Source organism: Melopsittacus undulatus, chromosome 4 (assembly GCF_012275295.1).
Source record: "Melopsittacus undulatus isolate bMelUnd1 chromosome 4, bMelUnd1.mat.Z, whole genome shotgun sequence".
NCBI classification, from domain to species: domain Eukaryota; kingdom Metazoa; phylum Chordata; class Aves; order Psittaciformes; family Psittaculidae; genus Melopsittacus; species Melopsittacus undulatus.
Genome location: NC_047530.1, coordinates 108874918 through 109153675, shown reverse-complemented (window position 1 = coordinate 109153675; position 278758 = coordinate 108874918). Strand labels below are relative to the sequence as shown.

The window sequence follows — 278758 nt, the reverse complement described above, 5'->3', positions numbered from 1 at the left end:
ATTTTAAGAAGAAAGTTGTCATATAATCCAGTAGCACAGGTCAGTGTTAGCAGCAGCAGCTCATTCTCATAGCCAAGCCTGTACTGCACTAACACCAACCTGTCAGCATCCACCTGGTTTAGTTCCAGGCAAAACGACTCGCTTGCTATCCAATCTGGCATGCTGGCAGTGCAGGAATGCAAACAGCCCTTTGTGTTCACCTGCAGCTTTATTCCCTTCATCAATAATTGCTAAACAGTCAAGGGAAATCTTTCATATGTTGATTCTGGAATTATATCACAGCAGTGCTGTTGTTTGATCAAAATTGCTAAATGTTGTTTGTAACTTGGAGCAGCATAAACATTCCAGTCTGAAAATGATACATATGCCTCATCCTAACTTGAGGGATTCCAATAGCTACTTGTGAGACAAGTCATACTCACTGTACTCCTCGCAAGTTGCCCCCAAATGGTAGACCAACCTATTCCAGTTCCATCAAAAGTGATGACAAAATGTGCAGGCTGTTTGGAACATGCTGCTGCAGTGCAAACTCTTCCATAGCTGAGCCTTCCAGATCCAAACACTTACTCAAAATTAAGAGGCTGCTTGAATACATTAACAAGACTGAGCATGGAGCTATCAGTTCTATCCGTGTGTCTTTAGACCCATAGTATCATAAATACCACTGTTCCCAGGGGCTTAGCCATGGGAAGAGGCCATCCATCAGTCCCACTTCTACCAGAAGTCTGCCAAGCTGATGGCACTGGGTACTGATGGGGAGCATCCAGCGTTGTGCAGCTTGGCTCCAAGGGATGAGTTGCCTGTTTCTTTGGGGTTTTCTCCAATCTCAAAGCCATTGGAGCCCCACATAAGGTCCATTTTGCCAAGAATTCAGATCCAAACCCTTGTATCTTGCCCATCTCTAGTTTTTAAGAAAGCATTGCAAGTCGAGAGTAGAGAGTTAGAAGAGAAAGAGAAATGACTAAGAGGACAATTAGGAAAAAAGAGTAAAAACGGAGCTGGAAGAGAGGTGACAGAAGAGAATGAAGTTATTTCTGCAATAAGAGACTAATCAGGAAGCACTTCAAGGAAGTGCAAGTTCACACATTCAGAATAACAAAAGTCAAATTCAGCAGGAGAATTTAAGCAAGATTTCCAAATAGGGCTGGCTGAATGGATGGATGGATGGAGGGATGGATGGAAGGAAGGAAAGATAGTAAAGAAAAGAAAAGAAAAACAGTTCCTGGGCTTTGGCTTCAAAAGGAAAGGGAAAAGGGCGAATTTAGTACAAAGATGAAGAGAAAAAACAAGTGAGAGAGCCTAAGTGCAGGGGAGGTGAAGAGTCAGGACTAAGGCGATACTAAAGTTACAAGTGTGTGGATTTAGTAAAGTTACCACCTCTGACCAGGTGTTAGGAGGGAAGAACACAGCTTTGCTCCAGAGAAACCAAATCTGAGATAACAGCAAGATGTTTGGGAGGGAAAGAGAGCTGAGGGAAGAAGCTGGAGATGGTAGACAAAAGAAGGAATAAATTGGGCAACACATAAAAAGGCCTTGGGCTTGGTAGCATTAAACCCTGACTTCTTGGGAGTGCTCACAATGTAGTGACTGCATCCTTCTGCTTTTCTTAATGACCAAGATCTTAAGCAAGCTGCTCTAGTGGAAGGTGTCCCTGCTCATGGCAGGGGGTTGGAGCTGGATGAGTTTTAAGGTCTCTTCCAACACAAACCAGTCTGGGATTCTATGAAGTAAGGTTTAAGGTGTTTGGCTTGTCAAGTCCCCTTCTCAAGCACCCAGAAACCAGCAAAAAGCAGTAACACCACTGGATAGTGCAGGAAAGGCAGCTCAAGAGCAATAAACCCCAACCTATCTGCATGTGGCAACACACAAAAACTTTACTAGTAGCTGGAAAAAGCAGTTCTCTCTTCTTATATATGGGAAGTGGCAGGACCCAAATCAAGACAAGGCTACAGCGGCTGATGTGCTAAGTGGTAGTTGTTCATACTGGGTTCCTGCGGACACCCACTCATAGCACGTTCTGATGTTTAATGTTCACAAGCCATTAGATACATGTATATTTATGGTTTGATAATCAGCTGTCATTAACAGATGAGTAAACAACATAATGTTCATATTTAGGAGGAATATGCAAACTAAAGAGAACTGCCAGCTCCTAAGAACATTTATTTTCTCTGCACTTAATAGAGGGAAAGGAGGAGGAAATACTCTGTCTGTAAATTAATTATGGGATATTGGCAATGCCTCCACTGCTGTACAACTGTAATTATCTCATCTCAGTGCGTGGGACTGTAGTCATGCATCCCCAGCTATTCACATCCACAGGAGATAAGAATATACCCATCAGTCTACATTTCCCAAGTTAAATCATTTTTATTGTCTCTTTGAACTCAGAAGAGCAGAGAAATCGTGATCTTTTCAACCAGGATGATGAGGCCTTCTGCCCTCCTCCCTTTTGGAAATCAAATATGTTTCAAACTTCAGGAAGGGGTGGAAACGTCTCCCCATGGGAAACACCATGTAAGTAGAGTTGCTTGACTTGAGTGGAGGTTTCGTGCAGTTCTGAAGGTCTCTTCTTTTTTCTTACATGTTTGCTGTTTCACATCAACTATGAGCAGAGAAAACAATGAAAACACATTATCAGCCCCTAAACAGATGTCATAGAATCCCTGAATGGTTTATGTTGGAAGGGAGCTTAAAGCTCATCCAGTTCCAACCTGCTGCCATAGGCAGGGACACCTTCCCATAGAGCAGGTAGCTCCGAGCCCCATCCAACCTGGATTTGAGACTAATATGTCCCTGAGATGAATAATGTCCAGTATAGTTGCACTCCCTGGCAATACCTTTAACAACCTCTGACAGTGCCTTGCATTCAAAGACACCTTATGAAAGACCTTATCTCTTACAGATGAGTGGAACTAAGGCACAAAGAAGGATGGGATCAAGCAAAAGTAGTAGAAGAATGAAGAAGGGTGAGGTCTGGAAAGAATGAGTTTTCACCAGTGAGAAGACACTTCACTAGGCATGGCTGAGAGAGCTGGGAGAAATCAAAAGGCATCCAGCTACGGATGAGGCTGGAAGCAGAGTCTGGTCTCCTGACTGTCATCTCCCCTCTCTCCTGCCATGTGCTTGCAAAACCATATGTGTCTTTCTAACACATACGGATGTTTGACAAACAGCAGATCAACATGAACAGTAGTTTCCTGGACAATGTAACCAACTTTCCCCTCAGCTGATTCTTCCCCTGCTTTATAAAATTAGACCATTTTGCAATCCGTTTTGTGCACGGAATCAGATCATGTACAGATGCAACAACTTGGCATGTTATCGCATCGGCGTCTTCAGCATGGGACAGCAGAGCCTCTCCAGCTGCTAAGCATCAGTCCCTTCAGCAGAACCCGTCACTAATCTGGTGCTTCCTCCTGCCCATAGCCAGGCTTATTGGGGAGGATTATCTTGTTGTCCAGGGGTAATTTTCTCAGATAAATGGGTCAAAGCCTGTGCTGGCTCCCCTCCTGCAGCCCTGCTGAGTTCAATTGCTTTGCTCAGAGCACAGGCTGGTTCCTCATTTCCATCTAGATCCTTGTGCTGTGGCTGAATAACTGGAAGTGGCAGGTGAAGCCGAAGGTTTTGGCTTTGCTTTTTGTGAAGAAGAGAGGAGCGCAGCAGAACAACATATGGTACACTGCTTGGCTAAAAATGATTTAGTGGGGAACTATCGCTTCGTTTCTGTCTCTCTGCAACCACATACACTAATGTAGTGGTGTAACTATTCATCTAATAAACTGCTAATATTTATTATTAATTGAACCATTTAATCTAACAGTGGATTAGGGGAAGGCAAATGTAGGACTTAATGACTCTGCTGATTGGTATAAATTTTAACAGGGAGCACAGGCCGTGTAATATAAATTGTGTTCCTGCTGATGATAAATACCTTGTAGCTGGAAGAAACTGTGCTCAAGCAGAACTTGCTCTGGCTATCAGGAGGTGGTTTATTCCTGTTGTTTTAGTGAGCACTGTGGGACTCAGCTCCAAAAGATGAGGACTCTGTGTATCACCAGCTGTTTACGATACTAAAGGCAAAGATGCATTAGAGGTCATCTTCCATTCAGAACAGACTCCTGAATGGGTGGTGTAATGCTGCTGCAGTGATAAACTGAAGTGCAGTATCACAAACAGTAATTATCTTCCACTTCTAACCAAATCCCTGTGTTGTCTGCAAATCCATCATTGGCCAGAGCTATCTCCAGCCCACCCGCTGTTGCCAACAGCTCCAAATTCCTGGTTTTCTATAACTGGAAGCAAGCATTCACCCACATCTTATGGCAGACAAATACCTGCTTAGTGCTAAATCTTGTTTCCCAGACACTGGTGTTAAGGAATATTTCAGTTAGGACTGGAGAGATCCTTCAGCTCTATTAGCTTTTAAGCCTTTGCAGTCCAAAGCAATGTCTGTATCCTGCAGGGAAATTAATGGAAAAGCCCAAACTTCCTAAAGGGACATATCTTGCTCTAAGCTCTTGGAGGACCTGAGATCTTAGACTTTATCATCATGACATTATGGGCTTTAGACAAGCTATTTTTAGAGGTTTCTTTAAAATTTGATCAGTTATAATTTTCCCTTTATAGTTCTAATTTTCCCTTTCAGATGAGCTCTATAGCTAATAGAATAACTCTCGGAAACATGGCAGCACCCTTTCTAAGTGTGTGTCTGGTGTATGAAAAATATTCCTCATTTAAAAATATTCTTTCAAACATTTGCAACTTAATGTTTTTAATTTCATCTATTTTCTGGTTGCACACAGGACATATGGTGATGTTATGCGGCTCACAGGCATTTGATCTTGCATAAGTTATTGCAGCAGTTCCAAAATCCACGCTGAGGAAATGCTGATGCCACAGGTCTGTTGAGAATCAAAGGCATGTCACTATTCTTGGCTATCCCACCTTAGGTCTCCATGAGGTTTGATGCTAGCAGAAAGAGTCTGGTTCAATCTATGTGTCTTAGTGCCAGCAGATACCAAAGCACGGAGGTCATCATCCGTTTTGTCTGTTTCTCCCCTAATTTGCTCTCCATTTTCTACAGCTGAAAGAAACTTGCCCTGTTCTTCTGCTGTGAAAACAAGGATGCGTTAATGAAACTGGAAACTTATCTTGCCCTATAGAGGAAATCTATTTTTTTCCATGTACTTCTGGTAAGTGGGCTGGAGAAAAGCTGTTTTGTACCCTCGTGGCCTCTGGAGGTCAAGGGAAGAGGGAAATGGAAGGAACAAAAAGCCAAGGGCTGAATTAGGAGGAAAGAAAGAATTGCTGGGAAAATTAAAGCGAAGTGGAAAGAAACAAGAAGAAGCCTCTCCAAGAAAGAGGGGAGCTCATGGCTTGCTTACCTGTTTGATAGGAATGTGCCAGGAGTTTGGGTAGGAGTTGCTTTATAAGCTTGCCTTGGTTAGGAGTTTTCCTGGTCTCATTGCAGTATGGGCACATCACCATATGACACAGCTCCACTGCCTCACGTTTCTCACTGACATCCCACATTTTATGCCCTTCCCACTCCCAAATCAGCTGAACCTGGAAGAAAATGAATCTAAGAGAGTACAATGGAAAAAGTGAAGGGGAAGAGTTCAGCAGAAGGACAGACCCTTAGAAAGAAGATGCAGAGAGAGAACTAAAGCAGAGGAAACCCTGGTACAGACAAAAAGTATGAGGATTTGAATACGAACATCTGAAAAAGGGAAGACTCAGCAAGGTGCCCTCAGTACCAAGTAGTAGCTGTCAAGCTGTGTTTTCTGAATGATCTTCAGACAAAGACAAAGGGATGCAATGCATTAGTGAAGGTGTCAGTGTCCAACCACCGTGATGCTTAAAGCTGCAGTGGCTGCAGAACCCAGGATCTCCTTTCATCCATGTTGTCCTTCAGAAAGTGAACAAAGCACAGCTCAACACTCCCCAGACCCAGTGCAGAGAACAATCCTTACTCAGACGGGTTAAATTCTGCCACTGAGACCAGTGCCCTGATGCAGAGGGAAGTGGCTCTGAGGGGGAAGTCTCTCACCTAGGAAAGTCTGAGCTGCAAACCAGCTTCAGGAACTGGTGGTGAGGGGAAATCACAGCCCTTGACTGGCCCTGTGCAGTGAAGAAGCTCAGCCCTTGCTGATAGCAATTTTGCTGAATGCAGTTGTAGAATCACAGAACCAAACAGGTTGTAAAAGCCCTTGAAGCTCATCCAGTCCAACCCTTACCCCAGCACTGCCAAGGCCACCACTGACCCATGGCACTGAGACCTCATATCTACGGTGTGTGAACACTTGCAGGGCCGGTGCCTGCAGCCCTGCCCTGGGCAGCCTGTTCCAATGCCTGAGCACCCTGTGGGGCAGGAATTGTTCCTCAGCTCCATCTAAACCTCCCCTGGTGCAGCTTGAGGCTGTTTCCTCTTGTCCCATCCCTTGTTCCTTGGGAGACGAGACCAACCCCACCTTATTACAACCTCCTTCCAGGTAGTTGTAGAGAGCAATAACATCCGCCCTGAGCCTTCTCTTTTCCATAAGTGTAATTTATCAGGAATCCAGGTTAGAGCCTGCATCTCCTTCCCCAAAACTGCCAAAAGCCTCCTGACTGCCATGGAAACACACTGGTTTACACCATGGCTTGCTCTCAACCACTTTTCTTCTTCCTTTCCTTAGTGCCTGTGGGTACGTTACAGGTATTTTCTTGCAGGTTGTTTCAGCTTTTGGTTATTCTGCCCAGCAAGATAATGGGGCTGTAAAAATTTACCTTCTTGTTTATATCCACTCAGCAATTTTTAAGTAGGAAAACCCATAAGCAAGGAATCAGTGCCTGCACTTAATAGTTAAGCATAAAAGTCATCTTAAACAATATTCTTATTCCACTTTTAATGGGAGACCAGAAATACCACTACCGCGGTTTTAAGGCCAATAAGGTGTTAGTGCTCTTGTTATCTCTGACGTTCATGGTCTCTCGCACACCGTTTATGCTGGGCATTATTTTTGACAATGCACTATGGCAAATGCCTGGACTGGGATTTCTTGGAATGAATAAAAGATTTATAGTGGAAATTCTACAAGTAAATGTCTTGTTATAATACATTTTTGTGCTAACTGCAAGTGACAAGTGATTGCTCAAACTTGTTCCTGCCGCTACCAGGTTTTCCTCTTTAATCCTATATTAGTTCTACAGAAAAAAATACAGGAAGAGCTGCCTTTTAATTTATTTTATCTTGCCTCCATAGGAATATTGTCATGGTAAATTCAATATACTTTGTCCGAAATGTAAATGGAATGTTCAATATATTTTTAACTCAAGCACTGTTTAAACATTAAAATCCTCTTTCGCAAATGTCATTGTGATAGAGGCTCAAGACTTTGCAGGTGCTTAATAACTTACTGAGGGGAAAAGAGTCCAGTTTTGTAGTTAAGGGTTGGGTTTAGATGCTCCACTTGCTTCCTCTGCTGCAGGCTTCCTATGGGACCAGGGCTATGTTGTTGCTTTCTATGTGCATCATTTCACTGTCCACAAGTTAGACACTCTGTGTGATGGGTGCTCTGGAGTCTATGTAGCAGGGAAACAAAGGGAGATGTTATAAAAGACTAGGCAAAGTTGGGAGACTGCAGGTGGGTTTTGAGGCAAACCATAGAGGGGATGGTGCTATCATGAAATAATTGGAGATCTTTTTTGTTTGTCACCTGACAACCATTCTTCTGGGGTCATAAACATATAGCTTGGGAGCTTTTGTGTATATTAGTTCATGTATTGTCTACATGAAGTTAAGAGGCACCATTTGGGCTGTGAATTAAAAAGATCTTTATGTGAAAGAGGAAAACCACAATAAAGTTTGAGACTGGTGACATAGTGATGTGTCACTGCAGATTGCAATATGCTCATGTTTGCAGTGCGGAACAGAAGAGGTTGTATACAGGCAATGCTGCCCCAGTGTACCTAAGCACAATATTCCACTTGGAGTTTACACCCAAATGCTTCCAAGGAATGTTACAAGAACCTCCTCAAGTATCAATTAAGAGCAAAACTCTTCAAACTAAGTTTTCATCCCAAGTCCAAGGCTGTTTTGGCAGCTGATTCCCTGAAATTTGAACATACATCCCCTCCATTCTTTTCCCAGTCTAATTTAAACACAGGATGTTATCTTTAGTGCATCTTCTCCAAACTTGCAGAGGATTTCTATTTAGCTCCTGTATGAGAAGAAAATGAGAGGAAGAAAGAAAAGGGCTTCCGTCTGTGGGGAGCAAGAACAAACTGGGGGAGTGCATAGGGAGAGAGTTGCCCAGAGAAACTGTGGCTGCCCCATCCCTGGCAGTGCTCAAGGCCAGGTTGGACACAGGGCTTGGAGCAGCTGCTCCAGTGGAAGGGGTCCCTGCCTGTGGCAGGGGTTGGAGCTGGAGGAGCTTTAAGGTCCCTTTAACCCAGATCAGTCTGAGGTTCTATGATTCTATAAGATGTAAAATGGCATGAGGTGAAGTAGCTGCTCACTCAGGGAGCAGTGAGCAGCAACTGAGCAGTACCTCCCTCCACACTCTGTAGGCTTCAACAAACCTCTCCATTCTAGGCTAGAAAAGCACTTTCCAATTCAATATCCAGGCAATGCTCAGGTTCTTTGCTGTGATTGCCAAAGGTGCCCATTTGGGTTCTGTTGATGGTCTGTGTATGGATGGCTGCCTACTAAAAGTTGCATTGATAACACCTGCTGTGTCTGTCAGCTTTTATTGCTACCAGATGTAGCTGGATTTAAGTGGTGACACAGGAGTAGGACACAATCAGCTTCCTAAAATGTGACACAATAGAAACTTCTGAACCTTGGTCTATCCTCTTGATAATCATGCCTGTCTTTCTCTTAGGTTTCTCACTCTGATTTATTCCCATCCATGTCTGCTTTACCAGCACAGCTCACATCCCCATTTGTTTCTATTGTATCTCCTTTTATACATTTCTTTTCAATATCTGATACCAAAATTTGCTTCAAGCAAAAGTATTTCAAGAGCCATTCACTTTTCCTGGCTAGCCTGAGTGTATTGTATCATAACTCTGTATTGTTCATTGCAACCAAAAGCTGGGCTCTCTTAGTGTGTGACTTTATTGGTTTGTGGCCAAAATCAATCTCTGCATATGTTTATTGCTCTGTGACACAGTCCCTGGTTTTTTAAAGCAGTAGTTTCTCTGACAACTTGGCTCAGTATCCTCTGGATGATATTAGTTTGCTGTAGGTAGATCTTCCTACAGCATCACAAATGCTTCCAGCCCACCAGAACCAGCACTGATCCTGCTCACCTTTGGTGGGTCTGTGTCTATATGTCACTCCTGCTCTCAGGTCCCATTCTGGAGCTGGCCCTGCAGTTCAGGCTCAGAATCAGGAGCCAGGATTTCTCAATCCCCACATTGTCTTAGCTTTCTTATTTGCATCTTGTAAGTCTGCCTTTGTGGACAACAGAAACAGAGCAGGTAAAGCCATGTGTGAATGAGGTTCACCTTGCTCATCAAGAAGGCTGCAGAACAGAATGTTTTCTGAAGGAGCAACTGCCATTGTGATGTCCTTGATCCTGATTCATCCCTTTTGGATATCTGTGGTTTTGTCAATATTGTACTTCAGGAAAAAATATCATAACCCTCCATGTGCTGGGTGCACCCTCAGAGCGTGAGCAGCAGCTCAGGGAGGGGATCCTGCCCCTCTGCTGTGCTCTGTGAGACCCTCCCTGCAGCCCTGATCCAGCTCTGGGGCAGCAGCACAAGAGGGACCTGGAGCTGTTGGAGAGAGGCCAGAGGAGGCCATGGAGCTGCTGCGAGGGCTGGAGCAGCTCTGCTCTGGAGCCAGGCTGAGAGAGCTGGGCTGGGGCAGCCTGGACAAGAGAAGGCTCCTGAAGGGGAGACCTGAGAGCAGCTCCAGTGCCTAAAGGGGCTGCAGGAAACCTGGAGAGGGGCTTGGGACAAGGGATGTAGGGACAGGCCAAGGGGAATGGCTTGAACCTGCCAGAACAGGGGAGACTGAGCTGAGCTCTTAGGCAGAAGCTGTTCCCTGTGAGGGTGCTGAGGCGCTGGCACAGGGTGCCCAGAGAAGCTGTGGCTGCCCCATCCCTGGCAGTGCTCAAGGCCGGGTTGGACACAGGGGTTTGGGTGCCATGGTTTAGTGTGAGGTGTCCCTGCCCATGGCAGGGGGGTTGGAACTGGATGATCTTAAGGTGCTTTCCAACCCTAACTATTCTATGATTCTATGATTTCTCTATGCGTTTGGCTTCAGACCAAGGCAGAAAGCACTGCTGGAAATACACATTAGCCAAAGATTGTTTAGGTCAGTTGTTCCTTTTGGTATTAAACTTATGAATCATCTTGGCATCAAGGTGTGACCTTTCCTCTTCACACTACTCTGTCACTAAAAAAAAGCCAGAAATGGAAATAGGAAGATGTTTGCAATAAATTTCTCCCCACTGATATAATGTCTCGTGTGCACTAGTATTGTACTCATAAACCTCATCTTCCTTGGCACGGATCCGCACTCGACATTGTTTCTACTAACAAAATCCTTCACATCAGTTCCAGCACAGCTTTCTCAGCATCATAAACCACCTGCTGGAATGAGCCCTCTGAAGTGACAGTGCAGAGGTTTCCATCCGAACACAACACAGGCAGTCTGAAAGCTGCGCTCCCGCAGTGCGGGGTCCCCACAGGAATGGTCTTTCTGAACATCATGTTTTGATGTGTCATGTCCAGAGCTGATGGTGAATAAAAACATCTCAAAGTCTAAAGTATAGGTAATGCTGAGGGAATAAATGTCAGTTCTTGATCGGGATCTGCCTTGGAAACAGTTAAATTGCAGAGCAGAACCTCAGTGCCAGTTATTTGCTACATTTCTAATCTCTTGCCAAAGAAACGATTTTTTTCCCTACAATAAAAACACTTGAAATTAAATTTGACACATCAGAGTCTGAAATAAACTCTATTTCAAATAAAATTGTATCATTGGATCAATATCCTTCAGAATACAGAGGAACATTGCAGGGAGATTATGATAGGATTAGGCTATTTCTTGCGTGGAGCGGTAGCACTGCAGCCTGTCAGGAGCTCTTCTCCAGGATAATGTGGCTGTTCACCATAAAGCAGAGGTCCTGGAGGATGCCATTCCCTCTCTAACCTGCCAACTGGAGTGCTGATAAAAACATGTTGGTGTTAGGAGTTTAGCACCTTGTGTTTGAATTTACAGAGAAGGGGAGAGCTGAGAGCAGCTCCAGTGCCTAAAGGGGCTGCAGGAAAGCTGGAGAGGGGCTTGGGACAAGGGCCTGTAGGGACAGGCCAAGGGGAATGGCTTGAACCTGCCAGAACAGGGGAGACTGAGCTGAGCTCTTAGGCAGAAGCTGTTCCCTGTGAGGGTGCTGAGGTGCTGGCACAGGGTGCCCAGAGAAGCTGTGGCTGCCCCATCCCTGGCAGTGCTCAAGGCCAGGTTGGACACAGGGGCTTGGAGCAGCTGCTCCAGTGGAAGGGGTCCCTGCCCGTGGCAGGGGTTGGAGCTGGAGGAGCTTTAAGGTCCCTTCCAACACAAACCAGGCTGGGATCCTGTGATAGTGATTGTCCTCTGGTCTTCTCTTAAACCTCACATGCATTACAGCACTGTTGGCTTGCAGGAGGTGGAATTCCTGCCACAGAGCAAGAAGATGCTTCCCTGTGCAGCTGCATCTGCACAGCACTCCTTGCCAGGGAGCTTGCAGTGGGAGAGCGTTCCTACACATCTCTCAATTATTAATAGTAATTAGACCTTCTTCTTGAAAGTGAGGAATGTGATTCATGTTGAAATGCTGAAATCACTTTTCCATCTTTGCTCCCAAAGTGTCAATATTTTGTGATGTTTTATTTCTTGATAGAATGATACATATGTCTCACCAGTCCCGCACGATACAAATCTGGGGATTCTATCATTCTTTTGATAAAGGAAACAAGAACCAAAGCATGCTTACTCTAATTCTGTGTAACTGTTAGTAGGGGGCTAATTAGTGTGAACTTTTGTAGCATGAATTCATGTAACTTGTTTAAAGAAGAAAATCTGTTTATAATATGATTCCTGTATTTTGCCTAATCATATAATTTGCAATAATTAGTTTTCAGGATTAATAAAAGGAAAAAGAAGACACCAACGGGAGAATAGCTCCATATTTTAAGCATGCATAAGGCGTTACTCCCATTTACATTTAACTTTATATCAGGTTGCAGCTATTCCTGGGATAGAATTAACATGTAGCCATATTATTAATCTCTTTTATTTACAGAGTGCTTTGGATATATCCATATTCCCTATGGATCTTTCCTACCTCAGTTGGCAGTGCTCAAGGGAAGGTTGAATGGGGCTTGGAGCAACCTGCTCTAGTGGAAGGTGCTCCTGCCTGTGACAGGGGGTTAGAACTGGATGAGGTTTAAGGTCCTTTCCAGCCCAAACCATTCCAGGATTCCAGGATTCTATCTTGGCAATGATGGCTGCTGTGCCACATCACACTAAGCCCTTCTAAAAGGCCAGTGGCTTGTGTAGCATCTAGCACAACACGATGGGTGAATAATAAAATCAGGGACCTGGGAGCACTAGATGCCTTTCAACATATTTTGTTGTTTTCTAACAATGAAATAGAAGCTTAATTCTATTTACCAATACATTCACAATATGTATTTGGATCAGCTGCTCAGATAAAAAAAATGCTAAATTCCATCTGTGTTCGATAACTGAGAGTCCAGATTCATGTTTGCTATTGATGTAGTCAATATGTTTTGTGTAATACCTAACACACAGATAATATCTCTCCCTGCCCTGTGGAATTTACTTTCTAAGCAACAGTTGTTAGTGGATTCAATATTTGCTGAATTAATTCAAACCCATTTTAGGTTTGATCAAATAATCTTCCAGCTGCCATGGATCTTTAGTGAAAATACTTTATGGCTCTTTAACATCAATATCCAAGCTTATAAGACTTGCTCACCTAAAACAGCTGTTAATGTAAAGGAGTGTGTCTTCAGCCAAAGTTTTCAGTGAATATGTACAAGCCCTACCTTTTGTACAGCCCAGGTTGTTATTGCAGCCATCAAAAGGTCTCATGTTGTTGTCATAGAGAGACAATGGTTCTGTGAGGAAATATATGAAACACTTATAAAGTAAGATTATCTTATTCCACTTCAATATCTGAACCACTACAAATATTTATAAATCAGGTGAAGCTGGAGGAGTCTATGATATCAGTCTATGATCTACAAGGCCACTGCTCATTCTACTTCCAATGCAAAGGTTTCCCAGTGAAGCCAGTGTGAGCTACATACTAAAGATGTAAGACTTGTCATGTCACTTCAGACCAAAGATTTCTATAGCCCATTATCTTCCTATTTTCTCTGTAGCAGAGGCCAGCAGAGGATGTTTGGTGAGAAAGAATAGGTAGAATAAGAGCCAGCAACACTGAGCCACCTTTCCACCAGAATACATTCCCAGCTTCTACAGAGTTTAGGGACTTCCAGAGTCTTATCTTTAGAAATCATAGTCCAAAATCAATTCTTTTCATGTCCTACAGACAGAACCCCCCAACTCTTTTCCATTTCATCATTATGTTTCATTAGAGAGCATAGAGCAACTCAGTAGCAGTACTCACAGATAGAAGGTGCTATTGAACTGCAGTGCTTTCCATCCCATCTGGTGCATGCTCCAGCTGCAGCTTTGCTCCTAAGAAATGGGAGTTGCAGTCTTTGCAGAGGAGCAAGTGCTTATTGACTTCATTCCTACAAAGCAATGGAGCATCAGTGGGCATCAGCATCTGCCTCAAGCCCTGCTTGCACTTGTGAGGTTGTGTCATTCCTCTTGCCACTCACTCCACCATGTATTGATGCACTTTAAAGCAGTGTATCAAGAGATGGCTAACATCTTTCAGATGCTTTCTTTCTCCTGTCCTGCCCTGTGTAAGCAGTGTGGTGTTTTATTTGGAAGGGCTTTGTTTCTGTCCCTAATGTACATGCTGATGAGCTGTTCTGACTGAGAAGCAAGTTCAGGAGTGCACCTTGTACTGGTAGTAGAAGGTGCTCAGGTTTGTGATTGCTGCTATTTCCTGTGGGAGCTGGATGTCAGAATTCTCTGCCACAGCACTAGGCAGTGACTTGTAAAGATATTATATACATGTGGTTGTGGATGTTACCAACTGTGGTGGAACCTCAGGTCTTTTAGCAGAAATAGTTGGGGAAAAGATCATGGCTAAATACCGGAGTGGAAATCAGAGCCAGCCTCTTATCTCCTTCCATACAGAACATTTCTGCTTAATTAGGTATAACTTCCCATCCGTAAGGTTTCATAAATTCCAGCAACAGGTTAGGAATTAGTATCCCATATTTACATTTATGAAATCCAAAGCTGTGCAGAATCCATTATCCAGCATGGGAAACAGCTATTTCTTGACATCCACAACGTTGTTCTCTTAGCCTGTTATACAGCCCTAGGTGATACAAGCATTTAATTGAGACAGAACAGGATGGATAGCAGAGTGCCAGTTCACATAACAGAAGGTTCTCATGACTATATGGAGGACACCAAGCTCCTTGTGTACCAGCCTCTCCTGTGCCTGCCTCAGTGCAGCAAAGAGAATGAACTCAGTAATGAATGACCAGGAACAGAACCTCACTTTAAGGATGGACATTTATCTCATTAGTCATTGACTGGTCAGTTCGGATTCTGCTCCCAACTGCACTGATTTGTGTGGATTCACACTTGCAATGGGTATACAAGGCACAAAAGATGATTTTGCACTGATGTGCAGAGGGAAGAGGCAACAGTTGACCAAGTGTCCTCCTCTACCAGGTGACAGGGCTGAGGGAAGAGAAGTTTTAACAGCAAAAACGAGGATATCAGAGATATTTTCATTCATCCCAACTGAAATATTTGGAGTGATCCTCAGTTCATTTCACAAGCCCAACAGTCTGATGAAAGAGACAAACCAGAAGAACAGCAGTGATAAAAATCACCAGTCTTGATGAGGAAATACAAGGTGCTCAAAGTCAGCTAAATGCCTTCCTTCCCTCTGCTGCACAGCCCAACCTGTGATAGGAAGAGCAAAGCTGGAGAGGGAGAGAGCAATCATCTGAAGGAGCAGAGATGACTAAAAGTATAGCTCCCTTGTCACACACGGTCGCATTGTTAACACGTTTCTTAAAGTCCTTGTGCTCTGGCTTGTGACTGGAAGACTCCTTGGTGAAACTGCAGTGTGCTTCTTGTAACAGAGCCAGTTTGTTAATAGAGAGATCCATGAGTGTTGGCAGCCTTGCTCCGTTTTCTATTGGAGAAATAGCTACATCCTAAAATCTATGCTAGTTTTCTCGCTGGCATTGAACTGGTTGAGGAGAATGATTTTGGAGCTGGTGTAGAGGCAGCAGACGTGTTCTAGCTCTCGAATGCTGCTCTTGGTGCTGGAGTCACCACAATGGGGCAGTGAGAGGAAGCATTTATCCCACTGAACAGTTACCTGTGTGTAACAACAGGCTCCAGTATCCTGAGCTATTTATCTGCAGCCTTTCACCAGCGTTAAATTAACTGGGAAGGGATCTTTGAATGTCTGGAGAATATATAGGAGCAGTTCAAGAGTTGAGCATGCTGTTGAGGCTGCTTGCTCACTTCACATAGTGGGAGGAGAATAGCTTCTTTAGTAACAACACCTTCCTGAGCCACCTGTTGCAAAGATAAAAAGAGAAAGAAGGAAAAGGGTGAAGCTCTTTCTGAAGCCAATTCTTGGTTTTGGATCCAACTAGTTACATGGGGACTGTACACTATAGGTGCTACTGCAACAGTTGCCAGACTTCTACTTTTCATCATCGATGTTCAACATACAATAAAGGGCAAATACTTAAGGTCAGAATTTATAATACTTATTAGAGCAGAAAGGAATAAGGAAAGATGAGGAAATTTCATCAGAATTATAGAATCCCAGCCTGGTTTGTGTTGGAAGGGACCTTAAAGCTCCTCCAGCTCCAACCCCTGCCACAGGCAGGGACCCCTTCCACTGGAGCAGCTGCTCCAAGCCCCTGTGTCCAACCTGGCCTTGAACACTGCCAGGGATGGGGCAGCCACAGCTTCTCTGGGCACCCTGTGCCAGCGCCTCAGCACCCTCACAGGGAACAGCTTCTGCCTAAGAGCTCAGCTCAGTCTCCCCTGCTCTGGCAGGTTCAAGCCATTCCCCTTGGCCTGTCCCTACAGGCCCTTGTTGAAAGAATATTTGCTTCCAATGTGGTGAGTCAGGATAGATCTTTACATTGACTCAGTATTACTTCTTCTTTGTCTTTTCTTCTGTTTAATAAAACATGCAATCCATATGCAGTCCATTGCTTTATAGGAGATCGAATGATTGGATTTTTCCATAGCTTGTGCAAACTGATGTGAAAAATCATGTGAAATATATAATGCATTCTGAATGCTAACTACTGATATACCAGCAACAACTGGAGCCCAGTAATCCCACAGCACTTAGGCAACACTCCAGTGGAAATGGGTCTTTAAAAATTAGGTAAACTTAATTAGATTTCTAGAAAATTACTTATTTTTAGTTAAAGGTAAAGTAGGTATACACTACACATTCAGAAAGTGCACATCATTATGGTTTTAGATATCCACTGATGCTTTGAAAGCTCCACTATACTTGGCCACATTATGGATATTCACAGCGGACATCAGAGTGCAGGAGTTAGAGTATTGAAAATTCACTATTTTACACTATTTTACACTATTAACTATTTTATGAGCCTATGGAAGCATTGAAGGTCCTACAGTCTAGACAACTACTTTCAGAATATATCATCCCCACAAAGGATGAAGAGACTCTATTGTGGTCAGACAAGTGGACTTGTGGCTGAGCTAGGAATAGATGCAAGGTCTACCTCCCCATTTCAGACTGCATGTGTTGGAAGACACGAGGTAGACGGCTACTTTTGTTTTCCCTTTTTAATTTCTACATTAGCCCTATGTACATTAGGGTTCCTGTAAAAAGGAAAGAAGCAACTACGCTTTGAGGAAGGCTTTTCCAATAGCAGGAAAAGCCATGGAACTCTCATTTGAACGTTACTGTTGGTAAATGCATTCTGATGGACTACTCGGTTTCTCATTCATAGAGATATTTTGTACATTCCTTTAATGGTTGCTGATGCACAAATCGGTTTTAATATCAATAATGAACAATTTGGATGGCATTCAGATTCAAGAGATGCCAGAAAAATTTGCTACATGTCAGGATTTATTGAGTACAATACAAAGAGGTTGCCAAAGAGGCTGGAGTTCCTTCAGCAGAGAAGTAAACAGATGGTCCCAGGAAAGTGAGCACATTCTTAAACACTGAATTGCATTTGGACAGAATGGAGTCACATCTGCCAAAGCTCGCTGGCCAGAAGTATGGCGGAAGGGAGCCATCAGAAACTAATGTGACATTCTTCAAGCTCTTTCACTTAATATTGATATTAGTAATCTAATAGGAATGTTCCAGAATTGCCAGGTGTCCTTTTGGTTGGCCAATTTATGGGAAGGAGGCATGATTAACAGTTATAACTGAATACACATATGCACTGCGGTCTGAAGTGTTCCGTGCTAAATATATCCTTTGAGGTCATCCATGTCCACCTGGCCTGGAGCTAAAATGGTAGAAGTGCCTCATTTCAAATAATCTGTTTCTGATTTCTGCTACTGGAAGCCAAAAGATAATCTTGCAAATGTGTGTGTCCCTCTGAAAGACTGGCTTTGAGAGAAGATACCAGACCTGGGAGTGCCTGAGATCTTCTCAGGCTTGACACAGGGGTTCGGGATCAGGGTTCAGTAACTATAAAGTATATGTCAGGAAATATATAGATTCTGGGGATGCTAATGTACTTGTGCTTGGCAGTACTTTGTAAATATAAACTGCAGTGTAAGGGAAAACACTGGCTTGTTCTTCAGCTGTGTGGGAAGTCGTCCAGGGGAGTACTGTATGTGAGAAAGACACATCCTCTGGTTCAGGCAAAGTCTTTGGAGATGCAAAATGAGGCTCTAGCTTTGCAAAGATTAAATATGGCACTAAGTCTGCTCCATGACTCAACTTCCCATCATAATACAGGGATTGTGTCGTGACAGGACAAGGGGAATGGCATTAACCTGGGGCTTGGGGCAAGCTGCTGCAGTGGAAGGGGTCCGTGGCAGGGGTTGGAACTGGATGAGCTTTAAGGTCCATCTCATAGAAGGGCACTTTCCAAGAAGGACCCTTTTTGCTCCAAGCCCTGTCCAATCTGGATCCTTTACTGGCAGCCCCTACCTTAACAAATGCAGCATAAACTGATTGAACAAAACCTCCCACCACTATTGGGGCTGCAGGGAGGATGCTCAGTACCTGCATGTGGGATACAGCATCCTCCTATACCAATACCAGAGAAATTCCCCTGCTAACATGAGACGAGTAAAACATTTCAATCATGTGTATGTATACTGGGGAAATGGGTAACATTTTCTGCCTGTGTTTATGCAGGAAGTCAGACGATATGATCCTAACGATCCCTTCTGGCTGCAAAACCTATGAACATCCTTCTGTGCTTACTGGGGTGTTGCATGTACACGTAGTGAGCCTGTTTCATCTCTGTTTTAACTCTGATGACATCAGGGACTTACACCAAGGATAAATTAGGCCTTTTCCCTGTGTTTTGCACTGTAATTCAGTTCCTTCTTTGTTTAACACTTTTGGCAGCTTAATATATCACAAGTATAAAATGCATTTCTTTGAGCAAAGAAAATACGCGAATATGCATATTCCTACTTTGTCTCATTCTTGTTACCAGTTAATCAATCACACAGAATGTTTGTGACACTTATTAAAGGGAATGAGTAGATAAAAGCACATGCCTTTCATTTATGAGACCCTGATAAGTTGGAAATACAAAGGATCTTACCAAAGGGAGTCAGTGTATACTAATGGATAGAACAAAGAGCCGATAATGAAAAAGACATTGAATGTGGATCCTGGTTCTATTAATTCCCTTTGTGATCTTGGGTAACTAAGCTATTCCCTGCACTTCATACATGTGACCAGTTCCAATCTGGAGGCCATGCTTCAGTGGAATATCATTAGGCCAATCATTCTTTTAAGTAAAATACTTTGTGCTGTCAGCTTTTAATTGCTATCAGCCAGAAATCCAGATTAAGATCCTGGAGCCTGGATCTGGGAAGATTATGTTTTTAGTCTGTATTCAGATGCAGCTTCAAAAGAAAAGCAAATCTCAAATGCAGTGAATGTTACTTATCCCTTTTTTCCCCCTCTCTCTTCATTTCCTTGTGCATTGGATGTGCGCAAAGCTTTATTCTACTTGCCTACACGGTATAAACTGAGCAATCTGCTCTTCAGTTGGAAACTCCGAGGCTCTAGATAAAGAAACACCAAGGTGAGGAGCAGAATGGATATTGATCCAACACGCAGTGTTTCTCACAACACATTACTCCCTTTTTCTGAGAAGAGCAGGTCCTTCCAGCAGCAGGAATGCTGCCCTGTGGCTGGAGCTCCAGCACAGGCAGTAGCAGTGGGTGATGGATGCTTGTTGCCTTGCAAGCCTGGGAGGAAAGCTGACCCTCCAGCCCCCTTGCATGGGGTTGTCCTCATGAGGATTATTACAGCACATCTCAACATTAGGAAGCCCATGAACCATAATAGACTAATTGACATTTTATATGTGATTCTCTTTACATTTCCCAACTCCAAGTGTCCCTGCCCTTAAGATAGGACAAGGGGTAATGGGTTAAAACTTAAACAGGGGAGACTGAGCTGAGCTCTTAGGCAGAAGCTGTTCCCTGTGAGGGTGCCCAGAAAAGCTGTGGCTGCCCCATCCCTGGCAGTGCTCAAGGCCAGGTTGGACACAGGGGCTCTATGCTGCAACAACGTAATAGCACAGAGTACCTTGAATATAGTTCTTAGATGGCTGTATAAACATATGCTGTTGTGAGTTTGGCTTCTTTGTATACTTTCTAAATTCCTCCCTTTTGGTAAGAACAATTATGTTATACAGTTTGGAAACTAAGGAGAAACGTGCCGTGTAAATGCTCAGAAATGACTAATTTGGAGAGTTTCTTACAACAAAGAACTTCAAAATGCACTTAAAAGCCTGACTGTTAACGAATGAAAAAAGTAATTTGGATAGTACCAGCAGTGCAGGAGGTACTTTTATTAGGTAAAGCAATACAAAAGTTTGGCATGGGTTCAATAATAATAAAAGAGCAACTATAAAGAGTTAATTATCTCTGATCCCTAAAGGAAGTATATCTTTCCTATCATCATCGAAGCCCTTTGTAGTGCAGTGTTGGGAAAAACACAACATTTTGGCTGGGAGCCCAACACCTGGCCTGGGAATCATGTTTTACAGTGGCCAAAGATCATCAGCTCCTACTAGACAGAGTGCTAATAATGTGGAATTGGTGCTGAAGTTACCTCATTAGGAGCTCCACCAGTAAACTCCATAGCATTTTTTATGGAAAAGGAATGAAGAGGAGGCTTGGAGCCATGGTGTTTGCATTGCTTTGATCATTACATTAAAGTGTCAGTATAGTTTCCTGCATAAAGAATACAAGTATGGCTGCTGTTGGTCTAACCCTCCTTTCCCAAGTCCCATTCACTGCGAAAAATGGGATATAAATCCATACAGGCTACGCAATCTGTGTTAGAAAAGGGGAAATTAGGAACTAAAAAAAGCCCTGTAAAAACTATTTGGTAAGTGCTCCCTTTTCTACCATTCACTCCAGCTGAATATCTCTAATTTTTTTGGCCATAAAACCAGATATTGGTGAAATATTTTGATCCACATGTAGTCTATCACAGTGCGGCTGCAAGCACATCATGAGTCTACACTCCTCGGCAGCCTGAATGGTGGCAGCCTTGATAGGACAAGAGGAAACAGCCTCAAGCTGCACCAGGGCAGGTTTAGATGGAGCTGAGGAACAATTCCTGCCCCACAGGGTGCTCAGGCATTGGAACTTAAAGATGTTTTCCAACCTGGTTGATTCCATGGTGCTTTTTAGTTGAGAGGGATTTGAAGAGAAGACTTCATGCATGCCTGTGTGCACACGTGCAGGTATGTGTGGGTAAAGCAAAAGAGCTTTAAGAGAGCATATTGCACCTAAAAACATACATCCCCCAAACAACTACAGGCAGACAAATGAGTATGGAATCAGTCACAGGTTTAAGCAGTTGGAAAAATAGACATATATGGCCTCTTTTTGCATATTACAACGAATGGTTACAGGTTGGGGATTTTGTTGGCTTTCCCCAGGCCAGCAAGGATGAAGCATCTTGGCTGAGAATGAAAAGAGGCATATAAAGGAAAGGTTCTTCACAAAGAAATAGCCTTTTTTGTCTTCTGTTTTCTGGCTGAACAATCTCATCTTGTTTGTTTTACTTAGAGAGGGACTGGTAGGGATAAGAAAGTGAGGTTTATACATCCTTGAGGGGGACAGCACCCCTGACCAAGCAGTGGGGCTGAAGCACCCTCCCTGTGCCTGATCCTGCCCAAGTGCAGGTGCAAGGACCTGCAGGAGCTCCATGGGACCATTGACAGAATGAATTCAGGATCTGCTGTAGCTCCTGGGAGGGAATGGAGAAGGGCAGCCCCCAGCAGCAAATCCACACTGATGTTTAGGGCTGTTTGGTCCCGAATCAGGACACATCAGCTTGACAGGGGGAAAATAAAAGCCAAAAAAGCATGTTGTTTCTTGAAAGAATATGACAAATGTGGAAAACAATTTCTGGAGTCATTTGCTTTGCTAGAAAATAAATCTTTCTTTAAAAGGAAATGAATAAAACAAAACATATGAATTGCAAAAGCTTTGTAAACTTGGGACAAATCCTGCCCAGATCAGGGCGAAATACTTCTGTAAGTATTTTGTTTCGTGTGCTCCTGTTCAGAAATGCAAGCCAGAAAGCCAGGCCACCCTTTATTATGCATGCCAAGCACTGAGTCCCTTCCATCCTTTAATAACTGTGTCACAACACCTTTTTCAGATGCTTGATGGCATAACGCAGAGGTTAATTGGTTATGGAAATGGCTGCTAATGTTAGAAGCAGGAGGGTAATTTGTTCCCTCGAGCAGGAAGAAGATGTGGTGATGGCACATGAGCTGTTGCATCCCCCCAAGGCTGGTCCCCTGCTGCCCCCAGCGCTGTGGCCATAGGACACTTTCATGGCATGTGCTGGTGACCTTCCTTTCCACCCCAAGCTCCTCAGTGCTGCATGGGCAGCTCACATCCATGCTTTTCAGTACCTTCAAACCTCCTAAAAGGAGCAAGTGATTCAGTCTTACATGATCCCACATCCCCAAGGAAGTACAGGTGGCTGCATCCCATCCTACCCAAAGTCAAATGGGAAGTCCCCACAACTGGGGAAGACAACACTGCTTGCACTGCCTCTGCCATTGGTATGTGCTTAAGATCTGCTCTGGACTGCTTCTAAAGGCAATTTTCCCATAGGAAAAGTCCTGATGGGCATGAACAGCAGCCATGCACAATTTGGAAGGGTTTGGATGCATTTCTTCTTCTTTGGTATTTGTATTCCCTAAAGGATGTCCTCCCTGTGCTGATGTTTTCAGGTGATCACGTGTGTATGGGGGTGACAGCTCCCAGCCTGGCTCTGCAGTGACACTGTGCCCTGTTTTGGTGAGATCTGGTGCTGCTCATAGCCAAACTTTGGTTTGGCTCTTTGGCCCTGGCAAAGAGCCCTGGGGTATGTGGCCCTTGGTTCCCCTTAGGGACCAAGAATCAACCCCTGGTCCAGACAGAGCCTCCCCACCCCTGCAATAGAGGCTTGCTGGCTACTGATGGCAAGCATGATATGATACATGATGCACCAGGCAGCATAAGAGTTTGGATGGTCTGGATGCATCTGTGACACCTACACCAGCAAGGTTCCCTGGGTGAATCCTCACAGGATCCATTAGGGCCACTTCTTGAGTTAACATCATGCTGTAGCACCAACTAATTAGGGAAGGAGCACATATGTTACCAAACCCTCTCTCCCGTATTCATCCATGGTTTATATTAGCATCCAGAGTACAGCAATACACTATCATCATTGGACTTCAGTTTACAAGTTTCCCTTGCTCAGTAGTAAGAGATGTCACTTTGGCAAGGGAAGGGTTAACAATCCCCACAGACGTACTTGTGTTTATAACATCCTCATCCAAAGCTTTTAATCCAGAATAACATTTACATGAAGGCTGCAGAGCTCCATCATACTGCTAATGCCTTCAAGATTTCCCTAAATACTTTTCCGGAAGCTCTTCTTATGGGACAGAGTCCAGTGGGAATATGTGAATTGGGGCTGGGCTGTCCCTGAGTGTGACCTTCCCAGAGATGCTGTGGCTGGACCAGCCATGTCAGATACCCACACACCTCTGTGGGCAGGGGGTCTTGTGCTTCAGCTCAGTGAAAACAGTTCCTGCCATTTCATTCATTCTTTACAAAATGAGTGAATAAAGCTTATCTTTCCTCTAGGTTTCTTATTACCCAGTGCAGGAAATAATGTCCCACTTAAATGACATATTCCTTGATGACAATTTGGCAACACAAGAAGGACCTGGAGCTGCTTGAGTGAATCCAGAAGAGACCATGGAGATGCTGCGAGGGCTGGAGCAGCTCTGCTCTGGAGCCAGGCTGAGAGAGCTGGGCTGGGGCAGCCTGGACAAGAGAAGGCTCCTGAAGGGGAGACCTGAGAGCAGCTCCAGTGCCTAAAGGGGCTGCAGGAAAGCTGGAGAGGGGCTTGGGACAAGGGATGTAGGGACAGGCCAAGGGGAATGGCTTGAACCTGCCCAAGAGAGGGGAGACTGAGCTGAGCTCTTAGGCAGAAGCTGTTGCCTGTGAGGGTGCTGAGGCGCTGGCACAGGGTGCCCAGAGAAGCTGTGGCTGCCCCATTAAGTTTCAAGGCTGGATCTCTGAATCCAAAATGCAACAAGTGCAAATGGATGTTTTAAAGCCAGTGGAGCCAACAGGATTTACATTAACCAGGGATCAGGCCCCCAGCGTGTGCTCCGTACCATGGTAAATTCTTACCTGGAGGCAGCAGCAGATTTAGCCCTGACATGGGACCATAACCTACCTATAGCAGCTCAATCTACACAGTCCCTAACACCTTTAAGATGCTTTACAACCTTAAAAATCCCCTGTGAAGAAATAATCTCCCTTCGACTATACCAGCAAGGAAATGGTGCAGTGAAGCCCTTCCAATTAAGGCTGACCATTTCATGTGTCCGTGGTGTTTTTTATGGAGGTACTGTCTGTCTTTTTAACTGGGTTTGTTTTTATTGAAGCAAAAACCTGCCCTTTCAGACGAGCAGGCTAGTCTATCAGAGCTGACATTTAGTGGAAAACAAAGTGCAGGCATGAGAAGGTTACGAGCGCTGGCACATGCTCCTGCCCAGATTAGCCCATAACAGAACTGGACTCGTCTAGTTTGACTTTCAAAACTATCCTCCTGTCAGTATATTCTGGCCTTCCTGTGAGCAGAGCAGGAGGCCAGAGCAGCTACAGCTCTTGGCAGCTGCTTGGGAATAAGGGTTTGGGATTTATGCCGTTATATGCACTTCAGAACTGATGAGATAGGTTGGGGTTGGCTGTTGTTGTCAGGTCAGTGGGTAAATCTATAGTGGCTTTATGTTCTTGCACCAAGGGGAGTAGGTCGGACAGGGCTTGGAGCAAGCTGCTTTAGGGGAAGGTGTCCCTGTCTGTGGCAAGGGTTGGAACTGAGTGAGCTTTAAGGTCCCTTCTAACAGAAACCATTAAAGGATTTTATGATTCTATGTTTGTTGTGCAACCCCATTCAAGGAGCCAGGCACATGTCCCTCTCCAGGACAGAGCATCACCCCCAGTGTTAACCCAGTCATCCTCCACTGCCATCACCCCATGTCTGATATGCCCCACTGCTGCCTAGCCCAGAGCAGTGTGTAGTCAGGCATTGGAACAGGTTGCCTAGGGTAGCAATGGGATCACCATCCCTGAAAGTATTCACAGACTATGTAGATAAGGTCCTGAGTAGAGTGGGTTAGAGGTGGCCTTGGTAGTGCTGGGGAATGGTTGGATTTGATGATCTTAAAGGTCCTTTCCATTCTGATCGATTCTATGATCACTGAATAACCAGCAGGCTTTGGACTGTGGGAGCTGAGCCTGTCCCAGCCTGTCCATTAGGGCTGGCAGGATGGGGTGTTACCAGTCACTGATTACAGCAGATTTGGCCATGAAACCATGATCCTCTTCTCACACTCCCCGTGCAGCTGCCATTGGGATTGGCAGGAACTTAAAGCTTTCTTAACTGTGGCTTTCTAATGGCCTTTTTGGACCAGTGTAGGTATTTATTATCCATGTCCAAATAACACTAAATTAATTATGCAGCCTAAACTTGTGTGGCGGATATCCAATTGCAGTCATGACATTTACTAACCACCGGGGAAGAGTTTTCCTGGTGTGCGTTATTTGCATCATAGGGTCAGAGACTGGCCCCCAGCCAAAGGGCAAGGCTCCTTTCTGTTCAGCACTGCCTGAAGACAAAGATTGTCCCAGCCCCAGGCAAGCTGCAGGGTATCTTTGTGTGGAGATAAAGGAGGCAAGACTCAAACTGAATTAATGGTAGGAGTGCGAGCATTGAAACCACAGAACAAGTGGGCTTTGCACAGGGGGAACTGGGAAGAACTGGAAGCGTTCAATGCCAGGTTGGACACAGGGGCTTGGAGCAAGCTGCTCTAGTGGAAGGTGTCCCTGCCCATGGCAAGTGGTTGGAACTGGATGAGCTTCAAGGTCTCTTCAACCCAAACCATTCCAGGATTCTATGATTCCCAGATATTGGTAGGAAGTTTTTCTATAAGCAAAACCCCAGGCTTTGGAGGCATCATCACTAAGCAGTGTAGTATTGCTATGTTTGAAAGGGCTTGGAAGCAATATTCACCTGATCAATCCCATCCAGTGTGAGCTGGCATAAGCTTTTCGTATCCATGCCTTCCTCTCAAGGAAATGGAAAGGATGAGTTACAGTGTAAATCCAGCTTTAGGTTTGCCCCAGAAGAACCTGCTTAGCTCAGGCAGCAAACACAGTAACTGATCAAATCCATAGAGTAATGATTTTTAGGAAAACATTGGCTTCTCTAAAGCTTGAAGCTTGGGTGTATTTGCTTTTCATACAATTGTTGTTATTTGCTGGTAAACATTAATAGCAGAGTTATTTAAGCTAAATGTTTGGAAGGAAAACCTTCCCTCTGCAATTCAGTGCCTTTATCTCCCTATTCATAGACTCAACTTAAAATTCTTTACTCTTAACATCATCATCTGTTGTCATAGAAACTATTGCAATACATAAGCACTCTAAAAGACTGCAACTTCGTTGGATGGCAAGGGATCAAGATGGACTGTGATGGGGGGACACTTTACACAGGTATATCTATTGACAACCATTGATGGAGAGAAGTATTCAGTCTCTCAACAAAGCAATGTGTACAACATTCATTTGAAGGCTAATAAAATCACAGAACAGCATTTATTGAACCTGTTGCTTACTTTGTGTGTTATTTTTTCCTACGAGACATATAAACCAGGATGCTCTTTGTTTCCTTTAACCAAATCTGTGTAGTCCAGTTCCAAACTCATTTAACTGGGGATTTGTGGTGTAATTTCCTATGGAGAGGTGGGGTTTACATTCCTCATTTCTTATGTTTGTGTTTATTTGTACATTGCTAACAAATCAGCTTGGTTTTCTGGGGCTGAGAAAACCAGCCCTGAGCTTAATAATTATACACCCTTATTCTCTTCAAACAACTAATGAAAATACATCCACCTAAACCGATTAGGTTTTAATTCTACAGCAACTACACCTCCAGGAAGGCTGCAGTCCTTTAAGTCCCATACATCTGTCTGAAGCATGTACTGTTCCCAAGAAGCAGAACAGAAGGTCAGTTACAAGTTACCAGGTTTTTTTCCCCCTTGCTATAGCTGCAAAATGCCAGAAGAGCTTCAATTTGAAGCCTGAAGAAACTGTTATTCCTGCACCATCTCAGTGGAATGCAAGGCTCAGACAGGTCCTTAGGATGTGTAAATGTCACAGAGATTCAGTTTTGGAGAGAAGTCATTGACACTCCAGTGACAGCACAGCAGTATTTTGCTTCTGGTTCAGTACAAATTACAGACAACTTGACATTAGAGACCTTCAAATGCAAACGCAGGCTGAAATCCTACATGATCAACTGACTTCCCCTATTTACAAAAACACAGCTTTCATTTAGACGTCTCTTCAGGGACAAACTGATGGAACAGAAACAGAATAAGGAGAAAAGCCAAGGAAGTTTTTGATTCAACCCAGTGATGGTTGAATGCAGCTTGGTTCTGCTTTTTCAGGAAGTCATCTGTTGAAACTAAGGGAAATCACAGCTCTGTTAGGAGCTCTTGCAGGCTGTGGGTCGGAATGATGCTCTGGCTCTACAGGCAGATTAAAGAGCTCAGATGCAGGGCATTGTGTGTGTATGGAGATAAGGTATGGGGTGAATGGCAAAAGGACTGGAGCAATGGCCTTCAAGACCATGTTGGAAGGGGCTTGGAGCAAGCAGCTTTAGTGGAAGGTGTCCCTGCCCATGGCAGTGGGTTGGAGCTGGAGGAGCTTTAAGGTTCCTTTCACCCCAAACCAGTCTGGGATTCAATGGTTCTGATTCATCAGAATATAGATGAGCAGTTCCCTGTAAGCTTGTGCTTAAGGACCTTGTGAAGGGACCTTGTGAGCCTCTCTCTGCCATCAGAGAGGATAAAGCTGCTCCTTGGCAGCTCCCCAGCCCCTGGCTGGGAGCAGCAGCAGCCCAAATGACACCAAACTCCCAACTCACGATGCTACTTAGTGAAGAGAAGGCATTACAACCAGCAGCGCCAGCCTAGCAAATCTCAGGCCAATAGAGAGACAGGGTTTATATTGCCTAATTAATTCAACTGTCATGGAATTAAACTCTCATGTACTTTGATATGTGCCTGTTTTCTCAGGTGCAGTTATATTTGAAGAGACCCCACGCCTGTTTAGCTGTGATCCCGTTCGGAAATAATTGGCGCGGGTTTGATTGATAATGTGTATTCCTCTTTAAAAGAAAACACACTATTTTTCATAATCAGAGCCTGAATGCATAATGAGTGCTCTGGTGCTGCCTTTAGCATCAGGTCTGTCAAACTGCACAGTTATTTCCATATTGATGCAAACTAAGATATTACACTCCCTCATTACATTGACATGGCACATCTTTCAACAGTCAGCTTCCAATCATACGTTCCTTGCAAACAAAATTACCTTCATTTTCTCTTTTGCTACAGAAGGAACAGGCAGTGGAAATGTGCCCTAACAAGCTAATCAACTAATTTTTAGAATATGTTTGAACCATTTAATATTCTAAAAGAAAACAAGAAAAAGTTGCTAATGGGTATGCTGGCATAAACAGAAATAAATAGACAACTGGTTGACTGAACATTAGCATACTTAAGTTTTATCGAAGTCACAGTGGAATTCATTTTGCAAGTCAAAAAAGCAAGGTCTATTTGTATCCATAAGCTGAACAACCTCATTTACTCTGTACATTCTCGAGCAGATAACCTTGGTTATGAAGGTAAGAGAGAAAAAAAGGAAACTATCCTTTTATGAGCCAAATACTTCAGGCAATAAATTGATTTTAGTGGGACCAGTGTGGAGGGCTATGGGTAATAGTATGTGTGGTACTAATGGTCCTGCTGCTAGGAGAGAGGAGTCGGATTCTGGGTTATGGGCTGTGGGTTGGCAGGGATTGAGGGTATTTCCAAAGCAACATCCAGGAATGGGAAGAAGGGAGAAACACCTTTGTGTTGCTAAATCCTATCTGCTGTCCTAAACAGGCAACCATCCGCAGGGAGAAGAGCTGGTGTTTTAAATGACCCAGTTACCAGGCCATGGTAAGCAGACTGGGAGGGACCACAGGTAAGGAATTTTGGCTAGAGAAAGCACTGCTGAGGTAGTGAGCACCGTGCAGGGGATTCAGTGTCCAGTGGGCTGAGGCCATGAGGTGTCTCATCAGCCCATGGCCAGGTCCTCAGTCATCTCATGGGAGCATTGCAGGGACCCTCTGGTTCTTTCAGGAAATACATCATTTGTCTTGCAGGAGGATTGCAGGAGGAAGATCATCATCCCACCTCACACTGTATGGTTCATTTCCATAAAGGAACTGGGTTTCATTTCCTACCAATATACAGCTCTGCCTTTGTTACATGTATTAGTTTGCTTTGGCAAATTCATGGAAAAGTGAATTATTGTGCTGCTGTTGGTTAGGCAAACCTGCAATGTCTCCTCTGGGTCTGAGTGTGGAACAAGTGACAGCCCTTCCCCATGCTGATATATGATTGCAAAGCCCTGACCTGATAAGGGCCATAGTGGTCACTGAGGCTGAACATGCCTGAGGACAGCCCTGGGCAGCACCTTCTCCTGAGACAACACAGGAGCAGCAGAGCCATCCTTACATAAACCAGAGCCTTTCCTGTCTCTGTGCAGCTGTGTCCTGTGTACACCTAACACCTTCAGACAGAGCACTGATATGTCTGTATGACAGCTTGCCTCTTCTGATAACCACACACTGTGCTGGATAGGAAGACAGCAACTTTCAGCCCAGTCTGGACAAGAAATTTTCTTCTGTACCCTTGATTATCCCCAGATTTCATCAAGGTCATGTGGACATTGAAGTTTGTGCATTGATCCTGAATGTTTCATTGTCCAAATCACAGTTGTTCCATGCAGTGGTCACTGTAAGGAGTAGATGGGGTGATTTACACATCTGAAATCATGATCTGATAGCAAAACATAGTATTTCCAGCTCTATGTCTAAAATCCTGGCAGTAGGTTTTGCAGTTCTTTTCCTATAGGAAATTTGAGAATCCAACCCTGAAGACCATTAGGTTAGAGCTGCTGATTGTATAATCATCAGCTGCATTTCCTTACATACACAGGGCAAAATACCTTCCAATGCTGACAGTTGCATGGGAACGCACCAGACTGTTCCCTGACGTGGAATTAAACAACATACTGTGTAGCAAGAGAAACATCTGTTTGTTCTTGAGCTGAGCAGCGCCTGTCTCGGATGAGGGTCTGGAAGAGGAGAAGGAGGGTTCAAGATGAAAGCTTGCACTTTGGTTGTTGGGGAAGGACTACAGCCATGCTCCTGTAGGATATTTCCGCTCAATCACTAGATATCAAGGCAGCAGCTATTGCAGCAAATAGCCCAGCATCACTGCTGTTTGACAGCCAGCAAGTGAAACTGGAAACGTTTCCAGCATCAAACCAAATCCTACTAGTCGAAAAGGCAGGCTAGGGAACAGATGTCCTAAGATCTGTGAGTGTATCGTATCCATTATGGATGTTTGTTAGTCTAGAAAGCAAAAAGGGGGCTCTGAGGATGAAAGTGGCTGTTGGAAAAAGAAAGGAAGAAGAAGCTCTTATCCCTTGCTGTGACTCTGGCAGTCAAATGGATCATATGGATGTGCTAGGGAATGGCATGTAAAACCAGAGGTTGTGGGCAGCCAGCCAGGGGAGGGGACTCAGTGTGTAATGTGCTATCATGGTCTTCAAGCAGTTGGGCTGATGTGGGGCATGGAGCAGCAGCTTTCCCCCCTGTATCCTTCTTAAGAGGTTCTGAACACGCTCCTCAGTTTGCAGATTTAGATATAAATTTGTACAAAGAAGTGTGATAACTCTCCCTGAAACCTGATTTGATTTTCTCCCTTTGCTCTCTTATCTGGCACGGAGGAGATTTAAGTCACACCAGATTATGAAGTGTTATCCTCTCTACTCAGCCTGAATACCTCTGGACAGTCAGGATTCCAGAGCTAAGCTCCAGGTTGCTTCTGACTACAAGTTTATATTCTGAAGGTACATTTTACCCCTTCGCTGGCTCAGAAGACATGAACACGGAGTCCTACACCTTGTAATTTCCTTACATAAATAACAATTCTGCAAAAGATCCCTTTAATGACATCAATTATACGTAACTAAGTGCACTTTAAAGACTGATTTCATTTTTCAGGAGCTTGTTTTGAAGCATCTTTGGATTCATTAGGAGTAATTTTCCCTTTATAAACTCAAAAGCACGTTTCCCATAGAAGCTAACCCCCCTGACAGGTACATTGTTCCACTTTCAGGTCTAGTTAGTTACTTGCCAAATGCACCAAGATAGAACCTGAGATGAGTTACACAGGTATAAAAATACATGACTTGACTTCCCTCCTTTGCACAGCCAGTGCTTGTGCATGAAGAGTCAATGGAAAAGGGGATGTGCCATCAAGGGCTGCCTGCTCTTCCACAGGGCTCCCTTGGAGTTTGAGACTGCATTTAGGACGTGCTGCCCACACAAAGGGAAGCAAAAAGCAAGAGCTGAAATGACATCATTTAAAGGTTAAATGAAGTAAAGTGTGAAGGTCAAAGGTTTTGTGCTTGCTGCCTGTAATGAGGCATACCCATTCATAGAATGAATTCTGGAGTGGTTTGGGTTAAAAGGGACCTTAAAGCTCATCCAGCTCCAACCCCTGCCATGGGCAGGGACCCTTTCCACTGGAGCAGCTGCTCCAAGCCCCTGTGTTCAACCTGGCCTTGAACACTGCCAGGGATGGGGCAGCCACAGCTTCTCTGGGCACCCTGTGCCAGCGCCTCATCATTGAGCAGGCTCTGGCACCACCTTTGTATGCACCAGTATGTCATTCCCCACAGGTCGTGCTTCCATGAGCATCAGGACCACCTGAAAGTGCAGCAACTTGAGTTTTGACTCATGATAGTTTTCCACACAGCTCTTGCAAACCTGTTGGTGCTGAGGCCAGAGCCATAAGACTTCTTCCATCCTTCTTTCCTGCTTCTCCTGATAGGAGGTCCTGTCCAAAAAAGCTTTTTCCTTTGGTGAAGTAAAGAAAACCTTTCTCTCAAATTAGGTATTCAAAGCTTCATTCTTGGCTGAAGATCTAAACATTGACTGTTTGTGACATACTGTGAGAGGTTGTTTTCTGTTGTCCCCATTCAGTCCCTCTGTGAAGGGAATGGGGACAGTCTGTGCCAACTCACCCAGGCACTGCAGGAATAACTGCATTAAAACCATGAGCTTGTAGACATCTGGATATCTGCAGCAGAAAGAGAAGGCCCTGATCATACCATTCCCTTTGCCATCTGAGCTACTGTTTCTACTTAAGGTTTCACTGACAATATAGGGAAATGCCATTCAGGCAGAGCAACATGCCTGTGAGTAGTGGATTGCTGGAGAGTATAAAAGAACAGGCAGCCAGCAGCTGATAATCTGCTTGTAAACTCCTGTTTGAAAATAAAAACAATCCCATTTTACAGTAACCAGATGTTTAACAGAATATTAGTATTTACAAGTGCCTTGGGCTATCGTTTTATAAAGGGCTGAAGAGGGCTTACAGAAATGTAAAATCACCAGTGTGCAGTTCAAAGGCTTCCCTAAGCTATGAAATGTATAATATGGGGTAGATGCCTTTTGTTTGTGCCTGGTGTGTCGGGTGTGATTGATCTCCAAATGTTCCTCCATAACTCACCTAACCAAGTTCTTCTCCACTCAGATTTTCCCCTGTTCTTTATTATCCATAATTGGATAACTTCTCTCCAATTTTCTCCTTGGAACACTGAAGATAAGGTTTCTGTTTAATCATCTCACTTTAAGTGCTTGCAATCAGACAGGATATTGCTGCTTTTAAAATAAGACAATGACATTTAATGACTTTCATTTCTTCCTATACAAAAGATTAATTTATATGCTGGAGTCATCTTTTTCATTGGAAAATTCTACACTCTTTTTGAAATGATTCAATCTGATTAACAACTTAATTCCCCTTTTATATTTCTGATTTTGTGGCTTTCACTGCAAGTGTTTGCTTGTCATCTTTTCACCAAGTCTAATTCAGCTTTTGTTTCTGAATTAGTCTGAAGAAGCCAGGCAAGTGGTAAGGTGTGTGAGTACAGATGTGCTATCGCTGCTGGTGTGCAGCATTAGGGAAGAGGTGGGAATCATCGAATCCCAGACTGGTCTGTGTTGGAAGGGACCTTAAAGCGCACCCAGCTCCAACCCCTGCCACAGGCAGGGACCCCTTCCACTGGAGCAGCTGCTCCAAGCCCCTGTGTCCAACCTGGCCTTGAACACTGCCAGGGATGGGGCAGCCACAGCTGCACCCTCTAATTTATATTGGCTACACTCAACTTCTGTGGTGTTTATAGATGTTCTCTTAGCTTCAGAAAAGTCTTTTTTTTCTTTCAAATCAAGCTGTTTCATGGCCTGAAGTCAGCAAGGTCTTCTGCTGTTGTGGGCTTGGGGTTTTCAGCATCCAGGGAAAGGTACTTGAACAATCCACATAATTCTGGTCTGTGACACCAGGCTTTCTAATGGGCCTAATCTACCAATACCACGTTGAAATGGGTTAGCATAAGCTGCTTTGCCATGTGAGAACTTTTCAAAAGCTCTAATGGCTTTTTCTACACTTTTCTGTCTTTGTATGAGACAAATAAAACCTCTTTTTCCTATGGCAGGGGTGCTGGAACTGGATGACCTTAAGGTCCTTTCCAACCCTAATCATTCTATGATTCTATGAAATGTGTGCTTTTATTTTTTCCCATTACAGTCCCTCTATATGCTTGGGTTGCCCTTCCTTACATGTATAGCTAATGCTATACATAGTTTGCATTGAGCAGGAGCTGTAATACCACACTTCCATACTCGTTTTAGTGTCAAGATATTACTTCTATAGCTGCCGTTCCTATCAAGTGGCACTTCATTTTCAGTTAAATGGCATCTAGTCTTAGAATATGGCATTTTGTTTCCAGTTCATGTGTTATAAATAAAATCTTATGACTCCTTCTGGTGCACACATCCTCAGTGCAAGCAGAGTCCCATTTCTGCTGCTTCTGCCCTGGCCCAAAAGTGGTCCCTTGTAGTGCTGGGTCCAAAGGCTTGATGGAGCTGGACCTACATGTGGTGTGCAGGCCATAGCTGGCCCAGCTATTCCTTGGATGGGAACTCCTTCCATCCCAGTCCTGAGGGCTTGGGAAAGGTGGACTTCCACATGTGGAGCACCATTCAGGGCTGTTAAGCAGATGGCAATGATACTTCCCATCTGAGGACTGTGAAGTATTGTAATGATGCTTGAACACAGCTCAGCAATCAAAGACTGGAGAGTAATGAAAACAGGAATACGTGTTTACCAGAGTAGAAAAGCATAGAGAGAACAGACTAGAAATGATTCTTCACTTAAGGGCACACACAGAATACAAGTATGTGTCACTTACCTAATCCATGACACTTACACCCAAACCCTATTGCTGGGGCACAGCAGCCGTGGATGGAAGTAACACAGCAGCCTAGATTGGATCCACTTTCCAGATTAAGATCCTAATCTTGCAAATAACTCCAAGCTGCTGAAATCCTACAGCCACGTGATGTCCTCCACGTGGTGACTTCCACACCATGCCGGGGATCAGCTCTGCCTGCCCTGTGCCTTGCTTACACTGGGATCATGGCAATGATGAAGCAGAACAGAGGGGTGCCAGGCAGGACCCAAGCATAAGGTACCAGAGAGGACAGATAATGAAAAGCTAAACAGACTAGAGCTAAAAAAAGCCTGGCTTAAGACATTTAACCCAGAGCATTGCCTGGGAGGCAGCTTTGCTGCTGTTAGTACTCTGAGCGTAGTTTTGGCATGGTAATTTCCTTTAAGAAAAAAACTGAGCGTGAAGTGAATGAGAGCTGACATGACAGATTGTATCTGCTGAGCCTGTTGGCCCCAAAGAAAGTCATTTGTGCTTTAAAATTCACGAATTATGTATGTACACAAGCATTTCTAATGGGCACCAAACAGCAACACGGGCCACCATCCGTGTGTGCTGCATAGCAAACATGGAAGGGATTGAAGTTAAATAAAGGAGTGAGGAACGTGGGGCTCACCTGGGTGGAAAGAAGTGTGTACAAGAGAAATCATAGAATGGGTAACAACCATTGCCCCATCATGAGGAAACGTGACCACAGTGAAGGAACAAACTCAACCACAAGGCTGGTCATCTCTGCTGGAGATAACCCTTGTCCTCCATGGGCACACTGCCTGTACAGGCAAGGAGCTGTCAGACACACAAATGCACCCCCTTTGGCTCAACCTGCATCCTGACCGTGCCTGAGGTGTGACTGGCTCTAGGATGGGGTTTTGTTTCATTTCCAGTGGCTGATTCCTCTCTTCAATCTCAGCAGAGCCCCTTGACCAGGCAGGATGGGCTGCTGGTTGATGAACCACTGCGGCACCTTTGTTTCTGTGGCTGCCCTGCTCTCACTTGCACAATTATTACAGAAATCAGACAGAATGTTGCCTTGAGATATGATTTTCATAGTGGGATGGATTTTATTATAGCAGCCATACAATACCCGCTATTATCATTTTGATTATATGCTCCTCTCATTTGCACTATTGGAACATTATCTGTGGTACATTCATTATTACTTCATAAGAAAACCGAAACTACATCCTTAAGACGAATTGTAAGGAGGGATTTCTATTTCCTCGGATAGATACTTGGGCTGAGAACATTAAGTGGCAAACATTATTTGTAAAAGTTTATTTTATTTTATTTACGTAAACTCTAAAAGGAAGAAATAACATAGATATTTCTAACAGACAGAAAAGCCTGCGGCTAGCTACAACAAATGACTGCAATTTAGAATTCATGTACTATTAAGAAGTTCTGATTAAATTGTAAGTTCTTTTGGAGGAAGGAAGTTGGATAAATGAAAGGCTGGTGCTGGCTCAGTGGGCTTTCATGGGCTGGTGGGGCAGAGGGTTCAACTGCAGCTCATGGGTTACCCCTGCTCCCTCGAACCAAGGCCTCTGATCCATCACCAACCCGACAGGAGAGGGCAGGAGGGCAGGAAGATGTTTGTGCTCAATAGCCCAATTGGGCTTAAAACTGGTTTTAAAGAGATGCTGGATTGCCTGTATGGCTGGTGAGCACAGAACCATAGAACCCCAGACTGGTTTGGGTTGGAAGGGACCTTAAAGCTCATCCAGCTTCAACCCCTGCCACAGGCAGGGACCCCTTCCACTGGAGTAGCTGCTCCAAGCCCCTGTGTCCAACCTGGCCTTGAGCACTGCCAGGGATGGGGCAGCCACAGCTTCTCTGGGCACCCTGTGCCAGCGCCTCAGCACCCTCACAGGGAACAGCTTCTGCCTAAGAGCTCAGCTCAGTCTCCCCTGTTCTGGCAGGTTCAAGCCATTCCCCTTGGCCTGTCCCTACAGGCCCTTGTCCCAAGCCCCTCTCCAGCTTTCCTGCAGCCCCTTTAGGCACTGGAGCTGCTCTCAGGTCTCCCCTTCAGGAGCCTTCTCTTGTCCAGGCTGCCCCAGACCAGCTCTCTCAGCCTGGCTCCAGAGCAGAGCTGCTCGCAGCATCTCTGTTACCTCCTTTCATCGCAGCCAGGAGGAGTAAAGGGAAGCATTCAACCATAACAAGACTCCAGCCCTTATCCTCATAGCCCTGCATTTCTGTTTTTAGCTTCTAGTCATTGATGACTAATTCTACTTTTACAAGCTCTTTGTTCCCAGGTGAGTTTGGTTCTCCAGAGGCTACAAATACCATCCAGAGCTGGGCATTACACAGACAGAACCTGTGCTGTGTCACATAGCCCATGATTTCTGCCCTGCTATGTCCGGAATCACCTGAGCACCAGTTCCACATTTGTGGTGGTCTGGAACACACATAAGTGGGAAGAATCAAAAGATAAGTTCACTTATGACCTTCTACAAACCCACATCTCCAGTGTTGAAGTGTTACTGCATTAGCTCACTCTTCCATCCCAAGTTTCTATGTGTTTAATAGAAATAATAATAATTTAGAAAATGATACTTAAGAACCAGTAATTACAGTGCATCAAATATTTATGATTTGCAATCAACCTGAAAATCTACTTTGCTGCTTAGATAAGTTTCCCTTATCTACATAGCAAAGTGTGATTTCTTATAGTGGAGACACAAAGTACCTTTCTTCAATGGGCAATGAGTTTCACATATTAGCAGGTTCCTTGAGACGGTCCAGCTCCATCCACAATTGGGTGTTAACTACTCAGGCAGCTGAAACTGATGCCCTTTAAATACAATGAGTCTGATTTGGCCATGGCAGTTGAGCAGCACCAGAGAGTCATAGAATGACAGAAAGGTTTCAGTTGGAAGGGACCTTTCAAGGTCACTTATTCCAGTGTCCCTGCAAGGAGCAGGGAACATGAATAGTATGGAATGTTTCATGAGTCAGGCACTCACTGTTCAGGCACTCATTGTTCAACCAGAGGACCTGGTTGTATTGCAGTCATGGGAAACTTGAGACCTCAAGTAAGGTCGGGATTTGTGCCCAGGTACTTTGGGTAGAAGTGGGACAATTTGGTTTGGAAGGAGGGATGGATGTGCACCAAGAGAGCTGTAAGGTCTCTGTGGCTGGAGGTCCAGTCCTTCTCTGCTCCAGCAAACCCAGCCTTGACCCTCTGGGAGACCACTTGTAGCCAGCTCCCTAAATCCAAACTATTTCCACCATCCATCCATCCATCCACCCCACATCCAAGTTTCCCACTTGGTGATGTTGGGATGGTGAACCACAAGATGCAGCTGCAGAAGCCCAAGTGGAGATTTCTCCTTTGAAGACACTAAGGAGGTTCTACAGCCCCCACTCCAAACCTGGCCATGGCATGGGCCGAGTCCCTGTGATGGCAGAGGGGTTGTGGGCACTGGTTTGCGGCCCAGCTCTGGATTCCTGGTGCTTGGTTGGTTTCTGTCTGACCCCTAGTGCTATCCCAGTGCACCTATTCTGCGGCTCAATTATTACTTACAAGTTGGTAAACAGAAAGACAATATTGAAGCTAATCTGGAATAAGTCAGATACACTTTTTTTCACCTCTGGGGAGATTTTCAACTATAACAATGTAGCTTTGAGCTTCTGACAGATGCTAATGAATTGTTGTTTACATGTTTGATTTACTGCCTAAACAAAGATAAGACATGCTCTTGAAAACACATTGAATGCACAATCCAAACACATCCATTAAATCTGTCACAATAAACATGACAGCTTTCTTCTAACCTAACAACTGGCATGCCTCATTTCCATATTAATGAGAAAACTGGGATCAGTCTGCACAAATTGCTTCTATCTTGCAAAGGGGAAGCACTGACTGACAGTGCAGCTCGCCGTGGTGTAAATACAACAAGTAAATACCTCTGCCATTTAATGGATTTTAGTTTTATTTGCCTATTTGGTTCCATAGTTATTGATTAGTTGTCTCTCCTGAACTGCAGTGACAGATGTTGCAACTACAGGGACAGACATTAAAAGAGTTCCTACAGCTTCCTGGGTGCCTGAGGGGTCTGCTAGGCTTTGGGATTGGCAGTTCCCAAAGGAGTTTGGTTAGAGGCTGGATCTACCTTGAAGAACTTCATCAGGGACTGCAGTGACAGGACAAGGGGTGATGGGTTAAACTGAAACAGGGGAAGTTAAGATTGGATATAAGGCAGAAGCTGTTCCCTGTGAGGGTGCTGAGGCGCTGGCACAGGGTGCCCAGAGAAGCTGTGGCTGCCCCATCCCTGGCAGTGCTCAAGGCCAGGTTGGACACAGGGGCTTGGAGCAGCTGCTCCAGTGGAAGGGGTCCCTGCCCGTGGCAGGGGTTGGAGCTGGAGGAGCTTTAAGGTCCATTCCAACACAAACCATTCCAGGGTTCTATGATTCCATGACCTCTCTCATCTCCATCACCAGGGGGTACATGTCCCAGTGCTGCCAAGTAGTCTGTTGTCCTTCAGACATGATATATTGTCCTTAAACCTCTGGAGGATGAGATGTTCTGCAGGTGGGAAATCAAGGCACAGAGCAAAAACTATTAAAAACCCCAACCCTGTGTCATTTGAAATGTGACTGGGGAGCTAAATCCTTGGAGTTGGCCCTTGGATTCCTAATTCTGCAATGGTTGTACCAGACTGTGCTTACCCTGGTGCCGTTAGCATGACAGTGGTATATAAAGAACATGGAAATCTGAGCTTTAGGCATAGTGGTGACCTATAAAGAGCTCTTCTTGGACCCTGGAAACAATAAGGTCACATCAGCAGGGAGTTCAGCACAACCTCATTATTTTTTACACTGCATTTTAGACTTTATGTATGTCTAATGACCTAAATTTACCTATCTTGTGCTTACATCACAACAGGCTTTATGCTAGGGTCTCTCTGTGCTGATGGAGAAGGCCAATGCCTAACCAGGGCAGACCATGCCACCTGTGTCTACCACCAGTCTTGGGAGCATTGCTCTCTGCTGCCTGTGAAGCAATTCCAGGAACCTTGTCCAAGTTTTGGAAAGCTAAGTGAGACAAGATGAATTGCACCTTCAGTATCACTGACTTTCAATCAGGTTTACACTCTGAAGTGCTTAAATTGACTTCTAGAATAGCACTTAGGATTCTAAATCACCTAGCTACTTTTGGAACATGGACTTTGAGCATATATTGACACTGCGCTATGTGGCAGTAGCACTCAAAGCCTGGTGCAGTGCAGATGTTCCTAACATAAGGTCCATGCTCAGTCTCAGCAGGGGCTGCTCAGGATCCTCAGAAGTAGATTCCAAAGTACCTGCTGGACCCTAGAGACCATATCATTACATCTGACCATATCAAGGGATCACACTGCAGTGAACCTGAATTATCCACAGAGCTGGAGGCTGTTGCAGTAAGTGCATGGGAAGTTGCACACCTGCAACAGGAATCACAGAACCCCAGCCTGGTTTGTGTTGGAAGGGACCTTAAAGCTCCTCCAGCTCCAACCCCTGCCACAGGCAGGGACCCCTTCCACTGGAGCAGCTGCTCCAAGCCCCTGTGTCCAACCTGGCCTTGAGCACTGGCAGGGATGGGGCAGCCACAGCTTCTCTGGGCACCCTGTGCCAGCGCCTCAGCACCCTCACAGGGAACAGCTTCTGCCTAAGAGCTCAGCTCAGTCTCCCCTGTTCTGGCAGGTTCAAGCCATTCCCCCTCGTGAATCCTCAAATCCATCCCAAAGCTGATTAGATCAGGACGAATGGAGTAGGTTTAGAATCCATATTTCCAGCAGAAGCTTTCAAGCATTCAAACACCATATTTCTGACCATTTCTGTCTGCTTGAAGACACTGGAGAGCCATTTGCATCATTTGGATCTGCCTCTAGCTGTACACTTCAGTCATAGCTTGGGCTTTGGGTTTAGGGAAGTTTCCTATTGTCATAGTTTGCTCTAAGAAGCTGTGTGAATAACATTAGAACAATCCAAACTGTACCAAAGGACTCCAGGGAAATTAACACACACTTATGCTTTTGGTTTGAAGTTAAATGGGTTTTCTTGTGGTCTCAATGAACTATTTCTTCCCTACAAAATTGTGCATGCTGCTTTAGTCTTCTGAGGCCCATGGAACTGGAAATTTCAGAAGGGTAATTCATCTCCTGAATTTTTTAGTCCTATTCCTAGATTAAAAGGGATGCATTCAGTTAGACTTGGAAACAAGGGAAGTTTGGGTTAGATAAAAGGAAGAAGTTCTTTACTGTTAGGGTGGTGAGGCACTGGAATGGGTTGCCCAAGTGTGTTGTGAATGCTCCATCTCTGGCAGTGCTCAAGGCCAGGTTGGATGGAGTCTTTACATGGTTTAGTGTGAGGTGTCCCTGCCCATAGCAGGGGGGTGGAACTGGTTGATTTTAAGGTCCTTTCCAACCCTAACTATTCTATGATTCTATATAGATTTCTCCTCCTCCTCCTCTCCAAGACTCTGTTCTCTGACTCATGTCTCCAGACATTAGTGGTTCTCCCCTGAAGTAGTCTTTCATCTGTTTATGGCTGAACAGTTTGTGTGCTACCAGGGCATGGCATAATAACTGAATCTGTATGAAATAATTAACATCAAATGAAACAGATTTCGCTGTAAATGTTCTTCCCATCCAGCATTAAGGAGCTACACTCAAACGAATGAGTACACCCAGAGGAACCCAGGCAGACCAAAACCAAACCCAAACCCAAGCAACCCCCCAGCCCCATAACTTCATCTGGTGACAAAGATCTTCATTCAAATGCAGAGCCAGATCCTCAGCATTATTCAGGAGGAGCCCTCCCTCACAGTCAGAGGCTCTGGGGAAGTCGATGGGGTGTCTAGCAGGATAAGCTATTGCTCAACCATGCTGAGCAGAATTAGTTGCATACCACATACAAGCAATGAACTGATTTAATTTCGCTGTCAATCAACAAGGAAAAAGGGCCAGCATAATGCAGAGAGTTGCTTCTCTTCAATCTGAGAAGAGCTTTGGGGGAAATATTGTAAATGTCATAATACAATATGTTAAATATAGTAGTTAGAATACTGTTCCGCAGCCAAATTCTCTTCTTAGACACACACACAACTCCCACTGGCAGGAACAGGAGTTGTGCAGGGTAGCCCTAAAGGAGGAGAACCTTGCCTGGGGAGGGAAGCAGGGTTGGTCAGTGTGTGTGTGCCCTCCAGATTGAGCCTCAACAGGAACCTAAGGATATGGAAATAATCAGGATGACTTTAAAGGCTAAGGAGGAATTACTTTAGGAAGGATGTCTGGTCTCGTGCTCCAGGACACAGGGCTAAATCCTAGGTCAAAACCATCATTTCTGTTCCTTTACGCTAATGAACCATGGACTAAGCAAGTGCATGAGTGAAGCCAAAAAGACCTCAGTCCTAATCCTGATTTTAACACTCCCTGTTTGTGGTTGCATGCAATGATTTAAAGCTGTTTATCCCACACCGGGCAAAACCTTAACCTTAATTGTCCTCCTAGAGGCAACAGCTGTGGAGAGCTGACACAGGGAATGTGCTCCCTATGTTCTGCAGTCCCTCCTTCTCATCTGGATTTACAGCAGCTGCACAGGCAGAGGTTTGCTTTAACAAACACCCCTGAGAACCATGTAACATCAGCATGGTGAGGTCCCCATCTCCAGGACTTCCAGCTACAGACAGCTTCCAATTGGTCAGAACTTGACAGACAAATGAGGCTGAGAAATAGGGCAAGGTTTTGCTGGGGGGTAGTTAATAAATGCAAATAGATAAATACAGTTTTCCTGGTAGTGATGGTTCCAGATGGCAGCTTAGTCTTTGTAATTATGGGAAAACTAGGTGTTTGTAAAGAACATGTAAACAGTGAGCAAGTAAACTGGTGATTCAGTGAGACCAGGACAACCTGGCAGGAGAAGATGGTTTAAATGCAACACTGTGACACCTAATGTGTCATCATCTATGCCTTCTATTCATAGAATGGGTTTTGTTGGAAGGAACCTTAAAGCTCCTCCAGCTCCAACCCCTGCCACGGGCAGGGACCCCTTCCACTGGAGCAGCTGCTCCAAGCCCCTGTGTCCAACCTGGCCTTGAGCACTGCCAGGGATGGGGCAGCCACAGCTTCTCTGGGCACCCTGTGCCAGCACCTCAGCACCCTCACAGGGAACAGCTTCTGCCTTAGATCCAACCTGAACTTCCCCTGTTTCAATTTGAACCCATCACCCCTTATCCTATCGTTGTAGTCCCTGATGAAGGGTCCCTCCTCAGCATCCTTGTAGCCCTCTTCTGACACTGGACACTGCTCTGAGGTCTCCCCACAGCTTCTCTTCTCCAGGCTGAGCAGCCCCACTGTTCTCAGCCTGTCTTTGTATGGGAGGTGCTCCAGCCCCTGATCATCCTCATGGCCCTCCTTACACTCTGTAAGAAGCCAGAGGTGTGCTAGGGCTATATATTGAGATATTCTCCTTATTTGACCATATTCTTCTGGTGACCAGCAGTAAGCTACATAAAATGGAAGCAGCCCAATAACTACAGAGTGATCAGTATGTGTGGGTACTGGAGGAAGTGTAAGCCCACTGGAGGAGGTAGGATCATTACAGCTCACTGCTCTATAACTACATGAGTAAAAAGAGGGAGAAAGAGGCTTAATCCATCCTCTAGACCGTTCCTATGTAAATGTGCCTACTCCCTTTAAAATCCATCATTTTTTTTCTTAGTTTTGGTGCACCAAGGCAAATGAGTTCCACAGTTTCAATAGACTTTATGAAATAAGAAGGGGGGGGTCTGGTATTTGTTTTAACTGCTCAAAAGTGTCATTTGCCTTTCACTTACTCTCAGATTGAGTAACTCACATTTGCTCCCATTACTCCTCCTCCATGCCACCCAGGCTATTGCAGATCTTTATCACACTCCCCCTTCAATCATCTCTGTTTTCTAAGCTGAGGGGGATGCAGGAGAACTGCACACATGAATTTATGCAGTGGCATAATGGTGTTGTCTGGTTTAGGGGTATTTTCCTGCAGTTGTGATGGTCTAAGGATACAGATGGAGCAGAGTTCATAGACAGACATAACACCCTCTATTACGCCAACTTGCAGAGCTGGGAGAATTGAATGAGCTTTCAGGCACACATGACTGTAATATCCCAGTTGCCTTCCTGAGCTTTGAATGATGTTTCTTCAAACTATCAGCAGTGGCTCTCAGATCTCTTTTCTAAGTGGTAATAGCTGAAGAAGAGCTCATCAGTGAGGACACAGAGTGAAGGCTGGGGGGGGTTTCCCTTTGAGCTCCTCAGAACTGAATTCAATCTGTGTTGCCACAGAGTCATTTGGTGCTGTCATTTGGTCCCTCCACAGCTCTCACGTGGTTTTACCTTTGCTTTTGGCATCGTTTGTGTCACCATTTCATTATTCATCTGTTTTCTGGAGGAAATCTGTAAATGGAGGTTAATAAAACACAGGGGTCAAATTAGTATATGAGATTCTTCTCGGAGATACAGGTGTTGATGGGCTCAATAGCTATTCAGGATGAACAATCACCCCAGCACAAGAGTTTTCACTGAGGCATCACTGGCTCTTTAAAATCACAGTTCAGGAGCACTCCCTTCATGCTAGGTCCTGATCATTACAGTTTCCAGCTGTCAGTTTGGGCTTCCCTCACTTCCAGGATCCCAGTTGGGAAAGCCTTGTTAAACTCTCAGATTGCAAAGCAATTAAACATGTTTGTGATGATTTATGCTTTGATTAGGCTTTTGATATTACACTGGTTAGGGTAAGGTGCAAGCAAGCTCCTGAAACAATGCCAGAACTAAGTCAATATTTCATTAAGACTCATTCAGGAGAGAGCAGACAAAGTACTATAATGATGTCTCTCCACTTTTCATATGCATCTATTTGGGTGAGGCAGCTTCATTTTTTAATGTATTTAGATAGTTGGCATAGTTAGAACTGGTACAATTCCTAATGTAGGAACAGTCACAATGATAAAAAGTGTCTTTTATGGCCTACAGGAAACCAGGAGGGGGACTTTGGACAAGGGCCTGTAGGGACAGGCCAAGGGGAATGGCTTGAACCTGCCAGAACAGGGGAGACTGAGATGAGCTCTTAGGCAGAAGCTCTTCCCTGTGAGGGTGCTGAGGCCATGAATGAAGATATACCCACAATATGAGCTCTTCAGCTGGTACCCACTGACAAGGAAGGCTTGAGCACTGCAGAAAGCCTCGTGTCAAGTGGATGGATGAAGTGAAATGTAACACCAGTCCTGACAAATGGTTGGCACCAGTGCTGCTGGGGAAGATTAATGCCTTCCTTCTTCTCACCTGCACCAACATGATGTTCTCTGACACCCAGATCTAATTGTAGGAGCTGAGGTGTAGGAAATGTCACCCTCACTTAAAAGGTTGTCACATAATCGGTCTGCAGTGATATGGGGACGAACAGGAGGTTAACAGACAGGTCTTTATCTTCTGCATGTGGAAGAAGGTCTGGTGTCTGTTGCCAACGATAGCAATCACTGTGGTATGTGCTTTCCTGTGCTGGGAGGGAAATTATAAAGTGAGGTCAACATAGTCGATGAGATGCTGCCAAAATATGTATTTCCTTTCTACAAACCTTTTTTGAAGTAAAGCCTCATGCTGGAGACTGTAATTAATAAAGGAAATATTTATACAGTGTCACAAAATTCACCAGTCACTTTATAAACATGGATGATGCATGTTCCCTGTCCCGAAGCACTTACAGCCTAAAAAAGGCAAGAGACAGAGAGCAGTTTAGATGAGGGAGAGCACGGGGATTACTAATGGTGAGAAGAAAAAGGATGGGCTGCAAGGGAGTCTTTGTAAGAAGGGAAAGCTTCATTATGGAAATCGGTTGGAAAAGCTGAACATGTTTGGAAGGGGTAGGTACAGATGTGGGTACACATCTGGGAGCAGAGGTTCCAGCAGCAATACTGGTGGAGTGATGGATGAGAAAGCTGTGAAGGAGCTCACAAGGGGAAGAGGAAGAGGAGGATGTTGTGGAGCAAAAGACCCTCAGGACATGGGTTGTTGTTGAGCCTCAGCAGAGGGAATGAGCAAAGGGATGGAGAGCCCTGCAAGCTGGGAAAGTGCTGGACCTTTACCAGGGGAAACAGGGGAGCTAAGGGCAAGGTGGAAATGCAGTGAGAAGGGCAGAAAAGACAAGGAGTCACTGAAGAAAATGCTGAATGAATGTGTGGTGGAGAGAGGAGAAATAGGAACAGAAAGCTGCAGAAAGGAGAGGAAGTGAGATAACGGAAGGGAAGTTCAGGCAGCATGAGTTAAGGACTTTGCCATGGATTTTTTGAGACAGAGGAGGAAAATGAATAAGAATGACAGAGGAGTGAGTGGGATTAGGGGAAGTGCCTGAAGATAAGCAAGGGAAGAAGGTAGAAAGAAAAAGACAAAGGCAGGCAGCATGGGGGGAAGGATTAGTTAAGGCTGGGCATGTATAGGGGCCAACAAAGCAATCGAGGAGCCTGAGCTGCTTCTAGCATTGCAGTTTTCCTCCTTTGATGGGAAGAAATGAATTAAGATTATATTCAAATAGCTGGGTAACAACAGTGGGGCACTGCAACTACCCCCAGGCTGCCTCTGCTTCATCCAACCCCACTTGTGCAGCTGGCAGCACCACAGTGGGATTGCAGTAGATACTGAAAGAGGCGATGCTGCATCTATGTAGTGTTTGGTGAATGGGCCCTTACACAGAAACCACAGGCAACTCAAACATGCAGGAGTTTCCAATATTCCCTCAGCAAGATGAAGTCGATGTGTGTCTGAGTTTTAAAGCAGCGAAATGCCACAGTATTTTTAGTCTTTGTTTGATCAAAGAAGAGCGAAGCAGATAGACAAGTAAAAAATTACCCTGGAGCTGAAGTCACTGGTGAAGACTTTTATTGCGCTATCATACAAATAGGAAGGATGTTCTTTTCATCTGACATAATGAAAAATGTATACCCTTTTCAAACTCACTGGGATTAATCCTGAAGTTAGCCCCCAAAAAACCCTCCAGACTTTGCCTAGAACTTGATGACTTCTGATTAATTTAATAGGAAAAATCTCTTGATATCAAATACCAGCTGCTGCTCAGGAGAAGGCGAAGGGAATATGGAATTTATTTAAACCTGTCTATTACCTACAAGTAACGAAAAAGAGCAATTTTCAGACTTTTTTCCTACTAATATTTATTGTTCATATTACATTAATCAGGATGGAAGTGTTCTTGTAAGAGGTAGGGATGGGTCTCTCCCGAGTAGGCTCAGCTCACAGCACTATCCAAGTAGGAAAAATAAGATGTTTATTCCATGCAAAAACTGTTTTCTACAGAGGGGAGACTGAGCTGAGCTCTTAGGCAGAAGCTGTTCCCTGTGAGGGTGCTGAGGCACTGGCACAGGGTGCCCAGAGAAGCTGTGGCTGCCCCATCCCTGGCAGTGCTCAAGGCCAGGTTGGACACAGGGGCTTGAAGCAGCTGCTCCAGTGGAAGGGGTCCCTGCCTGTGGCAGGGGTTGGAGCTGGAGGAGCTTTAAGGTCCCTTCCAACACAAACCAGGCTGGGATTCTGTGATTCTATGTCTGTGAAAATGAAGTCCCAGCACACAGCCCTTTGTGTGTTTGGGCCTTATGATGGCCATATCTAAGCTGCGTTTATAGTTTTGCCTTATTAGTGCGCTTTTACACTTAGTAAGGAGAAGCATATGCTTTCACATCAAGACTTCTATAATGCTTCATAAAGGCTTCTTTTGAGCTACCATTTATCATAAAGCCCATTAGAAGTTAGTGGAGTCTTGAGCTGAATCTGGAAGAAAAAAGGAGATCCTTCCAAATATATAGTTTAGGGATATATTATTGCCTCCACAAAGTATTCCCAAATAGATGGGAAATACAGTTCCTGGCTGTGCCACTGGGTGGTATGTGATTGAGTTGAAGCCAGAGGGATCCTGGTGAAACTCTTCTGGCTCTCAAAGGAGGTACAGTCTGCATTCAGTGCACTGAAGCTCTAGAGTTAATACAGTTACAGTTTACATCTGGTAATTAACTTTGTGGTAGACCACATATTCATACTTTTGAGTGTGGTCACCATTGCTCAGATACACATGATCCAGGGGCTGAATGCATTTCCTGCAGTGTGTAGATAATTACATTAATAACTTTATATCCAAGCAAATGATTGAAAGGAAAACCCCCCAGCCCTAACCTGTGTTCTTGTGATGCTTGCACCCATGGAAGCAAGGGGAAGGTGACTTGGGGTCTTAAATCTGCATCAGAAATCACAATCTTATTAGAAGTGACTTTGACAGACTTAATACAACTACTCCCATGGTTTAACAAATATCAGTGTGAGCAAGTGGAAGAAAGCAAGTGGCCCTTTGAGCGTGGAGTCTGACACCCTCAAACATGGGACCAACAAGGACTTGCAAAAGACTCTGATGAAAATCATAATAGGATTTACTTTTGGTTTTGACGTCCAAACTAAGGAAAGAGTGTAAAATAGTGAAATACCTTTAATGGTGAGAAGAAAGTCCTTTGTACACAGTTGGCATATGGCGTGATACCCCTGTACAGAAAGGATTCTGCTTACGCACAGTGTGGAAGCACTCAGTCGATCATCCCTTTAGAGCAACGTTAGACCCTGAATTAGGAAAGACGCCCACACATATCCTAAAGGGCTTTTCTGATGAGTGATGCTTTCCTGAATCAGGGCCACAAGGTTTGCCTTTCATCTCATTTAGAGCCCAAAACGGGTTGAATTGGTTCCTTTTGACCTTTTCTTTCTGTGCCCATCCAGCCTGCACACCCCTGACACAGCAGCATAAGCCAGCATCTCTATCCAGAGGCGAGTAAGTGGGGTCCCAAAAGCCTGGTAACAACAAACCAAACGGATGTGCAGGGACAAAAACACCTCCAGCCCCTCCTGACACTGGTTTGGATGCACTGATTTTAATCACAAGCCAAAATGGGCTTTGCCCTGGAAATCTCCCTGCATAAAGAGAGACAGGGATTTGTACATCAGAGGCCAAGATGTACCAGATGAAAGGACACAGCCTCTTCCTTGCAAAAGGGCCTTGCAAACAAATCAGGTGCTTATTGTCTGGTGTACTTTCATGGTAGGAATCCTGTCTTCGGGTTAGGAAGATGAAGCAAATGATGTTCTCATGTTTGCATTTGATTTGTCAGCTGGGATGTTTGAAATATTCTCCTGCTGTGTACTCAGCATTGCTTAGAGGGAAAAGAGAAAAAGAAGTGGAAGCAGCTACGAGATGCTCCTGTATGGAGTCTGGGAGTACAGATATACAAAGTTTCTTGCTTACCTGTGCAGCACAAGCTGTGTTTTCTAATGGACCTATCATGCTTGCACTCTTTTTCTGCATGAGAATAAGATGCAGATCTCCTTGGTGACCATGTCTCCTTTATTAATCCTCCCAGTGTGGCTGCTATTGGAATATGGACCAGTTTTCTATTCCAATTCTTTATATCCTCTCTCACGTAAGGTGTGCACAGCATCGCTGCCAGGTGAAGAACTGCCTTCCAGGCAAAGACAGGAGCCTGAAGCAGCCTCATCCCACTAATTCCCTACAGGTTCAGTGATGCCAGTGACAGGTCAGGGCTTCTTAGCAGAAAAATGCAGTTTTCCCATTGTAAGGATGAAGGGTGAGACTCAGACCTCTTGTACTATAGGAATCATAGAATCCTAGAATGGTTCAAGTTGGAAGTAACCTTAAACCTCACCTGGTTCCACAGAGGGACCTCCTTTGTTTTGGACAGGATGAAAGGCCTGTTGAAGCTTTGTTTTAATCAAAAGCATTTTTTCCATGCTTTTCCCATCTCTATCTCCATCAGCAAAAGGCAATCAAGGGAGGAGACGGCTTTCTAGGAATTACCCTGCATGAACCTTTCCTGTCTGCAGTCTGTTTTACCACTAAGTCCTTATCCAAACCTCTGGGGTGGAAGTTTCCTGCAGGTGGAGGCAGAAACAATACTTGTGTATATCAAAGAGAGCGGACTTCTTATTTTCCAATTGCATAATAATAATCCCCACCACTTTGCGGGATCCTTGTTGTAAAAGACTTCTGGGATGGATTAAACTCCTTGGCACCTCCTCTGTGATTAATCAATCTCAATAGGCGTATTGCTTTGTTCACTACAGTGCAGGAGAGATTATCCCTTAAATGTACTTGACTCTTTTGGTACCATTCAATTACACCAAAAAGAGCCCCAACACACACACAGTTATTTGGAACTACTTCTCCAGCGAGGAGCAATTGATCTTTGAGAGTCTCTTCCTCTTCTTGTTGTGCTGATTAATAGCCTTGGAGTTAGTCCCTGAGAGGCAAACAGTTCCAAAAATAGATGACAGTTTCCATCTTTGTATTTTAATCCCTCAAGGACTGTTTACATCCACAAGGAAGCCTGGAGGAGTTTTCCCATTTCTCCCCATCTGTTTTAACCTCATCACCTCCATGACAGAGACACCCAGCTTACAGCACTGGGGAATGAGATGGGGATCATCAGCACCTCTTTGCTCCCTTATTCTGTGGAGTAGAGGTTGTGTCACAGAGAGATGAATGCCTGCTGATGAATGAAGGGATGTCTTCTCCCCTAATAGCCTCCGAGGTACTGGGGGATATGGGACAACCTGCAGCTAGGATCCAGTGCAGGTCCTTCCAATGAAAGCAGAAGGAATTTTTCCATGTTATGCAGATTTTTATTATCATGGAATCCCAGATTGGTTTGTGTTGGAAGAGACCTTAAAGCTCACCCAATTCCAACCCCTGCCATGGACATGGACACCTTCCACTAGAGCAGCTTAGTCCAAGCCCTTCCACCCCAAACCAAACTCTCTCAGCCTCTCTCCACAGCAGAAGTGCTTCAGCCCTCAGAGCATCATGACCTCCTCTGGACTCCTTTGAGCCGGCCCATGTATAATGCTGCTGACTTGTGATATTGATCTCATTCTCCCATTAAGGAGGAAACAACTTGAATGGTTCACAGCAACTTACACTGATGTAACCCATGGAGGTATTTCAAGGCATCTCCAGAAGCTGGAGCATCTCCCTTACCTATTGCAGAGGAAAATCCTGGGTAAATAATAACAGCAATCCTGGGAAGGGGGAGAGGATGGGTAGCCAAGAGGGGGAGGGAGATGCATGGAATTGCAGTGTGGCCTGGGGAACCCACCTTCCTGCTGCAGACAAGCCCATGCAATTTCCTGCTTTTAAGCACGAGTCTTATACCTAATTATACATGTATAGCTGTTCTTATGGAGAGCAGATGAGGCTGCTGGCCATTTTGGGATTGTATATTGTAGTTACTCTTATCCCAGGAAATTCTTCTAACACTATCCCATACCAAATGAAAACAGCCAGAAGGAAGGACTGCAAATCTCAGCCCTTCCCATCAACCATGAACAAATAAAATATACTCTATAAGCAAAGCAACAGTGGGAAAACATCCACTGGCAAAACATACAGAATTGGTACAAGCTCCTCTCCGGACTGTACACTTCCAGGGGATTAGTGCCTCAGAGCAACCAGACCTGCTCAGACACTGGGGCTTTGAGGCTTTACCTCCCTTACCACACACCGCGGCAGATGTTGTGCAGCCGCTTCAATGGAACAGTCAATGGAGATGGGCAGATCTCCCACTGTTGTGGTGATTAGATCAGACCTTAGGCAGAAGCTGTTCCCTGTGAGGGTGCTGAGGCGCTGGCACAGGGTGCCCAGAGAAGCTGTGGCTGCCCCATCCCTGGCAGTGCTCAAGGCCAGGTTGGACACAGGGGCTTGGAGCAGCTGCTCCAGTGGAAGGGGTCCCTGCCTGTGGCAGGGGTTGGAGCTGGAGGAGCTTTAAGGTCCCTTCCAACACAAACCAGGCTGGCATTCTATGGCTCCTTTGGTGCAAAAGACCCCACTTCAGGTCCTGCTCATGGAGCCCTTTGCTCTACCAAGAGGTGCAGGGCTCTTGGCTTTCTGCAGCTCAGCCCTGGCTGTGCAAGAGGGACCACAGCACATTCCCCTTTAAAAGGACTATCACGGTGTCGGTTTGCAAACCAAATAATCAGCGTTTGTTACTTTTCAGGAAATGATTTTTAATATCCTTTATTGAAGCAGGGAAAACAATTTAACTGTGAGAGCTGCTACGAACCATATTTAACCTCCGAAGTACTAAAAGGAGTGTTTTTGGGTAAGTTATGGTTTTTAATCTAAGTTAAACCATTAGATACAGAAACACTATCGCTTTGCTATTCTAATAACTGCAACCTTGGTCTTACCCATTCTTTTATTATCATCTTTTTTGTCTTACCAGAGTGCTCCATTTGAGCTTCAAGCACTATTTTACATTTTATTCTTCTTCATTTCTTTTCTCCTATACAGTATTCTTAAACCCGAGCACGATTTCCCTCAGCATAGATGTGACTTACTGCCTTTCCCAGGAGTTCTGAAATGTCTGGATAAAATCCCTGCCTTTCAGAAGTGCAGGGAAGCAGTCACATTTCATCTGTCCTGGATGGTGTCCATGATCTGTTGTTAGTTCAACACTCTGATTAATATTTTACATCTACTTCCCTAGCACTTGAAATGAAGTTTCTTCCCTTCAAAGATTAATTATGGAATGATTGGTATTGAAACCATATTATTCTCATGATTCATTTGGGGAGATAATCTTGGTTAAAGCATGAAGTTAATTACATGACAGCAATGGAGAGGGTTTATGATTTACACTGATTTCCCTGCCCTTGGAATAACTGTCCTTAGGTTGCAACAAAGCTCTCTACAATAACAATTGCATGTGCAAGAGACAAAGAACATTTTAAGAAGGAAAATGTGGATTTTAGTTTCTCTGCCCATAAACACCACATTGATGTGACTTCTGCTCAGTACTTCATCCATTGTCCCTCGCATGCAAAGCCCCAGGAATGTTTTACAACCATGAATTAATCAGTGTTTCTCAGCAGCCCTGTCCATAGGTCAGGTCCCAGTGTCCTGGCTGCAGCAGAGGCAGGTTGGGCACAAACAGGTTAAGGAGGCAAAGGGTAGAGATGAGATGAGCACCATGGAGATCCACGCTGCTTCAGCCCAGGCATGACCCACGGTCAGGTCACCCTTATAAGAAGTGTATTAATAACTCTTGCTTATTCCCATATCCAGTGATCTTTGTTATTAAAAAATAGATCAGAATCGCAGACTGTTCCCAGCAAACAATAATCCAGAGACAGCAATTGCAACAGAACTGGTTTATAAGGGTTTTCTTGACCTTTCCAGAGAAATTAACTTTTCTTCTCACACTGACCACTTTTCTCACTGATTTTCAAGGGATCATCCCTGCAGGAATGACAAGTCCCTGTTCCACAGCAACAACAAGAGATACAGGCCCAATAAATGACAAAAAGCTGGGGGCACAGGTTTGGCACTGCAGGGCTCAGGGATACTGGAGTGATTATTTGTCTATGTGTATTCTCAGTCTTTTTCTAGTTAATTCTTCATGGAATCATGGAATGTTTTGGGTTGGAAGTGACCTTAAAGCTCCTCCAGTTCCAACCCCTGCCATGGGCAGGGACACCTTCCACTGGAGCAGCTGCTCCAAGCCCCTGTGTCCAACCTGGCCTTGAGCACTGCCAGGGATGGGGCAGCCACAGCTTCTCTGGGCACCCTGTGCCAGCGCCTCAGCACCCTCACAGGGAACAGCTTCTGCCTAAGAGCTCAGCTCAGTCCCCCCTCTGCAGGTTGAAGCTCTCACACCCTTTATCAAGTCTTTTAGCTGCATTGACTGGACAATATTAAAGTTACCCCCAACCCTACAGGAGAGGAGATAACAGCTCCTCACAGCAAACACCTCCCTGAAAGGGCAACAGCCATTAAATGGTCCATGCAATGTCGTTCTTCTCTCCTGCCTCTGTGTCCCCTTCTCAGGCTGCTTGAGACTGGCACAACAGGCTCCCATATCTCAGGGGTTGCTCATATACATACCTCAAGAGGTATGGTACTTCACTTGCATGACTTCCAAGCCCTCCTCTCTCTGCTGGATGGTGGACCAGCTTCACCTTCCAAGATGTCTGTGAAGTTCCTTCCTATCCATAGAAGAAAGAACACTTTTTTCCTTAGGGGATTTATTTTAGCATTCTCACCTGTCTCAGTTTTGTCCCAAACACATTTTAAGTATTCTCACTCTCTGAAAGGTCTCAGAAGTTTTGGATTTTGGGCCTTCCCGTGTCCTTCAAGACTCAGCTTGTTATGTTGGGGTCAGTGACCATGTACCCACAATCTCAGCTGTGATGAGCCCAGCTGTGGGATCAGTGTGCCATTAGCAGGTCTGCTTCCAGGGAGATACTGCCAGCATTGGTTTTCTAAGCCATGTTAGCACCAGCAGGTTTAGTCTATAAGAGAGGTCTGCACAAAGGGGCCCATCACTGAGAACATCTGTCTGCTCAGAGGAGTAGATGCCCTATCAAACACTAGAGCCATCAGACCTGTTTCAATTGCAGACCCTGTGGCTCTTGCTTGGATGATCTCTGTCTTTATCACTATCTAAACACACAATGGCTTTGCTTCTCCAAGCTGTCCCCTTCACCAGCCATGAAGATGTTTCCACCTTCATTACAGGAGCCTGCACATGCCAATGGTGATTTCCTCCAGAGATCCTACACAAGGTAATACTTCCCTGGGAAGCATTTGCTCTGAGCTGAAAGGGTCCTTGCAGCAAGCAAGGATAATGAGAGGTGCCCCTAAAATATCAGTGCCCCCTAAAAGAACTGATTCTGACACAGGAGTTTATCTTTGGGATGTGATCAATAAACTGTGATGAAAAAATACTCTCTTTGGGACTAAAACCATGAGCTCCTAAACTCCTCAGGAGTCTGTAGCACAGGGATGATAAATCAGTGCTGCTTTTGTATTTGTACTCTGTAAGCCAAGCAGCATTGTCTTATGCAGCCTTTTTTCCACTGTAACTCAGCTTATGACAACGGTTTCTACAACATCAGCCACGTGCTGGCAGACTCCCTGTCTCTTGCTTGAAGATAAAGATTACAACAGCATCTGGGTGGGGGCCTGGGATAGGAAACAGTTCCCACAGTATCCCTGGGGATGCTGTCCAGAGCCTTGGAAGGGATGTCTGCGGTGCCCAGGGGAGGATGCTCCTACTGGGATTTGCAACTGGACCACTGAGCACACCAGCATCCAGGTCTTGTGTCTCAGTAAAGAGAAGAGCCCTTCTGGAGGCAGGTGGGTAACTCCACTCATGTGGGATGCAGGGTTCTGCCACCACATCAGGCCCAGAAGGAAATGGGTCTAATTCCTTCCACTTACAGCTGGAAAACCGGAGATGCTGAAAGACTCTGCAAGGTCATGCCCAGCGATAGAGGACTTGGTCCTGCTTCATGCTGAGCACTCTTTTCCCATATCAGCTGAGTCCTTAAGCGTGTGAGTAGCCTTAATGAAATCAGCAGGATTGTTCCTGTGCTTAAAGTTAAATGCATGCATAAGTGTTTCAGTGGACCAGAGCCAGGATGCTCAGCATCTCATAGAATTCAGGGAGAAAATCCAAGGGGCTTTTCCCCATCCCTGAGCCCAGAGATGGCCGTGGGTCCTCCAGCAGCTAAAGCTCCATCACCAGATACCAGTTGCATCCCACAACAGTGCCTTCCTCAAGCATATATGTGTGAGTGCCTTAAAAAGTTTGGGAATCCCCTAGTTACAGGAGCTACAGGACCCCATTGCCTCCATGCAAGGAATGCTTTCCCCCCATATAAGTCACCTCATTGCCAGCAGATCCCTACCCTGTGTAGATCAGTGCTGACCCCCAGACTACACAGAAGTGAACTCTTTATGCACTGCTCATCAGTCCCACTGTCAGATATGGTCACAGTGCAGTGTATTCCCATTTTTCCCTCCCTGATCCTCAACATCTCAATTTGCTGTCTGCCTTTGAAATCTTGGCTAATTAGGAGGCTACATGTTCCCTATGAGACTGGCCTTTTGTGCCGAGTTTGTAATTAGAGTGACTGTGCAGTGCTCTATTAATTGCAAGAATTGTGATTTTTAGATTAATGAGTTAATTGCTAATATCTGCATATGACATTCCCTCAAGATGTATTACATTACAGTAAATAAACCTTGTGTCTGCAATGGCAGCATTAAAGGAAACTGCTGTGATTAGTTTGAATACTTTAGATAGCTAAAATAATATTGACTCAAAGCACAATGTGTGTAAAAGTGGATTTTAATGCCTTTTTTCTCCCCACAGCCCCCTTGCTTGATAACATTCATAGCTGATAGAGCTACCAGGATGCTGCTCTTCCCATTGAGGTCCTTCACTGCTTCCTCAGCCTATCCTGACCCAGCAAAACAGTTCCCAGTATCCACCATGGACCCTCCATCAACCCCTCCATCTCCAGTAACACTCTATATCTCCTTCTGACCATCCCACACATAGCATTCTGCCTTTGTTCCCTCCCAGAGGGATGCTCCGGCAGCTGCTGTCATCCCAACACCCATTCCCAGCTTGCAGCACAGCAGCATGCAGGAGCCAGGCAAAACTGAAGCTGCACAAGTTGCGACAGGATGGAGGGAATTATCCGTATTTAAACTCCCAGGCTGCTCCTGCTTAACTGTTGTGGAAAAATCCCATTGGAAATGCAACAGCCAGAGCTAGCCAAAGCCTCAGTAACAGCTGAGTGATTTTCATCACACAAGTAGCTGTTTGCTGAAAAGTGTAATTTTGGGACAGCTGAAACTATTTGCTAATTCATCATGATTTCAGGAAACAGCCTCGTGGAGAAGAAAAGCCCCAGATGAAAAAGTTCAGTTTTCCAGGTTGGTATTTTCTCCATCAAGAGCCTCTTTTTGTTGTGCGAATGGAATTTGATCTAGATATTTATCTAAATGAATTCAAACCCTGCGGAGGACGAAGGCAAATGCCGGTTTCAGAGGACAGGAACCCTTCTGGCTCAGAGTAGCTCTTTCCTTTTTGTACTTCTTGTCTATTTGTTTAAACAAAGCCTAAGCTCTTCCCTACAAAAATTCCCAGGATTTTAGTTTAGTCCCCAGGCTGTTTTATTCACATGAGTTATTTTCTTACTTGATAATGCAGAGAAATAAAGGGAGGATGAGATAATGGCAGTAACAAGTGACTTGACTTTCTTACTTTCTGCTTGGCTCAGTATCAATATCCACTGAACTTCTCAGAGTCACAGAGGAAAGTTTATATGGAAATACGTCACTACATTTGTGCTTCTTAAATCTCCTGTTTGCTTCTGCTTCTGGGAGTCAGCTCGCCCTGCACACCCTCCTCCAGGCAAACCGTGCTACCTATTGAATCGCTGGGGACATCCTAACATAGAACCCCAGCCTAGTTTGTGTTGGAAGGGACCTTAAAGCTCCTCCAGCTCCAACCCCTGCCACGGGCAGGGACCCCTTCCACTGGAGCAGCTGCTCCAAGCCCCTGTGTCCAACCTGGCCTTGAACACTGCCAGGGATGGGGCAGCCACAGCTTCTCTGGGCACCCTGTGCCAGCGCCTCAGCACCCTCACAGGGAACAGCTTCTGCCTAAGAGCTCAGCTCAGTCTCCCCTGTTCTGGCAGGTTCAAGCCATTCCCCTTGGCCTGTCCCTAGAGGCCCTTGTCCCAAGCCCCTCTTCAGGTATCTTGCAGACCTCCATTAGGTATCCGTCCTTCAGCATCCACCCTGTCTCTATGTCTTTTGGGATATTTTTCCTGACCACACATCCTGGACACAGGGGATTTAACAGTGAAGCCAGTTTCTCTGGCTGCCCTTTTCTGAAGTCTAATCAGGAAACAGGATCAGAAGAGACCAGATTTTCTCTGCCTTTCATCTTTCTCTTTAAAGGTCTGGATTCCTATGGCTTGTTTATTGCTGACAGAGAGTAAAAAAAGCTTACTTAGACACTGAGGATCAGTCTTCAGCACAAAGTTCTGTTGCTTTAGTACCATTTCTGTTAAAGCAGCAAAAATCCATGTGAGCACCCAATTCCAATTGCTAAAAGAGATGCGCACACCAGTGCAGCTTGTTCCAGCTCAGGAAGAAAGACAAGCAAGATGGCACAGGTCGTGTTTACACCACTCTAATTATATCAGAGTACAACTTCCAGTATATAACTGTTTCAGTTTACAAAAAATCATCATATCTCTAGCTGTCACTGCTATGACAGTAGATACAACAGTAGTACCGCGCTCAGGCAGACTGGCCTTTGCTTCAACACACACAATCTGGCAATGAGCAGCTTTTGTGGCAGCATGGGCTTTGTATTCACATAAGCAACCCTTCCTCCAGAGTGGATGAAGAAGAGGAAGGGTGAGGGCGGGTGGCTTTGCTGGGTGGAATTCCTTCCAAATGCCCAATGGACCTCCAAGGTGATGTCTCTTCTTTAAATTCCCAGTTAGAGCTGGTGGCAATCCCTACTTGTGATCGTGTGTTCCATCTCTCCAGGTTATTTCAATTACAGTGGCAGGGACAAGTCTCACACAGCTCAGGCTCCTTTGTACTGTTCCAACACCATTTAGAGTCGGGCAACCTACAGGCACTGCCTTATCTGCATTCACCTCGTTTGGTCCTTAGCTGACAGCACTCTTGCTGTATCTCTGACGACCAGAGAAGTTTAAGACACAATTGTACTGTCAATGAAATGCAATTTTTGCCTTCCAGGCATTTAAATCCTTGGAGTTCCTTTCTCGGGGCTGCCCTGCTTCATTTTTATGGCAATAACTTCCTAATTAGCAAAAAAACCTTAAAAATGTGTGTTCTGGTGAATAGGATCTTGGCTGGGGACTGCTGAAGCCCAGCTTGTCCCTGATCTATTGAGGGACTTTGGGTGAAACACTTCATCTCTTTTCCTTTGACTCTTTATCCTGCAGGTGCTTTGGGACTGAGGGCTCTTTCCCAAGGACAGTCAGTGTAAGAAGGACAAGGTCTGGTCCGCCTCTCCCCATCTCTTGTCTCTCAGGGTTCTATGATACATCATAGGTGTCCCAGGTCTATCAGCAGGGACCCCTTCCACTGGAGCAGCTGCTCCAAGCCCCTGTGTCCAACCTGGCCTTGAGCACTGCCAGGGATGGGGCAGCCACAGCTTCTCTGGGCACCCTGTGCCAGTGCCTCAGCACCCTCACAGGGAACAGCTTCTGCCTAAGAGCTCAGCTCAGTCTCCCCTGTTCTGTCCCTACAGGCCCTTGTCCCAACCCCTCTCCAGGTTTTTGTAATCCCCCTTTAGGCACTGGAAGACTGTTATATATATGTTATATATATGGATGCCTCAGGGCAAACTGTGAAACAGAAAATATCCCTTCTAGCTTCCTGCAACCAGCTGTATGAGCCTTCCCTTAACCCAGAGGCAGTGTCTGGATGGCCATGAGCAGTAAGCATGGATGGACCTGTATCCCACGTGTTTATTTCAGCCCCATTAAACCCTCAATATAAGTTGGTTCCACAGCATTTTGGTGGCAGGATGTTGCACACTTTAATTTTGCACTATAGGACTCTCATATTGAAAATCTGATACCTAATGGTGATTCGATACATCCTTGTGTTGTAAGAATCAGTGAACACTTGCTCCATATTGTCTCCTCTGCATCCTTCAGGGTACACATCCCCTTTGGCCACTTCTTTTTTGGCCAGATCTCAGATGATGCCCCAGGCACAACTGCAATGCAAACAAAGAGTGACAGCTAGAATAAGGTGGCTGTGATTTGGGTCCAGGCTGCAACACAGCACAGAGGGATGCAAGCCCATGTGTTTCACTTTGACCACCACCAAAGGCCATTGCAGGGCCATTGCCAGTGTTCCAGCAAATGGTAAATTACCTGGAAAGCTCAGTTCATCCTTTCATTTTGTTACCAGACTCTTTTCTACTGATATTATAATGATAAATCTCCCAGTAACAGGCTTAAAAACCAGTAGCTAACACAGAACTAGTAGCTGGGTGCCATAGTGTTCCCCATTAAGGTATTAAAGAACACTGAGAGCACAGGCAACTGAAGTGAGATGGCATATATGGGGACTGAACCTGTGGCAGATAAGGGCGAGGGAGCAGGAAGGGCTCTATGTGTCTTTATCTATCAACTAGTTGTTTAGAAACATGAATCAAACTGGTTCATCTGAACGCCCTTCAAACTTCAAACCAGACAGATTGATTCAAGAACCTTTCATTCACTTTCCTGGAAAGATTAAACACCAGCCATGTGTTATACAGCAGAACAATTCTGCTCACGTGGTGATGACATTAGGATGGTTTAGGGAAGGGGTATACAAATGTGTGTGTGCTCTGTGAGGCTGTTCTCCATTCCTGTAATTCCTTGTTTAAGAATATAAAATGAATAAAACAGGGGGAAAAAACCATACCCCAACAGGTCCGCATAATGATTTCACACACAGGGAAAACAAAACCCCAAGAGGATTATCAAAAGAGAACTTTACTGTATGTTTGCATCCTTTTGCTCATGTTTGCAAAGGGAAATGGATTGAGAATTTCCCACCGATGTTGAATTCAGCATCTGTAGTAGGGCAGAAGTAATATGTATTGCCTCTTTCTAATCATCGATTCAATTCAAGGGTTCTCAGCATGTAGCCCTTTTTCTTTCTCAACAGGAATAAATTTGCCAAGGAGGGAGAACACCAACATACTATGTAAAATATCACCCGGGCCCTGAATTTGTGTGGCTCTGTGCAAATCAAAATCTATATTTAATTTAATGTGAGGAAAGTATGATATCGAGACTGTAGTTACATCACAAAACAACAGTTAGCATTACTATTGCTATTGCTATTACTACTATGATCAATGTTCTAGCGAATTAAGTTGGTTTATATATTGTATTAAAGCATCCCAGGCGTTTTGCTGGTTGTAGGTCACACTTGTAGCTGCAGTTGATGCCAGCAAAGGATTGGTGTATTCGGATTAGGTGCATTCCCTGCCGGCAGCCCCTCCATGACCCCATGATTCTCTCCCCAACACAACACCATCCCTGTATTTAAAAGGGAGATATTTAACACCACCAGAGTCTTTTCTGCCCCCAGACCCTGCAAAATGCAGCGTCATGGTTCTGGGAGTGAAAATCTGGTGCTGCAACCTCTGCTGCACCGAAACAGTAATACATTAACACGAGGTCATAGCCTGACAAATGCTTTTAAGACAGCCTAAGCCAGCGCTGCCATAAACCCAGCCCAGCACTCCCAGCCTTGGCTGCTCATTCCCACCCCATGGAAGCTTATGTCTGATGGGCTGAAGGCAGAACCAGGTTGGGGAACAGATCCAGCTGAAAATAAGCTTTTTTTCCCCCTTCTTCTTCCCTCAGGATTAGTGTTCAGCTGGATCCGTTCCCTGATCCACTTCACCTTGCAGCTGCACAAATGCTGGTGCTGGCAGCAGGAGGAGGCAGCACAGGCTGGGAGCTCATGGCTGGGGCCCAGAGGAGCCAACTGGTTCTTTGGGAGCTTGCAGCAGCTGAGCACAAGGCTGCAGGGAGGCTGTGCTTTAAAACAGGCTTGGGTCTCTTTCACAATGAGGAAGAACTGAGAGGGTTTCTGCCCAGCCAGCAAATAACCTGCACCTTCCAACTAGGAGCTCAAAGTACACCATGATGTTGTGGTAGGACATAACCCAGGACCATAGAATCACAGAACCCTACAATGGTTGGGGCTGGAAGGGACCTTAATGCTCATCCAGCTCCAACCCCTGCCACAGGCAGGGACCCCTTCCACTGGAGCAGCTGCTCCAAGCCCCTGTGTCCAACCTGGCCTTGAGCACTGCCAGGATGTGCAAGTCCTCTTTGCCTGCAGGCAGGGCAGGCTGGAGGAAGACAATTTGGGGTCTCAGAGCACACACAACCACCCACATCCATCTGGGATCAGAGCCTGGGTGATCCAGCACCTCAAACACCAGAGCAGCATTAGTATAAGGTAACAAATGAGGGCGATCTCTAAGAAGCTCACTTGAAATACTCCCATGGAATCAGAGAAGCAAAAACCCTGAGCAGTATTATTCCTGGCAGCCTCCCAGCTACAAACTGCCTTGATGGCTTCTTTTTTCCTCCCTGACAAACAAGATTCACCGTGCTTTTAAGCCAGTCAAAAAAAGACAAATCCATTCACTCTCTGTGCTCACCCCACAGAGAACTCGTGGCATACCTGAGCCCTGCTCAATTACATTAAATACTGTTAGGGTATGAAAGTCCAGGTTTGCAGTGAAAACCTTTTTAAATTGTAAAACATAAAGTTACAGCAATTAAATACTAAAAACTAATCCTAAAACAGGGGGTGGAGAATGGAGTTGCTGATCTAATAGAGATCATACACTGCATTGAAGAGCAACTTTTCTCTACCAGTGCAATCCTTCACAGTGCATGACATCCTTACAATAAGTCATACAAAAAGGGATCTAAATCACCCTCTCAATGAACTTCCCCTTACAGGTCTGATAACAAATGTTGGATGTTTGACTTCCCACTGGCTCAGGGGTGCTTGTATACCCATGTCAGTCTGGTGTGAGCTTGAAACTATAAGGAAAACAACCCATCTTCTAAACACTTAGTTACAGAGCAGCTCACTAAATCTATTTTGGAACAAATTCATCTCTGGTTTGCGTCAACTACAGCAGGGAAATGAAGGATGTGTTTTTCTTAATGCTTTTTAAAGTCAGAATACTAATATTATAAGGGGAGCAAAATAAACCAGTTCATTTCTTCCAGCTCCAGATTCACACTCACAGAAATCTTTAAGGAATCCTTAATGTCCTTCAATATTCCTGCTTATTGCAACTATATCACAGATAGTATAATTACACTCTAAAATGAAGTTTCTAGATCAACAGAACTGGTAGAAAAGGAACTTTTTACTGATCTATAAAAAACCATGAGCACCTTATTAAACATAATGATAATTTTAATGAAGATCCATTATATACCAGCCAACACATCAGTTTAAAACCATTTTAAACACAGGTAGGAAATAAAAGGGGTATTGACCTCAGTGATGGGTACGGGGTGTCACTCATGCACATTTCATTTGTGATGCTCAGACGTGGTCCCTGGCTCAGAAGGATCTAGGCAGGATTTGTGTCTGCCTGTTCCTACATAGCACTGAGTAACTGAGTCGCACCAAACACTTGGAGCAGTAAAATAACTGGTCTATTCTAGTCAACACACACTCGCTCTAAATCTGCAGAGATGCATGTGCTTAAATTTATGCACTGAGAGTCATCCAGCTGAAGTCACTCTGACTCCTCACACTGCATAAAAGCTGTGAGGGAGCATCCTCTTTGCAGGACCAAGGCTCACATTTGCACCTGCAAATCAAACCACATTGTAAATCCTAGTTATTCTTATTCCTTTAGTTCCTTGCAAGGTCTTGGGATGTGCCAGTGTAGCAAGAGGCGCTGCACCCAAGCTGATGTGGTGATGAAGTGTAGAGGGGAAGTGTGATGATGCCCCTGGTTGATGGAGCACCTTGTGTGACCAGCCCTCAGCCAGCATGTGGGTCAGGAGATGTGATCTGAACATCACTGCTTTCACAAATCCACCCCTAAGAGAAGTTAATCACAAAAGAAGCATGTAATCTCTTACTAAAAATCATTACAAATTCATCAAATGTGACTGTTTTAGACACAGGGGTTGCAGACTTAGTTATATATTAGTAAGTCATAAGTGTTACTACAGACTTAGTTATATTTTACTGAGTAGTTAATTGGAGAATCCTGGAAAACTGGTTTGTGTTGGAAGGGACCTTAAAGCTCCTCCAGCCCCAACCCCTACCACAGGCAGGGACCCCTTCCACTGGAGCAGCTGCTCCAAGCCCCTGTGTCCAACCTGGCCTTGAGCACTGCCAGGGATGGGGCAGCCACAGCTTCTCTGGGCACCCTGTGCCAGCGCCTCAGCACCCTCACAGGGAACAGCTTCTGCCTAAGAGCTCAGCTCAGTCTCCCCTGTTCTGGCAGGTTCAAGCCATTCCCCTTGGCCTGTCCCTACAGGCCCTTGTCCCAAGCCCCTCTCCAGCTTTCCTGCAGCCCCTTTAGGCACTGGAGCTGCTCTCAGGTCTCCCCTTCAGGAGCCTTCTCTTGTCCAGGCTGCCCCAGCCCAGCTCTCTCAGCCTGGCTCCAGAGCAGAGCTGCTCCAGCCCTCGCAGCAGCTCCATGGCCTCCTCTGGCCTCTCTCCAACCGCTCATGTCCAGCTGCAGCATTGGCCAAGCCCAGTGAGCTCCGAAATGATTTAGCAGCATCAGGGAGGAGCATTGTTCCAGCAAGGAATAGAAGAACCCGTCTGCAGGGAAAAGGGGCTCCATGTACACCCTGCACCCCAAAAGTGTGGTTCCCATATTGGAGGGCCTCATAACAAGAGCATTTGTTAAAGTTCATTTGATTCCACAAGGAAAAAAAAAGATGTTTGCTTTCAAATGGTGCCAGTCACTTTTCAGTGCTGCTACTGATAGGATACAATAAATAGAAGAGGGGGAGAGGAGCAGCTTCGTTTCACTTTGCTTTGCAAGCATCCCTCATAAACTATATTTTCAGGACTATTTCAGGATTCTTCAGGACTATTCTTCTGCACAGCCACCCCCAGTTATTCCCTAAGGAAGGGTGCCTCAGCCTTATAAAATACAGGCAGAGAAGGAGGAGATGTGGGACTCTGCCTTTAGGTAAGAGCCTGAAAGTGGATAAACCCCTTAACCAACCCAGAGGAAAGAGGCCAGGAGAGGGATCCACCTGCCCTAGCAGCAGGACCATCCTCATCTTGCAGCTCTTCTGCCTTTCCCAAGCCCCAGGATGTCTGCTCCCAAACTCCAGGCAGCCACAACACCCTCCTCCGAGCACATTCCGTACCAGTCAGTGGGATACTGGAGGAGTTACAGCTCCCTCAAGTTCGGGCAGCAGCTGAATGGAACTTTGGAAACCTGCAGGTTGCAGTTCCAACCCATCACTGCAGGCAAACCTCCCCTGCATCTTCTTTCCTAGCATCTAATTACAAAGGCTACTTCACCCTTGATGAATGCTCAATCACAATTCAGTTTGCAGGCAAATCCCCACACTTGAGGATTGTCCTGCTAAACTAAGATGTTCACTCCAGAGCTTTCTACTTTACAGCCTGGCATTGAATTGCTCTGGCAAGGAAATAATTGTGTCTTTGGCCAAAATGTCCCTTTCTTTGTTTGTATCATGAAATCAACATAGAGTCATAGAATCATGGAATGGTTTGGGTTGGAAGAGACCTTAAAGCTCCTCCAGCTCCAACCCCTGCCATGGGCAGGGACCCCTTCCACTGGAGCAGTTGCTCCAAGCCCCTGTGTCCAACCTGGCTTTGAGCACTGCCAGGGATGGGGCAGCCACAGCTTCTCTGGGCACCCTGTGCCAGCGCCTCAGCACCCTCACAGGGAACAGCTTCTGCCTAAGAGCTCAGCTCAGTCTAATGTAAATCTAATCTCGGCACTTACACCATGGGGAATCACAGGGAGCTGAGGCTATGTGAGGCCTCAGCTTCCATGGGATAGGGGTAGCAGCGCTAGGCAGCAGGTGCTCAGAGGAGAAATGATGGATGTGGTTTAAATATCCAGTGAGGCCCCAAAACGTGCTGATAAGAATCAAGATGTTTGGGATCTTCACTGTGTAATTTCAGCCACAATGCCGAAAGCTAGCTTATTAATTTTGATGGACAATTGATGTGGTTCAAGGGCTTTATTAGACTAGAAAAGGGATGTGCTTTTTTGCAGGCTGATTGAGGAGCACGGGATATATATATAATGCAGGAGGCTGCTGATTACACAACAAAGAGATGGGATCACCACCTGCCCACATTCTTGTGATAAGCAGATGAAGAATGTCTGTCAAAACATTAATTCCCAAATCTATTGGGGCAGCATGGAATACACGTACAAATAAATGCATGGGGGAGCGTGCTTGCCTCAGCTCACACTCAGCCCAAAACCCAGAGGCATGATCCCACTGGCACATCCAACCAGGGGCTTGGCAGGGATGGTATCAACAAGCATGGCTCAGTGTGCCCAGTGATCTTTATTCCATGGCCTCACCACTGCAGTTCCAAACCCTACATGCATCGAGGATGATGAAGATGATGGTGATATAACCAGGTGAAGCTATCCGGGGGGTGATGTTGATGTGAAGGAGACCCTTGGACCCAAGGGGTGCCCTAGGTATCCCCTGGGTATGACTCTCCATCTTGGATGCCAGCAGGCAAAAGGGGGATTGGGGGGGATAAAGGCTGTGTGTGCTCCCCCCCCATCCATCCATCCATCCATCCATCCATCCATCCATCCATCCATCCATCCACCCACCCACGGGCCACCACGGAGTGCAACAGGCTCCATGCAGCCCCGTTGAGCCCCATTCCCAGCCCACGGAGCCTCTTCCCAGAGGGTGTGCCCGGGGCAGGGCTCGGACCGGGTGTCGTGTCCCCCCCTCCGTCCCTCCTCTTCCTCCTCCTCCTCCGCCCCCCCGCCCCTTCCTCGCTGCGTCTGTTTGTACTTTAGCTGATCCACTAATCCCCCGAGAGAGCCTATTTGTAGTGAAGAGTATCTATAGGGGGCGAGGCTGGTCCATGTGGGTTTGTGTCATTGGTTTGCAAGGAGAGACCCCGCCTATTGCCCAAAAAAAAAAAAAAAAGGGAAAAAATAATAATAATAAAAAAAATAATTAAAAAATTGAGGAGGAAAAAATAAATAAATAAAGAAAAGCAGGGAACGGGAGCCCCTGCCTCCTGTTCCCAGCGTGGCGAGGGGAGCGGCCGCTCCGCCCAGAGCCGCCCGGGCACTTTCTTTCCCCCTTTTTTTTGGGCTTAAAAAAAAAGAAAGGGGGGAATTAAAAAAAAAAAGAAGGAAAAAAAAGAGGAAAAATATTAAAAAATTAAAAGGAAAGGGAAAAAAGAAGGGAAAAAAAAAAGGGGGGGAAATCCCACCCTGCCCCCCAAGTTGCGCTGAGCATCCCCCCTCTGCTGCTGCTGCTGGGGCCGCGGAGGGGTCCGCTGCCCCCCGGCCGCTCCCGGCGCGGCGGGCGGAGCAGGAGAGCGGGGAAGGAGGGAGAGGAGAAGGGGGGGGGGGGGGGGGGGGGGAAGGATTAAGTTGGTTTTTTTCCCCTGTTGTGTGTGTGCGAGCGGTGGATCCCGACGGATGCGGGCAGGGATGCGGCGCTGAGGAGCGGGGCGAGGGCCCCCGGAGCAGGTAACGGGGCGGCGGCGGGGAGGACAAGGGAAAGAGAAGCGAGGACATCTTTGCTTCTTGTCCTAATCCATGCGGATGGAGGAGGAGAAGGGAAGAGAAAGGGAAGAGGGATGGGGGGAGGTGAGATGGAGGGGGGAAAAGAGGGAAGGAAGGAGGAAAAGGAGGGGGGGTGGGAGGCGGCCGCGCAAGTTGCGCGGGCGCGGAGCGGAGGGGGGAAGTGGGAATCTTTTGTTGTGTCGGGATCCGCATTGTTTACTTAGGACCGAGCGACGGCGACAGCATCTGCCGGGGGGATTAACGGGAAGGAGGAGGCAGGAAAGTTTGGGCAACGGGAACCCCGCAGGGAAACGCGGCCGGATGCTCCGCGGTCCCCCGGACGCCGCATCCGCGGCGTCCGGGGGACCGCGGAGCATCCGGCCGCGCTCCTTTAGGCTTGTGTTTTCCTATAGGGGGGGTTTTACTTCTCCTCTCCCCCCTCTCCTCCATCACATTAATACTCTTTTTCTTCCCCAAAAACCCACAAAAACAACCCAATTTTCCATAAAATAATATTTGTATATTTTTAAATTTCCTTCCCCATTTTTAAACAATTTCTTTTAAATTCCCTTTTATTTGCGCGGCATCGACCCATCCATCACCTCCCAACTCTCTGCATTTACCCGTTCCGCAGGGCACTATCCCCCTTCCAGCGCTGAAAACACCGAATTTCCTTAATATTTATTGATTTTATTGATTATTCCCCCCCTCCCACCCCCCCAATCTGGCTATTTTAAGCCTTCCCTTGGTATCACTAGAAAGCAAAATCAAAGGAGCTGCATTGATGTGTGGGTTTCAGCGTGTTCTTTGGTTCTTCTCCCCCTAAAAAATCATCTCTCAATTGAAAATATAATACTTGCTAGACTTGCTGAAAGAGAAAGAACAGCCTTTTGTCCAACCAAGGACGTGCCCCAAGGTAAATCCTGCCCGGAGCTGAGCTCTTAGTCCTTTCCCGGGTCCCATGGCTGCGTTGGGAGGAGGAAAGCGGGAGATGGAGATCTCAAAGTAGTAGAAGTAATTTCTTCTTTCAGCTCGACTTCTGCCGCTGCCTTTGAATTGCCAGCAATGAATGTACGTAGCTCTAATTGAAGTACTTTAATCATTCACACTTGATTAAGTATACCGTGACCGGAGGAGAGGAGGACGCAGGGCTCCCCAGAACGCCAGGGATGGGATGACATTTTAATCCCATGTTTTAAAGAACATTAGCGAAGCAGGAAAAACGAGAGCCGGGGACGGTTCGGGATAATGGACCCTTGTTTCCATACAGATGGTGGCTCAGCGCCGGGGATGAAATTGCAGCTATGGCAGATATTTAGGGAGGAACGGGGAAAACAAGGGAAGGAAAAGGCACGTACTTTTCAGTTTGTTTAAGCAGAGCGAAGAAAATAATGCTGGAGGAGATGCCTGGTGACAAAATGCTTTTGTTCCTGTTTCCATCAGTGCGTAAGGGCGCCGACCTGCTTTAGCATTCTTTAAAGGTCTCTTTTCCAAGGAAAATTGAAGACGGTCTCATTATAGGAGAGTGTGTTCGGAATACCATGAGCTGTTTATGGATTCCGAGGTGGCTGTTGAATCGCCGACATTTCAATTACACATCCCTCGGTGTGTGCATGTGTGTGTCCGTCCCCCCCCCCCAATAATAACAGGAATTGTTTGTGGCGATGTGTTCTGTAATCTGTTATTACCACAAAGCTGATTTGTGCTCCAGCTCCGGCGCCGGCCAAGGGGAAACTGAATCAAACCTCAGACAAAGATTGGTGTTTCCTTCACCTTGCAAAACTTTGTGCTGCAGGGGCAGCCCCGATAAACGCGTTTGTTTGGGGGCTGTCAGCTCCCATCAGGGCTTGTGTGGAAACCCTGGTGTTGGCAAGGCAGGGAGGTGTTTATAGAATGGGGCTTTTCTTTTCGGAGGGGTTTGGGAACCCACCTGTAAGTCATTACCAGGGAGCAGGATGGGGTTCGCCTTCATCATTAGTGAACGCGGCACATCTGGGGCTTGTGGGCAGCTGCTTGCTCCATCCCAAACTTCAGCCCTGGACAACCAAAGGCTCTGTCCCTTTAAAAGTCCTAACCAAGTAGTTCTAAAACCAAACAGAAAGGAGTTCAGATGGTGAAACTCTCCTGTGTCTTGAAGTGTGGATTGCAGGAGCGTTCAGCTTCCCGTTTCCCCCCTGGAATTGGAGACTGAGATGGTCCAGAGTTTTACTGTTGACTTTACATTGTCCACACCACAGGTGATGTTTTCTCGTGGCTGCTTTCCCCTGGATCTAAGGTAGTTTTCCTCCTAGCCCAGCCTGTGTGGGATCCCTGAGGATTGGCTCAGGAGAACAATCCCTGTGGAGCTCTTACCCCCACTTGCTTTTACGGGGCAAAGTCCTGCCCTTTTCCACTCGTGCTTTTCCTAGATGGAAAACGTTCAAAGGAGTTTGTCCATAGGGAAAGCTGTAGGTTGTCTTTAATACTGTCGTTCCAGTACAGACTCGTCACTGGGGTCTGATGATAATATTCCTTATACCAGGAAAAACATCAGCCTCCAAGTACGAGGTCCCAGGCATGACTTGGAAGTCGTGCACTGAAACCTTTGGCCAGGAAGTTTGATTTATTCATCGGGCTGGCTGCAGTTCAAATAGAGCTTCTTCAGTTCAGCTGACTCCAGTGAGAATATGGACTGCAAGGAAAAAGAAACCCCTTAAATCTATGTTTCTCCAGCCTTTTGCAAAAGGTAGGTTAATTTTGGGAGGCTTGGGGGGCTGTTTGCAATGGTAGGGATCGAAGGTGCCTTCGTGTTTAAGTGGAAGAAATGGAAAAGCTGCTTTAAACACAGCACTGGCAAATTGCAAGTGTTTTGTTAAAATGTGGTAGGTGATGCTGTCTCGTAAAGTCTGATAGGTGTCATGTTTACTCCTCACATCAGATCTAGCAAGTACAGCTTTCTGTGCTTTGTATTCCACTTGTAGCAAGTTAAAGAAGTGGAGAGTGAAGCTGCTGGTGAGGAGCTCTTCAGACGGGGGTGATTACACCTGCAGTAGGACCCCTTACCCCAGTAGTTAAGGATGTTTAGGTGAGCTCTTAGGCAGAAGCTGTTCCCTGTGAGGGTGCTGAGGCGCTGGCACAGGGTGCCCAGAGAAGCTGTGGCTGCCCCATCCCTGGCAGTGCTCAAGGCCAGGTTGGACACAGGGGCTTGGAGCAGCTGCTCCAGTGGAAGGTGTCCCTGCCTGTGGCAGAGGCTGGAGCTGGATGAGCTTTAAGGTCCCTTCCAACACAAACCAGTCTGGGATATGATATGATATTTACCTTAGAGGTACTGACAAGAGAGATTGGGGCTCACAGGTGAATAAGGACCATGCAGGAAGGAGTACAGGGCAGTTGCTGGGTCCCCTCTTGCAGGGAACACTGAAACTTTAGAAGGGAAGTTTTGGGAAGTCGCTGCTGGTTTTGCTCTGCGCTGGGATAACACAAACATTTTAGCCAGGAGTTGGTGTTTTCCCCACCGGTGGAAGATACAGCTCTACAATGGAGTTCATCACCCCCAGGTACTCCTGAGCCAACTCTCATTCCTTCCCCCACGTTCCTGTGGTTTGGTTTCTTGCTCCTTCCCTTTTGCTAGAGGAAATAAATACAAGTTTTAGGTGAGAGGCTGAAAAATGCCATGCCCTGGTGAGGACAAGGGGGCCAAGCCTTCTGACTGTGCCATGCACACCTTCTCCTGCTCAGCCCCATTGTGGTGAGGACACCGGAATCTCTGGTGGTTTATAGTGCCAGGACCAGGTAGCATTTGCTGCGAAGTCAGCATCAGTTTTTGTTCCCAGAGCACAGAAGAATCAGTTGTTACTTAGTTTGTTCCACAGAAGCAATGATGCTTTAGGAGCCTGCACTCCTCTGTCTTGCACCGTGATCCCTGGTGATTTCTTAGGAACCCGGAATCGTTTTCACAGGAATAAACACATGGAGTGTGTAAATTACATTGTGTTTCTCCTCTTTGAGGTGATAATGCTGGAGGGATGTCACATTTGGGAACATGATGGTGAGATTACACAGAGAAACATGAGGACTTCTTGTTCAGAATGAGGTACTAGACCTATTGAGAAACAGGAATCCCATTATGTCACATTTATCTTCAATGCAAGAGGGGCCTGAGTCCAGTTTGCTCCAGTCTCTACATTGACTCCCTGCCTGAACGTGCTGTGTTGAGAGGATGAGATAGTCACAGGCTTCAGGGCTCATTTTGGTCTGTTGGGTTTAATTGGTCAGGTGAGGGGGGGACACGGTGTGCATGGGAAGTTCTTGGTGGTCCTGCTGCCTGAGTTGTTGGTGGTTTTTGCGCTGTAATGATTTATTAGTGCCTGGGTTATATGATCCATGGGGTTATTAAAAAGAAATACAGCTGGAATAGTTGGAGGGGAAAAACGTGTGGTGGAAGCAGAGTGGCGTGGTGGAGAGGTTTGCACCTGCATGGCCTGAAGTTCAGTGCTGGTGGGATGGAGTTTGCTTTGGCTGCTCTGAGGTCTGTAATTACATGTCCTGCATGAGGAGGGGAAGCACAGTGTTTTCCTTCATGGTACACATGTCATCACATCAGCTCCTTTCCCGTCATTGTCACTCATGGTTTAGGGTGTTCCACATACATGTTGTCTATGGAGAATTCATGCAGCTCCTTAAGGGTGGACATGCAGCCACTGTCAGAGCCCTGTAGCAACTACAGGGAAGGCTTGGAATTGTTAGCACTGACTCTGGTGGACCCATCAACCCTTCACGGAGGTTATCAGTGCTGCTGCATTGTGCGATTCCCAACTTCAGGAATGTTTAGGGAGCTTTAACCCCATCCTGGAATTCCAGCCAGGAGCAGAGCCCACTCTGGACAGTGCTGGAGGATGTTCTCTGCTCTGTGGTTGTGCCAGGATAGGACTGCCCAGAGGATGCCATCACCTTACAGGGTCCCTCTGCTCCACAGCCAATGGGAGCTGTGTTCCTTTGCATTGCACAGTTGTTTTGGGTAATCCAGCCTTGGTTTTCAAATACATGGTCTTCCAGGTGGATCAGGGTGGGCACCTTGACAGGCTTCTATAAATTCCCATCTGCTCTGGGACTTGACTCTGAAATGCAAACAAAGCCCAAGTTACTCAAATACATCCGTAGTAGGTTTTAGTTATTAATGACTTGCTCCTGCAGCCCTATCTGGCAGCAGTTTCATGTGTTCTTCAAGCCAATAAAAACCAGTGGGCCTGCTGAAAGTAACTGCACTGCTTCCTTCTGGGCTTCTGCCTATCCCTCCTGCCAGCAGAAGGGTTTCTATGGTTAAAGCAGCCTGCTCAGTCATTGAATGTGGGGCTCTGCTTCACCCCCTTAGGTCCTCTCCCTAATCCCCACCAGCACTCTGAGCAGCGATAGATGGGGAAGAACCTTTACCACCATGGTGACCATATCAAGGTTGACCAAATCACACCCATCTTCAGCCCCAGGTACCCTGGCTTTGTGCAGAGATGCTGGTAGCAACCTCAGAGTTGATTTTTCACATCAGAACCGCCGTGGTTGCTCCCATGTCCATTAACTTGTGTAATGTTGTCAAACACTCAGCCACTATTTCTTTGCAACGTTGCATACCAATTATTACTTAAATAGACCCTGAAGCACAGCACAGAGGGAGAATGTGTGGATTACAGACATAATATTTACAAGGAGCCAAGTCTTTAATGAGACCAGGAATAATGCAGATGGATTCTCTGTTGCTAAATATAACAGATATGGAATGGATGCTGCCTATCATTTTTCATAGTGACCCGTTCACTTGGAAAAAGAGGAGTTCTGTGCTGAGGAAGTTGGCAAAAAAATGTAGGATAGTCCAAAATGAGGCTGGCTTTTGGTTATTATTGTGATAACTATAATGTATGGCTCTGCAAGGTGTAAAGGACCCTGGCTGGGAGTGTGGTTGAGCCACTTTGAGATGCTGGTGGATATTGGGAAGAGCATTAGGTGTGCAAGGAGGGCAGGGTCAGCCCCAAAAGAGGTGTAAGGGGTTGGAAATCCATGAGTTTCCATACAGCTGACAGACTCATGGGGCTGACAGCATCATTGTTAGGGTAGGAAATAATTAAACCCAACAACTAATCACAGAGCTGACTCCTGCATGGACAGTGCGTGTTGTGCTGTGGGATGCAATGAGCTCTACAGATCCTCAGCCTGCCCTTGTGGATATTCTGGATTATATTTAGGGAACATGGTCCCTCCCTTCTCAAACAACCATTCCCTTGCAGCCCCACTGATGTGTCCAGGAGATTTCCTGGCTTTCCTGTATCTTTTCTCTTACTGCATCCCACATCGCTTGCTTACATCCACATATGTACCTAGCTGAGGCTTCCCCAGGGTGTGAGGTCTCTGTAGCTGCCTTATTCCTGTACAGGTGATTCACTAAAACACTTTGGGCGTGAGCAGCTCATAGTTTATGTTCCAGATGAAGTTTCTCATTAAAAGTTGGCCTTCTGCAGGCCCCTTGAATAACTGCATCTCAGCTTTCCTCCTTGCTTTTATCAGCATACCCTTTGGTTTTACGACGATACATGTGTGTGGGGAATGGCCTTTGTTCCTGTTAGCTGGAGGGGAAACCCTGTAAATCCCCCTTTAAAAATGTGCTAGGCCAAATACAAGAGTAGTGATACCTGTAGAGCTGCCATAAAGCGTTGAGGGTTTTATTAGTTTTATGCTGCAAACCAGGTTCTGCATGAGAGGTTGGAAGAAATCAGCAATTTAAGCAAAGTAATTAGGCTAAATTCTAGATGTTACACTTAAAAGTTGGGCGACTTCAGCTTTGCTGTGATTAGTTCTGGATGAAATTAAACCCAATTCAATACGTGGGGAAAAACTCCACCTTTTCATTAGCTTTCATGATCTTGCTGTTATCTGACATTCCATGGGCCCACAGCACAAGCTACTGCAGGGTTTGTTTAATGCAAAAATGGTGTGGTGCAAGATTTGAGCCTAGAATTAAGGTATCCAGACGTTCAGTATTAGAATACCTACCCTGACTTCAGTTCTTGCCCTCTGCTAATAACAACAGTGTTTCTCAGATGAAATCCCTATGCTACCTATTTTCCATTCCTAGAAGGACACAGGGTTTTTATGCACTGTAATATTATTCCTAGGAGAAGAGCCAGGATGACATATTTTTCCCATTTGCAATGTCTGAAGAGCAGAAAGCACATATCATCTGAACAACCAAAGTTAGGAGTGTTAGAAAGAAGCAGCATAGACAGATTTGGGGAGAGAAAGTGCAGTTTTAGTTTTGTCTGGCCATCAGTTTGATGTCCTTCTTGAATTTGTGCTTTCTTGGAGGTGACCCAACTTCACCAAATCCTAGTTCTAGCCTTGCTTGAAGTATGGAATTTCACTCTTGTTTAGCTCCAGGCACTGAGGTTATGGGCAGTGATTTTTGTTATAGTTGTTCCTGAAAAGGATTTAACTGAATGATGTATCAGGAGGGAGAATCTGAGCAAGTGGGTCTCTGCTTGTGCATGTCACCTTCATCCATTGTCCTCCTGGGCTGTTTAAGGTGCTGGACACTGAGCTGAGATGCACAACCCTTATGATACCATCAATGTCTGCATATCCAAGTGTTTGAGAGAGGAATTGAGAGCAGAGAACAGCAATCAGAGCTTGAGGAGGGAGGTGAAGGGATGCAGGGAGAAGCTGTGGCTGATAGTGATGAGAACAGCAAGCAGTTTGTGTAAAATATTAGAAATACAACTAATTTACTAGGTGAAGTTAATAGAAAAGGCAAAATTATTACACTTGTTTGGCAGGAAAAGTAATGGTGTGTTTAGAGACTGTGGTAGAGGTGAATGTCGAAAAGCTGCTGCTTTAGTCCAACCTTTGTACATCAGCCCCGGTGTCTCTCTTTGAAGAGGTTCACAGAGGAAACCAAGGCACTAATGTGTATTTTTTACTGTCTTGAAATACTGGAGAATTCCCTGCAAGCTGTAGCAGTGCTCATGGTGTAGTATTATAGACAAGCAATAAAAGGGGCAGGCTGAGTAACAACAGTTTGAATCACTGGGAGGGGACTTGTTTAATGGAGGAGGGAAGGACGGCCATGCAGTCAATCTCTACCAACATGAGTTTAGGGGCAGCACATCCTTTAGAACTAACTTCTTTTTACCTTTAAAGAGCTCATCGATGGGATTGAAACAGGGAACTGCAGGGATTTTTATGTACTTAAAATTCAGGAAGAGATGCAGCTTGGTACAGCACCACTGTTTTGGTTGGGGATGTGCAAAACTGAGACTCAGCAGTGTCAGCTCTCAAAATACAGTTGTAAAATCAAAACACAGTTGTAAAATCAGAAAGAAATTCCACACATCCATTTCCAGCAGCCTCTCTGAGCGCTCGTTTCTGGTCCTTACACCGCTTAATGTGTCTGTGAGCAGCCTGTGATAAGGCAGAGTCACCATGGCTAAAGCTTGAAATGTCACTAAGACTGGGAGAGTGGTAAACACTGAAAAGGAGTGACCGCTGGTGAAAGCAATTTGTATTGCCTGGATACAAGCAGGTAATACTTTTCAGATGGCCAGCTGTAAATCTCTCTATCTGAGAGCAAACAATGCAGGTCCTACCTCCAGTATGCTGCCTGGAGAAATCATGTCTGTATAGGGGAGCAAGGAGTCATGAGCCAGTGCTGCTAATAAGATATTATGGTCAAAGGTCTTGTGTGCTCTTTGCCTGAGTTTGCAGGTGGCTGCCAAGCTGGAAAAGGGATGTGGTAGCTTACGTGGGCCCAGAGACTGTTGAGGAGGGTCTGTGGAGAGCTGTGGGAATGCTGAAGGAACTGGGAAGGAATGCAGTGGAAGGGTCCAGGACCTCCATCCGCTTGACTTATACAGGAGAGTCTTGAAGGTAAATAGATTAAGGCAATTAGTGTTGTCATGGGGGAAATAAATAAAATCATAGAATCATAACCTGAATAATAAAGAGCTCCTGGGTCTAGTAGGGAGAGTTTTAACAAGACCCAATAGTTGGAAGGTGAAGCCAGGCAAAGGCTGTGGCTGAGGTTCATGTTTTCAGCACTGTTGATGCTGGAAGAGGCTGCTGGTTACTCCACTTTGGAAACACTGAATTCAGGGATATTTGAGCATCACTCAAGCAGAGATGTATTTAGGTAAGTTAATGTGCAGTGTGTCAGGCTGGAAATCACAGTGGTCTCTCCTGACCTCAGAATCCATGGGAGCCCATCATTTGAATGAGAGTGTCCAGATGTTTGCATATCCCCCGCATCAGCGTTAATGATTTTCTTCAACAGGATGACTTGCAAAGGGGAGACCCAAAGGTGCAGATTGCAAGATGTGACCTTGAGCACTCAGGGAAGAGCATAGATCCTTCATTTCCCACCATTTCCCTTGGTATGTCTGTCACAGGGATGAATTGCACCAACACCAGGTACTTGGCACTAGGCAGGAGTTAGCAGGGGCTGTGTTAGCCCATCTTATAGCTAATGCCTGGTCAGATGTGAACTACTTTAGGTATAGGAAGGAAATGAGGATTTCTCTTTTGATAGTTGTGTGCTTTATGCAATTGGGCAGAATTTAGTTAAACTCCAGATTTTGGGACACCAGAAAAAACTCCAGCTTATAGAAAACTTCTCAATAGAAGAATACAGACAGGAGCTCAAACTGCTTAAAACAGCTCAAACCCAGACTCAAAAATCACATTGCTCAGGTCATGGCTGGAACAACCCAATGCATTTGTGTGCAAATGCATTTCTGTTTTGAAGCAAGAACTTACAGCTGGATGCTTGTAGATTTACTCAGCTTTTAGGTGAGTTTGCAGATTGGTCTGTCAGTCTCATCCATCATTCACGGATGAGGTCTGTGGGATTGCTAGGCTCTGGTCTCTGTTGTGCTTGAATATAAAGAAGCTGTCATGGCACGAGTGTTGTTTCAAATCCCCTTTGTACATGTGTATCTGTGTGTATATATATATATATATATATATATTTACACAGGTATATATCTGCTGAGTTTACACCATTTTTTGGGGTCTAGAAGTTGAATTTGGTATAAGCCTACTTGCATAGGAAAGAGAAAAGCAGTGTAGGAAGACAGGCTCACATGGTAACACAGCTCAGGCTAATGCTATGAGTTAAGGACATTTAGATGTTTGGCTTTGTATGATTTAGCTTAAACAAACAAACAAACATTGCATTAATCTTATTAGTCAAGCAAATGAAATAAACCTTTAAGGCACTTAAAACATGCTGATATTAGTTAGCTGTGAGACCAGTGAGACCCATTTCCAGAGAGCACATCTACTCCTGTGCATAAAGTTTCTCACGTATGTAAATGGTTGCAGAACAGGGAGTTACCCCTGGGGTGGTGATGGAGCTGGCATGGCTGGATGTGAATTTACTGGGAACTGTGGATGCAATGGGAATTTTTTAAGCTTTCAAGATTTGGCAGCACAGGATGCTGGGAAGAAAGATGGGGAGAGACCCTTTTAGTAGCGCCTGCTGTCATACAACACAGGGAATGGCTTGAACCTGCCAGAAGAGAGACTGAGCTGAGCTCTCAGGCAGAAGATGTTCCCTGTGAGGGTGCTGAGGCGCTGGCACAGGGTGCCCAGAGAAGCTGTGGCTGCCCCATCCCTGGCAGTGTTCAAGGCCAGGTTGGACACAGGGGCTTGGAGCAGCTGCTCCAGTGGAAGGGGTCCCTGCCTGTGGCAGGGGTTGGAGCTGGAGGAGCTTTAAGGTCCCTTCCAACACAAACCAGGCTGGGATTCTATGATTCTAATTGCATTCACCTGCTTGAGGAGAAATGAGGGCACAAAGACTGAGGTTTTTTGCTACTGGGTCCAGGCACTGCTCACTGCATTGACAATGGGCATCTGGGTCTCTGCATTCCTTCCACTATAGAAGATGCGACTGCAAAAGTTCTTGTGGGGAATGTGACAGAAACCCCTAAAGCTGTCATGCAAAGCAATATATTCCTATGCACCACATCCTACATCACTCTGGTAGTGTGATGGATGTGACAAACCTAAGCCTGGAGAGGTGTTTTTTTAGCATCCTGATCATTGCACTTTATTTAGAGGAAAACATAATAATTTTATTAACTGGGATGCATTAGGACAGGCCAGGAATTTTCTGTTGTCTTTCAATTGTATTTGTTTGGGCTTTGGTTCACAGAGAACTGACTGAATGATGTGTCATGTTTATGAAATCAAGAGTACCTACCTATTTTCGTGCCGCTCTCTTAATAGAAATTAAACACAAAATAAAGCAGGATGCATCTACAGTGATATTCCCATAAGCAATATTGTAACTTGTATGCAGGGTAATTATATTTTGTACACTTGCCAATTAAGCAGTTACGCTTTAGTGAAAAATTACTTTCAAGAGATGGAAGAAAAGTATCACAGTAAATCAAATAAAATATACATGTGTTGGAGGGTTTGGTGGATGCAGCTGAAATGTTAAAACGTCCTGCTGTGTGCAGGATGCAGTACGTGTAACGATGCTCTGTGTCCTGCAGCGTTTTGGGCACTGGAAAATAGCAGATAGGGAAAAAAAAAGGCATAAAAAATATGTTGCTTTCGGGAGTAGCTGTGTGCTATATGAGACCGAGATGCTTGGGCATTCCTGCTCTCCATCCTTGCTGCTACTGGGCTCCTGCCCCGCACCCTGCCCTGCTGTAGATGTGGGTACCAGCTGGGTGGGCACCACCACGTTGGGTCCATGCACCCCAAAGCCACAGCAGCCACCTCGCAGCTCTCAGCCACCCCTGCTTCCCTGGCATCTCTTATTTCCCTGTTTTGTTGGGCTGGTGTGTTGGAAAAGGGCACTCAGAAGCATCAGGGTTGGGCTCTGGTTGGTTTTCCACTGTTTTCAAACAGTTTGGTTCTTGCGGTTGTGTTTTCACCTGGTGTCGATGGTGTGAGGTTATGCTGAGCCCTGCTTGGGATAAAAACCTTACAAAATGACCTGCTGCCAACAGGTCTTGGCTTTCTGTTCTTCACCCTCATTGATGGCAATGGCAGCAGGGAGACTGAGCTGAGCTCTTGGGCAGAAGCTGTTCCCTGTGAGGGTGCTGAGGCGCTGGCACAGGGTGCCCAGAGAAGCTGTGGCTGCCCCATCCCTGGCAGTGCTCAAGGCCAGGTTGGACACAGGGGCTTGGAGCAGCTGCTCCAGTGGAAGGGGTCCCTGCCTGTGGCAGGGGTTGGAACTGGATGAGCTTTAAGGTCCCTTCCAACACAAACCATTCCAGGATTCTATGATAATAAAAATACCAAACCCCAAAACACTTCCAAATGGCTCTGATGTCCTTTCCTGAACTCTGAAATACAAAAACAGCCTTGTAAGTTGGATTGAGAAGGAATCCAAGCTCCCCAGGTGTTTGCTTTGGAGGTGTGGCTGCATTTGTGAGCCACAAGGCTGGAGAGCAATGGTGCTACCAGAGCTGTGGGAGCCAGAGCTCCCATCAACACATTGGGTTTAGGAGCCTGCGGCCTTTGGAGCAAAATAATTTGTTATCTAAACTGCTAGTGTTTTAAATGTTCATGTCTGAGTGTGCCTAGCATGGTTTATTGTTGCAGTGTTACAGATCTGCACGCTTTCAATGATTTACAGAAGGTGTTTGCATGGAAAAAGCTTGGGATGAGAGTTTAGTTTGAAGATGACAAAATAAAACAGTGTAATAAAAAACCTTAAGCTGTGATGTACATTGGGGCCCCCAGCTGCCCTCTGTCTCTATTTTCCTGGCCACTGGCCCCTTCCCATTGTGCCAGCTTCTGCTCTGAGTAGGATGAGGATGCTCTTGGGCAGGCTGTGATTCCATACCCTGTCTCCACTCCATTTCCATGCCCAGTCCCAGTGCTGGTGATGAGCCCTTTACCTCTTTGCCTCTGTCGCTGTCACTTCGAGGGCTGCAGGGTTGGTTTTGTGCCCCTCAAGTCCTGTGCAGTTGGTTCCTCAGGAGCCTGGCAGCCGAGGGGAGTTTGTTTCTGTTGGGTTATTTTTAGCCTGGTGCTTCTGGCCCTGCTGTTGATGCTGGCGGCCTCTCTGCAATGCAATGGTGTGGAGCTGTGTAACACGGAGAGTCCCTGTCTGTGGGTTCTGTTCCCTGGGACACAAACAGCAAATACTGTGGAATCTAAACCGTATTTGACACCACTTCTTTTCCACCACCCTATCAGTGTCCTGCCTTCTGCTCAAGACGCAGGACTTTGGTCGAGTTGCAGAGTTTCTGTGTCACACATCAACTTTATCAATGCTTCATAACCTTTCCTCCTCTCCCTCCTATGAGCCTCTCTGCTGATTTTAATTTGAGAAGAAATGTGGCAAGGTATGCTCGGAGTAGAAGGAGATGATTATCACAATGGAATAATTGCATTTTGGTACTTGATTTGATTTGTTATCTGGAAGATTAGTCTGAAAGCAGAGAAGTAAATGAACGCATTGTTGACTGCGGGAAGTTATTTATGAGTTTTTACTTCTGTTTAAAGGAATTCCCCCTGTGACTTAAGTAGCAGTGCAATTTATGGCCTTTCACATGGGGTAGCTGAATAAATACATAGAATAAAGGCAGGAAGAATAAAAAGAAATGGTACCAGGTTTCGGGGGTGTAAAGGTTCTGTTGTGGAATGCAGAAAGCGATGGCTTTCAAAACCCAGCCAGACACATCAACAAAAACAATGCCCGTGTTCCATGATCCCAGTGTGGTTTGAGTAATTTACGGTATGGCAGGAGAGATGCTTACATACTTACACCTTCTGTATGGGTTTTGTCTTATGTTTCTATAATTTTTCCATACCTATTTTCATGCAATATTCCTTCCATGGCTGTTTATCCCATTCCTTCTTCCATAAGTCAAGCAAATAGCATGATTCAGGGGGGAGAAATCAAGTCTGTAACACTGGGAGCTGCTGGTGCTTTTTGGTATGATGGTTCTGTGGCAGATGGAGGTGGAGGAGGACATGGGTCTGCTGGACATGGGTTGGGAAGCACTTAAGTGATGAGGATGCTTGGATATGAGACAGGTTTGGACAGAACTGTGGAGGGGACTTTGAAGCCATAGAAAGCTCATATGTGGAAGCATAATTGAGAAGCCAGTCTTAGTAGAGTTAATGTGTCTTCTGCTGCTGTTGTGGATGGCATAATGTTGCCACGGCCCTTTGGTGGGCCAGCCTCCTGCAATGTGTCTGTGCTGCGGTTGCTCACCGGCAGAGCAGAGCCTTGCAGAAGCAGGCGCTCAGCACCAACCTTGTCTGTTAAACTTTGTCACCCATATTCGCTGTGTTGATGCCGTGTCCTGGGTCAGCAGGATGCAGTAAAGTGGAAATAACAGCAAACCTCCTGCTCTGGCTCTGGGAAACGTCGGTGACGAGTGCGCTGATTCTGTCAGAGGAAATCAGGGATGCTCCTGTGCCTTGGAGCGCCAACGGAGCCAGACTCTGCTCTTTGCACACTGCTGGAATGATGCTGATTTACACCAGATGCTGATGTGGTCCAAAATTGTGCTTCAGAGTACCTGGGACATGGATCACACTCGCTGTGCTTTGGGAAGCCCATTGGGCACATTTCCTACCTTTTCCAGGTGGCATGTCTCAGTGTTGGCAGCAGCTGGGGGAAAATGTCAGCTGGAAAGCAGCCTGCTGACATCTCCCAAGGCTTCATATCATGAATACAACCTTCAGGGTTGAAGGTGTTCTCTCCAAGGGAGAAGCTGAGATAGTCTCATTTACGTCTTGGGTGTTTGGTTGCTTCTGCATTTGTGTATTACTCTGTATAAAAGCAACTGGGTAAGCAGAAAAAGCAGAGGCAAGATACAAAATTCCTTGCTACCCCCACACTGTCTTGGTCAAGGAGCACTTGCAAGGTGTAAGGAATTGGAATAACACTGCTTTTGCTAGCAAAAGGATTCATTGTCTTTGTGGAGATGGGAAAATGATTTGGAGAGGACAGAGAAGATGTTGTGCTCTCACCTTGGAGTATGATGCTTGCCATGTTGTTCAAGAGGCTGAGTTTCCATGTGTGGTGTTAGGTTTATCTAGGTGTGAATGGTGTGATGGATGTCTGGCAGGATCTGCTCTGGTGGTCCAGCTTGCATGGATCATAGAGAAGATGTGATTTAGGGAGCAATAGGAGGAACTCAGATGGGTGGAATGGAGACATTGTGTATTTGAGAAACCCATCAAAAGGATGTGCTTGACTCTGGTATTAAACTTTGATGGGTTTTATTTAAACATTTGACACTGATCATCAGTGTTCTTTCAGCAGAAGGCATTGGTAGATCATAAACCAGAGAGTAGCTGCTCACTGGGAGATTGTGTATTCATAGTTCCAAAGGGTACAATACACTCCTTTGGGAATTTCCAGAAATCTTGGATGCCTTTTGCAATAGGTGGTGGAGGGAAGGGTCAGGAGACTGATGCAGTCACTTCATTGCCCCTCACAAGCTGGACCCACCAATGTATTGTTTCCATGGGGCATGGACAAGTATTCAATGGAGGGGCACCTTGGGGAAAGCATCACGTGTAGTGGTAGGAGGTTGGACATTGAAGCCCAATGCAAAGTTCCTCTCTATCCTTAACTACATTAAACTCATTTATGGTGTGATGATGAATGTCATGTATGAATCTGCCAAGAAAATGCTGATGATGGTCCTGGCTATTTTTGGGCTCTTTGGATGCCTTTTGAGGTGTGATCAGCACAGGGTGCTGCCAGTGAGCTGCGTTGTGTCCCCATTGCCTGGCACTGACATGCTTTCTGCAATACTAACAGTCCCTTTAGTAACTTTCTGACTTTTAAATACTGAGTGTAAGCTTTAAGTAAGCCAGAGTTGGTGCTGATCGTGATTAATGTTATGCTGGCCGTGCTGTACTTTGCTGTGTTACGCAGCAGAAAGTTGAGAGCATTGGGATAAAGTCCTTCCATAAAGTGCAACAAAATCTCATCATCGAGGAGTAATTGGTGATGAGTTGCTCCTTGAGTAATTATAGAGTACAAGTAAGATTTGATACGGCAATTTTAGCTTGATCTTGTGCACTTCATTGCATTTTCCCTGTGGTGGTAGTGAGAAATGGGAGGTGTATTTTATTTTCCAATGGGAGTACACTTGCTTGGCATGGCCTTGCTCTTCATGTGGCTTTGTGGGGGAGAATTTACAACGGAGGAGAATTTACAATGGGAATTTCTATTGATGCTAATAAGAGTTATGCCCATGCTCTTCATTGGCCTGGTGACAGAGGAGGAGAAATAATAATTCAATTCTTTGTCATCTAAAAAAAAGGAAAATGATCCTAAAATGTCCAGTTTGTCAGTGGGAAGCGACTGAGAGTGGGAGCTGCCTTCCTTGGTGCACTTGGGCATTCACCAGTAGCTGAGAGGGTTTTCCTCTGTCCCTCTTCTCTATTCCTTAAAATAAATGGGAAAAAAATCCAGGAATGCATTTAACTGGGGAGAATAATGAATAATCTAAGGGTGGATATTACGATTATAAACCAAAACACACAAGTTGCTAACCTCAAGTTGTCTGATGTGAGTTGCAGTCGGTGTTCTTTTATGATGAATCCACTCTTCCATTTAAAGCCGTTAGGTTTAGCACAGCACTTGATTGAAAGTAAGTGTAGTTAATATTTTTGGCTATAATTCAAGCATGCCAGTAAGAAATCATCAAAAAGTACAATTCTTCATGTAAAGCAACCAGAAATTCCTGTTAATCGCAGCACAAAACAAGAGCCAGGCTCTTTACCCACAGCTGGATTTCGCTGGTTGGGAAGGGCTGGTTGTGTGTTGGAATTACAGCGAGCCTGGCGTTAATAGGAGCTGTTGTGACACATCTTTTGTAGAGGAGTCTATCGGAAGGCAGTGAGGAAAGGGCTATACTTAATCAGTATAAATGTCAGTAGCATATTTTAATAAATTCTTGATTTTGCTTGGACTGTTTGCAATTGCATATTTAAAAGGGATCTGCCAGCCCCTTTCCAAGGTATGTGACATTTAAAAGATCTGTAAAGAAGATTGGTTTGACAGCTTCAAATTACATTTGAAAGAGTTTTTTCCTCTTTCAAAACACAAAATGAATACTTCCTATTCTAAATGTCACGGCGAAGACATAAACATGTTTAATCAAATTATATATTTAATTTATGTAAAATGTAATTTTTTATTCATGCAAGAGACTCACTTGTTACGTTTTTTCCATCTCCGAAGCTTCACAAAGTTGGTGAACTGCTGAATCTCTTGAATAAATCACTGCTCAACCGTTTTTCAGAGTCTTCCAAAATAGCCATTTCCTTATTGTTGGATTTGCCCTCTTCCAGGTGTTTGTGTTTCACCCCAGGCTGCTGTGATGTTTTCATTAGCAGAATCATAGAATCCCAGATTGGTTTGTGTTGGAAGGCACCTTAAATCTCATCCAGTTCTAACCCCATACCATGGGCAGGGACACCTTCTGCTAGAACAGTTTGCTTCATCCAACCTGGCCTTGAACACTGCCAGGGATGGGGCAGCCACAGCTTCTCTGGGCACCCTGTGCCAGGACCTCACCAGTGCCAAAGAGCTGGTCAGGTCTTGCTGGGGTGAAAGGGCAACTCCAATGGGTGGTATTGAAGGACCTTTCAGGATGCCTTCATCTTATGACACCACGGATGCACACTAAGCTTGTTGCTTGTCTGCTGTTGGCCATTCTTGCATCCTCTTGTGTGGTCATCTCCTGGTGAACCAAAGTCATCGTGATGAAGTTGCTGGGTCAAAACCATGAAACTTCTCCTAAGGGAGAGGAAAAGCTGTTGCATTTGGTGCTCTTGACTCCAGTTTTCATGACATATGCATCTATGGCAGATAGAGAATCATGGAATCATAGAATAGTTAGGGTTGGAAAGGACCTTAAGATCATCCAGTTCCAACCCAGCAGGTTTTGAGCAGATAAGGAGCTTTGGCTCCTGGCAGGGCTGCTGGCCTCTGTGCTGCTGTGCAAGAGCTCACTGGAGTAGCTACCTGCTCATCCCTGCCTCTGCCAGCAAAGCCCCATGGGCTGGAGCTGCCAGCAGCAGAGCCAGTGTCCAGCACCTGCAGCCTTTGAGGATGGGTTGCTGCTCAACGGGGAAGATTGAGCAGTAATCTGCAAGTCCCCAGAGCCTGCTTTAAGCAGATGTGTGTCATCAGGTGGCATCACCCAGCTCAGGATGGATGGGTGTCTGGGGGCTTGGGCTTTCATGCTGAGAGGGGAAGAGATGGAAGAGGAATTAACATCAAAATACAAAAGCAGGGAATTCAACTGTTTTACCTTTTCCTATTTGATGTCTATAAGCTTCATGTATGTACTGAGCCAGCACAGATACTAAACTCATGTTTGTCCCAGAAAAGGTCAGAACCATTAGGCTGGACCTGCCCTGGTATGAATATAGCAGGGCTTGGCAGACCTTTGAGCATGCCCTGTGGTCTTGCATCTGTGTCTCAGGATGGTCAGGCATCTTGTGTGTTAGATTTGGCAGACTGGAGGATGTTGTACAGGTCCTAAAAGCCAAGAAGGAGCAAAGAGTGTAGTCATGTTATTAGAGGGAATAACAGGATCTGCAGACTCCTCTGCCAAGCCATGAGTTGACAGCAGTGTTTGACTCAGTCTCTTGCCTTGAAGAGCTGTCCTGGCTTACACAGCTTTATATCTAGTAGAGCTATCTACTAGATATAGGTACTAGTAAAGTATCTACTGATACCTCCCTTGTCCAGTTTTTAATCTCATCTATAACTACAACTAGTAATTCTGGTTTAAGCGCTCACTGATAGGAAAAGGTTATGGCACTGGGAGTTAACTGCAGCACTCAGGCAGATCCTGCTTGAGGGCAGACCCAAAGTATTGGAGACATAAAAGCTTGAGATACACCATATAGTCTGTCCATTCATTTGGTAGATAGAGGTACCTTTCAGACAAGAACAGTGTGCACAGATAGGAAGGAGAAAGTAGAGTCAGCATCATAGCAAATCTGAGAAACCTGGTGGTCCTCAGGTAAATCCATCCTCTAGCAGGAAGAAGTGTTGGAAGCCTTTCCTCTAACATAAGTCATGTTCTTATGTTCTTCTAAAACTTCTCTGTCCTCTTCATGTTCCCAGTGGGTATATTTGTGTATGTTTATTCATTTAGGTCAAGCCAAAGCAGCTTAAACAAGTATCTTGCATGCAAAGACCTCTGTTATAGAGTCATTGTGGAGACTGCTCCATGTAGCTGTGACAACCACAGCTCTGACCATCATGTCTCCCTTTAAGAGAAAGGCTTTCTTGGGTAAACCCAAACATCTGGAGGAGTTTGGGTCTTCCAGCTCTTTTTTGCTAACAGCAAGGAAGGGTTGAGTGAATGAAGTAATATTGACAAAGCTGTAATTTAGATAATTAGCCAGCTGCCGTGCATTGAAAAGGGCAGGGAATATTTCTTCCTGTTTGCAGTTTCCTTAGAAAGGAAAATGTATCCAACTGGAGATAACTTGGGAACTCGCAGTTTGCATGTAGCTAAAAATGATGTGTTTGACAAATGGGGGAGACCCCAAAGACAGCTCCTATTTTCCAAGCCTTTCTCCCCCCATGTACCTCCAGTGGTGGCCTGATATTAAAGGAGTACAGGAGGTAATAGAGAGGTTCTGGTTTGCACCTGCTGATGTGAAATAGCCTGATCCTGACTTGCTCCTTCCCTGGGATTTGGAAGCAGCCTCCTTCAGGCTCAGGGACACTGAGTACCCATGCAGTGGGTTAAAGTGTAGTCAAGAAGGTTTGTCTTACATCTCCATCCATATGTCAGGCTGGAACTGAAACTCAGGCAGGGCAGAACATTCTGGATTTGAGGTATGTTTTATTGCTTGAAAAAGAAAGAAAAACCTTGACTATATCCCCAGCAATATTTATAGTTCAAGCACAGTAGATTGGTGTGGAGATCTTGGATGACAGAGAGCAGTAAACAGCAGAGATTTCCAGTGTGTTCCTCCTTTATGTTTTAGGGGAAATGCACAGCCTATAGTTTTTTTTATTACCCATTTCAGCATGAAATATGTTGCCACATTAAGTTGTATATTTCCATTGAAATATATGGCAGGAATAAAATTCCAGATAAAAGGTAACTATTTGACATTCTGTATAGTTGTTGTCATGCTGTTAAAATAACACATTGACTACTAACTTGATATGAGACAAAGATGAAGAGGAAGCTGTGTCAGCGGGATTTTCTGAGGAGCCCTGTAATCCCGACATCCAGGCGGCTGCCTTCTCTCTCCATACCCTTTCCTCTCAACTGCAAAAACAGAGGTTGCCCTGAAATATTAACATCCTGAGAACTTCAGTTTCTAAGTAAAATAACCCGCCCTGCCTCTTCCAAAAGAAAATAGACTTGCAGTACAGTTCAGCAAAGCATAATGCTTAGGATCTGGTTTCACCTTGCATGTGCTCTGCTATGGAGAGTTTCCAGCTAAAATCAGGAGAAGGTGGAGGCAAACTGCAGTCACTTAGCTGAGCTAACAAGATGGAACTAGATAATCTTAAGGTCCTTTCCAACCCTAACTATTCTATGATTCTATGATTCCAAGAGGTTGCAGTTCCACACCGCACACTGCCCAAGGCCTCAATGATGTAGGATATAGGATCATCTCAAATGGGACAGCCAATGTTATTTAAATGCTGCAATATATATTTTACCCCTTAGTTCTAACTGTTGTCATAGAATCCTAGAATCCCAGACTGGTTTGTATTGGAACACACCTTAAAGCTCATACAGTTCCAACCCCTGCCACAGGTAGGGACACCTTCCACAAGAGCAGGTTGCTCCTGGTGAGGAGAGAAGGGGAAAGAGGGATACATTAGGTCAGGAAGAGAGTCCATGATCTGGACTCACATCTCTGGGGAGCAAACTCTACCTCCACTGTGAGATATACAGGGCAGTTTAGACACTGAGCCTCAAGGAACCATCAAGTGCTGCCACCGCTGATAGAATTTGCACTGGCTTTGCTCTTGTTTTAGATGCCTTTGCCTTCAGCTATTTCCTATTCTACATGCAAAATTCTTGCCTGGCAGTAGCTGGACTTACTGCTCATAGACTTTAGCAATGTTGTTAAAACACATAACCAGACATGTAAAATACCCTGCATTAGCAAAAATAGTCATTTCTGCTCATACTTGGGTTGTTTTGCATCAAGTATAGTGACTGCAGGAGGCCAGGGATGAAGCCATTGATGGTGGGTAGGGGTCAGCAAGTGATTAAGGGGGTCAAACAGAAATGTGGAGAGGGGCTTGGGACAAGGGCCTGTAGGGACAGGCCAAGGGGAATGGCTTGAACCTGCCAGAACAGGGGAGACTGAGCTGAGCTCTTAGGCAGAAGCTGTTCCCTGTGAGGGTGCTGAGGCGCTGGCACAGGGTGCCCAGAGAAGCTGTGGCTGCCCCATCCCTGGCAGTGCTCAAGGCCAGGTTGGACACAGGGGCTTGGAGCAGCTGCTCCAGTGGAAGGGGTCCCTGCCCGTGGTAGGGGTTGGAGCTGGATGGGCTTTAAGTTCCCTTCCAACACAACCCAGTTTTCCAGGATTCTATGATGATTCTATGATCTCGCTGTGTGCTTCCTCATGTAGATGTCCTCTACATGCACATTAACCCCTCTTCCTGCCCATTTGTGCTGATCTGGGGAGGTGGTGGGTCAAGTCCAGCATCGTGGCACTCCTGACCGGGCTCTCTGGAACCTCTCTGAGCTGCTGGAGTGGATGCTTAGGCTATGGCCATTGTAGCAGAAAAGCAATCAGAGCTTCTGCCTCTGCATCAAGATGCTGCACAGCCCTTGTACCAGCAGCTGGGTCTCAGTGGCTTTCAAGTGCTCTGAAACTCTTGTGTTACATTTGAATTCCTGCTCGCACGTCAAAGTGTCATCCCACAGGATTGAGCACTGACCCCTCTCTGCTCCTTGGGAAGTCACAGGAGGCTCAACCCACCCTGTGCAATGAAACCCTGCCTGGAGGGCCCCACCTAGGGCTGTAAATACAAGCTGGTATTAAAAGATCCCAGAGATAACACTTGTAGCTATCAAACAGTGAACTGGAACGGCCTGAGAGTAAATTGGATTCTTAGTCAGAGGGAGAAAGTGTTCACTTTGCCATTGTAACTGACAACCCTGGGGTTTTCCACTATTTGTTATTTCTTCACCTTCATTGTGCTCATTTTCCTCCCTATTTATAGCTTTACATGTGTGCAACATGAAACCAGGCAGTTTGAAATGTTCTAATCTCAGATTTTCCATAAACATTCCTGCCTGTGCCGGGACCCCTGTGCACTGAGTTTATGAAAACAATCCCCTCTAGGCAAAGGTTTTCCTAATTCCCTGAATATAAGGGGAGAAGTTTATAATAAAGCATTGATAGGACCTTTAGTGTGATGCTGTGATTGTGGTATCTACAGGTATGGCAAGAATTAGTTCTCAAGCATTTTGCTGGATAAAGGGCAATTTTACAGTTGCATTATTGTTTCTGTGACTTACTTTTGAGGCAAAACGTGCTTTTAAAGGTGTAAATAGTTCTGCTGTGACAACACACACACTTCCCAACCAAATACCTCTTTCAGGATGAAGAATTACTGCGGAATAATTGGTTCTGCTCAAACGTCTTCTCTTAAGCAGGTTTAATGTTTGATATAAGAGGCCTTGTGGGGTGTTATTTCAGACTCACACACAATAATATTAAGCTATTAGGCATTTCCCCCATATGTTAATACTTAAAGGCTCGCCTGACAGACATGAATGTTATTAAAGGCCTTTGCAGAGGCGGCCACTGCGTTATTGCTGGGTGCTGCTATAATTACTGCGCTGGTGGTGAACACCAGCAGAGTTTAGCTGAGACCAGGAGGAGCTAAAACATCATCTGTATTAAGAATAAAACCAGTCTTGGGCTTCTTCATGGTGGTGTGATGGTCCCTGATGGACCCACAGCACCAGAGGAGGGAAGATGCCAGCCACAGCATCTGGTCTTGCAGGTCACACTGGAAATCAGATCATGTCCCTGGGTGCTGCCACTGCAGAAGTGCTGTTTCCCAGGCTGCTGGTCAGGTAAATAACAAACAAATCTGGACTGGATCCTGGGTTGTCCCTGTGAATCACCTGTGGATTTATACCCAAGTCCTTGTTGGCTTCCACATACTTTGCTGTGCTGGAGTTTCCTCTTTCTCCTGGTATCTTTTGGGTTTTTTTCCCCTTCCCCAGCATTATGTTAACTGTCTCTTTGAAATACTTAATGGAACATGGGCAGTGAATGGTGTGTCTGGTCACTGGACACTCTCTGCAGCTGCTGGCACTCCTGTCACTGGGATGCGTGTCTGGTACAGGAGGATACAGCAGGGTGTCAGAAGCTCTGGGCTCTTATATAGGGGCCATATGTGGACGTTACAAAAGCCTGAGCATCCTGGCAGGCCAGTGTGTGATGAGTCCACAGGAGAGATGGGCTGCAGCCTGCATGGTGGGACTGGTTGTGGTGCTCTCAGTCGAGATGATGGTGGTCTTAGTCCTACGGTTAACGGGAGCCCTCGTGACACTGGTGACACAGGGACAGAAATTGTAATTCACCTAAATGCACTCTTGACACCATTCCCACATCCCTACAGTTAACTTTGGGAGACTTCAGCTGGACCTTGCTGGAACAGGACCATGGTGTGGTCAGCTCAGTGGTGTGGTCAGTCTGCTTTCAGCAGCACTTAAGAAATACTATTGACAACAGCATCTGTGAGCATCTTACCCCAGGCTTAGCCTCTGCCCTCCCCAGGAGCTCCAGAGTACCATTGCTGTCTCCTGGGCCTTCTGGTTGTACAGGAATGCTGGAGGAGGATGTGCTTAGAGAACCTTTCTGGTAATACAGCTCCATAACTGTGGGCAAAGGCTGAACTGTGACCTCTGGATTGGGAGGTGTGAGCTGTTCCTGCCAGTGCTAAAAGCATTCTCTTTCTGTTGCTTGATTCTTTTATAGCTGTCATTTTTAGGGTTACCTGGTACTCTAGGAAAGGGAGGGTGATGCTTTCAGTTCAAAACACCTGACCCTTGGCAAAGAGTGCCCAAAAATTACTCACCTGGCTTTATGTGCTCAGAAAATAGCTGCTTTAAAATAATCCTAAGATTAATTTAAAGACAGCTTTAAAAGGTATTTCTCTCATGACAAATGATGGGTTTGGCAGTGGGTGCTCATCTCTTCTGCACTGGAAAGAAAAGTTTTGCAGAAGGAGCTGGGAGAGACCTGTAGTGATGATGTTGCAGATTGCACAGGGCCTCTATAGAGTCCTGTGGAATACTGCACCTCATATTAGGTTGCAGGGAGAAGAAGAGTGGTAGAGGACTGATGTTTCCCCCTTGGTGTGTGGCTGGTCCCTTCTGTACTTGTTGGACTGTGGCTGGTGCTTCAAAAGGAAGCAGGGTTGGAAAATACTAATAATGATGCTAATAATAATAATAATGATGATGATGCTAATAATAATGTTAATGATGATAATGGAAATTAGGGATTGGAAAAGGGGAGAAAAGTGCACGTTGGCATTAAGAAGGAAGAGGAGTAGCTGGTAAGACTATGTCAGACCCATCCGTTGACAGAGGAACCCTCAGTCTGGGGCACCCAGCCAGGGGGACCATCCCTCCCACTGTGCACAGCCCAGAATGATGCTGCTTCCATCACTGCCTGGGTGGGTTTTCTCAGCCCCTCAGAACTCATAGAATCATAGAATGCTTTGGGTTGGAAAGGACCTTAAAGTTCATCCAGCTCCAACCCCTGCCACAGGCAAGGACATCTTCCACTAGAGCAGCTTGCCTCTTGAACACTGCCATGGATGGGGCAGGAACAGCTTCTTTGGGCACCCTGTGCCAGTGCCTTGGGACCCTCATTGAAGAACTCCATAGGGTATCTCCATCCTCCTCACCAGTTCAGGAGGGCTGCAGGGAGGATGAAGACGGATGCAGTGCCTGTGCCAGCCAGGAATGGCACTGGGCATCTCTTCTTCACTCTGCACCCTCTTAATGTACGTGAGTGCTGCTAAATGCATCACCTCATTTCATATTGCATTTGCAGAGAAAGTGCAGTTTTATTGAACATTAGGATTGAATTCTTAACTGACTAATCAATTTTAGTAGTAAGTTAAAATGCCTGGTATTAATGGACAACTGCAACCATTAATCAGGGTTACAGTAGATTAACAGTTGTCAGCATTTATGCTAATAGTACTTACAGACCACGGGCTTATGGACTGCACTTGCCATATCCATATTTTTCTAAATGTGGAATACTCCATCTTTCCTATTGATTATTTTCTCCCTTCTTGTGCCCTTCTTTGGAAACACAAACCTAACCAACAGTGTTGTATGGCTTTTTCTGCACACTTGTTTTTGTGTCAAAAGAGATGGAAAAGGTTCATTTGTTCAACTATTTGGCTGTTTAATTTGATCTGGTAATGCGACTAAAGCAAGACAAATAGAGTGTCTTAATGAAACTATTTAACAATGTTTGGCAGCTCTGGAAATCATAAGGAGAATACAATTCAATGAGTTTGGGTGGATGTAAATAAGAAATGCGTTTCAGGATTCACTTCAAATTCGTTTCAGTGTTTTCTCACACTAGGTGGTGGGTTTCTAAGCCAGTGATGCAAAATCTGTTGTTCAAAACCAACCAAAATCAAAACAGGCCTTAAACCTTCCTAGGATTTGGGAATATTTTTCCTCCAATCCATTTTATTGGGGTATTTTTCAGTTTGAAGCTGGGATTCCCTAAAATCTTTTTAGTCCACAGTCTTCAATTAGCTGATTACTATAGATTATATGCATCCTCTGGATACCTCATCAGGCTGTCTAATAGCTGGATCCTATTGATTGTCCTTCAATTAATCATGTCCCCTATTTTCATTTATCAAACCCCAAATACGTGTAATTAACTCGGAAGTGATATAGCTCACCGTAAAGTGATTTTGCTGCTGCTATAGAGATAACTCGGCAGATTATACTAATAGGAAATGCAAGCTGGAATTAAATTAATGGTATCGTGTCCATCACAGGAGAATGATTTAAGAAGTAAAAGTGAATGGCCATAGTGAAGAACCCTTTGTAAGGGCAGTTGGTGTCTGGTTTCTTACTCGCATCTTGGGGACTTGCCATCCTTTGAGCTTTTAAGCCACCAGGCTTCCCATAGGAGGTGCAAGAACTGCCCTGAGTTCCTCATCAGGGCAAAGGAGAAGACTGAGAAGGTGGAGGGTGAGTAATTGCAGGTTGGTTTTGTCCCATCAGTGATTCAGTTTAAGCAAATACTACCAGATGCCATTGTTGTGCTTTAAAAGCAACTTTATTAATTTGGATGTAATCTCTTCTTCCCCCAACGCTCGTATTGAATTTGGCTCGATGTGCTTAATTCCATGACAGACTGAATTGTAATAAATAATATACAATATCCCCAAACCAGCTTGCTTCAATTGGCATGATGCTTATGAACAGCGCGTTTCCGAATTGCTCATCACGGCTGAGGCTTTAAGCTGCAATTTGATTCATAAACACAACTGTGTGTAAACTCGGGGGGAGCAGAGTATTTGCGTGTGTCATCATTCCTGCTTCCAACCAAAATGGACGTACTCTATAAGCGCAGGCTTTTTAGCAGTGCATTGGCACTAATTATTGAGGAACTCGTAGTGTGTTAGAATTACTCTTTATTTTTACCCCTTAAACCTTACGGATGGGAACACATTTGTTTCTGGAGCAGCTACCCAGGTTATCTTAGGACTTGTCAGTGATCCTTTAATATCTCTGAGGATCTCACACTGAAAAGCAGTTGAACTATCCCTCTTACTTATTAGTTGATAGCTGGAATAAAGAGAAATGCGGTTTTTAAAGGTATTGCCCAGAATGTCCAACATGCTCCTTTCAAATAACATCTGTGGTGATCCAAATTCAAAATAATTATATTCTTGGAGTTGGTTTGGTTAATCCTCAAGAGAACAGGAGTTAGAGCGTTGCCGGCAGCGCTGTTTCACCACCACTTCAGCTCTCCTGCCTTAGGCACTTTGTTATCAGACATTAATATCTGCAACAGCAACCAATTATCTTGTAATTTTAACAAAGGCATCAGAAAAGAGAAAGTGCTTGTTGGTTCGATGGTCGTAAATACAGAGATCACAAGCAAAGAGCCTTTACTTTTATTATGCAAAATAATGACTATGTAGCTGTTAATGGAATTTACTTTATACTATGACAATTTACACTCCGGCGTGTCTGTGGAAGAGCTTTCCTACCAGGCTGTTTTGACAGCTCTCTGTAATAATATGGGAGAGTGATGTGTCTAACGAAGTCTCCGAGAAAAATATCTGGTTTGCATTTCAGGACTTGTCATTCAATATGTTTTGCAGTAGGAGATAGCATGGGAAAGATGCCTTCCATCTCAGGCTGCCATCGCACCCATAGAGCCTACACAGGGCATGGGAGGATGTTTCTGCTCTGATCGCAGACAGCCGGGTCCAGCCTTTAAGGAAAACTTTGTTTTTAATGGAGCTGTGCACAGTGCTGTGATTTATTGGTCCAGGATGGCAGTGTATATTGGACTGCATGGATGTGATGCCTTTTTTCTTGGTAATAAACCTCTTCTTGCAAGCATGACTATCTCAGATAAGGTCTGTGAGATCTGTGCTAACCCCATGGATGATGGGGATTTTAACCTGTGGGTAGAAAGAAAAGACCTGCAGGAGCTGTCCACTGGCTGGGAAAAGGGAAAGGGCCAGTGATAGAATGGGCCTAAAGTGATGACTATTGGAAAAAATCATAGATAATGCTTATGCACCATCAAAATGAGGTGTCAAAACACTTGAGAGTGGTGAGGCGCTGGCACAGGGTGCCCAGAGAAGCTGTGGCTGCCCCATCCCTGGCAGTGCTCAAGGCCAGGTTGGACACAGGGGCTTGGAGCAGCTGCTCCAGTGGAAGGTGTCCCTGCATGTGGCAGAAGGTTGGGACTGGATGAGCTTTAAGGTCCCTTCCAACCCAAACCATTCCAGGTTTCTATGATTCTAAAACAGTAAATGCAGTGGGATCAGTTGAGGTTTTGCATTGTTGGAAGTGAGAGCAGTGGGAGGAGGAATATATTGATGCTGATGAGAGATTGCTGTGGCTGGTGACTCTGCTGCTTTTGCAGCACTGCAGAGATCTGATTTCTGAGGTCTGGGACCAGAGCGAGGGTGATTCTCCCTCTGCCCTCCCACACCACCATTGTGCAGCAAGCCACAGTCCTCAATCCAACCTCAGCAGGGAAGTCATGGATAAGTGCAACACTCTTTGCAATCATCCTCCCTTGTACATGGTGCTGCCCAGTATGGAGGTGCATGGAGACCTTTTGGAGGTGGTGATGGAGCATATGCAGCCCCACCACTGCTCACCTCAGGGCTTCTCCTGGCCTCCACCTGTGAGAGAGCTTTCTGGGTTCATGAGTGCTTCCTCGTGTGTTAATTGGTTTTGTTAATTCCCATCCTCATTGGCAGGGCTTGTTTACTGGGAGAGAAGAGGCGCTGGGATCTCCCACTGGCTCTTCCCACCCCTGGACCGGAGAGGACCAGGGCAGCAAGGGGGCTGCTTTTGGCCAGGGATGTGGCTGAGTCGAAGTGTTAAGTTAAGCTTTGTTGTTGTTTGTCTCTTCCTTTTCCTCAGCAAGCTTTTTTCCTCCGCTAATCCTCAGAAGCAGCCCAAGAAATGACATTTATGCATATTTCATAATGTGATTTCTGTAGGCATACGGAGCAAACAAATCAATTTCTCAGCAGCACGCTGTTTAAAAGAAACAGCAACAACCTGTGGGATAAGTTGCAGAAGCTGTTAAAATTAATTATAAATGGCAGAAGATATAACATTTGGGGGAAAAAGTGCTAATGTGTGAAGAATAATAAACATTCAGTAGATGAAAAGGAGCTCTCTGTCATCTGATTATTTAAACTTCATATATTTATAAATATCACAACACGTTAAAACAATGTACTGCTCGCTACCAACAGCACATTACCATTTTATTCTGGAATTGCAACAGCCTCGTCTGCTATCTCAAGTAATAGCTTTCACCTTTCTAGGCTCGGAGTTTTACTGCAGATCTATCTCTGCGTAACAATAAATGCACTGTAATGGTTAACAAAAGGAGACAGGAGTCCATTGGTGGTGAATGTTGATGGGGTTTTACTGTTCTGGGGACCTAAGCTGCTCCTTTAGGGGACGTTTTGCTGTCCCGGGAGCTCTGACATTCAGGTATTATCATGTGGTTGTCGTGGATGGTGAATGTTTCATTGGTATCTGCTGGAGGATCAAGTAAATGGAAGAGGATGTCTTGTCTGGAGTGAGAACTGGGTAGAATAAGCCAAATCCCTAAAAACTGATGCTGATACAGAAGCGTTTGCTGGTGTGCAGTTAATTCACCTTTTTTCAGTAGCAGGAGCTCCACAGTCAATATGGTGATGCTGAAATATCTTATTTTTGTTGGGAAATAAGTATAAATTTACCCAAACAAAGTGTTTTTTTAATGCCACAGGCTTTGGTGAGAGTAAGGTAGAGCCTGCCAATGTATCTGCAGCCTGCTCAAGGTGCCTTTAGGCCGCAGCATTGTAATTCCTGTGCAGTTACTACTTGGGTTTCTTACACCCACCATCCCACCAGAGTGATGCAGTTTGTGCCACTGTGATTTATATATACGTAATGAGAAATGTGATAGGATGAGATCTCCTCTGATGACCAGGAGCAATGCCATTGCAGTTAGCTGGGGTGCCGTTCCTGCACAACAACTGTACACTTTGTGCAGTGATAAGCATGGGCACTATGGTATTAGATTTCCTTAGATTGCCTCTATGGTCAAAAGTTAGGTCATTGGTCAGCAAAATATGCTCTAATTAGAAACAAATTGTTAATTTCATCATGGTTTTATAGCTAAGATCAATGAAAAGTACACAGAGGAGAGCATGTTCCTGCTTGGGACATTGCATGGTCCTGGGCCTGGGAGTGTTGAGGATGCTCCTGGCTGGGCAGAAAAGCTGCAAGGTAGCCAGCAAAAGGGCCATGCAGGCAACAAAGGATGAAGAACATCTGCCAGCTGCAAAAGGGTACAGAGACCTGTGGCAGAGGGACATACTGAGCATCATTAAGCCAGAGGGCTTGCTAAATTATGGCTGGATTTTGCCCTTTAACAGGCTTTTCCTGTTGGATCCTGCAGTGTCGGATTGGGTCTCCATCATGGCCATGAACCTCCTGTGGTTTTAGCAGCCACTCCTTGCAGTTATTTCAAACCCCACCACTATTTTACATTCCCCCCACCCTTTTCCTGAATAACACAGCATCAAATCTGCTTGGTCTCCATCATACCATGGCCAGTCCTATGCGATGTGACACTTCTTCCCTAACATATGTCATTCCATGCTAGCACATTCTCTTGCTCCTCGGCTGCTGAGAGGGGACCTCCTCACTTCATGGGGATCCCTGCATCGTGTGCCCACATTGCCCTCCCAGCACCGGGATGCCACACCGGGAGCTCAGCAGGGAATGTTTGCCTTAAAGCCCATGCTGGCTCTGGCTTTGCTGTCATGACCTGGTCGTCGGCAGTGCGGCTTTGTCCTGGCGCAGGAAGGGAGCTGGGGATGGGGGTGAGGCTGTTTCGGCTGAAAGGTTGTTAGATTCAGGTCACTGAGTTTGGGCTGCTGTGTTTTCTGACAAAGTCTGAAAAATGCAGATTTGGAGCAAGCCTATGTTAATGAATTCAGACTGCTTGAATTTCACACTGAATAATGGCCGGAATTACCAGAGATAGTGACTTATGAGATGTGATTGAATATCATCCTTTTCTCGAGATTAAATTGATAAAACGCTGTAATATCACATCATTTTTATTAGCGTGCTTTAATCCAAATATCTCCGTGGAGCTGAAGATTTCGTTAGAATAAAACAAAGGTACTGGCATGACAAAAAATATCCAATAAATTTTTAAAACCTGGTATCACATTTTAAATGCAATTTTGTGCAGTGAATGCAATACCTCTTTACCCCCAGGCCGCCCACTTTCATACATTAAAAATATTCTATTTAAATGCAGATTTGGAGTTGCTATCTGGCGTGGCATTCAAGGGGAAGAGACGGGAGGAAAGGAAGAGTGCGCGCATCTCTTAATTTAATTACATGTTTCTTTTGACATGCAAAGGTACAAGCTGTTGTTAGGTGTAAGGGCATGGATGTGGAAAACAAAAGTACAAGGTAGATATTTAAAAATCTGGAAAAAGAAAGGTAATCCCACCCTCAAAAGAGTCCAGTGAGATCTTATGGATGTACATGTGTATATAGGTGCATATATGTGCATCGCCATGTGAGTGGTAGAGGCTCCCGCATCCCTCATGCCGGATGGTGGCTTTCCTTCGCCGTGCCTGTGTTAGGAAAATCAGGTCTCAGTTGAAAATAACTCCAAGCTAAACAGGAAGGATTATTTTTAGCCAGGATCAGTGTGATAATCTGGTTTCTGGTGTGGACTCATCCAGTGTCACAATGGGGGGCTCATGTGTGCAAGGGAGATGTTGGGGTTGGTGCCCCTTGTTCCATTCACTTGGTTTCATCTGGATGGATGTGGGTTTCTGGAATGAAAACCAGAATGAGTTTAATTATAACTATCTTAGGAATGCTGGAGATTGACTGCAAGGGGCAAAAGTCACAGCAGCAAAATGCTTTGTACACCATGGATGTGATTCTGCCATTTGAGTGTGTAAAAACCAGGAAAGATTGTGTTTGGTGGTGGTACTCTTTGTCTTCATTTGTATGTCTAAGCCTATTTTCAGAACTCAAGAATATTTGAATTTCAGTGCCCTGGAGCAAATAGGTTGAGTGGTATCAGAGATTATCAGATTTGATTCATTTGTTTTAAATGTAAATTGATTTGAAACCACTGGGAGCCGTTAAAGTATGCTGTCGTTGGCCTCCACACTTGCCATATATTATTTCTCCTGCCACTTCTGTCCATCCCTTCTCCCAGTCTTTTATCAGACTGGTTTGTTCCTCCTGAGTTTCAGGGCTTTGAGCATCTCAGTGTCATGTATAGAGTGTGATGCCTTTTCTTCTGACAAGCACTTGGACATTCTGGCTTTGCTGTGTCCATGTCTCAGACCATAATCTCCCTGGACCTGAATTTCTCTCTGCATCCTTCAGTGTTTCTCTCCCTTGTTTGTAACAGGTAGATAATCACAGAATCCTGGAATGCTTTGGGTTGGAAGTGACCTCTTAAATCTCATCCAGTTCCAACCCCCTGCCACTGACAGGGACACCTTCCACTAGATGAGGATGCTCCAAGATCCATCCAACCTGGCCTTGAAAGCTGCCAGGGATGGGGCATAATGTGAGTGTTTAGTGGAGTAAGGGCATGGTTCAATTGGGGTAGGTAATGATGATTAGTCTTGTGGTCCTGAGTGGGCTGCAGTGGGACTGAGTTTAAAAGGTTCCGGGATCCCAACTCCAACACCTTTCCAAGCTGCATCAGCTCCCTGGGCACAGCTTCTCTGCTCCTCTGAGAAAAACTAGGTATTTTCTGTGGTTCTGTGATTCACCAGGAGCATTTTATAGTTTCCTGTAAATATAAATTCAGGGCTGTACCAAATAATGCCAAATGTGTATTTTTAAGTCTATGTATAACACTATTTGATCTCCAAGAGCATCGCATTTGCCAGTTTTTCTCTTGAGCACATAGATATTAAAATCGTATTATGCACAATATGGGGTCATAAAATTGAAGTTTCAATGGAAAGCAGTATTATAATTTTTTTTCCTCTTTAATTTTAGTCTCCAAGAATGTGTCCTTCTGAAGATCAGGTGATTTGTCTAATAGGGAAGAGAACAGTTTGCAAAACTGGCATTATACCCTTAAAATGAGCTGCAGAGGTAGCAACCCACGGAAACTCTTGGGAATCTAAACCCATCCCATTTCCCACCCCAAACTCTGAAATTCTCAATCACTGTAAGCTTTGAGGTGGAGGGTGGATTTGCTATGAGGTGGTTTGTGTGTGCAAGAGCTGTGTGTGCTTGGAACAGCACAGAGGATGCTCGGCCTTCCATACCTGCTCCTCAAACCAGTGGGGTGGCATTGAGAGATGCTTACAGTATGCCCTTCCTTTTGGGGAAAAGTAAATCACAACATATCCCTGTCCTCCTTCAGCATTCAAAAATAAAGGTGTTTCAAAACACCTTAAAATAAACATAATCAGTGAGTAATAAACATCTGATTCAAGATATTTGGGGAAGCATTGATGATATTACATTGATAGTCTCATTCGTGCTTAGAATGGGACTCCTTAATTTCAAGCTGTCAAGTTCTGCTGATTTTGGGGGTATTTTTTATTCCCAGCGTGGTGGGAGGAGGAAGCAAATCAGTAGAATTGGTTTACACATTGCCTTAACTACACTCACAATAGTGAAAAGCTCTCATCAAGTATGTATCAGATTATTTTATTATGCCAGCATTAATATTGGAAGCACACACGTAATCTGGAGTCAGCAGGTTCATACACTACTATCTCATTAAATTTTCAGGCAAAAGCTGCAAAAATTAATTGGAGGCATGTAATAGTTTAGAATGTGAGCTGGCTTATGGTAATATAAATTACAGGAGGAGAAGACAGTTTTATATACTGAGAGAGGAAAAACTGGTTTACTTTAATGAGAAGAGATAGAAATGTGGAGCTATTTTTTCATTACAGATGCACTCTAAACTGTTTGGACTTACTTGATGAATAGAGTTAATTCTCTGCTACAGTTCCAATAATTCATGTTGCACAGTTTAATGACTTCTAGATAAAAACAGGATTGAAATGTTAATTTCTATGAAGAAATTGGAGCACTCTCATACATCAAGCTTTTTTTCTATTAAACTACTAGTTAATTTTGCTAAACAAGTCTCTTAGAGGTATTTCATGCTACATAGGTTTTTGTATTTCTTACCTGCTTTATGTTATCCCATTGGCCGCAAGCATTAGCTACCACAGAGCACTTCTGAGATGCAGAACAAAATACAATTGTACATAATGTGCTGTTATTATAATTAAAAGAGATTTTTTTATGCAACACACGATGATGTTTAGGCCTTTTGGTGTTTCCTCGTTCATTTCCCCATTGGTGCTGGTGATCCATCTGGTGATGGGTTTAGGTTCACATGTTCATCACCCTATTGAGGGGTGGGTGAAGAGCTTCAGCTCCAGCAGCCCCATTGCATGTGCCAGAGGTGAAGCTGCTCAGGAGCTAATGATTATCTTTAAGGTCCCTTCCAACCCAACCCATTCTATGACTCTGCTGCTTGTGCCACCCAGGTGTAGCCAGTGGACATCATCCAAGGAGTGTGTAGGTGTGTGTGCATGGGGAGCTGCTGAGTGGTTGGTAGCATCTGGACACTATGCTTGGACCTCCTCCTTGATCTGTTTTGACTATTGGTCTTCTGCATGCTGCTTAGAGACTGGGTACTGCTGACTGATGCTGCACAGAGAGGGCAAGAATGGCTTTTCTATCAGATAGTCTTTGTTTCAGGAGTTTCTCTGCTTTTGTTTCTGCTGTTTTGGCTGTTTTGGTTCTGGCTTCATCATCACAGACACGTAAATCCTTGCAACAGCCTTGCATGGAGCCAGTCTGAGACATCTGGGCTGGGGCAGCCTGGACAAGAGAAGGCTCCTGAAGGGGAGACCTGAGAGCAGCTCCAGTGCCTAAAGGGGCTGCAGGGAATCTGGAGAGGGGCTTGGGACAAGGGCCTGTAGGGACAGGCCAAGGGGAATGGCTTGAACCTGCCAGAACAGGGGAGACTGAGCTGAGCTCTGAGGCAGAAGCTGTTCCAGAGAAGCTGTGGCTGCCCCATCCCTGGCAGTGCTCAAGGCCAGGTTGGACACGGGCTTGGAGCAGCTGCTCCAGTGGAAGGTGTCCCTGCCTGTGGCAGAGGGTTGGAACTGGATGAGCTTCCTAATATCCAAGCTAAATACACCTGGATTTTGTGTACAGAAGAGAAACTTTCAACCTTGCACTCTTTATGTACAGTTTCATGGGGTTTTGTTTGTGGAGGTGAAGAACACATCATCCAGGTGCAGGCAAAGAGGTAGATTACCAAAGTGAAGCTGAGCTTGGCCAGTGAGTCAGTGGCTATGGGGACACCATGGTGGAGCTGCAGGTGAGCTCCCTTTGGAATCGGGAGCTTTCACACTGACTGTCCTCTCCCAAACCTCCTGGTAGCCACTTCCAAATGATTTCCCAGTGTGAAGAAGCCAGTGCCAGCATTTCCTAAGGGGGAGGAATAACATCAGACAAGTCTCTATCCAAGTCAGAAAGCAAGGGAATGGGTGCTGGTGGGAGGGAGCTGTGGTTCCCCTATCCTGTGCCTGGGGCTGCTTGTCCTAAAAGGCACTTTTAGACATGGACCTTGTACTGTATTGTGTGTGCCCAGTGTCTGACACTGGGTTAAACAAAGTGTCACCGTGCGAGGTGTACGGTACAATTATTTTAACCCATTTTGCTTTCTAGTGTGGAAAATCTGTTTAAAATAGGACTTGCTAAAGTCATTGTACCATATACAAAGGGGTTATTAAAATGCACTCTCGAAATAGAAAATAGGATTAGAAGAGACACTTTGGCTTTGAGGCCTTCTCCAGCCGAAAGAAGGCCTCATGGCCAAAATGTCTCCTTTAATCTCATTTTCTGTTTTCTGGTAGGAATTTTATCAACTCTCCTCACCCTTTTCCAACCCCCCCAGTCTCTCTCTGCCCACATGCTGGTATGGCCCCTCTCAGCTTTCTTCCCACTGCTGGGGGCTCATAAGACAAAAAGATGTGTTACTCTTGTCATAATGGCAAGATCTTTAATTTGTAGTCAAAAAATACCCTCCAAAACCTATGACCTGGTTCTATCAACTCTCTTTTGGTTATTTGTTATGTGGCTCCCATCTAGCAGGATTCTTTACTCTTCAGTCCTGGCAAAGGCTCATTGTGCTGCTTTTTTCCTTGGTATAAAAACCACCTGGAAATCCTAATTATTTAATGTGTGATGCTGCATGTCTGTCTCTGAAGGTAATTCAACAGTGGACCCCTGTAGTGTTTGTACCTATATATATGCATAAAACATATATAAAGATGTTAGAAATGCATGAAATACCATCAATGTAATATTTTAAATGTATCCTGTAATTGAAATTTGGCTGTTTCTGGATAATATCAAACTAATAGCTAGTTACTCCACAGCCTTCTAGTATTTAGGTTTCTAAACAGAGTTTTTAAGTTACCATGTAAAGATTTGCGCCCCAGATTAGGGAAAACCCACCCAGATCTCACTGTAACTCTTAATTACAGTTAATTACAGTATTTCTTAATTAGAGTCTTAATTTCCAACTATTTAACTTCACTGAAACAAACTGAAAAGAAGCAGTTTGCAGAGGACCTCTCTAGAAGGAGCAGTTGTGCTGTTGTCATGTTTTTGTATTGTGAGGGAATCCTGAGCTCATTGAATTCCTGTGCCTGGGAAGGACAGCAAACCTGGTCTGTAATTACAGCAGGAAAATTGAAGGGGGGGGAATACTGTTTGAAAGGATTTGCATCCAGTTTGCAGGTTGGAGGGGGGACAGAGCTGAAAGTGGGGAGATGTTTGCATAGGGTGACCCTATGGCATCTCCAGTAGGTTACTCACCAGCTGGAGTAATGAGTGTTTGAAGAACTTGCTGGTGACCAGATTTAAATGCAAACAACCTTTTGGGTGTTTCAAGTTGGAGCTTCAGAATCCTTCTTAGCTACTAACGTCACCGTGTGCACATGTGGGTGCTAACGTGAAGGCTCATCCGCGGCATTTGGGGTTCCTCTGAAGATCCATGCTTCAGAAGTGTGACCTACTCAACTTCCTCAAGCTCAGCCTCCCTGCTCCCGAGGGCCCTGACTCTCATGAGGGTGATTTTTATCTCCTAAAACAGAAATAACCATGAAAAAGAGAAAAACAAGAGGGTGTTTGCTTGAAATGCAATACCAGACGCGAGCAGAAAAGCTGATTCTCCCTCGGAGAAGGACACAAATGGTCAAACCTTATAACAAAAGGTTAATTTTTCTTCCTTGACGTCTTGCTGACTAAGTCAAACCCCGAACATGAGGTCGTTCGCTGCTTCATGCGTTTCCAAAGACGGCTTTATACACCCGTGATATCAGGTTTGTGTCTCTTGGCAACAGATTGGTTCTGGCACCCCAAGGACGGGGCGCGTTGGCATTCCTGAACTGCCAAGAGACACAAAGCAGAGACCGGGGGCATTCCATACCTTGACGAAAATACACTAAAATACCTTTTGTGTGATAATCTGTGCTTTGAAAAATGAGCTTTTTTGTTTTATTTCCTGAGCCAGTCCTCCCCCTGTCACTTTCATTGGTATGTTTTTAATGCCTTGGCTCCTGCAGCCCTTTGTGGATGGACGCGTCCTATCTGGAATGCTGCTTGCCCTCACCCAGGGGTGATGCCTTCGTTGCAAGGCTGTTTTCTTTCCCTTTTCCCTCTGTGCAGAAGGAGAAAACTGTTAGAACCACAAGATGAAAACATTAATTTTTCATCAGGGAAACTATCCCACCTTGGAAAAAACGTATAAAAAGAGATGATTCTTTATATTATAGGGCTGATTATGATGTGTCTGTTAAATGATCTTGGCACAGTCTTCTGTGCCTTATGTGCATAACCAGGACAAGTGCTGAAACCATGTAGAATAATTTATAATGCATGGCACAGCCAAAAATCTCCTGACATTCAATCAGGGAATTAAATAAGTGTCTTACCTAGCTTTGAAATCACCCTCGTTTGTTACCCTGAATTATATGTTTAGTGGTGAGGAATGATGCCAGCAGAGATGCTGCACGGGTATCAGCTTGGGATAGGAAAGGGGAAGATGCACCTGGGGCAGTTCTGCATTTTCTCTTGCACAACAGCAATCACCAATCAGATGTGGGCAGAGGAGTCTGGATAACTGGAGAGCACATTCCTACTTTTGTCTGGGCCCATGGGTGTCACGTCATTGGCTTCAGGAGGGCAGGGCTGAGGTTTGGTGTGAGGGTAAGGTGTGGAAGATCCAGCTCATGATGCAGGTACAGGAAAGAGGAATGAAATGTGAAATTTTTGAGGTTTGGAATGTGATGTGAATGTGCTTGAGGAAATTAGGGGGGAAAGCCAGACAACAAGGCAGCGGGTTTGGATGGTTTGCATGTGTGTGGCTCTGCTTGGAGGGGCTTTGGGCTGCTGCATTCATGGCCACTCTGCCTCTGCCCCTGTGCAGAGCTGCTTGGGGCACGTCTGATGATCAACTCAGAGCTGCAAAAACACCTCTCTGCTTTATTCACAAAGGTAGATCCTCATTTCCCCAGTGCTTGCGCTGCTAAGGCCTCTTCCCTCTTGTTAAGACAGTGCTCATCATCATGCAAACACCAGTGAGATACATCTGAGAAGTTCTTTGTGGGTCTTCAGCTAAATCTGGTTTTCTTGTAGACTCAGGAAAGTGACCTTTGTTGCATTGTTTCTATTCATGTTAAATCACACCATCCTCTTTTTGTTACAGTCACAAATCATGAGACTTGATTGTTGTCCTCCTGTTTCAAACAGAGCACATGGGAAGATCTAAAACAGGCAACTCACTCCACATCTAGCAGGGACTTAATACACATGCCAGCACTTACTCTTGTATTTATTCCTCTCCATTAAATTATATGCTCAAGACAGTTTTAGCTGTGTACATATCCAATGTTAATTTCAAGGAGCCAGATTTTTAAAAATACATCTATTTAAGCAGTGATGGAACCCATAAAAAAAATCTATTTAAAATCAATTGTGTGCCAGAAGAAGTCAACAAACAAAAGGGCAGAGACAAGCATATCAGCTTTAATTTAGTACTGGATTCCCTTTGACAGGAGCCATTTAGATAGAGGGCAAAAAATTATCTCACTGAAAAAGGCAGTGATTGATCACATGTTGGTAAGTGAATCAAGTCTGCAAAAAACAGAGGCGATTAAGGGACAAAGAGGAATTATCATATTACAACGTTGCTGCCTGTCAAACCTCCCTTGTGTTGTGCATTCATGTGTCACGTTGTGACGTTCGATCAGCGCTTAACTCCCTGGGACAAAGGGATGGTCGTTAAAAACCTTTAAATGCTGCTAGGAATTGTGCTGGGAGTGTAAATCCGTGTTTTGATTGCTGACAGAGATCTTTATGCCCATAAGAATAGATACACAGGACCTGGCTGACAACTTATTAAGTAGATCTTAACGCCAGGGTGTTTCCAGCTCTTGCTTGGTTTGGTTGTTGCTTTGCTGGCCGCAACTCAATGTGCCGGGAGGTGCTGGGGCTGCTTGTGGTAGATGTAAAAGCAGCCAAAAATTGGTGAAACCAAGCAGGTTAGACATGGAAAATGGAAATAGAAATGGAATTTTTCACCAGAAAATGGCCCAGTTGAAACCAGGAGATGGGCTGGAAAAACCTGCTGTGAAAACTGGGAAGGGCGAGAATGAAGTGGAAGACAACTGGGAGGAGGATGTGGGGAAAGGGAAGAAAACCGGTGAGCATTAAGCTGTAGGGAGAAGCTGTCTGCTCGGATGGACTTCCAGGGTTAACAGCAGCCACTAACGAGGCTGGAGGTAGAGGAGAGAAGACAGTTTCTGTGTCAGCGTTTTCCATGGGCTAGACCCAGTTAGTATCTAGACCAGCTCAGCTTATTTCAGGTGGTGGAGATGAGCGCATGGGATGAGGAGTGACAGGCCTGGGGAGCAGCAGACTGGAGAGGCTGCAGCCCACAATCAGTGCCACCTATGTCCTTGTGGGTCCATGCCTCAGGGCTTGATGGCATCTCCCATGGCTCAGCATGTTCTGTGGTGAGGTGCTGGTGTCCTGCTCCCAGGAGAAGAAGCCTGTGGAGACTGTGGCATGTTCATAAACCTCTAGAAACCCAACCAAAAATGTGCCCTATCTTTAGAATAATGTGCTAGGTTTTTGTCTTTTAGTGGTCACAGAAGGTGCTCTGAGGGACCCACTGGTATGGCTCTGTCTTTTCCTACCCCTATGCCTCCTCCTCTGAACACAGCAGGACATTTGGATGTCCCCAGGGTTGCCAGTGCAGGAGTTTCATTGCAGAAGCCCCCTTGTTCTATTGCTTTGCAGGGTCATGCTCACACCTCCTTTTCTTGGCTTCTCTGCCTCAGTCCTCACAATTAACTGGGGTTTTGCCTGCTTGGGTTTGCACAGGGTGGGTGGATCTGCGTGGTTTACCTGCCTGGAGCTTTATAGGGAAAAAAGGAGGGGAGGACAGCTCTGTGCATCATTTGAGCACCAGCTCTTCTGGAAAAAGACTTAAAGATATCTACGTGATGAGGATGTGATATGAGAAAAACAGGGGGCTTGGACTAGGTGACCTTTGAGGGTCCCTTCCAACCCAAACTGTTCTGGTATTGCACAAAAAAACAGAAATCTGTGTTTTTTCTTGAATGCTACATCAGCAAAGCGATAGGTCTCAAAGAACCAGCTGTGATTTCCAGAGAGCCTCTGTCTAAGCGAACCTTCAAGGGTAAAAAAGCTTGCTCTGGGTTAGAAAACAAGTCAAGGATCAGCTTGTTTTCCTATAGGGAATAAATTCATAGAATCATAGAATGGTTCGGGTTGGAAAGGACCTTAAGCTCATCCAGTTCCAACCCCCCTGCCATGGGCAGGGACACCTCACACTAAACCATGGCACCCAAGGCTCCATCCAGCCTTATATCCAATCTAAACTTCCCCTGTTTAAGTTTTAACCCCTTACCCCTTGTCCTATCACTACAGTCCCTAATGAAGAGTCCCTCCCCAGCATCCCTATAACCCCCCTTCAGATACTGGAAGCTGCTCTGAGGTCTGATAGTTGATGCTGGACTGCTCTAAGTGTCTGCATCGTGACTGAATGTCTGAACATTTTCATTAGCAATCTGGATAAGAGCTGGATGGTGACTTGGCAGCACATGAGGAAAGTGGCAGAGCTCAAGTTAAGCAAAAAGGACCAGAGAGGCAGACAGAAGTCACCACTGACAAACATGAGGTTAAGCACCAAGGAAGGAGCTCTTGTACACGTTACTGCTCCTTAAATGAACTGTAACCATAGGCAGAAAAGACCTGAGGGTCACTGCAGACAGCTTGATGAAGACATCTGCTCAGTGGGCAGCTGCCACCACTAAAGATCAAACAAGATGTTAGGCTGCAGGAAGAATGGGTGAGAAAATATGGAAAGTATGATAATGCTCTTTGATGTGGGTGTCGTGTGGAGGTTAACCCCTCACCTCCATGGCACAGGAATCCCTGAGACTGGGGAGGTGGTGGCTGAAGTGGTCAGAGATAATAGCATCACTTCTTGCGTAGCTGGAAAGATTTGGGACCGTTTAGAAAGATCATGTGAATAAGAGGATTTGTCAGGGAGGTTTTGTAAACTCATGTTTGACATATTGAACCTTCCTCAAGATGTGAGAGCAAAGGAAAATGCAATTAAACCAGAGGGGTGCATCAGGCTTCTGCAAGGTGAGGTTTCTCTCCCTGCCTATGGCTGTTCCCTCCTCCTCACTCCTTCCATCGGCGGCATCATCTGCTTACCTATCAACAAGCATATTTTAGCCCGTTTGACACTTTTTGGCAACCTGTACTGAAACTGCTTTTCATACCGTGTTAGAAACGTGGTTCATCACAGCGTGTTCTCTTCTGCTACCAAATCCTTGCTGGGAATCTGAAACATTTTGAAGTCACATTCAATTACTGTGACTTCTTCTGGAGCACAGGGCTTCACCCAACAGCATTTTCACTGGCTTCACCATTCCTCTTTGTTGTGCAGGAATGCTTCTTACAGCCCAGTCTTGATGGGAGCCTGGTCGGGGATCCCTGGTTGGGATGGGGTACATGGTAGGAGGCCGTATGGGATGCTCAGGATGAAGCTTTTGGGAGGGGAGCATGTGGAACACACATCCCTTTTCCTCACACTTGTTTCTCTGAACTCCAAAAGACTCCTTGGACTGGAAGGGATGATGAATGCATAGATACTGAAAAGCGTAGTTAGCTTTTTAAAACTGTAGTTACTTAGAAATATGGGCTGGCTGCCATGGAAGTGGGTGCTGTAGGAGTTTATCTGAATACAAAATACCGGAAAGTCAAATTTTACAGGCATTTAATTTGTCCAGTGTTTTCAAATAAGGATCCTAAATGGATATATTTAAAACAGTGTTACCTCGGGAGAAATATTTATTTGACAGGGTCACTGCGAGTTCACTGGTACAATACTGGAACAGCACAACGTTGTTTAAAGTGAAGATGGAGAGAAACGCCTGCTAATTTAAAGCCTCCTGTGCTAGTTGAAAACCCTGTTAATGCTGCCCCAAATCTGAGCGTGGTTGTGGCAGAGACAGCTCCAGTAGCTCTGTTTTGTATCTGCTTTTTAGAAATTAGCCTGGGTTTTATACATAAATAGTTGCAAAGCTTTGAGAAGCAGCATGGCAACGTGTTCCCTATAGCAGTGTCTGGGGCTTGTTTTCTGGTGTCACCCATCAACAGCGTGAGTGGGAGACGTGGCCTGGGAGTCGGCAAAAGAGAGGGCAGATGTTGCTATACCAGCTTTATAATTACATCTGAGCCTTAATCAGTAAAAGATTAATTAAAGTCATCTAATCCATATAAAACCTGTAGAAGCAGAGCTCTCTGATGGACTGGAGAGCTTTGTTTGGGGCACTGGGGATGGAGAAGGGTTGGACTTAGCCCAGATAAGTCACGTCTTGTAGCCTGGGATATATGGGTCACCGCTGCAGTCTGGCCTAGTGAGAGCACATCTGGGCAGCAGACACAAAGAAGGGTCGCCATCCTGATGGATACTAATTGCATTAGTGAGCCATCACCATGAAGCAGGACACCGCTCCGTGCTTTGTGCATGGTGGAGGGCTCTGGGGGGACAAGGGCTGATGCCGAGGCCATTGCCAGGATTCAGGCATGTTTAGAAAAGCATTGCTTCTCCAAAGAGTCCGCAGCAGCTCCAGCCAAAGCAATGTGGTGCCAGCAAACAGCTCGGATGGTGGAGTCTCCTGCCGGCATCGCCGCTCTGCCAACAGCTAATCCCCTGCGAGAGCACGGGAACAGAACTGTGCCACTCGCACAGCTACTCCTCAAGCACACTCTAATTAATATTAACCCCATATGGCTGCAGAATTCACCCTGTATTTTCCATACCTCACACACTAAACCCACTGCTTTGCCAAGGTTCATCCACCAACACACAGAGCGGAGAAACCCATGTCACTGGGTTTGCTGGGAGGGGAACAGAACCCTGGTACCTCTGCGGATGACAGGCTGCTTTGTTTTCTGCTCCTTTAAAAGCACTGATTCTGTCCTTGGGAGCAGGCTGGAAAGCCGATGGATGTGTGAGGACTCACACTGCAGCTCACTGTGTACGTTCAGAGCCAAGCTTCAGAGCCCCAGCCTTAATTTCAGTGCCAGACCTGATGGTTTTGTCCCCAGGAGCTGGATGTGTTGCTTAGTAAAGCAGGTTAATGCTTCGCTGGATTCTGACATGCCAACGGCTCAGGCAGTTCAAAACAAACAGAATTCCAGTTTGGACTGAGCTGGCCCCAAACGAAATGCCTGTTTTTGTTTAAACTCCTGGAGTTTGGGGCACATTTTCCCTACATGGAGTTTCAGAGTTGGCTGGAGCTGCGTGTTGGTGATGGGAAAGAGCTCCAGTGTAAGAGCGGGTAAGCTCTGATGTTGAGGTGTCCAGTGAGGGAAGGTTTGCATTCAGGCTGCCTTCACATTGGAGGGTTTTGTGGATGCTTCATCTCTGTCCAAGATTTCTTCATGTTTCCATTTTGTAACGTGTGGGTCGGGTTTATAGGAGCTCTTGGAAATGAATCCGTTCCAAAAATGAAAGTCAGAGGGCAGCTGAAGGCAGGTCCCTGCTGCCTCGGGCGGTGAAGTTGGCTCATGTTTCTAGTGTAGAGGCTCTCAGTTCTCAGAGGAAGGGATTGAAAAGGAGGGGAAAAAACCACAACAGAGGAATTGCTGCAAGTGATTCCAAGCAGGAGGCTGCTGTTCCAGCACTGCTGTTGCTCCCCTCTCACGGTGGCACATTGCATCCTCGCCCATGGACATTCCTCATCCTCTCATCATCAATAAAGATGCTATACCATTTTTTTTCAAGCAAGAAGGTGTGAAGTCATTCTTCATGCTGTCTGGAGTTGCATTTTGATTCCTCAGAGGTCCCTCTTTTCCAGGGATTGGAGAAGGGAAGTGTTATGTGTGAATCTGTGTGGTCCTTTAGGATGAAAATGTATCTGTATGTACCTTTTGCTGTAGTTGTTTGGAAGATGCTTTTAAGTGTCTCTGACTGTAAAAAGCAGATGATGAAGTGAATGAGCTTTTAAAGCAGGAAGAAGAAAACACCCATAGAAATGTTTGCACTGAAGAAAAACCTGCAACACAGGCTTCCCATGGGCAAAAGGAGCTTTAAAATATCATGGCTCTGGACAAGCTTTGGTCAGCATTTGTGTGGTCCAGAAGATGTGGTAAACCAGGTTTTATGAGCTTAAACAAGTGGCTGGTGTTGATCGTAGCTCCCGTTGTTTGTGTGTTGGTGTTCCTTGGGTACCTGTTGCTGTAGCGGGTGTTAGGTGATGTGCAGATGGACAGCTTGTTCCTAGGAGTGGTTTATGTGCATGGAGTGTGTCTCAGACCCTGCAGCTTGTTTGCTCCTGTGCATTTGTAGCCACGGTGAGAAAATCCCTGCTAGCATTGTTCTGTCAAATGCTTTTTATGTAAGTCTCTTAAGTTTTCCTGCCACTTTGCCCCTTCATTTTCAAGTCAGTAGCTTTTATTCTGAAAGCTCTGGTGTATTGATAACTACTGGGGAAATTCCCTGAGGTTGCTAAGCAGGAATCTGCCTTGATGGCAGGGATGCTTCCAATTCTTAAGGAAAACAGCCTGTAAACTGTGCCATCAACTAACAAGTACGGGATCCCTGCTGTGTAATGTGTGGGATCCTGTAGTATTTTTACTTCCAGGGTGATACCCTCATGGGTAGCATGTGGAGCTACAGCTGGGCCGCCAAGGAGCATCCTGCTTTGGGAAGATGAACAGAGAATATGTTCCTCAGGATTGCCATGCCTAATTAGCCTCAAGTTCTGATATTAGGAGATGTTAATGAGCTGGAGCATATAAACTAACCACAGGGAAAAAAACCCTTTGAATGGCTACGACAGTGGGAGGAAGTGGAGGTGCTGATGGGGGAGTTGACCCACAGCTTAGGACCTGCTTGAGGCAGGGGGTCTTGGTGGCTAGAGTAGCTGCAGGGACCTTGTGGCACTGTCTTGTCTCAGTGGCACAGCAGAGATGAGTCTCTCTAAGCATGGCGATTAGCATAAAAATGGCCTCTTTTTCTTTTTTTTCCTTTCTTTTTCCTTTTTTTTCCTTTTCTTTTTTTCTTTTTCTCTCTTTTTTCATCTTGTGTTTTGTTTGGAGAATGCATCCCTTGAGATAACGGGTATCTCCGCTATTGCACACTAGCAGCTCCAGTTAACATTGCCTCCTTCTATTTGTATGCTGTACTCTGCTTACCTTTGTTTTCCCCTTCCTGTTTTTATCCTTAGTGAAGATAAAGGTTTAAAATCAGGTTTAACTCCTTTGCAGTTCTATATCAAAATTCAAAGAGAACGAAGAAGTTCATTCTCTCTACTTCATTTTGGCCCATTTGGTACCTTTCTTCAGAGACTGGTGAGGAATCATGGGTCATATAATAGTTTGTGCTGGAAGGGACCTTCAGAGGTCAAATAGTCCAACCCCTTACAATGAGCAGGGGCATCTTCAACTAGATCAGTTGCACTTCTTTCTCCCTCATTTCTGTGCCCCTCCATCACACATTGTTTTACCTTGCCAACTGTTCGTTATTTCAAACAAGTTCCCTGTTTATAGGCAAGCTCAGCTTCTGCAACGTGAGATTTTGATTCTTCAGGATGGAAAAAATAACTTTCTTTTTCCTTCTTGCTTTGAAACTGTGCAAGACAGACATGGGGAAAAAACCAACCAGCTTGTCTAGCTCTTAGTGAACTGATTGCATTGAAGAGGGGAGTTGGAGAGGGGCCAGCACAGAACCCCTGATGAGGCAAGAAGGGAAGGGATAATGTGACCATGGTGAGGACATGAGGCTGGAGAAAAGATCAGAGAGGAAGAAATAACTGAGATGGGGAGGGAAATGAGAAGTGTTTGCTAAAGGGATGTTGGTTAGGGACCAGTGTGGTGCGTGGGTGCCAGTCATGTGTTAGGTGGGGAACTAGTAGAGGAGTGTATCTGCAGAGCACACCAGCAGACCCGGCTGTGTGTGCTGTAAGCCATGATGTTGATAAACCTAGGCTGAATGTAAAAGAGAACTTGTATTCCACTGAAGAGTGAAGTTCCTCAAACTTCATTGGGAAAACAATGTATTGGGAGATTTATATTGCATTGTATTATTTATGTTATGGTTATGTTATGTCATATGTATCATGTACCATATCGTATATCATATCATACTGAAGTTCTTGCCTATGAGGGTGCTGAGGCGCTGGCACAGGGTGCCCAGAGAAGCTGTGGCTGCCCCATCCCTGGCAGTGCTCAAGGCCAGGTTGGACACAGGGGCTTGGAGCAGCTGCTCCAGTGGAAGGGGTCCCTGCCTGTGGCAGGGGTTGGAACTGGATGAGCTTTAAGGTCTCCTTCGATGCAGATCATTCTAGGACTCTAATTCATGGCCTAAAGGACTCCATTGATGAGGTCCCTTACAGTGCAGCCCCCTGGTTTTCTGTCAGGTATTTGCCATGAGGGAGTGGGACATCAGTAGTATTTTAACCATAAACCTATTGTTTTTAAGCCAGAGCTCTGCATTATCCTATTGGACTTGGTGGAGCACATCTGTGCATGCTGCGGCAGCTAGCCTGTAGTCTTGAAGCGAGTATCCAGGGATAAACTGCTTATGTCATCATCTGCCAGTGAGGGTGACAGCTCCCAATGGTCAGTTCCTTCAGCACATGGCTGCTCCAGATAGACTTTAGATCAAAATTCCTGCCAAAGCCTGAGAGATGCACTCATTTTCCCAGGTTAGAGGATGAGCATCTGGGCTTTTGGTTCTGACAGCAAGAAAACTGCAGCAAGAGCGCTGTGCTTGGCTGTTGTAAGTGCAATGCAATGATGGTCTCATTGGAAGATGCCTTGTAAGCATGGCTTTGTATTCTGGTGCCAATGAAGATGGCATGGAGGAGGACATGTGTGAATGGTCCAATGCTATAAATGCCTCTTCTGGAGACCGAGGTGGTGGTAGGACTCATCTGTGTGCCCATGGGAGGAGAGGGAGGTGGGAGGCAAGGGGCACTTACATTCCCACTGTGGGCTTTGCAGCAGCTGCCATTTAAAAGAATGACTCCCAGAGCTGGCAGCCAGCGTGGAAGAAATTAAATACAGAGAAGTCATCCCCATTTCAAGCTGTGGTATTTTGACTTAGTTAAAATATTTATCTAAGAAATCATATGGGGAAATGTAAAAATGTAAGATCATGAGTGTTCCAAAGAATGGGAAGAAAAGACAAAGGGCCTGGGAGAAAATTCCGTAGTATTTTCATTCTTTTAATGATATCTGGTGGGGTTTTTAAGTGTCTGGGGATGAAGGACTTATTGTATTGGTCTGATTACAAAGTACTCGTACAGCCCATGTGTAACCGTTACAGGCAGTGCTCGTTTTCTGACAGCCCCTATTCTTGAGCTCTCTCTACCAGCTATTCCCCATCCTATTTATTGCATCCAGCTTTTTAAGTAATGGGCCAAACAATGATTGCAGATGCTATAATCAACATTTTTTGTTAATGATTTAGAGCTCTATTTGCAAAATAATTAGTTCTGCAGAGCTCCATGGCACAATACAAGAGGAATGCTCTCCTGACTTTCTATAGCCACAAGTTAATTGAAACTACAGAGCCCGGAAGGTGCAGAGCCAGTCCAAGGGCAAGCCCAGGAGCCTCAGCACAGAGTGTTTGCTGCCTGATGGGTGTGAAATGAGCTTCAATGTCAGCTGTGAACCTGCCCTGTGACACATCTGGGTGTTTGGAAGAACCTGCTTGGTTCTTGATAGCAGCATAAGTGGGTTGTAGCTGTTGCCTGTTGAAGTTGGGTTATGCCTCTGCAGTTTCCTATAGGTTCACAGAAGACCCATTCCATGGACTCATGCAGCAATAACTGAGCTCCTGGGGATGAGAACCACATGGAAACCATCCTGTTTCTTTAAGCAGCAAGGACAAAGATAATGCCTGCCAATCACAAACACCTGACCCATTCTTATTGAGTGGGAGGTGTATCCTGACAGCTTTTAAAGACCACTTGAATGCATTAGTTCTCCCTATAGGGAAAAATAGGTGTGCTCTGGGTCCTCTCTGCCTGCTTAGGGCAGTGGTTGGATGCAAAGCAGGTGGGTTGTGTTCCTGCTACAGCTCCTGGCCACTGCAAGCAGGACTGATGAGGTCCCTCGCTTTGCTTTCCCTTTTGTCTGTTTGGATTTTCAGCTCCTGAGCACAAGGTCTTGATTCACGCTTGGCACACCATGGCTCTGATCTCAGCGGCAGATGCCAGATGCTGCCGGAATACAAAGAAAGAATGAAAGTAACCCGAAATGTGTGAGTCAGCAGTAGGTGTGAAGGGGCTGCCTCCTCTGCTTTGTCTGGTTTTCTCTCCTTTTCATACTCCAGCCACTCTGCCTTCAGCTTTAGTCTCAGCTTCTCATTCCTCCTCCTATTTTCTTCCTCCACCTTAATTCCCTTTCGTCTTTCTGACTTTTTGCCATCATTCACTGCCCACTCGTGTGATGTGACCATGGTGTGGGGGAGTGATGTTCCCCACAATGCCTGGGAGAACTCGACTCTTCTGGTAACTAGAAATCTATTTCCATTCCACTTCACTTCCCTGGCACACCCAGTACCATTAGATAGAGCTGTCCTGGCAGTGGACATCTCGCTTATGGAAATTCAGCGTGTTCCTTCCTTCCTTCTCCAAACACAATGCTGTGTCACTGCACAAGTGCTCGCTGCAGTCAGTCCCTCCCTGAAAAACACTGAATTGCTTTAGTTCTTCATTGTGAATCTCTAATTTTATTTCCTCCTAATGCTAGGTACAGTTTCTGTAGCTCTGGAGGTCACTGGAGCTTTGTAAGTGCAGCCAAAAGTGGTTTAAATAGTCACTGTGCAGCGTAGCGATGCCATCAATCTCCGGTGCCATTATTATATCTAGAAAGTTGGATTTGATATCCATTTTCATGTTTAAAGCAAAACTGCTGGCAAGCCTCCATATCCTGTAAGGCACAGAGAGTGCTAACTTGTTCCTAAAGGTTTATATGAGTGCAGTGGTATTAGCTGTTGGTTTGGGATATTTTTCAGCAAATCAAGAACTGCTGGCAGCCAAGTGCTTTCTAAAGAGGGACTTTTCTCCTTAACTGGCTTTTATTCTTTCATTTCCAAGCCTATCTGTAGTCTAGTTCTAATAATGATTAGGTCTTTTTAATTGGAGATTCATAGGCTTCAATTGCTAGCTTGCCCAGGAATGCTTTGCCTTTTGGCTTCTATGTATATATATGTATATGAATTAAAAAATGGGGAAGAAGAAACCTAGGAAATTATAGTGGAATGTAAGTCTGTGGCATATTGAATTAATTTCCTGTTCCACTTCTGCACCAGCTAACCAGACAAATAACCAATTTGTTAAGGGCTCTGCTACTTCCTTCAATCACTTGCTCACAATGCACTTTTTACACTTTATTTCCTGGTTTTTCCATCTCTATTCCTTGCATCCCCTGCAGCTCTCTCTGTTTTGGTGCCAATAGCAACATACCCACTGAGGGAGGGCAGGGTGGGATCCTTCACCTCCCAGCAACCCCATCCGCCCTCTGTGACATGCCTTTTCCATACGGTCCCTGACTCTAAGGACACCAAGCTCTGTGATGAGCATCCCTTTACATCCCCCTTGCCAAGTCATGGGGACTCAAATCAAGCATCTCACTGGTGCCACCTCCTTTACCTTACTGGTGGCAGAAGGAATTAAGGCTGTTTCAGGCAAGATCCCAGTTTAGAGTTGTTTCTGGAAGCGCTAAAATGGGAATATCACCATGGCAGTGGTCTATGAGGCAGAGGATTAAGTGTTCATAACAGGTCTTTTATTGTTTTCCTTGCCTGCCACACAATGGATTCTGTTGGAGCCTCGTACAATGCTGGGTAACCAAGTGCAATGTGGCTTTTTGCTGTGTTCGGTGTATTTTGTGGGTTTCTATTTGTATTAAGGAAATTGATGCTGGATGCTCTGCCAGGGATGTCTTTGCAGAGAGATTGAAGCAACAGGGAGAAAAAGCCAACCACCACTCTGTATTTCTGGGTAAACTGCCTGAGCTGCCAAATGGCTCCTTGCAGATACAGAATCCTATAGGAAAATCTGTAACAAAAATGAAGACGTGTAATTGGAGACTTCTGGAGTAGAAGTTAAAGAGGGCTTTCAGTGTGCTCTGATGAATAGGGGAGGAAGTACATCAATTCAATTGCAGCATTGTGTAGAGCATAATAAATATTTTATTACCACAGACTATCATTTAGTTACTACACAGCATGGGGCAGATTCTGCCCTCGGATGGTGTCAGCCCATTTGCAACCCTGTGAAATCACACGAGTTCATTTCTGTGGCCCAGGACAGTGTTTGGGTCAGATACCGCAAGGTTTGTGCATAAAATACTTGAGATTCACATAACCAAACTGTGCAGGCTGGCACTGTAGCAGTGTGTTGTTATGAATCTAATGGTATTTCTGGTTTGACCATAAAAACAGTTTGGCCTAAGGCTGGAATTTGATAAATAGGATGAATTAGACTATTTCAGTGCTGATGATACAGGATTATATGTATTTGGAGATACAGTGCAGCCTTGGCTATCCAAATGAGAGGGGTGGATGACGGAAGCTGTTTTGTGGGGTGAGCTGAGTAGGAGCAGTTGGTTAAAGGATCTCTGCTCTTTTAAGAGGATCTTCAGGAACCAAAGGTATTTCCAGGTTTGGGGAGTTTCTGTGGGTGTTTGCTGGGTGATGTGCTTATGTTCCTATTGAAAACAAAATTCAAGCAAATTCCCACAAAAGGTCAGTGAGGATGGGTGGTGGGAACCAGCAAAGCATGGATGTTGCAGCATTCAGCTGGAGCAGTTTAATAGCAGATTATGGGGGGGGGATAACTTTGTTAACTTTTTACCACTTGAGTTTCTTTTTTGCATTCAATCTGATGCGAGGAAGTCAGTGGGAAAGTGGGGAAGGAGCATGTGTGGAAACCAGCAGCAGGAATCTCATAGGTTTCTTTGATGACATGGTCTAGTGTGAGGCATCCCTGCCCATGGCAGGGGTTGGAACTGTTGGATCTTAAGGTCCTTTCCAACCCAAACCATTCTGGGATTCTCTGTTTCTATGATTTTCTGATATGCATTTGTGAGCTTTCTGACCAAGTACTCTGGTAACTTCTGCTTTCTGGTTTTCCTGCTGTAAACCAGTGGTAGTTTCAAATTTGTCATGCTGCAGGGAGATGCCAATATCAAACTGAGAGCTAAGTAAATGGCTTTGATTGGAACTGGAAAGAAGGTGTTCCCTGCTTTAAGCTAAGTTTTAATTTAACCTGAATACACAATAATGTAATAGGTGTTTAGTTAATCCTGATCAGAAGTGAGGGAAGAGGCATGTCCTCACCCAGACACACAGCGAGAGCTTTGAGGGTTAGGTTGGCAAAGAGATGTGAAATTCCTTGCTTTGCAGGTTTATGTTCCAGTGACTTTTCATGTCCTTTCATGTGCTTTTTCCCTCTGGGACTTCTTCGGAGCCATGTTTAATATGGAGCCAGTAGGACCTCCATGAGTTATGGGATAATAATTCCGTGTCAGATATTGTGAGAATGAAGCTTATTTTACAAGAATTCCCTTTGATGGAAGTAGGGCCCCTAATTCAAACTTGAGTGCGTTTTAAGAGACATACACATGCACACAATAAAATCCAGGGAGAACAATTTGCATAGAAAAGCCAGGAAACAGCTGGGCTTAGAGCTGAGATTTTAGGGGCTGGTTTTGGGGGGAATAGGGGTAAAGTCAAGCAAAAGTACTTGAAATCCAGGCTGCTTTTGAGAATATTGCTTAATATTTTATATAATGTTTAAATACACATCTGTGTGCTGGCTTCCCAGAGCAGGTAATTCCACCTAACGTTAATACTGAGGTGCTTGTTCTTTGTTAGTACCAGCTAGCACTAATGGTAGGAGACACTTACTGGTCTGGGTCAAACATGTATGTATTTGCTCTTGCTTTACATTCTTTCCCATAGATACAATTCAGCACAATCAATGCCAACAAAATTATTTTGAAAGCAGATTAGACGAAAAATCTCATCCCTTTCTGAGCTTCCCATTGGCATATGAGAGGATCCTTAGAGATTTAAGATCTGTGTCCCTGACAGAAATGCTCACACGAGATCGCACAGCCTCTTGCTGGCTATTTCTTCCTTTAAATATTTGATGGAAGTGCCTTTCCAGGCTAAATTCAGGCAGTGGAAATACTTCTGGAGGTCGATGACTTAAGGCCAGAGCAGGAAAAATGTATCTGAGAAGCATTTTGCTGTACAAATGTGTTTGCAAGCGGCTTTATTCCAGATTGTGTTGCTGGTGACTTTGGGCTTTCCTAGAAGGAGGTCAGGGCTGTTCCTATTGGGAACGTGTATCTGTGTGTGGGTTGATCTCTTTCCAAACCCCATCTGGCTGGAGTCCATGGTAGGAGTATCTCAGGTTTGAGTGTGTTGGGTTTATGTAGCAGTGTGGTACACATTTCTAGTAATGTGGTTTGAGCTGAGGCGCAAGAGGGTGGCACGGGCAGCCCTGGGTCAGAGCAATGGGACTTGTGTCCTGTGCTGCTACTGAAAACTGCAGTGTAGTGGAGGAGGAACCACCTCATCCCATCTCTGTGGAGAGGGACTTTTTACAGGGCATGTAGGGACAGGCCAAGGGGAATGGCTTGAACCTGCCAGAACAGGGGAGACTGAGCTGAGCTCTTAGGCAGAAGCTGTTCCCTGTGAGGGTGCTGAGGCGCTGGCACAGGGTGCCCAGAGAAGCTGTGGCTGCCCCATCCCCGGCAGTGTTCAAGGCCATTGTATTTGTTCAACCTAAACCATTCTATTCTATGATTCTTCCCCCACCTTCTGGACACCTTGAAACAACAATCCCATCCTTTAGAGGCATGACTATGGGTGCACACACATACACACACACACATATTGATGATACTAATAAAGCTAATGGGTTCAGCTCATGGCACTTACAAGTGAGTACTTTCTTCCCTGGATTTTGATTGTGAGCAGCCTCTGTGCAGTGATGGGGCCAGTTCTGGTCAGGCACAGCAGGTACCTGCTAGACTCAGACCTCAAGATCCTACCTTGTCTTTGTGGTGTTATATGAAAGCAGCTCAGTGCAGGTTTGTGACTGATAAATGTAAAGTCTCGGCCTCCCCTTGCTCTGCCTGTGACCAATCCATGTTTTACAGTCAAGGGTAAGTCCCAAGAATGGAAAACTGTTTGGCTGCCAGCACTCTGTGGTTCCAGATGGTTTGGGATGATAACTTTATAAAGCTATAGTAGGGTCTTTTGGTATCCTTGCCACTTGGTTGTATCTATTGCAACAAATAATTTAATGGCAAATAAGCGAGGCTGTGACTTTGCACATCAAGTTTGGGAGCCTCCCATTGTTACTGCTTTTGTTGGGTTTATTTAAAACAGAAGTCACTCTTTTCATAGATTTATTGCCCCAGCCGAGCTTAAAAGGGAAGGGGGACGGGACAAATAACAGTGATTTATTTCTTTAATGCATTTTAAATAAGTAGACCCCCAAGAACGAAGCAATGGTGCATAATTACATTACACTGGTCACAAAACTTGGGCTGTTCCTGCTGCAGGCTCATTATTTAACACCTGGTGAGTGTAAGTGAATGCACTGTTATGGTAGGAAGCTGTGGCTTACTCTGGTTTTGACAAAACCTATTCTCTGGCAGCACTTTCTGTCTGTTTCTAAAAGCTAACACTCATTTTTGCCATGTCTGGTGAAGCAGATTATAACAGTGTTATCTTCCAGTTCCGGTGCTGTGCAGAGGTTTCTTTGAGCACTCCTCTTGTCCTGCTTCCAACTCCAAGTGGGAATATGGGGAGCTAGAAGCTGGAGGAGGGGTTTCCCTGGCTCAGTTTGCCCATGAAGAGGTGCTGGGGTTCTGAAACCTTTCCCCCATCACTCACCCTTGGTTTGCAGGGGTGCAAGTCCTGAACCTCTGCAGCCGCATCCATACGCTGCCTCCTTTAGCCTTGTCTTCCTTCTATACCCTTCATAGGGAAAGCTGTATGGAGAGACAAGGAGCTCCTTTCCAGATTGTGATCTCCTAAATTAAAGCAAGCAGAATCGATTTGAATATTGCATTTGCCTACAAGGACCTCCTGCTAATTCCTATGTTTTTTACAATTGTGTTTTCCTGGTTTTGTTTAGTTTTTTTCCTTCATCTTTATCACTTCCCTGCTGCTGACTAAAGGAGCTACACAACAGGGGAAAGTGTGACTAACTCACTGCCTGCACAGGGGAAAGAGTGAGACTGCTTCTACACATGCTGGTGATAAATGCACAGAGTAAACAGAATGGAAAAGTGGAGAAAAACAGGGTTTTTTTTTTCCTACAATCTCTTTTTTTTATAGCAATGTTAGTCATTCCTGCCAGTGAGTATAGGTTCCATCATGAGACTTCTCATAGAGAATGCAGTATCAGCTTAAAAACTCTACTTCCCTCCAATTGGTTTTAATGCCTCTTTTTATAAGTTGCAAGAAAGGCTGAAAAATGGTTTTTCCCTTTTTCTTCAGGGTCTTCTTTGGTTTGACAGCAAGAATTTTTCTCTTTCTCCATGTGTTCAGGTCCTGTGTCAGCTTGAAAGGCATTTCCTCCATCCGTTAGAAGGGAAAATGTATAATCAGTAGGGAAAGAGCAGAAGAATTCACCCACATGTAGGTCCTGAAAACTGATTTTAACTTTGATTGAAATGGAGTTGATTCCAGGTGACAGAATCCTTTTAATTAAGTGATATAATGTCATTGATTTAAAGCCTGCTGAAATCAATGGAAAGATGCCATAGACTGCAAAGGGCTCTGGAGCAGGTCCAGTCTCCTTTTGTGGTGTAAAAATGATGCTTCAACAACTCAAGAGCCTGGGGAGGCTGAAGCAGGAGCCCAATGAGTGACCTGCACAAGTCTTGGGTCAGTGATAGGGATGAAATAGAGGTTTGAGCTCGCGGGTGCTAATGAACAGCCACATCTCCCCTTCACAAAGTGTTACAGCAAAGCTGCTTTCATATTTTCCTCCGAGAATCCCAGCATGGCTTTGGGAAGGAAAGGGAAATCCATTTTCCGTGTGAGCACAGCCTTGTGATGTTTGTTTAATGTCTTTGTTTACTTTGAAAGTTAGTCCCATACTAATGAATTTATAAAACCTACATGATCCATAAAACTGCCACTGGTGCTCAATCTGGTAATAACTCAGGTGATGGATTTAAGCCACTAGTGAGTTTGCTCTATCCTTGAGCTGATAAATTGTATAGTTTCGTTTGGTCGGAATCAGCAATTTTATGTGGTAATTAATTTTAGCAGCAATAGGGAGCCAAAGGACTACATTTTTATCCTTGGTTTTCTGCATATAGATGGGAATATCGGAATATATAACATTCAGGTTGCAGACCTGGGAAGCAGAGGGAATGTGGCTTTGCAGGTGTTACAGTCGCACTGCTTCAGCTCACAATCCAACCTGCCACTTAAGCCTTTTTGGGAATTTCTTATCTTTTAACATATACGTCAGAAAGATGCAGGTGGCACAAACATCTGTTCCAGGATCTGACTCCTCTTCTGCATGAACTTGTCACCACCATTGGGGATGATGCCAAAAGCATGAACTCGGAGCCCAACATGAGGAGTGTTGCTGAAGTGATTCTGGTTACTTCATAGAATCTCAGACTGGTTTGTGTTGGAAGGGACCTGTGCCAGCGCCTCAGCACCCTCACAGGGAACAGCTTCTGCCTAAGAACTCAGCTCAGTCTCCCCTGTTCTGGCAGGTTCAAGCCATTCCCCTTGTCCTGTCCCTACAGGCCCTTGTCCCAAGCCCCTCTCCAGCTTTCCTGCAGCCCCTTTAGGCACTGGAGCTGCTCTCAGGTCTCCCCTTCAGGAGCCTTCTCTTGTCCAGGCTGCCCCAGCCCAGCTCTCTCAGCCTGGCTCCAGAGCAGAGCTGCTCCAGCCCTCACATTAGTTTTCCCTTTTCTGGGAAACCCTTTCTCTGCTATCTCCTATACCCAGCCTAGAAAGGTCTCATTTGTAAATTGGCTGCAAGGCTATAGTTGTGTAGGACCTGATCTGGGAACCAAAAATGCCTTAATTCTAATCTTAGCTCCTGCTACCAGATTTCCATAGTGGTAGCAGGTCATTTTACTTCCTAATTTATGTCTGTAACACTGACTGCATCCTCGGCAGCGTACAAAAAGCAAAGTACTTCCCCTAAAGCTAAAATTTGTCTTGTAGCAATAAAAAATACCAAGAGAGGTAATTTGAAGGGGATTTATTTATGATGCTGTTAAAGGACATCCACATTTTGGTTTTTTGCTGTTTGTGAAACTAGCTGAAGAGATCTGAGCTGCAGGGTGGGTTTGGACATTGCCAGGTAAAACCCCATGGACATCATAGAACGTCATTGTTGAATGAGGGTTTTGTTGAGGCATCCTGTAGCAGCACAGAGGTCTGGAAAGTGACCCCAGGACCACTTGGGATCAATGGGAATGGTTCATACAGCTCCTCAGCCTTGATTTCAGGTCTTGATCTCCTGTCTATGACCTTGGAGCCGTTGGTGGCTCCATGAGTGCCGTTGACTCATGTCTATAGGTCGGTCTGCATTTTGAGCATCATTTGTGTTACTACTGTGTCAGTTCCCAAAGCAGGGTGATGGCCCCAAGATGAAGTTTGGGGAAGTTATAAATGAGGTCATGAGCATGACAGAGATTTCATTTTGTCCAATATTTATCCTGCTGTTTGGGGTTGCACGGAGCTACTGGTCTATAAAATGAGGTCGCAGCCTGGAAAGAAAGTTTAGGAGCTGCTGCTTTAGTTCTTGAGTTGAAACTAATTATTTGTATACCTTGGAGGCTTGCATTGGGTTTTAAACAAGACAGCTGGGTTAGAAAACCAGTCCAAATTCATTGGGAAACATGTTGTGTGATAGCCAGCTCTTGAACCTTGCACTCCCTTGGTGCGCTACCAACCAGAACTCGGCTCCTTAAAATTGACTGTGTAGTCACCCAGATATTTCATCATGTTATTTCAAACATCCCAGTGGCTTCAGATGCTCCAGGGCCATGGAAGGGTTCATTGTAACCATAGCTGGAAAAGTTGGTCTGGTGTAGCAATATAGCTTGCATTATACCTGTATATATATATATATATATATTTAGGGGGCCTAAGTGAACAGTGGAGAGCATCAGGCACTGTAGCAATAGAACAAGGGGTGATGTGTTTACACCCAAACAAGGGAAATTCAGGTTAGATATAAGGAAGAAATTCTTTACTGTGAGGGTGGTGAGGCACTGGAATGGGTTGCCCAGGGAGGTTGTGAATGCTCCATCCCTGGCAGTGTTCAAGGCCAGGTTGGACAGAGCCTTGGGTGACCTGGTTTAGTGTGAGGTGTCCCTGCCACATGATCTTAATGTCCTTTCCAACGCAAACCATTCTATGACTCTATATTTAGGCAGCAGAAATGCAGGTGTGGAAAGGAAGGCTGGCCTGGGGAAGAAAAACCTTAACTAATGTAGGATTTTATATGAAAATTTCAACAGAGAAGGTGTCACCTTTGTGGCTTCAGAGAAAAATAATCTATTAATTTATCTAAGGTTAAAATGCCTATAAAATAATACCCTTAAAAAAGCCAAGCACTCCTCCAGCACCAATTCAAAATGCCAGTAATTCTCCCTTTGCCAAATGGAATTTTTCTAAGGCAAAATTACTGTGTTTTCATGCACAAAACCTGTGAACCAAAACCCTGATAAACCAGTGGAACCAGGTGCTCGTGTCTGCTCTCCAAAGGGAATCTCTCTTTAAGGCCTCCTTTCCCCATAGCTCCCTTGCCACCCATTGCCTCTGTTTTCTACTGGTAAATCTCTGATCTTCCCACCATCCTCCTTACTCATCTGATCCCGTATCGCACACAGGATTGTTTTCAAGGTGAGATGTTTATATGCAGGCTATGCTCATAAGAATGAGTCATTTATGTATTCTTTTGAGTAGTGAAGAGCTGACTCTGGACGTGTGTTTGTTTTTCTACTTGTTGCTTTCTTCTCAGAAAGCCCCAAACAAATATTTACAGGCCTTTCATTTTCACTTGAATTGATGATTAATTCCCAGATTGCTGTACTTTAGGGATATTTCGGGGATATTTTGGGGATATATTTGGGATATTGGCTGCAGCCCTCCCTTGTGCCCAACCATGCCCAAGGGATGCCACATGGGAAGCTGCCCCTTGCTCTTCCAGCTGCAAACTCAGCATTTGGTAGAGAAATGTCTCCTTTTAATGGTTTGACTTGTGACTTTATTATTGCATGTTCTGAGTTCCAAGGAGGAAGGAAAAAAAGCAGGAAAGGAAGTCAGGTTTTGGGTATGCTTCCTGCATCTTGGGGAGCTGTGCTCTGTGTTAGCTGCTGATAAGGACGTCTTCAAACCCACAGGTTTTAAGACCCAGCATGTGGTTAAGCACCAGGGTGGATAGATGCCATTTCTGTCCCTACAGCAGCCATTCCCTGGCAAAGACTGTGCCATTTTGGAGCTGTCCATACAAGTCCTCTTTAGCTCCAGGTTAGAAACAACCCCCAGCTCAGGGCTGACACAAAGCAACTCCTGGAGCACCAGACTCCTTTTCCTGTGTGGAGGAGAGATATGAGGAAGTGTCAAGGACTCACAAGCAGCAGGCACAGCTCTCCAGCGTGGCTTTGGCTTCCACAGTCCTCCAGCCATCACTGCAAGTAGCCATGCAGGGCAGGACATCGTCTTGCTGGTATATGTTAAATGACCAAAATGATAGGAAGATCGGATGAGAACATTTAGATGGGTTTTTCTTCATTCACCTGCTGGAAATGGTGGAGCAATGTAAGCAATTGCTGCTCATGCTGTTAGATATAGTGGATGTGTAGATTCCCAGACAGTTTCTAGTTAGCTATATGGATATGGATTTCTTGTCCTATTAGGCTGTACACCTCTGTGTGAGTACACAATGCTGCTGGCCAGACTTTGAAACCACTTCATCCCTTGCTCTCTTCAGTCTATAAAGCAAGTTTTGATTAGGGAAGACTAGTGACCATCCTGTGTTCTGTCATGTACCTTCCTGGTTCCACCCTTCCTGGTCCCCAGGAAGGAAAGCATTCCTGGCTCAGTCCCCACTCAGGGCATGATCTGTGTGTCTATTTGATGCTGCATGCAGAGCCAGGGCAGACACTTGCTGGTACAAGGCATTCTGAAACCCCTTCAACAGCTCCTGTAGCTGGCTGTGGTGATGAAGACTGGGCACCCCAGAGATGGCTTATCCCATCACAGGCTCCATCCAGCCTTCAAGACTCAATGGCAGGAGTGGTGTCCATCTCTGTACTTGCCTCTCTGTGCTTTTAAATGCTGAAGTTTCCTTATTACTCACTCTTTCTCTCCCCCTCATTCCCCACTTTCACAGCCTACTCTTGCCTTCAGGGAACTGAGGAAATCATCCATCTCCCAGGTTCCTTGTGTGGCACAGGGAGAAGACCATGGGTGCAGGTGTTTATGTTCAGCAATCACAGATCTCCACATGGCAGTAGGTCCACGTTCACAATGCTATTCTATAAACCCCAGCCTGTGAGCCCATTCTTCCCTGCTAGCACTTAGGATGGTGCCTCTGAGTGTTGGCAGACACAGCACGGGCTCTGCTGCCGGCTGCCCCAAAGCAGTGATTGTATTTGCCTGCTCCTTAGCAACTTCGTGTGCTGGTTCAGCTTACAAAGGACTCGGAAAAAAACCCTCTCTCCATCTGGTTTTCCAGCCCCAGATGCGACCACCCCAAAGAGAGATCTAATTCTGCTGTATTTAAACTTGAAAACTTCTCACCAGTTGGTGGTGCGGGAAATCCTTAGGAGCAATAAGATCCACATGCTGGCCTAATTGCACATGGAGCTAGACCGCTGCTCCTGCTCCAGTGTGTTTGCAACGCTGCTGTCAAAGGCGTATTGTTTGGCTGGGGGAAAACCCACAAATCTTAATGTGAGTAATAATTTAATGTGGTCCAGTAATTAGCTGTTCACGATAGGGGCCCCGTCGTGTCTGCTGTGGGGAGCTGTGTGGTGTGAGAAGGCAGGCAGGACTCGCAAGTCTATAACCAAGGTTTGTGGAAAGGAGCTGTATCTTGACCTGCTTTTCAGGGCGGTTGTTTTAGTCAGCATTAGACCATAGAATGGTTTGGGTTGGAAGGGACCTTAAAGCTCATCTAATTCCACCCCCCTGCCATGGGCAGGATCATTCAAGAGCCTTCTTGGTTTAATGGGTTATTTCTAATTAAGGCAAAAAAAGCTGCTGCTTTCCACCTCTGCAGACTGGATCGGGAGGGCAGGGAAGGAGGGGCAGAGCCCAACCTGGGTTGTTATGAAGCAATAGGAAAATGTCACACAGCCTTGATGAAAAGCTGTAGGGTAAAATTTCCTTCCTGTTCTCTCCTACAGAAGGCATTGTCCTGTAGTTTCTTGGTTGTAAACCTTGATGATATAGGACTTGGGATCAGAGCTTTGTCTTTTTAAGCTATTCCCTAAGCATGGGTTGCTTGTCCTGCCTGGCCAATGCTGCATAAAGAGCCAGCAAGGGAAAGTTTGACACCGTTTTCCTCCTCACTTAAACCTTCAGGCTGATGTTTAAGGAGGGGGGTATCAGCCTTAACTAATTCCCTGTGTTTATCCACGCTGGCGGTTGTTTTCTGTCTGGGTTTCCTGTGGGATCCCTGCACCGCTCACAGGAAGCACAGCCAGGCCCGCTGCCATCAGCCCCCTCAACCCCACTGGTGGTGGGCAGCATGGAGGGGATCCTGGCCATCCACAAGGAAGACTGAAAACACATCAAAAGCCACAAGCCCTTGGGACCCACGTTTTGTCAACAAACGGAGCAGGAGCTATTTTAAGCTGCTCTGTACCTAGAGCTTCCTGTTTTTCAGAAGAAACCTCTTGTTTTTTCGCTTTTATGTTGACGGATTTATTTTAACGGCTTGTTCCTGAGGCACCAAGGGTTATTATTTTGTTCCCTCCTCTGAAGTGCTGTGAGGTGGTGGCTGGTGAGGAGGGATGGGGCCGACCACCCTCGTCCCTCTCCCGAGCATCACCTGGGGGGTTCTTACATGCACCAAGGGACATCGGAGGTGGGACGCATCCACCATGGGGCTTTGGGTGCTTGGTGGATGTTGCTAAGTTAAGCCATGTGTGGTTCTCTTTCGAGGAGCGGTGGCCTAACCAATAAGGACAAAGTAAATAGCATTCATTTCCTGCTGACCTTTTAACACCAGCAGATGTTTTCTCTTACAAGTACCATAGGCCACTTCAGTCCCTGACCTCATCAAGTGGGCTGCTGCTGCTGCCGTTTTCATAATCAGCAGCCTATAAAACTGCTTATGTTAACCTGTTTTGCTGGGACCTGCTTGCAGAAGTGGGTCTCCTGCCTTGGTCAGGACCCGTGTGCCTTTAATGCTTCTCTCTTTCTTTTCTCTGGATGGACCAACCGCTTCCTCTTCATTTCTGTCCTCTGCGGAGGATGGCAGATGTTTCCTCTGATGGACTCTATCAGGCAGCCCTGGGGAAATGAGTTTCCCTTTATAACATTTTCCCTAGCAGTCCTTGCACAGGTTGGACTTGCAACCCCTCAGCTGGAGCAGTAAGTCCATCGCCCTCATCCCTGTTTGTGGTGGTGAATTGAAATGCAAGGGGTCTTGGAGTCACCTCCAGGCTCCAGGAGTAAAAGGCTGGCAGTGGTGGAGCTGAGGCTTTCATTGGTGTTGTTTCCCTTCAACCTTAAGCTGCTGGAGCCACCCTGGCATCTGCTGGTGCCTTGTCTTCTGCTGCCACGTGGGTCCTGCTCCTGCCCAAGGGATCAGAGGGTCTCTAAACTGCTCTGCTTGGAGATCACCTGGGTGTTGCTTTTTTGCCATGTGTTCTTCCATACTGCATCTCTGGATCTGCTGCTGCAGATGGGGCTGGCTCTGTGCACGCATTGAAGTAGTTTGGGAAGCAAATGTGGTGGGAATGAGGAGTAAAGCTTCCTCATGGAACAAGTGCACACCATGAATGTTTGAGAGCTTTGCCTGCTGAAGACCCTTTTCTCAGAGCTGGCATTGCAGTAGGGTCTCACTTGATGTCATTGGGCAGGGTGAGATGTCTCCATGTGTGGGATGAAGATCCCACAACTGTGGTGCTGGTGGGTTGGTATCTTTGCTGTGCTGCATGGAGCACAGCTTGTGTTCCAGTGGGGTTAGTGACATTCAGTTCAGAGAGCCTTTGGTCTTCTGGTTTTAGGTGGGGGACATTGGAGATACAAATAAATATCAGTACGATTTTCAGTTGACTTTTGCCATCCAGAAAGGGATGTATGCTAATTTAAACACCATGGAATTACCTCTGTAGACTTCTTTTTAATACCATGCTGGACATAGGTTAATAGAGATTCCCAGGTTGTCACTTGTTGGATTTTTGGCTTCTCCCTAAACAGATGTTTTGTTTTCCATTTGTTCTTTTATTTCTCTCTATATATATATTTAGTGGAGAATATTCAGAACTTTTACCCCATGAGCTGTGATTTTTTTTATCCAAGTGCAATGGGTCTGTGCAGGACAAATATGGGATAAAAAGCTGTTTCTGTGAGTCAGGTTACCCTTCTTTTCCTGTTCAGTTAAAAAGAGAAGTATGCAAAACCTTAAATTCCTGAGTATTACCCAAACATTACCATTTTTATAGTTTCAAGTTTAGAGAAAATGACTCACAGGCATTTTTAATAAAGGATTGCTCAAAATAGAGTGGAGTGTGATTCACATTAACAAATCAAGACACAAGAGAGGCACCAAAGAAGCCTTCATCCTGGTTCTTCCTCTTCCCCATGAGTATATTGTGGAGTGGATAGCTGAGATTCCCCTTCTTCCCGTGGTGCCTGGCAGCTGAGGAACAGTAATGGATGTTGCTGAGGGGTCACACCTCTGCTTTTGGGACAGCTGAGGTGGGTGGGAGGCTAATACAGTGTGACCAGCCCCTGGTTTGGTGGTGCATGTCCTATGTCAGCCCTCATTCAGTCCATCTTCCCAAGCAGGTTGGTTGTGCAAAGTGATTGCATCTCAAATATCTCTGTCTGAGGAGCAGGAATCCTACCCATCTTGTATGTTGTTTTTGATTGGTTGGTGTAATAAGGCAATGCCTAATTGTTGTAGGCAACAATGGAGATCAAACCTTTGAGCCTGAAGTGGGAGGAAGCCTGAGGTTACTGTACCTTTTGCAAACACACATGGATTTTGCTCACCTGCACTCAGACCTGAGCATGTGTCCAGCACCCACTGGGCTGTTCTGAATTTGAAGGTCAATGTGGCCAAGGGAGATGTCCTGTGAAGACAGGCTGAGAGAAGCTGTGGCTGCCCCATCCCTGGCAGTGCTCAAGGTCAGGTTGGACACAGGGGCTTGGAGCAGCTGCTCCAGTGGAAGGGGTCCCTGGCTGTGGCAGGGGTTGGAGCTGGATGAGCTTTAAGGTCCCTTCCAACTCAAACCATTCCATGATTCTATGTTACATCTACAGCGCTGCTATTGGGGACTTGGAGCGAGGAGCCAGCCTCTTTAGCTCTACCTGAAAGCAAGGAGCATTCACAAAGCCCAGTTGTAACACAACCCTTGTGAGAAGAATTGTTTAACAAACAGCCACATAATCTAGTTTGCCCTTTCCACACTGTTTTGGTTCACCCTGTGCTGGCAGTCTGCCTTTCCCAGGTCTAACCTTGCACACAGGATTTTATCTTGTGGGTCTGCAGGGATGGCTGCTGGTTGTGGAAAACATCACTGACTTACCAAATGGATTACTGGGCAAAATCAATTTTACTTGGTACATTAATAACCTGAAAAGCAACATGATAGCATCTGCTTTGCTTCCACACCAACAAGGGGGGAAGTGCCCCAGCATGTGTTGGGGACCCTGTACAAGTCTGAGAGGCAGACGAGTGTTTTGGACCACATTCATCACCAGCTAATTCTGATGGCATCGTCTCGGCTGGCTGAACAGGACCTGCAGAAATGCCTTAGGTAGAAGTGCTGATGTGTATTTCATCTTTACTTAAGTGTTAGACACTCCTTGTGAACAATGAGAGCAGACCTTCCCCGTGCTCCTTGCGGCTTCTTTGGTTGATGTATGGCGTTTTCCCCCCTTTTTGTCAAAGTGTCCTCTGTTCCAGAGATAATGCAATTGCCATGCAGTGCCGTGCAAATACTCTCCTGTATTTGTATCTCTTTTCTATTTAATTATACTGTATAAATGTCCTCGGTAAATTTGATAAGTTGGGTGAAGGATATTGATTTTCGAGTCTCTTGTGCAGGGCTCCTTGTACTAGCGGGAGCTGTTTACCAGGCCTGTTTCCCAAGGAGATTTTGAAGGTTCAGCGTTTAAGTAGCTACAGGATAACAAAGGAATTTCTTTCTCTATGCTCCTGATTAGGCTGGTGATTGCAGGGCCATAGAGAAAACAGTAGTGTTGGGGGGGGGGGCTTTAAACCCTTAGACTCATGTCATCTGCAAAAGCAGGTGGGATGGGAAATTGAGATAGAGAATAGACCTGATGCTGTCATTGCTACAGATAAAACCTGCTACTGGGAGAGGGGTGCACCCAGGCTTGGATGAAGTCCTTGGGCAGCAGTGGGGGGACCCTGGGCTTGCAGGCAGGTACCTCACCCCTCCATCACCCCATAGCTGATGGCAGAGCAGGAGGAGCAGAAAGGGGGAGATGGGATTTGCAGGGTTAAAACAGGAGGACCAAGGGTCTATTTTTAACCACAGTTTTGAATGCAAAGTGTCACCAGTGTTAAAAAAAGCTCCTATTAAATGGGGGGGAAGATGCATGCAGGAGTGCAAAGCCAGCTGCAGCTTTTGAACTGTGCACTGGTGCTTGTGAGGAGCCTGCGCACACTTGGTTACTGTTTGCTAATGCTTTACTCAGTCTGAGCTCTCCCTACACAGGCAACTTGCTTTAAACCGCGCTTAACTCTCGGCCTCTTAGGATTACTTTTGTTCTTCAAGAGGAAAAGAAGAGAGAAATGTAGATATTGGTGCACTTTGTTTTGCATTCTTTTGGAACATGAAATGTTTTCCTTTCCTTTTTTTGTTCTTTGTGTGCTCAAAATTGGACACTGATTTGCTTTATTCCTGGCTAATTTCCATGTATTTCTCACGCAGGATTTTAGCCTTGATCTCCAATGCAGGCCTGTGGCTGTTCTTGCTAAAAGTTTGGTCCCGCTGAGGCTTCCATTATAAATCCTTATTTTCTGTAGCAAATCCTTATTTTCTGTAGCAAATTTGCTTCCTGCAAATTTCACCTCTCAGAGCTGGTGGGTTTGGGTGGGTAAAGGGCCAGCATCCCTGCACCTCTTGTCCATCCACCCTCAGCTTCCCAGGGTTTGGGAATCTGGGAGTTCCATGTGTTTGCCTGCTCGCTGCATTAAGGCAGGAGGCTGGAGCCATTGTGGTCTATCATGTCAGTGATCCGTGGGATAATGCGTCCCCAAGTAGTGGCTCTTTCTGTCTATTGTGTCACCGATCTGTGCATTAAAGGGACCCCGAGTAGGTGTTGCGGCAATAAACCATAACAGCTCTATAGGAGCCGTCACAGTTCATTGCATCAATAATCTGTGTATTAAGGCATCCCGAGCAGGCCTCAGCACACAATGCATTGTTATGGCTCCAGATGAGCCTGTATAAATTTAGGTCAATAACCTGAGTGCTGTTAGATCACAAAATAGCCTTGTTACAGCACGCTGGCAGGGCTTATAAGATGTGTAGATTGTGCAGACCTGTGGTGGGTGCAGAGGATATTCTGACTTGCCACTAAAGGTTAGTGGTGAGAGAATTATTTCATCTTATTTATTATTGTTATCTTAACTTCCCTTTGCTCACTTGGCTCCCCCCTTCCCTTTCCTCTCACTCCTCTGGAAATTAAACTGTGAGCAATGCTGCAAGAGCAGCAAAGGTGAGATGTAAGACAGGGATGGGAAGAGGCAGCGTTTTGCAGCTGAGCCATCCCAGTGCTGCCCTGCATCCCAATGAGCTCTTTCCCATGGGACATCATGGAAACACACATTTCCATCCTGACTGTGCTTGTGCCTGACCCCATGGAGCTCAGTATTGTCTGGAGCATGGGTTTTGCAAGAGGGGAGCCCAAAGGTCCCTTGAAGCTCACCAGACTCATTCTCCAAAAGCTGTCTTCCATCCTCATCCCTGTTTCTTGATCCCAGCTCTCTTTCATTCATGATGCCTCAAGTCTGGGCTCTTCTTCTGCTCCTTCCTTCATCCCTCATCTCCCTCAGTTGAGGCCCTTCTGCAGGTAGGTGATGGGGAGAGGAATGCATCCAGCACTGGTTTGCATTGTGGGTGTACGCCTGAATGGAGCCGTAGCCCTGAACTCTTGAACTCCTTTCTTTTCCCTTTTTTTCCTTTAGAGTAGAGCTGCTATGAGCTGAAAACAAACAGGACTCACTCCGGTGGAAGGAGATTGTGCAGTGGGAACAGAGCTCAGACCACAAGAAATGGGGTTTTCCACGTTTCTATTCTGAGGGTTTCCAGTTGAGATTTCGCCAGCAGTTGGGCAGCTAAAGATGAATTAGCTGAGCTGTGAAAGGTATTACATGTGTTTCCCCCTTCGGAGACTTGTTAGAACATCTTATCTTCAGTGGTAGTAAAAAGTGTTACAAATAAAACTCAGTTTTCCCCTTTGAATATTCCTTTGCACAGGGCATCATCTACATAAAGGAAAAAAAAGCATGTTAAACAACATGAATAGCTTCAGGCTATTTTACTTCATGTTGCTAAATAAGTCAATGCAGATGAGGACTTTTTATGTAAGAGTGCCTTGTAAATGTAAGCACTAACAGAAGGGCAAGCTACAACTCCAAAAATTTACTAGAAGTGTTGCTCCTCTTCGCTCTTCCCAGTCCAAGCAGAGCTCCCAGGACAGGCTCTTTGAGATCTGATGGAGAAAAAGCTTAAGGTGCCTGTGATATAATGAGCTCAAGGCCAAGTTGGACACAGGGGCTTGGAGCAACCTACTCTAGTGGAAGGTTTCCTTGCCCCTGACAGGGGTTGGAAGTGGATGAGCTGTAAGGTCCCTTCCAACACCAATCAGGCTGGGATTCTATGGTTCTATGACTTGCAGGGATCTCAAAGAAAAAGTGGTCTTTGTTTTAGTGTCATTCTTTTTAGCTTGGGCACCTGAAGGAATGCATTTGTATCCAGGGTGTTTTTGGTAGCCCTTGTATTGTTATGCTTCCTGGCTTGAACCTTCTGTTAAGGAGAAATTCAGGACTAACATGTGAGTATTATGGAAGCATATACTATGTACTGATGCTTAATCAAATCCTGCAAGGCAGATCTGTAACGCGCAGCCACTGCCTCTGCCAGCCCCACATTTGCAGCCAGAGACTGGTGAGGGTGGTGGGCTTGGTACATCAGTGGCACAGTATCATGGGGATGGAGAAACTCCAGGCTTGACGGGGGGAGCATGGAGTGAGTAGCAGGAGCAGGTTATGGAGGTTGGGAGGATGTGGCTCTTGCCCGCATGAAGATTTTGGTATGCAGCTTGTACTCAGGAAGTTTGGGCACCCTGATTACAAACATACGTATATTTGGAGATGTACAGCAAGATATCTGTCTCTTTCCTCATTTGATTTGTATTTAGATGGAGAGAGGAAAACCACCAAAGCAGGGAAGTGGGTGGCTTCGTGTGGTTTCCTAGCCAGCAGAGGCTGAAAACGGTTTAAAGTTCACATGTAGCAGTATAGTAGTAACTAGAAGGAGACATCTGAAGGTAAGTGACCATGTCCTACCTCTTGGCAGTGAGGATGCTGGGTTTGCCTTTGTTCAGCTCCAGAGCTGGATGAGCTCTCCCCTCTGCTCTGGAGATGGGTGGTGGTGCCATGGCATTATTTCCCAGTTATTCATTTTCTAAACTTGAAGCATAAACTGCTGGTTTTGAGAGTGAAAAGGATGAACTTTGCTGTGTTGGAGTTAACAGGGGGAAGAGAACAGAACAAAACCAAACGTTGGAAGCCACAATAGCTGTGCACCAATGTGTTTAGTTAACCAGGTTTTTTATCATAGCTATTTCATCTTGTTTTCCTCTTGTCCTTGCTCTTGCTTGCTCATCTCTATACAGCATATGGAAAGGTTGAAAAGTGGCAATTACTAAATGAGGATAGACAGAAACTGTTCTCCAGCAGCTCCAGATGGGAGTTTGCAATGCTGTTCACGGGCTGTATGCCGGCGCTTCACTCGGCAGTATAAAATGCCCTCTAATGGCCAAGTATCTGCATAACTCATCTGCTAAAACAGCAAATAGTCATTTCTTCTTGGGGTTTCAAATTTGGCCATGATGATTTTGGTCCAGGAGCAGCTAAGAGCTTGAATAGAGGAGAGCTTTTGGTTATCCAGATGCTCATCTCTCTCCAGCATTAAACTTTGCAATTAGTGAAAACAAATAATGAGTAATTCAAGGAGCTCTGGTAACACACAGAATAAGATGTTATTTTTCAGCATGGTAGGGACCTTTGGAAGCTCTAAGTTTATTTATGGGTTGTTTTCTCTTGTTTTACTTGAAAAGTTAAGGGTGGTTTCCCAGCCAGTTCTGTGCTATAGCAGTATCAGTGTGCCTGTTATCAGCGTCAGATACTTAGAAAAACAAGATAAGAGAGGCTGAAGGAGGCCCAGGATTAATTAGCAGATGGATTAGGTGCTCTCCAAGCTAAGTGGATAATTTGGGTTCAGCTCCTGGTTATTGTTTTGCCCACCACCAGGCCCCTGAGGGCTGTCAGTGCAGGGTAAGAGCAGAGCATGGACCTGCTCCGCTGTTGATGCCAGAAAGAGAGATGATGGTTGTTTCCTTTAAAGCAATTTCCTTGCTGTCTGTTTTGGTTGCTTGTTTGTATTTTAGCTTTAGGAATGAAAGGAGTGCCAGTTGTGGTATTTCCTAGCTGTACTTGAAAACTCAGAGTGGATCTGCATGGGGCTGTTACTACTTGGCAAGGGAGAATGCCTGGGTCTTCTTTGCTCAAAGTCAAAACCTCATCACTAATGGTGGAAAATAAAATTAAGGGGAAAAAGAAAGTAGGGAAATAAAATACGTATCTCACTCTTCTCTCTTTTATACCACTGCTATTGTGGCAACTTGAAAACTGTTATTCCAGTATCATAGAATCATGGAATGGTTTGGGTCGGAAGGGACCTTAAAGCTCATCCAGTTCCAATCTACTTCCACAGGCAGGGACCCCTTCCACTGGAGCAGCTGCTCCAAGCCCCTGTGTCCAACCTGGCCTTGAGCACTGCCAGGGATGGGGCAGCCACAGCTTCTCTGGGCACCCTGTGCCAGCGCCTCAGCACCCTCACAGGGAAGAGCTTCTCCTTCCCAACATCTTTCTGGCTACAGAGAACCCAATCTGGAGCACAGTTTGTCACCTGAAATATGACTCTTAAAGAAACCTTGAAAAATACCCAGTTCCAAATAAAAATGTCTGTCATGATTTATGCATCATTAAGATGGAGAGGAAGGAAAGTGCTGCAAAAACATGTCTTTGAAGGGCATATACAAATGTGCAGTATTTCTTTTACTGAGTCAACAAGTAGCTTTGGTGGCATAGAACTGATGTGAGGGGTACTCGCCATGACTTTCAAGGGCTGAAAGGAATGCAGGATCAGGCCCTTTATGTTGTCTTTGAAGCCTTACGATTTTAGCACAGTCTGTATCTTGTTGCATAATGTTTTAAGATGTGGTCTGCATCGTTCTGTAGCGCGTTTAATTTAGCAGCAGATGTGCAGGCTCATATGCCGTTATGGTACATTTTGTTCACTCATATAATAGCAAGTTCCTCAGAATTGTTGCCACTTCTTCAGCACAAGACTCCTACAACATGTTATTCTGCTTTTCTGTACAGCAAAGAGCAGAAGAGCTCCTTATTTGCCATCAGCAGGTGCTAACGTGGGAGTGCCAGCTCTCCGTGAAGCACGTTTAACCTGCTCTGTTACTGCTTTCCCTGCCAACGAGTGCACTTTCCCCAGCAGCTTTTGGAGGAAGGCACCAGGTAGGAAGTGGAGGGACAAGATTTTGGTGTTGGGTTTTGCAGCAGGAAAAAAGCAAATCAACAAAGACAAAGGGCAGGTTGGACACAGGGGCTTGGAGCAGCTGCTCCAGTGGAAGGGGTCCCTGCCTGTGGCAGGGGTTGGAGCTGGATGAGCTTTAAGGTCCCTTCCAACACAAACCAGGCTGGGATTCTATGAAATGATGTTTCTTTTCACCCATGGCATCATCCAGTCGTTCCCACAGAGAGGGCTTAATGCAAAACATCTCTGAACACTCTGCGGCAGCAAAATCATGCTAATAACAAGTAAAAACATGAAGCCCAATTGAGAAAGGTTTTGTAGCAAGAGTCTTGCCTTTGCTGTTTTGTGGGTGCTGAGGGTCCATGGGGGGATGCAGGCTGCTGGTAGACTGTCATGGTTTAACCCCATATGGCAGCTCCTGCTCCATGCAGTCCCAGTGGGATGGGGGAGAGAATTGGAAGGAAAAAGTGAGAAAACTCATGGGTTGAGATAAAGACAGTTTAAAAGGTAAAGGAAAAAACACGTGCACAAGAAGAACAAATAAGGAATCCATTCACTACTTCCCATGGTCAGACAGGTGTCTGGCCATCCCCAGGGCAGCAGGGTTGTGTTATAGGTAACAGTGACTTTGGAAGACAAACACCATCACTCTCAATTGTGCCCCGTTCCTCCTTCTTCCCCTGCTTTATATGCTGATAATGACTCCATATGGTATTGGATATCCCTTGGGTCATTTGGGGTCAGCTGCCGTGGCTGTGTCCCAGCTCCTCACGCACCCCAGTCACTCTGGGATGGGGTGAGGAGCCAAAAAGACCTTGGCTCTGTGCAAGCTCTGCTCAGTGATAACAGAACTCCCCTATGTGATCAATGCTGTTTTCAGCACATACCCAAACCACAGCCCCATACCAGGTACTATGAAGAAAATTAACTGTACCCCAGCCAAACCCAGCACAGAGCCTGGCCCCAAGGTGTGATTTACAGCCTAGGTGGTTCTCCCAGAACTTGGGGAAAATCCTTTTGGTTATTTTTCCCCTAGCATCCTATTTCCCATGCAGTTTAATGGTGTTTAATGGAGCGGGTGAAGTCCGAACCCTGGCCACACAGAAGCTGTGTGATCCCTCTTCCCAAGTGTGAGGGTTTGCATCCCTCAGGCCTTTGAAAAAACCCAAACCCAACCTATTTTATATTTGGGCTAATGAAAATCTATGTTGATTCTCACTACCCCTATAAATGTTTAATCCGTTTCTGGTTCCTGCTGTGCTATCAGCCTTAACAGTGTCTTGACACTATTAGTTCCCTGTGTTGTTTTATTGTGCTTTAAAAGAAATCACCCAAAAGAAGGATCTCACGAAGGATGCTGTTGTCTGTCCCTTCCCTTCCTTTCCATGTGCTTCCCTCCTCCCCTGCAGTAGTGCCAGTGCTTTAGAGAAAGGAGAAGGTGATGAGGGCTGAGAAGGGGCATCGCACTTGTGGATGTGCTGTTGGCACAGGGAGGAAGGATGACAGAGTGTTCACTGTGTTCCTCCTGCATTGTACCATCTCCTTTGTCTGCTTTCCTCCCCTGTCATTATCTCCATGTGTCTCCTTCATTCTTTTTCCCTGCATTGCCTTTCTAACATGGAACTCCACTTCCCAGCCCCTCCTGTCCTCCCCACCAGCTGCCAACATCTGAAGTGATCAGCAGTGGAAATGACCAGAACAGTTAATACCCGGTGATACTATTGCAAGGCTGAAACAGTTCTGAGGGCTGTTCTTGCATTGAAATCACAGTTCAACTGCATTGAGCTTTGGAAAAGTGGACCTTATTATAAAGGAGGATGGAGGAGACTAGCCCTTGGCATCAGTGGCTGCTATCTTCACAGTTACTGGGACATCCTGGTCTGCTGGTGTCCTGCAGTAACCATGAGTGCAAAACCTTCACAGGAATCAATCCATTCCTGTGAGCCTGGGAAATATCTGATAGCATCATCAAAACATTCAGGATGGATTTTCCCTTGCTTAAGGAGTTATACATGTGGAAACCCAGTTTGGATGTAAGGACAGAGATTTTTCCTTTGCTCTTTGGAAACGGGAGCTTTTGCAGTGTGTGGATCTCAGGTTTTTCTGTAGTAGGGATTCTTTGTATTGTCAATGGCATATTTCATAGAGAGCAGAAAATGTAGTCAGAAATCAGGAACAACAGGTTTGTGACTCCGCTATGGGCCTTGGAGTGAGTGGGTTGTTCAGAAAGATGCTGGTATTTGAAGTTAGAGGAGTCCCACTTAACCTGTGACCATGTGTGCACTGGCAGAACTGGTGCCTTCGTGGCACTTGTTCATTCACACCTAGGAAGGCAGCAGTTGTGGCTTTGTTAAGTCCCAGCTGTTAAGCTGCGTTTTGGGCAGGACTCTCAGGTGTGGTTTTATGATGGTTTACCAAAGCCTGCGGTGCTGCAGTGAGGCTGTGCGCTTGCATCTGCTTGTCACAAAATGAGTTTTAAGGAACAGCATTCCACTTTCCTGGGACTGTGCACAGGGAAGGAATGTGTGAGACAAGGTTTTTTCTGGAGCAAGGGGAATGGGGGCTCTGAATCACCTGCTGGGTGCCACTGTGGTTTGATGGCAGCATGTGTGATGGATGCTCAGAAATAGATGCCTAAAGGGGCTACAGGAAACCTGGAGAGGGGCTTGGGACAAGGGCCTGTAGGGACAGGCCAAGGGGAATGGCTTGAACCTGCCCGAACAGGGGAGACTGAGCTGAGCTCTTAGGCAGAAGCTGTTCCCTGTGAGGGTGCTGAGGCGCTGGCACAGGGTGCCCAGAGAAGCTGTGGCTGCCCCATCCCTGGCAGTGCTCAAGGCCAGGTTGGACACAGGGGCTTGGAGCAGCTGCTCCAGTGGAAGGGGTTGGAACTGGATGAGCTTTAAGGTCCATTCCAGCACAGACCATTGTATGTTTTTACTCCTATGCTACCTACTTACTCAGTGAAAAGATGATAGAACAGTAATAATTGAAAGAGAGCTCAGCAAACAACATATTCTTTGCCAAGTCCCCTTTGTCTTACTGTTAGCTAACAGTGCCTCCTGTTTTCGAAAATCACCTTTTCTTTCTACACATTTTCCATCAAAAGCTGGAAAAATAAGCCCTAATGTAGCTTTCTCTGCTCTCATTTTCTGGCTCATAGATTGTGGTATTTAATGAGCAGTATTAAGCTTTTTTAATGCGTTATGTCAGGATTGGGTACTTTTCCCCCAAAAACATCATATTTAAGTACATTCCTTCTTTTAAATAAATAAATAACTGCTGGGCTATCAGCATGTCCGAGGGTTTTCAAGGAAATTTACATTTTGAAAGACACTGTTGGAGGCTAACACGGCCATGCAATTACTGTATGTAAATCACTTCACTTGTTTCCTAATCTTGCTGAAGATGAAGTAGTTTTTGTGCATGCGTCTGCCTCCCTCAAATTTCCTTACACAATGAGCTTTCCTCTTATTTTAATTGCTGACCATGAGTTTTGTTCTGCTGAGCCTGATTGTATTTATTTTATTGTAAGGGGACATTTAGCCTTTGAGATGGGGTTAGATGTAGAAACCATTGAGGATGGATTGAAGTTGGATGTGCATCTAATTGCATCCTCCATTCCATGAATGGAAGAACTGGTTTCTTAATTGCAGCTTCATACTGGGGAATGTCTGCTTGTTCCTGTGCCACTCATATCTGCTTTCCTTCATTTTATCCATCCCTGCCAAATCCTGCTTGGAAGCTCCTGCCATGTATTTAATAAGTCTTTCAAATTGGGCTTTTACTGATGGTTGATGCCATCATGGGTACCTGTCAGGCCAATATGGAATAGTTAACATCCTTAGGAAGGAGTTCAGTTACAGGCATTATGTTAAGCTATGCAGGATTCTGCTAATATGAGCAATAATTTCTCTGATTATTATTAGTTTCTTTTGTAGGAAGTTTTCCTCCAGGGAATAATGCAGGCAATTGAGATGACAAGAGGGAAAAGAACATAATGGAAGCATTTGTCCATCAGAAGATGTGCTCTGTCAAAATCAAATACAGTTTGGATATTGACTTTTTGTTTGGGAGAAAACAGGAAAAAGAGTTGCAACCTAATGATCCATTTGAGCATTTCCAACACAAAATACTAACTTCTCCCCTACCATGACTTTCTTATAACCTGCTATTTCTCCCTGAAATAGAGGTAAAATTCATGTGTATACTTTTAAATATTCATTGTGGAAATGCTATTCCCTGCTCCGGCTTTAGCTACACTAACAGTTTGATCCTTGTTGTAAGAAATATTTTGACTGTAACAAGCTCCTGCCTGTGGAATTGAAGTTCTCAGCTTCTTTTAGAACGTTGCATTAATTATTAATGTGAGTGGGAATCGTGCTCTTTAGCATCTCTATGCTTAAGAAGAAATCAATTAATTATTGCTATAAATCTCAGAGATTACGCTGCAGTCGCGCTGCTGGGAAATTGGCCATTAACTACCAGGAAATCACCCATCTTCCTTTAGTCAGAACTCAGTTGTACCAACACAACCCTTTTCCTTTCCGAAATTAACTATCAATGTGATGCATAATTGATAACCATTTATAATAATAACAATAATACCCATGAAATTGTCATCTCGGTATGCGGCGGCTTTGTTAGAGCCTTTACCCCAGCGTGCTCAGCCTGGGCTGTCGTGTTTGTTAACTGTGTTTGCTGGGAAGTTATTGCTTTTGCTGGTGTGATTTTAGGAGAGCTGGGTGCTGTTGCAGAGGAATAAAACACAAGGTAGAAATGCCTGACGGGACTGTGTGAATCTGAAGAAGCTGAAGGGTTTCCAGAGGGGTTAAGCATTGCTATTGCAGCTCTACATAAGGGGAAGCAAAAGCTGAGGTTACAGCCATTGCCCAGGGTCAGTTTTTGGGCATCAACTTGGATTTTCCTGGTTTTCAGCATCTTCTTCTTGTGTTTTCTGTATTTTATGTGAACCTTTGCTTGCAAACAAGGCAGTGTGAAAATTCACCCACTGCAGAGGAGCTGTTTGGGGGTCAGTTTGAATGAATGGTACCAAGTTTGTGGTTATTGCTGGCTTTCCAGAACCTATTTGGGTTTTTAACCCCTTCTAGTACTTCGTAGGCAGAGTGGTTGAGTGTATCACACGCTCAGCCTATGTAGGCAGAGTCTATTGCACAGCGCAGTACAGGTGGCTACACAGGAGAGGGTTTCTTGCTGTGCTTGTGCCTGTCTTTTTCTTTCTCATCCCTTTTCCCACCCAAATCATGGTGGCATTTTGCTTTGTATCTAGAAATCACAGCTTTCCACTAATTCTGCTCTTTTTTATTGCATTTAAGTGGGCTTAAAAGCTGGTGGATGGCTGGGGGAGGGCAGGAGTCTCTTAAGCAGGAGGCAACCCTGGAAGGTTTGCAGCTCTTATCAGGGTCATCTGTCTTCACCTTTAAAATATGAAAGCGGATATTGAATCGCTGGTAATACAACTTGGTAAAAGAATGAATGCATGTAGTATTGAATGGTTTGAATTCCACTGTCAGCATGAGGTCTTCTCTCGTATGTCTTGATTCATGAATGCTGTTATGGAACTTGCTTTGAAAGACTCATAGCTGTTGGGTAAAAATGCCACCATGGCACATTCAGGGTCTGCAGCTTGAGCTCAGGTCGATCATTCAGGGCTTGAACAAACCTTTGGCTCTCTGTAGGAATAAAAGACCTGAGAGGATCCATTTAGGGTCTTCCTCTGTGTCACCAACATGTAGAGAAGCCTGCAGCTCTTGTCCCTTTGTTGGGCATTTGTTGTGAATCAGCTGCACATACTGCTCTATGGATTGCTCTATTTCACTGGCATTTAAAAGTGTGTACACTAGAAACGGCAGCTCTGTCATCCAAAGTTTAATGTTAACCCTTCATGTACCAAAATAAGGACAGGATAGGGTGACCACTGGAATATGTATGAAGGTCTCATTGTAAATTCAAGTTCCATTGATTACCTTTACAGAGCAAGGGTTAAATAAGGCATAAAAGTGGTGTCTGTATGTGTGAAAGTACTGGAAGAGCAAAAGCTGCTTTCCCTTTTTTATGTACTCTCTAATAATCTTGCAGTGTCTGTGAGCCTACAAAATAGCTGAATGGATTTTATCTGCTAGAAATAGGGTTTTAAGACAAACAAAACCAGGAAGGCCATACCATGCTTCAGCAGCTCTTGTGTACAATGCCGTGCTTTCTGATTGCAAGGACAATAAAGGGGCTGCAAGCTTGATTTGCAGTATAAGATGTGGGACTGATGGGATACCAGGGTTGGAGATGGGGAGGTTTCATCTGGCATGCCAGCAATCCTCATGAACCCTTTTGTTCCTCTGCAGGATCAACAGTGGCGGTATGCACGCCGATTCCTGTGAATATTCCTAAGTTCCTGGGGGACTGCTTTGCTTTTTGAATTGGGAAGTTGCAGAACACCCTTAAGAATGGCACTTGTGGATAAACACAAAGTGAAGCGACAGCGACTGGACAGAATCTGTGAAGGTAAGAGCATGCTCCAGTTGTTCTGTAGAAGCTGACACACAAGGTAGCACATCTAATTTTGCCTTGGTTTTCACAGCACTTAGACACAAAGAGATACAGATCCAGAACTAGATCCCCCATCCTCTTTGCTGGCTCAAAATACAGTCATGCTGTTGTTGAAACATTGGGAAAGGATGTTCTGGTTACTTGTTTGACAATCATCTGCAGTCCTGTGGTCCGGGTTTTACTTAGCTACCACATCTTCTCCTTCTATCCTGATTTGTAATGAAATGATCTAGTCAGTCCCAGTTTGAAGCATAGCTTAAACTTATACTGTCTTTAGGAAAGGGTTGTGCTCAGTTAGGTGTGCTGCTTTCTGGACATCTCTGGCCAGAGAAAGAGCTGGAATGCAGACACTGGTTCTGTAATTCTTCCTTCCCACTCCAGTTGTGGCATCCAAGACAAGCATCCCTCAGGGGCTATGAAAGTAGATAATCCTGTAATATCGACTGTCATCCTATGAGAAATGATGGAGAATTTAAAACAAGTTGTTAGAGTCTTACTTATGGGTTTGGGCATATCATTGGAACAGCTTTTCTTCCGTTGGTGTGTGCTAATAGGGCAGATGTGTTGTAAGTCAATCTGTTGTGAATCGTTCTTTATTAGTAGGACATTACCCTGCCACAGCACAGGTGACTTTTACCTTTTACTTCAGTTTTCCAGCAGGTAAAGGTTTTAGGTAATGTTTTGTATTGCAGCTCGCATCATGTAAGTTACTTTACATCAGGTGATAGCAAACAAGCTTTGACTTTTTGATGTGAACTGATAATTCTTCTATGCAGACCAACACTTGTGCAAGTCTTACCATTGGCAGCAAAGGCAGAACAGAGATATTTTAGACTGAATATCTTAAGTTATTCCTCTTTTGAAAGAGTTCTGGTATTCATCTGCCCCAAAGAAGTTGGATAGTGGCCTGCAGCATAGCGATTTGCAGTATTGAATGCCAATGAGGTGAAATAGGCTCTGCTCAGGGATGAAAGTGCAGAGCTCACAGGGGAGATGCACCATGTCCATTGGAGCAGAAGGTGTGGGGCTTTGTGGAGTCTCCAATGAGTATAAAACACTGATCAGCAGGACTGGGTGGGTTTTGCCTTGATTTTGTGTGTTATGTATTGCTTACTCTCCATTATTGTTGTTTTAAACGTGTCATGAGTTCCTTATCCCTTTTAATTTTGCTCTGTTATTTTGGGAAGGGAGAGGCAAAGCAGACAAGATGAAAGTTAGGAAGCAGTACCCAGGGTACGCTGCAGCGTGGAGCTGCCGATTTCTCCTATTGAATGTCACGAACACTCAGGTGTAGTTTGCTATCTCATCTTCAAATTTCACTTTGAACTTGACTTAAAAGAGTTGTATCAGCTGAGCCTGGGTTTTCAAAAGCTGCCTGCCTGGTTTGATGTTTACTATCAGATCTACTTGCTGAGTGTACAAGAAATTCAAAAGGCTCATACAGCAAACCTGCTAACGGAGCTTTAGATGTGATTGAAGTTGAGATTATTTCCCTCTGATATACGAGCTTTTTTCTTCTTTCTTGGTCAAAAGGTATTCTTTTTCTAATGTGTAAATGTGTAGAAAACAGAACTTTTTAAAGTATACTTTGTCATTTGCCACTTGTTCTGTAATTTGATTGAAATGCTGGGATTCACTGTTGTAAGACACGGTTGTGTGGTATTTATAAGCAGCAGGTTAAGACTAAGAGTAAGCAACATTATAATAATTGCCTTGAAAAATGCAAAAAACTTAGGATTTGCCAAAATACTTGACTTGTAGGACAGCAGTGTACTATGGTGGCATCCCTGATGGCTATTTCCTACTATATGTTTCTAATTTTGGATTATCATAGAATCACAGAATGGTTTGAAAGGGACCTTAAAGCTCCTCCAGCTCCAACCGCTGCCACAGGCAGGGACCCCTTCCACTGGAGCAGCTGCTCCAAGCCCCTGTGTCCAACCTGGCCTTGAGCACTGCCAGAGATGGGGCAGCCACAGCTTCTCTGGGCACCCTGTGCCAGCGCCTCAGCACCCTCACAGGGAACAGCTTCTGCCTAAGAGCTCAGCTCAGTCTCCCCTGTTCTGGCAGGTTCAAGCCATTCCCCTTGGCCTGTCCCTACAGGCCCTTGTCCCAAGCCCCTCTCCAGCTTTCCTGCTGGCCCTCTTTAACTATTTGAAGTGTAAGATTACAGCACAGTAGAGCACTGAAGAGAGGCCATTCCAGCTGCTGGGAAAACACACTTTGGAAAAAAAACCACCATTTCTTGTGGTTGTACCTTAAAGGTATATGGAATAACCAGTGAAAGCTGGTTAGAAATTAGGCAGCTACTTCAGCAAGGCTGAGGAGTCTTTGCTATCAAACTTGCTAAAGCACTTGTGCAACTTTCCTCTTTAAAAAGTGACTGTGATACAGAGCTCTATTTACCTGATGAACAGCTCAATGTTTCCTGGTCTGCAGGTGGTTTTCTGTGCTTTTTATGGAGTTGTACATACCGTACCGTGCCTTTTACTATTCACAACACAAACCCTTGGGGAGTTTTCTAGGAATGGACTTGATTCCATGCAGCAGGATGGCGGCAGGTCTGGAGGTTAAATACCCTCGGGCTACATATTGGAATCACTACTCATCCTGCCAAATGGGTTGCTCTTCATACGGGCTCAGTAAAAACATAACTAGTCATATGTTGGGGGAAATAGCTTACAAACTGTCGTGGTGTTAAAAAGAGTACATTAAGAAGCTGCACTGTTTGTATTACTCTGTTAAACGTGCATCTGGCATGGAAAATATAATCCAAGCCATACAAGGAGGTGGAATCTTTGAAAACGCTGGTTCATGGCCTTTATAGGCAGGTTTATGAGTTTTCCAGGAAGAGAAAAGCAGTTCAGCCTCCCTGCATTACTCAGCTTGACCAGCTCCTCTGTGTTGTTTTAACATGTGCTAATGACATGTTTGTATGACGGCGTTCCTTTTTGCTCCAAGCAGGCTCTTTAGAAGGTGACCTTTTCACACCAGGTAACTCCATAGAAAAACACAGGTGGGATAAGGGTGTAGGCTTGAGGGAATAAAGGAATTTTAAGGCAACAGCCTGCAGTGAATACATTTAGAGCAATCTGTTAAGAATTAAGTGGGTTTGTGATGCTTGTCCGAGTGCAGCAATGCCAGAGTGCGCTCACAGTCATCTTGGCTCACCCGTTCCTTTCTTTTCTGGTTGTCCCAGAGAGTTTGGGTGCCTATTCTGTAATTGGATCCATGTGGATGGAAAGATGTACCCAGTGAATGGCTGCGGCCTTTGAAACTAATATATGCAGAGTGGTTTATATAATTCCTGTTTGTGGAATTGTGTCTAATTACATAGCGGGTCAAAATACGCTTTGGAGGTGGAGCTGCTGGTGCTGGGTTTAGTTAGGCTTGTCCTGCACCCCCTGGTTCAGATCCTGTTCCCATTAGCTTGTAATTTTGCCACATTGGAAATTCGTTTGAGCTGAAATTTTCCATTCCCTGATGGGTTTTTTACCTCGGGGTGGATTCCAAATTAAATGGAAGTTGCAGCAAAACTTGTGGAGCTGTGTTTGAGTGGGACATGGAGACGGGTGTTCTGCTGTGTCTGAAACAAAGCAGAGCCACACTCCTGCAGCCATGCAGTGGTACCCGCCTGCTCTGGTTTTGGCTCAAAGGGGTCTGAATCTTGCTGTGGTGCCCGGAGTGTGCTGTTATTGTTGCCAAATTTGGGGCAATTTCTCCGTCTTTGAGGGGAATGAAGTGAAAGATCAGCTAAGGCAGCTGGGGGTGATGTCTTGTGCTCTGTAATGTTCTTCCCAGCACTGGGGTAGTGGGGACCTCTGCCAGAGTAGAGGGTTAGGGGACATGGGAGCAGTCAATTGGATCAAGGAGGCAGGAGAGAGCCTGTGTGAGGAAAGTGAGAGCAGGAGCTCAAACAACAGGACCTCAAACTCAGGTGCTGCAAGAAATAAGGTTACCTTTTTATCCTTCATGACCACTTCATTTTGTTACAATGGTCTTTGATTGCATGATACTACAGATATATGTGGTATTTCCCCTTCTCTTGTAAGCCTGGCAGTTTCCTCCTGCTCTTTCCAGCCTCCTCTGCCTCCCTCTGGGCAGCAGAAAGCGAGTGGAGCTCCAGGTTGAGGATAAGCTGTGGGAGGCTCTGCTAAGATGACAGAATGTGGGCAAGATGTGCAGTATTTCTGCTACCCTATTTTCCTTGCTGCTTTGCTGAAGGGAAGGTTCAGCTGCAGAATCCAGCCACAGACAGTTGTGTCTCTGGTCCAGGTTGCAGTGTGGGACTCTCACAGCAGCAGTTTCAAGCCATCAGCAGCAGTAACCCTCAGGGTAGGAGCCTGAGTGCCTTTCCTTTAGGAAACAACAGACATTAGGTATCATTGTTTCTGTGCTACCTGTGGCAGAGCAAGGTGTTGATCAGTGCTACCAAGAAACCCAAGCTCAGAAGGCAGTGGCATTTCAGGTGCATGACATCCATCATGGATCCAGGGCTCATATAAGGCATTCCCCTGCAAGGAAATAACTTGAAGCATCACTTCTCCCCACCTTGCTGCTTGCTTAGCTGTTCTTTACCCTGTGCTTCTGTGACCATGGTTAAGAGATATTGAATAATACTGTGAGCTAGACAGGGAGTGAGGAGCAGCCCTCCACGGTTGCTTGTGGTGTCTTTGGGAACAGTCTGTCTGGGAAGCCAGAGGAGGAGGTGCTATGGAAGCATGCAGGGTTGTGTTGTCACCTCCTCGTGAAGCATAGAAACTTAAGGGACAAGGCAGTAGTGGTGGCACATCCAGGAGACAGGATGGCTATAATGGTTCTGGCTTTTCAGCTGTATTTGAACAGTGCATAGTGTCTGGGGTCACACACCACTAGCAGCAGAATAAGGAATAGGTTCTCATTCAACAACTGCAGTCCATTCACATTTAAAGAGAGGGGGAAATGTACTTAGAAACTGCAAAGCAGTCAAATTGCAAGTTGTGAAAGCAACACAAATTCTGGTGTCCTCTCATTTTCCAAGCTGTAGTGTTTTGTTAATGTGGTATTGTGTAGGAAATAATCAGTTATAAGATCCTGTGGCACATGGAATACCAGAAAACTAATTGTTTCACTGCTCAGCATCTTTATTCTGGAGCATTACATGTCTGAGGGTCCCAGGAATGACTGGGCACCTCTGGAACGTGGCTTGCTCCTTTGTATAACGTAACACTGGCCAAAATGAGTACGTTAGATGCTTGGGTGGAGGGATTTTCTTCCATTCTTGTAAATTTGCATGCCAAGTAGCATCTGATAATACTTATTTTTACTGCTTAGAAATAGAATCTTCTTATCTGAGGAAATTCTTATCACCACTAGTCATTTGATGAGAAACAATGTGTTAAAGATGATATCAAGTGTGGAAGAAACTGCTTGTCCTGGGTAAAAGTGACTGACTTAGGATAAATATAGACTTTTTTTTTCCTAGTGGATTTGGGTTTCTTTGTTCCATAAATATAAAGCACAGTACAAGGATTTCCCTCCCACAATAAAGCCTTTTTATAGTTTCCACCTCAAAGCACATTAACTATCAGGCTTTTAAGGAAGGCTTGCTTACCACATTTTGCCTAGAGAAAAGGCAGAGTTAGCTTGTCAGATCCTCTGCCATTGCACCCTGTGCTGATTTATGCTGACTGACAATCTGTCTGGCTGTTCCTGATGTCTTGCTCTTCTGAGAGTCCATATTTAGTTATTTGAAGCCTCCTTTATGTCAGGCTTGGGGATTACTTGTTATTAATATGTTTTGTTAGATTTTTAAGGGTGTTTTTAATTGGAGAGAATCCTGTGGAAGAAGAAAGTTCAAGAAACCTCACTGGGTTCATAGACATCATTCAGGCTAATAATTACCTTGTTATAAGACCTTATTCTGCCTGAGGGGAGACTGAGCTGAGCTCTTAGGCAGAAGCTGTTCCCTGTGAGGGTGCTGAGGCGCTGGCACAGGGTGCCCAGAGAAGCTGTGGCTGCCCCATCCCTGGCAGTGTTCAAGGCCAGGTTGGACACAGGGGCTTGGAGCAGCTGCTCCAGTGGAAGGGGTCCCTGCCTGTGGCAGGGGTTGGAGCTGGAGGAGCTTTAAGGTCCCTTCCATCACAAGCCAGGCTGGGATTCCATGATAATATGATTCCATGATTTTCAGCTCTTTGTTGTGTTGAATCAAGAGCTTCCTGTATTTGTTAGCTGAACATTTCCTTTGTAGTGTATAGCTCATATCTACAAGTATGCTGTTGTCCTACAGCATGAAGGTGTAGGCTGCTCAAGTAGTCTTTCAGTTTTTCTATACACCCAGTTCTATGCTGTGTGTCTCCTGTGACGTGTCATAGCGATACATGCATAAGAAGACATAGGACTTGAGCCAGGTATGAAACCAGCCTGACAAAATCCCCCAGGCAAACAATAAGACACATTTAGGTAAAGTTACAGACAAAAAAACATCATTAATTCCGTATGAAACTTTGCTGTAATCAATACGTGACTCAAACTGTTGCAGAAAGGAGAGTTCCCCTTTCCCTGAGGCCTGAGTGCTCTATGCACAGGAATAGGGAAAAATACTTCTGTTGTGTTCTCTTTGTGGTTTAGGCCACATTTATGGTAACTTAATATGTATCTAACTCTTAATTCTGCCTTGTATTTTTCCATTTTCCACCAGCCTTAAGACAAGGTTCTGCGTAACAGGCTTTACAACTTCATGTCATTAATTAAGAAACAATTACAGCTGATGACTTCAATGCCATCAACTTAATATTCATCCTTACCACATTTCCCATTTAAATTAACTGGTTTAGGGGTTAGAATGTTGTCATCGTATCTGGGTTTTTCCTCCTTACTCTCAATCCTCCCCAGCATTTAAAGATTACTCAGAAAACATCCCCAGAATACGCAAGGAGAAGCCACGTGAAGGATCATAGGAGCAGCAGCCTCAGGGCAGCCCTGTTGTGTATTCCCAGGCTCTGGAGTGTGGGAGTGCTGCAGAAGCCAGCATCCAGGGGGTAGAATTTGAATGCTTTACCTCTTCCAAGCATGTGATGGGAAATGATCAGTCCTTGGGGATAGATGAGAAACAGGATGGATTTTCCTTCAAAATGCCAGCAAAATCTCGTGTCTAACTCCTAAGTTAGAATCTTTTGAGGACTGATGACGTTTGGATCTGGACCAGACTTTAGGTGTGATTCTGATTCTCCTGAATATTTACTAGTAAATATTTTGACAGGATTAGGACATCTGGCTATATTAAACTAAAGCTGCGGAGAAACGCATTACACAACTCTTCTTTCATACTTTTTTGGTATCCACAAACAGATGTAATGGATCCAAGTGCCAAAACAGTGAAGGTTTTCATTATGCCTTTTATATCGGAGAGCTTTCTTCAAAGAGCAAGTTTCTGGAGCTGCTTGTGCCTTTTTGTTGCCTTAAAATTACACGACATTGATCATTTCTTACTGACACTTTTATATGGCCCATTAGCTTGACACTATTAACTTGCTTTGGGATTGTTTTCAGATTGTCTTTTTAGGGTTTTGTTGAAACAAAACACTCTCTGCTGCCATCTAGCACCTCAAAACTTACTAATAAACAGCTTCTGTTCATAAAATAGCCTATAATTTTAGTTTGACATCCATTTTGGGGAGAAAACAGTTTCTCTGCCTGCTGTTGATAACAGGATTTGATTGAATCGGCAAACCTAAGCATAGGATGCTGATGACTTTGGCGTCATCCCCACTGGGGAGCAGTGCTCCTCAGGGATGGTGAGGGACCACAGTAAGAATGCAGATGTCTCTCCACCTTTAATACTTTGATTTGCTTATTGCAGTACAACAATATAAAATGCCAGTCTTTTAAAAAAGCAATGCATTAAAGTGTTTTAGTTAAAGTAGTATTTCCTGCTGTATGGTTTTGGTTTTATCAGCATTGGGTTTGCAAGAGAAGTACTTGTTTCAAGCCCTTGGCATCAATAGAGTAAGTAAGGCAGAGACACCCTGAATCCCAGCCTGTTTATCTCCTCAGGACTGTGTTACCATCTAGCAATTAATTATTTCTTATGCAAAGCCCAGACATGCATGACAGAGTTCAGAATTACAATATATATTCATTTAACAATGGATTTCTCTACTGCTTTCTGGGACAGATATAATTCCTGTGCTTTTCATTACACATGCCATTTAAATCTTGATCCTGCATTCTTATTAAAAATGATGAGATTTGACCTCAATTCTAATACCCAGTTTTGGAGACAAGGTGCTTGATGTGATTTCTAGAGGATTATTTTGAAGAGCATTCGTAGATTAGATCTTTGGGAATAGTTAAGGGATGTGCCCAACGAACCTCGGCTGCTGGCTTTTAGACTGCTGTTCAGCATCCAGATTGGGGTTTATTTTGTAGCCCTTGAAAGTGTGTAGTTTTGTGGTGCAGGGATACATGTGGTGATATTATTATCCCTTTGTTGATGCAGGAATGTGACAATGCTGTTTCTGATAACTTTTACTGGAGTCTCCCCATACTTGAAGGCAAAATTGTTTCTGATTGAAGTGTCAAGAGCTTGTATGATTCATTCCAATGCTTCAAAGCATGTTTTTGAGCTGGTCTTCTTGTCTTTTACTGCAAGTGTATTTTAGAAGATTGCTAGCTTCCTGCATTTATTTACCTGCAATTTGACTTTCATCCCAGATGGCAAATCACCAGGGCTTTGCCAGGGGAGCAGGATAGCAGGAGGTGATGAGTTATTGTGTGCTCATCAGGATGCTTCTGTGCATACCTTATTCAGTGATAAATGTAAGGCAATTGGAGGTAGGTACCATTTGGTGAAAGATGGGTGAATACCTCTAGCCAGAGAGCTGTTGGCATGTGGCAGTGCTTGGAGACATAGCACAGGCTGGTCAGGAGGGTGGGAAGGAGCCTGTCTCCTACACCTACACCAAGCTCATTCCAAGCAGAGATAGGCACAATAAAGCAATGAAGAGGCATGCATTCGGGTCTACAGTGATAAAACGAAAGGTCACTGTAGCTTTATGATGTGAAATGCTTCTGTGTGCCTTCTCAGCATGACACCAGCTGGTGTGAGTGAAGAGGCTTTGCATCCTCTCCTGTCACCTCGATATGTGGGATTTCAGGGGATTCTTGGGAAATTACTCAGAGCAGCACTGCAATATTGTGTCATCATGTTTGAGTCAACGTCTGCTTTGTTGTTCCACGGGAGGTAGGCTCCTTTGTGCCTCTGCATTTATTTAGGTACAATATCGACCTTTTATTTTCCATATGCATGGGCCCATTCTTACACAGCCAGTGGGAGCAGCAGCCAAACCCAGTTACAGATTCCAGTTTATGCATAGCATTTAGAGGCAGCATGTGCTCGTGCATTCCTGTAGCTTGTCACACATGTGAGCCATGGTTATGGCACATTTCTATCCCAGCGCCAGGGGGGTTGAGCTGCAAATGGACATAAGCTTTTGTTTTTGGCTTTAAAGTCATCAAAACACAGAGTTACATGAGGCAGTGATTGTTTAATAATCGGCTGATCTTAAGAGTGTTTTGTTGTAGCGCACCAAGTTGGTATTCGAGAGTGTTTTGTTAAAGTTACAAAGCATCTATGCTTTTGGTTTGGAAATTGGTAAAAGCATGTGGCATGGCTTCAAGCGCTGAGTGCTTTCAGATGCTGTTCTGTTCCTTTGATTATTGAAAATGATTCCAGCACAATCCTGCTAATTTTCTCTTTATACTCCTCTAATTTCAGGAGACTGTTAGAAAGTCCATCCAGGCAGAGTGCTTATTGCCACTGTGAGATTTTTGCGGAGCCAAATTTTAGCAAATGCACTAATTTCCAAGGATTTGGAACATTTCCTTCCTGCTTTTCTTCTCCCAATTTGTATTTTTTGTTAATCTGTGTGTGTGTGCATTATTCACAGTGAACTCTATTCCTTTCCTTCTCCGTAGTATCCATGGTATACCACAGTATAGCTCAGCACCAGCTCATTTCTGCTTCCACAGCATCCTGCAAGCTGAACGTAGGAGGATGATATTCAGAAAAGGCTTTGGGGGTCATCAGGCACAATAACACGTGGGCCTTGGAAGCCCAGGCAGTGAGGGCAGAAGCATTTATCCTGCTGGTAGCTTTGTCCCTTGTCACTTGAAAACATATGACAAACACTGATTAATCTTAACACCATCTGAATGTGATGGGTGTATATTGCTATATCCTTCTTGATGGAATGGGAATCGGTGAGTAAGGAATCAAGTAATTTACTCGCTGACAGTGACAGAGGGAAGTGTAAAGGCTGGGTGGGTGTCCTGATACCTGCTCTCCCTATTAACACAAGATGTATTTGTTCTCTAAAGAGCTCTTCACTACTAGGGGTAGAACTGCTTTGCCTTTGAAAGAGAAATAGCCTTTCCAATACTGATGCACCTTACAGTCTGTGCCAGAAATCACATTTGGCATGTTCACTACATTGTTTCAGTTCCACTCTCCCCCAGAAGGAAATAATTTGGGAGAAAAAAAATCACCATTTTACCACTCTAAAGAATCCTTTTTTCTTTTTTGCCCCAATAGAAACAAGATTTAAATTTGCAATTGAAAAGTATTTTGCAGTAACAAACAGCAAATCTAAACCCAATCTGTACCATTTTGCTACAGGGTAATTTTTCCAGCAAGTTGCTTTCAGCATCTGTAATGAAAGGTTCTACATCAATGCGAATGAAATTTCACATCCAACCTGCCCTGTGTCAGTGCTGCAGACACCAAAGAGCACTGTTTACACAGTTGTGTTGCAGATTTAACGTCCTGATTTCTTATCATAGGCATTATGTGTAAAACAGACTCTCCTTATGGGAAGAAAATTGCGCTTTCCAGCACTGTGTAGGATACTTCTTTCATATCCACTGTGAGTGGTTTCCAGAATCCTATTTCATGCCATTTGGTTTTGAATGTGGTGTTTAAACGCTGGGCCCACCTTCCTTCTACCCTGTCATTACCTTTATTCCAGAGCAGACTTCTCCTGTTGTCATATCACGGCAAAATTTGCTGTGTGTTAGATCACCATTAAACTGAAACTCAGGGTATTAAGTCAGCACTGTGCATTTTTCATGTGATCTGAAATACCAGAGCATTTAATCTCTTGATCAGCTTTTTTCCCTTCTTCTTTTGTGCATGTGTGTATGTGGTTTTTAACCCCAAATACTTCTAGAATTAAAAGATAAAGGGAGAATAAATTTTCCTGTCCCACAGTCCTTCATCTCCCCCTCATGTTGAGAACACGAGTGCCGGAGCCTCCTCTGCTCCTGAGAATGATGAGATGAGCTCTGTTGGGTTGTGCCCTGGTGCCTCCATATCCCCTCCTGGCCATTGCTGCCTGGATATGAATTCAGGAATAGCTGTGGAGTTCCTGGAATTTGCATAGGCAAAGCTTTTAAGAGTGCCAAAAACCAAAAAGGAAAATGAAAGACCCTTACTCCCCATACATAAATGTTTCATTCCAATCATTTCTTATTCATTCCTTGGGGGTGTAACATAACCTTGCTGTGTGGTGGCATGGGAGGCTGCACAGCTCCATAGTTCCTGGGCACATCTTCCCCTCTGGCTGTGGGGTTGATCAGCAAGAAGAGGGGCCAGTGGAGCCCCCAAAGAGGATATCTGCACCATGACTGCAGGGAAAAGTACATGTCCTACAGCCCCTGGTCCTGCAAGCAGTTACCTCTGCTTGGTGTGGGGCATAGGAACAGTTAATTTGTTCCATTGAGGTCAGTGTATGGAATCAATCATCCATATGCATGAGTGTCCCCAGAGTCGGGTTTGAAGTTAAAGTTTCCTGGCTCCTGTGAAGGAGGTGTGAAAGGAACACATCCTGCCCAAGGGCTGCAAGGTTGCATCCATGCAACCATGCAAGGTGGTCCTCAGAGCCCAGGCTTGCTCCTGCACTTGAGTGGAAGGGAGTTTGGAGGAGGGTCCTCCAGTCTTGTTGTTACCCATGTGTGCACTGGAGCTGGGCAGGACACAGCAACCACTTACAGATCTGTTGGTTTGGGTGAGGATGCTTCTGTATTGTCCATCATGCGGCCCAAGAGCTTATTACAGGTTTTGTGCTGTTTTCAGAGGCAAGAAGTGCTCAAAGCTCCCTTCTGACTTCCCTTGCAGTTGTTCAAGATCAGCACTTTTAGATTTGAATTCCTCTATGGTGTGGTATTTTTCCATTGTCAAGCAGAGCTTTAACATGGCAGCTATGTTCATTAGTGATTTCTTTTGAAGGCAATGGTGGAACATGCCCTTGATCTATAGACCAGGATTTTACTGTCCTTTTTCATATACATTTTTGGTAGCTTTATTCTGCTGCTTCAGAACAAACAAATGGCATGGATCTTGTTATGTCCACTTGGGAATACAGCTTATTCTTTAGCAAAATGCTGTAATAAAACGGTTTTGTTTGTTAAAATGTTCTCTGCTGTATTTATAAGCCACAAATGTATCTTCCCGTTTTGACTCTCATAAAAGAAGAAATTTTCCAATGCGCTTTCAGTTTGTTAGTTAATTCCATATAATGCCAATCAGATATTTCCTGAGAACGGCATAGATAATCTTTGGGGGCCCCTGTTTTGCATGGCTGTGCAATATCCAGCATCATTTTAAAGGCTGTGAGTCTTAGGGGTGGAACTGGAGGAGAGAATGTTTGAAGAGGATTTATAATGTTTACTGCAATAAAGAAATTTAGGGATTACTCAAAGATCCTGTCAGTATTTGGGTCAGAAATATAGCCCAGAGGTATTAGTATGATAGGCAAGTAGAAGCATTAGACTGTATTAGTGATTTAGCTATCATAATAGCACAATAGTTTACCATGTGATGGGTACTGCACTAAACATTTATTGTGGATTAGCCAGGAAAAACGCACAGGCTGTCTTGTAGACAGAGCAGGGCAGGTGAGTGTTATCCCTTTGACTGGGTCCATCCTGGAAAGGGTGTGTTGGAGGTGAAGAAATCCGTGATCACAGCAAATAAAAGCAAACTCATTTCCATCTATTTTTAATGTAAAAGGAAAGCGTTGCTTCCCCAGCAGTGGTTAGCAAACCAAGTAACGTTTGACCTGTTCCTTGGAAAGGAATATCTGAGCGTGAGCAGCATGTGATAATTTAGATACATGTTGTTAGCCACCGCTTTAATATCACCTCTGAAAACGGTGGCTATCTATGGAAATTCTCATTACATGCCCAAATAACAATTTTCTGTGGTGTGATTCCATCTAAATCCTGTTGCCTGCTCTGAGTGTAAAAAAAAACAGGCTTAATCCACATGAATATTGAAATACTGCTAGGTACAAATTGAGTTTGTCTGATGTTTCTGAGTGGTTTCACATCTCACAAAGTTTCTCCAAAGGAAGCCGGAGATGATGAACAAAAGTCTACAGTTCCTTTTTCTTTGTAAGACCAGGCTTCAGATCCCCTGAATCCTCCCCTCCTTCTCTGTGACCTCTGCTAGGGTCTTAAAATCATGCATTCCAGATTACACCTCCACAATTTGCAGTCCTGGGATGATGAAAGGATTTATGTGTTATGATACTAATGTAAAGAACCCTTCCGGAGTGTAGTTAGTACGGCTAATTCGAAACTACAACAAAAAAAGTCATTTCCGAAGCAAATTCCAATATAAAAGCATTAAAGAGACCCCTAACTAACTTCTAATCATTCTTGTGTTCTTGAGTGCCTTGCACCAGCCTTTTTTTAGGCCTGCCTGCTTGCTCCCGTTCCATTTGTCCTTAGCTGTGTGCAGTGGATTAGCATTTCATCAGGGTGGATTAAGATTGAGCTGACACTGAAGCTTTCCTTTTTATTTTTACATGTGTGGGGATGAGCGGATACATGGACATTTCCTTATCCCGCTGATGATTCCTGGTGGGTGCTGGTTCAGCCGGGACCCCCTGAGAGCACGAGGAAAACACCAACCGAAACGTTAACAAAACAACATGTAAAATGATGACAAAAACCCCCATTCCCCAGGGGAGAAATTGCATTGAGGTTGCTGGCTGGGAGATTTCATCAGGCTAAAATGATGTCACATGGAGCGAGGGCTTTAGCAGTTTTATTTAGCTCCTAATCCCCGCACACTGCTCGGCCAGTTGTCCATGTGCCACCGTCCCCAGCGGCACAGGATAAAGCATCTGGGCTGAGCGCAGCCGTCCTCTTCATCAGCCACACTGCACGGGAAGGGTCTGTGCCTCCTCCGACCTGGAGCGAGGGCTTTGCCTGCTCAGGTTTCCAAGGATTAATAATTCAGGCAACGCTTTGAAAGGCAAAACTGCTGGTGGGTGATTCGTGAAGTCCTGGGAGAGCTCAGGCAAAGCACAGTCAGCTTTGGATGCGCGCTGAGAAGGAAGGTGGGATCTCTTCATCTCGGTGGGATCCAGCGGCCTCGTGGCGATGCCCATACCCAGCAAGCACCCCAACATCGGCCGCTCGCAGAGCTGGGATGCTGCCGGATGGTACGAAGGCAACTGGGAGAGTGAGAACGCCTTCGAGTACCAGCGCCTGCCGGGCCGGAGGAGCTCGCTGACCTATGGCAGTGAGGGTGGCTGGTATGAGCCACCGAGAGCCAACGATATCACCTTGCAGGGCGGCGCGGAGCTGAAGCAAGAGGCGTACCCATACCAGGACAACACATTCCCCCCAGGGCCCCTAAGGAAAGGCTCCGTCCCCGACTTCGCCTACTGCGACCGGCAGGCGGCCATGGCGGGCCGGGGCTCCCTGCCACCCCAGGATTACTACAGCGACCCATCCCTGGCAGCTAGGTCAGCCAAGGACCCCCGCTGCTATCGTGACCACATGGTGACCAGGCCATTGGTGAGCTATGGGGCACCCGGCACACGGATGTCCTGGGAACAGCCCCCAGGGCGCCTGCCTGCCCCACCGGAGGCTGCCCGCCTATACCGGGACCCCAAACTGGGTCTGGATGGGCAGCGGATGCGTGGCAGAGATGCCTCTCCAGCATGGTACGGCACGGAACCGCATGGACCAAGGTATGCAGCTGAGCCCCCTGCCTTCCCTGGCAGGCAGGTTTATGGTGATGGGTCGGAGAGGCCACCTGAGCCGGTGGGGAGCAGGCAGGCTGCCCCAACATGCCTTGTGGTGGATCCTGCTGGCAGCACCGGCAGCAGCTATGGGCCAGGCAGGGAGAGCACTGGTGCCAAGGGGCCCTATGACAGCTATGAGGCAGCAACGGTGACCCCTTCCCATCCACCAGTGCCCCCCACTTTCCCTGGGCCAGAAGGGAAGAGGAGCTTCGATCCTGAGTTTGTGGCATTGCTTCGTGCAGAAGGTGTCTCAGAGAGCACCTTTGCTGCCCTGCTGCAGCAGGGCTTTGACTCACCGAGCCTCCTGGCCATGATGGAGGAGAACGACATCAAGTCGGTGGCTCCCAACCTGGGGCAGGCTCGTGTGCTGTCCCGCATCGCCCACAACTACAAGGCAGAAATGCAGCGCCAGGAGCGCAGGAGTGGGGTGCTGCGCCCCAGGACCCGTTCCAACAGCTTCAGCCACCGCAGCGAGCTGCCGGGGGACTATGGGGTGCCCCTCGGCTCTGGACCCACCGCTGATGGTCCTGCCACCCTGCAGCACCCACCTCCGCTGCAGCCGCTCTCACCAAGAGCAGGAGAGATGCACCGCCGGCCATCCAGCGCCCCAACACAGCATCTATTGGAGACTTCCACCTACCCTGCTTCAACAGGGGCTCCTCAGGGGCCACACTTCCTCCCTGGTTCTGGATACAACACCCCCCTGCCTTGCAACACGCACCCACGTCCAGCTTCCACCTACTCTGCTCCAGGCAGCGTGCCCATGACCACGGGCAACCCACATGCCAGCCCCAAAACAGCCTATCCCACCACGTACACCGTGCCCATGGAGCTGATGAAGAGGGAGCGGACAGTGGCAGCATCACCAGCACCCAGCCCACATGGAAGCCCACAGCTCCTCCGCCGGCCGGGAGCAGCGGGAGACAGCAACCTGGCACCCACTGGACCTGCTTTCCCTGCCCAGCTGTCCCCATATCCAAAGCTCAGCAGGCGCACGGGGCCCCCCGTCATCGTCTCCACCATGGCAACGCCTGAACCAAGTAATTTCTAAGGGTCTTAGCCCATAGAGTAGTTTAGAACTTGTTGTTGTTGCTTATGTTAATCCCCTCTAAAAGCCAGTTGAATATATTGGGGTTTCATGCCTAAATATTAGACACTTTCCTATACAGAAAAGGAGGTGAATAGGATTTCTTCACAGGCCCACACTTGCTTTGTGGAGCTAAGGATGCTGTGGTTGTATTCCAAATGTTTTGTTTAGCCAACTTCAGTTAAAAGCGAGCGGTACCTCAGATAATACTTCCAGGGTTAATCTTGCCATTCCCATTGTTTGTAGAGAACAGGAGATTAGATACTGCTTTGGCTGAGCAATTAGGACTACAGGGTTTGCTGCAGATTGACTTTTTACTGCTGTTATCAGGCACAAATGTGTTCCTCTGAGGAAATGGTTAGCATTGTTTTGACTAAATTCATCAGATAGCTAATGGTGTTATTTGAGAATCAGCTTACCTTTGGCCATTACCTAAGCCTTTTCTTCTTATTATTAATTTGCTGTTTTATCAGGCATATGAAATAAAACCCTTGATTTCCTTCTGGAGATGCCTGTAAGTGAAGTGATATTGCTGTTAAAGTAATAGGCCTGTGCTTAAAACTAAAAGCCTGTCATTAAGCACTGGAACAATAAAAATGAGTGGTGGCTCCTACTCTTCCCTTCTAGAAGAGCTCAGGCACTTGGCTGCTCAGATGTAAAGCTGGATAAGGTGAGCAGGCTCTGCTCCTCCACTTTGGCTATGCCCATTGATGATAACACTCAGAGCCTGACAGAAACTAACCCCCAGAAACACGGCTAAGTATGAGGAAATGTGGCAAATCCATTCATTTAAGGCTTGACTTGTTTGGAAAAACATGGAAAGAAACCCCTTGAAATGCTTTTCCTGGTAGTGACTCTGTGAACAGGGAATTTTCTCCCTGTGCAGTTCAGCTTAACTCCCATGCAGGCACATCCCGAACAATGTGCCGTACCAGCGTACATGCACAAAGCTTTAATAAAAGGATACCATTTATAGGCATAGAGACGGTGCCAAACTGGTGATGCCATTCCAGAGGAATCTAAATAAAGCATGATTTTGTGAGTGGAAATGATAAAGTTGTCAGAACGCAGACGCCTTTCCGTGGCTCACCATGATCACACAGCTAGGAAGTAGATGCCGTTTCTTTCATGCTTATGTGTCCTTTATGTAGCTGGTGTAATGTATTGATTTCTTAAAACTGCTTAAATATTAGGCAACACATTCTGTGTTGACATGGATTAGATGCAAAATTAGTACATCCAGGCAGTGTTTCCAAATAAGCAACTTCCCAAAGCCTGGAAAAAGATGAACTGGCATAATTTGGGGAAGAGAAATATGTTCGTTCATTCACAGTATGTCTGATTGAGCTGGTCGGGACCCATGAGTGAAAGCCCTAGGGCGAGCGACCATGTTTTGGGAGCAGTCTCCTCCACCATGAGAAACAGACCCCTCCTTCTGTGTGTCTCCCCTACAAACTGCAAACCCTATTCTCTAAACACCAAGATATTATCCCTTCCCTTTAATAGAATCGCCGGGGCTCAACAAGAGGAAGCCAGCAGCGTTTCCGTGCTGTTGAGCTCTTTCTTGCTCCTCAGCCCTCTCCTTTCTTTTCTTGCCTACGACCAACTCATTTGCATGAGGATGACATTTGTTGCTCCAGTAATTTCATCTGATAATGGCCAGCTTGCAAAGCGGATCTGAAAACATATTCCTTAATTATGTGTTGCTAAGCAACGAGAGGGTTTGGCCATAATCACAGAAAGATTATCTTCCCATTGAAGTCCCTGAAAGGTTTAGCTGAAGTAGGACCTGTAAAATTGTCTCCATTTTTTTATTTATTTCCCCTTTTTTTGTTTTCCAAATTGCCTGAGAGGTTTTCTTCCTGTTAAACTGTAGTTTAGAAATAGAAGCCAAGGTAAGACACAAGGCAAATGGAAGGATATGTATAGGAAATGAAAGGTGGGGCAGCTTGTAGATGTTTGAGCTGTGTCGAGGAATTGCTCTTTAAGGAGTCTTCATGCTCACACGGGAGGGGATAAGGGGATATTGCCAATATACTAAGATGCTTTTAAAACATTGAGCAGGTGACAGAAACTTGACTAAACCCTGGAAAACGGTATTTGCCATGAGGAAGAGGCAGGATGTGTTATTAGGAGCCACGAGCCTTCTGTTGGCTGTAGCTTTGGCTGTGGCTACTTGAGTCACAAGTGAAAGCAAGTTCAGTATTAAACTCAGTTTCTAAATGGCTGCAGATATCTTCTGTTGGTCTAGGTTAATGTCTTGCAGTCAGCAGAGGGTTATAAAATGGATGTTACGGTCCAGGGATGTTTTGAAGCTTGTTACATGGATAGGGGTTGGAAACAGATCGTATTGGTTACTTTGAAAGTCTTGTTGGATGGTGTATTGCAGTCTTTCTATAGGGAGTTGTTTCTGATTTGTGATTTTGTGCTGAGCTTTGACACTCCATGTGGATTCTGCACTGCTGCTCTTTGCTTTGGGGTTTGGGCAGAGGTCTCTCAGGAGGAAGAGAATACCTCCTGCCTGGTATTCCTGATGCTAGATACACAGGAATGTGCCATGTTGTGGGCCTCTCACTTTGGTATGGTTAGATAAGGGGAAATCAGCAATGAGATTTATTGCTGCAGCTTCATTTCATAAAATAAGTCTAAAGAATAAATGGATAAATTGCCTTTCCTGGGAATAACAGAGTTGTATGAAGGGAAGGTGGTGAATAAGCACCCTAACCCCATTGCTGTGATGGCAGAGTGAGTGGGGTATAGCAGCCAAGAGTGACGTCTTCGCAGCCAAGCCAGCTTCCCATGCTGGGAACTCCCAGCCACAGCTCTGGCAAAGCCTCTCCCTGCATCGTCAAGATCTGGTCCATGAAGCTGTCACGAATGGCTTCCTAAGGCGAAAAGTCCCCAGAGCTGGCTGCTCCTTCAGCCTTGCCTTTCGTAGCATCACAGGTAGTGAATGCACTGAGTCATATTGTGGCAAGCAGGCAAAAACCCCTGTGAATTCTGCGTGACAAAACCATGTCAGCTGCTGCCAGAGCGGGTTTGTGGCCAACCTCGTGCTGCTGTGGGTGGTAATGCAGGGAAATAAATAGCGCAGGTCAGCAAAGCTGGTGAGGGCAAACTGCATCTAGTGGTCACTGAGCAGATTACAGGAGCTCCACCTCCAAAATGTTGCATCTTCACATTATATTTGCTAGTGTTTTATCAGATTACTTGATTTGTATGTTTTTAATCCAGTCTTAAAGCAGTTGGCTGATTAGGAGCCTTATGTTTTCATAGCTGGCTTAGACTTATCCCAAACAAGGTGTTTGTCAGGGCTTCTCTTTCCAATGATGGACTTTAGGAACTCTAGTGAGGAGAGGTGATTCATTGTGATATATGTGCGTTGGATGGCTTTTCAAACTGTAGTTTACATATGAAGGTATCAAAGCAAATGGTCACAAAAGGGGAGATGCTTCCCACTGGGGATGAGGAACAGGACTGTCCCATACAGTTGATAGGTGTCATAAGGAAGGAGACTGATCACTTCATTGTAAGGTTTGGTTAAAAGCCAGGCCTTTTCCTGACCAGGGAAAGCCAGGCTGAGGGTAGCTGCCTTCCTTGGACAAGTAGTTCTCACCAGTGTGAAGGAGACTCATCCTTGCTTTTATTAGCTTAGAGTCCAGCTAGAAATGCCTCTCACAGTGATTAGCTCAGCTCTGCCTATGCTGTTTAACACTTGTGATTCTGTTTATGGCTATTTTCCACCCAGTGACTGATAACGATTGTGTTAACTGCACATCAGTTGCAGGCTGAGGCTTTTCATGTGGGCAATCCCCAAAGAGGAGAGGGTGTAGTAAGAACAAGAGCTCTGATGGTTGTTCAAGGATAGCTAAAAGAGCCCATCAAGGTTGGTTAAAATCGCAGCATATGCCCATTATTCTATGAGTACTGCGTTGGAACTGCCATTGCTTTCTATGGGCAGAGAGAGTTTAGCAGTGATATTTCAAACACAGTATAAATTTCATGAGTGTTTGTTGAGGCTGGTTCATTCTTTGCCCAATGTATCATGTAGCAGACAGCTCAGAAATCAGCTTCAGGATTTCTTCACTATGTTTCCTGTCCCGACTGCAGCATGTAATCACAATGTATATACATGTAAGGCAGCTCCATTAACAATCCAGACTGAAACAGCACCAAAGGAGGCTCTGTGTACTGAATACATCTGATCTAATTTGCACATTGACCTGACAGACCACAGCAAGTCCTTGGAGCAATTCCCAGCTCCAGGTAAAGTCTTCCCTGTGTGCACTGACAAAACCCCAGATTAATGATTTTCAGTGGGACTGCAACTTCCATACAAATATACTTGATTGGAAATAAGCTAATGAGCCTTGCTAGTGTCTGCTGTCCTGATGGTCACAGTATTGTCTGCAAGATGCAGATTAGTATCCAAAATACTAAGGGTGCTAGCTGGGAATACAGGGAAACTGGGAGAGCATTTGGAAGGCTCACAAGGACTCACCAACCTCAGTGGGGCAGATGAATTTATGGATGGATATCCTGTGTGGATCTTAGAGCTGAAGTAATCAGAACTGCTTGCATTAGTAGGGTAAATGGGTGAGAAACAGAGCATGAGAGAGAGATGCTGAAAACCACCTCAATAAAATATCGACTATCTTGGCCAATATGCAGACAGCATTCACTGGCTGCAGAGAATAAGCTTTTAAAATACCTTTTTAAAGGCTGAAATACGCCTTTTATAATGGTTTTATCAAAAGCAATATAAAGTGTCAAACTCATTCCAGTTGCAATTCATTGACTTTAGTGCCATGGCAATAAAATTTAATTTGACCTGTCGGAGAAGAACAAGTTGTCAGAGGCACAAGTGTTGTCATCTTCAATTTACACTTCCCTTTTACCCTGTGTCTGCAGTTCTCTATCATTGTTAGGCCTTTCATATATACTGATGGTTCTCCGACTATATTTGCTAACAGGTTTTTTTAGCTTTCTCATAAGTAGTTTCCATAGCTACAAACTTGGTGTTCGCAGAGGGGGGGAAAGGAATTCAGGGTTTCTGATCATTGTTGTATTAAGCAGTTTTTATGTTCCTTCTCCTTGTCTTTCTCATAGCATTACACTCCCAAGCAGTGTAATGGAAACACTGCACAGCTGAATTGTCTGTTATTTTTAAAAGCCAAGTAGGTGCTGAGCTGAATCCTTAAAAAGCACAAGATCAACATTATTAAGCCACTGATGTAGAATAAATGTTGCAGACGTAGGACGTATATTAGTGGGGTTTATATATAGCAACTGGCAGACGAGCTTTTGACTTTTGCACCTAAATAAAACCTGACGTTACCAGCATTCCGCTGGCTTTAGGTAGAGAAAACTCAGTTTTAATCTCTTCTGTCTGCTCTTTCTCGTGTTATGTTAAAGATGAAATGTAACTTCTATGGATGGGATTTACATGTGTTATTTTTCCAGTGTTTAGTTCCACCTCTGCAGTAGAGGTCTCAGGAAGGGTTTGGGCAGAGCAGTGTTTGCAGCGTGGTGGGACCCTCACCCTGTGCACTAGAGCAGATTTGTTTAGCCAGATAGGAGGTTTCTGAGTGCCTGTTCCTGGCCGATGTGACTGTCACAACTGTGTCCATGGCCTTGCCTTCTGCACTCACAATCCAATTAGCTGCTCCAGAGCAGATGGAGAGGATTAGTGCCCGGCTTTCCTTCCTCCACCCTCTCCTCCAGTGTAAAGGGTGTTGAGGCCACAATCGGCTTAAACGTGGGTCCTATGGCACAATGTAACATGGCCTGTGTGGGGCCACCCTATGTCCCTTTCCAGGTGGAAGGCTTTCCAGGTCTCAGGTAGTTGGGAAAACCTTCACCAGGCATAGATTTCATATGCTGTTTGCAAGGAGGATTGGCAGACCCTACTGCCAGCTGCATGAGCAGGGTGTTCCCTATATAAACAACCAGTGCCAGCACTGGGGTCAGTGGTAAAGGCTTGTGGGCCATTCCCTCCTATGGTATTCCCTGCTGGGAGCACTCTAGGCCCTGGAGGGGGTGCATCTCAACCACCAGACATAGGGTGGCCGAAGGCAACGGGCCTCTTGCCACATATTGCACATGGAAGCAGAGACAGCCAAGAATGGGCTGGGAGAAGAGTGTGAGTATAGTGCTCTTCCTGCAGTTCCCAAGAGTGGTAGGGTGGTTTAATGTCTGGAATTGGAGATATGCAGGTTGTCACTGTAAGAAGGAAACCAGCAGGGCTTACCTGAACAGTTGGAGCCAGTGAGATTCTTGGTAAGTAGTGGTATTTATTGATATCCAAGATGGTATTCTCGTGATTGATTTCTATATGTAGATATATATACACATGAAAATGGGGAGAAAATCTCTCAAAAATATAATCAATGTATCTGCCATTACCCATTTGGATCAGTACTTCTGCAGAGTCTTCAGTGTGTGCCAGTAGTCACTTGTTTTGATTATCAAGCAATTCATTATTTCCTAAGTGGCTGTAGTGACTTGGCAAAGTAAATAAGCAAACGGGACATTGTGTAGACAGCAAACCCAATGATAAGAAATGACTTGGGACATACTCTCAGTGAAAAAAGGTAGAAAAAGAGGATAAAAACTGATAAAAACTGAAATACCAGCTGTGAAGGTGGTGTCTATGGGTGGGTTTCCTCCATGCCATGGAGCTGCACTGAGAGTCATAGGGTGGTGGGATGCAAGAACCTCATGGTGCCCCCTTGACTTCCTCGCTGGTCTTCTTAACCCTAACACGTTTTCTGATGCTTGTTCTAACACTGCAAATCCCTGAGCTGTTTCAAGCTGCCTCCTACACACTCCTTTGCTGCCCCTATAGATTATCAGCCTTTGATTATGATGGACCAGCCTCTTACTGGAGCCTGTCACCCGCAGAGTGAATAAAAACAGGGATGGAAATGTCACACGCAGTCATTTGCTGTGTTCTCTGCCTTCCTCTGAATGCCTTATTATAAAGTTTAACATGAATATTCAGAAAGCACAGTAGTTCATGCAAGTGCATGCATTTTGCTTTGTCAATAAAAGGAGTCCTGATTAGTATTTATTATGAGAGATAAAAGAGTTGTTTTCAGTGTGGGCAGCAGAGAGCATCTCGGTATCTAGACCATTCTGTTGGGAAACTGAAGTAATCAGGAAAGCCAAAATGTAGCTCCATTTATCCCACCTTGCCAGCAGTCACAATTCCTGTTGATCCCCAGCTTTCATGTCTTAGAATTCCTGCTCGTGTTGAGTGGACCTGCATAAGACTGGAAGTTGTTATCTTACAGCTGAAACATTTTAGCTTAAGAATCTTACATTTCCATTTCATTTTTGTTTGCAGCTGTTGTGGTTCTGTTTCATCCACAGTGGGGGCTAAAAGGTCCAGAAACCAGAATTACTGTAATAACACCCATGATTGCAATGTAATTCAATGCCAAGCAACCTGTCATGCTCTGCATTGAAAGATTTCCCCTTATGGTTCATATTTATTAAACAGGGGAAGGTGTTCTCTGTGTTTGCTGTTATCCTAAAAGCTCTTGAGTAGCAGTGTGGCATTTCCCATGCCGTGCTCTGACCAGAGATGAGCGCTGGTGTTATCATCTCACTGGTGTATTATGAGCAAGATATATGGCTGCCCTATCCCTGGCAGTGTTCAAGGCCAGGCTGGACAGTGCTTAAAGCAGATGTCACTGCCCATAGCAGGGGCTTGGAACTCAATGGGCTTTAAGGTCCCTTCCAACCCAAACCAGTCTGGGATTCTATGATCTATCTTGTGGATTAGCAGCCCCATGCTCTTTTTCACTCTGGTTTTCTGCTTCTGAAGTTTGCATGAGAAAGGCCAATTGAATTTATATTTGTAATTTTGGGGGAATATCTTTCTGGACAAAAAAAACACTGCTACCAAAACAGTGCAGTTTTGCTTCCATCGTTAAAATAGTAGTTTTGTCATTGATTTCAGTAGAAGAAGGATTTTACCCTCTCCTGCAAAAGCACCCAGCTCCACAAAACTTACTTGTATTACACTTCTTAAAATCAGATCTCCAAACCCAATGGTTTCTTTAAGCAAGAGAAGCTGTAAATATCATGTATTAAATGCCTGTGCATTATTAAAACTAATAGGTTGTATTTGTCAAATGGATAATGAGTGGGTTTCTTTCTGGGTCTCGGTATTTTAATGAGTACAGGCAATGTTTGCTACTTATTTGCTTTCAGGTTTTACTGAGGAGCTCTGGAGATAATTGTCGAACCTCCAAGTGTGTATCAATATTTCATGGAGTGCTGTTTTCCCTCTGTCTGGTCATGAGCTGGGTCATTACCACTGGCCCTGTTATTAACAGGCTGAAGCAAGCCCTATAAAGGGATTCCACCAAACACTTGCAAGTCTGCAACTGGAAATATCTGAAGGAAAGGTCTAATGGAAGGCTTAGGGGTAAAACAAACACCATGAGCGCCGCTTGGTTTCAGATGTTGCGTGTTAGATCTTGTGTGTGTTTGGAGCCATGCCCGGCACTTGCTACCAATTGGGGTATACTTTACAGAGATAGGATATCCATCCACGTCATGCTTTGGAAAAAAAGAGAGAAAATCCACCTTTATTACTACCAGCAAATTAAACCCTCTTCAATTATTAAAGCTCAACCTGCTTTTAAACATATTACTGATCGGCATTGATGTTGACTGCTTAGTTTTCTGCTAGTTTTTCATGGTCAGCCTGGTTTGAGCTGCAGTCCTGGCTGTGTGTTAAGAGCTATTGTTCTGGTTTGGAGATCTGCCATTTCAAAGTGGCTTCCTTCTGCATGTGGTGTTGAATGTTTCTATTTTCTTCATTCCCGATGTTTCAGTTTTCTATGTAATGATAATATTCCTGTTCTCGTTCTTATTAGGCAACTTACAACTTTTTTGCTTTACTCAGCCTTAAACTGTGGTGTGCCAGGCTGGGCTCTGCTCTGTCAGTGAGCTGCTCTGAATAGCCCATTGAGATGATCCATAGGTGCCCTGGAGAAAAGGACCCTAGGCAAAGGAATAGGATGGGACATGCTGCAGCAGCTGGAGGGGGAACATGCTGCAATGGCAGCAGAGCTGGATTTGCAAGACCTGCAGAGCAGGAGACAGGGAAGGTGCTCACTTGGCTGCTCCAATGCAAAAGCATGAATAGTGGGCAGGGACCAATGGCTCTTCCCTGGAGGTGGAGGAATGGGGTCCTGTGGGAAGGGCAGAGCTGGCTGTTTTATAAGGAGGTTTGGAGTTGCAGAAGATGTCAGATATCATCTGTCTATCTGTATTTGGGCATAATTTTAAGATTAGTGACTCTATGGGCTACATAAAGTGATGGAGGTCTCTTGTTAAAGCTAGTGACAATGTGGATCATGGCAGCAGCTTGAGAAGGAAAAAGAGAAATGGCAATCATGCAACACTGATGTGACTAAAGTGTCTGGAGATAATGAATTTGCTCATGGATCAATAATACAAAGTTCCAGACCTCTAAAATGTATGTGTTGGAGGCAAGATAGCACTTGGGGTGAAAAGCAGGTGCTTTGCTATGTAAAACTCACATTATAAAGCATTTGCAGCTGTGAGAGGTTTGTAAGAGAAATCCAGAGCAGATGCGCTTGACTGTTTTGTTCTAATGTAGTACATGGTAAAGAGGGAGGTTGGGAATTTGATAGTAAATATGACTTGTAACTTAGTTCCGAAACTGAGCTTTTCTCTCTTGGTAGTAGATGAGCTTAGACCTGGGAAATACAAAGGGAATTCCCATCCTACCATGGCTTCTGTCTTCGGTACAGAGGTGCGACTGACCAAGCAAAGGTTGGAGACAACACGTAGCCAGGGTGTTATATCTTTATTGGGAAACAGAGGTGCTGAGAAAGCAAACCTGATGATTTAGTACCCATCCATTGCAGCTGACAGGGGAGCTGAGGCAGGGAGAGGATCAGAAGAGAGGAAGACTGGTCTTTCACAGTCGTGATGAAGGCAAGCGCATCAGCAGGGACATATGGAAAGCAGATCTTACAGAAGGATGGGGAGAAACAACATTGGCTCTCTCAAGCTCAGTGCTCGAGAGGGTTTGCACAGAGCAGATTCATGTTACGCAACCAGTTTATGGTACGGGAAGTTGCAGAGCACTTAGTGAGAGCCAAAGGAGGTGCTCCACCATTCTCTCAGGGGAACAGTGAGCTGCTCTTGCTCCAGGAAGGAAGAGGCGTTAGATGCCAGTAAGGAAGAATACTGCTTTAACTCCTCCTGGAAAAGCCTCTCAGGCTCCAGGGCAGCAGCTGGACTCAGGCAGATAAGCAGTTTGCTATGCAATTCCTGTCTTGCTGTGGTGGTTTTGTGGGTTGGTCATGGATCGCCTGTGCCAAGGTGCCAAGAGCACACGATTCCTCTGTGCGATGTCATGGGGAGAATCTGGCCATACTCTGCTAATGGGACAGTTTCCTGGGGAATCTCCAATTTCCTTTACTCCCACTCTGGGAAGTTATTATGCACACTGAGTTAGAATGCCTCTTACCTATTTGTTTGCTTAATCCATTCGTAAGGCACGTAGCCAAAGCACCGAGGTCCTGAGTGAGAAGTACAGGCTAAGAATTGCTGGGCTGCAAGCACTGCTGAGCGTAGGCAGGGCTGGAAGCTGCCCTGCAGAGTCAAAGGGGACAGCTTTCCTTCAGTGCAAACACATCTGGAGAAGTGGGAGAGGAAGGAAAGGGAAAATACTGGAATCAGCAACAGTGAGCCAACCAACATACCGCAGCGGGACAGCCGGTGCCCTAAAGGTAGCCAGTTTCTAGGAAAGCATTCCATGCTTGGTGAGGACACTGCTGGGAACAGTCACAATATGTTTGTGCTTTGGATTTTTGGTGTGCTCCTCCTCTCAAGTCGGTGTCGTTACGTGCTTTGTTTGTTTGCCTCTAGCTTCTACCCTTCGTGGTGTTAGAAATGCTCTGACTCCATCCCAATACCGCAGTGCCATGTTTGGGAAGTGGGTTGTGAACCCTTGGGGTCTGAGCAGTGATTTTCAATCACAGTTTGGCTAAAGAGTGAACTTAAATTGTGGGGTTTTAGGAAAACCTGATTCCCAGATCCAGGATTTCACTCCAATTCATTTAAGATTGTCTTGTAAACAGAGTGTGTAACCTGTGCTTTGCTGCTTTGTATCAAGCCACATGGAGCTCCTGGGTGTCAGCTGCAAGGTAAGCTTGCAGGTCTCCTGGGGTGGTGACAATATTGTTGTAGAGGTGTTTGGGGCTGCAGACTTCCGTGTCCACTTTGGGATGATGCTTTTTCATCTCCTGAATGAAATAGGGTTCTGAGGGTGTCTTCTGAGCCACGCTCCAAAACCTCAGCCTTGCTGCTGCCATCCCTCTCCAGTCACTTGGAGCCATGCTCCTGAGCCTCCCGAGCATCAGACACCCATGGTTCATTTCATTCTGGCAGCTGGCTCGAAGCAGAAGACAAACACCCTCTGCTCAGTCACACAGTGTGGCAGCCCATCACAGCGAGCAGCATGTGCAGCCTTGGGAGGCCACAGCTTCATGTTCAGATACAGTAAACGCATCTCAAGTGCACCACTGGAAACGGTCCATGACCCATGTTTCTCCTTGGTCAGTCTTGTGCATAGCTGAGGCTATGCTGGTTTGCTGCTGCAGCCAGGAGGTGTTTCCTCTTGCTGCCTTCCTGGTCTCCCCAGATGCATGTCATAGATGGCTCTCCACTGGGAATGCTGTTTTGGCACCGGCTGTTTGAATTTCCATACTGGGATGCTCAATCAACTTGGCACAAACAGGTATCAGCTTCTTTCTGATCACAGGCATCAGGTGCTGCTTGGATTGACAGGCCTGCATGCAACCAGCATGGGGAAAAGCTGTAGTTTACCTGTTGTTTTCTTCCCTTTTCTGTGCAGTTATCCATCAATCTGTCAGGATGTTGGGGTGAAGCAATGTGCCCTAGTGGAAAGTGTCAGGGGTTGGAACTGGATGAGCTTTAAGGTCCCTTCCAACACAAACCATTCCTTGATTCTGTGATGTGCTGGCTTGAGAGAAGTGCATGGGCTGAGTATCTCTTCTTAGAAGTTATGCTTTCAGGATGGGAGCTGGTCTGCTGTTTAAGAAAGCCCAACCTTCCTGGTTGGTGTTTTCTGTTTGCCATGTAGCTTGCTAGTTCTACAGTAGCACACAGGCTGTCCATGAGGACAGCTGGGCAAACTTAGACTAGAAGTGAGCATCAGGGTGATGGTTTCCCAGGCTTCGTTACAGTTGGTTACACAGGTGTCTCTGTTCTCCCAAGTGCCAGAGCAGGGCAGGGGACTGAGAACAATACTGCTGATGTATTGATGGGGATTCTTGAATGCTGTTGAATCATAGAATCATCATAGAATCATAGAATGGTTTGGGTTGAAAGGACCTTAAAGCTCATCCAGTTCCAACCCCTTACCACAGGCAGGGACACCTTCCACTGGAGCAGCTGCTCCAAGCCCTGTCCAGCCTGGCCTTGAACACTGCCAGGGATGGGGCAGCCACATTCTCTGGGTTAACTGATGCTCTCATGGACCATGTTGTGTAGCTGCAGCCCATGATGTTAAATGCTTAGCTGTATTAGGGATTTCTGGGAGACAGAGTGACAGCTTGTCAAAACCAGACAGCAGTTCTATATTTGACATCTTGAGGTCACAAACTGTCAGTTCCTTGATTTTTTACAGTGCCTTAAATCGCCTGGAGAGTGTTTTGAGCCTTGTCAAAATGAATTAATTAAGGCCAAGTCATATTTACAAGCTTGTACTGCTCTGATTCAGCAGCAAGACCACACTTGATTTGCAGCCTAATACTTACAAGTGATTGTGGAGGATCTGGGGCAGGGGGGGCTGATAGAGCTAGTTGCTGTTTCCTCCAGAGCTGCATGTGCTACAGTTATTACTTGCTCTTTGCTTTGGCCGTCTGCATCATTGTTCTCCTCCTCCTTATGAACGCAGCCAACTTTCTAATTAAGGAAACCACTCTGCAGCCATTGTGGCTGTTCATCCGCGTTCTTTGTCCATACCAAAGTTCCCATCTCCCCAAAAGATTTTTAAGTCATTCTTTACTATAGCTGAAAGAAGATAAGAGCTTTGGCTTAGGGCAGGCTCTTCCTTTAACTTGGTTAAGAAGCAGGCGCGCTGCATTAAGCACCGCTGTGTGCAGCGTGTTCACTTTGTAAGAGCCTCAAATGCACCCCTGGCTATGACAAATACAGCCGAGGTTGTTTTTCTGTTGGATTCTTCTATGAAGAAATAAATATCACTCTGTGCTGGGCTTTACTGCTTACTGGGCTTTGAGCCTGGGAGGATTTAAAAGTCATCACGCTCCAAGGGAAAGTTGTACTGAGAATGAGGAGGTGGAGGCTTGAGCCAGCCAGCTGCTGTGATTTGGGAAAAGCCTTGTCCTGACCAATGGAAAAGAGATGAGGACAGACAGGGAGGCAGCCAGCGCCAGCACAGCTACACCCAGTGAGATTAAGTCCAAATTAGAACTCTGCTTGCAGGGGTTTATCTTTTCCTTTATAGTGTGGCATTAATAAATGCAGATCTTTTTTTATCTTAGCTGTTATCCTCTCTTGTATATTTCGCTAATGGGCATTGTCCTTAGCTCAGCCTGCACTGATAACCATAGGAAGAGGATGGAGACATTCACATGCATTATTGTGCCGTGCAAAAGTACCTGGGTGTGCGAGGAAAGAATGTGGGCACTTCCCAATGTCTGTGTGCCAGCTCCTCCTGTCAGCCTTGAGCTGGATGAGGGTCCAGAAGACAATGCCATGTTAATGCATCACAGTTCAGTGCTTTTGGTACTTCACAGCAAAGCACAATAACTTTTTTTTCTGGTTTCATTTCTGAAGTACACAAAATTCAGAACATATGCACCACATCAGGATTAATTGCTCTTGCCAGTCATCCCAGAGGAAATGCTTGGATCAGGCCTGGTCACTCATCCAGTAGGAGCTCTTCATGTCTCCTACTCTTCCTTTGTATCCCTAGTAACAGCAGCACCTTCAGCCTTTGTTGTAGGTTAAAATGGACCACAAAGGCCTGCCCATTCCCATCTGGTCACTGTGGTGGTTCACAGCTCTTTGAGAAAAGCAGCATCTGTTGCAGTACTATTGGAGAGTCCTTGGGTTGATAAAACTGGGTGCATGGAAGAATGGTGATGGGAGCAGCCAACATAGAGGAGTATTTGCCCAGAGCCTGTTCATCACCATCAGTCCAGGGTGGACCAGGATGCTGGGCAGGAGCATCCTGGAGTTCAGCTGTCCTGCTGGGGTAGGACCATTTCAAGGCCAGGTTGGATGGGGCTTGGAGCAAGCTGGTCTAATGGAAGCCCATGGCAAGGGAGTGGAACCAGATGGTCTTTGAGGTCCCTTCCAACCCAAACTGTTCTAGGATTCTGTGAGAGCACACCCAGCAGATGCACACGTGGTGTTGGGGCATGTGGGAATACACCTCAGCCCTGCCTGGCCCGATGGCTCCATAGAAAGATAAGCAGCCAAAATGCTGCCCAATTTGCACCCTTTGCCCAGCATTCCTGCACAACGTGGTTTCACTGCGGAGGGCCACTGTGGCCTGGTGTTCAGCTGGAGTTGGGCTCTCCATCCCAGTAGATCTGCTTTACATCCTAGATAGGGCCCATATGGAAGGGAGCTCTCTACTAGCCAAAATAAAGACACTCAGCAATCTGCCAGAGCCGGTTGAAGCATGTAGTCTGTTACAGGCAGTAAGAAATACAGTTTGGGGCAGAGGATACAAATACATTTGCAAGGCATCTGAGCCTGATGCTGAGACATTTCAACATTGTTGTTGCCAAGAGCTTCCCTTGTGCTCAGACCAAAACTATTTTGGGTGGAACATTTGCTCCCTACTTTCTAGCAAGCCTGGTTGCAGGAATGAAGAATGGATTCTTTTCACTGGCCACAGCTGGTTTGAATGATCCCCACACTGAACCCATTGACTCCTCATGTGAATCGCAAGGAAGCAGCAACTGGTCTCTTGTTTAGGTGCCCAAGAGGGGCACAAATGGTGAAGGAGCCTCAAGTCAGCAGAAATCTTCAATCCAGGCACAGGCCCCTGGAGAGCACAGCAGCATGGTTCATTGCAGAAGATCCATCATGCTCATTCAATGAGAGCTTGAAGAGGAGTCCTTCAAGAATGGTGACCCTTGCATTGCATACAAAACACATAGACAAAAGTATCTTGAAACCCATCAATGTCACTTGGCTAGACCTTGAACAAGGCATTGAGAGGGATCAGCACCTTTCTCAAGGTCTGCTTCTTCCAAGGAGCAACGAAATAGCTTGTTTCAGAAAACTCAGGAAACCATTTCCAGACCCTATGACTGAGCTTTGTCCTTGTAGGTCACCTCTCTGCTGAGAGCAACTTCTAACCAGTGTCTGCAGAAGGATCTCTTTTGCCTTCTGAAGGAAGAGGATTTCAGGGAAACAGATGGGCACAGGATTTGTGTGCTTGCAGAGAGAGGACAGGACAAGGAATCTGACCCATTTGTTGGGCTGAGAATGAAGGAGAGGTTTGGGAAAAGTCTTACTGAAGTATTGCCACAAAATGGAAAGGTGGTTGGGGCTTACTCATGAACCCTCCTCTATATTGTTAAGGAAATCAGCTGGCCAAATGCTATGGATTCTTTCACAATATTGACTTTTCTTTGTGCTATCAAAGGCATTAATTAGAGGAATAGATTACACTGAGTACTGCACAGTTTACCTCTTGGGTATTCGTGGAATGAACCATGAAAACACAGACATACATGTGTGTGAAACTGTAAAATGCTCATTTAAGTGGGTTTCTTGATGAGAACCGTGTCTCACTTCACCTCTCTGACACATAGCCTGTACTTCTTGATTAGAGCCAGCAGGGTGGTCTCATGTCAATGGTATCTAATGCACGAGAGGCTGTGGGATCCCCTGGGATACAGGCTCTGTGTAGTATCGGTGTTGCTGCAGGAGCCTTGTTCTTCAAGATCCCAGGCAGTTTTCCCAGTGTACTTGGTTCATTTGCTATTCTATCTATTTGATATTCTATTCTGTTTTGATATTCTATCTGTGTGATATTCATTTCTATGATTCCATGATATGTTGTGTAATCTGTATGATGTAATCAAGTGTATAAACAAGTAGGCAGGGGTTTGATGTGCCAGCATCCCTCTTTGTAACTGCTTTCTACTGCAAGGCAGGAAACCTTGTCAACTTCCTGAAACTTCAGTGCAAATCTCTCCCTTTCCCTTTCCTACCTCATTCCCAAGAAAGAAATGAGATCTGATTGCTTCATTCTGCCATACCTCACTCCTCAGTGGGTTTGTGGCACAGTTTTAAAGCTAAAATAGTCATTAATTGAGAATAACCATGGGGTACACAACTACAGGTTTTAGGTTGATGGGTGATGGGGTTTATGGAACTGATAAAATAGAGAAAACCATTAGGGGTAAACAGCTTACTGCAGTGATACCATCCAGTGTGATTTGCAGCTTTATAACTGTAGGCAAATCTGAATTGTTCTTCACTCTCTTCAGTATGCATTATTAGATAAACCTATGGCCTGCGCTTACCTACATCAGCACTGATTTTCCTTTCTGTGATAGTGAAGAGACATAGAAATGAAGACATTTTCACCCATTATAGTTAATGTGGCTTCAAGAGCAGTCACTTTCTCTACGATTTGGGTTTTATTTGTCTCTTGATGTGCTGAGGGTGTCTGTAGGGAATGCCTCCCACCAGCCATTGGAGTTTCACTGTAGCTGTCCTTGGCATGCACAAGAAAATAAGGCACCTAAAATATGATGATTCCTGGCCAAAATACCAGCTCCTGAAAAACAGATAGAAAATATGGATCCTTGAAGAAGTACTTTATTCCTATGGCAGGGAGATTGGAACTACATGGTCTTTAAGGTCTCTTCCAACCCAAACCATTCTAGGATTTAATGATTTCAGCACCCCGAATCTCCCCCCTTCAGCTCATGTTGCAGTGCTGAGGGTGCCCCTATGAGAAAAGCCATGCATCAGAGCTGGGAAAGACAAGGGCAGGGCATCCCAATGCATTAGTAAGGTCCTCCATGCTCTACATTGTGACCAAATGGATGTGGTGAACTTTGGGGGCTGCTGGAGAGCAGCCTGGAGCCAGGACAAGGCACCAGGGTGGTGATCAGAGACCTCTGTGGGGCCCTGTGTGATTGGGGAGAGGCTGGTGTTGAACTGCTGTAGCATGGGAATAGCTTGTTGTTCTTGGACTGAGAAGTAAGGATCTGCCAGGGCGTTATCTAGATTAATGAAGATGAAATGTGCTGTATAAATACATCAGCAGCGTGATCGTGCCGTTATCCCGTTATCCCTTGGGCTACTCTGGCTCACAAGGAGAAAAGGTTGATTTGTATTTGTAGATGGTTTTGCTTGCGCTGCCAATGTTGATTTTTGTTGTAGTATGAAACACAGGGTGTGCGTATTTGCTTTGCTTGAAGAAGTAGCAGATTAGCAAAGATTTTCCTCAATTTAGCTCAAATAGCTCTGTTTTAAGATAAGTTTTTCATCTATCATGGTTTGTGAGGGGCAGCAGTACTATTTCAAACACTGATGATAAATTAGGGGAGTTCTAATCTCTATTATTCAAGGAACTGTGCAGTATTTGGACATGGAGCATGGTTTCCATAAACCAGAAGGCTCTTGCGTGTGGCTCACTGGGCTGAGTGCCCTCCAGCTGCTGTGGGAGAGGTGGAGATGAAGCAACTACAAGGGTAGGATTTGCAGAACTATGTGAGTTTAACCCAACCATGACTCGAGCCCACCCTGGACACACAGGAAACACCCATGCAGGAACCCTCAACGGGCTGACCATCACTTGTGCTGACACATTCGGTGTCTTGGGGTGAGTACAGGCATTTTTGGTATCAAAAGGTTGATGATGGTGTTCAGTTGGTGTTGCTTGGTCTGCTGTCTTAGTCTGAGATGTGAAATGTGTGGCTGTGGATTATCAGAGGAGAATGCTTCTGGGGTCAGGGATGAGCACAGATGTTAAGCATGTTCTTTCCTTTCCTAGTGTGTGTTATTCATCCAGGGCTCAAGAACAGCTGGAAAGCTCTGGAAGGGTTTCCTCCAAAACCCATTGAGAAGCCCAGGGAGGTGAGGTGGAGTGTCTGCAGGCACTGCTGCTTCCAACCCTGTTCTATTGAGGTTACTTTCACTGTAGCAAAAGTAACCATGTCTCCAGTGTTGTGTGTTCCAGTTTGTTCAGCCTGGAGGAGAGAGGGTCTGGGGAGACCTGAGAGCAGCTCCAGTGCTTAAAGGGGCTGCAGGAAACCTGGAGAGGGGCTTGGGACAAGGGCCTGTAGGGACAGGCCAAGGGGAATTGCTTGAACCTGCCAGAACAGGGGAGACTGAGCTGAGCTCTTAGGCAGAAGCTGTTCCCTGTGAGGGTGCTGAGGCGCTGGCACAGGGTGCCCAGAGAAGCTGTGGCTGCCCCATCCCTGGCAGTGCTCAAGGCCAGGTTGGACACAGGGGCTTGGAGCAGCTGCTCCAGTGGAAGGGGTCCCTGCCTGTGGCAGGGGTTGGAGCTGGAGGAGCTTTAAGGTCCCTTCCAACACAAACCAGGCTGGGATTCTATGATTTGAGATCTTCTTGGAGGAGCTTTGGGTTGTTCCAGCATCATTCATGTCCAGAGGCTGTCAAGGTTGTGATGTATCAGGAGGAGGTGCATGGAGGCAGAGAGCCCCCAGACCTGCAGCCCATGTTCTGTAGCAGCGCAGAAATGCCAGCAGCCAGGAAAGGCCTGATAAATGGGGAAAAGAGAGAACATGAAAGTTAATCATTAAGCTTTACCTGTTATCTTTATTCAGCCAGGAAAACTGAAGCTAGGCAAGGTTTGCAGGGAGAGATAATATCTTTTATTAGACCAACTTGTACAGTTAGGAAAACACACGTGCTTTGGAGAACATGTGCTTTGCTTCACATCTTCACAAATGCACATTCCATTAAAAACAAAATTCATTTAATTTTCAGAAGCTTTAATGGAAATGTGAAAGAACTGAATTTAAAAGCAGCTCACAAAAAAAACCACAGATTTCCCTTGGTTTAATTTGATTTGGACACGTGAAGAGAGATCTCATACCCCTGAATTACAATAAGGTTTAATTCTGGGTTGATGTTTACTGGTAGGAACCCCACAGCTCTATACATGGAGTCACAGTTTCTACATGCAGCCTCAAAAGCGTGTTCTGTGTAAGTCTATGTAAGTGTATGGACACACTCTTACTTCTTACTTACACCTACAATGCCCTTTTGCAACTCCAAGATGCTCTTAGCATCTAGTAACTATTAGTAAGCAGTCAGTAAGGCTCTACAGAGGCACAGAGTCAGGAGGTTTTACAAGGGTGAGTTGGCAATGGAGCGTTCTCTGCCCTCCCTACCTCCCTTTTCCTTCAGTCTAAAACCCCCCATGATTAAATGATAATATGCTAAGATCTGTGAGTTTGTTACCCATCAGTGTATTGTTATTAATCCGTGTACTTCCTATGCTGTAGGAGATAAGATGCTATTGTTAATCACATTTCCAGTGGGAGGTTTTGGTACGTTCACCCTGACCTCATGGAATCTTTCCAGTTTTGTATAGAGTGTTTCCTTTTCTTCTTTTCAGAGTGCTTTTTTTGCCCTCTTTGTTTCAGTTTTTGATAGCCTTCTGCATCATCCAATGCACCCATTTAAAAGTCCCTCAATCCAGCTTAGCCTCAGCTGTATTAATGCGTGGCTCAGGGGCACAAACAGCTAAAAAGGGTTGTATTATGTGGCATCTCTGTTTTCAGAGCAGTTGGATAAAGATTGAGGTGTTTTGGGGGGTTATGGGAAGGGTTTTTTCCCAGCTGGATGGCTCAGAAGATGTCAGGGCAGGAGATGCTGGTGATCCTCACATCACCCCATTCCCATTGAACCCTCCAGCAGAGCATGGGCCCCTGGGATGGTGGCTGCAAGCACAGTGTGGGATCCTTCTTCATTTTACTGATGTATGTGGGGAGACATCTCTACAACAGCATTAACAATCATACAATATATTAGCTAAGGAACATGGGTTGAAGCAGGAGTTTCTTTTCCATACTTTCCCCAGAGCATTGCATTTTCTTAATGCAGTCGTAACCAGTAAATCCTGCCTGAGGTAGAACCAGTCTTTTCCAATGAAATTCCCAGATATTTGGGTTCTGTAGGATTCAGGAAGTACAACCCAAGGGGAAGGTTGGAGCCAGCTGGTTGCTCCCTAGCACTGCCATTGCCTGCAGGGCCATGGCCAAGCAGAGCTGCTGGTCCAGTGTCCAGGGAATGATGCTCCTGGATGATCTCCTTTGCTTATTGCCCTCTATAACTGGGAAAACCCACAAGGAGAGCAGCCCCCCTCCATAAACTGTTCCTCCAAAGGGTAAAATCAATCCTCATGCCCATCTTTCCTGTACTGTGTGGTGCAATCATCATCTTTATCTCCCATAACAGTGCACCTCCTTGCCTAGCAAATAAACCGATGATGTGCCCGCAGGGAATATCAGCCTGATCCAAGAAAGCACTTCCATTAAGGACAGCACGCGCTGAAGTATGTGCTAAGCTGAAGTACGTGCTTAAGGGTTGTCCTCAACCGTGGTGGGTTTCCTGGTGACTTCCTTGGGATGAGAGCAGAAAGACCAGGAGCTGACGAGTTGGGAATGGTCACCCTGCCCTTGGGGGGTACTCAGGGCCATTGGAAGTAGTGGATTGCAGTGTGTTTGCTATCCTTGGAAGAGCAGGTGAGGTTTGGTGGTTGCTGCCAAGCCCAAAGCTTTGTTTGCTGTGTGTTTATGATTCTGGGCTGCTATTAAATGTTAACGAATTCAGCTTGTGCCTTATCCTACAATGCACTTGTGAAGCACTAGTTGTAAAAAGTGAATCAACTTTAGTAGCATGAAGCTTGTAGTTAAGTGCTTTTGAATGTTAGTATTTAGGGGCTTCCTCTCACTTAGCTATGATCCTGTGCTACAGGGAAGTGAGGGTGTTTATCTTAGGGAAATGAGTGGGATTTGCAAGCGTTCAGCACCTCCCAGGACTTTACAGGGTTATTGCCTCACTCATATATTTCCATTTTGCATCCTTTCTGCACAGGCCAAGGGGAATGGCTTGAACCTGCCAGAACAGGGGAGACTGAGCTGAGCTCTTAGGCAGAAGCTGTTCCCTGTGAGGGTGCTGAGGTGCTGGCTATGAAAGTGCTGCAGCAAAGACAGAAGCATGGCAGTGGTTGGGCTTCTCCATGCCAAGATTTCCTTCATTTGACCATGGAAAAAGAGGGGGATCTGAGAGCAGGGATGTGGCCGGGAGCAGGAATAGGGAGACAGTTCCCAAAGCTCCAGCACCCTCAGCAGCAGCGTTTCACATTCATAGGTCAAACAGTGGCTGTTCTGATCTCCAGAAGGGATGACCTTGCAACAGGGTCGCTGAACAGACGGGTCCAGCTGGGCTTGTGTGCTTGGCAAGTGCCCAGGAGCTATTTTAATAGGGACGAGGCCTTGGCAAGACCTGGTTTGGAGTGAGCTGCCCATCTCTTTTCCTTTAGTAGCTAGTAAGGGTCACTCAGGCTGTGGAGAAGCCCCAGGGAGCACGCATGGTGTGGCTCACAGGGCTCAGGACAGCCCATGTGCTTCTCTGTCTGTTGGTACACACAAAGGGCATCACTGCTGCTCATGGTGTGAAGGTTTTGTACCATTTATCACTTTGAAGGAAGATGCTGGACATGGAGTCCCTGCCATGGGGGTTGGAACTGGATGAGCTTTAAGGTGCTTTCCAACACAAACCATTCCAGGATTCTATGATTCCATATCAAGGTGGATTTAAAGGATCGAAGCCATTGGGTGCAGTCTGGGTGGTCGCAGCTCCCACCTCAGCCCACAGCCCATCTGTGGTGTTTGCAGGAGGAACAGAGGCAGCTGCCAGCCCTCTTTGGCACTTCGTACTTGGCCAAAGGTTGCTTTGGGAGGCTCTTAGACTCAAGCTGGGCTCTCCCTGAAGGCTCACACATTGCTCTTATGGAAAGAGCAGTAGGTAAAGCCTGGGCTGGATCCTCCGTGGGTTGTTCTCCCTTCTTGCTGTAAATGAATGACTGGAGATGACAACAGCTACAGGTAGATGTAAAGATGAGGATTCCTCTTCCAAAGGCTCCCACCTCAGCAATTCAGTCCTGTCTCTCCAGACAGCTCATTTGTGCAGGAGGAGCATCACCATACAGGGAATGCTTTACGCCAACAGTGAACAGCAACCACTGTCCTCCCCAGCACAGAAAATCCTCTGACACCATCCCAGCCCTCCTCTGGGATCTATGGAAAGCCTCCGTCAGATCTCAGAATGCCAGCAGCAAAGCAGAGCAGCACATAGAAAACTGTGTATATCTTACTTGAAAGATTGATAGCACTTTCTGTCCAGCATAATGGGAAGGGCTAATGCCAGTGGTTAACGCCAGCACAACTGAATTCCTACAGTACTTCCCAACATGGAGCTTTCTTTGTTTCCCACTCTCAATCGCTCATTATGGATGTGCAAACACAAGTTTAAAAGGTGCCAGTGGCACACAGACAGCTGGTGTGACTTGAAGCCCTCCCTTCCCAAAGGATGGATCCAAGTGCTTGCTTTGATGGATGAGCTTTTGTTTTCATTCATGGGGAATTTTCACTCTAACCCATAAGGCTGCCAGTTGTGTGTGTGTGTGATGAAACCAAGTTTGCACCCCACAACACTGGTACATTGTTGGCAGCCCCGCTGTGGGTCTCGTGGTGGTCTTGGGTGGTGTTTCAGGCTGTCCCCATGCCAGGGCTGCCCTGCCCATCAGGCTCATCTTTTAGCCTTGATTTGTACATCTCATCTTCCAAAACATCTTTACAGCCTCTGAATCCCTCAGGGTGAAGTCCAAGCAGCCTCCTACCCAGATGGCCAATATCAGCAGCTCTCCCCTGCGCCCTCGTGTAAAGCATCAGCATTGTTCTCCTTGGGTTTATTTATTTGATCTTGGTTTAGTCCTTTTTAAACCAAAAAGAAAAGAGGAAAGCTGTCCTTTTCCTGGAGCAGCTCATTTGGATGAGTGCAGTTCTCTGATTCTACTTGGATAGAAGGGAAATGATAAATGGATAAAGAGAATAGGGAGGGACCCGAAGGAGAGCTGGCATGGGATGTCATCCTTCCTGCATGATGCCGTATGGCTGGAATGCGTGTCTCAGAGGTAAACATCATGGACTATAAGGAACATATACTGCAGCTGAAGTGGCAGCACTGGGGAGAAAGCATGTTCTCTGGGTTCTGGATAGCATCAAGAAAGCCATCTGCTAAGCACAACGAATAGAGTTGGTTTTCAGCACTGGGCTTGGTAATGGAGCACGTTCAAGGAGAATTTATTGGAGTTTTGCTACCTTCTCCCTATTGCTTTTATTAGAGCTGCAAAGTTCAGCCCTAGGAGATGGGGCAGATCCAGAGCCCATATGGTGTCTGAATCACAACCACAACACAACCCCCTAATGGGGTTTTTCCCCTTTTCCTCTCTCCCTCTCTTTAAATGAAAAATGAATACAAGACACTGAGCTCCTCTGAGCTTTATTTCCCCCAGGTGCTTCTTTTAGCTTTCTTGGTAGCATCCCCCACCACCCCATATGGGCTCTCCCATCTGCTCTGCTGTCTCTCTCATGTGCCCTGGCAGCTCCCACTGCCTCCCCAGAGTCACCATCCCATCCATCCATCCATCCATCCATCCCTGCTCCCCACTGCTGCGTCTCGAGGTCCCTGTCCAGCCCTGGGTCCAGCACATCCTCAGACCCCCAATCTCCCTTATGTTGCAGTTAGATGTTTCATCACGAGGCCTTGCATTGCTCTTCTTGAAGTCACTCCTGTTAACCCAACTGTGAGCTGGGGTGGAAAGTCACAGGTTGGTGCTCATAGGCACAGGTTCACCACCATGGCAGCCTGGGAATAACCAAAATCCTTGGGCATGAGGGATATGGAACTGTTGGAGTGAGTCCAGAGGAGGCCATGGAGCTGCTGTGAGGGCTGGAGCAGCTCTGCTCTGGAGCCAGGCTGAGAGAGCTGGGCTGGGGCAGCCTGGACAAGAGAAGGCTCCTGAAGGGGAGACCTGAGAGCAGCTCCAGTGCCTAAACTGGGTTCAGAAGCATGGAGAGGAGCTTTTAATAAGAGCAAGTGGAAGATGTTCCTGCCCATGGCAGGGGATTAGAATCGGATGAGCTTTAATGTCCCTTCCAACACAAACCACTCTGGGGTTCTATGTTTCTATGAACACACCAATGATTTGACATGGCAGCTATACAGCAGAGATTGCACAGTACTATTCTATTACTGGTTTATTGTATTACAGCAGTTTATATACTTGTGGCTGTATCTAGAGTGCTCCTGGATGAGATTTCATTCAGTCCACAGATTATATCATAGAAGAAGAGTGCTCCAGAGTTTTACAGAGCTTCTGCTTGGCTTTCCTGCCTGGAGACTGTGGCATCGGCAGTGGGTTACACATATCTCAGTGCTTTAATAGGGGTACACAAAAAGAGGTGTACCTGTTTCTGGTGTGTGTATCTACAGGAATTCAAGTAAGAGTAAGAAAATATCATATATATATATATATATATATATGTATATATATTCCCTGTGTTTTTTCTGGGCATCTCTTTGTGGCTGCTGTCTCTCGCGCAGCTCAGCTGAGGGCTGCAATCACAGTGTTTGCATCGGCTGACAAGGATATTGTTTTATATGGGAATTTCCCATTCAGTTTTAAAAATACATCCCTAAAGGAAGCCCTGAGCAGTTATCTGGAAAGGGAAATGGCAGAGAGCCAGCTCTCATGTGCTAACAGGAGGAAATGTGCTGCAGGGATCAGGAGTTCGCACAGGCTCTCCCCAATGGCAGGTACAAGTCTTTTCCTTCCCAGCAGGGCAGAATGGGCCTTGCTGCCTCTTTGCCCATCTTGGAGCTTTGGGGTTTCTTCCAAGTGTGATTTTCCACATGGACCTGGGGGTTTTCCCAGTGGCTGGAAATCACCTCTCCTTTGCCATTGTCCCCTTTCCCTTTGTGAGTGTGGAGCCCCATCACCTCCAGCAGCAATACGGATATTGGTCCAAACAGCAGGTCTCCTATGAATGAGAGCATTTCACACTCTTTCCCTGGTAGGATCCTGGCAGTCTGAAAGATGCTTTGCTTTTGTAAAAATAATCATGCCATGATTAGTTATAAAACACTGTATTTGTTGTCACTTTCTGTACTGGCTTCTCTCTGTGCAGTACCAAGTGTCTCCCGAGTATTTGCAATTAGAAATAACAGTAAATGTCTGTTTGTTTGGGTTTGTTTTCTCCCCTGACTGTATGGTAAGACTGTATTTTTGCATATGCATTCATTATGAGAAGCATTTATTAATAGGAAAAGTTAGATGAAAGAAAGAGCATCACTTGTACATTGTGTACATACTAGTACACTGCAGAAGGGGAGGGTGGAAACCAGTGCTCTCCAAAAACATCCCATCCTCACAGAAACCTTCCTTCAGTACTTTTTCAATGGCACCTTCCCAACTTGCACCTTTCTGCTTGCCAATCATACTGCTACAGCTTGAAAACACCTCCTGTGTTATTGGTGACCCACAGGGGAGCTTCCCCTCCATGCATCCCTAAAGCAGGATCACTGGTTTATAGCCATGGAAAGGGTGGCATGAGGCCACTAGGGAGCAAGGACCACTGAACAACCTTGGAAGGGCACTGCAGGACCCTGGCTTGTAATGCAGGGATGATGGATGGGACAGCTTAAGTTCAACAGAAAGATGTGCCTAGATCCCCTTGTCTTCTACTTGGACACTGGATTTTAGGGAGGCTGACAGGTCTGTTGGTGTTTCTATTACAAGGTGAAGCATTGCAGCCAGCACCATGCACCAGTTTTGGCTTCCATGGCTGAAAATCAGTTTGAGAGCTCCAAGGCAGTTTGTGGAAATGCCCCCAAAATCACTCTGTTAATGGACTTACTCCACTCCCTAATGATAAATAGTAAGATGCGACGCCAACTGTATTACATAGGAGCGAGATGCAGAGATGTGTTTCCTCATTTCTTGGATGAGGGCTGTCTCTGCTGTTGCTGCCTCTGGCAATGATGATGGCAACTGGAAAGAATAAAACCCAACTGCTCCAAGCTGTGAGCTGCTGCACGCTCTGGAGCTGAGGCATTGCACAAGGACGACCTGCCCTCCTCACTGTGTCCTGCACTGGTATGATTGGGATGATGGTGATTTGGGGCTGCTTTCACCCATATAGGACAAACCAGGCAGGATGGATAACCTGGATGGACACCCCCAAGATGATGGGAGCCCTGCCAGCAAGGAAGTGTTGTTTCTAATGCTAAAACCCAGTTGATTTACACAGTGGGAAGGGATGTGGCCCCTCATTTCAGGGTGCTAGATGAGATTGATCAGCCCAGCCTTGCTCTCCTGCAGTGCTTTGTGTTTGTTTTCATGGTGCTGCTGTTAAGGGCTATCAGCCTGTTTCTGGAGCCTCGTTCAACACGCTCTGCATGGAAAGGCATGTTTCATTTTGAAGTTGAAGGGGAAAAAAACAAAACCCAACAAATCCCCCCCACATACACACACAAAAAAACCCCAAACAAACATAAAACGCAGCGTGGCACAGATTAAATCCATTCGAGACAACTCAGAGAGGGGGGAAAAAACCACCCGGCCGTATGTGCAAGTCAATAGGAGGAGGGGAGTGGAAGGGGGAAAAAGCAACTGTGACATATACAAACCCTTTAGTGTGCATAGCAAAAGATTTTTTGGCTGGCACTCACATGATTTTAGTCAAGGGCTGGGAAAGAGCTACGATTAGTTAAAAGCTTCAGCAAAGTCTGGAGGGAGTGCTCTGAAGAGTTGGGAGCCGCGCAGAGGTGACTGTAACTCCTCTCGCAATTCCAGGCTATTCTTCTGTGGCTCAGGACAAAAGCCTTTTCTTTTCCCTGCGTGTTCAAAGAGACATTTGTCTTGAGATGTTGCAGCTGTGGGCCACGGGATTGCCTGTTTGAAGATACCCCCTCGTAGACGAAAGGAGAGGCAACGCACTGAAAAGTGGTAGTATTTTCTCGTGTGTGGGTTCCCCCCCTTCCTCCTCCCTCTCTCCTCCTCCACTGCCATGTGTGGTTTTTAATAAGAAGAAGAATGTGGAGGCAACATTTTCCAGGCAAGGGGAAATTTCCTGTTTCTTTTCTGTTTGTTTAATAAAGTGTGTAGTTGACTGTAAAGCTGTAGCTACTCTGTCGTGAGCGGGTAATGCAGGCGAGCGGCAGGATCGCTTCTCGATGCACTTTTATATACTGCAAGTGAACATGTTTAAAGCCTTTCCCCCCCTTTCTTTTGCTTTATTTCATCTATTTCCTTAATGCTGCTTGGCGGACGCAACTGAGATTAATAAGAATTAGGCAAATGGCTTCTGCTTTTGTTGCTGTGAGATAGTACCAGCCGTCTTGCGGTCACACAAAGGCTGCCATTTAGCAGGGAGCACTCCCTAATTCTCTTGGCAGGGGTGCCATTGGGATCGGATACAAGTGGGTGGCAAAGGGGAGGAGCGGCAGGAAAGGACAAGCAGGCTTTGTGTATTAAAAATGAAACAAAAGCACTTTATACGGCGGGGCTGCGTGCAACAAGCCGGGGTGGAGTTTGAGTTCTCAATGTGACTGCAAAACCTTTCCTGGGGTTTCTTTCCCCCCTCCTTCCCCTTCTTTCCATAAACCCTTCCTCCTCTCCCTCCTCCTTTCGAGCTCTCCCTGCAATGCTGGCGAGGGTCCTCGGGCTGGAAATGCCTACAAATAGACAACAATACTTGCCACAACTTTGGGATCACAGCTGGGGGTTTGTGGCAAAATCGGGTTCAGCTGGTGGGGGAGATGCTGGATTTGGGAGGCTGATCCCACCCCGGCTCCAAGGAGAGCTGGTCCATGGTGTTGTATCACTCAATGGAGTGAACCCGGTGGTGATGGAGAGTGAATGGGTTAATGATGTGATGTTTGATCAGAATTTAAGGGGGGAGCGTGTGGTGTTTCATTACTTTCTGCTCCGTGGCATACCTCGTTCTTAATGAAGCAGGCGCATGCAGGGCAAACGTGCAGGGGTGAAAAGGAAAGCAGACTGAGCCCAGCTTGGGTTTGTCAGCTGAAATGGTTTGGGGTTGAGCGTGTTCGTGCAGGAGGTAGGAACCAGGAGGGTGAAGAACAGATGCAGGGTGATGGAGAGCCAAGGAGAGAGGCTGGCAAGGAAAATGCACTGTGGGTTCAGGGGCAAACCTGCCACTGCTTTTTAAGGTGTCGTTTCCATACATTGTGCACTTCATCTCGTATTGATTTGCTCCAAAACTTTCCTTGTTGGGATGAAGTAAATTCCCTTGTTGAAGATAGGGAAATGAGAGACCTGCCTCTCACCACCCTGCAGTTCCCAGCCAGTGTTCACCCTCAGTGACTGCACTTCTGTGTGCGGGTGAGGGTGACGTGCCTCACAAGCCTGTGTCATTGTGCACAATTACATCCCTAATCCTGAGCAAAGACACAGATGCTGCTCCAAAAAAAAGGAAAAAGCTGTGTTTTGTTTGACTTTCAAAGAAGCTTATGCAATGGCAGCTTAATAAACCTGTTATTTTAGGGCTCAGATTAAAGGTGAGAGTTTCAGACAACTCACTGCTTCATCTTCTATGGGCTACGCTCAAGGAAGCCACCACCAGCCTCCATGTGGCCATTGTTCTGCCTTGAGGATGACCCTGGTCCCCAGTGGGCACTGAGCTCAGTTTGTCCAGATGGAGGATGTGTGTGGATGGGGATGGTGGCCACCAGCATTAGGAGCAGCACAGCCACCTTGCTTCAGCTTCCTTTGTATTTACAGTTGTGGTGTGAGGCTGGTACATGATACTCTAAGCCTTGGAGATCATACACATTAGTGTTTAAGTCAGTGTTATAATTCACTGCCTTGTTAACCTGAGAAAATAATCTAGTTGTGGTGTAGAGCTTCACATAAGGATTGTGTAAGAGCTCTGAGATTTGTACATGTTTTTATTCTTGCTTATCTGCTTATAGCAAGCTTCTTTCCGTTATCCAAATCATCCCGGCGCTCTACCCTGCCTACTGATACACTTCCATCTGGATGAAACGAGGGCAGACATCATGTATTACTTCCAGTACATGCTAATGGAGAGCTCGGTAGGAAAGAACAGAGAGGAGGACCTGTTCCAAAGACTTTAATGTGTAAAACTGGATATCTGCAGTCAGGTCTGCTGGGTTGGCTGGTTCATCATGTCTTAAAGCACATTCAATAAAACAGGAGCAGAGAGCCATTAAACCCACTCCATTGAACCTGCCTGTTCCCATAGGGTTATTTTTTGCCCATGTAAAACTAAAGTAACTATATGGTACCCCACTTTCATATGCAGCAGTGTGGATCCTCCTTGGGGAGATGCTCTTGGTGCCAGCATCACCCTGGCCCATAGTGCCTGTCTGTCACATACACATCAGCTGGTGGATATCTTACTAATACTTTACCTGGCAGCCATGTGGGCAAAAAGGCACATTTAATTTTCCCTTTAAAAAGAAACAAATTAGTTGCTCTTCTCATTAGTTTTTGTCCCTCCCTCTAACACCAGCTGGTGGAGGAGCCTCCAGTTCTTGGCTTTAGTCTGACTCACTCCAGCAGTGCCATAGACAGTAGCATTTGTTCTGTAATGCCCTGTGTGAGATGTTTGACCTGCCAGAATACCCCCAAAACAACCCCATGGAGTTCCCTCAGCCAAACCCTGTGCTTGACCAGCAGTTTCACTGCAAGCAAGCAGAGATAGCAGTGATGTGGCAGGGGAAAAGGTGCTGATCCAGGAGGAGTGAAGGCATTCACTATGTCTATTAGCCCCTCAATGAAAGGGATCTCACAACCACTGTGCTTAAAGATGAGCCAGATATTGCCTGGTAGCCCTGGAAGGTTCTTGTGTGGAAGCAGAGGGGTCAGTTAGGAAAGGGGCTTAGTGGGGATTTGGAGGTTCAAACCCAATCCCTCCAGTCTTGGCTATCTCATGGTGCAGCAGCAGTAATAAAACACCACTTTGTGCCCTGAGCCCCTAAGTCCCATTCCTGTGCTCTTTCAAAACCCACCTGGGTAGCCAAAAAAGACAAGATAGGATGCATTGTACAGATCCTATGTAATCCATACCCTTACTGAGTGGTCAAAGGAGGCATAGAAATTTGAGTGACTTGTCCAAAACTGAACTGGTTAATTCCGGGCAGAGCAATACATAGGGTATAAAATCAGCCTTCTGCAGCCCTTGGTGGTGATTGTTCCTTTCCTCACCTCTGTCTGGAGAACATCATGATGTCAAATGGGAAAACCACAGCACAGCTGAACAGAGCCCTCAGTACAAACTGCTCCAAGGGAGCAGCCCATTGAGGTGCGTGTCAGTGTGAGAAGAGCGGTGTCCTGCATGTGCACTTGGTGCCACAGCAGCCATTTCATCCCATATGGGAAAGTCCTTCGTGCTGGCTCCTGGAGCATCCTGTGGGATGCAGGGATAGACCGGGTTTGATTTTACAAAGTAAGCTGAGCTTTTCTGTTCCCAGCCTTTTGGTAGTTGGTCATAGAACAGAATATAAGCCTGAATGCTAAAGAGGTCTCCATTATCTTGCTTTTTCTGTGATTTTCCAGTAACCCCTTTTTTTTAGTGGATGTCTGCTTGGATTTGTCTTTCAGAGGTGGTCAAAATGGTAAAGTCATTCCTTACAAAAACAGACCAAGTGCCAGCGGAACGAAATCCCAGCCCTCCTGCAGGCAGGGAAAAACTTACTGCTGGCTTGGGTTTCACTCCTGAGATGTGAAATAGAGCAGTTGAAGAGGCAGCAGCTCTGGCTTATGTGGTTTGGTTGAAACGTGGCCTGTGTTGGTGAGGATCAGCACAGTGGAGATACATCCCCATTGAGTCCCAGTGTTCATCCCTGTCCCGCCAGTGTTTAAACCCCAGAGAGAAACCTGGACCGTGTGCTGACTTCACACTGCATTGCCATCATCCCTCGATATTCATTGTTCAAGCTGAAACCATGTGCTGCTGCTCCTCACCCACACAGTGACCACACACGGGTACCACTTGCTGTACAAGCCATGCTCCTTCTGCTTGCAGGTATTCGCCCCCAAATCATGAACGGCCCCATGCACCCGCGGCCGCTGGTGGCACTGCTGGACGGCAGGGACTGCACGGTGGAGATGCCCATTCTGAAGGACCTGGCCACGGTTGCTTTCTGTGATGCACAATCAACTCAGGAGATCCATGAGAAGGTAACGTGAGCTGCAATGGGAGCTGCGGGTGGATGCTCTGGATACCCCCTCAGGAAGGGTACAAGGCTGCTCTCTGAGTCCATCAGCAGAAATCACTGCAGATTAAAGTTCATCGAGGCTGTTTTAGAAGCCAGATGTTATCTGGGGGGAAATAGTCACCTTATCTCTTTGCATCAGGCTCTTTACATCAATAACATGGATGTTTCTCATGCTGTTTCAAGTCCACTTGCTCAGTGCAGCAGTGGTTGCTCTGGCTTTGCTAACACCATCCCACACTGCAGTCAGTGGGTCTCTTAGGGTCATTTCTCCCCCTCGGGCAATGGGTGGGTATGGGCATCATGCAGGCAGATCCATGCAGTGTGGATGGGGGTTATGGGTGTTCCTGCTTGGAATCTCAACCACCTATAGATATTTCTTTAAAGTGTATTGATAGTGCATGTTTAGAGAGCTCCAGTGAGGTTTGAAGTGACCAGAAATCACTTCCAGAATCTGGGAAAGAGAACTACAAATAGCAACAGTGCTGATCTTTGCAGTGCTTCAGATATTAAATGAAGGGGAAGGAGTGGTGGGGAGGGGGAGATGAGGACAGATGATAGATGAGCCAGTCTTAGAGAATTTGGGTAGGTCTTGAGGTTACGGAGCTCTGAGGTAGCTTATGGTGAGCACTAATGATGGTTTGAGTCTTCACTGAAGGGGATGAAGTGCAGCCTTATGTGCTGGCACAGCCTCATGTGGATCTTTTTAGGTACTCACAGAAAGGTTAATGTGAGCAGTGTGACAGGGACTTGAACGAGCAGCATGCAAAAGAAGGTTGAGGAGTCATGAGTGACACACAGTCGTGTTCAAAACCAGCAGATACTGCTGTAAAACCTAATTCCTTTTTAAAGGCAGAATTACTGCTGTTGGGAGCAGAGGGATAACAACCTGGAAAAGGGTCCAGGTGAGTGACAGGCTCAGTTTTCCACTGCCTTGGCTCCTCAGATGTAACAGCATCATTTTCAGATACCCATTTAGTCTGTACCCAAAGGGAATGGCCACAGTATCGATCCATCACACCCCTGATGGCTTTGGTGTCAGCCTGGGTCAGACAGGAGTAACTCAGCAGTAAAACCAGACCATTTATAGTGTAACATCCCCAATTCGGGAGCTGCAGACATCCCGTCCTGGTGGCTCCTGACCCTCTGTTCTGTTGCAGGTGTTAAACGAAGCCGTTGGGGCGATGATGTACCACACCATCACATTGACACGGGAAGACCTAGAGAAGTTCAAGGCCTTACGGGTCATCGTCCGAATAGGCAGCGGCTACGACAACATTGACATCAAAGCTGCAGGGGAGCTTGGTAGGTCTCAGCTCTGCACCCAATGTCCTTCTGAGTGTTTAAAACCAGCACAGGTACCTTCTGCTTCCCATCAGAGTGGGTTGGAGAAGCAGAGGTACAGGCAGGACCTCCCAAAGGGGTTGATTCAGGCCCTAAATTACAGATGTGGTTTAAATTCTTCTGCATGTAGAGATTGCAATGAGAAAACTTGACCATGAGGTAAACAGAATGGTGCAGCTTCAGAAGGCAGCTTTTAGGCTCATCCTGTGTTTAAACTGTTCCATCTCAGTCCCTTGCTGTCCCTAGTTCCAGGTGCCTGCTTGTGCCAACAGGTATTTGTATGCCTGTTCTATTTGTGAACTGATCTAGCTTTAGAAACACTGGAGGAAGGATGGGTTAGTGTGTTTGCTTAAGGGAGAGCAGCCTCCTGATCTGATCTGATCTCTTTCTTGGAGTGATAGGATCATGAAATGGTTTGGGTCAGAAGGATGCTTAAAGCTCATTCAGCTCCAACCCCTGCCACAGGCAGGGACCCCTTCCACTGGAGCAGCTGCTCCAAGCCCCTGTGTCCAACCTGGCCTTGAACACTGCCAGGGATGGGGCAGCCACAGCTTCTCTGGGCACCCTGTGCCAGCGCCTCAGCACCCTCACAGGGAAGAGCTTCTGCCTAAAAGCTCAGCTCAGTCTCCCCTGTTCTGGCAGGTTCAAGCCATTCCCCTTGGCCTGTCCCTACAGGCCCTTGTCCCAAGCCCCTCTCCAGCTTTCTTGTCATGCCCACACCATTGGGAAGGCAATGTGCTGGATGGCAGAGCAGGAATTGTGCATTGGGTTGTTGCTGCCTCCTTTGCAACCTCATCAAAGGTGCCTTAGGAACTTAAAAAAGAGCTTTACTGTGGGTACATATCACATGAGATGCCAAAATAAAGAGGGTCACATTGTCAGGAAGGAGACCCTACATCTAGCTATGGGATAGTTCAGTACACCCTGGTCTGAGGGGCACAGGGCTGGGGTCACCCAGTTTCCATACTGGTTTGGCTGGTCACGGAGACCTTTGGTTGCACACCCCCAGCTACAAGAGCTCAATTGTAGCCTGATTTTAACAGCTGAGCTCTGACTGGTTTTGAACATCCCAACATTCAGTCTATCATCAAGCACAATAGTGTTTCGGGTATCGTGTATTAAAGGTTACCTCTGGGGAAGTGAGGAATAACAACCATCTCACGTGAGCCGTTTTACAGAGATAATTGTGATAAGAGAGTTTCAAATAGCCATTCCTATAAAAAGCAATTCTCAATACACTGAATTGTTCTCTTTTTCGAGAGGAGAACAGTATCTTCCCAACGTAATGGCTTCTTCATGTTTTAAGCTCTTATTGTTATTATCCATTATAACAGTATTCTGAAGCTTTGAACACCAAGAAAGGACAAATATAACGAATAAGGTAATGGGATGCTGCAGTATAATCCTTCTTTTTATACTTGGCAAATTGCGTGGCCAAATGATGTGGTTTCGAGTAGAAAATGTAATGACTACCCCCAAATGTAGCGTAAAGTTTAATTGGGTTTGCTTTCCGTAAGGTGGTTTTTAAACTGTGCAGTCAGTAAATGGCCAGGGTCTAAACACTGCTGATGGGGCTGGGTTTGACCCACTATAACACCCCTCAGAGCAAGACACTGGTGTTGAACCATCCACTGTGGGTGTTTAACCCCTGGTACCAGCAGCTGCTGTGGGCACAAGAGTAAATAAGGGTGTAAGGATGGAAAGGCAGCCTGGTGTCATCCAGCTCTGTAAGCAAGTGGTCCATCAGAAAGGGATGGGTGCTGGCAGGGTTGGTGATGGGGACAGGCTGATGGAGACCTCCCCATCACCTTCTTGTCTCTTCTGCCATGGGCAGCCACAGCCTCTGCCTACAGATGGGCAGGAGCAGTTGTCTGATGCTTCAGTGTGTTCTCTTCTTGGGAAGCTCTCATCCCCCTTCATCAGGGACTTGGGCAGGTGGTCAGATGGCTTCTGGGCTGCACCCACATCCGAGGTAACCTCTGTGGAGGAAATGGGGAATGTAAGTGAGACAACATCAGCTTTAAGAGCCTGGGGGTGCCAAGAGAGGAGAGAGAGCAGGTGAACAGTGTTGGTTGGTGGTGGGTGTTTTCACCCTGCAGGGTCACTCAGTTTTAATCCCAGTTCCCATAAGTCTTTCAAACAGCCACAGGGTGGAAAACAGTTTTACAAAGGAATGGAGGGACAGGCCAAGGGGAATGGCTTGAACCTGCCAGAACAGGGGAGACTGAGCTGAGCTCTTAGGCAGAAGCTGTTCCCTGTGAGGGTGCTGAGGCGCTGGCACAGGGTGCCCAGAGAAGCTGTGGCTGCCCCATCCCTGGCAGTGCTCAAGGCCAGGTTGGACACAGGGGCTTGGAGCAGCTGCTCCAGTGGAAGGGGTCCCTGCCTGTGGAAGGGGTCCCTGCCTGTGGCAGGGGTTGGAGCTGGAGGAGCTTTAAGGGCCCTTCCAACACAAACCAGTCTGTGAAGAACAGCAGAGCAGCTCCTGGGAGCAGGGGTGTTGGTAGGGGATGGGATTCTGAATCAGTGCCCCTCACAGTGGAAGGGGTTTTTCTTACTCTTGCTGTATCTCCTACTTTTTCTACCCATGGTATCTATTCAAAGGCCCCAGTCCAGTAAAGCACCTAAATACACATCCACCTTTAAATGTGTGTGTAAATCACATTGAATCTGGTGGGATATAAGTTCTGCTGAATAGACATGACATTAAGCACATCCTTACCCATGTTACACAAGCCAGAGCCTGGACAGGGCCATGATCAGGGAGGCATTTGCAGTGAACTTAATACTTACAGCTCCAAGCAGGTTAAGATAAGCCTTTTGTGGCTAAGGAACAAATGATGGTGAACACACTGTGGTGGTGGTGGTGGTTGGAAGGCATGGGGTGTTTTGACTGTTCTAGTGCTTGTTAGTGAAAGGAGAAGCTGGCCCTGCCACCGACCTGGTGCACCATCCTGCACCAAATCTTGGTCCCTATATAACTTAATGTTTGAACAGCCTTGCTTTGGAAAAGGAGTGACTTCTGCCCGTGAAATTTAAGTCCCTTTGATGATGATTAAACTGCAGTAAGACCTTTGCTGCTGGGGTTACTCCTGTGTAGTTGCCACACTTGAAACCTGTGCTTGTCCTTCCTCCTTAAGGGTACAGGGGACCCTTCAATGTTACCGGTCATGGAGTGCTTTGCAGAGATTTCAGCCACCTAAACCATGCACATCCTCAGTCACCATTACTCCAATGCTTTAAGCAATGATGCATTTGGGTGACGTGAGGGTGAAGGGCTGGATCCCCCTGTCCTCTTTGCCCCCTAATCCATGGCTCTGCTCTATGGCATTGCTTCCGCAGGGATCGCCGTCTGCAACATCCCATCGGCGGCGGTGGAGGAGACAGCCGACTCCACCATCTGCCACGTGCTCAACCTGTACCGCCGCAACACGTGGCTGTACCAGGCACTGAGGGAAGGCACGAGGGTGCAGAGCGTGGAGCAGATCCGGGAGGTGGCCTCCGGAGCCGCCCGCATCCGGGGGGAGACGCTCGGCCTCATCGGCTTCGGTACGTTGGCAATGGGATGTATGTGATGCGGTGCTGGCACAGGGCTCATCCGCTCAGGAGGCCTTGGCACCAGTTCACTGCCCTTGGGAGGAGCCAAAATGAGCATTTCCCAAGCCAGAGCTATGATGGGAAGTAGGGAGAACATCTTACATTGGACTGGGGGGGAAGGAGATGCATTTTGTGAGCCTTCACTGAGTCCAGGAAGGACCACACCTGTTAATGCTGCCATCCTCTCCCACAAAACCCATTCCTAAGTCACAGCACCACCAACAGAGCTCCTCCTGAGCCGTTCTGGAGTAAAACAATGTTTGTCTTTAGTTCACCTATAGCTGTAGAGTCTCAGCATCAGAGGTAGCAGCACCTCTGCTGACAGCCCTCCTGGGTATCCCTATTGGTACCCGAGCCCAACCATCACACAGTGGGTCAGGAGGGGCATTGAGGCAGCAGCAGCTCACCCAGTGTTGATGGCAGGCACACACAAAACAGAGCAGAGATCTGGGGAAGCTGGAGCAGGAGCTTTGGGTTAGTCTGTCAGGGTCAGGGTGAGGATGGCAGCACATCCCCAGCTGTGCGCTCACATCTGGCTGCCCATGCAGGCACCCAGCTGGTGTCCCCTTGTCAACCATGCAGCTCTGGGGCACCAGTACTGCATTAAGTGTGTGTGTGTGCATGGGGGGACATCACTGTGCACCCAAACCAGGCATGTGCCAGGCCCCTGCACTGCTCCCAGCTGGAACACCTGGCATTCAAACCATTGAGGCTTGGTACATGGGGCACACGGAGCCTGTGGAGGGGCAGGCAGGAGGCTTCCAGTGATGCTGCAGCTCTCCCCCAGCACAGCATCCACACAGCCCTGTGCTTCCAAGCCACGACAGTTGTCTCTGTCATGCCCAATTAACCAGCCAGAGGCTGGAGTCCTCCCATCCCAAAGAAGCTGCCTGGATAAGGAGGTGGTGCTTTCTGCCTTCCCTTCTCATCACTCCTTGCTAGACACAGAGGACTGTTCCCCTGAGGAGCCCAGGGGGTCCCACAGCAGCTCTGGGGCCACTCTGGGGTGTCAGGACTCAATGGGAAGGTGGGAATGGGTTAAAGGAGCCCCTGTCTTTGCTTCCCTCACACACAGGTCGCACTGCGCAGGCGGTCGCGGTCCGAGCCAAGGCGTTCGGCTTCAACGTGATCTTCTATGACCCATACCTGCAGGATGGGATTGAGAGGTCCCTGGGGGTCCAGAGGGTCTACACACTGCAGGACCTGCTCTACCAGAGCGACTGTGTCTCGTTGCACTGTAACCTTAATGAACACAACCACCACCTTATCAACGACTTCACGATCAAGCAGGTAATTCACCTTGTGTGCATAGCATCATAGGGTCATGGAACGGTTGGGGTTGGAAGGGACCTTAAAGCTCCTCCAGTCCCAATCCCCTGCCATGGACAGGGACACCTTCCACTAGAGCAGCTTGCTCATGGTCAAGGAGATGTTCTGCTCTTCAGGGTTCCCTCTGGTCATGGCCACTGCTCTGGTGTGTATGGGTTACCTCCACATTAGCTGCTTGCACCAGGCAGCCCATGTGCCTCCATACTGTGTTTCCTGGGGTGTAGTGTGCTGCCAGGTAAGTGAGTCCTGTGCCTGTGGTGCAGTGGCAATGGCAGGAGCAGGTTTGCTTTGGCAATACCAACCAGGGCTGGACTCATGTAGAACACCAGAGGCCATGAGGATGCTCAGGGGCTGGAGCACCTCCTGTATGGAGACAGCTGAGAACATTGGGGCTGTTCAGCCTGGAGAAGAGAAGGCTTCATGGAGACCTCAGAGCAGCTTCCAGTGTCCGAAGGGGGCCTACAGGGATGCTGGGGAGGGACTATTCATTAGGGACTGTGGTGATAGGACAAGGGGTAATGGGTTCAAACTGAAATAGGGGAAGTTCAGGTTAGATCTAAGGCAGAAGCTGTTCCCTGTGAGGGTGCTGAGGCGCTGGCACAGGGTGCCCAGAGAAGCTGTGGCTGCCCCATCCCTGGCAGTGCTCAAGGCCAGGTTGGACACAGGGGCTTGGAGCAGCTGCTCCAGTGGAAGGGGTCCCTGCCTGTGGCAGGGATTGGAACTGGATGAGCTTTAAGGTCCCTTCCAACCCAAACCAGGCTGGGATTCTATCAAACCACATACACTGGGATGGGGATTGCCTGGGTCTGGAGTGCAGCAGCACAGCATGGGAAGTGGGTACAGTCCTGGATGGAGGCACCCGGGGGCACCCACTGCTGCATCGGGATGGGGTAGGACCATGTCCCTGCATGGGGCTGACTCTCCTGTCTCTGGCAGATGAGGCAGGGAGCGTTCCTGGTGAACACAGCACGCGGGGGGCTGGTGGACGAGAAGGCCTTAACCCAAGCCCTGAAGGAGGGACGGATACGAGGGGCTGCGCTCGACGTGCACGAGTCTGAACCGTTCAGGTACCAATGCTGCTCCGGCTGTTCCTTGGGGTACCATCAGCACACAACACCCTGAGCCTGGTCACACCGTGGGGCAGTCCTGCTGGGATGGGGAAACCAACACCTGTAACACTGGTGTGCTGGGCTGGCACTGGGGTCACAGATGCAGGGACACCGCAAGCAGTGATTCTAATGGGAGCAATCAGACCTACCCACAGCAGGTTGGGTTTCAGCCCTGTTGGCTCTTCCTTCATGCATTTTCATATTGGAAGCTGTTCCCTTTCCTTCTGTGGCCATTTGGGATTGGCAGGACCCTACCAGGCTGCCCCCAGCCCAGAGGCCACGGGTGATGGGCTGGGGAAGGAGGCTTGCATACACATAGGGTAGGCCCTTTGCTGATGCTGACATCCTTTACTCTCTTTAAACATGGATTAATGTCTCTTTTTCCCCCTTGCTCCCAGTTTTGCTCAAGGCCCCTTGAAAGATGCTCCTAACTTAATCTGTACCCCACACACGGCCTGGTACAGCGAGCAGGCATCCCTGGAGATGAGAGAAGCTGCTGCTACCGAAATCCGGCGTGCCATCACAGGTACCCAGCCCTGTGGGTGCTGCAATGGGAGCAGGAGGGGCAGAGATGGGGCTGCACCATGGCCATGGCCCTGCAGGACACTGGGAAAAGGGTTTGAATCCCATTGTCCTCCCAGTACAAGAGCTGAGGAACCAAACTTTACCTTCCTGTCCTTTGGGGTGAGGGTGGTTGGTGAGGGGGTTTTGTGGGGCTTGGGTTTGGTTCTTTACATCAGTGGGGCACTTGTGCAGTGTGGCAGAGACTAATGATGCCTGTGACTGGGAAATGGTGATGAAACAATCACTGCAGCAACAGTTGCTGCCCCTTTGAATCGTGCTAACCCAAAAGATGCTGCAGATGAATGTGAAAAGCCAAAACCTGCCCCATGGAAGGCTTCGTATCAATGTGGAAGGCATGGTTTCATGTCGGGCCAGCCCCTGCTTTGAAAGCAGTGGGTCAAGGGAACAAAGTTCCCCAAAGCAGAGAGCTGGGATGGGGTGGGAAACTGGGCTCCAACCCTGCATGTTGGGATGGCCAAAATCTCCTCCTAAAACAAGGGATGTGGGATTTTTATCCCCATCCTTTACAGTAACTATACATATATATATATGTATATGCTTTTATATATATATGTCTTGATTGATTGAGGGGACTGCAGCACCTCCTGTATGGAGACAGGCTGAGAAAGTTGGGGCTGTTCAGCCTGGAGAAGAGAAGGCTGCATGGAGACCTCAGAGCAGCTTCCAGTATCTGATGGGGCCTATAGGGATGCTGGGTAGGGACTATTCATTAGGGACTGTAGTGATAGGACAAGGGGTAATGGGTTGAAACTGAAACAGCAGAGATCTAGACTCGATATAAGGAAGAAATTCTTTACTGTGAGGGTGCTGAGGCACTGGAATGGGTTGCCCAGGGAGGTTGTGAATGCTCCATCCCTGGCAGTGTTCAAGGCCAGGTTGGATGAAGACTTGTGTGATATGGTTTAGTGTGAGGTGTCCCTGCCCATGGCAGGGGGTTGGAGCTGGATGATCTTAAGGTGCTTTCCAACCCTGACTATTCTATGATTCTATATATGTATATACATACACACAAACTATATATATATACACATATATATACACACTAATAGTGTAACAAACATATATATAGTGTGTGTAGTATATATACAATAACTATATATTACAATAACTATATATACACACACACATATATATTGTGTGTATATATATATATATATATATACATACATAAATGAAGAAATTGTAGCTTATGAGAAGGTGCTAAGCTGGGACCTCCCTGACACACACTTCCCTTTATTGCCAACTCCAGGGCGCATCCCAGAAAGCCTAAGGAACTGCGTCAATAAGGAATTCTTTGTCACAACGGCTCCGTGGTCAGTAATAGATCAGCAAGCGATCCATCCGGAGCTCAATGGTGCCACGTACAGGTAAAGCTGGGAACAGGAGCCTGGCCAGGGGATGGATGTGGGGATCCGGCTATGAAGTGAGGCTTCAAGCCCTGTCACAAAGCTCCTCTGTCCTCCATCGGGACCACAGTCACAGCACTGGGGTTACAAGAGATGCTTGATGTAACTATGGGGTTAGGAAGCATCTTAAAGCCTCTATTCTACAGCCACTTGTACAGCACCACTGTTAGTGCTGGGACCCATCGCCAGCCATGAGCAGGCAGATGGAGCTTCTAAACTGAATTCACTGTGAGCCCAGCCCAGCTAATGGGGCAATGAGCCAGGGGGAAACTCCACCTATAGGCCCATAGTCAGGTGGCCTCATTCCCACCTAAATCCCAGGAATTAGGGTTGCTTACTGGTCTCCTTTGGATAGCTCAAAGGATGCTGATAGGAGATGTGTCAGCAGGAGCATGGGCACCCATAGCAGAGGGGTTGGAACTGGATGATCTTAAGGTCCTTTCCAACCCTAACTATTCTGTGATTCAGCAGATCACCATTGCCAAAAGTACTCTGAGATACCAGAAAACCCTTGCAATTCACTGGAGTAAATGCTCACTGTGCCCAGCAGAATGCATAGACCAGAACATCCACACCTGGTGAAGCATCCCCCATAGTCCTGCTCCAAAGCACAAGGGTGATGATGCCCTTATCCTGTGATGCTCTTACAGCCTTAATCTCTGCCAGGTGCTTCATCCAGGCTCAGCTCCTGCAGAGCCATGGCCCTGGAGTCCCTGTAAGCTGGTACCTGGGATCAGCTCACCCCATCCATGGGCAGGATTCCCTCCACTCTTCCCTAAGGAGATGGTGGCTGGAGAGAGCTGCTTGTGGCCTCATTGCCCCATCACATCTCCTGTGTGCACAGCTGAAGAGATTCCCCTTTAGTGCCATGGTTTGGACCACTCACCCTGCTCTTAGGAAGGAAGATGGACTAGATCCAACCCTGCTTTTCAGCTGTGCTCTCTGGTTACATGAGGAAGATGCAGCTCACTTTCCATAGAGGGATAACTTACACCCAGGTGTACGTGTTCAAAGGTACTCAGAGGGATGAGTGAGTAGGAGCACACTAGCGTGTGGTGCTTCAGAGAGCAAGCAGGGTCATTCCTTACCCAGTTTTACAAGAGGCTTCCTTATGGTCCAAGAACCTGTTAGGAGGTGGAGAACAAGGTGCAGTCCTGGTGTCAGAGCGGAGGACACTCACATGGAACACAGTGAAACTGGGTTAACACTGAGCTACCCCTTGTAATGTAAAAGGAAACCAGGAATGGGATCTCTGCCTGTTGCCTCTCTAGTCTGTGGGATGCCCACCCTGCCTCTCTGTGTCCCCTCTCCCAGGTATCCCCCTGGCATGGTCAGTGTGGCACCGGGAGGAATACCGGCAGCTATGGAGGGCATCATTCCCGGCGGCATCCCTGTTACTCACAACCTCCCCACAGTGGCACATCCTTCCCAAGCGCCATCTCCGAACCAGCCCACAAAACACGGGGACAACAGGGAACATCCCAACGAGCAATAGCAGCTAATTTAAAAAGCACTCCATAAACTTAGGACCAAGAGACGTTGGGAAAGAAGTTATCCACGGACTAAAGGAAGCATTTGATACGAGATTTGTAACGTTCCTTTTGGACAGACGCATCATTGATGTTCCCCACAAAGTGACAGTGGTCAATGGGGAGAAGGCCTGAAGAAGTCACCTCAACCGAAGCGCTGAAAACTCGGATGTGATCCATGAATGAGCAACTTCTGTTCTTGTGTGTTCAGTTTCCTTCATCTGTGCATCAATCACATGAATAAAGAGAGATTCTTTCCCCCCCCCTTTAATTCATCGGGAAGGGCAGAGCTTCTGCACCAGTGTTCAAACCTCTGCATTCAGCCATCACTGTGGAGTTAACATGGATGCGGCTTCAGCCCTTTCCTTACTCCTGGATCTGGTTACCTCTTCCAACAGGAGCCATTAGGCCTGGCTTAGAGGAAAAACATCCTAATAATCCTAGGGCCAGTAATGGAAGTTCTCCTGCCAGGCTTAAGCTGGGATCCACAGGATGAGAAGGGCAGAAAGGGAACGGCCACTGCCCTGCTAAGCTAAAGGAAGAAGCCAACAACAGCCCCCTACACTGAATAAAGTAGCTGTGCATCCTATCTCTGCCCTGCAATGATGCAAGACAAAAAAAAAGAGGAAAAAAACATTAAAAAAAGGAAAAAAAAAGAGAGAAGAAAGTATTAAGTTTCACACTATTTGTACTCAAATATATTTTCTCAGTTTTAAATCTGCAGCTATTTTATCAAGTGGAAAGAAAAAAATGAAGTCTTGAGCTGGAAAGGGCTCAAGGATAATGTTGCATTTCCTTATGTCTCAGGAAACACTTTTTATGGTAACTTGTCAGACTGTCTCTGAACAAACCCCCCCTTTTTTTAGACATGGGTAAAAACAAAAGTCTTCTTTTCTTCACGTGCTATTTTATACAAGAACACTTGGACCACGTGCTATTAGATGGGACTGATTTTAACAAATCCTCTTAGATTTGTATCAACTTAGTTACATGTTATCCTCATAGTCTTTTGTGAAGCATCGCCTTTTTGTTTGGAAGAGATGGCCGATGTTGAGCCTTCGTATGGGTACACTCCTGTTTCTGTGACATAACAAAACACCTGAAGCTGTCCCAAGCAACCAGAAAAGAAACCACACAACCCGATGGCTCTCAGCAGTATGTTTTGTTTTAGTGTGTTACCGGTCCTGTATTTGTTTCTTGTAAAGGTGGACATTTAGCGGTCAGTGCAGTTTTCAATAAAAAAGTGATAAAATTCCTATCATTTCCAAGAGGTCGGAGCTGTGGTTGTGGTGTCCCCTCCTCTGGAGCCACACAGGCAGCAGGTAAGTCCTCCTTAAGTAACTTCAGTGCTCACAAGCATGGGCAACAGAAGGTGATGATGGTCTTTGGCTTCCAGAAGTGCCATAGGGACTTGGGTCAAGCTTGTTGGTTGTAAAACTGCTACTGAGGGACTTCAGTTTGACATTCAGGTGGTGCTATTCATCAGCTGAAAAGCTCTAACCTGTGAATACTTGGTATTAATCACATACAGCCTCACTGGAAACCAGCTCAGATGGTTTCTGTTAAGGTACAAAAGCAGCTATGCCCCATACAGTGTTTTGTGCATGTACTCAAGAAATGAAGCATTAAGAAAGCACCAGGGAACCAAGCTGAAAACAAGTCCAAGAGGGGACAAGGCTTAGAGCCTTGCTACAGAAGTACCTGCTCTTTTGATTCCACATTGCAGCAGTGCCAGCACACTTGGAGCTAGAGGAGACTGCAACAATACAGAAACCAAGGAGTGTCCAGGGTACAACACTGTGTATGGTTTGCTTTAAACTGAAAACTAAACACCAGCTTCACACACTAAAACTGAGGTCACCTTCTACAGATGAGTGACCACTTTGTGTCAGTGAGGAACAGCACATCAGTGATGATCCATGAACACAAGACATCCTGAGGACACAACAGGTTAGTTACAGAGAAGGGGTTTGGGAAATGCTGAAATGAGGCTGAAAACCAAGAGGACAAAGTTCAATTGATGTTTTCAGGTTGTTTTAAACCAGCTCTGGTACTTTAACTTGAAAGGGGAGACTGAGCTGAGCTCTTAGGCAGAAGCTGTTCCCTGTGAGGGTGCTGAGGCGCTGGCACAGGGTGCCCAGAGAAGCTGTGGCTGCCCCATCCCTGGCAGTGCTCAAGGCCAGGTTGGACACAGGGGCTTGGAGCAGCTGCTCCAGTGGAAGGGGTCCCTGCCTGTGGCAGGGGTTGGAGCTGGAGGAGCTTTGAGGTCCCTTCCAACCCAAACCAGGCTGGGATTCTGTGAAAAGTGGCAAAGAGGAAAAGCAGCACTTAATAAGGGTCTCCACATGCACACAAACCCATTCTGTTAATGGAGTAAAGATGATCTAGTAACATTTGCCATAAGCCATGCAGCAGCACTGTGGAAGAATCAGAATTACTAAATTTTAATAGATTAAAACCAAAAGAAATACAGGGATTTCCACTGAGGAATTTGTAAATAAAACCAGGGAAAAGGAAATCAACCAGCTGTAAAGGAGGTAGCAATGAAAAGCCAAGTTCTGTGCTAGGAAACCATGTGCAATAGTATGAGGAAAGTAACACTGAGGAACCCGATTTGATGTGTATGTACTTGGCCGAGAGAGCAGAACTTGCCAGCAAGCTGCAAGGTAGCATCTGCAAATTAATCTTGGGATCCATTACCGCTCAAGTCTGTAATTCAAGGAGAGAACCCATTAATGTACACTGACGACCGTGCTAGCACAAAGCAGGGGTTTGCATCTCTTTAATCTACAGGTACATGAGGTTTGGATTACTTTGATTCTGTAAAAGACACTTCACCAGTTCCGAAATGGCCTGTGAAGCGTGTTAAACCTGAACAGACCATTTTACAGCACATCAGAACAAAACAATAATGATCAAGGAAGCCAAGAGCTCTGAAGTACCAGGACTTGTCCTCTCAGACCAGAACTAGGCGAGCGTGGGGCATGCTTTCAGATAGAGCTGGACTGGCTGCACGGTGAACTTCTGCTTGGTGCGGCGTTGGATGGGGACGGGGATGGCTGGGCCACAACACAGGTGCCCACACACAGCAACAGGAGGTAAGGAGAGGTGTGCTCATCGAATTGGCTCAAGGTAGGCTTTCACATTGGTTGTTCTTCCCCATGTTACAAGGAAGCTTCACTTCCTTCAACAGAACAATACTACAGAAAGCAAAGGGTGGGTGGGATGTTAACACTCTGCACAGTGTTTTGCACACCCCTCTAAGGAGCCTACTGAAGGCAGGAGCTGCTCCTGCTGTCCATTCAAATGGTCTGCCCAGGGAAGCTGCTCCTGGCTAAGCTCAGATCTGAATTCACAGTGATCTGGTTGCTGAGTAAGCACTAAAGCTGATGTGCTTAAGTCCTGACCTAGAACGACCTCCACCGCCTCACACTGGGTTGTGCCACACCACCATCAGCTCAGATCACAGGAATTCTCAGCCCAGCTTACTCCATGTTCAGCTCCCCTGACAGAAACTCTGCATCCTCAGCTAGACAAGGTTTAAAGGGGTTTCAGGGCAAGGGAAGAAAAGGGATGGAATAAAAATATACCAATTTAGAAAGCAAACTTCAAACAGGACCATAATCTGGTGAGGAACCTCTTTAGTATCTGCGGTTCTGTTCAGCTCGGGTAGGTCACACGTACATCGCAGATAAAGCATGCATTCTTCAACCTGAAAACTTGTGCATGCACCCATCAGAGGAGATCTAACGGCCAAAAATAAAGGAGGTGAAGACATCATAAACCAAAAGGGAATCTGTGATGGGACAATTGCTAAGTTAATACAGTACTTCATTATCTCTATTACTTTTGGTGTCATCACCAAGTTTCCGTCGGAGTTGTGCACATTTCAACACCATCTAAGCAGCATTTGGAAGAAAAAGCAGCAAGTTCCTCAGGGTTTCCATAGCTCTGAACTACATAAAAATAGGTGCTATGGGGCTTCTTTCCAAATTCTAAATGAAAACAAATCTCAGCTACGGCAAAATTCCTTAGTCAACCACCACACCATCCAAAGTGCTTTTCAAGCCAACCTGAATTGCACTATGTAAAAACTGGCATTAACCTTTAGTGTTGGAAGTGAGATTTTTAGATCAACTTTATCCATTACAGGTTACATGGCTAAAGTTATCAAATATAATAAAATTTCTACTTGGAGAATATACTCTGAACTTACAGGCTTAGGAACTTACAGAAGTTTAAGTATGGCCACATCAATCAACATGCAAGAAATTCCCAGGTTTACAGGCTGAGAAATATATAACACAGTGCTTTTAAAAAACAACTTTTTTAGCATAGATTCTTCTTTTTAATCAGAACTGCCAACTGTGTTCTCATCACTACATTTCCTGACCAAGGAGTAACCCTTTAGAAAGGTGTTCTTTCATTTGCAGCAATGTCTATGTTGGTGAATGAAGAAATGATTAAATGAGGAAGAGTTTGTATCACAGCAAGATGGAGTTCTGGCAACATGAAACTCAAATTGTGTCCGAGTTCTCCAATTTCACATATTTATGTTTAGTGTATGCTCACTGGAATCAAATCCCCATATTTTAGGTCACTTCTCTGAATAAATATTCTTACGTATACTGAAAGGAACCTATTCACTATTAGAAGTTAAAAGTAAAAGCAAACTAAAAAGAAACCCAAAACAAAACCTTTTTCAGGAGACAAATCATTTCACTCAAGGAAAAATTTAGCTTCTCTTCCAGTTTGTTCCGTAGAGTTTTATTATATGGGCACAGCAGTAACTATGGGATTAGTAAAGTAATGAATGGATTTTTGCTCATGTCTTGCTGTGGAGATTTTGTGCAAACCAAAAAGAGAAAACCTCACCGTCTGACCTGGGCACGAGTGAGATTTCACATCAAAGGGCCTGGCAAAGGAAATGGGTCAAAGTAGCTAAAAGGTGATGCAGAATACCAAGTTCTACTGCAAAAGAACCTCGGAAGGAAGAGATCCATCTATACCATGTGCTTTCCTAAGTGCCCTTCTTTGCAAGATTTCGTCGCAATAATTAAGATGCTGGTATACTCTTCCTATTACACAACCTCTTACACAACCACATGCGGGACATTTATAGACAGATTTACAATCAGAAAGAAAAAGGTTTCTTTCTTTTCCATCTTGATAATAAAATTAGGTGGGTTTCGTTTCGTTTCTATACAAACTGTAGTCCAGCCCATTTTGCTCTCTTCACGCAGCAGATGAGCTTTAGACTCTCTCCATGCTGGTTAGAAAAATCCTTTCCAGCACACTTTTCCCCTAGAATGGGGTCGTTCCACAATGAACTGCTAGAGCACAATGCTAACTCCGGCTCAGACACCCTGTGCTGGTCATTTTCTGTTCCGTTTCTTCATTCATCATCATCATCCTCATCTTCCTCACCATCGGAAAGGGATGTACACGGGCGGATCTGTCGGTAGCGATCGAGCCACTTCTCTACCATCTGGGTGACCAGCGGATGATTGCGCCTGCGAGAGCTCTTCTGCATTGCCACGAGGACCCCTCCTTCTGTCACACAGCAGTCCAGCCATTCCCGAAGCAGCTTTTCCTGCTGCTCCTCATTCCCTATCTTTGGGGGAGAGAAAACAGATTGAGGCTTGAAGCATCAAAACCAACTTCAAGCGAGCCACCTGCGATAGATACTCTGATATACCTAGGCCAAGGGGAGCAATGTGGCTCCTGTTCAAGGCCTAGCAAACCACTGCAGCCAAGAGTCAGAGCCAAACACGGATGCACACTGTGTTTTAACCAAAATGTGAAGGTTCTGCACACGTTCTCCAGCTTTTCTTCCCTTCTAAAGCCTTTACAGTGTGTTTCCAATACATCCTTCCTATATTTCAGCTAATTATTTATGGTAGGCACCATAGGAGGGTAAGTCCTAAAAGCCTTCTGGCTTTACAAAGCAGTATTGGGGGGCCTAACAGTTCTTGACATGACAGCCTCCCTCTTGTAAGACATCGTAAATCTGGGAATTGCTAAAAAATACCTCTCTCCAGACATAAACTCCATTTTTTTTCTCCTTTAACTACAGGATAGTGCAATAACTTAATGTTTTCCAACCCTCCCTTCCCCCAACACACACTTAACTGAAAGTGGTTCACTGTCTCTATAGCTATTCAAGAAGAAATTACTTGAACTGCAGTAGAAAGAGGTAGAACAGGCTGTAACTACTGGCCTATATTTGTGCTGCATCCTTTTAAGGAAAAAAAGGTCTATTTTAGTCTCACGTTAGTGAGAATCCTTATTTCTGGGTCCTCTTCACTTGTATTCACATGCAGTGAAGTTACACTCAATTTCCAGAGCTATAGATAAGCAAATTGGTGGGAAATATCTTTCAGAATCCCCTCAAATGATGGGGAAGTATCAAGCAAACAGAACCACACACTCCCTGTAGTTCTCTGAACTGCAGAGCCCTATGGGGCTACAGGCATTGCTAAGGCCATACTTTCATAAGCACCCATGACAAAGTCTACCAGCCCCTGTGGTATTTCTAAGGTTACTTCTTACCTCTTGAGCAGAAAGGAAGTGAATGTGCAATAATTTCCTCTCGCTGTCCACCAAGGGTAGAAAAGTAACAGTAACGTCGTCGTCAGTGTTCAAGTTAGCACCAGCACCACGATTGCCATAACCATCGTTCTCCATGGCAACCAGAGCAGAGAAATGGCCCCTTGTGTAGCCCAGAGCAATAGGACTTTTCCAACAAAAACTCTGTTCCCATAACAAAGGCAAATACACACCTAAGAGAAATTAAAACAAAGGGTGAGATTCAGAACTGCAGCATTCAACAGTGAGTTATTTTGATACAAAACTTCTGCTTTTGGCTAAAGGCAGCAAGTTACAAACACTTGGGGGGCCCTAACACAAGAGGGACATGGACCTTATCGAGTATGTCCAGAGGAGGCCATGGAGCTGCTGTGAGGGCTGGAGCAGCTCTGCTCTGGAGCCAGGCTGAGAGAGCTGGGCTGGGGCAGCCTGGACAAGAGAAGGCTCCTGAAGGGGAGACCTGAGAGCAGCTCCAGTGCCTAAAGGGGCTGCAGGAAAGCTGGAGAGTGGCTTGGGACAAGGGCCTGTAGGGACAGGCCAAGGGGAATGGTTTGAACCTGCCAGAACAGGGGAGACTGAGCTGAGCTCTTAGGCAGAAGCTGTTCCCTGTGAGGGTGCTGAGGCGCTGGCACAGGGTGCCCAGAGAAGCTGTGGCTGCCCCATCCCTGGCAGTGCTCAAGGCCAGGTTGGACACAGGGGCTTGGAGCAGCTGCTCCAGTGGAAGGGGTCCCTGCCTGTGGCAGGGGTTGGAGCTGGAGGAGCTTTAAGGGCCATGCCAAAACAAACCAGTCTGGGATTTAAAACATACTTGGTTTGGTCAACACTCACACAGGTCACACTGTGCAGTACAGCTCATTATTATGAGGTTAACATGAGATTAGTAAAGCATCTCCACAACTGTACAAGTATAGACATCAATGCCATTACAATTCCAACCAATACCCCATTCCCTTAAAATCTGGTCTGTACTATAGTGATGAGAAAAACACAAGGTTAGAAAAGCAGTCTTATATTTGGCAATTCTTCTTAGAAAGAAAGACGTATAATGAAAAAGGAATGATTGTGGATCACAGAAATGAAAGCTCAGGCAGATGTCTATTTTTACCAGAACACAAATTCCACCATCTGCTTACAAAACGTATTATTAAAGTAAGTTACTGCACTGAATGCTAGTCAGCCTCTAAGCATGTAGCTCATCCCAGAGACAACAGGACTTCTTACAAACGTATTCACAGATTATATTAAGCCACATCAATTCTCATCTCTAGCCTCCATAAATAACTGAAGAACACCCCAAAAGCTGAGACTATTTTACTCAGATCATTGATGTCACTGACTCTGGAAGGAACTGCACTTTTCCTCCTCATTTTCAGCAGTAAAGACAGTAATTCCCATGAAGTCTCAAAAACTCACAATCCTTTTCTTCTAGGAACAGAACTAGTTCTTGGTGTGTTCTGCTGCAAGACAACTTCAGCAGGAGCAGTCCTTACCTTGTGACAGCTTAAAAATAGCCACGCATAAACTTAAGTGCACATGTAGCATAGCAACCTCTCCTCGTACAGCTGCTGCCAGCAAGTTGGGAACAGGCACTGCAGCAAAACAAGGCACTTCACTTCTCCTCCAGCATCCATGGAGATGGAAGGGCAGCGCTAAAATGGAAATCTCAAGCAGGGGGGTTGGCTTGGGGTTTTATTTAAGTTTAGAACTTGGCCTATTTTGCTGCAATAAAATTTAGTTGGGGCTACTCATTTGTCCCCTATTCTTGAATTGGTAATCAACATCTAAATGTCTATTTTTTTTAGATCAAGGTTCACACCATCCAGATCTAAGAACAAACTCATTTAATACCTTCTCAGTGCTTCCTTCCTTCCATTCCCATTACAGTGACATCTCACTGTAATCCAGCGCTAAACACAACATGCAGAAGGGGCAAGTGTTAACTAAAACATTTCAAGCCTTTACATTAGGGAAAGGACCAAACACCTGGTCAAAATCCAACGTTACACTGGAAACAACCTACTAACAGTCAAATGTGATGAAAACCGTCTCAATTCCTGGCTATTCATTCTGCAGAAGCACTCAGAGAAGCAACTTCATAAACATTTTTCCCATCTTTAGCATCAAACATCAGCAAAACAAGCAGCAAGGGTTGGAAAGTTATTCGTTTATACTATATGCTTCATTTAAATATGACTCTGCTTTCTGTACACTTTTGTTAGCTTACTGAGGCATCAGCACCCTCAAGATGACCACTTATCCCCTACCCTTCAAAAAGTTGCAGTCACAGAATCCCAGCCTGGTTTGGGTTGGAAGGGCCCTTAAATCTCCTCCAGCTCCAACCCCTGCCACGGGCAGGGACACCTTCCACTGGAGCAGCTGCTCCAAGCCCCTGTGTCCAACCTGGCCTTGAGCACTGCCAGGGATGGGGCAGCCACAGCTTCTCTGGGCACCCTGTGCCAGCGCCTCAGCACCCTCACAGGGAACAGCTTCTGCCTAAGAGCTCAGCTCAGTCTCCCCTGTTCTGGCAGGTTCAAGCCATTCCCCTTGGCCTGTCCCTACAGGCCCTTGTCCCAAGCCCCTCTCCAGGTTTCTTGTAGCCCCTTTAGGCACTGGATGACTGTTATAAGGGCTTCCCTGAGCCTTTTCTACTCCAGGCTGAACAAGTCCAAGAACCCACAGTCTCTCTTTCCTCTTTCTTTCTTTCTTAGTCAGTATGATCTTAAACAGTAGCAGGGTGCAAGCCAAAGAAGCCCAAGCACTCCTCCAAGCTTCACTAAGGGGCATGTGCTAAGCAAAGCTCACACACAAGCCCAGAACAGCAAGCCTTGGACTATTTTCAGTAGACTTGTCTTGGCAGCACACATTACCCTGAGTCTGGTGGCTGTCTGGTTTCAGCTGTGCTGCTACCATATAATTAGCACAACACTAACCACAAAAACGTGGCTGGACAGGGACAGGAGTAACTCCAGGTAATGTGACACAGGACTCCCTGCTTCACCTGCTCACAGTGGTGTGTGCTCCCAGAGATGGAGGGATGCAGCCTGTGCCAAGCAATCACAAGTCAAATACTTGTCAGGCTGAATTCCTGGAAACCCACATCTAGGAAAAGGTTGTTCCAGACACCTGGTTACCTTCTGGTTCACAGAGCAAGGAAACAACCTCAGCATGTTCAGGCCATGTAACACTGTCTGCCTCAAAGCCCAATCCATGAAATAAAACCATTTGACAACCACTCAGCCTTTGAATTAAAAGCAACGCAAACTTGAAGTGTCAGATCTATATCACATAAATAACTGTTCCTTCCCAGCCTATCCCTTCATCAGCTCAAACAGATGAAAACTGTCACATATAACTACAAAATCCACCAAATTCTTACACTGTTCAACAAAGTATTTCATTTCCTCACAGGTAAGTTTGGGGCAGTGACAAAACTTAAAGCCAAACAGCTTCTCACAGGTTGTAATAGGTTACACATTTGACATTAACTCCACAGCTTGGAATTCTTCTGTACATAATGGGTTTGCCTTCTTCCAAAGTTAGCATGCTTTTATAACACTGGGAAAATAGATGATTTAGATAGATAATAGAGAGCAGATACAAATAGATAGATGATAGAAAAATATATAGCAAAAGTCCTCTACTAACGTGTAAATCAGCAGTGATGTACTGGTGAAAACACCTGTACGACAGTCATCAAACAGATAATATTTGAAGCCAGGAAGATGAACTATATGTAAAGCAAGCACCCAAACACCCTGTGACACAGCCACAGCCCCTTTAGGCACTGGAACTGCTCTCAATCTCCCCTTCAGGAGCCTTCTCTTGTCCAGGCTGCCCCAGCCCAGCTCTCTCAGCCTGGCTCCAGAGCAGAGCTGCTCCAGCCCTCGCAGCAGCTCCATGGCCTCCTCTGGCCTCGCTCCATCAGCTCCAGGTCCCTCTTGTGCTGCTGCCCCAGAGCTGGATCAGGGCTGCAGGGGGGGTCTCCCCAGGGCACAGCAGAGAGGCAGGATCCCCTCCCTGAGCTGCTGCTCACGCTCTGGGGGTGCAGCCCAGAATGAAGAGGCAGGGGGTTTCAAGCATCTAATACAGAGTAAAGTCACCCAAACACATATTTAACATGCAAAATAGAGCACACATCTTCTACAAACATTCATTTAAGGAAAACTGGACTGAGTTAGATCTTCATATTTATGTTACAGATAGTTGGGCTGTTTGCCTAGAAAACTAGGAGGAGACACGATCGGAAAGAACCTGATCAAGCTATGCAAAATTATAGTACTACTTCAGAAATAGGTCAGTATCACACTTGCTGTAAAGTGTGAACTACTGGAACACATACATTTTTAAGACTTCACTTTAACTACATCATGGAATTTACCTTTTTTTGCAGAAAGTGAGATTTATGTAGAACCCTACAATGGTTTGTGTTGGAAGGGACCTTAAAGCTCATCCAGCTCCAACCCCTGCCATGGGCAGGGACCCCTTCCACTGGAGCAGCTGCTCCAAGCCCCTGTGTCCAACCTGGCCTTGAGCACTGCCAGGGATGGGGCAGCCACAGCTTCTCTGGGCACCCTGTGCCAGCGCCTCAGCACCCTCACAGGGAACAGCTTCTGCCTAAGAGCTCATTCTCAGCCTTCCCTCTACCAAGTTAAAGCTGTTCCCCTTGTTCTATCACTACAGGCCTTTGTCCAAAGTTTCTCCTAACTACATTACCTATTATTTTACCTCATATAACTGTTGCTAGAGCATTTATGAACAGAATTCCCTCCTTCTCAGCCTCTATGGCATACATTCAATTTTCCATCTCTTACTTTAGTCAACTACCAAAAACCCCTTCATCTTTATCATTCTCTACCCTACTTTACCTTCTCTGCCCTTCTTGCCCCTTGTTTTAGGGGTGGCTACTTTTCACTGCTCTTAAGGGCCACTTCACTGTCACCTCCCACAGTGCTGTGGAGTGATGAGACATTGCCCTTCACCCTGGAAATGACACCCAGCAGGCATCACCATCCCTCCAGTGAGAATGCTGTCAGTGCAAACTCCTTCTCCCTGCTCCAACCCCAGCTTTATGAGCCTCGTTCAGGAAATGCTTAATGCAGTGCAGTTTCCAGAATCATACAATCATAGAACAGTTTGTGTTGGAACGGACCTTAAGATTATCCAGTTCCAACCCCCTGCCATGAACATTTACAGCCATAAGTAGCACAAGAGAATGGAATTTGAAACCTCATTCAAAGCTCTTGTGTCTTACATCAGACAACTTTCGATATGTTTTCATAATCACAGCATTTCATATAAATTATAGACTAATGGCATGTTGAGTGGAAGTCAAAACACATTTTTACTCTGCCTACAGGCTGCATTCCCACTATACAATGAAAACCTACAAGTCTGAAGGGACTGTTTTGTTCTTTTTAACAGCTAATGAATATTACCTGCAACAGAATCCCATTCTGTTCCCCTCAGTTGCTTAATGCCATTCTCCTTTCAACTTCCTTTATGATTTATAGTTTTTTAAAAGGGGAATTTGAAACCAAAAAGCTTACCTTGAAAGCGGGTATATCCTAATGTTTCTCCTCGGAAACTCTTATAGTATTTTACTCCATAAACTATAATTGGTCTTCTAAGAATATGTGCAAGTACAAAAATGTGTGTCTGCTCCAAACTCGCTCCAGGCTGAAGGAAACACAAAGAAAAGACATTACTTGAAGCAGAACTTATCTTCTACTTTGAAATACAAGCTCCAATCTGAGACAGAAAATGCTTTTAAGAGCGATGCAGCTTTGACAGGGAAAATGGAAGACTGGAAGACTATTACATATCAGTTGGAAATAAGCAAAAACATTGTAGCTTCCACAGGAACTTAATCTGTCAGTCATAATTATTTGTCCCATTGCCCAGATTCAATCCAATTCCCCAGTTAGATGGGAAACTCTATGTAATGCAATAGTAAAGATAGCAGTAATTCACTCATCCGAGGACAGGTTAAGGGAAATAACCTTTGGATGACAGGAAAAGAGCACATCCAAAACCAATCACAAGAAAAAAAAAAGCACTAAAATCATGGTTATACTTTAAAAGAGGACTAAAAATATCCCAACATTTGGAAGCTTATAGGAACGTAAATCTCCTTTTGGAGGGGAATTGTAATATAGCAGCTTGTTGAAGTTTAAGCACTGTAAGCTTAATCTGAAGGAATGTTCTAGGAGGTAAGTGTAGTAGGAACGAGGATCAGGACACAAAACAGACAACTGTGTATCTGTTTATTCTATACTGACACCAGAAGACCCATACTTTGTACTGTACTGCTTAATTGTAAGCTCTGAAATCAGGATTCTAAATGAAGCTTTCCATCTGGGCAGAAGAGACTACCCAGTCATGCTTTAATACTGCTGGCTTAAGAGGAATTCTTTCCTTTCTTACTACATGAAGAACAATTCAAGTTGTTGGAATTTCTCTTCAGAGATCAAAATAGCCCATCTAACAGCTATCTTCTGAAGCAGTTTTCGTACCTGACTCGCAAGAGAGAGTATGAATGCCCAATCTTCCTGCCACTGTTCCTCTCGCAATGAGAAATGTAAACCAAAGCTTTGGGAATACCACGATTCCCACTCTTTCCAGCGTGTGTAGAACCTGAAATGTTAGGGAGAGAGAAAAATGGTAAAGAAAAAGAATTACTCAGTCATCATATCCATGTGATAGCAATACTCAACCCTTGTAATCCTTTATTCCAAGTCTGTAATGAAGAGGGAAGAAAGAGAGCGTATATGTCAGGAAAACTGGATTGTTTTATTTTTAACCTTCAGGAGACTCCACTTGGTAATTCTCATTGAAGAAATCACTTGGGGTCACAATGCCTACAGCAAACACACTGCAATAGATGCCAGCTCCTAACAGGCTTCTGGCTAGTTTGGTACTCCTTGTAATAGGTCTTTTGAAGCCTTATTAGGCTTATGTAAGTGTTGATGTACAGGGAACATAACTCAGACGTCCTGTTTCACCTAAGAGAAACTGCTTATTCTTCTCACACAAACAGTACAAGCACCTTCTATTGCTGTCCATATCATGAGCCAGTTAACTCCAAAGTACACATGTAAATGCTTCATTCCTGGCAGTGTTCAAGGCCAAGCTGGACAGAGCCTTGGGCAACATGGTCTACTGTGAGGCATCCCTGCCCATGGCAGGGGTTTGGAACTGAATGATCATATGGTCCTTTCCAACCCAAACCATTCTAGGATTCTATCAATTTCAAACATGGTTTAGAGGCAGAAGCTGGTTTATATCAGGTTTTGGAGCAAAGAGTATGGCCATTTTACATCATATGGAATAGTTATAAAGCAGCATGGAGAAGAATCAATATAGCAAATGGGACTGATCAGGTTTACACTGATTGAAGTCACAGGATTTCTATTTTTCAGTTAAAATTATCATTTTTGCACACCAGCTTAGTCCCAGTGTTTTATATTTCTTAATCAATTCCAAAGAAAAATAACCTACACATTAAAAAGCAGCTTCTGGCTTTCTGGAATTTTAAACTCGGGCTGATCACCACACTATGGAAAGGCCATAACTTCACATTGGGAACATGGATTTAGTGAAGAGTGCTAAGCCAACTCAGAAACAATGGCCTTTACTGTGAACACAAAGAAACCATTCTGAAGTTCAGCTTATTAAAAAAGTCATTGAGATGAACTCATTTAATTAAAATCTGACAAAATTAACAAGCAGGGAGTGTGTGTGGAAAAAACCTTTCCTCTGCTTTCAGCAAAGATGTTATCATCCTAAAACCCTGGCGCATGGAACAGCCATCACCAACCAGGTTGGCTTTCCCAAGGAGAACTCAAACCTCTGCATGGCTTAAAAGACCCATTAATAAGACATTTTGACAGGTCTGTAAGTGCTCACTCACTGCAACACATCCACAGGGAATCTTCTGGATCCACATTCCAGTTCCTAGCCAAATACATCAACTGCTTCCCTGTTTGCAGCTGACAGTTATCTTGCCTGATTCCCCCAAGAAATCTCTAAGCAAACACCTTGTACTAAATGAATCAGATGTCAGGTCTCCTGAAAGGAGGACACAGAGAGCAAGAGCACATGAGGAAAGAAGGAAAAGACAATGGAAGAACTGAAGAAAAAACCCAAAAGAACTACTTAGAAAACACTATCCTAAAGAAGTTCCTTCTTTGAGTTATCAGCCATAGACACAGGTATCTACAGATGTTCACAGCCTTGCAGACACAAGTCACAGCTCAAGGTTTTAATCTCATTTAAAACAGAGTTTACAGTTTAACACAAGTGAACTGAATGCATCTGTAGTGAAGAAAATGTAAAACCTGAAAGCCAGCTTGGGGCATTAGCCACAAGCTAATGGTGGAATACAAAAAGGGACAAAGAGCACACTTATGCATAAACTAGTGTAGTGTAGTGGTTGCAAAGGTGAGATGGAAAAGGCTCCACAGGCCAGAGCCCCTGGGAACTGCAATACTGAGCTTCCTCTGGGTACCAGCCACTGGAAAGTCTCTAGAAAATAGATTCTCCTTTGTTCAGCATCTAAACAAACATAACAAAAAGCATCCAAATGAGGTACATGAACGTTCCATGTCTGACTATAAAAATACCCATTTTTAAGCATCTTGTGAAGGCTTTGATGATCAATTCCACTGGATGAAAGTCAGAGCATACTGTTGTTGAGACTAGTGACTGCATTTAAGAGCCTATTCCTTCAACACCTATGATTCAAGCCAGTGATGATAATATCACTTCCTATCTGTTACATGCCCAAGCCCACAAAATTAGAAGTAAAGGGATCATCCCATACGCAATCTATACAGCAAGTACAGGATGCACAGGATGATCAGTGCCCCATCCCTGGCAGTGCTCAAGGCCAGGTTGAACACAGGGGCTTGGAGCAAGCTGCTCTAGTGGAAGGTGTCCCTGCACATGGCAGGGGGCTGGAACTGGATGAGCTTTAAGGTCCCTTCCAACACAAACCATTCCAGGATTCTATGATTCCATGAACTTACAACAGAACTTAAAGACTTCTCACACCCTCAATCTGGACTTTCTGAAAGTGACTTGAGTCTGATCCTGTTATCACCACCAACATGTCAGCTGACTCTTCAACAATTCCCTTCACTAACAGCCTCTGCAGACAGAGCACATGTTATAAAGGATGTAGCTCTATAGATATCTGTATTAAAACCTGCACTAATACTTCCAATGGCAACCCAGCAAACAAGCTTATCCAGACAGGAGGTAGGCAACTGTATTCAAACAACTACCCAGGAACACATTAATCTGTTAAAAAAAGCCCTGTGCTACCAATAAGCATAAAGATTAAGTAAATTCAGAGTAAAATGCAAACTCTGTCTAGCCCAGGAACTAAAAAGCTTACCTAGATTTAACACACTCTAAATAATGAGGGTTATGTTAGATACAGCAGTGAGCCCACAACAGTTAACACGAACAATTTGAAGGATTGGTTTAAATCTCCATAGTCTGCAGCATGTTTTTAGATACCACACTTGGTTCTGTTGCCATAAAGAACAAAACCTGATCATAAATTTCTGTTCAGGCTGCAGGGGAACTGTTTGTGATGCCAGGGACATTCCTGCCTGGTTGAGATGTATGCTCCATTATAAACAGCTCTGAAGTAGTGACAGATTCATTTGGGTTCTCAAGAGAATTGTTACTAAAGCACCACTACTTTAAATGCAGCTCTAGGTACTAATTTGGGGAGTTTTCTCCAAACAGCAGGTAGTTGGGAACAGCAATCACAGAAGCTACTCCTGCACTGCACAAAGAGCCAGTCCTTTTGCTCTTTCTCTACTACATCTGCTGATAGTGTTCTACTTGTCTTCAACTGTAACTACAGAGTATTTTGGGTTGGAAGAGACCTTAAAGCTCATCCAGCTCCAACCCCTGCCACAGGCAGGGACCCCTTCCACTGGAGCAGCTGCTCCAAGCCCCTGTGTCCAACCTGGCCTTGAACACTGCCAGGGATGGGGCAGCCACAGCTTCTCTGGGCACCCTGTGCCAGCGCCTCAGCACCCTCACAGGGAACAGCTTCTGCCTAAGAGCTCAGCTCAGTCTCCCCTGTTCTGGCAGGTTCAAGCCATTCCCCTTGGCCTGTCCCTACAGGCCCTTGTCCCAAGCCCCTCTCCAGCTTTCCTGCAGCCCCTTTAGGCACTGGAGCTGCTCTCAGGTCTCCCCTTCAGGAGCCTGCTCTTGTCCAGGCTGCCCCAGCCCAGCTCTCTCAGCCTGGCTCCAGAGCAGAGCTGCTCCAGCCCTCGCAGCAGCTCCATGGCCTCCTCTGGACTCACTTGAGCATAGGAACATAAGAAAACTAAACCACTTGTCTCTCACATTATTAGTCCTTATCAAACTCTTCCCTTAGTTCCATTACACACTTGAGAGCTGCTGGATACCTCTACGGGTCCAACTCCAGGAATTTTTCCTCCAGCAAAGGCAAATCACAGCACTGGACTAAAGAAGGTCACTGACAAAAGTTGTTTTACAGAACAATAATTTAATTCTATGGCCATGTGACAGCAGCAGTTAAATGCCAATGCTCTGTGCTTTGCTGCCATTATTATAGCAGACAGAAGAGGAACAAAATGAGCAATACCAAATAAAGCTGTAACTAAGCAGATGGAATGAAAATACTGGAAAAGTTCAGACAGGAATAAAAGGCTATCTACTATTAACAATCTTCTGCAAAGCTTCCCCCAGGGCATGACATGTGCATGATTTACATTGCAAGTATAAGGAAGTTCCAGTCTTAATAACTGTGATCAGTGCACTCTTGACAAGTACAAAACACAAAATGTTTTACTCTGGTTTAAATTCTATTTGCTGAATCATAGAATGGTTTGGAAAGGACCTTATGATCATCCAGTTCCAGCCCCCTACCATGGGCAGGGATGCCTTCCACTAGACCAGGTTGCTCCAAGCCCCATCCAACTTCTTCCTTGTACCACACACTGTTGTCACCAAGTTCAGAAAGTCCAAGTTTCCAGTGTTCTCATTTAGAAACAAGCTACATCTACATTACTACATGAATCACACTGTGACTCAACATCTGAGGTAAACTGGGCAGTGGTGGTGGTGTGCCTTTGTAACTCTGTACTACTACCAACTCCTATGCTACACAGGAAGCTGCCTTTAAAGCTGACACATCATCACTCACCAATGTGAACAGTCGTGTAAACTGTCGTGAAGAGCCTTCCGCAGCACTGAGTCCTTGTCATAGATGCCCCACGTGGCCTGCAGCACTGAATCAAGCAGGCAGTCCCCTGCAGTGCGGTTCCAAAGTGCATATAACCGGCTGTCCAAGCGCGTACCCAGCTCCAGCGACCAGTTAATGATGGGAGATTCCTCTTCTAGCTCTGCAATGTGACAAGACCCTCTCTTAAAACCTATATTCATTCAAAGTCTCAGAGAATATGAGCAGAGTAATGACAATCTCAACACATTACCCACTTACAGTCACCAAACTTAAATTTTCCTTCATACTACAAAAACACTACAATGGCTATAAAGGCATTCCTTGGGCAAAATACTGTTTAGAAAAGAAGGCAAAAGTCCCCAAACCAAACCATAGCCTTAAGCAAAGCATCATATCGTTTGTTTGAGGGCTATTACTGAAATGGAAACCTCTGTTCAGTTGTCTTCAAAGAGCCTGTGACTTAAAACTAAAGCTTTAAAGATCTTTCCAATTCAAAGATACACTACAAACACGATTTACACAGGCTCCGTTCTCTCTCTGCCTCATAAATAGCCTATAAGTGTTAAAATAAGTCCAGGGTGAAGATAACTTGAAAGCATCAAATCTATATTTAAAACAAACTCAGGCAACAAAGCCACACACACACACACTGAGGTTTTTATAGTAACAGAGATCTCTGTTGCAAAGCAAGGAAGGCTTCGAGCTGTTCTCAGAGCACTTACCTTTCTGAACATCTCTATCAAGTACTTCATCAAATAGCTTTTCTTGGACTGTGGGTGGCAAGTCTTCAATGTCTGGAAAATAGAAAGCAAATACAAAAATCACTTCATGTTACTATAAAAGAGACACATTACCAGCTGATGCTCAGGGGAACTTACGCAACAGCTTACAGCCTATCATCCCTAATGCCTCCTCTGAAAAGCTGCTATGATTTCAGATCTGTCACTCGTGAACACAGGCTTCAGAGAGCACACTGAAGTAGATCTCTGCCTCAGACTGACTGTCATACCTTTTATGCAGAAAGGATGGGCACAGCACACGTAGGACAAGAACGGAGTTCTCTGAAGGAGGAAGTAGAAAACCACTTGGAGGTGGAAAAAGAAAAACCATATTCAACCTTACTATATTTAGGACAGCTTCAATCCTAGGCAATAGTTTTCCACCCATCTGAATGGCTTCCCCTCCCTGGGAAGAGGAGGACAGGCAGAGCTTGCCAAGAGCCTTGTTCTTGGACAGAACATCCACTTCCTCAGGCACTTCACACAGACTTCAATGGAACGCTTCAGAGAACCCCAATGGTTTAGAAGCCACAGTTTGCAGGTTAGAAAACAAGGAATAGGGAAACTATTGAGGCATGACATGGAAAATGCCACTTCTGACAACTGCTGCAAGATGTTTACAGGGAGAAACTGCAGCTATGGATCTACCTCTGAAAACTGTATAATAGGCAAAACTCCTTTGGGACTCCTGTATCATGTAACACACCACACACATTCTAAAACACAAACACATGAAGGTTTGCTCATGGCCTGCAATTCAATGCAGGTCAAGTCGTAAAAGCTTGCTAGGATCAGCACCTCCAGAATCTTTGCAAGCTTCAGCACAATTAAGAAACGTAAATACATTAATGCTAAGGTATTAAATCAATTAGTTAAACAGGGACATCTAGTACCCCTTTGGGCAGTCTAGGGGATAATACCTGGGCTCTAAGTGGTATTTCAAGCTCTCAATTTCAGCGTCCTACCTGCCCGTCCTGCTCAGATGTCCAATATCCATGGGCTTGTAGAGGCAAAGGCCACATTTAGGCACATGAGTTGCTAATGACACGCACCATTTGGTGTGGGCAGGGTGTTTGTGGGGTGGGTTTCTTTAGATTTGGGGGTTTTAAACTAAAACTGGCTTACACTGGCCAGCAATGAACTTAGAAGCTTTCCACTCTAACACCCACGCACTGGCTCTTTGGGAGGATCCAATGCATTTATTTGAAAGATCAAGTGGAAACTGGTTCTTAACTACATCATATAGGTAGTATATGAACAGGACTGTGGGATTTATACACCCATCCATGGAAATGCTATCTTAAGACCAACGAACTGCTGACTACAAAAGAGGTTCAGGTGATTAAGTGTGATGGAAGTGAAAATACATCGAGTGTCTTGATGCACAGAAGCCACTGAACATTCTTGTTCCTCTTATCTAAATGCTATTACACGCATCAAAAAGCTGCATAGTGGTTTAAAAGATGTCTCTCAAACACTAAAATTCCTCAGTTGTGGTGAAAACAACAATTCTCCTGAGGGTTATGAAATAATCCTTCTGCCCCTTTCCCTTCTCTCCCCCGAACAGCAATGAAGTGTTAAGTCTCTAAACACTTTGTACACCCACACTGTCTGCCTCTCATACATGACCCCCAGAATAAGACTGAATAGAGCACCACAGCCAGAGAGTTGCTAGACAAGTGGTAAATATTATCCAGACTTTTTGAGGAGGAGGAGATAAGGCAACACTCAACCAAAAAGGTTTCAAATACAGTTCTTACAATGCTACTGCTTTATAAAGAACACCAGTGTTCTGATTAGTACAGACTGCATTTACACATTTTCTTATCACTGGTAGCATTTGTATTAAAGGAAATGGCTATTGAAGATGAAAAGCCTTCTAATAGCTCTTTGTTTAATTGACAGACTCTTGATTGTAGAGTACTTAAAAAGTATTCAAATAGTGCTATTGCTATAGCCTGGTACAAATGCAAAAGGATGAAAGCTGACACAGCTGCATGCAAAGTCACATCAGAGTCCAGAAAGGTTTGGGCTCTGATCTTAACTTTAAACACAGCCTGCCTATAAAATACACCACTTTTCTTCAAGCTTTTTGTGTCTAAAGAGAACAATAGATATTCACAGGAATAAGATACAGGCTGAAGTGTACAAATACTGTACATTAATAAGCAAATTCAACTATTAGATCTCACCTGCACTGTTAAAACTTAATAAATTAAAGCTATACACACAGAGTACCACCAAACAGTCAAAGTATACATCTAAACCAACCAATACCTAACTAGGTGATAAGAAATATCTTCCATTAGTAGTAAGAATTTAGTAAGTACCTGCAGGTAATGTAAATGTTACAAGGTCAGTCAGAAAATAGCAAGCAAAGTCTCCCTTTCGCTGATGAAGAGATGCAGCAATTTCACGACGAATTTGTTCTGTTACCTCTGGACACACCATGGCAGGAATGCACTTGGCTGCATGTTGGGATACCTGTAAGACAACACAGTTACTGCACTCAGAATTATTGCTAGTTAAATGCAAGGATTTAGGGGTGATCACCACCAGCAGCAGACAGGATTTTGTTAGTAATGCAACAGAGGGATAAACATTGGTACCCCAAAAGGCTTGGGTTGGAAAGGACCATCCAGCTCCAACCCTTGCCACAGGCAGGGACACCTTCCACTAGAGCAGCTTGCTCTAAGCCCCATCCAGTCTGGCCCTGAACACTGCCAGGGATGCAGTAGCCAAAGCCTCTCTGGGTACCCTGTGCCACCACCTCAGCACCCTCACAGGGAAGAACTTCTTCCTTATATCTAACCTGAACTTCCCCTGTTTCAGTTTGAACCCATCACCCCTTGTCCGGTCGCTAATGAAGAGTCCCTCTTCAGCATCCTTTTAGGCCCTTTCAGATACTGGATGCTGCTCCAAGGTCTCCACTCAGCCTTCTCATTACTGGCAGTAGGAATTCATTCAGTGACACAGTGAAGTGACAAGGAGGATACTGGATGTATTAGAACACCCTTTAATATACTTGTTTTCACTAATAAACATCCTAGCAAAGCAAATCATCATGTGGCTCAAACACTGTTAAGCCGCTACAAATACATACTAAATAAATGGTATGTATTATTGATGTAATATATGGGATATATTCCTAGAAACTGAGACAAAATCAAACAGAAACCTCTGTAAGATGCTATTTCAGCAAATCAAGTTGTTCCCAAATGTAGAACTCAATCCACCCAGAGAGCTATGTAAACAGCACAAAATTACTGATATTAGCCATGTATAAACATATACACTCTTCTCAATGATTTAGCTACATTTGTCTTGCTTCATTTACCCTTTTTAATTAGTCAACCCTTAGCATTCCATCATCCTTACGCACTTCTCAGGCATGTTACTTTTCTTAATGCTTTCAGAACTGCATTAAGCATCAAAAAAGGAAAAGAGCCAGAATAAAAACCTGGCTCCAATGAGGTGAGGAACCAGAGTGTGAGATGAAGAAAACATAGGAAAAGAAGGTAATAGAATTACTTATGGGCCCAGTAAGAGGGCAAACACCACCAGAAGGGAGGTGGACCATACCAAAATATACAAGGAAATGGAACGTGTAAGAACCAAGAGACCACAGAAGGAACCATAAAATGGGCAGAGTGGGGAAAATGCAGCAATTTCACAAAGCATTTCTCTGGAAGAGAAGCTCCCAAGAAAACAGTGGAAGACAGGCAGACTTTTTCATTAACAGAACTCAGAAAGCCCTACACTGTCATTGATGTCAGTGTTTTCCTCTCGGAGCATTTCCTCTCCCCCACCCAAAGCACAGGAAGCCCCACAATAGTTCACTTCCACCACCAGCGAGGTCAGAACGTGTGCCAAGGGTGCTCATTGATGAGAAAATTGAACAGCCTCAACACCACCACATACCTCCAGTCTTAAACTTGCTTCTTACGGAGAAGCATCAACAAAGGCACAAAGCAGCAGTTCGTGTATTCTAACAGTATTAGGCTCTATCCTCTAACAAAGAGTTACATGTCACTGGCTGCAAACAATGGTGCAGTTACATGAGGTTCTTACTAAGCATACACAAGCACAGAGTAACTCACCTCTGTGAGCAGAATAGCCAGCATGTCTTGCCTCTGGAAGCGTATGGCCAGATGCACCAGCGTGTAGCCCACATCGAAAGCAGAGGGGCGATTGAGGAGCCGCACTTCATCTGCAGTCAGCTGCCGGGCAATGTCTCCTCCTGACGACTTGTAAGCTTCAACAGCAGCTAAATCCCCTTCTACAACTCCTGAAGAGGAAACATAACACAATGACATTCACTTTAGCTGGTGAAGGAGCTATTCTGGACCGAGCTACCTTATTTAACACAGTTTATCTAATCTGAAACAGACCTAACACATGAACATAACCGCATACCAAAACACTTCGATTTCTTTATTAAAACATAATACTATGAAATACTTACACTTACCTCACCTCCTAGACCATTTCCACTATCCAAACTACTTGGAAGATACAGTAGATCAAAAGGCAGCTCTGAAGTGGTGCTGAGGTCCCTTGATGAAATACCAGGGATAACATACTCACTGGAGTTTCATCTGATCAGCAGTACTGAGGGACAGTCAGTCACTCCCAGTTTGATTTCTGTATCTCCCTTTTTACCTTATCTTAAAAACAAACTACTGGACCCAAGAAAAAGAACTATTAAAAGGTTTTTTGAATAAATACTGGGTTTGGGATTATTTTTTTTTACCCAAAATATGGTTTAAAACAGTGTTGGAAGAGGTACAGAACACAAAGTTTCTCCTGTTCACCATCACTGCTACTAACTGAACTTTGCAGTTATCATTCAGGGTACTCAATTCAAACTGAATTGAAATTACACACACACTATGTGTGCTTTGGAAATCAATGGAGCAGGGGGAACAACTCCCTAATGTCTTCTAGAGTCCCTGGAAATCTCTAATTTCTGTACCATGCTTCACAGCAAGGCCACTCATGCTGAATGCACTCCTCAGCTGGGTAGATTTTGACAGTGGATTTAGATAAGACATTAAGCAGAAGCTGTTCCCTGTGAGGGTGCTGAGGCGCTGGCACAGGGTGCCCAGAGAAGCTGTGGCTGCCCCATCCCTGGCAGTGCTCAAGGCCAGGTTGGACACAGGGGCTTGGAGCAGCTGCTCCAGTGGAAGGGGTCCCTGCCCGTGGCAGAGGTTGGAGCTGGAGGAGCTTTAATGTCCCTTCCAACCCAAACCAGTCCACGAATTACCAGAATACACCATCATCATCAAGATGTGGTGTTAAAAAAATCAGTTCCAATATTACACTTCCTAAATTCAGAAATACCTTCAAATATAAAGATTCTATTTCTGATACTTGCTTCATAACAGTGTAATGCTGAACTGTGGAAAAGGAAAAGTGATCTTCAAGCCATCTTTAAGTAAATGGACTACTTCTAATTCTCTGCTGAGAAGCAGCCCTATTTGCAGCAGTTCAACAACCTAAGAGTACGGGTTTTCTCATGCCTGTCACCTGTGCCATCCCCACTATTTTCTGTAGCCAAACCTCCTTCTCACTCCCAAGAGTCAGCAGTTGCACAGGGGCCATAAGGCTGGAAACTGAGACTCCACTTCACCCTTCACTCAATTTGCTTGCCAAGACTCAAAAACGGATCAGAAGGGAGAGAGGCAGCTATCAATGAGGGCACTCACTCCCATTCAGGTTCAAGGACCAAGATTCAAACCACAGACTCACCCAAAATACCCCCCACACACACACACAAAAAGCCCAAACCACCAAGGAAAACCCCCACACCAACCTGAGCTGCTAGGGAAGCACACTAACCTCTAGGCTGCTGGTTAATCCAGGATTTAGGAAAGCATTCTTAGCTCAGCCAAAGAGTCTATCACTTTCAATACTGAGATTAGAAGGCTTTCAGGAGAAACGCAGGGGGGGGAATGGATTATCAGTGCAAGACATTTCTCTGCAAAGTTATCAGCTCTGCTTAGCCAGCCTCTATGGATAAAAGTTACATTATTCATTCCAATGGTGTTCTAAAGCAGAGAAATTCCACAATACCAACTCAACTGCAAGTATCAGTCATGCAACACCTATCTCGGGGGGTACATGAGGAAGACCTGATACAACATCTACTTCATTTACCATCAGGGACTCCCAAGTCCTAACAGGCCAGGCCAGAATGCAAACAAGGACAACAACTTTAGCTTCCTGATGCATGCTTCTGGTCTGCCTGAACAGGAAGACATTCCCATTCCATTCCAGCATTAATGCCTCATTCTGCTCAAGTGCCTGCCTGTGTATTCACTCCAGATGAATTCAAGAACCTGTCATACTGAGAGTTCTGGCTGTCCAGTTTTAGTTCTTGTTCTGTAAGATGTAGAACTTTGATGATGAAAACATACTTTATTTGAAAGAAAGGAGCTGCTAATGCTGAAAAGCTACTCTGTGAAGGAACTGAACACTGAAAATCCCATTGTTTCCAAAACACTCTCCAAAACATGCCTCAAAGGAAGGTAATATGGGATGTGATCAACAGAGCTATGCTCCTGCAGCAACATTCCGACTTCTGCATGAAACTAAAACATACCAAAGCAAAAGGTATGGTTTTGTCCACACATCCTGTATCTGTAACAAGAATGAATCTGTAGCAAGAATGCCAAGTGTAGCATTTTATTTCCCTAAAATCACATTTATGACACCAACAAGACAACACTGAGGCTGCTCATGATATACCCAACCAAATGCAGCAAACTGACTTGTTGGACTTGGCCCATTATTTGGGCAGCTATGTATGTATACACAGACAGCAAAGACAGACAATTTCTCATGGCCTAACCTCTTAAAACAAGTTATTCTACAGCTTTGGCACACATCACCTTTTAGCAAACCGAAGAATTCACAGGGAAAGAAGAATCCTGATAGAAGAACAGATTCCACTCTATCTTCTGACAACCTCCATGACAAACATAACCAAAGCCAGCTTGGACAGAGCCTTGGGCAACCTGGTCTAGCATGAGGTGTCCCTGCCCAGGGCAGGTGGTTGGAACTGGATGATCTTAAGGTCCTTTCCAACCCTAACTATTCTATGACTGGACCCAAATCACTGTGACAGCTCAAGTCAGCCAGCCTGTCAATTACACACTATGCAGTGGTACCTCCTGATACAGCCTTAAGTCAGTGCCTGGTCAATTCCTATTTGTAATTACGTTTTTAGTGCTCAGGCAACTGATTATCATCCCTCTCTTAAGCAAACCTCAGCTACAGCTGAGGTCCAAGAGTGATGCTGAGTGGCAGCCATGAGAAGTTTGGCAATGCCTTCAAGCACAAGCTACTACAAACTACAATAAGGATCCAAATGAGAGACATGTGCCTCACGCAGCACTGCCAGTTCCTGCAGAGTATTCCCACGTCTTGCAATACTTGACATTCCTAAAAGCCCCATGTCCCAGAATTAATTACTAAAAAGTGTTACGTAAGCTGTAATTTTAAAAGCACATTTTCAACTTTGCTGATGAAGTTCAAGCTAAAGATCAATGCACACAACCAGGCAAACACGGGATGCTTCCTAGGTATACCTAAGAAATAGAGATTCTAAATGGATGGGGCTTGGAGCACCCTGCTCTAGTGAAAGGTGTCCCTGCTCATGGCAGGGGTTGGAACTGGATGAGCTTTAAGGTTCCTTCCAACACAAACCATTCCAGGATTCTATTTTAGGTATAGAGTTGGCCATATTTTACCTAGAAGTGAAGAGCACTGATGGTGTGCTAAATGACACATCAAACTTGTACAGCTACAGCTCACGGAGGGGTGAGGATGTGACTCTGTGCACACTGCAGCATCCCCTGTACCTTCATCCAAACAGCTGAGTACTAGAAAGGGAAAGATCAGGAAACTTCTAGATCAAGTCCAGACAAACTCACTTCTAGATGCACTAACCACTTTGTAACCGAGTCTCACTAACATGACACACAAAATCAAGCCATACAGATTCTTTGCACGGAGACCATTACAAGTCTGTTTCCTTCTAAGAAGCTTCCTCTTGCAAACCTGCTGCATGCTCCTACAACTGGTACTAACCTGCATTGAAATACTCTGACCTCAGTACCCAGAGCATCACTTCTGTGCTCATTACAAACCTCTCAGCCACAGTGAGGAAAGGCCAAGTTTCTTTTTACCTATTCTACCCACCATCTGCTCCATTTCAGCTGCTTCAAAAGGACAAGGAAAATTCCTGACAGCTCATAAGTGCCAGTCAGTGCAATTCAGTGAACACTGAGCAGAACCACAGCAGGAACAGGCAGATTGCCAGAAACATGAAACAGGAAGCATAGATCTTGCCCCAGAGGTGTGGGGTAAACTTGCCTGCATGAAACATCCATAAGAACTGCCTGCAATTCCTTAATCCAGGATCACCACTTCACAATGAGGTGTTGATATGCTTCTATTGACAATACGAGGCACATTCCTACAATGGCTTTGATTTCTGTCAGATGAATGAGAGCCTCCAATTCATTAAGTCTATTTAAATAAAGCTTAACAAAACACTATTTACAAGAAATATCACAGAAATATTTACTGCTGTTAAAATTCACTACATTTCCTAACACACAAGAGCCTGATTACTGCCACGAGCAGCCTCGGAATCGTGTTCTGATGCAGTGCTGTGCCAGTTGGATTATTCCCACTGACTCCTACTGCATTCCACAGACAGTTAAAATGTCAAAAGGAAGAGTGGCATTTGCCTTGTGATTGTTCATAGAGCAGCCGTGAGGGCTGCAGCAGCTAAACCTCCTGTGAGAGCACAGCTCTGAGCAGCTACAACAGCTACACAAATGCAGACAGACCTTGTAGGGACAGGACAAGGGGAATGGCTTGAACCTGCCAGAACAGGGGAGACTGAGCTGAGCTCTTAGGCAGAAGCTGTTCCCTGTGAGGGTGCTGAGGCGCTGGCACAGGGTGCCCAGAGAAGCTGTGGCTGCCCCATCCCTGGCAGTGCTCAAGGCCAGGTTGGACACAGGAGCTTGGAGCAGCTGCTCCAGTGGAAGGGGTCCCTGCCTGTGGCAGGGGTTGGAAGTGGATGAGCTTTAAGGTCCTTTCCAACCCAAACCAGTCTCTGATTCTGTATCTCCTGATCACAGCAAGAATAGCTTTTCTTTAAAGCCGATTCCAGAAATGTCAGCTTGGTGCTGCAACTGGAGACCAGTCTGTGTGTGTTCCCATCAAGCTGTGCTTTGCTTAATGCACAAACGTGTGACTTTAACCTGACACCATAAGTGACAAGAATGCCAAGAGCTGCACCCAAGTCATGAGATGACATGAATGTCATCATTCACAATGCAAGGTGCAAGAACAAATCCAAGTTCACATTCTGTGTTTCCAGGTTCAGCTCTGCTGCCATCTGGAATTCAGGCACTTCCTCTTAGTGGAATACTCTTTCACAGCACCAGGACCCAAGGCTTCTTTTTCTATTAAGGCCCAACTCTTGGAGATCAGGAACATGCAATCTCAATGTACTTGAGAAAATACTTTCTAGAGATGAAGAAGGTTATTTAAAAAGACTAATTTTAACCAATATTGATCCCCCAGTGACAACTATTTGTACCATCCTGAGCCTGGATTCTTCTTGCTACAACTGTTACACCTATCATCTCTATTCCATTGTGTTCAGTGTTAAGGCCAGGCTGGAGAGAGCATTGGGTCACAGGGTCCAGGGTGAGGCATTCCTGCCCATGGCAGGGGAGTTAGAACTCAATGACCTTAAGGTCCTTTCCAACCCAAACCATTCTATGATTCTATCACTTCTGCCTTTGTTCATATCAAAAAAGCCCACAATTACCATAGCTGCTAAAAACCAAACCACTTCAGCTAAGGTGCTATGAAGTTTATACATTAGAACATGTAAATGTTTATAGGATTTAGTGCTGTTAACTCAGAAAACATGCAAGAGCCTCTGGGCATATCTAGAAAACTAAACCCTGTTTGCCTGTTTTGCACAGTCTCAGTGACTTCAGAGCAGCTGGATATAAAAGCTTCCAGGGAAAACACTCCAGCAACTGCCTTTATTTACATCTCTCTTTGCAACAGCCCTGGAGTGTTCTGGTTGGCACAAACTGTCAATGGAATAAGCTAATTCTTTTAAATAAAAGGCAGAACTGCATCAGTGTGTCTGTGTCATGCAAAACTAAAGAGGATTCATTTCAATACACCTGCTGAAAGAAATACATTTGCTTTGCTAAATTAAGAGTGCGAAGATGCCTCTGTTTAGGTAAAACATCTAAAGAACAACCCAGATTTGTGATTTCTTTGATTCAAGGAGGCAGCAATGTTTCCACAAACAACCTGTTCTCACACTCGAATGGAGTACAAAAGGAAACACCCCATCTAAAGGAGGTCATTGAGCTTCTTATGTGGGACAACTGTAATCAACATCACTGTTCCTTGAACTGCTTGGTAAGAGAAGGTGAGTTTCTTCAACAACCATTATACATTTTGCAAGTCAGAAGTAAAGACTGATCACACACCTCTGATGTACACCAGATCAGAAACACAGAGCCCTGTGCTGCTTCTCTCCTGCCACAGATGCAATTACAAGTGGTCTACATCTTATATACACTCTCATTTACCCATCTACAGACTGAGCCTAACATTGGTTTACGTGCTAAAGTGTCCACACACCACATAAAGGGCTGATCAACTGACCCACCAAAACCCTATTCTGACACCTATTGCAAATCTTACTGCTCTTCCAGCACTGAGCATGCTGGGGACCTGTGGATTGAGCTCACAAGCTCCAGCCTTCTCTAGGGCTCTGCCTTCACCCTCTTCCAACTCCTCATCAGGGCCACATGAGGTGGCTATAAGGCAAGTTTTGTTATCGATAACTACTCTATCTTTTCAGCATTTTGAGCACCAAACACATTCAGTGTAGGCAGAAGTTCTCCTCTTAGAGGAAGAACTCCTTTGCAAGCAAATAGGACATACCACTACAGACAAAAGAGAGGGCTTGTCTCAATAATCTTTATAGGCCTCTAACCACACCATTCTGTTCATCCTCCTTTCTTCATGTATTAGCACACAGTCAACAGCAGTCTCTACATAATCACTCTCTACACAATGACAGTTTGAAACAGAACCTTCTCTATATTGAAGTTTCTTAAATTGTTCAAATTCAGCAACTTGGAAGTCATTTTACTTATTTTTAAGCTGATGCAAGACGACATGGACCCGTAGCCTGAACCCATCCAATGCAAGTATGGCTATTGCCTGCTCTCTTCTCTATACAAACAGCTCTCACCCCTATATACAGTATGTTTCTAACACATCATTACAAGTCAAAGCAGCAAACATGTAACAAGGACTGTTGGAAGATGTACTAATCCCCTCTCCTATCTGTCAGGGGTATCCACGCTCCTTGTTGCTTTAACAGCCCAACAGTTATGTGCAGGGTTGTACCCTAAAGGGAGGCTGGACAATGGAAAAGCATAGATGATAGTGAACTATCAGTGCTACCAAGGCAAATTTGAGTAACTGGTTTTAACCTGATCTTTTATTCCATTATTTTTAGCATTTATTATAACATTTTAGCACTAAGTACTTAATGCTTCTAATCAAAGCAGCCAAGAGACCAAAGTGTGTTCAGGAGTTAAGGTTTCCTACCAAGAAGTAAGGCATACAGAGTTTTACCTACTCTGAAAGATAAACATGCACAGATGTCATCTATTTATGACAGAACATATGTACAGGGCACAGCTGACAATACAACACAATTCCTTCCCCATGTGAAAGCTCTAAGCTGACATCACTGCACCTGGCACAGCAAACAAGTATGCCCAGTCATGCTTCCCAGTCCCAGAGAGGAACAGGGGAAGGAGGGCAGGCTGTACAGCTCACACCAGGAATTCTTCCCTCCCAGCCATCACAACAGATGCTGTGTGTCACCTCCAGACAACGCCAGTGCAACAGATAGGTCACTTATGCATGCTATACCTCCCCAAGGAGTTCAAACTAGCCTGAACTGACACCAGCAAGGATCAGTGCATGACTCTTCCCTATCAACACACTTCCCACTTCCTTACTACAGCATGAACAGCCTCACCAAGGTTTAGTTATACCATGGATGGGATGAGTAAACCACTCAAGTGTTTACCAAAACAGCAAAACCAGCAAAGAAAATATCAGCCCCCAAAACATCCCCTAATCTATCTTATTAAGTTCCATTTATATCAAGGTTAGTTTTCAGACGCACTTCACTGTAGGGTGGAAGGCAAATACACCACGAGGGCTACTTTGGGTGGCAATGCCAGCTGAAAGCATCTTAGTACATGAGCCCCTTCAGGCAGGGAAGAGCCACAGGCTCTGCAGGACACAGAGCAGGAGATGGGCTCCATCTCTCCTGTAGCTGTGGAGCTGTTGGAGACATTGCCCAGCGAAGTCTATACCAAAAGCTGGACACAACAACCCTCCCACAGGGTTTCTGAGGGCTTGGGTAACACATCTGGGCACTAATTCAGAAAAGTGAAGGGAGAAAAGGACAAAGGAGAAACAGAGAACCGGGAAGAGAGAGAATGCAGCTGACAAAGGAAAAACTAAGCAGACACATATGTAGGAATACTAGGAATGAACTAACAATCCTTTTAAGGATGCACTGCAAAACAAGTCATTACAGACTGCTCTAAATATTTTGGATTTGTTTAAGAAACATTCTCCTAGTTGTTTTCTTCACACACAGGAAGAGGAATGCATGTCTACATGGGTTTGGAGCCACCATCCATAGCAGGGAAGTCTGTCCTGTGATGGCAGCAGCTACCTCACTGGCCTGAACCAGGAGCAAAGAGCATACCCTCCTGCAGCAGCTCATAAGCAAGGTTAGAAGAGGAGAAGAAATGCAGTTTACTTACCATCTGTGGGCTACAGGAGCTGAACACACAACCCAAGTGTGCCCAGCAGCAACACATTGCTGGCAGCAGTGTAAAACACCAGGAGAGGGAAAGCTTCAGTAAGTACTGATGTGTAAGCCCCAAGCAAACTCTGAATGCTAGAGAGGTTTTCAAGTCAGAGACTCGTAAAACAGTTTGTGCTGAAAAGGACCTTAAAGCTCATCCAGTTCCAACCCCCTGCCATGGCAGGGACACCTTCCACTAGAGCAGCTTGCTCTAACCTGGATTTGAACCCTGCCAAGGATGGGGCAGCCGCAACACATCCCTGGATGTAGTGACCATCGTCATCCAGTTGTACTACTTCAATCCATAGCCAGCTGTAAGCAGCTCCACCAGGCCCCACAGCAGCACTTGCACATCAGATTCCCTAAGCCCCACATGCCACCAAACCTCTCTCCTACAGTCCCTTTGGCATAGATACCAAGAGTTACACATAAGGCAACATTAGCTTCTCCTCACCCAACACAGAATGAGTAACCCTGGGCTTCACATTAACTTTGTATCAGGTCCGTACAGCATAAAGCACCAGTGTCCTTGCAGAAGGGTTTGTGATATCTCACTGTAATTCAAGCTGGCATTTGCAGCAAGTCATGTTCTTAACAGCCATGCTTTGAGATGTTCTGCTTGATTTCAGTACATTTTAACCTAATGAATCAGTTCTAAAACCTCTTTTGAGACAGCATCATTTGATGGATACAACCACTGCTGCAAAAGAGTCAGGAACAAAAATAACATTCAAGTACATTTAGTTGCAGAGTTTGAGAGGGGGAATGCCACTAATCCTGCTCATTCAGAAAGAATGCCCTCCATCAAGGAAAACTACTCATGCTGAAATGCAAGAGCTGCATTCATCACATTGTGTACAGCCCAGATTTGCAAGGGATAGAAGCCTCCATGGTATGTTTATTTACTGAGGTGGGAAGAGCATTAATGGATGTCTCTGACAGAACAAATGAAACAAAAAGCCAACCACAAACATGCACACAGAGGTACTTTTCTAAATCCACAAGATATACATCGGTCTTGTTTCAGCCAAAAAGAACACATTGGAGGGGGGAGGAAATAGTCTCTACAAGTTTTTAATGAACCTCAGCATTAAAACCCAGTGAAATTTAGAAATGTGAAGAGAAGGCTCAACTAAACAACTGGCAAAGTATCAAACGCTTTCCTTTGTATTTGCTGGTCTTTTGGAACAGGGCCTGTAGGGACAGGCCAAGGGGAATGGCTTGAACCTGCCAGAACAGGGGAGACTGAGCTGAGCTCTTAGGCAGAAGCTGTTCCCTGTGAGGGTGCTGAGGCGCTGGCACAGGGTGCCCAGAGAAGCTGTGGCTGCCCCATCCCTGGCAGTGCTCAAGGCCAGGTTGGACACAGGGGCTTGGAGCAGCTGCTCCAGTGGAAGGTGTCCCTGCCTGTGGCAGGAGTTGGAACTGGATGAGCTTTAAGTCCCTTTCAACACAAATCGTTCTATTGTATACAGAACTATAAATGAAAGCTACCTTCTGTGAGAAAAAAAGGTAACCTGTCCGCCAATTGCTCTAATCTTTAACTTCAGAATTGCCTTTTAAAGTTTAAGTTTTTAACATCTCTCCCACATAAGATAAACTCAAAGCAAATGGACCCTCCACAGCTGATGAAGCTAGAACTTGGAGGTGCCCAGTCTGCCATTACCAAATCCTAACAAGCACCACTTGTCAGCTGGACTACAGGAACACACCACATACCAGCCCTGACCCCATTCATTTGCCAAGCTTACTTGACATTTAACATGAGCTTGTCCTGCTTCATAGCTTTGTTTAGCTGAGGACTGACAAGTGTTCAGCTCAGCTCTGAATTCACAAGAGCTCCAGCTGGGTTACAAACACCAGCTCACTGTGGTACAATAACTCACTTGATTCCGATGCTAAGAACATGTGCTTCAGGCAAAATTGTTCAACTGACAGCTCAATTGCTTTAAGTATGTCACACTAAGACAACAAAACTACCAGCACAAGCGTGGCTTGCTGCTTTTAAAATCACTGGTTAAACTGGTACCCTTCCGATGCAGATACACTCTGCAAGATGTCCAGAGACAGCCACAAACAAATTTAGGGAGTTTTAATCAATCTTCCTGGATATTCCTGACATTTGGAATATCACAACATGTGTTAGAATGGAAATGAAACCCTGAAATGAAGGATTGATAATGAACAGCTTTGGTTGCTGGGTTTTCAGTCAAAACCTGAAGCATAGCAAGTGTTGAAGTCACAGAAAGGAATCCATGAAGCCTTTTTACAGTAGTAAAAATGAGCTCACAAATCCATCTGCACTCTGGCTTTCTCATCAAGATCCGTTCAAGCTATTTCCATTTTGAAAGACCCAAGTCAAACAAACCTTCTATGAACAGAGTTTGGAGTTTCGCATACATCTGGTAGAGTTACAGGCAACATGAAATACCTGCAAAACTCAAACCCTTAGATATTAAACACAACCATTCCCACACAGATTACATCTGAAAGTGTGAAATATCTTAAGAAACAATGAAACAGTCCAAAAAAACAGCTCACTTTTCAAAAAGTGAAGTGAAAAAGCCCTAACATTTAATACAATTGCTATCAGAATGCAAGAAAGACTTTTGTAATGCACAGAAACACCCTCCAGTAATTCATCTTTGGTATTTGATAACCTTTAATACCACACAGAACTGCAACTGCTTCCTTTCAGCAGGGAAAAGCATTGCATGCAAGGAGCTGAATGTATGAAGAAAACACTGAGGCATCTGTCTGGGCTTCAAAAGCAAATGTGCTTTCCAACTACTCCTGCACCACAAAAATAAACTGGAATATTTATTGGTTCAGAGAAACCAAACACACGATACCCAGGAAACATTTAACCCTCATCAAATATATGACATTATGCAGCTCCATAAGTTAGTTTTGGGATTGTAACAACCACGGAGTGACTTCATGAACCATTAAAGAACAGTTTGAGACATAGGAGTAGCACCAGAGTTTCAAATGAAGTGTTTTACTCCAAATATAGTTGTGCATTTAAGTGTTTAACCTGCTTGCATGCTCGGGTGCAAGAGAGCTGCTTCTGGGAAGCGACAGCACAAAAGTTAACTCACAAGGTCAGTAACTGAAGAAAACCCTGCTCTCACACATCTGCTCTTTAACAGCATTGGGAAAACTCTCCAGAATTCCCTTAGGAAAACACTAAAACACAAACCCAAACTGGGACTGGCATTTTTGGAAACAGTTGACTACAAAACTACTTTGGGAAAGGCTGTAAACATTTACAAGCCAGGCTCTGTATTAACACAACATTATTACTTTCAAGGTCAGTATTACACATGCAGTTTCTTGGAGCTACATATTTTGGTGTTATTTTTAACATCTGACAGAGCATCTTGTACTGTTGCAAGCTCCACACTGTTTACAAATACTCCCAAGCTGCAGCTGCTGATTCTACTTGGGTATCTCGCCATAGCTAAAAAGAAGAGTCATTTTAGTTAGCCAGCCCTGACATTCTGTACAGTGTTGTGTGCATTACATTGTTCTGTAGGCTGGGTTTGTAGTTTTCACCACCTTTCAACAGCTACACAACAAGAGGATTTGGTTACAAGGGGATCCATTTCTATACAAGGTCAAAGAAGTCCAGGGAAACAGGTCCAGCCCTGTTCAGATTATGCACTCTCTCTTAGCAAACACTATTTCAGGAACTTCTACATTTGGTTTCCTTTTAAAACTACAGAGATTAAAGAAAAGCTGTTTCAAACTAAAAATATCACACTGATGCTTTAATTCTGCATTTTCCCCAAATACTCAAGCACAGGTATAACAGTGTAAGAGAACAGCAAACAACTTACCAACACATGCATTTAGAAAGAGCCAGTCAGTCTTCTTCATTCTATTTTTTATTTGCTTTAGCTTTTTGAAGTCAACTTCAAGTTCTTCCTTGCTGCCAACAGCTCCAGCCAACTCAATTCTTTGGAAGTCCATTTTCACATCAGATTCCCGTTTGGTTGTAGGTGGAGATCTTCTTTGGCTATTCCCACTACTACAGCTTCCTCTCCATCGAGCTCTGTCTTGCTCGTTTATGATTGAAGAAGCCTCCTCTGTGTCTGCCAGTTCTATTGCTTCTATGTTGTTAGGTCTGGGGTGATCACATACAACACATTTCCTGGCTTTTGCCCAGTTTTCATATGTACAAACAGAACAAGTCCAGTGCTGAGCCCTTGTGTTTAGTTTATTTCTGTCGTTATATTCCTCACATGGATCAACAGATAAAGGGACTGGTCTTGAACCAGAACCTGATGACTGAGGAGACTCCGTGGGACTCCTGGTCCTGCGTTGAGACAAGCACTGTGTACACCTTATAGCTCTCGGCCAGTTCAAGTACGTGCACATGTGGCACGACCACTTATTTGCACTTTCCATAGTGTAAGATGATTTAACCCTTGGTCTTGCACTAGAATCCGGGCATATCAAAGGACTACTCCCTCCTTCAGTGCTTGTAGGATCCCAGTCTCTCCCAATATCACTCGAACCACTTTTAAATGGGTCTTCTGTGATAATTGTTCCACTAGGTCTCTGAGCACGACACATGGTGCATTTGATTGCAGATGGCCAGTTTTCATACGTGCAATACTCACAAGCCCATTTAATGCCACGCTCTGTCATCGTGCACTGCTTGAAGTGAACTGCGGCAGGCGGAAAGCTAAGAACAGAATACATCATCAGTACAACACATGCACAGGAGCTCTGCTTAGAAGTAAATGAGTGATAACCTAGTCGATCTAATACAAAAATCAGGCTGGGAAAGGGGCAGTCTGTTATTCTTGATTCTAACAGAACATTTAAGGGGACAAAAATCACTATGAAAAGGATAAGACTTGCACAGACAGCATTTGGAATTCAGGATTTCCTAATGCAGAAATGAAAACTCAGTTCTTCATTACTGGAATTCCTTAGATTGGCACAGAGGCTTCAGAATAAGAAGAAATAAAAAGAAGAGACACATATTAAGCACTGAGAACACTGGAGAAGAGACCGGCACAGCTACAGAAACAAGTCACAAGTATCAAGTAATTCAAATAAAACTCAGTATGAATACAGCAGTACAAGAAAAGCAACACAAAGCCCAGAGCCTGTGAGGTCTATTGCAAGACCTCACAGGATTTGGAAGGCAGGAGTGTAGCAGGTGGGCAGTTACACAATGAGTAAGCAGTTCTTTTGGAAAAGCAGGGTGTAGGAGTTTCCATAAATGCATAGATTTCAACATCTCATACATGTGCATGACTAGGCCTTGGTTGGCCTCACTCACAACAGTAGTGTTACAAAGCTAAAATACCACTTGCAAGCAGTGCACAAGCTGTGTGCACTGGCAACCTGACAAGAGTATTTTCCTTCTACACATCCAGATTTCAATGCAATTCCAACTCACTTTTTCTCTAATGAAGAGGGGATTCTGTCTTCATGCTGGCTCAGGCCTTCTCCTCCGATTGCCAAATGTGAAGGATGAGACTAAGCAGAGAACTATCCCTGTAAACAGAATGGAAAGAGGCTCATTATGGGTTTCCTACTGGACCTGAGGAACCAGAAAGTTAATTATTAAATGGCACACCTCTTCTGACCCCAATTTACGTGTTTGACCTCAGTCATGACCTGCTGACACTAACATATAGACGGGTGAAAAGAAACCAACACTCCCAAAGAACCAGTGGCCACACGAATGATCAGTCTGTGGAAGTAAAACACCCAAATCCCTCAAATTCCCACTAAAATATCTAGAAACATTCTTATTACGACCTGAAACATAGGATGGGGAAGGGAAATAAAGCTCCGTGTAAAGAGCATAATAGAGGGAAAGGGTGAGGCCAGTAGATAAAGGATAAACAGACAAGTGTATATAGTCCATTTTCTCCTTGCCACAAAAGTTACCCAGTATCTAAGACACAATAAGGCGTTATTTTTAAGCATGCAGAACTGTTTAGAACCCAAATCTGCCATCCCAATTGCTTGACAATTCTCATTCATCATATTGCAACTCTCATTAGCTAACAAAACCACTCGGAATCTACTAAAGAGAAACTCAAAAGTTACACAACAGGGTTCAACAGGTAACTAGACACATCAAACTAAAGTCAGTTTATACCTGTTCTCCGAGGAGTAAGTGGTTTATGAGCTAGCACATTCTTCCCTGAAATACCTTCACACACCCTTGCTCTACCAATGCACAGCTAAAGCTTTGTCCACTTACATTTATCACCCTCAAACCCATCACCTCCCTTCTGTGGGCTCCAGCACGCAGCATGGGGCTTTTTCCAGCAGCTCAACTCTGCTCTAGTCGCCAGATCAGGTGGCTGCATGAATGAGGGGCTATCGCATGGCGAGGGCAGGACTATCCTTTTCAGCAGCGATCCATATTTATGCTGCATGAAAGCAGAGGAGCTATCAGGAACACACAGAGCTCTCTCATAAAGCTCAGGTTCTAATATTACTTGTTTGAACAGCCTGCAGAACACTTCACTCCCACCTATATGTTATAAAACTGTGTCAGGCTAAGGAATGTGCTGAGAAGGCAATTAGACTTCCTACTGCTTTCCCTTCACTGCTCCTCATGTCCATGCCCATGTATAATGGATAAAAAAAGGAGACAGATCATACAAGGTCCCCAGATCTGTAAGAAATAAAGCGAAAAACACATACATATACATGAGAATACAAAGCCAACTTGATTTTAAGGTGGGCTTGTTCAGCCTGGAGAACAGAAGGCTCAGGGAAGCCCTTATAACAGTCATCCAAGCGGCTACAAGACACATGGAGAAGGGCTTTTGACAAATAGGGACTATTACCTCCAAACACAAGGCCTCCGGTTATTACGAGTGAAGAATACAAAAAGGCCCAATGGAGCAATGCAATTTCTCTCCTTTGATAGCTCTGCCAGCACCCACTAGGGCACAGACTGATGAGGAAATCCAGCACTTTCACATATGGGGTTGCTTGACTTCCAGGTCTCGGTGTGACCTGCAGCTGCCCCACACCCCAGTGACACCAGCACCACCTGATGTGCTGGTGATACAGCATCATCATCAGTCACTGAGCAGCTCCAAGCCAGGTACATTTCTTCATGATTACTTCCTTGCCACTCAGCCTTTCAAGTTAACTTGTTGTTTTAGACTCTTCATAGAGGAAAAGCTGAATCACACAGAAGCTCCTCTCGCAGAGGAATAGCACAGCAGTGACTGTGAAGTGCAGGTTCACGCCTTAACGTCCAAAAAGTATGAGCAGACAAGAAATGAAACACCACAAAACTCCAAAGAAGCTCCAGTTAATCTGTGTACGTGCTGAATACTTTCTGAAGAGTGGAGGAACTCACAACATTGAAGAGGAGAATCTATTGAATTCTGATAAAACAAAGAAAATTCAAGACACTACCAGAGCCCCTGTTTACTAAAGTCGATTGGAAATGGTCACCCACAACAATGTGATTTTTTTTCTTCTGCTTTGTTTCAGTTTTTAAGACTACTCCTCTATTTAGGTGCACAGGAAAACACAAAACAGCACAAAGAACATGGGTGGAAACAGTGGAGTCCTCAAATAACATTTTTATGACAGGATATGTTATACACCCCTCAATTTAATTATTCACTGTGTCCTGAAGTTTTTTTTTCCTTTGGCTCAAACAAGGAACAATACAGAGCTTCAGTTCATTAAGTGATCCAAGCCCTTTCCCATCAACAGCCATAAACTGATTTAGACCAGTCTAAAGATCTCAGCCTCCCCTGTGGCAGGTTCAAGCCATTCCCCTTGGCCTGTCCCTACAGGCCCTTGTCCCAAGCCCCTCTCCAGCTTTCCTGTAGCCCCTTTAGGCACTGGAGCTGCTCTCAGGTCTCCCCTTCAGGAGCCTTCTCTTGTCCAGGCTGCCCCAGCCCAGCTCTCTCAGCCTGGCTCCAGAGCAGAGCTGCTCCAGCCCTCGCAGCACCCCTGTGGCCTCCTCTGGATGTGCTCCAACAGCTCCATGTTCCTCTTCTGCTGGCCCAGAGCTGGATCAGAACTGGGGGTGGGGGGTGTCACCATAGAACAGCAGAGGGGAGAATCCCCTCTCTTGACCTAATAATAATAATCCAGCCTGGCTTTCTCTTGGAGCAACCTTAGAGAAGCAGCTGCACCTGAGGAAGGCAGGTGGATCTTTCTCCTTGTGAGTCTGGCTGAAGATTTAAGTAGACTCCTGAGCTCCTTTTTCCCTGTAACACAGAAGCAGTTTGCTTTGTTCAAACATCCTTACACAAGAGCAAAATGACTTAGGGTTGGAACACTGTTTTGATCAGTACAAGGTTTCTGCCAGCACCACACAAGCATGTATTTGTTCAGCCTGGAGAAGGGAAGGCTCCTGAAGGGGAGACCTGAGAGCAGCTCCAGTGCCTAAAGGGGCTGCAGGAAACCTGGAGAGGGGCTTGGGACAAGGGCCTGTAGGGACAGGCCAAGGGGAATGGCTTGAACCTGCCAGAACAGGGGAGACTGAGCTGAGCTCTTAGGCAGAAGCTGTTCCCTGGGAGGGTGCTGAGGCGCTGGCACAGGGTGCCCAGAGAAGCTGTGGCTGCTCCATCCCTGGCAGTGTTCAAGGCCAGGTTGGACACAGGGGCTTGGAGCAGCTGCTCCAGTGGAAGGTGTCCCTGCCTGTGGCAGGGGTTGGAGCTGGAGGAGCTTTAAGGTGTCTTCCAACACAAACCAGTCTGGGATTCTATGATTTTTTTATTTTCATTTTAAACACTGAAGCCACTTTTTGGAACATCAAAACAAGCAAAAGCATCTTCTGAAAGAAAGAAACATCTCAATTACCAAACACAGAAGCCATTAACAGTTTCCGAGTGCAGTAACACCTTTCACACATCAAACCACAAGGAGCGAGAGGCAGAGGACTGAGTTAAAGCGAAAGATCAAAGAGCAGCATTTTCACCTCCTGTATTCTATCTGTATCGTGACACATGATCTAGTTAAATGTACATCTACCAAAACAGGGTCTGGCAGCTGTAACTACTCACTCACAGCTGCATAAAGACCCTGTGAAGTCATATAAACACATGATGGACAAACAGCTTTCTGAGGAAGAATTGCCCATGATTAACCCCACATACTCTGACACATGTTCAGAAGTGTTTCCCTTGCACGTCACTGCCTCAAGTTCTCTTCCAATTACCCATTAATATTACCCATATTAGCATATGACATAGAAAACTGAAGTTCATTTATACACAAAAGCTGCAACAGGAAAACCTGTTGAAATCACACATCTGGGTTATCACCTTGAACGGTTGTGATAAAATAGGCGCTAGTCTGAATTCAGAGTTGTAGGTGGCTTTGTCCTGTAAACTGCAGATTAAGATCCATAAGATGAATCTGAACCAACTCTTTACAACAGGAAACAAAGCAATGGCTCGATTTCACTGTCATCTAATAAACAGGTTTATAAACTGCTGCCTCAAACCAGGGCATCCTTTTAGAGGTCCTACAAGCTGTACTAAGGGATTTGCCACACACAGTTTTGCCCATTTTTAACTACAGCCAGTAGGAAGGTCTAGAAGGTAACAGAGTGTATACAAGCTTCAATCAAAAAGGCCTATTTGTCCTTTTCAAAGCTGCAAACTCCCTGAAAACTTCAACAATTCCTTTCAGAGAAGACACTGAGATTTAACTGGTTCAAATCCACTTCTGTTCTCCGGGTCCAAGAATCCTTATGAGGTATCTCATTGTCAATACACTTCAACAGAAACATCTTTAAATCACCTATTTGCAATGCATTGTCAAGTATTAAGAACTGATTTTCACCTGAAATTTGCCTTGCCTGGTTTTCTATACTGACATTTCACTCTCTAGTTAACAAATTACTTACTCCACCTTCAACTAGTCACCATTTCTTGCATATTCTTCCTCAAGAATTCGGAATAAGCCCCAAAAGATAATATATTAAAAGAATAAGTCTTGAACCCAGGCTTCTGTAGTTTAAAGGGAATGAACAGTTAAGTTCCATTCTTGTCTCTTTCAAAGACAAAACTAAGAGCATTGACCTTGTCAATGGCACAACCAAATCAGCTCAGTGCTAAATCTGGAAGCTCTGCAGGAAGGGCAGGAACTCTGTATTACAATAAAGAACATAAATGTTACTGCAAGTCACAAATGTATAAGCATTTTCTGTGTGAGCCTGGGTAGACTGAAGCAAGGAATATAACAGGAGCACACAAGGATCACCTCTGTTTCTGTGCCCCCAGTAACATGGTTATAGGAGAAATGCTGCTGCCTTGAGAGGCAACAAGTTCAAATCTCAGTTCTATTAAGGACCAAATCATCGCTGTGTAAATCACAGCACAATCTATAAACTGTAACATTAATGGTGCATGAGAAATAAAGCCATTGAAAAGATTTCAGTTATTATTGACTAACTATTTACAATCTAGTAGGTTAAAGTATTTATTTTTTCTTCAGTCTTCTAGACAATCTAATCTGTCAAAGGACTGCAAGTCTTTAGGTCTGACCTCCTTCACTACATACAACTTTTCCTCTTCTCTAAGCCAGCCATTAGTTAACATGCAGGAAACTTGATTTTCCAAAGAAAAACACTGCCAGAAATTCAGCTCCCTTCACCAAAACAGTGTCTGAGAAACTTACTGCTAACTTATGAAGACATTCAGAAGCTGGTTCATCAGAGGAATTCAGACAGGCTTCCTTTACATACAACACTGCTTTCATTGTGATTTATGCAGTCAGAACTCATTGCAAAGCATCTGAAGTCTACTTTATCAGGTATTTATGCTGTTTTTCTTCAGCTTTCTTTTCAATTTTCAGTTCCCACTTTCAACTACTGTTATTTCAAATGAACCTCCAACCCTGACTTCTCATAAGGGAATTCAGAGGCAGTTTTAATGCCAGAGGCTGCCTAGTTCTGCAAGTGTTCTGGGCAGTAAGAAGTCAAACATGCGGGAGGTTGCAGATCTTAGGAGATACCTGGAATACAGGAACTCACAATGAACTTTAGGTTAAGACATAGACCCGACTATAAAGTAACTCTCATGCAGAAGTTGAGAGCTCATCCAGAATTAACAGGTATTCGGGAATATTAAACATTGTCTTTCTGCTGCCTTCATTTTGATGTTTATCCCTCAAAGCATTTTTGTGCTCTTAACCACTACAGTTAATGCTGCTGTGTAACCTGCAGGTTTGTCTGTTACTTACCTCAAAGGGATCAAACTCCCATCTATAGCCCTATTAAATTTGGGGCTAAAACCTACGAAAACCTTAACAGCTGAAAACAACCTTTAAAAACACAACAGGAGATGCTTGCAGTTCAGTCCTCTTCCTTATTTCATGAGAGAGTTCCATTTTTCAGAGGCTTGATTTGCTTAAAACTCAATTAAAAGTGCACTATTTAAACGAGATGCTACTACCCATTAGGATGGGCTAAATACAACTGAGTACTTAGAAACCAATTTGGGAAAAGCAAAGTAAGCAGATCAGCAGTTACATAATACACAGCATCTCCCCCACAACTGCAATCAAAAACCAAGCAAAGTGACTCAAAATAATGAGCAATGATGGAATATTCACATAAGTACAGCCAGGGCTATTTAATGGATCTGCTCATTATGAACAGGCAGCAACAGATGAATACAGACTTGAGATGTACAACAGCAACAAGCCCACACAACAAACAACAGAACCGTTCAAACTTCATTTTAAACCTATTTGCACTGGACAAAGTACAGAAGTTGAACACGATGATTCTTTACAGAAAGGGAGGTCAAATTTTATCTGTGTTTAGACTACATGCCTAAAACACAAGACTCGGTTTTGTTTAGATCTCAGCCATTCTCACACAAGCTGAGGAAAACCAGATGTCACGCTCTGACTGAAAACACACCGTGGAGTCAGACATCAGGACTTAAAAACACTTAAAACTGTTCAACAACCAAGGAACTTTCTATTAAGACTCATGCATTTGACATTCAGTTCTAGTTATTATCCTCTGAGCCTCCTCAATTTTGGCTCCACATAAATCAGATCATGGCTAAGTGCAGACACAGTCACCATTTAGAATCAACTAGGTTGGAAAAGACCTTTAAGATCATCAAGTCCAACCATTTTGGTGGAGAAAAACCACCTGCCGTCAAATGAAACAAGCAAAGACACACTCAACATCAACTATTGTATAGTACCCTCCTAACTAATGGTAAGCTGCTTTTAGATACAGTTTAGGGTATCTTTGGTATATGTATTTGCAATTGGGCTGTATTTGAGGCTAGTTCAAGTAAGCCACACATTTTATCCAGCTCTTCTTAAGATGCCAGCTAGACAACAAAGTATCAAAAAAAGACAAGGAATAAAGAAGTAAAAGACAGGTTATCACAGCACACAAAACCCACTACTCTACGTTGCTGCTTAACACAACGCAAAGAACTAGTAGCAAACATCAAATATAAGGAAAACAAATTTAACTCCTTCTAGAGGAGTGATATAAATTCTTTTATTTTTTAACCTTATGATCAGTAATCTGTGCTCTGCTCACAATACACAGCCAGCAACTCCAAGTTAACCACTGCAAGGCTGTGCTCTGAGCTGCTAGGGAGTTTCAGACTAACAGCTCTAAGTAAACCTTCTGCTTTTGGAGGTGGGAATAACTTGCTAGAGACAACCCTGAAGAACCTTCTTTAAATAAACCATTTAAAAGCCATGAGGTGACGATTATTTTTATCCCTGCCAAGCTAAACAGTAATGTGGAGGTCAAAAAAATGCAAACAGTCCAACAGACAACCTCAGTCCTTCAGCAAGATAAAAATTAGCTTATCAACAGGCACACAGTAAGGGAAAGCCTTTGTAGCCAAAACCCAACCCGGCAGGCGCAGCCCACAGAAGGCACAAATCATAGAATCCCAGACTGGTTTGTGTTGGAATGGACCTTAAAGCTCCTCCAGCTTCAACCCCTGCCACGGGCAGGGACCCCTTCCACTGGAGCAGCTGCTCCAAGCCCCTGTGTCCAACCTGGCCTTGAGCACTGCCAGGGATGGGGCAGCCACAGCTTCTCTGGGCACCCTGTGCCAGCGCCTCAGCACCTTCATAGGGAAGAGCTTCTGCCTCATGTCTAATCTAAATCTGTCATATGACAGGCAGACACTAAGACACCGAGTACAAAGTACTCCTGACTTATCATGGTAATGTGAACTTTAAAAAAGAAGAGGCCTGGCATGCACAAGGAGTATGTACTCAACACTTCTTGGAACTGCAGAGGACTTAAGTCTCAGAGCTGTAGTCTGAAGCTGCTTCAGGGAGCAGCAGCAACTAATAATTCAGCTGTCTGCTGAATCCCTGCTTAGATGCAAGGAAGATGAATGGAGACAGAAGAAATACTTTCAAGTCCATTACCCTGAAGGAAAGAAGTACAAGTCAACACTTCCACAACGCACTTACAGGCTTTACAACCATAAGGAAAAGGACTTCTCAAACTGACAATCAACTTCACAAAGCAAATTTCCTCTTTTTTTGTTAGAATTATCCACATTTATTCAATTTCACAGTCATTTTTCTTCCCAGATAATCAACTGACTGTGCACCAAGAGCTGCAAGGGTTTCAAATGAACAGACCTACAAGAAGGTGTGCAACTTCAGAGCCACCCGAACACTAGTTGATGGTAACGATTTTAATCTACTGCAAACCAAACAGACCATACAAGTTCATTTTTCTTCCCAGAGTCCCATAAACCACAGTTCCGACAGTTTTGTTTAGCTGAGGAAAGCTAACTCCTGGAGTTAGCAATAAGGGTGTCTTCACCTGAAGGTGCTCAAAAACCATGTCAAGAAGGCCCTCAGCGACATGGTTTAGTGGTGGACTTGGCAGTCCTGGGGTAATGGTTGGACTTGATGATCTTGAAGGTCTCTTCCAACCTAGATGATTCTATTTTATATCTAGAAGGTAGAAAAGTTGCTTAATGTCTGTAAACTACTCAGTAACTCTGACTACTTCTATTTCAGTCAAAACTGCTACTCAAGACTAGATGCTAAATCCAATCAAAGCCATTGAATCACATGGAGGGTTTTTAAACCCACAGAATCATAGAATAGTTATGGTTGGAAAGGACCTTAAGATCATCTAGATCCAACCCCCTGCCATGGGAAGGGACACAGACATCCCTCCCCTGGATGGCAGGTTGTACTACTGATATTTGGTTTGTATCTAGTTCTCATCATTTCAAGTACTTTCAGCTCAATTCTGAACTGAACCTTCAAGACGGCTGCAAATGTTGTACCTTCTCCAGCACTTGTAATAACTTCCACTAATTTAAACTACACATGGGAATGCAAGCAAAATTAGCAGCCACTCTCAGTAAAAAAACCCAACAAAACAACCCAACCAGCTCCATTTTACTAGAAAGAAAAGATGCAACAGTATCCTTGTTTTAAGAACAGGCAGAACAGATTATAGCCAAAGAACAGAAGGGAAAAATGCCAAGTTAATTATACCTGCCGCACAGAAGATGCAAAAGAGCTGCAAAGTTGGCTGCTTCATAGGCAGCTACCACGCTTTCCAAAGTATTACCCTCCCAGGCTCCCTGGTAAAAGAAATTATACCTTCTCTTCTGCTTTCTAGAGTCAAGGTCCCTGCATCAGCCCCCTCCTGAAGACAGCTCCTTCTTCAAACATCACTGCACTCATTCCCTTCTCCCCCTTCCACACCAGCTCTCCTCTTAGAATCATAGAATGGTTTGGGTTAGGAAAGACATTAGAATCACTCAGTTCCAACCCCTACCACAGGCAGGGACCCCTTCCACTGGAGCAGCTGCTCCAAGCCCTGTGTCCAACCTGGCCTTGAGCACTGCCAGGGATGGGGCAGCCACAGCTTCTCTGGGCACCCTGTGTCAGTGCCTCACCACCCTCAGAGGGAAGAACATCTTCCTTATATCTACCTTGAACTTCCCCTGTTTCAGTTTGAACTCATCACCCCTTGTCCTATTGCAGAGCCCTTCTCCAGCATCCTTTGTCTCCACCAAAATGAGCTTTTGGAGAAATGGGCCAGCAGCACAGGAAAAAAGGTGCTATGAAAAATGCCAGATGGATACAACTCCAGTTTGACTCTAGAGCTTCTGAAAACCTGCCCATGCCACAAAAGGAGGAAAGACAAAATCACATGTATTATTATAGCCTAGCATGCTTTCAGAATTAATGTTAAAGTTCATCTTTTCAAGCATGGTAACTGTTAAACACCAGAGATAAAAGTCCTATTACTAATCTCGTGTGCCAAGAAAGTTCCAAAAGAATTAACTACATACATATGAGAAGCTGTGCTTCAGCAGCTGATGATGCAAAACCGAACACAGTCACACAATCAGTGTGATTCTGTGCAAGTCAAAGCAATGTCAGCTATACAGTAAGTGCTACAAAAGAGTAAGCACCAAGAAAGTGGCTGAACTCCTCATGTTTGCGATTTGAATTAGAAGACAGACGTTTTCTTTTTAAGGCATAACCAATTCCAGTCAACTGACATTACAAAGATAGAATTATCTGTTATTTAATTGATTTTACCAAGCTACTCCATTTGACAAGTGAAGTGGGAAGCTCTGCATCAGCTATGCAGGAAACTTTTCCACTTTGCCTCACTTCGTATGTAGTACTATGTAAAAACTAAGAGATGAAGAACTCTGTTACAGTTCTAAGCCAGCCATTTTCAGCTGCCAAACTCAAGTTTAGTTCCATTTTAGTACCAGGAGATTGTTGATCATAATTCATGCAGTTAAAATGAGGATTACTTGTTGACATAAATTCTGAACAGCTCAAAATAACCCAGTCTTCACATTTTAGGGGGAGGAATGGGCATGAGCTTACTAACAGGACTGCAGTGGCAGTTTAAATGTTTTGCTGCAATGTGTACATGGTACACCATGATAAAGAATGTACTGCCCTGAAGTTCTGTACTATATCAACCCAATATGGCAAAGAGGAGTTGGAAAGAGAAATGTTAACACCTAATACCAGTAGGTAGGAGCCAGTAAACCTCACATTAACGTGCCCAAGAGTACATTTGATTATTTGATGGACTGTATTAAAAATAACCTCCCGTACAGTCAGTAAAGCATTTTCTACTTACACTTCCAACTAAGTTAAAGCCACTATGCAAAGAACACCAAAGACAGGAGGGATTTGCCATCGAATTTACATACCGAATGACGTACCATTAGAATGGACGTACACCAGGAAGCCTTAAAATGTTGTCTTGACCAATCTTGTGGTTTACCCAGTCTCCCATTTAAGACATGCTTCTGTGATGAATCCCGTTGATGCTTTTATGCCACTCCACATTCCAATTAAATTAATACGTTTAATTATACTTCTGAGAAGCTGCTAATGGCTACAACTCTGCAATAACAGGCTATGGCCTCATCGGTCACCCCCACCTGCCGGTCTTCACTTCAGCATCAGAAAAGTCAGTAATTTCTTTTTAAATCAAGAGAACTACACCACATAATTAGAGTTTCACTAATGCTGCAAAACGCAACTCATCCGAAAGCATCCCTCGCTTTTAATGCTGTGACAAACTTAAATCAGGATTGATCTGTTAAACAGATTCCTCATGCTGAGACACCAATTTGGCCTTCAGGAGGCACACAGAGCTCCAGAACACCTCCTGCTGCTTACCTGCTCCCCTTCTCTGAGTAAGCACTGAAAAAAACAACAAAAACACACACATAAAAGAGAAATGGCTGCAGAGCTCTCTTCTGCAGTCCCCACAGGCTACACACTACATGAGAGGAAGGAAAAACCAGAGTGCAACAAACCTCTCCTGAACTGCTGTTGCAAGGTTCTGCTCCCACCAGGATGAGCTTTGACACAGTAGACATTAGAGAAGCTGAGGTTATTACACAGAAGACACCTCACTGCTCATTCCAGAGATCGCTGAAGGTCCCTTACCCCAAACCATTCTATGATTCACCTTCCAACTTGCTGCATCTCCAAACTCACCAATGCAGTCCCGCATCAGTCCCACCCCCACCCCGCAGCTGGTGTAGTGAGCAGAGCCTGTTCAAGCCCAGCACAAAGCCCATCAAACACCACTTGTTTACTCCACCAGCTCCCAAGAATCCCGGACAAAGTTGTCATTCCTGTTAGCACTACAGTGGCAGCAGGAGCAGCTCACCACAGCCGAGCGCTGCCTGCCAAGCAGCAGACCCAGATTCATGCCCTCCCATCAGTTATCCCACTCAGGGATAGAGCACTGGAGAGCCAGAAGCCTTCTGTCACTGCCAGGCACATCCATGACCTCCACAGAGAAGTTTACCTTATCCTGGCAGCAGGCTGCCGCAGTGTGGGACTGTAAAGGGAGAGTCAAGCAACGTTGGCCTCATTAATCCAACTTTTCCCCTCTTGTTTAAACTTCGGTTCCCCAAACCAAGCTCGGTTCGGCAATACACCGCCCTTCACATCTGATAAAGCACCGGCAGTACGTGACACCGTACTACAGGCAGTACTACGGAAGTTCTGCTAGCCGAATTCACAGGTAGGAGCAGCTCCTAGCACCCACCCCAGCACACAGCCCAGCACAGGCATCTCCAAGAGGGAGAACAAGGAGGAGGAGGCAGCAGAGGCATGATCTCACCCCAGCACACCGAGGTACCGCAGCCCCGCGACTGGAGAACCGAACACAGGAGAAAACACCCCGAGTTTCCTGCCTTTGTACCGAGCCTCTCGGTGCTGCACCGCGGCTCTCCGAAGCCTCTGCCATACACAGACGGCTGGGTCCCAGCAACCCCGCATCCTGCCGAGCAACCCCCCCTCCACACAGGACCGGGGCCACGGAACGGCGGAGAACGCGACTCCGACCCCACACCGCCCCTCGGCCCACCCCAACCCCGCTCCACCGACCGGGAACCACCGGGTCAGGCTCGGTTCACTCCCGGGTCCCCGCAGCCCTCCCTCCCCCGAGGACCGGGCAGGGTTTACCTGGCGGCCGACAGCCGTCCCTCAGGCACCCGCTCGGTGCTGGAAGCCGCTTGCGCCCCGTGCCGCCGCCCCCCCCCACCCCCCGGCCCGCTGGCTGCGGCGCTGCTCTCCCCGCTCAGGACATGGTCTCTCCCAACGCGGCGGGTGCCGCGGCGGCGGGCGCTCCCACTCCGGCGCGGCCGGGGGGGGGGCGGGGGGGAGAGGGGGTGAACCTCTCGCCCCGCTCCCCGGGCTCCTCTAATGGCGGCGGCTGGAGCGGCCCAAAGCAAAATAAACCCCCATACGGCCAGCAGCCCGCACGTCAGCCCGGCCTGCCGCCATGCCGGCCGCCCATTGGCGGAGCCGGCGGCTCGCCCTCCGCCAATCGGAGCGCTGTTCTTTGGGCAGAACGGTGATGTCATCGGTGCCGCCGGGTGCCCCCTGAGGTGAGAGGAGCTCGGAGGGGAAGGGACCGAGCGGCCGCCTGGCACCGGGGTGGGATGGGGTAAAACAGCGATAGGGAGCGGTTGTGGAGCTCATCCCGCATGGAGGCCCCTTGAGATGGCACGGACGGGCAGCAGCCGTTGAGTGTCCCAGGGAGAGCTGACCCTTAGTGCCCTGGTGGGAAATACCTGCGTATCATGGATAAACCGTGATGGAGGGGCTGGAGCAGCGCTGCTCTGGAGCCAGTCTGAGAGAGCTGGGCTGGGGCAGCCTGGACAAGAGAAGGCTCCTGAAGGGGAGACCCCAGAGCAGCTCCAGTGCCTAAAGGGGCTGCAGGAAAGCTGGAGAGGGGCTTGGGACAAGGGCCTGTAGGGACAGGCCAAGGGGAATGGCTTGAACCTGCCAGAACAGGGGAGACTGAGCTGAGCTCTTAGGCAGAAGCTGTTCCCTGTGAGGATGCTGAGGCACTGGCACAGGGTGCCCAGAGAAGCTGTGGCTGCCCCATCCCTGGCAGTGCTCAAGGCCAGGTTGGACACAGGGGCTTGGAGCAGCTGCTCCAGTGGAAGGGTCCCTGCCTGTGACAGGGGTTGGAGCTGGATGAGCTTTAAGGTCCCTTCCAGCACAAACCAGGCTGGGATTCTGTGTGTCTATGATCCCTTAAAAATTGACTTGTACTGACTATGCAATATTTTTGTTTTGCTTTCTACTCAAGAGCTGCAAGTCTGCACCTTGCTGTAGGCCCACAGACAGAATTCCCATCTCCCTGCTTTTCCCTCCTGTGTCTTACATCATTTGATACCTGCCTTTTTGTTTTCCCACTGCAGTACCCACTTTTCAGGCCTTCTGAGACATTCCAGCACTTTTTCTTCCTGCGGTTTCATTCCCTGTTCCCAGCTGAGATTATAGAGTGGACTTGGTTAGTTAATGCCTCTGGTTAGGTGCTGTGTTGGGAAACTCATCCTGCTCTAGCCAGGTGGATCATCCCTTCTGCCTCAATCAGGTAGATGGAAAGCACCCAAGACGCTCAAGCAGAGCGGCAATGCCTTTGGTAGAGAAACTGCCTTTGTCCAGCAGACAAACAACCAGAACCAGAGTCAGGACAAGCAAAATGCAATTACTTAGGGAGACTGATAGAGAAATTTGTCTCCATTTGCAATTAAATTAGATCCCTTCTAAACATGAAAAACTGTTGGGGGGGGAAGAAGCAAATGTGATTTGTCTCTCCCAGATGAGTTATTTACCATATTCTCTTTTGGGAAGCGTAATTATGGATGTTTAGCTATAGGAAAGATGCGGGAAAGTGTATTTTCTTTACCACCCACATATAAGATCCAGATGAACTTGGATAAGTCATGCAAAAGAAATATTAGTTCTCTTAAGGAGAGCCAAGGAGAAGTCTCTGTGGTTAGAAATAATTCAGCAAATGGATCCCTTCTTGGCGTCTAGGAAAGGTGATGGAAGAGCTGTCATGTAAGTGAGCGAGCACTGGGGTGAATCCTAAATGCTGCCTCAACTGTACAGCAATGGAAATGTCCAGGAATAATTGTTATAGATTAGACTGCAGAAAAGGATATGAAAATACATGGAATATGTAATTTAGGGGGAAATATCACTTATAATCCTTCCAGAATATTGCCTAAACCTGTCAGAAAACCATTTGGAAATCATGGGAACATTTTAAACCAAACAGAGAGCACGGCAGCATGGTAGGAGCATGTCATGTATATTCACAACAGAAGAGTTTTAATGAACCTAACTCACATCATACATAAGAGATTGCCCAGAGAAGCTGTGGCTGCCCCATCCCTGGCAGTGCTCAAGGCCAGGATGGACACAGGGGCTTGGAGCAGCTGCTCCAGTGGAAGGGGTCCCTGCCTGTGGCACAGGGTTGGAACCGGACGAGCTTTAAGGTCCTTTCCAGCCCAAACCATTCCAGGATTCTATGATTCAATGATCAGTTCAAAATTGAATTAGAACACTGTTACCAGAGCTGTTAGCTTCCAAAGCGGATTCTGGCTGCATCTCCAAATTATGGGACATCTTGACCTTGGTGATGTTATTCCTAAGGCCACAACTTTGGTTTTATCTCCAAAAGCTGCCATTTGTTCTAGACCTAAACAACGAAATACAACAGCAGTGACCTTCCATTGCTTCAGAACATTGATATTTACACATATAATTTGTGCACTAATAGCTATCAGACTTCTAATTTGGAGAGAAATCAAAATCTACATGACTTGATAACCCAGTTCTCAATAGATTTGCTGTTTGATCATCTTTCTCTTCTTTAAATGTCAGAAAGCTAATTCTATTTCTGTTGGCAAGTACTAATTTCCTACATTCCATCCCAAATTTCAATTTAATTCCACCAATTTAAGGACAAATTTCAACTCCCTATAAGAAATTTGGAACAGTCATATTCACTTGACAGCTTAATACGTTATTTTGGGAACTTTGCTGCGCGGAGCTGAATTTGCTCATGCCTTGGAGATTGTGTGCCTTCACACAGAGGGTGTGCAACTGCCCTCTGCAACTCAGAATAAACCCATGGCACAACCATGCGCCTTCATGCACATCTAAAAATACCATTTGCACACATATGTCTTCCAGCTTTCCTTCCCCCCCACTTCTCGAACATCATAAATCGCTGTTCTGCTAACACTGCTTCCTTCCCACCTTCCTCAGCCATCCCAACTCTCCCTGATAAACTTGGTTTCCCTCCAGTTCCTCTAGAACAAGAAAGAGCCTGCTCAGGGAAGAATTCATTGGAAATCTCCTTGTCAGAACTCACAGATACGGTGAAATCCAGGCGGCATGCACAAGCCACAGAGTTTTTGCAGCATCATAGAATCACAGAATCCTGGAACGGGTTGGGATTAGAAAGGAGCTTAAGGCTCATCCAGCTCCAACCCCTGCCACAGGCAGGGACACCTTCCACTGGAGCAGCTGCTCCAAGCCCCTGTGTCCAACCTGGCCTTGAACACTGCCAGGGATGGGGCAGCCACAGCTTCTCTGGGCACCCTGTGCCAGCGCCTCAGCACCCTCACAGGGAAGAGCTCCTGCCTAAGAGCTCAGCTCAGAGTGCAGCAGAGGGGCAGGATTCCCCCCCCTCGACTGCTGCTTATGCTCTGGGGGTGCAGCCCAGCACACACTGAAGCCAAGTCATGGGGAGCTTCTGCTCATCCAATGCCCCCAAGTCCTTCTCCTCGGGGCTGCTCCATCCAATCTCCCCCAACCTGTGCTTGTGCTTGGAAAAATCATCTGGTTCCTCTTCCCTGTCAGCCCAGAGCTGCACCACCAGCACCTGTGCAGCAGCCAGGACGGAGCACAGGCTGCCTGAAGCAGGAACCCTTTGTGCTTCCAAGGTGTGAGCCCTGCTGGCAGCCAGCAAGGCAGATGTCTGGGAAGTTCCCTTCCTTTGCAGCAAGGAATTTACAATTCAGGATCTCTTTTAGAACAATCCACGATTGCAAATTGCCAGTTTCTCCCATTAAACATGAGCACTTTGCATCACACTAACAAGGTGCCCTGTTTCTTCTGCCCTGATGCTCTCCATTAGTGAAGGGTTTCTTCCCTCCACCCTCCCTGACATTTCTGTTCTGATTCACCCTGCTTACAACCAAGAGAATGATACCAAAAGCTATAATTAGAAAGAAAGAGTCAAAACATTTCACAGTAGCAGGTTCCTGGATGCTGTGTACAATACCTGGGGGACTTGCTGAAGCAAAATTGTGCTTCAGGTAAGCAAAAAGGCAAAGCCCAAATCATTTTACCCTGGCATGGAGTGTTCCTGTGCTGCAGCAGGATTGCCTCAGCTCAGAGAGCAGAGATTACATCTGGTTAGTTAGTGATGTGCAAGTGCAGATCTTACCCTTATGTAATTCTCTTTACCCTGGTAACTACTCACTCTCAGGCAGAGTGCTGCCTCCCATTAGGCAATTCATCCCCGGCTTATCCAGGAGCAGAGCTGTACGTGCTCACCAGATGGTTATTCCTCACTAGCAGAACTCTGAATATGCAGAACTCCCTCCTCGCACCGGCTTCTCAAATCCTGCTCCTGCCTTTGCTTTATTCAGTGTTTTCAGGCTTTTCATGATGAAGGAAGATTTGCAATGGAACTGATAAAGGGTATGGGATAGAAATGCACAGAATTCCAACAGCAGCACAGCTTTTGAAGCTATTGAGAACAGGGTATTTTAAATGGTTGACTGATTTGTTACCATTTTTCCATCCTCTTTCTGAGTCAGCCTCAGCTTCACACCCAGTAAATCTCACACTTGTGCCTTTTTTTCCCCATCTTACTTTGAAACATCAAAATGTTCAACTATACTATATCACTGCTGCCCCTGTGCAGATGAGGACGAAGGCATAGAAGATAGATACAGTGCCCACACCAAATCCGTTCTTCCCTGCTATAGCTGTTGGGTGTTGCTACAAGCTGCCACACTGAGTCCTGTAACTTAGGAAGAGCTTCTGCCTAAGAGCTCAGCTCAGTCTCCCCTGTTCTGGCAGGTTCAAGCCATTCCCCTTGGCCTGTCCCTACAGGCCCTTGTCCCAAGCCCCTCTCCAGCTTTCCTGCAGCCCCTTTAGGCACTGGAGCTGCTCTCAGGTCTCCCCTTCAGGAGCCTTCTCTTGTCCAGGCTGCCCCAGCCCAGCTCTCTCAGCCTGGCTCCAGAGCAGAGCTGCTCCAGCCCTCGCAGCAGCTCCATGGCCTCCTCTGGCCTCTCTCCAGCAGCTCCACGTCCCTCTTGTGCTGCTGCCCCAGAGCTGGATCAGGGCTGCAGGGGGGGTCTCACAGAGCACAGCAGAGGGGCAGGATCCCCTCCCTGAGCTGCTGCTCACGCTCTGGAGGTGCAGCCCAGCACAAAGGGGGGGTTCTGGGCTCAAGCACACACTGAAGTCAGGTCATGGGGAGCATCTCCTCACCCAACACCCACAAGTCCTCCTTAGAGCTGGTCTCTAGTATAGAGATAGGAAATAGGTAGGAAAGGTAGGGAGTAAACAAATACAGCTAGGGAAAATCTCAGCAGAAATATGACAAAAGTATGTACTGAGTTATCACCTCAATCACTTTGAAATGTATTTCAATAGCAAAAGAAGTTTGTTAAAAGTGGGGGGCACTTGTACTGAAAGCTTCAATATGTACCATATATTTTATGCTTTATGTTTCCACAGGAAGCAGAGGAAAGGGATGAAGGAGTAAATCCATAAGGATGGTGCTTTCCAGCTGAAGGGATGAGCCATATGGTTGGGAATCTTGGAATCTTCCCTCAGTTGGGCAGACGCTGAGGAGGCGAAGGAATCTGTGCTGGGGGGCCAACAGGAAAGCAACAGACATGGAATAAACTGGGAGGTGATGGCGTGGATGCAGTCCAGGGTGGTACTGGAGATTCGGGGAGGCTGCAGGAGCTGCCCATCCCAGATGGTGAGCACAGCGTGGCTGCTGCCGCTCTGAGCATGCTTCAGCAGGTTTGTCACAGAGAAAGAATGTGAGGGGAGGAAGAAGAGGGAGAAAATGAAGGCAAATGTGAAGCAGAGTATTAAAAAGAAAGGGGAAAGAAAAATAAAATGGGAAGACAAAAAGAGCTCTGAACAGGCTCTTAAAGAAGGTCATGAGGGAGGACAGTGACAAGTAACAATGCAGCTATAAAAGGAACCAGCAGCCTGAGTCCCTTTAGGGGCATCGAAGACATTTGTGAGGACTTGAGACAAAAGCCCGTGAGAAAAATGGGCTAAAATCCATAAACATTGCTGTATGAAATGTCAGGCCTAGAGAGGCTGGATTCCTCTGAGCAATGGCCAGCATCTCTTGCCCTCAACAATGACAGATTTAAGTGCTACCAAACAGCAGGACCCCTACAAAATTAGGTTAGATCTTAGGCAGAAGCTGTTCCCTTCAATGAGGCTGAATAAAACCATCACATTACACAAGCCCTGGGTTGACACTTAGGTTAGGTAGCTCCCTCCTCCTGCGGCTGGCTTTTGTGAGCCCCACTGATGGCATTTCCAAACGTCATGGATACTAAACTCAGTGGCCATAGTTTTGGCTCTGAAGCTGAGAGGCAACAACACATGCATTTTCCTGCTTTAGGTGAGCAGTATCATCAGGTGGGATTAACATATCCCAAATATGAGCCACAGTTAGTGGTTGGAGAGACGGAAAAGGGCATTTATTGTAAGGAAGGCGCTCCAGGAGTGTCCAAGGCAACAGGGATGTTCTGTGTTGGGTTTACAGAACACAGCACATCATGCCCAGCATAATCAGTGCCAGCTAATCAGATTATTTGATGAGCCTGAGGGAGCAGAATCTATCTTCCAGTTGACGTAATCCACCAACAGACTGCTTAAGGCTTCTGCTCTGTGCATTCTGTGTTTCAGAAGCCATCCCCTTACTGTTCATTGAGTTTTACCCTTTTCATGAGCAAATCTAGGGTTAAACACATCCTGAAGCCCAGAAAATAGACCAGGTAAGAGTGAGGCCCTGTGGGAGTGCAGCTAATGGAGCAGTGCCAATTGCCACACTACCGGTTCAGCAGGATACTGAAACACCAGGGTAGTATAATGCTCTTAGTGCACACCTTGTGAGGCTGGTAACTGAGGAAGCTCAGGGATACACGAGTCTGGACTTAGAATATGGAAAGGATGGTTTTCTGGGAAGGCCTGAGGTTTTGGAAGAGAATAGATTATGATATGAATTCCCACCTAACCTGGGCCATACATTCTTATTACTGTAATACCTTCCTTTAGAGAGATGTCCTGCAGAAAATCTATACCTTCCCCCAGCATTTCTCATCACAAATAGGCAGCTTCGACAACTGGATGAAAAGCAGCTTTCAATGTTATTCCTACTTTTAATCTTACAGAAAGCCCTTTGGCAGGAGACCTCCTGATGCTGGGCCACATTTACAGATGGAACAAGGGGCAAATATATCAGAGAAAGAGAATAATAAATCTTTTCCAAAGCAGATTATTTTCCTGGAAGGAAAGTTCTTGGCTTTTAGTCCTAATTTGAAGAGAATTATACACAGAGCAAGTATGGTTTCCTTGCATCAGGCATCACAGAAGTTGCTGTGCCTCCCTGTGCTAAAATGATGGGTAGAAACAGAATCAAGACATTGCACTGGAACATTGTGTAGGATCACTGTCTCCCTCCCATTGCACAAAACAATGCTGGAGCAAAGCTAAGGCATTTATGGAGCAGCAGGAGGTCATTAGCTTGTTGTCAGTACTCTTTCCCATTGACAGCTCTTACGTGGCTGTCTAATAGGTAAGCAGCATTATAAATAGTCATGTTGCAGCACACATTTCTGCTTTCATATAGAAAACATGTTTGTGGTCTCCTAAATAACCCTGGGAAATAGAGAACTTGCGGTTCAGGAACGTGTTGCTTCAGTATTCCAACCACATGTCTCAACTGCATGCGAGTTACCCCTTTTGTGAGCAAGTCTGGGGCTATGCCTGAGCTCCAGACAGTTGAAATTCACAAGGGTTTAACACAAAAGGGCAATTTAGAGTATATAGAGTATATATTGGGAATTGCTTCAATATCCCAGCAAGTCAGATCTTCCATAGAGGTCAGAGTAAGGCCTGAGTATTAGAGAATTCCAAAGTATATTTAACTGAGGAGTAAACCCCTGTCTCAAGGACTGATGTCATAAGCCAGCCAGATCCCTGTATAATCATTTGTCTGTACATCTCATTATTGGCCAAGCAAAACAGAAGCAGGGAGGGGGAACCAGTGGCTTAATGGGTGCCCAATGCAATTTAGGCTAATCAATAAAAGCAATTTTACAGAATTATGCTAAATGTTGAGCTCCTGCTGAAACAATTGGGAACTGGTGGAGCTGCAGGGTCTGGGGAGGGAAGGTCACGTTCCTCTGCTGACAGTGAACCTTTACACACGTAGAATCATAAAATCATAGGATAGTTTGAGTTGGAAAGGACCTTAAGATCATCCAGTTCCAAACCCCCTGCCATGGGCAGGGACACCTCACACTAAACCATGGCACCCAAGGCTCTGTCCAACCTGGCCCAGGGATGGAGCATTCACAGCCTCCCTGGGCAACCCATTCCAGTGCCTCAGCACCCTCACAGTAAAGAATTTCTTCCTTAGATCCAATCTAAACTTCCCCTAAATTTGAACCTGTTACCCCTTGTCCTGTCACTACAGTCCCTAATGAATAGTCCCTCCCCAGCATCCCTGTAGGCCCCTTCAGATACTGGAAGGCTGCTCTGAGGTCTCCATGCAGCCTTCTCTTCTCCAGGCTGAACAACCCCAACTTTCTCAGCCTGTCTCCATACAGGAGGTGCTCCAGTCCCTGATCATCCTCGTGGCCTCCTCTGGTCTTGTTCCAACAGTTCCATGTCCTTTTTATGTTGAGGGCACCAGAACTGCACACAATGCTCCAGGTGAGGTCTCACGAGAACATCTGAATCCTTGACCAGGGGGATTCACATGCTGCTCTCCCTGGACATTGTGCTGCTCTTCCTGTGGTGCCAGAGGTTTCATGGAGCCTGGTTTCCTCAAGACTTCCCACCATCTATCTCTCTGTCAAGTCAGTTTTTCCCAGTGAGAACAACCAGCCACTGGAATCATCTTCCCAGGGAAGTGGTGGATTCCACAGCACCGGACACTTAATATTTGGCTGGACATGGTGCTGGGACATCCAGTCTAGGTCATGCTTTGCCTAGAAAGGTTGGACCAGATGATCCTTGAGGTCCCTTCCACCCTGGGGTTCTGTGATTTAGCTGCTACCATCAGAGGGCCTGGGCAAACACCCAAGACCCAGTGAGACATTTCAGATCTGGACCTTTGCCCACAAGCCACATTTGATCAGTGTAGAAAAATCCCATTACACTGAGTCTATTAGTAGCATTTACTACACAACCGAGGGAGGAAGAATCCAGGCTAGGCATGTCAGAAGCAGAAGGCGGCTGTTCAAATGAAGGGGGCTGATTACTTCCATCAGATTAGGAAGCTTATTCCTCAAATGGAGCAAAACTCTGTTTGGATTAGTGCTTTCCTATCACTCCTTAGAAGCAAGAGAAGCTCTATTTCTCTTATGTTGCCATCCTGGCTTTCAAGTTGCCACTCTCTTATGCCAAGTATACTCCGTGCCCCCATAGGTCAGCCTTGGGGAGGCTCCACGTTGTTCTCAGGCACCCAATGGAGAGGTCAAGTGGAGCTGCTCTTCCCTCCAAGCACATATCTCTGAAGCTGATCCACATCCATTTCTTGGCTGTGTTCCTCACATCACAGAATATTCCAAATAAGGCCTCAGTGGTGTATGGCTCCGAATGAAAACAGCTTCATCTGATTGAAGTTTGATAACCCCCAGAGGAAAGTCCCTTGGACTTTGACTTCCCTTTGAAGCTGGTGATGGCCTCTGCATATGCTCCTGTTAGATTGTCTCAGTTCAACACTGTTAAATCACAGCTCTGTCAGCTCTCAGGGTTTTAATGTTGTTCTTGGAGTATCTGCTTTCTGTGCTGGACCTCCTGCCTCTGGAGTCAAGTATGGAGACAGGCTGAGAAAGTTGGGGCTGTTCAGCCTGGAGAAGAGAAGGCTGCGTGGAGACCTCAGAGCAGCTTCCAGTATCTGAAGGGGCCTACAGGGATGCTGGGGAGGGACTCTTCATTAGGGACTGTAGATATGTTAGGGACTGTAGATATGAAGAGCATAAAACATAGACTAACTACGCAGTGCAATCCCCAAAACTAGATGTTAAGACCAAAAAACCCCATAAATATTAGTTCCTAAACCTCATTATTTAAAACATATATTTCAGATATTCTCAAGAATGATAAATTGGGATTTTTCTTTCCCAGTGTTTTTGACTCCCAGTTCCACAGTGCAGAAGACATTTCTTTTAATGCCAGTGCTGGACCAATACCCCAGCTTAGCACAGAGGTATGAGTAGCTTTGCTCTCACCAGGAGCTCAGGCTGAGGTCCTTACATCTCCTAGTAATTACGGTCTTCGTAACACATGCCTGGAAAAATAAGGGATGGAGCAGCTGTGTTCTGGGTTACATTTGGGGAAGATACGCTTTGTTTAGCTGATGGAATCATGGAATGACTTGGGAGGGAGGGACCTCCACAGGTTTTCTGCTTCACCCCCTCCTATAACAGGAACAACTTTAAAGTCAGATCCAGCTTGAAAGTCAGATAATGTTGCTCAGGGCATTGTGCAGTTGAGTCTGAGTCCTTCCAAGGATGGAAAGTCCCTCCAGGGCTTCTCTAAGCCCTGTTCCAGCATCAGACTGACACTGAAATCTAATCTTGCTCTAATACATAGTCTAAGTTTGCACTAGTTGTGGCCAAACCATGTACACTCGGCCTCTCCTCAGTGTTGTAAAGCCCATATGGGGTTTAATTCAGTTGGTTTTCATTGGGAGAGAATGCAACTAGAGATCAGGAAGCCTCACGTTTGCTGAGGCTGCATGAAATGAGAGATTCGAGATTAGAAATGCAAACCATTAACCTAGAACAGCAAGAAAAGTGTTGGCTCCTTTTTCTTCCAGCCAAATACTGGAGGGCCCATGCCAAAGATCCTGATTTCATTGACATTTATCAGCCCTGTTGATAACCAGAACTGATTCAAAGCCGTTACTGCTTTTCTGCTTGAATTTTCAAATTCAGTTTGAATTTCAAATTCAAATTCCAAATATTTCATTCTACAAAAGGAAAAATACTGAAAACTTGTCCCAAAAGAAGAACAGTGTTATTTAAATCAAAAAATCATCAAGGAGTGTGGGGCTTTTGTAACTTATCAGGAGCTCTGGAACTTGCTTTCCAGAGCTCTGTGTGATCTCCTAAGGTCTCCAAGCCAAGGGCAGGTTTAGAGACAGACTCTGAAGTGATGGAGATGCCTCATCATGGAATAGTTTGGGTTAGAAGGAACCTTCAAAGCTCATCCAGTTCCAACCCCTGCAATGTGCAGGGACATCTTCCACTAGAGGAGCTTGCTCAGCACCACATCCAGCCTAGCCTTGGATGTCTGCAGGGACAGTGCAGCCTGTGCCAGTGTTTTACCTCCTGGTCCATGGGCAGACTGGCAGCACTTGTTAGTGCTGGAGCCCATCACCTTGTGCAAGGCAGTTTGGCTGCAACAAACTGCCATTTACCACAACATCTGCATTTTGGGAAGCTGTCAAACGAGCAGTATTGCCCATGGAGAAGGAAGTCTTTTGCTTATCACCTAGCAGCCATCTCCCTCCAACAGCCACCTACCCCCTGCCTTCTAAATGCAAACAGAAAGCCGCATATGCAGCTCGTCGTGCTTGCAAACATCCCAGTGCCTTTCACTGCATCTGAACTAGGCTGAACAAGCTACATCCCAGGCACGCTGACCCCTCGGGGGGATACAGTGGAGTGCAGACTACAGCCACATTATGAAGACCTAATTTAGTCCTGATGTTTTGAGATACACAGGCAAGCTGCTCTATACAAGGTCACCTCCAACAGAGACAAGAAATTGTTTGTTATAAGCATGAAGACCTTGAGTTGTGCAGAATGCTCTTGCCTTTCATCATCTGCATGCTATTTTCCTTTCCATCTTACTTACATTACACGGTGGGTAGAAGAAGCTGTAATTTATGCAGCACGCCACAGAGCTATCTCAGGGGTTACATGTAATGCATCCACCTTCATTTTACATGCTCTTTTAAATAAATGGGCTCAAAAAACACTCTAGATTTGAAAGGGAAAAGACAATGATAGCTACCTGGTGTGGATGGAAACTTGGACAAATTGAAGCATTCATATAATCATAGAATGATTTGGGTTGTAAAGGACCTTAAGATCATCCAGGTCCAACCCCCTGCCATGGATGCCTCATACTATACCATGTCACCACAAAAATGATGACTAAGAGGAGATGAAGGCAAAAAAAATGGTACAAAGTGTTAAAGAAAGGTATTTTTACATCTAGGCACATTCCTTCCCTTTCCTTATATAGAATATGCCTAAAAGGTCAGTCCTGATCCTGTGTTATCCTGTGTGATCCTGTCCTGGAGTTAGTACTAATGTCATACACAGGGTAGTGATTGTGACCTGCCACTCGCTAATTACCCTCCCTTGTGGTACCCATTGCCTTGAGTGCTCTGTTTTACTCCATCACCGTGACAACACTTCCCACGCCAGAGGAGATATTTAGCTCACATCTTCCTGTGGAGTAGCAATCTCCCATTGCTCATAACTGAAGCCTCCCTCATGGAGCAGCTGCAGGATCTGCTGGAATTGGGGACTATTTATTCTGCAGGGGGTGTTTCTAGGTCTCGATCGAATGAGTTTGAGGGAAAGGCACCTACAGCATCTTCAAGAGCAGCTGCGCTTTACAAAGCAACCCCAGGAAATATCTTGCCTGTTTATACTATGAATTGGCAGAATATAGGCGTCTGTGTCCTCAAATATTCCATCATCTCCCATTAAACAAATAGGGACTGAAGCTCCGTTCCTAGCTACAGATGACAAATGTAAACAGCCAGGTTAGCTTTCACCTCCGTGTGCTTGCTGAGATCTGTATCACATCATCTGGTTCCAGTTCATCTGTAGTTTCTCAACAATATCCTTAGGAAAGTGAGTATAGAATGGGGTTTTTTCCTTCTCCTGGGCATCAGTTTCTCCTCGGGGCTCACATCCTTCTTGGCTAAACTGATACACACTAAATGGATAAAGATACCCATACAAAAGGCATTCTTTTTTAACCTTTCCCTGGCCAGGCACCAAAGCAATCTGTGTGATGTTAGGTATAAGGAAGAAATTCTTTACTGTGAGGGTGCTGAGGCACTGGAATGGGTTGCCCAGGGAGGCTGTGAATGCTCCATCCCTGGCAGTGTTCAAGGCCAGGTTGGTCAGAGCCTTGGGTGCCATGGTTTAGTGTGAGGTGTCCCTGGGCATGGCAGGGGGTTGGAACTGGATGATCTTAAGGTCATTTCCAACCCAAACCATTCTGGGATTCCGTGATTCTGTGCTTAATCTTACATTTGCACAGGGTAGCATGGTAAAGATGCGTACAGTGGGACTGTGAGGGGCTCAGTCATGCACTCCTCAGCCTGTTATTCAATGTCAGTTACATGGAGAACGTTGCCTTTGGTTAAGAAAATTAACTTAAAACCTTGGAAATACGGAGATGTTTTATAACCACAGAAAAGAATCCCAGCCTGGTTTGGGCTGGAAGGGACCTTAAAGCTCCTCCAGCTCCAACCCCTGCCACGGGCAGGGACCCCTTCCACTGAAGCAGCTGCTCCAAGCCCCTGTATCCAACCTGGCCTTGAACACTGCCAGGGATGTGTTTTGGGACAGGGATGAATTTGGCACAGTGACATGGATGGTTATGGATTTAGAGTCCGGAGGCTTTTATCCCTATAGGATTCCTGCTGGCAGTAACCCTGCCCTCACCCGCTCCTGCTAGCCACAGGCAGGGCAGTAAGGATGGGGCCTGTGATCCCATGTCAATCTGGTAGTAAACACTAATAACAGACTGGAAGCTGTCATAACAGGATATGATCAAGCCTTGGTTGGGTTATGGACAATTCAGCCCCATGTGATGACTATGGGCTGAGGTGAGCTCAGAGGGAAGGGAATCTGCCCACAACACATGGCTTGTGACCAACTCACAGATGCAATTTACCCCTCCATAGGGATGTTCCAGCTTCTCCTCAGTAGCAGGGCAAGCAGCTTCCCCAGTTTAGCTTGGGAAATCACACTAATTCCAGAGCTATTGCCTTCTGCATTCAAGCAGGCAGCGTTCATCCCAATGCTGCTCAACTCCCAACATTTCCACTTCTCCTCAGGAACAGTGAATGGAGAATTCAGGGATGTTCATGGTCAAACTCATACCCTCACTGCTCTTCTGCAGTGACACTGGGCAAGTGGCAAACGCTGCGTGGTCACTGTATGTCACATTTTGCTGGCCTCCTTTCCAAGGAGCCAGGCCAGGAACTGGATCCGTGCTCGGCCTTCCTGCTGTGAGGAAGAAAGTGCCACAGGAGGGCACAAGGAAAGTGAGTCATTCCTGTGATCAGTAATTAAGCAGTGCCCTGCTGCTCCTGCAGGCAGCACACACATGGCCAAGCCAACAGCAGCAACCAGAAAATTCCACTCATAAAGGAACTTGGGAGGGAATCCAGCACCAAACCTGCTGGAGCCCCAGACAGCGATCAGCCTGCTCCATTCTCAGGATGCTTGGCTCCATTAGGCTTCTCCCTAATAGAGGGATATAACAGGGATCTAACAGGGATCTCTTCAGATTAGAAGATGCTCAGAAATACCTTTCCCTGGTGAGACAAACACTTCTGTCTCCAGCCTGGATGGGTGAAGCTTTAGGGTCTGGCTGAACCACCAGCACCGAGACAGAGTCATCATGGCAGGTTTAGATGGAGCTGAGGAGCAATTCCTGCCCCAGAGGGTGCTCAGGCATTGGAACAGGCTGCCCAGGGCAGGGCTGCAGGCACCGTCCCTGCAAGTGTTCACACATGTACACAAGGGCCTCAGTGCCATGGGTTAGTGGTGGCCTTGGCAGTGCTGGGGTAAGGGTTGGACTGGATGAGCTTAAAGGGCTTTTCCAACCTGGCTGATTCTATGATTCAGTGATCTCCAGGTTTCTGAGGAGTCTACTTCCACATCTGTGCCAGCAGGGAATGGGGTGAACCAGGAGGATGGAATCGCTGCCATCAAGGTCAGGAGCCTTCCAGTTTGTTGAGACCATCCTGACTGGGGCAGAGGGGAGCCTGCTCTATCTCATGTCCCTGTGCTCAGGGAGCTGTGTATCTTAACAACCATCCCACACATAGACAGGACACTGTAAGAAGGCCACTGAATCTTGTCTGGATTTGTGCACTCCCTTATCTCTGAGTGCTCCTTGCCTTGGGCAGCAAAAGCAGTCACTGCCAGAATGGATGTCCCTGGTGTCCCCTTTGACCCATCCCAGGGGGAAAAGCTCACCAGAAAAGGCAATAATCCTACAAGGAAAGGGATCTTCCAGCCCTCACTTGCTCAGGGGAAACCAGCCTGGGCTCAGCAGGTCCTGGAAGAGGGAAGGCAGAGACTAGGAATGGCAGGAGACAGCAGAAGCAGATGATGCTCCCAGGAACACAGGCTGCCTGCCAAAGAGCACTGCCAGGTGCTTGCTGCTTCAATTGCTTTATATCTAACATTGAACAAAGATCAATATCACATACATGGTCTCCATCCCTATCTTAGAGCATGAGCTTGTGCAGAGCACACAGCATCCCAGCACAGCTGCACCAAGGCACAGATTCAGATGCATGGGTACATGTCCTGAAGGCAGAGCTTGCTGTACCCAGATGAGCTTTAAGGTCCCATCCAACCCAAACCAGTCTGGGATTCTCGGATGGAGAAGACCCCAAACTCACCTTACTGAGTCTGGGGGATGGTCTCATTTTGAGACTGACAGATAAAGCCACAAGAGAAGCAAACCTCATTGTTAGTCCCCATAGACGTGATGTCTGTCACTCTTCCAAGTGCTGCAGGCTCAGGCCCAAACTCCAATTGCTTCATTGCTGCTGAGTTACAATGGTCTGGGATAATTCTCCAGCCACACAGTGCATTTCCCTGGCACAGGTTCAGAGCAGCAGATGCACCTCAGTGCTCGAGCCTGAGCACAGCACTTCCACCACCTCAACACCCAGGGCACTGCCACCAAATCCCTATGGCATTTCACAGCCTCTATCCCAGCAGGCAGCATCCTGGTTGGCAGCAGCCCTGTAGCACCGAGGATGGCAGAATTTGTCCATTAACCAGGTTTTCTGGCCCTCACAGTTAAGGATGATGCACTTGGTGCACGGCACTTGGTAAGTAAAGCGTATGAGGGCTCACAGCTACAACAGTTCAGTAATTGGCCTCATTAATCTAATTCCCCAGACTCTTTAGGGAGAGATTAAATGAATCATAGGTAGACATGAAAAGTCAGCGCAAGGGGAAGAAACGTGGGGGCCTGGCACAGAAAAGTCACAGCTCATTAAAAAGGAGTGGATGAGTGTTAGTGGTGAGCAGGAGCTGAGGCAATGGATGCTTGCTCCTAGGAGGAAAATGTCCCTCTCATAGAACCATGGAATGGTTTGTGTTGGAAGGGACCTTACAGCTCATCCAGCTCCAACCCCTGCCATGGGCAGGGACCCCTTCCACTGGAGCAGCTGATCCAAGCCCCTGTGTCCAACCTGGCCTTGAGCACTGCCAGGGATGGGGCAGCCACAGCTTCTCTGGGCACCCTGTGCCAGTGCCTCAGCACCCTCACAGGGAACAGCTTCTGCCTTAGATCCAACCTGAACCTCCCCTGTTTAAGTTTCAACCCATTCCCCCTTCTCCTATCACTACAGTCCCTAATAAAGAGTCCCTCCCCAGCATCCCTGTAGCCCCCTTCAGATACTGGAAGCTGCTATGAGGTCTCCACGCAGCCTTCTCTTCTCCAGGCTGAACAGCCCCAACTTTCTCAGCCTGTCTCCATACAGGAGCTGCTCCAGCCCCTGATCATCCTCGTGGCCTCCTCTGGACTTGCTCCAACAGCTCCATGTCCTTGTGATGCTGGGGCTCTCACTTTCTCTCCCTATCAATAAAAGTTATTTCCTGGAACATTTTAAAGGCATTTGCCTTGCAGAGATCAACCTTTCCCTGCATGAAGCCAGCTGTGGTTTTAGAGGTTGCCTATGCCAAGCAGGAGTGCATTTATTTCCACATGGAACTGATGGGATCCCCCTTCCCCTGTCTGGTGCTCAATCTGCTTGACTCTCCCATCCTTCTGTAGGCATCTTAGTACTTCCTGCTACATTTCCCTTGCAGCAGCAGTGGGCTGGCTCTCTGACCAGGCAGGAATGGTGCAAGGAACGTTTGGGCAGCTGCCCATGGCATTTAGGAGACAGTCGGGATGCAGGGTCTCAGGAGGCACGGTGACATGTCTGTCAGATGCCTGGGGACATTCAATACTGCTGAAATCCCTGATAAAGAGGTGGGCATTTGCTGCCAAGTTGTAATCACTGCCCTGGCAGTGACTTGCTGGGGAGTTTGGGGAGAGTTTATTTCTCTCTGCTCATATGCACATAAAGGGGATGGATGGGTCATGAACAGAGATCCCCTTCCAACACCTAAAGGGAGCTATAAGCAAGCTGGAGAGGGGCTTTGGACAAGAGCCTGTAGGGACAGGCCAAGAGGGAATGGCTTGAACCTGCTCCAGTGGAAGGGGTCCCTGCCTGTGGCAGGGGTTGGAGCTGGATGAGCTTTAAGGTCCCTTCCAACACAAACCAGTCTGGGATTCTATGAATAGCTTCAGCAGAAGACTCAGCCTGAAGTTTGTCCCTACCAAATACACAGCAGTGATCAGAAACATCACTGACCTGCACACCCCATCACACATCCTACTGCATCCACACTTCCCTCACCCTGCTCCTGCCTCTCTCCCGCTGCATTAATCAGACTTTTCCAAAGACATTTACTGGCTCTTTCCCTGTTCAGCATCCCAAAATCACTGTCAGGAGCTATTTAAAGCATTCACAGACCAGAGCCCCATGGGTACAGACAGAACCCTTCTGGGCCAGCCCAGCCGGGCTGTTGACAAGCAGCACACACAAAGGGAAGGTCACATTGCCCAGATAAGCACAGACTCCTGCTCATCAAGAACATCCCCGGAGGTTTGCATGGCCAGGCCCATCAGTCATGTATCTGCTCTCTGTGCATCTGCCTGCTCATAGCTGGAACAGGCACTGCAGGTATGGGTGATGCTGTGTCCCTGGAGATGTTTGCAGCTACATATTCCTTCAAACCCCATCCCTGGAATTCCCTGGCCAGGTTGGATGGGGCCTGGAGCAGCTGCTCCAGTGGAAGATGTCCCTACCCATGGCAGGGGTTGGAACTGGATGAGCTTTAAGGTCCCTTCCAACACAAACCAGGCCGATTCCATGGAACACATGCAGGAGCAGCTCAAAAGAAGAGGAACTCTGCATCTTTCAGAGCTTACTGAGAAGCTGTGGTGCTGATGCGGGAAAACACAGCAATGCTTCCCAGTGCAGTACATCAGCAGTGCAGGGCTTTGCATCCAGAAAGGGAATACAAAAACATGGGCATGGAAAGCAAGCAAGATGTGCGAGTGACCACAGAGGTGTCGGAGCTGTAGCTCTGGCCAGTGGTTCACTGCAGTTTAACCATCTATAAACCAGATGCAAAACCATTTTGCCAAGTGAAAGGGAATTAGAAATAGACTCTTGTCACAGATAGTATGCAGTGCACAAATGGCAGCAGAAAAGCTTCAAAGTGGCTGTAAGGTCATTCCTATAAATAAATCATCCCTGCCCCGAGGAGCCCAATGGAGCTTCCTGGGAAACATGCATCCTGGCAAATTGGATCTACCCTGAAAGAGGAGACAGGTAATGACTGCTCCTTTCAGTGCTGCAGGAGCTGAGTTTAAATGGGACCAACAATAGCTACTCCATTTCTTAATCTCTCTGATGAATAATGCAGTGCACTCAATGAGGCGATGGTTCCAGCACACTGACACCGGACACCAGTGGTGCTGTGGGTCCAGGCCTGGTGGTTCATTCAGAGACTAAAATCAGAGATGGAGCTGCTTAATGCGAGCTGGATTTGCACCCTCGGGTGTGCTGGGTGCACACACACAGCACCCGGTACATTTAGTAACTAGTGCCCGTGTATGACTGCGTGGCCTGACCTTAGTATGGAACCATACACAGGCAAGCATGCAGATAGCTGCTATACAGCAATGAGCATTTGGGTTGGAAGGGACCTTAAAGTTCCTCCAGTTCCAACCCCTGCCACAGGCAGGGACCCCTTCCACTGGAGCAGCTGCTCCAAGCCCCTGTGTCCAACCTGGCCTTGAGCACTGCCAGGGATGGGGCAGCCACAGCTTCTCTGGGCACCCTGTGCCAGCGCCTCAGCACCCTCACAGGGAACAGCTTCTGCCTAAGAGCTCAGCTCAGTCTCCCCTGTTCTGGCAGGTTCAAGCCATTCCCCTTGGCCTGTCCCTACAGGCCCTTGTCCCAAGCCCCTCTCCAGCTTTCCTGCAGCCCCTTTAGGCCCTGGAGCTGCTCTCAGGTCTCCCCCTCTCAGCCTGGCTCCAGAGCAGAGCTGCCACAGAAGCACATTACATGGGTTACATGGGACAAATAGCCCTGGGGTTATGCGGTCTGGATTTGGCTGTATGCTGTGCTGTGCCACTGCTGCACGTGCAGCAATTTGCAGGGAATCATCATTATATGTTCTAATAGTTATGCATTGCAGAGCTTACTATAAACTATTCTGCAAGCAGAAAGAGAGAAAGCATTAGGGCTAAAGAAAGCCTTGGGGGTCAGATAGTGCAGTGTTTGCATGGCCATTACACTAAAGCTATTTGCTGTTCTGCCAGGAAACAACTGCATATGAAAGGAATAAACTACAAGGAATAAACTATAACAATTATTTAAAGTACCATTACCCCATCCTCATTCTGTAACTCTGACCTCCAATAGCACAGATCAGATCCATGTAATGCCTTTTAACCTCAACCCTTATCAATATATTAATCCTTATGCATGGCACAGCATCATTATCCTTTTTCCGGGGCTGGGGAAAGTGTGGCAGGGAGATGCATGACAGGGATGCACTATCACAGCATATTAAAGAAGACCCCTCACCTCAGACAGAGCTAGGAGGGTGGCACCACCCCAGCATATAGGAAGCTGACCAAACCCATTACAAGACAGAAAGGCTTTTACTGTAATGTCTATCTTATTTGGGGTGGAAAAAAACCCATACCAAAACCATGTCCTATGACATTCTCATGGTAAAATCCTCTGTGCCATTCACTTCAGTTAACATGAGAGAAAACAGCTACATTGGGATGCAAATCAACCTTTGGGTTGAATTATTTTGCTTTGGAAAAGGGAAGGGATGAGGAAGCTTTCCGAGATGAGAGAGAACCGCACTAAAAGATGAAACATGTGCATTATGGTTATGTTCGTAAAGGGTGAGAATTGTTGCTTAACCTGAAAGTGTGGCAGGAAAGGTTCACTGTGGGCTGAAAAAGGCTTTTATCTCCGAAGGGTTTAAATAGAAGACGTATGATCAATAGCTGGTTCGGGTTCTATAATGAGCTCAGCTCAAAACGGGTGGTAGACGCGCTCGCATCCTACGGGGGCGTTAGATGGATGGAGCAGCCTCCTCCCCAGCCACCCACGTCTCATCAGACACGAGATGTTGCCAGTAGCAACCATGAGCGTTTCACCTGTTTGAAGGTCTCTCTGTCCTCTGCTTGAGCTGCTTCCTGGGCCCTGCTCCTGCTGCACATCCATAAGGCTCCACACTTCATGTTCTGCCCTTGCTTTCCCTCCAGGCACATGACTGCAGCTCACTGGAGCCCACAGGGCTGGTACAGACCTTTGCAAGATGCCAAATGAGCTGCTGCACCTCATGCCATGCTCATTTGGTGTCCCAGTAAAGCCCTAATGTCAGGATAGAATAGAGTAGTTGGAAGGGAGCTACAGCCATCGTCTAGCCCAGCTGCAATGGGATGGCATGGGTCAGTGCATTAGAAATCATAGAATGGTTTGGGTTGGAAGGGACCTTAGAGCTCATCCAGTTCCAACCCCCTGCTATGGAGGAGCTCTAAGAAGAGACTAAGTTAAGCCACCTGAAGAAATGGTAGCTCATTCATCCTTCTAGCTATGATATCAGAAGCTGCCAAGCCTGAAAACAAAGGTGCATCTATCTACATAGACATAAACCAAGAGACATAGAGCCCTTACCTTCTCCCAGCTGTGGCCAGCAGCCAACCTTCAGTCTCCGTGTCTTCAAATAAATCCCATTCCCTGGTGTTCAGGATACTCCTCTGCTCACCCCAGATGGTTCCACTGAGTGAAAAGTGCTCTGGAGATTCCATTAAAATGCTAAAAAGACCCCAAAGAAACCTAGGATTTGTATGGCCAACCTGCATTAGGAGTTCTAACCATTATTCAGCATTCCACTATTGTATTATAGAGAATACCCCTATTTTTACCAGCGGGTCTCCTCCAGCCTCCCCGCAAGGGGAGACAGCCAAAGCCCTGCTGCAGACAGCAGTTGTCAAGACAGTCTCTGATTTAAATAGGGGCTGGGTCATTTAATGCTTTACAGATGGTAAACAGCACATTACATGTCACCCGGAGATAAGCTGGCAGATGCTGCAGATGACAGGCTGGCTGCCATCAGCTCTGCTCCATGCACCCTCTGGAGTCAGCACCCAGCAAGAACCCGACCTGCTGCTCCCTAGGAACCTCTCCATGGATCCCAGCTCTCCATCACCTGAATGACCTTAAGGTCCTGTCCAGCAGTAAATATTCTATGATCTTTGCAGTCATTCTGTTGTTGGTCGAGTGCACTGTTCATCTGGCCAGGCTGCCGTACAGGTTGTCAACACCAGCTCAAGGGTCTCTGCATAAAGTAGAACCATAGAACAGTTAGGGTTGGAAAGGACCATCCTGAAAAACAGGGAGCAAAGGGATGATAAATGTCCTGATCTGCTCCACTACTGAAAACTTGTGCTCAGCTTCATCCCATTTAGTCCTTTATCCTATTTAGTACTTTATGGGCTCTCTCACCTTCCCCCAAACCCCACTTGTTCTGTGGTTCTTATGCCGAATCCGTGTTTGAAATGACAACTCTGAAGGACTCGACTCAGTGCCTTTTGTAACTAACTAAGGAACAGGAGTAGATGGAGAGGTTTGATGGAGCAAAAACAGCATCAGCACAATAGCGGGTGTCAGCCTGTGAGAGGGTTTGTGGGGAAGGGAAGAGCACAGAGCATTCACAGCAGAGGCAGTTTGCTGATCATTCCCCCCCTCGATGACTGTGCAGTTACAGCTGAGAGTTATTCATCAGTATTAAAAATGATCCTTGCAAAAAGAGAGGAATAAAGGCAATGTCATAATGCACATCAGCACCTTCTGTCAGGCTGGGTACTGAGCCGCCTCCACATGGGAATCATGGGGTGTTCGTGACACACTGTACGTAACCAACCCATGAGTGTGGCTGGAGTCTGCCACTGGTGGATGTTCACTGTAAAGGGTTTCTCTGCTTTTTGCCCGGAGGACATGAAGGGTTCTCTGCCTTTGGGGCTCCTCTTCCTGAAACTAAAGCCCTTCTTTCACTTGGCAGTGCTCTGCCAAACTGCAGTGCAATGGTTGCTGCTGTCAGTGCCTTAGGGCGAAGCTCCCCCTTTCTTTGGAACAGAATACTTCCGGCTGGAAGGGCTCTGTAATGATCACCTAGTCCAATGCTTTGCATGGGATTTCTTCTCCTGGTTTAAAGGAAAAGGCACAAGTATAACCCAAAGCCAGTGCAATAAAAAGGGGTTCCAGATGCAGAGATGCCCTCAAATACCTGCTCTTTCCATCCCTCCTGGGACAGTCCATGATGAACAGGACACTGAGAGCAGCTGCTCTGCCCAGCTCACAAACCACCTTTGTCCGATTCCATCACTGTGGTGCAGTTTGGGTGCTCCCCAGGTGCAAGTGGAGTACCAAGAGTACCAATGCAACCTCCATCTGTTGTGAGAGCAGCCGAGGTCCATGGACACAACTGATTGTCACACACCAAAGGTCTCCCATGAAGAACCACAGACATCTCTGGATTTGAGCCTCCCCATTGCAGGGCTTTCTTCTCCCACTGTCTGAGGATGATTCCCACAAACCCTTTGAGCTCTGCCTGGAAACCACACTCCCAAAACAATGCTGGGAATGAACACACACTGCTTCCTCCTGCTCCATGAGCACGTTGCTCTGCTCTTGTAGTGGAGCCTGGCGCAGGCTTTGTTTTGGAAAGAGAAATCTCCCTTGAACCCCCTCCAGCAGCAGGAGCTGGGAGACAGAGCAGCACTGGGGTCACCCAAGGGAAAGAGCGCCTTATCCCAAGCCCTTGTTCAAAGCATGCAAGCTATTTGCAGCCTCTTGCAGTTGATCTCCAAATATAGGCCCTGATTCAGGGAGACGCTGCAACACGTGCCTGCCCTCAAGTACACAAACTGTCCCATCCTGGTCCATGGTGTAAGGTGAAGCTTGTGATTCCCAGTCAGCCAAGTGATGCCAACCATGCTTCTGCTTCCCTTTCCAACAGGGAAAACTCAGGGGGGAAAAGAATTGTGCAGACAAGGGACAGACCTGATCCAGGGTTTTTGCAAACAGGCTTATTGGAATGCTCCATCAGTGCTCAGTGCTCAGCATCCATGGTGGGGACTTACCCTTGTTCCCCAAAGTGGATCCCAACACAAGAGGGATGTGGAGCTGCTTGAGTAAGCCCAGAGGAGGCCACAAAGATGGACAGAGAGGCTGAGAGAGCTGGGCTGGGGCAGCCTGGACAGGAGAAGGCTCCTGAAGGGGAGACCTGAGAGCAGCTCCAGTGCCTAAAGGGGCTGCAGGAAACATGGAGAGGGGCTTGGGACAAGGGCCTGTAGGGACAGGCCAAGGGGAATGGCTTGAACCTGCCAGAACAGGGGAGACTGAGCTGAGCTCTTAGGCAGAAGCTCTTCCCTGTGAGGGTGCTGAGGCGCTGGCACAGGGTGCCCAGAGAAGCTGTGGCTGCCCCATCCCTGGCAGTGCTCAAGGCCAGGTTGGACACAGGGGCTTGGAGCAGCTGCTCCAGTGGAAGGGGTCCCTGCCCATGGCAGGGGTTGGAGTTGGAGGAGCTTTAAGGGCCCTTCCAGCATAAACCAGGCTGGGATTCTACAGCAAGATCGTGGCGAGGCTGCGAGCAGCAAGGAGAGACCAGGGTGATTTGCTTGAAATGAATTCAGCATTAGAAAAGCTTTAGAAAGGATTAGGTTAAGCTTGAAAAAACACTTGATTCAGCAGCTTCTTTGGGTTTTCCTTCAAAGTAGAGAGCTGGTAACAGATCCCTGTTGGTAAGGTCAAGGGGCTGGTCCAGTGCAAAGCCACCAGCAAGGAGGCACTGCAGGGCTGCAGAAGGGATGGGTACTCACTTGTGCAGGGTGGATGCAGCTCGGGTTGTAGAGCTCTCATGGGCGTTGGGCTGTGGGAGTAACCACAACGAATATACATTGACCTGAAGCCAAAAGTAATTCTGCATCTTGACAGGAAGTTGCCCAAGTGAGATCATTTCGGCTTCATTTGCATTTACTTAATTAAACCAGCTTCAGAGTGCTGCTGCTCTGCTGCTTCACAGCCACTGCACTCTGCTGGGCATAAAACCCTCCCCATTTCCATGGCCTCGCTCTACAGGAGAGGGAAACCCCCATTCTCACTGCTGCAACCCCATTACCGTTTGCATTAACACTGAAAATGAAAGCCTGACATCTATTTTATGCATTACAAGATATGCATTATGAGGCCTACCCTGTTCAAGGCCTCATAAAGACAGAGATGTTAAGTTCTTCAAAGCAAGAACCAGTCAAACAAAACAGGGCTGAAGGGACAGTAGAGCAGGGCAGGGGTGGAGGGAGGGAGAGCACTTGTCCTGCAGATGCATTCAGCATCCCTTCATAGTGCCCTTGAACCAAACCCAGCCATGAAATGGGAAACCAAAACCAAACCAGTTGTACCTAATGACAAAGACATGAATGATAAAAGAGAGAAAATAACATTGAAGTCAAGCAGAAAAGCCATGTGCTATGAAATGATGGTTACAAGGGACTCGATACTGACCTATTTCACTTGCTGAGGAAGGACTTCTCAGATGTGATTCCCAAGGGATGGAATGACCTACAGGGGAGTTTCTAGAACAACTATATAAAGGGAATCACTTGGCTTTCCATGTGATGCTGGTATTACAGACATGGATTGCCATTGATACGGGTTGTAACCTGCACTGCCTTAAGCTGAAGATCACAGCAATCCTACTGCTCTGCCTCCTCCGCTGTGGTTGCTCCGGTGTTACAAAGGGTCTTACTCCACAATTTGGTCTGGCACAAGGAGCTCCTGGTGTATGGAAATCATCAGTTCAAAGGGGACAACCCCACTGGGGGTTAATTCAACACCAGGTTGTTTTCAGATGACCCTTCTCACACCACTGAAGGCCAAGGCTGTTGTTTTAAGCCTCACTAAATCAATTGCCTTCCTTTGGAATGCCAGCACAGAAGTAATGGCAGAGATAAGCCCCATCCCCTGTCCCCATCGACTGCACAAAAGCACCTGCACACAGCAGAGAAATGATCTCTCGCTCTTAGTATCCTTTTAGTGCTTCACCTGCTTTGAATTGCAAATGCTTTGATAGATGAACTGAGGAGTTCCCCAGCTCCTCCACTGCATGGGGAAGCAGCTCAGGAGGAACTACCAAAGGTACAGAGTGATTCTGCACAGCAGTGCTCACTGAATCACTGCTGAAGCATCTGTGCCCTTCCCTACACCACAAACACCAGCATCTCCAGTGCTGTCACCACCCATTTATACACACTTTAACAAACTAAAAGCCTTAAAACCCCCAAACCCAACTATAGCTAACACCAACCATCAGTTATCCTCAGATCCGACTGATTTACAAAGCAATTGCTGGAGAGACAAGTGTACATCTTTTCTAAGCATACTCATCACATTGAGTACGAGATGCCCAGACAACCTCACAGTGAGGTCCCATACACTGGAGGAGTAAATTCTAACCTCTCTATAGGTTTACTTAAGACAAAAACTAGCCTAATAGGAGCAAGTAATGCCTTTGGGGCTGCTTTTCAACCCGTGCATCTTACTGCTCAGACTAGAAAGTTACAGCCACACTGAAGTGATATAATTCTGCTTAATAAACTTTTTTCCCCATGAGATTGAGTAAGAACATTTTATTTGAGGCTCCATTCCTGGCTAAAATTAGCTGTTCCATATTGGTCCTACAGACCACCAGTGATCTCTGCTCACAGCTTCGGGATGGCAGCTATAGCAGCCTCTCGCTCCTGAAGAACGTGTTAGAAATCACAGACTGGCACGACAGAATTTGTTGGAGCAATCCCTGCGGTGGAAATGTGCCTTGTGAAGGGAAAACCCTTCACAGAACTCATCTTCCTCCTTTGGAAACAACCATTTGCCTAAAAGAAAGATGCTGAGCAGCAAAATGACTCGGGTAAAAGTTATTAATACTGCTTAGAATGGAAGTATCTCAAGGTGTGTGTGTGTGTAATCTATTACTGACCTGTCTCTTGAGGATTATCAGGTTTTTCCTTCCTAACATCTTCTCCAATACAGGCAGAGGGGATAAATGTATGGTACACAAACACACATGAGGGAAATGAGCAGCTCTTCTCTTTGGTAACAGATGAATACGGAAAGCCCTGGTGCCCCATGGGGCCTCTGGAGAGCTGGAGATAAGGAATGCAAAACCCTCCAGTGACCTGTAGGTGCTGCAGAAGCAGAGGGTTTCCCAGCCTTGGTGGCCTTGAGCTCCTTCTGCACAGCTCTATCAGCATCCTGTCAGTCATAAGGCTGAAAAAGGCAGCAAGGTGTTTTCACTGCATGATGCTTAGGGAAAGACAAGGAGCTGCAAGTTAAGATCTTGTTTAAAGGTCAAAGAGGAAAGACCTTTCTCCCTAGATTTCCACTGGCACACAGCCTGCTGCAGGGTTTAATCCTGACCCAGCCACACCAATAAATGCTGATGGGTGTCCCTGACCGTGGCAGGGGATTGGGAACTGGATGAGCTCTAAGGTTCCTTCCAACACAAACCATTCCAGGACCCTGTGATTCTTCCATGATTCAGCTTTAACATCCATCTTCACTTGCAGAACTTCCCCTGGGAAGTCAATCCTGAAATTCTCTCCAGGAGAAGGTTGAGCTCCTAACACACACTTTACCAGACCTGAAGCAGCTGGAGGGAGCTCTTGTAAAGGAAGCTCTCCCAAACCTCTGCTCTCTCTGCCTTCCAAGG

The 278758-nt window shown here is 45.7% G+C and overlaps 2 protein-coding genes across 3 annotated transcripts; one reads left to right on the top strand and one right to left on the bottom strand.

Moving 5' to 3' along the window:
* The first annotated feature begins 66413 nt into the window (after positions 1-66413).
* On the top strand, positions 66414-203240 carry CTBP2 (C-terminal binding protein 2). 2 transcript variants are annotated; one of them, XM_034062115.1, is made up of 10 exons: positions 66414-66509; positions 143347-143506; positions 190903-191057; positions 192253-192397; positions 195776-195982; positions 197106-197320; positions 198296-198426; positions 198867-198994; positions 200303-200420; positions 201774-203240. In XM_034062115.1, exons 2-10 carry the CDS (start codon positions 143449-143451, stop codon positions 201952-201954), a joined length of 1338 nt encoding a protein of 445 aa, XP_033918006.1. In that variant the 5' UTR covers positions 66414-66509; positions 143347-143448; the 3' UTR covers positions 201955-203240. The 2 variants fall into 2 exon arrangements, with proteins under 2 accessions (XP_033918006.1, XP_033918005.1); XM_034062114.1 differs by lacking the exons at positions 66414-66509; positions 143347-143506 and adding an exon at positions 157979-159668.
* Positions 203241-204743: 1503 nt separating this feature from the next.
* ZRANB1 (zinc finger RANBP2-type containing 1) lies at positions 204744-251650 on the bottom strand. Its single transcript, XM_005143731.4, has 11 exons — positions 251496-251650; positions 238960-239057; positions 237383-238233; positions 224686-224873; positions 222916-223069; positions 220529-220600; positions 219768-219966; positions 215089-215209; positions 214123-214252; positions 208541-208770; positions 204744-207602 (listed from the first exon to the last, which is right to left on the bottom strand). The coding sequence occupies exons 3-11, from the start codon at positions 238194-238196 to the stop codon at positions 207384-207386; spliced, it is 2127 nt and encodes a 708-aa protein (XP_005143788.1). The 5' UTR covers positions 238197-238233; positions 238960-239057; positions 251496-251650; the 3' UTR covers positions 204744-207383.
* Between the last annotated feature and the right edge of the window lie 27108 nt (positions 251651-278758).

Excerpts from the sequence above, each read along its gene's own strand:
- CTBP2 (XM_034062114.1), top strand. The coding sequence starts at position 157,979 with ATGCCCATACCCAGCAAGCACCCCAACATCGGCCGCTCGCAGAGCTGG. Across the intron at positions 159,669-190,902 it reads CATGGCAACGCCTGAACCAA|GTATTCGCCCCCAAATCATG; the intron begins GTAATTTCTAAG and ends TTCTGCTTGCAG. Across the intron at positions 198,995-200,302 it reads AATCCGGCGTGCCATCACAG|GGCGCATCCCAGAAAGCCTA; the intron begins GTACCCAGCCCT and ends TGCCAACTCCAG.
- ZRANB1 (XM_005143731.4), bottom strand. The coding sequence starts at position 238,196 with ATGACAGAGCGTGGCATTAAATGGGCTTGTGAGTATTGCACGTATGAA. Across the intron at positions 224,874-237,382 it reads CTTTCTAAATGCATGTGTTG|GAGTTGTAGAAGGGGATTTA; the intron begins GTAAGTTGTTTG and ends TTTCCTCTTCAG. Across the intron at positions 220,601-222,915 it reads AACATTTACATTACCTGCAG|ACATTGAAGACTTGCCACCC; the intron begins GTACTTACTAAA and ends TCTATTTTCCAG.